This window comes from Sciurus carolinensis, chromosome 2 (genome assembly GCF_902686445.1).
Source record: "Sciurus carolinensis chromosome 2, mSciCar1.2, whole genome shotgun sequence".
NCBI classification, from domain to species: Eukaryota; Metazoa; Chordata; class Mammalia; order Rodentia; family Sciuridae; genus Sciurus; species Sciurus carolinensis.
The window spans coordinates 165,183,489-165,471,846 of NC_062214.1; the positions used below are offsets into that span (position 1 = coordinate 165,183,489).

The following is a 288,358-nucleotide window of genomic DNA, read 5'->3' on the forward strand; positions in this document are numbered from 1 at the left end:
GGTGTGGTCAATTCTGCAGAAGCTGGTGAGGAAAGAGGCAAAGAATTCATAAGGAACCACAAAGAACTTGGCTACTTTACAAAGAAAGGAAAAAAGAAAGAGATCTTAACTCAAGAAAGTTCAGACAATCAAGAAGAAGAAGAAAAAGAAAGAAAGGTCCTAGCTGAGCTACAAGATCAGAAGCTCTGGTTTACTGAGATATTTGGAAAGCAAATAAAAGCAAGATGCAAGGGCATTTTGGGTCACGGTCCTGTTCTGATCCCTCTGGGCGGCAGTGCCTTGGAGAAGAGCTTCCCTTTCTTGCAGTAGGTCACCATGTTATCCCAGCCACCCTACCCAGAGGCCTCAGCCCCTTTTGAATCCATGAGAATCAGCATCTGTCAGGTGCCTGGGCTGGCCATGGTCCCTCTGACTCATTTCCGACTGATCTGAGGTGAACTTTCTGATTGCCCTGGACGCCTCTGTTTGATCCATTGGAGCTTCTGCCAATGGGACCCTGGTGGCTCCTGCTTTCAACAGCTCAACAGCTCTCCGCCTTGTGTTCTGAGTCTGAATTTTGTAGACCAGCTGTGACTGAAGTACCAGTCCCCCTTCTGTGTCTGGCAGGAGTGGCACTGGAGGAGAGGTGGGAACGCAAGCTGTTGAGTAGTGTGGGGCTTGCACTGGCACACGTGTGGCCACCGAGCCCGCCTGGGACTTGCCAGCTCCCAAACAATTACTACATTTATTACCTCAGGACAGCTCAGGCTGGGGAACGCCAGACACTTGAAGTTTGTTTTCCTCTTCAATTGGAACTGACATTTCCCCACGATTGGATTACTTTGAAATCAAGAAATTGCAACTCAGATAGTTCATAAATTTATTTCTGTTCCACCCTGTAGGATTTATTACAAAGACTGATCAGCCAAAGAATATGAGCTTTCTGCTCTTTATTTCCTTTTTTATTGCATTCACCTTTTAAAATAGGATGGTGTGGTTGTGGGGTGGGGGCAGCAGGTGGGGAGTTAACTGAGCAGAGACCAGGTCTTGGCTTTCAGAGACTCTATGCCTATTCCGTCCGCCCACCATAGGAAGACTCTGGGAAGAGACTCTAGTGTCCTGGGAGAGAAAGGTACAGAGGGAAGAGATGAAGAAACACCAGAAACCACACACTACATCTGAGGCAAACCCAGGACAATTGGAGAGGATCTGCCATTTTCTCCTGCCCCTGTCCCCTGCGGTTATCTTTAGGGACAGTTATAGAAAGGGTCCTTGATTAGAAATCGTAAACTCAGAAGTTCAAGAAAGGCATTCTGGGGAACAAAATCAGTCCTTGTTTGTGTATGTGAGAGAGAATGACATTTATTTGTCATTAAAACATTTATGTACCACTGGCAGACTCTGGTCAGGAACTGGGGCCCTAACAATGAATTGTCCCTGTCCTACAGAAGTTTTCAGTCTGGGGGGTCATTGAGAGCCGGGATAGGATGTGCTGAAGAAGGCTTTCTGGAGGCAGCTGAGTCTGAGCTGGCTTCTGCTTGGAAGACCCCTGTGATATGAGACAATTCTTCTAATTGTTAGATCCACAAAAGGAGGCAGGAATTCAGGGCAGAAGCCTATGCCAGGAATGACAGTTGTATGTCTGACTGTTTAGCATGGTGGTTAAGAACCTTCTGAGTTGATATCCTGGCTTTGTCATTAGTTAGCTCTGTGACCTTAACCTTTTTTTGTTTCAGTTTCTTTGTTGCAAGGGGAACACAAGTGACTTATCTCATAGAGATGCTGAGAAAACTGAATGAGAAAAATCCATGTCAACTCCAAAGATGGTGCTGGCCCCCCCAAGAGTGCTCAGCAATGCCAATTTTGATAAATGGGCAGGACTTGACTTTGTGTGTGACTTTCAGAGGGGATGAGGAGGGTGAAGAATACCCAGGGCCTGCACCTTTCTTCCTGGGGCCCTGTCCACATGGGACAGATAGTCCGCTCAATCATAATCAGACCAAAAGTTAACAGGCAACTTACTTTCTTTTATGAGAAAAGGAAAACAATTTTTTTCTATATCATCAGGCTGTTAGGGTTTAAATATCAGGTACAATTTCTAGTCTATTTCTTGTGAAATAAATGGCTAGCACTGTCTACCTTTCAGAACTGAGGGAATGAAATCTTAAATTGGTTAAATAACTTATCCCCAATCCCACATTAAGATTATTGAAGAGAAGGAGATTGACCTCTGACCTTCTGAACTATAGTGCTAGGCCTCCTAATAAATCACCTCACTCCCTGTCACCCCTGCCCAGCAAGATCCTCCTCTCACTTGTTGAGCTGGTCATACAAGATGGAATGATTTTGTTGGAACAAGTCATGCTCAGAAACAGAAATATCATCTCAGATATTGTCAAGGATATTTTATGTTAATATCAAGGTTAGTTCTAGCTATAATGAGCAAATACTGAGCCATTGATCCTCCTAGGCTTCTCTGACAGCAAAGAATGGAAGCAGAACAACAACACCTCCTAGCCCTGAAGAGTCAGCAGAAGGGTATGGGGGCACCTGGCACCCCTTTAAATTGTGTGAGTGGGAATGTGACTTTGTGTTGTAACTCTGCACATCTGTTCATCCAGAGGAAAATCATGGCTTACGTTACAGAAAATCAGTAGCTGGAATTATTAGTAATAGCAAAAGAAGCTGTTTGCACAGCAAGTCATTTGTGGGAATGTTTTATAATTGATAGTAATTTCTATTACTTAAATGCTAATTAATTCATGTACTAAGAAACATATTGACTTTACTTACGTGTATGGCAGTGCTTCTGACTTAAAATCACTCCTTATTCTGTTCTTTAGGTAATTAAAATGCACAATTTATTTGTTCTATTTGTAGCTGGGACCAAATGCAAGCTTTGGTCCTTGCAGCCTGATGCTTTAATGTACCAATAGCATTCCCAGAACATCCCTTAGTAATTTGTCCAGACTGTCTCCCTATTGTTGGGTTCATTGGCTCATCGATAAAGTGAGGAGCTTCTGAAATCTGTGCCATGTAGCTACCATTTTAAAGCAATGACTTGGCAGGTTCTGAGTTTTCTGCAGAAAAGTTTCCTGGGTAAGTTCCTTTACCTCTCCAAGACTGTAGCCTCTTTTCTAAGCACATATTAAGAAGGATAGAGAGAGAATAGAGGCAATTATCCTTCAGAATTCTCAGAGCTCTAAATTTGAATGCGTTAATGAATCAGTGACTGTGTTTCCTTGCAGGTGCATTGAAGTCCTGACTGCTGAAAACAGGAGGAAAAAATAAAAAAAGAGATTAATGGGCCAGAGTCTCTGGAGGATTCATGGCCAACAGACATGAGCTGCTTGTTCCCGTTTAGTATCTCTGCATCTTCCTGAAAGCTGAGTTTTACTATTTGACTCCTTCCATCCCTTTTAACAACAGGCTGCACATAAAATAAAATCTATTGAATCTCAGATGAAGCCCTAGGCTGATGCTTTATGAGATATTCTGGAACATTTTTCCAAGTTTATTTACAAGATGGGAGTCTTTATATTCCATTTATTGGACATATTAACTGTTTTTGTTTTTGTCACAGGAAGACAAGACAAGGTTAGGGCTAAAAGTCCCTTGTAGAAAAAAACCAACTCTAAGATATAAATACTATAAATACATTGTATTGGTACTGCTGACTTAAGACTTTGCAGGTCAGTTGGTTTCAGCAACCTTGAGAGTTCAAGATCATGGATTTGCATTTCATGTAATTTCATTAGTTCTGTTCTATTTCATGCTATCAAACTGAAATAAATAAGCAATGTGGTACAATTACAAAAATAGACATTAGAAAAAAGATGACCTAGATATGACTTCGATATTCATAACTGATCTAAAGGATAAATTACAATTTTAATAAATGAAGTTGGAAAATTCAGTATTTGAGGGAAAAATTAACTTACATATTCCTCCCACAGCATTTTACATAAATTTTCAAATGGATGAAATGGATAAGAGAGGGATATGTACCAAATGAAACTTAAAATAACACAAGAGATTAGAGAAGGACTTTTATCTAACATCTTTATGATAAAGAACTTTTTAAACATAAAAACAATGGGGAAAGATCAAATAAACTTGATGAATAAAAATTTAAAACATGAGCAATAAAAAGAAATTCAATACTCATATTCAAAGACAAGCTGAAAAAAAAATAGTAATCAGGAGGGATTCTGGGACGATAGCATAGTTTTAAAATCACCTGTGATTCCCATGTAAAAACAGAGCGATTAGGTAACAAAAAATTAAAAATCCATGGACAACATTTAGAGCAAGGTTAAGCAATAGACAATCTCCATGAATCCCAAAATACAAGCAGATGAAAATCACCAGTAACTTTAAGGTCTGCAAGGGATCAGCGCATGTGCCAGGAAGCTGAAAGAGGGAGGGGGAAGGTGAGTGATTTGAGAGTAGGATAACCCCAAGCCCACAATTCAAAAGCACAGCAGGGCTGCAGGTGAACCTGGAAGGGATTTGTCCAATGGTGTTAGTCAGGGTTCTCCAGAGAAACAGAACTAATAGGATGCATATAATCAGTCCTCCACATCTGCAGGTTCTGCATCCATGGATTCAACCAACCACAGTTCAAATATTATTTTTAATTGCATCTGTATTGAACATGTACAGACTTTTTCCTTGTCAGTATTCCCTTAACAACATAGCATAACAATTATACTATGTAACCATATAACTATGTAACAGTTACACTACCGGTGGCATTGTTTTAGGTATTATAAGTAATCTAGAGCTAATTTAAAGTGTGTGTGAGGTTGTGTGTAGGTTATATGCAAATACTACACCCTTTTATATTAGAAACTTAAGTATCCACAGATTTTGGTATCCATGGGGGTGCCCAAACCTTCATAGATACTAAGTGACAACTGTACTATAGATATATGAAGAGAGTTATTATCAGCATTATCTTATATGATCATAGAGATTGAGAAGTCCTGTGATATGCTATCTCTAAGCTGTAGATCCAGGGGAAATGAAGATGCAAGGCCAAAGGTCTGAGAACTAAGGGAGCTGCTGGTCTAAGTCCCAAAGTCCAAAGGCTGGAGAACAAGAATCTATGGAATCCAAGGGCAGCAGAAGATGGATGTTCCAGCTCAAGAAAAGAGAAAGAATTCACTCTACCTCCACTTTTGTGTTCTCCCTGGGTGAGTTCTCAACAGACTGAATGCTGCCTACATGATATCCACTCACCTTGGTGAGAGCATATCTTCATACTCAATCACTGATTCAAAAGTCTTGTTTGCTTTCTGGATATCTCAGTAAATCACAGCATCTAATCTTGTGGTCAGGGCCTGCCTGCTCGACTGCCTGCCTGCCTTCCTTCCTTCCTTCCTTCTCTGCTTTCTCTTCTGTATTTGCAGCCTCACCTAATAGTGAAAAACTCCGGAAATTGTAATGATGTTTGAAATCAGCCTTAAAAACCATGCCTCTTCTGCAGGATTTGGAGATTTCTATATAAGGTCTTCGTATATCGATTGTGCTTTCTCTTTGATTTTGAAAACAGTTTTTCCTGATTTTGCTGTTTTATGTATTCTTACATGACTTGATTTGGCTTCGTGCAGTTTTTTGCCTACACCTAATATTTCTCCTGTATAAAATCACCCATAGCCAAACACAAAATTTGTGTTATGCTCTACTTGTTCCCTAATATATCAACTGTTTTTGAACAGTTATGATTTAAAAATAAGTGTTATAGCAGAACTGACTGGGTATAGATTCTCTGTCCATTAGCTCCTTAGCTCAGTCCAACTTAAAAGACCAAAAGCAATAAAACCCAGAGTAGAAATGAGCATCCCTGAGCAGTCAGCCAGCCCCGCCACCTCTCTAGTGTTGAGGATCAAACCCAAGGCCTCACACATGCTAGGCAAGCATTTTATCACTGAGCTATATCCTCAGCCCCTAGACTGAGATTCGGAAATACTGTATTGTACTAAAAGGAATCAGGGTTTCCAGGGGAACTGTCTGATGTCAGGTCTGGGACAGGAGATGAACCTAGAATATCTTGACATTACAGATGAGAGCAAAGCTATCAGAGGCTACTGGGGTCATGTCGCAAGGACTCCAGAGCTAATTGAAGAAGCTCCCAGTACTCCAAATGGGGTGTTTGTATTTCAAAAAACATCCAAATTGTATAAATGTATTTAAATCAGTCAGATATGTTTAAATCCATGGGTTCCTAATGATATTTGGAAAAAAAAAAAACTAACTGGCCAATTTGGGTGGATGAAAGATGTATATTCATTATTTTGAAAACTGGTAAATAGAGAATTAAGTGCCTTTCCTTTATAATCTGTGCCACTGGGTAACCAAATCTTAGATGAGTGAAAACATCTCTTTATGGAAGTCTTCCAACTAATAAAAAGAAATGGTAGAATTAGAACATTACCATTTTGCAACCTCCAGTGACTTAATAGATCTAGGCACTGAACATCAACAGCTGCTAACATCACAAGAAGAGAGACATGCAGACATTATTTGCCTCCTGATGAAAAACACAACACCATCTATAATCTTGCCAAAGGGATCAAATTTAAGTCTAATCAAGCCTGTGGATCTAGCTACCAATTTGCAGGAAATACAGAGCTCAGAGGAATGTATTGAACTGTTCCTTAAGTATGCAATCAGCAAAATCCAGACTGTGGGAAACTTTACAGGTTAAAAGGCTCAAATTCCTAAACAGAAAATTTATAAGACTAAGAGGGATTCTAGGAAGAACTGTGGGTTTAAAAAAAAAAAAAATTAAAGACAGCAACTTTTTTAAAATTGGCAAGGCTAAATGATGATGTCTTAGGGATGCATTTTTTTTTTTTTTTTTTTGGTAAAGTTCTAAAGAAACACAAGGAAGTGGTTGCTATAGGAATCGGGATACTTGGTAATTCAGTTAAAATAGAGAAAATAACAGAAACCCCATTTCCTATGCAACTGTGTGTGAGGATTTAGAGTCATTCCCAGGACATATGCCTTTGTAGCAGTGCTTTTTAAATTTTGCTGTATTTTAGGATTATGCATAGGTGAGCCTCACTAGCCAGATTTGTACCCCTGTAGTAGCAGCCATTGGGCCTCACACCCCACAGGATTTCACCTGAATCCAATGGTTTGCTCTAACCACTTAGCTAAGAAGAACGCTTTGCCTCCTCTTGTGGGCGGAGGCAGTTTCCTGGAATCAACAGAACAGCCATTTTCTTCCTGCGTCTCCTCTCTCAGGTCCTGGGAACAATCGGGGTTTGCTTTTTCTCCTCCATTCGGGAGAACAAAAACCAAAAAACACATACCAGGCCAGCCAAAGATGTTTTCCTCACTCTCTCTTCAAGAGCCCAGGAGTACTATTTGGCTGTTTCATGATAATCCAATTAGATAAAGATTGTTAATCAGAGTAATGAAGGGACCAGAGGAAAGGGAAGGAGGGCAGGAATGCGGCAGAAGCAGTAAAGGAAGACAGAGAGGACCACCCTCCCTCTCTGCTCTGATGTTTTATTCAGGTTATTTGCAAATGAGCCAGCGGAAACAGCATTAACAATAAATGAGATGCATTAGGCTGAATAGAGGATGGGGAGGGAGGTTTGCGTCTGTTCCTTGCCAAGCAGGCTCACAGGCTCCTTGTCTGGTCGGCCAAGGTGAGCTCTTCTCAGGTGGGCTTATCTGCTTGCCCACCTGTACTGGGGCCTTCTGAAGATGCTTATATCCCATTTAAATAATTATATTAAGAAGTGCAGAGGTTTTCCATCAGACAAGAGGCACAAGATAAATCAGCACGAAACCCTAGAGTGGGACACTCACTCTCAGCTTCATCATTGAGCTGTCACAACTTCATTAATATAACAAATGCCGTATTTGTACTTTACTCTCAACCAGGTACTTTTGCATACGTTGTCAAATATTTTTTGCAATAATCCTAAATTAGTAGTAATGACTGATTTTATCCTTAACTGAATGAGTTTATGCAGGGCTGGAAAGTCCTCACATTTGAGAATTCAGGTGTTTCCACAATTCTTTCCTTTGGACAAATATCCCCCATCTACCAATTTACCCGTACTTGTACAGTTCCTTCCTTCCACTCAGCCAATGTACACTGAGTATCGCCATGAGCCCAGGACTGAGCCAGGTGGAGAATAGCAAATTCCACTGGCCAAAAATCCTATTTTATTTTATAGGCTATCAAGCTGCCAATTTTCCTCTCATATGAATTCGGGTTCTACTATAATTAGCATATCTTCTTAAAACATGACAATAGTTGTCATTCCTTAATTACTAAGTGCCAAGTACCATGGTAAACTGCTCACACATGCTGTTTAATTCATTTAAAGTTTGGAGTCTCCTCTCAACTCCAGAGCTCCTGCTCTTAAATCATATACAACACACAGGTCTTTCAAAAGAAAGAGAAAGTAAAGGAGAAATCCTTTCTTGTTCCCATGAATTCCCCACCCTTTCATGGCCTTGGTGAAAACTGATATCCAATAGAGAGACGCTTTCCATTTTTCTGACCTGGCCATATGATTCTGCCTGTATAGCTTGTTTACTGTATTTCTTCTTCATTCCTATCAGCATCCAGGGTACTGGTCTTTCCAGAAAAGGGGGACAAAGGAAGGCCTAGTTCCCTTCTCTCTCCTGAAGTGCAGACAAAAGCCTCTTCTAGCATATAGACATTGGATTTCTGTTGGCCAGGCCAATTAGACTGGGGAAAGCTTAGATTGGAATATTTCCTGGCGCCTACCTCTTTTGGAGGTCTTCCAAAATATTCCTGACATCTCAGGAAGGCATTAGTAAAGGAAGAGACATCTGTCCCAGAGGCAGGTCTCTAGAAGACAAGTCGCTGACTTTTCTGGCCTTGATTCTCTGCCTGTGTTCCTCGCTGCAGCAGCAGCAGCCCCATCACCTGGGAACTGTTAATACTGTGGAGACTGAAGCTCTGCTCCAACGTACTCCATCAGAATGTGTGCTCTAACAAGATCTCTGGGGGAGCGGAACATATTAAATATATATATAAATGTATATATTAAAGTTTGAGAGGCGCTGAGCTAGAATGCTTGGGGTAGGAGCATAAGGTACTTCTGTAGTTCTCAAAGTGCAGTTGACAGACACCAACATCAGCTTCACCTGGGGATTTATTAGAAATGCAAATTCTTGAACCCTACCCTAGAGCGACTGAATCAGAAACTCTAGCGAGTGGGGTCTAGCTGTCCAAGTGATCTAATCACTTTGAGAAAAACTGGTGTAGGCAATTACCTCTCTAAGCCCTGGCTCCCCTACTCCTACACATCACTGAGGCTGCAACCTGGGGGAATGGAAGAAAGACCTTGTGTGCTTGGTTCTCCCCTTTCCATTTGATTACTCTGAGAATGGTTCTTAAATCGCAAACCTCTGACTGGGCATGGTGGCACAGACCTGTAATCCCAGCAATCCTCCCAATCTCAGCTTGGGAGGCTGAGACAGGAGGATCATGGGTTTAAGGCCAGCTTCAACCACTTAGTGAGACCCTCAGAAACTTAGCAAGACCCTGTCTCAAAAGAAAACTAAAAGGACTGGGGATGTAGCTCAGTGGTACTGGGTTAAAATCCCTAGTACTAAAAAAAAAAAAAGAAAAAGAAAAGAAATTCAAACCTCTGAATAAAATCTTGCTTGCTTCTAATTCAATGCTTTGTCTGCATTGCCAATAATTAATGGAAGGAGAGGAGACCCAGGAGACCAGCTGGCTTTTAAGTGCTGTATTGTATCTGGTCAGAAGCAGGTCTGGGAACAAAAGACCAGGTTTCCCTTTTTATTATTCCAAGACTCAACAAGGGCACGGAGCTATGAGGAAGAGAGGCTCTGCCGAGTCACCAGTGGGGGTGGGTTGGGCTTGGGTGGCACATCACTGGCATAAGATAGAGCTAGCCCGGGGAAGAGATCTACACAGAGAATCTGGACATGCCCTGAATTACAGAATCACTGGCTGTCAGAAAACACCCGTCCACACCCACTTCTCTCCAGACCGAGACCCTGCATTTCTTCACTTTGTGGTAGTGCCATTGACACTCACTGAAAAGGAAGTGCACAACAGAGTCCATCCACCCATTCGTTTGTTCATTCATTCAACAAGTCTGCCGGGCACAATTTCAGTTACGCAAAAGCGGACACTACTCCCAACCTCCCAGAGTGTGCATTCTAGTGAAAGAGATGTGTATTGAACTCCAAATCGTGTACACAAATGCAACCTGTGGCCACATTCAAAGATGGGATAATAGGGAGGCTGGTCTAGTTCTTAGGTCAGGGAAGGATCCCCCAGAGAATAGGGTTGTTGGAGTTGGGGTTCTGAAGGATGCACAGGATGCCCTAGGCAAAGGCAGCTACAGGTAGTTTGGAGAACATCACTGGCAAAGGAAAAAGATGAGTGGAGATGGAGCATGATGAGTTTAAGGACCAGAAAGAAGAACCAAGGGAGACCCAGGCCACGGCAGAGGGAGGCATGCATCAGGTGCTTTATAAAGCTTTGGGTCTTTATCCTCAAAGCATCCGGGCCTTTCAGAAGGTTTTAAGCAGAAGAGTATCAGAACAGGCTTGCATGTTGTACAGCTCAGCCTGGCTGTGCTGTGGAGAGGGAGATGTACATGCAGGAGCTCTGGCAAGTTATGACGCTATTACGTGCTCCAAGGGGACTCTAACCAAGCGCTGGTGGCGGAAGCAAGAAGAAAAATGCAGTCAGAATGAGACTTAGATGAAATCACAGTCCTTGGTTATGGCTTGGACACGGGTAGGGGAGAGGAAGCATCCAGGGTATCTGTTAGATCACTAGACAATGTCCCTAGACAAGGGTTAAATGTGGGGTGAGAGCTGGACTAGGAAGGAGGCAGAATCCATTAGCTAGAAGTACAGAAGAGGTGCACCCAGAAAAGACATGTGGGGACAACTAGGACAGTCTGCGGGGAATAAGCCTCATTCAGTATTTAATTAAAATAGGTGTCCAAACAGTTCTCAGTTATCTGTGCCTTGATTAGTGTCCTGTTCCTCCTATAGCAATCTCTGGGCTTTGTTCCTTTACATCTTCAGCAGGTGGAGGGACAGGGAGGGGGCTGGGGAGACCAGCGCACTGAGTCATGTACATCTGGTGGAGAGATGAAAACTAAATGGCCTCACCTACTTAGAGTGCCAGTTTATTGCGAATATTTAGCTTACAGAGCAGCAATCCTCTCCCTGAAGGGGAGGGCTGCATATAAATGTAATTTACATCTCTGGCAACTTTCTCCAACTATCCCTTAATGAATTAGTCAAACCATCATGGCATCCAAATTGGTTCCTGTGATTCTTTCATCTTCCAGGTTGTTTGCCTTTAAATTTTATAGCTGAATTGGAGAGCATTTATAATAATAGGACATTTTTTGTTAGCCTAGGGGGACGGGGTCTTTGAGAAACCAGGACTTGAGAATTGCAGAACATGAACTCAGCGGGGGGGTGGTTTGTGTTGTTTTGCTGTTTTTGCAGTGCTGAGAACTGACACGGGTCATCACGCATGCTAAGCAAATGCTGTATCCCTGAGTTACATCCTTAGTCCATCTGGCAAAGTTTTTAAGGTAAGTTTACAATGTCTTATTGATCTTTTTGTTGGAAAGGTGTGAGGGCAATAGCCACCACCAAGTTTGAAAATGATTTGTGTGGAAAAGGGAGTCCAAAACAACACTAAAATTTTCATTGTACACTTACTGTTTCAGGATGAAGAATTAAGAGATTTAGTTTTCTGTATTAGTCAAGGTTTGGGCAGAGATCAACGAGTACACTCAAGAGAGACAACTGAAGATAAATTAATGGAAGGATTGTTTCTAAGGGTGCGAGCCAAGTACAAGGAGGCCAGAAAAGGGTAGTGAAGTACCAGCCTATTGGGAAACCAGGAATAGTCCAAGGAACAGAAGGGGAAAAGAAGAGTATCCCTACAGCAAAGGGCTGCTCCGAAACTTCAGAGGAATGAAGTCACTGTAGTCCAGTGGAGAGGGAAAATGGGAGGTAAATACCCAGACCTCTCCTCTCAGAGTTGCTTCTCATTGGCCCATTTGAACCAGAAACTAATAAGCAAGGAGTCCCCGGACTAAAGGAGCACACTGACACACAGAGCCCCTTGAGTCAGTCTATGCAGGCAGCCTCAGGAGCACAGAGCAAGGGCAGAGGAAGGCACAGAGTGGGTGTGCAGGGCAAGCAGAGGAAACCTAGCCTGTGAGCCCAGAGACTGGTTCAGGTTTGCACATTTATAGGGATCAATATATTTATGCAGTTCTGTGGCTATCACTACCAATGCACTTCTGTTTTCATGATACTGTGAATCCCACACCAATAGTATTAAACAAACCAACAACAGAAAACAGATCTGCTAACCCAGGACATGCCTGGGGTGAGGTGTGGGGGTGGGGCAGGGGGGCTGTACTGAATAGTGCTGTCTGCTGATTCCTCAATTGCCCCTGAGAAGCCAACAATGCCTCTGGCCACAGGCTTCTCCTCCCCACCGCTCATCCCACCAAAAGGAGACAAGGCTTGAATTATTGATGAACTCGGAAGTAGAAGTGTGGGGATTGCATACCTCCACTCCTGCCTATTGTTTGTCCAGTAAATAGCATTTCCTCTGCAAAACTGGAACTTTCATCTCAGGGGTGTGGACCAGACTTAAGCAGACATCCAAGCTTCTCTGGGAGAAAACCCCCTGTGATCCTACTGGCTTTGATCTGCTTCCTTCCCAGACACAGTCCCAACACACAGAGTCTGGAATCTGCCAGGATATTTTCCCATTGGCCCGGTTTTATTTCTCACTGTGGAGCGCACTTGGAAACAAACTTTGCTTCTGTCCTTTTCCCTGTCTTAGATACATGCTTCTCTTGCTGGAACTTGCTAATTTCTGAGCAGTTAAAACCTTCCCTTTGGTGAGGCAGGGAATAGCTCCAGGCCCAAACAGAGGCAGACCTGCTCAGACACTGCCCTCTGCTGGAAGTTATTGGCACTGCTCAATCCTCCTTGAGGGCTGGGGCCAACTCTGAGCAAGCCGTTGTGCCTGAATATACCTGCAACTTCTACAGGACACATCTGTAACAAAGGTAGGGAGTTCCTTACCTAGAATACCTCTCTTGTTAATAACACAGATGGAAAAAATAAAAAGTAGAATATCATGTAGAAAGTTTTTTTCATGCCTTGGTATAGAAAAGCATTTCTAAACAAGGCACAAAATACGTATTAAAGACTGATAAATTTAACTATGTCAGAAATGAGAACTTCTTTATGACTGAAAACAACATAAAAAAAGTCAATAGACAAAAGGAGAAATATTTACAACAAAGGATCAGTATCTAGAATATATAAAGAACCTCCACAGGTCAAAAGAAGATGAAATCAACTCAAAAGAAAAATATTCTGAGGATATAAAATGGCGATTCACAGAGAAGGAAATATAAATGATCCATAACACACAATAAAAATGTTCAGTTTTACTAGTAATCAGCAAAATGGAAATTCAAACACTAGAGAGAAATCTTTTTTTCTTTTCACCTACTGAACTGGAAAAGAAAGGAAAGGGCTATGGGAAAAAAGATATTTTCATATACTGGTAGGATTGTAAACTAGTATGATCATTTTGTAATTTGGAAGTATCTATTAAAATGTAAAATATTTATGCTACTTGATCCATTGATTTCACTTCTCCATATCTTCCCCAGACAAACATTTATCTGTGTGCTCTAAAGGCAGCTCTGAACATAGTTTTAGCAGCTTTGTTTGCAAAATAACAAACTTTGCTAAGTTCAGAAATAATTAAAGTGGGGTTGGCCAATTAAACTGTGGTTCATCCATAACACCAACATATATACACAGCCGGGGCTTTTCATTTATTTGTGCCTTGTGCTGTGGATCAAACTCAGGACCTTGCACATGCTAGGCAAGTGCTCTACCACTGAGCTACAACCTCAGTTCCATTTACAGCATTTTTAAAGAATATGTGTATTGACATGAAAAGATCTCCAAGACATATTGTTGAGTGAACAAAAATAAAGGTGCAGAATGATACACACTACATGTGGAATGATAACTTACATATTAAAAACCCCATGCATACAGCATTATATTGTATTTTTTATGTGGGTATAGATGTGTCTTTAATGCATGGTAAAACGCACAGGGCACATCCAACCAATAGCGAGGAGTTAATTCTGGGGTAGAGATAAAATGAGATGATGCTCAAAGCTTTGTCTGTAATGCTTAATTTTTTTTTTATAAAGAGAATATATACATGTATTATATGTATAATTAAAATGAATAAAGCTATTCAAATTAAAAAGAAGAAAACCTTTTTTCATCCTTATTAAAGCACCTGGAATGGCCAGGGAATTATTGAACTAAAGTAAAATGGTGCCACAGGTGATTTGCTAGGGGACCGGATAAGCAGAGGGCACTGTGGTTGTCATGGAGATGGCTGCCTTCAACACAAACCACCCTGTGCATGTATCTACATATGTAAGATCTCTGACTGTTCCCCAGATGATGTTATGCTTGTAAGACCTTGGTTCACAAACTCAGTAGTAATAATACTGGTGGAGGGTAGCCAATATTAAAATGGGATATCTCACTTATAAGTCTTTTCTCTCTCCTCCACCTTACTTTCTCCAGATGAGGTCACTTAGAGACATCAGATATCCTGTCCAGAGTTAGTAAACTGACAGGTGGTGGAGTTTTTCCTAACCTCAGAGACCATATTTCAAATCATTTAAACTATATTGCAAAGTCATTAGCGTCTTTGTAGGCTTGTTAACTTCGAAATGGCCACTTCCAGTCAGAAGCTTTCCTGGTTTCTAGTTATTTATTTATTTATTTATTTTTTGTCATACTTGCCATGGCTATTTGTCATATTGCCCTAAATCAGAACAGTAGAAGCTGGTTCATGCTGGGAGAATAATCTGCCATAGGATGAGGTGTTATTCAAGCCTCAGTACAAATAAGAAGCTCAAAGAAAAAAAAAAAAAATGCTCCTAGAGTAACAAGGAAAAGTTTAGGAATAATCCTCGACCAAAAGGCTACTTCAAATATTTTAAGAATAAATTTTAGGAACTAAACTAATCAATAATAGCAAAGATTAAAGTCTGACAATAATGTAAGCCTTGCAAGATTCTCTAATAGGATTCAATTTGCTTCATCTTCCAAATTCTGGAAATTTCTTAGAGCAACATGAACTGCATTTCAATGATGCAGCCCTGCTCTCACTACTGACCAATTCTTGTGAGACCAAAGAGAAAAAAAATCTCACAAGTGAATCGACACCAGAAACATCAGAATTACAGAGACGTGTCTCTAGCAGAGGACCCCAGCAGGGCTCTGGGCCCCCTTTGGAGGAGAGGCAGGTCTTCTCTTGCTTTGGGGAAGTGGGATTTCAAAGGACATTTCTGGAATAACTCATGGGTAGACAAGGTAGCAGTTTTATAAATGAGAACTGTGATTTCCCACATACCCTCCAATCCCCAATTTTAAAAAGTGAATTAATCTCTATTTGGTTTTTTACTTAAGAACAGGTGAGTCTATGAATAATACATAGCCTGGCAGGTAACACAGGGATCTGAAGGCCCAGAAACCTGCAAACAGATGAAACTCAGAGTGTGAAGATACACTGTGGATTTTAAGTAGCATCACGTAGGCAAAGAGAAACCTGGGAGAGCACAAAACACACTCTGCAAATAATAAGCACATCTAAGCCCCTGGCTATGTACACAGACACATCTCTTCTCAGATGATGGTAATTGAAAGTCACTAGGTTCCCATACGAGGAGGGAAGAGATAAATCAAGAAATGCAATCTAAAACAGGATTAAAATGTTCTGGTTTTAATGAACAATGTTTCAGGGCAGAGGAAAAGGACATTTAAAGCTTCCTTTCTGGGATGGAACTCCACTTTCCAGAGGAACCAAGGTCAGGGCAGCAGATGTGGGGTGGCCACCAAAATTCTGGATCCATCCTAAGATTTCATTTTCTGGCTTTCCAACAGCTTAACTGACTGGATCTCCCCATGGAGGCCTAGAAAATCTATTTTATTTTTCATTTGTTAAACATGAGATAATATCATAGTCTCATATGGATTATAGGGATTAAATATCAACAAAAGTCTTGCAATGTAGGATGGCTAACTGGCAGGGTCTCAGCCAGAACTCTTTGGGAAGATGTTGAAAAATGTGCTTCTGTCCAGCCTCAAGAGTAGGGGGAAGGTCCTTCTATTCCTTCCAAGACCCGTGATGTTCCCAGATAAAAAGGTAGGATGAGGATCACTGACACTTCACATCTATCCAGTAGGGAACACTGTCATCCCAAGAAGGCTCTGAGATCTCAACAGTTTTACCATGTGCACACGCCTCCACCGTGTCTCTTATTGACTCTGTAGTGCAAAGAATTTTCACAAGATAAAAGATTTGAGCTTTCATCTTGTCAGGTTCCTTCAGGTATTCTCTGGAGACAGGACAAAGTTTGGTCCCTTTGAACTTGTTCCATTTGGGAAATGTGCACAAACAATATATCACTCCACTCCTCCCATCCAAGTAAAATGGCCCTCATTGAGGAGCAAAAGCTATTTGGAGCTGTGGCAGGAGGCAAATTAATATGTGAACTGAAAACAAATAGACCCTTTAAAAGTCTGCCCACACCGCAGAATTGGAAATAGATGAACTTCTTTCCTATTACAGCAACAATACCACAAGACAGGATTTGTTTGCAAGATAATAAATTGGCAAATAAGCGGGGACTTAGGAGTTGGCTTTGCCTCACTCTGCAGCCTGAGCTGGGTTGAAGAGGAAGAGAAACCCACCATGGTGACAGGCCCCAATGGAAGCCAGACCAGGGGCGTTCTGTGCAATCTCCACTCCAACAGCTCTCTCCTCGTGACTGGCCTCAAGTCACTAGCCAGAGAGGGATGGGTTGGGTCAGTAGGTAGCTTGTCCCTTTATTCTGGCCTTCCTGGGACCATTCCTCTTGACAGAGGAAGCACAGGAGAGACAAAGAGTACAGGCTGCCATCTGCAATCCAACTTTAAGTTCTGATTCTACTTACGAATTCTATGACCTTAGGCAGGCAGGCTGATAAACCACTGACGCTCAAAAGCCCTTATCCACAAAATGGGCAAAATAATGTTATCTACCTTGTAGGCTTATCCTAGAATTAAAGGAGAAAATACATGAAAACTGCTTAGCATATTACAAGTGTATAAAGTACCTTATAAATGTTAGCTAGTATTATAATCAAGATCCCCTAATAAAAATCTTGCTCAAACATAAATATCTACCCTAAAAGAAATGGACACAGGCAGGCCCAAATGTTATGGGGTTTGTATGGCTCTAGATCAAATTGTCTAACTTACTGCTATGTTTCTCAGAGAATTGTGTAGTGTCAGCCTCATTCTAAGTTTTACTGATGAAGAAATCAGTGAATTAATGAACTTTCCACAGATCCAATACTGTTCGTGTGATACTGCCTAGAACATGGCTATAACTCAATTTATATAGCTTTTATCCAGTCCATTCCAGTTTCCCTTTATTCAACCAACATTACTTATAAGCTCAACAGTATCACAAAGCACATGGCACAGACTGAATTGTGCATCCCACCCCCAAACTTATGTTGAAACCCTAACCCCTCAATGTGACTATATTCGGAGAGAGGGTCTTTAAGGAGGTAATTAGGGTTAAATGAGGTTATAGTGTGATAAAACAGTAGGACTAATGTCCTCGTAAGAAGAGAAAGAGATCTAGCTCTCTACTCCATTCCTGTGTTCAGCTGTGTGGGGACACAGAAATCTGAAATCCAAGAAGATAGGCCTCACCAGAAACCACCTGTCGGAACCTTGATCTTGAACTTCCAGCCTCTAGTACTGTGAGAAAATAAATGTGTGTTGTGTAAGCCACCCAGCCTGTGGTATTTTATTACAGCAACCAAAGCTTACTACTATAGTACATTGAAGTTCTGACCTTTTCAAAGCTTTGACCCAATGTGCATATAAAGTATTGATCTAGCCTTGGTCAAAAGACACAAAATTTTACTTAGGGGGAGGAAGTTCAAGACATCTATTGTACATCATGGTGCTTATCCTCAAGAATATGTTGTCAGGTTGAAAATTGTTAAGCAGGTAGATTTTAAGTGAGAGAGAGAGAGAGAACAAGAAAGAGGAAGAGATATATGAGGTAATACATGTGAATTAGATTGATTTAACAATTATACACAGTATACATATATCAAAACATCAGTTTTATACCATAAATAAACATACACAAATTTTGCTTGCCAATTAAAATAAATAAATAAAAAGAAATACAAATCAATGATCTAACTTACATTTGTAATGAGGGGTGGTAAGATACCTCCAGAAACAGCTTTTATCTACAAGAAAATGCTTATTTATGTTTTACCCCCTGGCCACACAGAAAAAAAAAATTAGTAACTATTGCATATGATGATTCCTCAAAGATCTGAAGGTAGGTAGAACCTCCCATGGCCTACTCCACCTCCAACTCTTCTCCAACCTAAATAATCCCAGTTCAGCACTATGCAATTCAACTTTCAGCAGCCATGGAAATGTTCTGTATCTGCCTTGTCCAATATGGTAGTTACCTGTCACATGTAGCTACTGAGCTTGAAATATCACTAATGTGCATAACTGAACATATAATAATTTAATTTTTATTTAAATCTAAATAAAGGCACATGTGCCTAGATCTTACTGCATTGACCAACATAATTCTAACCATTTCATATTCTGAGATGGTGTTTACTAATTATGCATAGGTGTTTTTAAGTTACAATTAAAAGAGACAAGGAATAAAAGCAGCTTCTAGAAGCTGAAAAAGGCAAGAAAACAGATATTCTCCTAGAGCCTTTGAGAGGAACATGGTCTATTAACACCTTAACTTTATCCTAGAGAGACCCATATCAGGAGTAGTCTGCAGAATAAGACATGCCCAAAGGTGAGTTGGAGGGAAGGGAAGGGGTGGACCTCAGAGCTGCAGAGCCTTGTATTCCAGAGACAGAAGTGGCCACTTCATTCTGAGGCACTACAAAGACATTGGGGCACATGTGCATGGGGCATATGCAGTGTGTCTATACTGGCTCCCTACTGTTGAGAGCCACTTTAACACCTCATTCCTGACATCTCTCCAGGTCTTCCTGCACCCCTGTTTAACACTGCCAGAGGCATGCCACCTGGTCACACAGACTTCACAGGGAGCCAAACAGTAGCAGGTGTCAGAGCTGAGAGAGAGAAAAAAATCTCAATCCCCACTGGAGGGCGAAGATCACTTTATGAATTCCCATTAAAAGGGAGAAGTGAAAAGCATGAAATTGCATACCAACAGGGAGAAAGAGTTGAAACCTGAGTGACCTTGAGAGGAGCAGGCACCAGCAACTTCCTGGTAGTGGCTCTCAACACTGAACTCCTGGGGAGAAATGGGATGTGTGCTCAGGGTTCCATTATGTTTAGAGATGGACCCTAAACCCCAGCCCCAATCCCTGAGGGCCTTCTTGGACATGCCTTAGGCTCTCAGCTCATCTGCCCCAAACACAGCTTGTTATCTTTCTTCCAAATCTATTCCTCTTCTCACCTAATGATGTTCTACCCAAAAAAGGAATTGAGTCTCAAAGGGTTGCTCTCTTTTCCTTGTATCTCACCCTACTGCACCATCCACAGCTACTCAGCATCCTGACCTGGTCAGTTCTATCTCTGTGCCCTTCATCCCCAGCACCAAAGAACTTCATCCAGCTCTCATCATCTTTTGCACAGAACATTGCAGTAGCCTCCCGGCTGATTCCTCTCTAATTGCCTCTCCAATTCGCCCTCTGTTTTGCTCCCACATGTTCCCACTCAATGTGCAAATCTGATAATGGAACTTCCCTTCTGAAAATCCTTGAGTAGCTTCCCTCCATTATCAAGGATGGTGAACAAGGCATCCTAAGACTTGCCCCTGCCTAGCTTTATCCGTTCATCCAATACCACTCCCAATCCCCATTCTCAACTCTTTCCCTCAAGGTTCCAGGCTATTTCACCTGCCCTGAGCTTTGAAAACTCCCTCTACCTTGTCTCCCTGATGATCTCTTACTTATTCCTCTTCATCCCTTCTTCAGCCCTTCTTCCAATGAACCCACACTAGTGTTGCACACTTACTTTTCTGTCTTGTCCACTCATTCCTGGAAAGCAGGGTCTATGTCTTGTTCATCCTTGAAACTCAGGGCCTAGGACAGTGTCTGACATAAAAGCCTGAAGTAATGTCCTTGGAATGCGTGAGGCTGAGGTTGACCCCCACTGCAGGCCTGGAAAGGCTGTGCAGATGGCTGGAGGGACCCGTGATGCAAAGGAGGAGAGACGTTTCCCTTTAGGGGCCTGGAGCCCCTGCCCTGGCAAGTCCTGGACCTCCAGATCTGGCAGACTAGCACACACTGAATACCAACATGGAAATCCATCAGAATAACAAATGAACTACAAAAATATCTGTCTCGGTGGTGTCATGGGACAGAAGTTACTGCCTGCTCCGGGAATTGGAGAAAGTCCAGTTCTGCATTTTGCCCTCTTCTGGACAGAGGCCCTATCTGGACTCAGGCCCACCAGGCTTCAGGAACTGAAAGAGCCAGCAGGCAAGGACATCAGAAGAATCACTGCTGTACCAGGGACTCTTTATGCACAGAAAGCTGAAAGCTGACCTCACTCTCTTTTTTGATTTATTATGATTGAGGTAAAATTCACATAACATAAAATTCACCATTTTAAAACTGTACAGTTCAGTAGCTTCTAATACATTTACAGAGCTGTGCAACCATCACTGCTATTTCAGAACATGTTTACTCCAAAAGGAAATCTTGTACCCATTAGGTACCCACTCCCCTTTCCCCTCCCCTCCCAGCTCCTGGCAGCAGCAAATCTACCTACCGCTTCCGTGAACTTGCCTATTCTGGTTATTTCACATAGATGGAATCATATAATATGTGGCCTTTTGTACCTGTCTTTATTCACTTAACAATGTTTTCAAGGTCCACCAGAACTTCATTTCTTTTCATGGACATGCCATTTATCAGTTGATGGACATTCAGGTTGCTTCCACTTTGGGACTTTGGGGCTATTATAAACATTTGGCATCAATAAACATCTGTGAAAGTTTTTGTGTGGACATGTTTTCATTTCTCTTGGATACATATGTGGCTAGGATTGAAATCACTGGGTCAAGTGTTTGACTTTTTAATTTTTTTTTTAAGAAACTCCACTTTTGAGGACCTTTCCATTTTTGAGAAATAAGTTGCTTTGGAAAAGCTCCTCCTGGGACCCCAGACTTAATAACTAAATCCCTGTTCAGTTCCTTGGGAGTCAGATTTATTATAAAATAGGCTTTCATCTCCTAGGATACTAGGCACCTTCTGTGACAAGCTGGGACCACAATTGTGAAACAGCTATTTCTCTGCCCTGACCTTATTCATCACTCCTTGTACAGACAATAAGATGAAGGCCATCCTGGGTACGGTGCCTCTGGGCAAGGGTACGGGGTAAGGAGCACATCAGAGAACTGGGAAGGCTTCTTCAGGGAATCATGAGGTGGGACTTGAAGAATAAGTAGTTTTCTAGAGTTGGAGCAAAGAGTAGTGTAAATTTTCAGACTGATGAGAACAGCATGTGCCAATGATGGGAAGATGTAATGAGAGGACATACCATTTTCAGGGACCTAGAACTGAGTGTGTGTGTGTGTGTGTGTGTGTGTGTTAATTGCTGGCATTTAGAGGGGGAATAACAGGCTATGGAGGCTGGACTGACAGGGTTGAATGTGAAGGCCTGTGGGCTGCCTCTGGAGCTGCCAAGAACCTGCCTGTTCTGTCTGTCACTCACCAGTCTGTCCTGCTCCTCAGACCCATGCTTTGAAGCTGAGCTGTAATTGCTGCTTTCAGACCTTCCACCTGCCCACACCTTTCCACACCTAACTCCAGACTGGGCCCAACTTGGTCTTGGCCTCATATCTATCCCTGCTGTGCCCTGCTGGTTCACATGTCCTACCCCAGAGGATTCTCTAGCCCTCTGACTTCTGCATAAAGAAGCCCTCATTTTTTTCTTTTTCTCTTTTTTTATTGGTGCATTATAATTGTACATAATGTTATTACATATTAGTACATGCACACAATATAACAGTATAATTTGGTGGATATCCCTCTCCAGCAATTCCCTCCACCCTTTCCTCCTCCCATACTCTGGTCGCCTTCCTCTATCCTACTCATCTCCCTTTGCTTTTCATGTGATCCTCCATCCTACACCCTTTCTTTTCTATTTTTTTTTTCTAACTTCCACATATGAAAGAAAACATACGACCCTTGATAGCAGTCCCCATTTCTGTTCAATAAAATGGTTCCCTGGAATCTGGCTTCTTTCCTCTCCTTCCTACCTGCCAATGAGATCCGAACTCACTATTTTCTTCAGCTGACTTGTAAGTGGAGGAAAGTAGAGATACAACACAAGACATTCTTACCTGAAATATCTAGGAGACTAGACACATGAGGAGCCTGTGATTTCTAGTTTGCGCTGAAGCCCAGGCTCCTGTGAGGGCTGCAGGGAACACATCTTGGGAGAAGCACATTGAAGGTCTCAGGGCTCCATTCGTTTTCAGCCGGAGGGTGTTTCCCCACCCAGCTTTTAGAGTCTGACTCTGTTACCAACTAACTGGTTGCATTTTTGCAGAACCTGCAGGAAAGACCCCAACATTAGGAAATAGACATCTAAGATCTTTAGAAAGCCAGTAAATTGGAACACTGCTGGGGGAAAGATAATATGGCCCAGCCTCCATGGAAAACACATTTTAAGGAACACCAACCAGAGCTGGTGACAGAGGGAACAGCCACAGGCTGAAGGGATCATGCTGAAGCCAGGAATCAGCAAACTGCAACCCACGGCCAAATCCAGCCCACCACCTGTTTTTGTATGTCCAGGAGCAAAGAATAGATTCTATTTTTTCTAAAAGTTGATTTAAAAAATCAAAAGAGAATATTTTATGATTTGTAAAAATTATGTAAAATTCAAATTCAGGGCTCATAAAGTTTTGATTTTTTTTCAATAAAAATCTATAGAAATTAGTTTTTTCTCTTGTTATACAATTAGGTACAGAATATCCTGAATTTTCGTTCTTGGATCCAAAAACTCAAGTTATTTACTATGGGGACCTTTACAGAAACAGTTTTCTCACACCTCCAAATGGCATCAGCATACTTCAATCTTCTGTGTTCCAAGCTCTTCGCCTCAATAACCCACATAAGGCCAAGCAGCCTAACTGTCCCTTCTTGATTACCAGTGGAGAAGGAAAACAGCCACCGCCCTCGACACCCCACCCTAATGCCAAGTTCAATACGTTTGTCTCCAGCAATCTCCCCACACAGACATATCTCATATCCTGTTATCCAAGCCTTTGGAAAATTCTGAGCAACTCTAACTCACAGAAAGACTGGCAACTCTCACTGTGACCAATGATAAAGATTCAATTGTCCTAAAATTTCTTATTTCCTGAGTAACAGCTACACGCCAGACACAGGGCTGAATGTATTAAAGACACATCTCAAATACTTGCAGTCTTCTTAAAAGTTCTCACCAGTGTTCTCCCCTCCCACACATGACGGAACAGACACATTGGTCCCCTTTCCCCTGTTTTATTCTCTTCTATCTTCACCTGAGTGGAAAGGGAATTTTTGGCATAACATAGCAAAGTTACACTAATTTAAGTAGCATTGATCATGAATAAGGCATTGTTTTAAAAAAGGGTTTCTCCACGTTGGTACTATTGACATTGGGGCTGGATACCCCCAATTATTGTGGGTTACCTTTTGCATCATAAGATGTTTAAGCATCCCTGACTCCTGGTCACTAGATGCAAAACAGCAGCACTTCTCCAGTTGTGACAACCAAAAATGTTTCCAGACATTGCCCAATGCCCCCTGGGGGCAGGAGAGGAAGTGTCCACAAGTAAGAATGTCCCACTATTCTACTAGGCCCAGTGGCACATGCCTGTACCTAGAGACTCCAGAGGCTGAGGCAGGAGGACAACAAATTTGAGGCCAACCTTGGCAACTTAATGAGACCCCATTTCAAAATGAAATAAAAAGATCTGGGAATGGAGCAGAGTTGTAGAGCCCCACTAAATCTCTAGTATCAAAAAAAAAAAAAAAGTAAAAGAACAACGACAAAAAAAGAATCATTATCTTAAATATTTTACATACCAACTCACAAAAATTCTATGCAGTAGGTCTTTTATTATCTTCATTTTAGAGATGAACAATCCTTGGCACAGTCAAGCTAAGTAACTACTAGAGGACACACAGCTGGTTACTGATAGAGCGCATTGGAGCTATGTAGTTTGACTCTTGCATGTTCCTACTACCATAAATTTTAGCAAGTCTCAGAAGCCACAGAGCTGACACTGGCATAGAGAAACATAGGGACTCTTCCATCTGCCCTTGTAGCATAGAATCACAGTGAGGGTTTCTGACTTTGACCCCAAAGAGCATCAGCAAGATAAAATCAAAGTCTGGGAGAGTAAAATGAGCTAGATAAAGGAAGCTGAGGCAGGGCCAGGGGACACAAAACTCTGAGCATCTGTTCAAGGCTGACTGTATGTTGCCTTGTGGAAAAAAACAAAGACAAAAACAAGTCATATTGCTCATGATCCTCAGGACTATGGGTGTTCATGAACAGCCATGGTAATTTTCTACCTCTCTCCTGTCCCTCCCTGCCTTCTTTCTCTTCCCTCTTTTTTATTGGTAAATAGCTACATATTGTGGAGTATAACATCAAAAACATGAACATTAAAGTAAATGCAAGTTCAGCTTAATGAAGTAAAACACATCCCTCACTGGAGGGACCCACTAGGACAGCTGGAATTTTGTTTCAATGACTGCTATCAGTTGCAGATAATAGAAATCAGATGCTGAGTGAATTAACTAAACAGGAAATCATTCTTACCTCTCATGGAAGGGCCAGATGTAAGCACCCTGGGACCACTGGCTGGTTTTACCGCACAGTTGCCATCCCAGCTTTCCTCTGCCTTTGAGTTTCCTCTTCTGTAAAGTTGGGGAAAAGAATAGCATTCAATTTTCAGTATTGTCATGGGGATAGATGAGCTAGCACATGTGAAAAACACAGTATCTGGGGCATAATAAGCTGTCAATAAACATTAGCTCTTTGAGGCTGTTGCTATTTATTGAATATCTACTACATCCAAGTGCTCTGCATTTTTTTCTTCTTTTTTTTTTTTTTTTTTTGCATTTTTTTCTTTAACCCTTGTAACAAATGCATGAAGGAAATAAGTGTCCCCCAGGAGGTACACGTTTAGGAGGGGTCCCCGGCTATACTACCTGTTTTCGGCCATTTCATCTTAACTTCATTTCCTTGAATCATGAACACACTAATCCTCTGGAGTTTCTTTAAAAAAAAAAAAAAAAACCTGTAAGAAAGGCCTCCAAGGCCTATTCAGCAAGTAGCTTAGCAGTTGACACTGGGGCAGGGATTAGTGGAATCAGCACACAGGGATGTCCAAGACAAAGGTTCTACTTCTCACTTCTGATACTTCTTGCCCTGGGTTCCGTTCCAAGTTTTGAGTGAAGATTTAATCCAATTTCTATTCATTCTTGCTTGATCTGCAAATTGGCTCGACTGTCCCAAGTATTTAAAGAAACATGTTAATGGTGCTCCAGGGATAAGCAGAGACTGTAGCACATGGAACACTCAGTGATCAATTAGGTTGGGGTTGAAATTGACCTAGAAATTCAGGGAAAGGGGTTTCTAAGGGAAAGGGGCAAATGAGGTTCACTAAAGCATGGAGCAGTTGTCCCCTGAATAAGGATAAACAAGCCAGAGGAGAGTCAAGTACAATGACCAACCAGGATCCTGACTTTAGGGAGATCCCAGATGTTGATCAAAGGACAGTGATATCCAACGCAGTCAGCAGGGGTGAAGCATGAGCCCAGTGGCAGAGGCTAAAACAGACAGACCCTCCGACAGCCCGTCTCCACTGTGACACCAAGACAAAGTTAGTAGGGCCCCCACCATCCGATTTCATTTGACTGCTGTAAGTGCAGCGTAAGTGAAATGATATATTCCTGGAAATGCTCTGAATGTAAAGACTTATTTCCAAAGAATAAATTCTACTTTCAGGAATGTTTACTACAGAGATAATGTCAGACAAATTTTGTATGTGGTATTATTTGTAATACTAACAGTTTTTGTAATCAACCAAAGCATTTGTTTAAATAGTTAATTAAAAATAAAAATGTGACTTTCCTGGTTGTTCCATGGAGTGAAACCAAGAAAGCAGACAGGCAGTTTCTCAGCAAGGTGGGTGAACACAAAAAAAGAGGGGGGACTTTACTGGAATTTAAAACTGGACATTCAAAGCAGATCGATGACCCAGGAGGTTGTACATAATAAAATAAGGAAGAAATCCCCAAAAGCACAGTCACTGACATGGCCAGGCCAGAAGCACCAGCCAGAGTGGTTCTTCTGTGAGCATAGAGGGATAAGGGAATTAAAGGAACCCACATTCTGGGAGGCCTGAGGCATGTCTAAGTACACAGTAATCAGAGATCAAGGATATTGGTCAGCAAACCTGGTCAGTGTACAATATCCATGTGTGGAGAAAGAAGCTGCCATCTCTCTAGGCAGGGTGCAGAGGACAAAGGAAGGAACCATTTTGCAGCCATAGTTGGGTGGCTGGCAGCTGAATCCTGGCAAACCCAAGTTTGGCCCAAAATACAGGCCCAGTAAACACACACTGCATGACACAGACTGTGCCTAAGTGACCAGGAGAAAATCAAACATGGAGAGAGGTTTACACAGGGGACAACTGGTCACAGAAACCCATCCAGCTCTGCCCTTCCCACTCCAATCCAACTGCTTGCAGGACGGGAGAGATGAAGCTGGCCAGGAACACAGAAGGGCGGGGCGGGAGAGACTGTTTGGAGACTGAGCTTGAGACCAGGAAAGGTGGGGTCTGAAGGTGATGTAGTGGACTAAGAATTGGGTACCTCTACCACAAGAGAGGAACCCAGGGGAGTCTTCTAGCATGGACCAGCAAATGTAGGCACTAGAGGTGTGCTGATTTAAAAACCTCCAGACAACTGGCATTCAGACAAGGGCTGGGAACCCACCTAAGTCTAAACCCTGCCTCCAGGAGCTCCATCTATGGGACTAACTCCCTCACTCCAGCCATCCAGAGGGTGGAGCGTCACACTCCCAATGACCCCACCGAAACTTCTGAGAAGAGAAACTGGGAATCTTTTGAACTCCAATGGAAAGAATTCTTTAACTTTTCATCGAGATTTTTTTAAAAATTATTTTTCTCATTGTGACCTTAATGATACATGGATATTTATACATATTCATATGTTTTTTTCTCATTTCTAGCAATTTTGAAGCCAGTTTTTTTTTCATGGATTTTTCTTTGTGAACTAGAATGTTTGATTAATCTATTTTAGTTTTGTTTTATATTCTTTTATTTTTTTTAATTTTACTTTATACATATTTTATCCTACCATCCCTTGATTCTCTCTTTTCTTTAGCTGATAGTCAATCTCTATTGTTCTTTCACTCTTCCTTTAACTTTTTACTTCTTCTCTCTTCCTGCCTCATAACCATCACATTCTATATCACTTCTGTACTCTCCCTCTCTACCATTTGAATTTGTAAACCCTTTTGAAAACTTACTGTTTTTATTGTAGGCAATAACTGATCACATCATTTATGTTTATTATGACAATATTATGGATGTCATAGCAGGAAATATTTGATTTAATGCTGCATATTGTTTGCCTTGGTGGTTGTTATTATTTGTCTCCCCCTAAACAGTGAGGTACTAGAGCCTTCAAGGACACTATAAGTCTACAGGGTAGAAACTCTACTGCCTCAGATCCATACTGTTAGATGGGTAAACACAGAAACAACATGAATAAGCAAGGGAACAAATTGACCCAAACAAACCAAGATACTCCAATAACAGAATCCATTACCACCACAGTGGAAGAAATGTCAGAGAAGGAGTTTAGAATGTACATAGTTAAACTGATATGCGAAGTAAAGGATGTCATAAGAAATGAAATCAGAGCAAACACAGGAAGTGAAAGATCACTTCAATAAGGAGGCAGAGATTCTGAAAAAACTCAGCAGAATTTTTTTAAATGAAGGAATCAATAAACCAAATTAAATTCCGTAGAAAGTATCACCAACAAACCAGACCACTTGGAAGACAGAACCTGAGGCAATGAAGACAAAATATATAATCTTGAAAATAGAGCTGACCACAGAGAAAAGATGTTAAGAAACCGTGAAGAGGCCTGCTATTCTGGACCCCAGACCGCGACTGCTCATGCCCTGCATGGACTTGTCGCCTGCACTGTGGCTCCCCAGCATGTTTGGAGGTTGGTACAACCATCTTGAATTATCCCTGAGGGTGTGGCCACCACCTTTGGATGGGATGGCTCCTATTCTGAGATGCCTGAAGGAGCCTGGAGACCCTTTGACAGGTACCTCTCTTGCAACAGGATACTGAGGACTGGGAGGTTTGAGTGGTGGATGATTGTGTACCATAGATTTTTTTTCTTTTAAATTTTTAATTTTTTATTTCTTCTTTTTTTTCTCACTCTATTTTCCTTTTATTCACTTGTTTTCTCCAAGTTTCTTTCTCCCTTTTCTCATGCTAAGGACCAACTTCTTTTGATCCCGCTCTCACTCTCCCCTTAATCTAGTACCTCTATATACTCACTTCTTATTCCATTAATGGTTACATCATACACCCCTTCCCATCCTCTTCGTACACCATTAGAAATTGTAGGGCTCATTGCAAGTCTATTTGTTATACTGTAGATAATAATCAAATTCATTCTGTTTATTACCATACTGTTAATGTCTTCATAGGGTTTATCTGGTTTAGGGCTGCATATTGTTTATATTGGGTGCTGCTAATATTGATTTCCCCCTCAAAGGAGAGGTATTGGAAACCTGCACAGACACAATAAGCCTACAGGGGGAAGCTGCAATACCTCAACTCTTCACTGCTAGAGTGGAAGATACAGGAACAATATGAAAAAACAAGGGAAGAAAGTGTCCCTAACAAACCAAGATGCCATTTTGATAGGATCCAATGACAGCATGGCAGTAGAAATGACAGAAAAAGAGTAATTAAAATGATCCGTGAAGCAAAGGATGAGATAAGAGAGCACATGGTGGCAATGTATGATCACTCCAATAAACAGTTAAAAGAGCAAACGCAAGAAGCAAAAGAGCATTTTGATAAAAAGATAGAGATTCTGAAAAAAAAAGACAGAATTACTTGAAATGAAAGAAACAATAAAGCAAATAAAAAACTCAAAAGAAAGCATCACCAACAGACTAGATCACTTGGAAGACAGAACCTCAGACAATGAAGACAAAATATTTAATCTTGAAAATAAAGTTGACCGAACTGAGAAGATGGTAAGAAATCATGAACAGAACCTCCAAGAATTATGGGATATCATGAAAAGACCAAATTTAAGAATTATTGGGATTGAGGAAAGCACAGAGATACAAACCAAAGGAATGAACAACGTGTTCAATGAAATAATATCAGAAAATTTCCCAAACCTGTAGAATGCAATGGAAAATCAAATACAAGAGGCTTACAGAACACCAAATGCACAAAATTACAACAGATTCACACCAAGACACACTATTATGAAAATGCCTCACATACAAAAAAAAAGATAGGATAGGATAGGATAGGGTAGGATAGGAAGATAGGATTTTAAAGGTTGTGAGAGAAAAGCATCAGATTACATAGAAGGGGAAACCAATGCGGATATCAGCAGATTTCTCAGCCCAGACCCTAAAAACTAGAAGGGCCTGGAACAATATATTCAAGCTCTGAAAGAACATGATTGCCAACCAAGAATCTTATACCCAGCAAAACTAACCTTCAGATTTGATGATGAAATAAAATCTTTCCATGATAAACAAAAGTTAAAAGAATTTACAAATAAAAAACCTACCCTATAGAACATGCTCAGCAAAATATTTCATGAGGAGGATGTGAAAAAACAATTCAAGTCAACAAAGGGAGGGATTACCCTAAAGAAAAGCCAATCAAAGGAAAAACCAAGTCAAGTTAAAAACCAAAACTGAGCCAAAATGACCAGGAATACACATCATATCTCAATAATAACCCTGAATGTTAATGGCTTAAACTCATTAATCAAAAGACATAGACTGGTAGATTGGATTAAAAAGAAAGACCCAACAATATGCTGCCTTCAAGAGACTAATCTCATAGAAAAAGACATCCATAGACTAAAGGTGAAAGGATAGGGAAAAACATACCATCCACATGGACTCAGTTAAAAAGTAGAGGTTTCCATCCTCATATCAGATAAAGTGGACTTCAAACCTAAGTAAGTTAGAATGGATAAAAAAAGGACATTTCATACTGCTTAAGGGAAACATAAACCAGCAAGACATAATGATTGTAAATATTTATGCCCTAAACAGTGGCACATCCATGTACGTCAAACAAATCCTTCTCAACTCCAGGGAAAAAACTAGACAACAACACAATAATACTGGGTGACTTTAACACACCACTCTCACCACTGGATAGATCCTTCAAACAAAAACTGAACAAAGAAGCTATAGAATTAAATAATACAAATAATACAAATGATTTAGACTTAACGGACATATATAGAGTATTTTGTCCATCATCAAGTGAAGCAGTTCATGGATTCTTCTCCAAAATAGACCATATGCTATGCCACAAAGCAGCTATTTATAAATACGAAAAAAGAGATACTACCTTGTATTCTATCAGATGATAATTGAATGCAATTAGAAATCAATGATAAAATAAAAAACAAAAACTACTTCAAAAGCTGGAGACTAAATAATATGCTATTGAATGATACAGTGATAACAAAAGACATCAGGGAGGAAATAAAAAAAATTCTTAGAGGTAAATGAGAACAACGATACAACATATCAAAATCTCTGGGACACTCTGAAAGCAGTACTAAGAGGAAAGTTCATTGCATTGAGCTCATACATTACATCTCAAAGCCCTAGATAAAGAAGAACAGATCAACACCAAAAGTAGTAGAAGACAGGAAATAATTAAAATCAGAGCTGAAATCAATGAAATTGAAACAAGAGAAACAATTCAAAAAATTGACAAAACAAAAAGTTGGTTCTTTGAAAAAGTAAATAAAATTGATACACATTTAGCCACACTAACAAAAAAAAAGGAGAGAGAAAACTCAAATTACTAGAATTAGTGTTGAAAAAGGAAAGCTCATGACAGATACCATTGAAATACATAACAGAATTAGAAGCTACTTTGGAAATCTATTCTCCAACAAAACAGAGAATATGGAAGACATTGACAGGTTTCTAGAGACAAATGATCCTCCGAAACTGAATCAGGAAGACGTACACAATTTAAACAGATCAATTTCAAGCACCGAAATAGAAGAAGCCATCAAAAGCCTACCAATCAAGAAAAGCCTGGGACCAGATGGATTCTCTGTTGAGTTCTTTAAAGAACGACTAATACTAACACTCCTCAAAGTATTTCATGAAATAGAAAAGGAGGGAACCCTTCCAAACTCATTCTATAAAGCTAGTATCACTGTGATACCAAAATCAGACAAAGATGCATCAGGCAAGAAAATGTTAGACCAATATCCCTGATGAACATAGATGCAAAAATCCTTAACAAAATCCTGGCAAATCACATACAAACACATATTAAGAAGATAGTGTACCATGATCAAGTAGGGTTTATCCCAGGGATGCAAGTTTGGTTCAACATCTGGAAATCGATAAATGTAATTCATCACATCAATAGACTTAAAGTTAAGAATCATATGATTACTTCAATAGATGCTGAGAAAGCATTTGATAAAATATAGTACTACTTCATGCTCAAAACACTAGAAAAAATAGGGATAGTAAGAACATACCTCAACATTGTAAAGGCTATCTATGCTAAGCCCACAGCCAATATCATTCTAATGGAGAGAAACTTAAAGCATTTCCTCTAAAAACTGGAACAAGACAGGGATGCCCTCTTTCACTACTTCTATTCAACATGTCCTTGAAACACTAGCCAGAGCAATCAGACAGACCAAAGAAATTAAAGGTATAAGAATAGGAAAAGAACTCAAACTATCACTATTTGCCGATGACATGATTCTATATTTAAAGGATCCAAAAAACCCCATCAGGAAACTTCTAGAACTAATAAATGAATTCAGCAAAGTAGCAGGATATAAAACCAATACACATAACTCTAATGCATTTCTATTCATAAGTGATGAATCCTCTGAAAGAGAAATTCAAAAAACCACTCCATTTACAATAGCCTCAAAAAAACAAAACAAAACAAAACAAAACTTGGGAATCAATCTAACAAAAGAGGTGAAAGACCTCTACAATGAAAACTACAGAACACAATAAAAGAAATTAATGAAAACCTTAGAAGATGGAAAGATCTCCCATGATCTTGGATAGGCAAAATTAATATTGTCAAAATGGTCATACTACCAAAGGCGTTATACAGATTCAATGCAATTCCAATTAAAATCCCAGTGATATTCCTCATAGAAATAGAGAAAGCAATCTTGAAATTCATCAGGAAGATTAAGAGATCCACAATAGCCAAAGCAATCCTGACCAGGAAGAGTGAAGCAGGAGTATCACAAGACCAGACCTTAAACTGTACACAGAGCAACAGTAACAAAAATGGCATGGTATTGACACCAAAATAGATAGGTAGACCAATGGTACGGAATAGAAAACACAGAGACAAACCCACATAAATACAGCTGTCTCATACTAGACAAAGGAGTCAAAACATACAGTGCAGAAGAGATAGCTTCTACAACGAATGGTGCTGGGAAAACTGGTAATCCGTATGCAGTAAAATGAAATTAAACCTCTATCTTCACCCTGCACAAAACTCAACTCAAAATGGATCAAGGACCTAGGAATTAGACCAGAGACCCTGCACCAAATAAAAGAAAATGTTGACCCGAATCTTCATCACATATGCTTAGGACCAGACTTCCTTAACAAGACTCCCAAAGCACAAGAAATCAAAGTAAGAATCAATAAATGGGATGGATTCAAACTAAAAAAGATTTTTCTCAGCAAAGGATACAATTAATAATGTGAAAAGGGAGCCTACAGAGTGGGAGAAAATCTTTGCCACATGTACTTCAGACAGAGCACTAATCTCCAAAATTTATAAAGAACTTTAAAAAACTTTACACTAAAAATACAAAGAACCCAATCAATAAATGGGTCAAGAAACTGGGCAGACACTTTATAGAAGAAGATATACAGGTGAATAACAAATATATGATATGAAAAAGTGTTCAACTTCTCTAGTAATTAGAGAAATGCAAATTAAAACAACTCTAAGATTTCATCTTACTCCAATTAGAATGGCTGTTATTAAGAACACAAGCAGTATTAGGTGTTGTCATGGATATAGGGGAAAAGGCACACTTGTACATTGCTGGTGGAGTTGCAAATTGGTGCAGTCACTCTGGAAAGCAGTATGGAGATTCCTCAGAAAACTTGGAATGGACCCACCTTTTGACCCAGTTATCCCACTCCTCGGTTTATACCCAAACGGCTTAAAATTAGCATACTACAGTAATGCAGCCACATCAATGTTTATAGCAGCTCAGTTCACAATAGCTAGATTGTGGAACCAGAATAGATGCCCTTCAACAAATGAATGGATAAAGAAACTGTGGTATACATACACAATGGAATGTATTCAGCCATAAATAAAAATAATATTGTGGCATTTGCAGAGAAATGGATGGAATTGGGAAATATCATACTAAGTGAAATAAGCCAATTCAAAAAAACCAAAGGTTGAATATTTTCCCTGATAGGTGGATGATGATATGTAATGGGGGTGGGAGAGTGGGGGCTAAGAGAAGAATGGTGGAACTTCAGATTTATGTAGAGGGAAATGAGAAGGGGGTGGGACTGGGGTTATGAAAGCTGGTGGAATGAGACAGACGTCATTACCCTATGTACATGTATGATTACATTAATGTGTGACTCTACATCATGTACAACCATAGAAATGAAAAGTTGTACCCTATTTGTGTACAGTGAATCAAAATGAAGTCTGTAAAAATTAAAAAAAAAAAAATTAAAAAAAAAAAAAGAAACCATGAACAGAACTTCCAAGAACTATGGGATAACATGAAAAGATCAAATTTAAGATTTATCAGGGTAGATGAAGGTGTGGAGACACAAACCAAAGGAATGAACAATCTTTTCAATGAAATAATTTAAGAAAATTTCCCAAACCTAAAGAACAAATGGAAAATCAAATACGAGAGGTTTACAGGACGCTAAATGTGCAAAATTACAGCACAACCACACCAAGGCACAATATAATGAAACTGCCTAACATACAGAATAAGGATAGAATTTCAAAGACTTTGAGAGAAAAATATCAGATTACATATAGGGGAAAACTAATTTGGATCTCAGCTGATTTCTCAACCCAGACCCTCAAAGCTAGGAGGACCAGAAATAACATAAACCAAGCTCTGAAAGAAAATTGATGCCAACCAAGAATCCTATATCCAGCAAATTTAATCTTCATATTTGAAGATGAAATAAAAACCTTATATGATAAACAAAAGTTAAAAGAACTTGCAACTAGAAAGCCTGTACTACAGAACATTCTCAACAAAACATTCCATGAACATGAAATGAAAAAATAAAGTGAAAACCATCAAAGGGAGGAACTACACTAAATAAATAGTCAATTAAAGGAGAAACTAATTCAAATTAAAAATTACAATGGGTTGCACCCCATGTATGTATAATATGTCAAAATATACCCTACTGTCATGTATTTCTAAAAAACAACAATTTTTTTAAAAAGAGTTGAATTATTTGGATAATTTCTGCAATTTTTTTATAAATAGAATATGATATAAAGATGAAAATTTAGTCAATATTTAAAAAAAAAAAGAAATAAACCCAAATGACCAGGAATACAAATCATATCTTCAATAATAACCTTGAACATTAATGGCCTAAATTCATCAATGAAAAGACACAGACTGGCAGATTGGATTAAAAAACATGACACAACAATATGCTGTCTCCAAGAGACTCACCTCATAGGCAAAGACATATACAGAATGAAGGTGAAAGGATGGGAAAAAATTTATCACTCACATGGATCATGTAAACAAGCAGGGGTTTCTATCTTCATATCAGATCAAATGGACTTTAAGCCAAAGTTAATGAGAAGGGACAAAGAAGGGCATTTCATACTGCTTAAAGAATTATATACATCAACAAGACATAACAATCATAAATATTTATGTCCCAAATAATGGAGCATCCACATACATCAAACAAACCCTTCTCAATTTCAAGAATCAAATAGACCACCACACAATGATACTGGGTAACTATAACATGCCTCTATCACCACTGGATAGATCCTCCAATCAAACACTAAATAAAGAAATTATAGAAGTAAAAAATACAATTGATAAATTTATACTTAACAGACATATATAGAATATTTCATCCATCAATGACTGAATACACTTTCTTCTCAGCAGCGCATTGATCCTTCTTTAATATAGACCATGTTATGTAAGCTATCACATATTTTGGCATACAATTGTAACATTAACTTAATACATTTTTAGCATCTGTAGGATTATTTTGTTAGTTCCCTTTCCATTGATATTAATTTTTTAGTTCTTGCTTTTTTCTTGATTTGACTTATTTTTTATCAAATTTTAACTGTATTATTTCTTCTCTATTTCATATATTTCTGCTCCTACTCTTATTTTTTCTTCCTACTACATAATTTGAAAATAATTTGTTATTCTAGCTTCTTTCTGATACAAGTACTTTAAGTTATAAATGTTCATCTGAGTCTATTTCATCCCAGAGATTCTGATGTTTTAAGCTTTATTATCACTTAGTTCAAAACACTTTTTATTTACTTTTCTTGTGCTTTCTTCCTTGACCTCTGAGATATTCATAAGTGTGCCATTTAATTTTCAAATAGTTGACATGTGGGGATGGGGTTCTAGATATCTTAAGGTGATTGATTTCTAATATAATAAATCATGTAGGAAAGAGTTTGCATGATTTCAAATTTAAAAAGTAATGGAAATACTTTTTATATTGATTGTATTGGTACATATATGTCAAAACTGATCAAATATGTGCATTTTATTGTACTTCAATTTTATCTCAATAAAGCTATTAAAAAAGCCAAAGATGCACACCAGAATTTACTAACACACAAAAAAAATAATGCTTCTGACATGTAGTTAATTACATGGGGGGAAAAGTACATTCCAAATCAGTATGTTAGAATATGTACTGTTGATATGAAAATAAAGAAATATATACATATATAGAAAACCTTTGGCAGAAAGGCAAGAAAATGGACAGAGATGTCTGAAGTTACCAAATGTTACTATTTTTTAAAAATCTGCCTATAAATTTCCCAAAGAGCCAGATTTCTCCCTGTTGGAGTGGCAATTTAAAGATAAGCAAGGAAGGAGGTTATAATGATCCATATGGTAATGGATTAGAGTTGGAGACATCAGTAGGAACTTATGCTTACTTATATAGATACAGATTGTTACGTATCGAAATATTTATAGATCTTTGTATTGCATGTGTTGGTATGCACACTTATAATTGCTCTGTCAGCTGAGAGAGCCTGGAAGAAATGATATTTCCACAGTGAAGAGTCACCTAGAACCCAGATTGATCTTTTCTGTCTGTTTCTTCCTTCTTTCCTTCCTTCCTTCCTCTAGACTGTTTGGCAGTGTTTATTTAAATTGATTATATGCAGAATCTGTGACACAGTAATTCCATTCCTAGCTATATTCCCAACAGGAATACATATATAGGAAAATGTGCATAAGAATACTCATAGTAGGAGAATTCATAATAACCCAAATAGAAAACAACTCTAATGTCCATCAATAGTAGACTAGATAAATAAACTATAAACTGTAGTATATTCATACAATAGTATACTGTATGCAATGAAAATGAGTAAATTAAGACTATACTTACACGAATTCCAGATCCTTATTTCTAATGCTATTCTCCAACAAAAGGAAGTGGGGTTTTCTAAGGCTGGGGCAAGAAATAAACTCCAATAGTAATAATAATAAAGATAATAATAATAAGAAGAAGAAGAAGAAGTATTGTTATAGCCCAGAGTACCTCCTAAGAGCAGAAAGTAAGAAAATTTGTGTAGTTTAATGATGGGGACACGTGTTGTTATGCGGTTTATGTAAGCTAAATTATTGTGTTAATGATGGTATAGGGTAATCACTCATCCTGGCCTCTGATGCAATAAAAGACACAATGAACACCAAATATATGAAGGTTCAGTTGGCAGAACATGATTTACTATTTTATAGTAAACTTTTTTATAAGTAGAAGGAATATACTCAAATAATGATAAAAATGTATGGTTTAGAAAAAACACATACCAGTAGCAGTCATTTATTATCATTATCAAGTTGTTATGTACTGTGCATAACTTTATGTCCTATGCTTTCATATGAGTGACATCACAATAGATTTGTTTACATCACCACAAATGCCTGGGTAATGTCTTGAGCTACAACATTATGATGGCTACATTATTGGTGATGGAACTTTTTCAGTCCCATTATAATCTTATGGAGCCACTGTCATATTTGATCCATTGTTGATCAAAATGTTGTTATACAGTGCATGACTATACTAAAAATGCACATAATGGGAACATGTCAATGAAGCTCAGGACCCACAGACATAACTCCCAGTGGTCAATATGGGAACAATTTAAACACCAAAATAAAATCATATCTGGTCTATAACCAAATGTAAAATAAATATCCATGATACCATACTGAAAAAATAAATTAATAAATTAGCAAATGCTGGGGAGAGGAAAGGAGAAAAATAACCCATGAGGAAGAATTCCCCATAATATATGTACATAATCTGCCCTCAAGGAACATAACTCTTCATTTCTCAAGTGTGGTTGTGCTTAGTGACTTCTTTTCAAAGAGTACAGTAAGGTAATAAAGAAAGAAGAAGAAAAACAGAGTAGCTGTACAGTGGAGAAATCTGACAAACACCTCAGTCTGGTAATCAAGATCAACATCAACAATCATGAATCAGGTTGATATTCTATAGCCTTGATAGTATGTGATGAAAATGACACTTTACCCCTATGATTTTTCTCCTCAAAATCCATAATTCCTGTCTAATCATGAGGAAAACATCAGACAAATTCTAGAAGAGGATCATCTTACAAAATACCTTACAAAATCTCATGCTGCTCAAAAATGCCAAGGGCATCAGCAACAGGGAAAGATTGACCAACTGCCACAGTCAAGAAGTCTAAAACCATTCCAAAAATAAGGGTTCTTTTTAAAGTTCCCACAGAATGACTTTTCCCTAACAAAAGAATCAAAGAGAACTTCTATTTCAACCTTTAACAATATAGAAAATCAGTAAAAGCTTTGAAAATAAAGTTTTCTCTTAAAGGATTTCCAATAACCTGGATAAAATTCTTACATAGGGCTTAAGGTCAAAGTTCTTGGGTTTTCTTTGGGACACAGAAAGATTTTTCCAAACACATCAGAGGTAGACACAATCCCGATAGGGATGGGGTGGGCTGAAGAGGGCTTAAGCTTCCTTTCCTGGGCTTCTGTTGCTTTCTGCAAGCCAGATCATTTTTGTGAGATGGCAAAGTCAACTGTTTCCAGCTACATTTGCAATGTTCTTATCAACTCCTGGTCTTTCTATGTACTTGGTCACTTATGCCCAAGGAGCAGATCCACCCAAGGGAGCTTTTCAGGGAGGCCAAGGAGTCTCCATACTGTCTAATTCCAGGGTCAAATTCCCTTAGACTCCTGGTTCACTGGAGATGGTGGGACACTTCATCATGAGCACATCTGGCTGGCACTGGTCCCTGAAACATCCTGAAGATTCCTCTAGACCCTACTCCAACTGAGACAGAAGAATCTTGAGAGGATGCCCTTCTGTGAATCAAGCTGATGGGGGCAAACCTTGGAATTGTTTTATTTCTTCTTATCGATTTTATATGTATGCAGCTCGATTAAGTAGAATTATAACAAACTGTTCCCCCAATGACCTGTGAAATACACTGTAAAAAATAATTCTTCTGACTCGTCAGAGAAGTTCCTAAATTTAGTACTAGAATTTAGATAGAGACAAGGTCAGAAAATGACATCTTTGAAAATCAAAAATAGCAAAAATCAATACCCCGCCCCACACTCCCTACGGCAGCTATCCATCCCATGTAAGTCATTCACCCTCAGAGATGTTTGGCAAACATATTACAGATAAGACTGGAGTGACTTCCAAATCCTGTCAAGGGCCCTGGGGAAACTTCTGTATCTTCACAGGATGCTACTAATCTCAAATGCTCTTTAACTTATTAAGATGAGCTACAGCTTTGGCATTGTACCATACTAATGACAAATACGAATGAGAAGTTCTATGTGGAGCCAAGGGATGGTGTAAATGGAGAAGTCCTGGTCAGAGTTTTTAAACTAGGTCTAACTTTTAAAATAGTCTCGCTAATTTGTGGTTTGGGGTTGCTAGAAAAGAATCTTTTCCAGTGGAACTAGGACAGATCTTCCCGTTCTACTGCAGAGTGTCCCACAAAATCAGGCAAGCCTTTCCCTCACTGCAAATCCACCAAAGGACCTTGGGAAGACACTAGCAGGGAGGTGATCCAGATAGATGGGTGTAGTAACTGATTACCACAAAGCTGGGGAATCTCATTGTAGAAGTCCTATCTTGATGTGTTTATAAATCCATGTCTTGAGTTTAGAAAATATTTCTCTATACTCCAGAGCTAAGGCACATCTGTCTGTACTGAAGCAAGTCAATTCCAAAGTACAAGATGCTGAACAAAGATGACCCCACTAAAGGCCATTCCAAGAAGCCTACTCAGGGAGCCAGCTGAACCTTCTAATGCTTCCTCACAGGAATTAATTTAAAAATTAATATCCTACATATTAAAGTCTGCAAGTTCATCTATGTAACTCAAGATGCTTCTTAGATTCATCTCTTTTGGGTACTACAGTCAGTAAAGACAGATTCATCTGGCTTATCCATATCTTTCCTTAATTGTGTTTGATCTTTTAACTTCATACAGGTACAAGAGGGTTGGGTCCTTCCTTAAATGCAGTGAGCTACTGGGAGGCCTCTACTCAGTGGTTTTACATCAGTGAAGGAACTATGGTAAAAACACAGTTGTACTATAAACCCAAAGCTTGAGCTCATGCTGCACAGAGATACTTAAAGCTTCATCTGTACCAAAAAATCATCTACTGTGGCTTGAAAATAGCTCTATGAAAATTTTCAACCATAATAGGAAAAGCAACACTTAGAAGAGGTAAATTTGTGCTAGTCACTCATGTGCAAAACAGGTCTCAGTTTGCTTTAAGAAGTTTTATCCATGGGTTAAAGAACATGTGTTTTAAACCATTTGTATGCAAGTGAAAACTGTCTTATTCCCCCAAAAAAATCTTTTTAAAATAGTATTTGTTCTTTTTAGATATACATGACAGTAGAATGTATTTTGGCATAGTCATACAAATATGGATTATATAATATTCTAACTAGGATCCAAGTCTTGTGGATGTACATGATATGGAGATTCACTGTAGTGTTATCATATATGTACATAGGAAAGTCGTGTTAGATTTATTCCACTGTCTTTCCTATTCCTATCCCTTCTCCCTTCCCTTCATTCCCCTTTGTCTAATTCACTGAACTTCTTCCCCTCCCCTCATTATTTGTGTGTTAGCATCCACATATCAGAGAAAATGTTTCACTTTTTTGTGGGGGGATTGACTTATTCCACTTAGCATGATAGTCTCCAGATCTATCTATTTACTGGCAAATGTCAGAAAGTCATTTTTTTAAATTGCTGAGTAATATTTTCTTTATCTCTTCATTAATTGAAGGGCACCTAGATTGATTCAACAGATTAGCTATTATGATTTGAGCTGATATAAACATTGATGTGTCACTACTGTGTCACAGTAGTATGCTGATTTTAACTCTTTTTGATATATACCAAGGAGTGGAATAACCAGGTCAAATGGTGGTTCCATTCCTAGTTTTTTGAGGAATCTCCATACTGCTTTCCAGAGTAGTTGCACCAATTTTTGTCCCATCAGAAATGTATGAGTGTACCTTTTCCACACATCCTGCCAACAACAAAATAAGCTTTTAAAAGAAACCATTTGAACTCTCCTCCTGCCTTCTAAGACAACCATCACTTTTCTTCCCCTCTTTGCTCCCAAAGAAATTTCAAGGCTTCAGGTTATACTCAGCTCCCCCCTTGGTTTCTGCAGGACTCCTTGGTGAACACACACCCTGATATGTTTAAAAACATTCGCCAACTGTAAAATAAGTTTTCCAAGACCCCCTACAAAAGAATATTGAAATCAGGACTTGTGCTCTTATGAGTCTCTGAAACAACAGTCTTGGAGATGATAACTGCTCTTTTCCTTACTGTTGTAACAGAAAATTTCTTGGTAGCACTTTGAAGGGCTTGAGGATCTCCTAAAGGTAACCTACTAAATTCAAGAGCAGAGCCCACCAAGTCCTGACCTATGCACGATTCAGAGACCCCCTGACAGGTACTAGATAACTCTGAAGGTTGGACTGATGAACCTCTCCTTCTATGAATTACACTGGAAGGAGACAGAGACAAAGAGAAAGAAAGATGGAGGCAGAGACAGGCAAAGAGAAAAAGAGATGGAAACAGAGATAGACAAAGAGAAGGAGACAGAGACAAAGAAACCGTGCGCCCTCCAGGGTCCTGGACAATATTCCCTGTGTATCTGATGACCCCTCTCAAAGGCGGCTGCCCAGGGCAAATATACTGCTGCTTGCTCAGGCATGAATTCCCATTTGCAATACCAGGCTGGACTTGGGCCAGGTGTCAGTACTGTGTATCAAAGATACACACGTGTCTTCGCCTCCCAAGGAACAAGGCTGGGATTATTTGCTGCACAGACTCCAAAGAAGAATTGTAATGGAGCTTTTTGGCACAGAGATTTCTGGCAGGTCTCTGGTTTGCTAAGGAAACAACCATAGTACCCACAGGGAGGCGCTCAGAGGGTGAAGGCCACATCTGCAGCTTGAATGACTCACAATTCAAAATCAAATCAAAGGAGTTGGGGGGTGGCTGCATCAGGTCCATGATTTCCAGTTTTGTTCTAAAGGGCAAGATTACCATAGTTCACATTTAAATGAACACTGAACCCCCCCTCCCATTTACTTCTGTCATCACTGGAAGGACCAGTAAGTAACACATTTTAATAGGCTATAGTAATTACCATTTATGTCTTCTATACATTATGTTGTCACAATGAACCAAAGGAGTAATATTATATTCATTTAATATCTGCATAACTTGAAGCTATTAAGGGAGAAATAACGGAAATATGCAGAAAGAAAGTGCCTGAGGGTATATTTGAACGCAGATGGGTCTAGCTTCAAAGCATGTGTGCTTGTAGCCATGTTATCTTTCCTCTTTAATTTCTACTTTCCACACCTTCCCAGAGTGGCTGCATCTCCAGTCTCAGTCAGGTGGCCCTGTGAGTCAAACCACCAGAAGGAAATGACCACTACCACTTGACTCGAGATCTAGCGCCTGAATATCTTTGGGGTACTGTTTGTTGAAATGAAACCTATGTTGGTTTAAATCATATAAGCAGAAGGCCTTTTTTTATATATATTAAAAAACAGCCTCAGGTTTGTCTAAAAGAGGTGCCCAATCTTCATATACATCTTAGAAATTCTGAATGTTACAAGTGTCTGACTAAACCCATTTTGCATGAGGATCTTGCTTAGAGAAATACTACTGAATATTCTTAGGATTTCCAATAAAGTTTGGAAATTAAAAGTATGTATTTATCTTTGCTTCTCACTGAAATGACTCTAAAACAACGTACAGAAATCTAAAGGAATAGACCCTATGGACAACGAGAATGAGGGGAGAGAACAGGAAGCAAGATGATCACAAGTAATGAATGAGTGACAACTCACTGAAGTGAAAACCCAACTGCTTTCAGGGACAGCTAATGAGAAGCAAGCTGATTTGTGTCACACAGTTCCCAAAAAGTTCTGGATTTGGAGGCACCAGTTACCACTGAAGGCAAGGATGAGGAATGGGACCAAAGGCAACCTGATTGGCAGAAGTCTTCATGAGAAGCATTTACACCCCAGTCCCGTCCTTTCTCCTACCCATGCGATCAGGTGGCCAGCCCTCCTCTGCTCACTAGCGGAAACAAGAAGTGCATTCTCTGGAGAAACTGAGTCAAGCATTTCCAGGTCTGGAGACACAAGGTTCAAAAGAGGGTAAAGCACTAAATAAAAATGAGAGAATTGCGTGAAAGTCTACATAATGAATAAAGCCCTTTCTTTACCCTCCCAAGAGACTGACAAGTGTTTTGGAGAAAATAAAAAACACCAGACGTTATAATTTGGCTGTGAGGTGTCCCCCAAAAGCTCATGTGTGAGATAACGCAAGAAGGTTTAGAGGCAAAATGTTTGGGTTATGAGAGTCTTAACCCAATCAATGAATTAATCCTGTGATGGGATTAACTGAGTGAAAACTGAAGGCTGGTGGGGTATGGCTGGAGGAGGTGGGTCATTGGGTATATATTTTGTATCTAGTGAGAAAAGCCTCTCTTCTATCTGATCATCATGTGAGCCACTTCCTTCTGCCACATTCTTCCACCTTGATGTTCAGCCTCACCTTGAATCCCAAGGACTGGAGTCAGCAGTCTGAAACTGTGAGCCCCTGAATAATCCTTTCCTCCTTTACATTTGTTCTGGTTGGGTCTTTTAGTAGCAGCACTGGAAAAGCTGACTGAAACACCAGAAAGACTAATCTATGATAATAATTCAGAGCTACTTAACAGAAAGTCAAGACCCTGATTGAGTTATTTTATTCAAAAATTTTAAATTTTCACTTTGAAATTATTTGACTTACAAAAAAGTACTAATTGTCGACATAAAGTTACCATATATCCTTCACTCAGCTCCCCAAATATTAATGTTTTATGTAGCTAGAGTACAATTATCAAAGTTATAAGTTATATAATTAGCATTGCTACCATACTATTAATTAATTAATTTATAGTTCCTATTCTAATCAGTTTTCCTTCTCTGAGGTCAAGGATTCAATTCAGGCCCCCAGGCTGTATTTAGTTGACATGATTCCTTAGTCCCTTCCAATTTTGGACAGATCTTCATTATTTCTTTTGTCTTGAATAACTCTTTCAGATTTTAAGACTCTTTTAGACTCTTTAAGACTTTTTAAGAGCCAGGCACAGTGACATACACCTGTAATCCCAGTGACTCCAGAGGCTGAGGCAGGAGGATCATGAGTTCAAAGTCAGTCTCAGCAACAGCAAGGCACTAAGCAACTCAGTGAGACCCTGTCTTTACATAAAATATAAAATAGGGCTGGGGGTGTGGCTCAGTGGCCAAGTGCCCTTGAGTTCAATCCCTTGTACCCTCCTCCTCTCAAAAAAAAAAAAAGACTTTTAAAGAGTACTGGTCATTTTCTTTAGAGAATGTCCCTTCTTAGTGCATCATGAAGCACATGATGTCTATTTATCTCATTATTGGTGATATTAACTCTTATCATTTGGTTAAGATGGTTACCACAAGGTTTATCCACTCTGTTACTTTTATCATTAATAACTGATCACATGCTTAAGCATTTAAATATCATGATATATCATGTCTACAACTTGATTTTAAATGGTCTAGGAAAAAAAAATGTTCTTTCTGTTGTATCTATGACTTTTATGTAAGCTTGTGTTTTTAAAAAATTTTTAAAAAGTAGTTGGGCACAGTGTTGCACATCTGTAATTCCAGAGGTTCTGGAGGCTGAGGCAGGAGGATCATAAGTTCAAGACCAGTCTCAGCAACTTAATGAGGCCCTGAGTAACATAGTGAGACTCTGTCTCAAAAAAAAGACTGGGGATATGACTCAGTGGTTAATCCCTGGGTTCAAGTCCCAGTACTAAAATAATAATAATAATAATAATAATAATAATAATAATAATAATAATTTTAAAAATAATTAATTAATAGAAGGTCAAGGGATTTGTATTAGTCAGTTTTTCATTGCTGGGACCAAAATATCTGACAAGAACAACTGAGAGGAGGAAAAGTTTATTTTTGGTTCATGGTTTCAGTTTATGGTCAGTTGACTCCATTGCTATGGACCTAAAGTGAGGTGGTGTATCATGGCCAAAGAACCCAGCAGAGGAAAGCTGCTCAGTTCATGGCAACTAGGAAGAAGGGGGAGAGAGAGAGAGAGAAAAAAGAAAGAGTTTCAGAGAAAGGCACCCTTCGAGGGCGTGCCCTAAGTGGCCCTCCTCCTTCAGCAGGGCCCCACCTGCTTACAGTTACTGCCCAGTTAATCCATTCAAACTAGGATGGACCCATTAGGCTGCAGCTGTCACAATCCAATCACTTCACCTCCAAAGACTCCTGCATCAACATGGGAGCTTTGGAGTGGAGGGAGGCTTCTAATATCCAAGCTATAATACCCTGTGAAATCATAAAAGAAAAAAAAGTTTGAAGGAGTTAGGGGTTTATTCCAGGAAATCCAATAGCTGAGTTCCAGAAAGACAAAACAGAGTACACAGAGGGGACAAGATGATCAAAGAAGCATAAAGAAGAAAATATCCTAGACTATAGGACACAGGCTCTCGATCCAAAGGTCCACTAAGCACTAAGCCCCAAAATGGAGAAGACCAAGGTATATCATCATGAAATTTTACAGCAATGAATAAGAGAAGGCACAAAGTATTTCTGAAAGGGTTAAAAAAAAGTCATATACTCTTTACAAGGTAATTTTTGGCTGAAGAGTACATCATTTCTCTTTGCCAAGACTCAAATCGATAAAAATCTTTTTATGAGACAGTGACTGAAATGTTCAGAACTAGAAGAGACACACATCAATCAAAAGAGGTTTCTTCAACAAAATCCTGCCATTTTCTACTGCAGATAATATTAAATTATAATCAGATAATACTCATTAGTTTCTCAGACATTTTCCTTAATGAGAATGTTTCTTGAATGGTATCAAAAGTCAGAGTGGAAATTTGAGACCTGCCTGTCACTCGTTTTGGAAAGAATGAATGAGAGATACTTGTCCAAAGGTAAGGTTCATGGACAACAACTGGAAGTGACCAGTCTCCCTCATTTATACCCAAAATGAAGCATAAAAGTATACACTGAAGTGATGACATACAATTGAAACTTTTTCTTTGGATTGTGCAGCTCTAAGAAGTACACAACCTCAATTTTCTAATAGACGTTCTACAAAGTATTGATCATATAAAAGTCCCCATGGCATACATAAGGCACAAAGAAGACAGCCTCCCCAGCCCCCAACATGGCTTGCTTCTACTCCCTTATTTACCTAGACGTTCTCCTGGGAATGCTGTCCCTAGTTTATAAGAATCAGTTTTCCAAATCCACAAATTCCCAAATGAAGGATGCTGCTGAAAATCCCTGCCACACATAAAGAAAGAGAACCAGAGTGGGTCAGACTTTCCAATAGTGAGTCTGTCTTCCATGGGAAGGCTAAGACCAACCTCCGTGGCAAAAGTAGAAGCTGTATTTTAAGACGATTTGGGAGGAAAGGGAGAGAGAGAGAGAGAGAGCTATGATTCTGAAACTTCAACTCTCCAACAACTGGCACAAAATACTCAGGGCCATCAACAGCACATTAAATACCTCTGAAAGGCACACACACCCATCCCTAGTAAGGGCTTCTCAGGACAGCTGGTGTACCACCTTTGTACAAATTAGAAGTGGAGGCCCTGCTGGGCAGATGGCCCCAGGCTCACAGTGCTGGATGGCCCTTCCTCAGGGCAGAATCAGCCTAATTAAGGGAACATCAACTGGATCCACTCTCTGCTTTTTACTCCCTCAAACCAGTATCTTTGTGGCCTAAATCACAAAATGCTCAACATACATGATGGCCCTGGGCATTTGACCGAACTCAGTTCTTAGCTGGTGAGCTGGCTGGAAGCAGGTCAGTTGACTTCTTCCCCAAGGCTTACATTCTGATTTAAGTTCTGTTCTGAGAAGAGACAGAACAGGAAAAAAAAAAAAAAAAAAAATAGGTGATTTCCCTCTTGGGCCTCAAGCAGCTGGTCCAAGTCAATCCCTGCGTTCTTTCCGTCTGCTCCATATTAGACCATGCTTGCAGGTCACCAGCTGAGGAACCTCATTCCCAGCAAGAGGCTGCCCCAGGCCCACCTGACTACAACTTCTAGAAAGAAAGCCATATGGACTTCCTTTCAAATTAATCCAATTAGGAAGAGGAAGATGACAGCAGGGGGAGAGAACACGGAAATGTGATTAAGATTGCAAAAGGATATTCCCTTAGACCACGAGAATATTTTTTATCTCTTTTCCTTCTCCCCTCCCTCAAAATCCTTCTCTTCTAAACTCAAATCAGTGGTCATCAGATCAAACAAGCCCAGGGTTTGGAAGTCAGCAGTGAAGATTTTGTCATCTCTAGAGACTGGGACATGACTCCAGAGCCCACAAGGGCCACGTTATGCATTGATGGCTGCAGGAAACTTGAAGGTGCCAACTATAGCACAGAAGCTACCAGAAGCAGTGCCAGGGAAGAGAGAAACTTGGGGTCCGAGCAGTTCCACTGTCTTGGGACTTATTATCAAATGTGATTCATGTTATTATTCAAATTGTTACTCACACTCTTTGGATGTCCTTCTTAAGACTCCTATGGTTTAAGATTACTCTGGCGGGGGAAGCAGGGATTACAATTTCAAATGCTCCAGCCACATTCATTGATTTAGATCAGTCTTGAGGCCCACAACCTATTAGCCATCAGGGATATACTAAAATTTGTCTTGATCTTAATTCTATTCCAGAATTTTTTTAAAATATATTTTCAGTCGTTGATGGACCTTTATTTTATTCATTTATTTATATGTGGTGCTGAGAATTGAACCCAATGCCCCACACATGCAAGGCTAACGTAACACTCAACACTGAGCCACAACTTCAGCCCCTCTATTCCAAATTTGAGAGCCCTTTTGTATGTTAGCAATTTCCGAGTCACCTATTATGAGACTCAAAGTTGGATTCCCAACTAGAATTCTTCCAACTGCGCCAGTATCTAATTAGGATTATTTAGATTGTGCCCAAATGGAACAAATTTTAGCCCAAGTTAATATGCCTGAGTGTTGGGAGGTCCACTAAACTTTAATAACAGTTCAAGGACTATTTTTGGTTTGTTTGTTAGTTTTCCCTGTGTGCTCCAAGAATCTTCCTCTGAGACTTCTCCACGTTGCCCCACTGTTATGAAGACCTGTGCTAGTTTGGTGACTAATGGAATCAACATGAAGAGAGAATTTTGTTGTTGTTTAGGTACGAGGGATTGAACCCAGAGGATTTACCACTGAGCTACATCCCCAGTTCCTTTTTTATTCTTATTTTGTAGTTTGAGATGGTCTCACTAAGTTGTTTAGGGTTGTGCTAAGTTGTCGAGGCTGACCTTGAACTTGTGACCCTCCTGTCTCAGTCTCCTGTGCTTACAGTCTCCTGTGATTACAGGTGTATGCCACCATACTTGGCTAAGAGAGTTTTTGAAAGTGACTTCGAGGTATTTAGCACTTTTTCAATAATAACCCACAGATATCCCACTCTATAGTACTTTATTAAAGAGAACAATGAGCATTCTAAAACCAGTCCCCTCACTGTGGACTCTCAGAGTTCACCCTGAGATTTGATGTTCTCTTTTTTTTCCATTCCATTCTTAAGGATCTCTGCAAAGTTCCTCAGGTGATTTATTCAGTCAAATGGAAGATATTAGTCAACTTTTCATCCCAAATACCTGAGAAAAACCATTTAAAGGAGGAAAGATTTCCTTTGGCTCTGTTTCAGAGGTTTCATTTCATAGTTGGCCAGCTCCATTGCTATGGGCCTGTGGTGGGTACAGCATCATGGCAGAGAGGGCAAAGTGGAACATAGCAGCTCATCTCATAGCAGCTGGGAATCAGAGAGACAGAGGAAGGGGCTAGGTACAAGATATAGTCCCCAAGGACCTGCTCCCTCCAACTAGGTTCCTCTTTCTATCATTTCTACCACCTTCCAATAATCCATTCAGCTATGAATCCCTCAGTGGATTAATCCATTGATGAGGTCCGAGCCCTCATGATTCATTCACTCCTCCAAATCCCCATCTCTGTACATTGCTGCACTGGGGAACAAGGTTTTATTGCACGAGCCTTTAGGGGGACATTCCATATCCAAACCATCACACAGAAGATTACTTTTAGAATCCTTTCTTATTAAGCTACAGCTTAAAGCTTTTCTTCTAACAAAGCTCCTCCATGGGGACAGGAGGGAGGTCTGCCTTATTCATTCCTCTACCCTTATTCCCTTGCATAATACCCAATGTACAGTAAGTGCTTGATAAGCACTGCTGGGTTACAGTAATGAACGAAATCAAATGAGCCAGTCAACATCGAATCAAATCACATCATCAAATTTTAGCCCATATAACATGGTTCACATATCGGTAAAGAACAAGAGTGTCTTCTTCCCAAGGCCTTTTCTAAAGATGTAAATCAGTCCCTACTTAGTGAAACTGTTTCTCTGTGACCTAGAGATGTGTCAAGACTATCATTGTGAACTTTTACCTACCAACTAGAAGAATCAATCAAATATCTTTCCTTTATCTTAGAATTTTAAGTTACAAACATGGGCTATGGAACTAGACTATCTGTTCAGATCTTGACTTTGCTACTTATTAGCTATCACCTTGGGCAAATCCCCCAGGTTTACGTCTGTAAAATGGAATAATAATGATTTATAATTTAAAGGGCTGTTGTGAGAAGTATGTGAATGCTATGCAAAGTGTTTGACACAGTAAGTTGCACCATTTAGTATTCAACAAATACTAGCTGTTTGTATTATTATTATATAACTTTGGTTCAATTTACTAAAAATAATCTTCATCACAAAGTGCTATCAGAGTACTTAAATCATCTTTGAAAGGCAATAGAAAAATATCACATTACCTGCACCACTTATCTCCCCACCCAAAAAAAAAACCCATGATAGTTTCCTTCTGATATGGCTACTTGCAGGTAAATTATTCCTATCAACCACTTCTGCAACAGCTATTGTTCTTATGAGCTTAATGAAGCTGGTATTGTTCAGAAGTACATGAATTCTTTACTTTCTTTGGAGCTGCTTCACCAACTCTGCCCCTTTGACATCTACATATGAGTTTAGACTCCAAGGAGATATGCTTAGTCTGAACCAGAGAAAATGGGAGCCTGCCTGAGCAGGCTGATGGTAGAAAAGAGCCCTCAATGGTTGACAGATCACACAGGGTGCTCTTCTGGACCCTGCAGAATCCCTTTCTAGGATGCCAAGCCCAATCCAATCTAAGCTTACTTCAGTGCTACTGGATTTCTGCAGCTCTTGAAAAGAGAACGTTGGCACAGAGGAATTCTAACTGAGGTTGAGAGTCTTCGTGGTCTTGACTCTAAGTGGTTTGCCAGCATGTGGTGAGAAGTTGACTGGGCCAAATTCTCAAACAAAGGATCAATTTCAGGTCTAACCTTAGCACTGGTTAAAGAAAGGATCAGGCCTCTTGGTCCTGCCAAACTAGAGAGAGAGATGAAAATAACTGTGTTTTAGGAAAGCGAATCTGCTATGTCTTTTTGAAGAGGACTGGAAAAAAGAGTGAACCTAGAGATGAGGAGATCCTTTTAGAAAGGAGACAACAGGCCTGCAACAGGTGGTATCAACAATGAAAGTGAAAAGGCTGGATGAAAGACGTGTGAAGTGCTGGCTGCTCAGCTGGATATGGGGCCAGGCAGCAGGAAGAGTTCAGAAACTTCACGGGTGTAGGGAACATTCCTCAAGCTTATCTGACAGCAGTCGCTGACACCATGTTCTAAGTAAGCCAAACAGTCTGGACAGAGAAACTGAGGTAATGGCAAAGACTCACCAAGGAATGAAGGTCTTTGTAGCTGTTGAGGCTGAGTTTGAACTGAGGGGAGGTCTTGTTCTGTCAAGCATCCCAGCAAGCTGTGATGTGAGCTCGCCTGCGCTGCCTTGCCTCATGCTGTGTGCAGGAGCTTACCATCCCCTAGTCCTTTGTCTCAGACCTATTGCTGGGCAGAATCGCTTAGGCATGCTTGGTTTGTTTACACCACCTGGACTCTTAACATATAGTTCACCGATAGGCTGACTCTGTTACACTTTAACAAGTGTGTTAACCTGATTGGATAATGTGTCTATATATGTCCTGTGCAACCCTAAATAAAATTAGATCCGTGCCTTCAGAGCTCCATCTCCGATGACTAAGTAAGCACGCTGGGTAAGGCTAGGTAGGGTAGGCATTGTTCGTCCTCACCCTCAGCGAACCCGTCTCTAACATCTACACACGGGTTGAATCCTGAGTGGTTCAAGGAATCCCATGAGCGGGAGAAGGGCTCACGGGTGTGGAGCTGAATGATCTGCTGCTGCGTTTGATGGCATCACCCTGCGCAGATGGAGGCAGCAGTACACCGGATCTGGAGGTACCGAAAATAGGGCTGTAAACTCAGGTCTTGGAGGGACTCACATCCGTTGTGAAGTTGTGAGAATGGGTGTATTCTCCCAGGGAAAAGATGAGAAAGAAGAGAACCGGAAGTCACCATCAGAAACTGAGAAAGCTACTTGACAGGGCAGGAGGAAGAATGAGGAAGAGAAGGAGAAGAAAAAGTCTAAGAAGGAAGATGTAGTGGAGTTCTCCAGAGAAGCAGGACCACTAAGATGTGTGTATATAAAGAGAAAGATTTATTTTAAGGGATTGGCTCATACAATTATGGAGGCTGACAAGTCCAAACTGGAGGTTCAAGGAAGAGCTGATGTTACAGTTTGTCTGAAGGCAGTTTGCTGCAGAATTCCCCCTGTGCAGGGGAGATCAGATGTTACTCCATTAAGACCTTCAGCAGATTGGATAAGGACCACCCATATTAGGGAGGGCAGATTGCTTTACTCAAAGTCCATCCGTTAAAATATTAACCCCAGTTTAAAAAAAAAAAAAAAAAAAAAACCTCACTCTCACAGAAACATCTAGAATAAATTTGGCCAAATGTCTGGACTCATAACCTAGACAAATTGAAACATAAAATGAAATTAACTACCACAGAGGATAAGGACATATTCCCAAGGAGTCGAAGGATAGGGCTTAAAGATAGGGGATGGTGCTCACACATGAGCTATCTGAGAGGCCAGGGATTTCTCAGGAAAAGTCCACTGCACTGGGGATGTTGGTAACCATGTTTCTCCTCCTGTTCAGTATAAAATACTTAAAAGCATGGGCTTGGGGTTAAAAAAAAAACCTGGAAGGCCATACTGACTCAGTTGTTGCTCTCTGTGAACCTGTACAAATTGCTTTTTCTTTCTGGGTCTCAGTTTTTCTTTAATTAATTTTTTTATTTGTTATTTTTAGATATACATGACAGTAGTATATTTTGACATATTATACATATATGGAGTATATCGTATTCTATCTCTAAAATAGGAATGGTTGTTATATATTTCTTAAAGTTGTTTTCAGCATTAATTTTTTCTTTTTTTATTCATTTTTTATTTGTTCTAACTGGTTATATATGTCAGTAGAATGCATTTTGACACATTGTACACAAATGGAGCATAACTTCTCATTCCTCTGGCTGTACATGGTGCTGAATCACACCAGTAGTGTAATCGTGTTCATAGGGTAATAATGTCAGTCTCATTCTACTGATCTTCCTACCCCCACGAACTCCCCTACTCCCCTCTGCACAATCGAAAGTTCCTTTGCATCTGTTTATCAGAGAAAACATTCAGTCTTTGGTTTTTGGGGATTGGTTTATTTCACTTAGCATAATATCCTCTAATTCTATCCATTTACCTGCAAATGCCATAAATTCATTCATTTTTATGACTGAGTAATATTCCATTGTGTATATATACCACATTTTCTTTATCCATTCATCTGTTGAAGGGCACCTAGTTTGGTTTCATAGTTTAACTATTGTGAATTGAGCTGCTATAAACGTTAATGTGGCTGCATCGCTGTAGTATCAGCATTAAATCTTTGAGTGTCTAATATATACTTAGTGTTTAAAAAGTGTCACTCTCATACTAATATTAGTATCATCTTGATTATCATCATCATCTGTTCCATATTCTCAGGACACAATTTAGGGTATTCAGGAGAGAAGGGATTAAAGACTGAAGGAGTGATTATGATGGTAATGAGAAAAAAGGAAAAACTGTGTGCCTGTGTTGACTGCAGGCCTGGCATTCCAAAATGGAACCCACTTCTGCAACTGGGACATTTTGATCCATCCCCTCCCCTTTCACAAGCAGGGCAACGTTTTCCACACTCACACACTGACGTTGCTCAACCCCTATTTCAGGAACAATGAGGACTAGAGCAAAGACCTATTTCTCTACCTAGTGACTCTGTCACCAGTTGATCACATTCCAAACTCCCATGACTCAGCCTTTGATTTTGATACTGCATTTCCTAGAAAACTTTAGTGAGAACGAGGGTCAAGTATCCCATTACCCTCTTCCCTGGAGCAGTGCTGAGGCAGATAGGAGGGAGCAGATGTGCACATTCACGCTGCACAGGCAGGCGTGGATTCCAGTTCTTACATCTTACTCAGGATTCTCTGACAGTCAACGCTGCCTTTCATGTCTTCCTTCAGCCCAGCGGACCAGGGGTTAATGAATTTGTCCAAAGAAACAAAATGAAAAGCTCAAATCCAATTAAAAAGATCTCAGAAACAAGTCAGGCATAAAGAGTGTTCCAGAAACTCTACAATTGAATTTTTTCATTGACAAATGATCCTGCCATTGCTGTAGATAGAGTAACATATCTAATTCCTATAATTCTATATCCTCAAATGAAGCCTGCAGGAAAGGACTTGATGGAAAGGAAGATCAATGGGACTGAAAGGAACATATTCCATGTCAATCCCCTTCTCTGAATTCAGCTTTTCACCAGGTACGCCAATGGTTCCAACCGTGCTGGAAGTCAGTTTTCAATTATCCAACCCTAAAGATCATGAAGTCAATAGGTTCACAAACAACTAACTTAGCAAAGGCCTCGAACTTCTGCTCTAAGAAAACCTCTTCCTCTTTGGAATATTTGCTCTTATGTTCTCCATTCAGAAGAGAAAAATAAACAGGGCAATAACCAGAAAGAGCAAAGGTGGAGAGAGAACTGAAAGGCCCTGGAGTCTACAAACAAGAGAACCTGCTTCCATATTATAAAGTGCCTTCCATACTCACTTCACCGTTAAGTCAGGCTTGATGAGGTTCCTCCAAACAAGCACCAAACTGGAAATTGTTCAGCTGGTAGCAGGGTCTGTGGCCTGCCACGTGGCAGAGACCATGCTACACACTGGGGAACGCTGGGGTAAAGAGTAGACAGAGTCCTAGAACATTGTTCTCTGTGACACCTTGGACGAGTTACTTAATCTCTCCCTGTGACTCAGTTTTCTCATCTGTAAAATGGAGATAATAAACTCTGTCTTAGAGATTGTGATGAGAATCAAGTGATAGAACCTAGGAAAAGAGGTCTCTCCCTCCCAGTTTTCCCATAGTCCAGCCTCTCACTATCCAGTGAACACATGCTCTGCTTACCAGCCGTAAAAAGCCTTAGGACAAAAGCTTTAGAGGAACACGCGTGGTCTGTGATCTGATCCCCAGTCTCAGTCGAGATTCACCAGCGGCTCCCTCCACTGCCCCACCTGCAGTGCCCTCCCCTAGCAAGCACCCCAGTAGGTCAAGGTTGCTAACCTGTAAGATGGCCCAGATCTTCCTCTCCACAGGGACAGAGACTTTCCAGGCAACAGCTATACAGTGGTGACTGGCTAAGACTTTGAAGTTGCTATGCCAGATGCGACTTCTTGGGGACATTACTAGAGCTGAGCAGTGTAAGAAGAGGACTGGGTCTCAGGTCCTGTCTCCTTCCTGGCCCACCTTTCTCTCCTAATGTTACTGTATGTTTTAGTCAGCTTTTTCGCTGCTGTGACCAAAGGATCTGACAAGAACTATTGTAGAGGAGGAAAAGTTTTTTGGGGGGCTCATGGTCTCAGAGGTCTCAGTCCATAGATATCCAGCTCCATTCCTTGGGTTTGAGGTGAGGCAGAACGTCATGGTGGAAGGGTGTGGTGGAGAGAAGTGGCTCAAGACATCACATCAGGAAGCAGAGAGAAACTCCACTTGCCATATACAAAATATACACCCCAACGGCACATCCCCAGTGACCCACCTCCTCCAGCCATACCCTACCTGCCTTCAGTTACCACTCTGTTAATCCCCATCAGGGGATTAATTCACTGATTGGGTGAAGGCTTTCTTAACTCAATCGTTTCACCTCTGAATGTTCTTGCATTGTCTCTCACAATGGGGGGAACCTAACATCTAAACCCTAAACCTTATGCTCATCAGCTTTGTGCAGGTGTAAACTGCCTCAGTAGCCAGCTAACCCCTGGAGTCTTGCTACAAAGAAAGGAACCACTTGAACCACCACACTGCTACCATAGACCCCAGCTCAGGTTCCTAGTCACCCCCGTTGTCACACCTTGCCCCCCAGAGTCACTCACCTTGAGTGGTGAGATTGGTTCGGATGGTCTTATTTCAGGGATCCTCTCCTGACTTCCCCCATCCATTTCCCCAATTCACTCACAGCTGATGTGCTAGCGTTGGAATAGTAGCCCTTCTGAGCAGGAAGTGTATCACACTTCTGAGAACTCCATTACTAAGGGGATGCATACACACACGTGACAACTTTTTCTAATAGAAAGATCTGAGGCTTTTTAATGTTAGAAAAGTTTTTACACACACAAACGCATGCAGTGTCTTAAATATAAGTTGATAGGATGTGAAATTGCATCTTGTTAACTACATAATGAAACATCTCAATGATACTTCTAGAAATAATGCCTTCTCTCTGAACTACTTTTCATTTTAGTACTTAATATATGCTATCACCAAATTTTCATCTTTTTTTTTTTTTGGAAATATCTGCTAAGCTATTTTTATTGTTTTGAAACTAAACACTAAGAACAGGAAAATTATTAACAAGTATTTTGAGACTTCTTTCGGGGTATATAATTCCATGAAACTGAGAATACAGAATAACAAGATGTTGAAAAGGTGTCATATCTGTAAGGATACCACTTGACCTAAGCTTCAATTAACACTATGGAAGGTAATCCTTCAGAAAGCTTTGCTGGTTGTCTGGGATAAAGGATGTTATAAAGGTGAAGCCAATAGTAAAGCAAATAGCCAAGAAAATATTTTTAAGTTTATAGACTGTTTTTAAGTTAAAGTCAATAATTCAAACCAACTCAAGAAAAGAATGCAGGGCTTGGGGGGTAGATAGTGGGGGATTAGGTTGAGATCTAGGGGCTCACAGGGAAGTTACCTTGTCTCTTTCTCTCTCAGCTGTTTCTTTCAGTGTAAGGAAAGATCTTGTTTTCATGAAGTTCTAGGCATCCCCTAACAAAGCCAGAATATCCCAGAGAAGGACTCTGATTGGCCCTGCTTTCATCACATTTCCATGCCCTGGTCCAATCACTGGAGTCTGGAGAAAGGAGCACCATGATCGGTCAGACTCTGGTCACATCTGTGGCTTAGTGAATCAGAGCAACATGAGTGAAAATCCTACTAGGATCATATGGAATAGAAAAATGAATATTTCCCTAAGGAAATGGAGGGCCAGAGAAGGGCAGAAGTGAACTAGGCACATAAAATAATAAATGCCTACCTCAAAATTTAATTTACTGGTTTTCCTCAATTTATACTTAACTTCTGAACAGTTTTTCCTGGTCTCATAAGATGGAAAGGGGGGTTTATTTATATTCATTCATGCATATAGATAGAAGAGTAAAGAGAGAACCAGAGAATGCTCTAAAATCTACCAGTCCACATCAGCACACAGAAATATCTTTGTTTCCAGAGAAGGAACCATGTTCAAGTCAGAGGTGATGAATGCCAGCAGGAAACTCGGGTAAGTGGAGGAGAGGTTGACCCGAATCAGGCAGGTCTCAGGGTGACAGCCGCTGGCAACACTTGCCCCACTAAACCATGCAGCGCAGTATGACTACGCCTTCCTCTAATCTTGGCCCCCTCCGTTGGCCATTGAGCCCACCATGGACTAGGTCTCCCTTGCTGCATAATCTTCCCCCACCTTGCCACTAACCAGGTTTTAACTACCCCTTTTTGGATTTTGCGTTTTTGCTTCTGCTTCATCAAGCTGTGGGAGTTTAGACTTCATAATTGGGCAGAAACTTACAGAAATCGTTTTAAGGAAACTGATTCCCACCCAACTAAATTACATGATTCTGGTTCCCTAAAACCTCAAAGCCCTAATCTTGTTCTCAAAACTCTGATTTTAATCATCCTTTCCTATCTTGTCTCCCACTACTTTTCTTCATAAGTGCGTCCTTTATAAACACCATATTTTAAATTTCTATCCTTCAACTTGTTTTTTATATTTCAGATTCTAAACTTGCCTCTGCCATTCCCTTCACTTGGGTGGTTTTTTCTCCATCAAAATCCCAAATCATTAGTCAAATATTAACTCAAGAACAACCTTCTTCATGGCCACTCCCATGCCACCTCAGTGGGAAATAGTTGGCAGCATTGGTATTAGAATCACTGGTGTTAGAATTAGGCTGTTTGAAATGACTTTGAAGTATGACATTTCTTTACTTGTCTCTCTGATATCCTGATATTGCTTTTTTTTAAAAAAAAATTTATTTTATTTTATTTAATGCTGGGGGTTGAACCCAGGACCTTGTGCATGCCTAATACATGCTCTACCACTGAGCTACATACCCAGTCCCTATTGCTTTTAGAAAGTGATTTCACCTACCACCATTCAGAAAAATTTATGTGCCTTTGGCCTAAAGAAAGTATTGCCTGTGGGATTTTTATAGGAATTTAGGATTGAGAGAGAACTCTGAATGTGCCATACAAAATATGAGCCTTACTCTTGTGAGCTGAGCGAAGTAATTTATGTGATCCTCTGAATCTCAAAACAACATATCAAAGGTGTGAAGATCTGATACTACAAGGGCTTCTGGCTTAAAATTTGGGGATTTTGCTGCCAGACATATATAAACTATAGTAGCTACTGAAAAAATACATTTATTAGAAGTTTTGCCTACCAAAAGACATGTTCCTAAAAACTTTAAGTCTTACATTACAGCACACTTGTGGTTAGAGTTTATGAAATATGTAAATACATTCTAAACTTTTAAAATTTTTATTTATTTTATTTTAGGACAGATCTCACTATGTTGCCCAGATTGGCCTTGAACTTGTGATCTTCTGACCTTGACCTCCTGAGCAGCTGGGACTATAGGCATGCACCACTGCACCCAGCAACGGATTCTAATGAGTTCTTTTACTTTATAAAATTGCTTAGAAAAATTGTTCATTTTACAAACTTAATACAATTTCATTTTTTAAATTGTCTATCCAAGAGTTTCCTAGTTGTTGGGATTCTGTTCTTTATCACAGCAGGCTGCTTCAGAGATTTCTCTGTTGGGCACCTTGCATTGACAGATACCTTTTAAAAATTCATTTCAAAAGGCAGTCATTTCTCCTCACAATCCGATTTCAAAGTGCCCTTGCCCTGCTTAGCCTTGTCTCCTTCTGCAGTCTGGTCACTGGTTTCATCACCTAAATTTCTGTCACCAAGTTTATCAGCACCACCTGCTGACAAACCTGCTGAGAACCTCTTGGCCCATATCACTTGGCTTCTCGATGGCACTTTCTTGCTTTTGAATGGTGTCCTCTGGTTTCAGTGACCACCATTGCTCTCATTCTCTCTCCACTGGCTCTTCTTCCACCATCTTTTTCAGAGGTTTCTCCTTCTCAGCCGTCCTTAGAAATGCAGATCCCTACAGCTCACTTGTCACTGATTCCTCCTAAGCAAGAGTGACTTGGCCAGTAACTGAACTCCCACCTGTTCCATTGGGCATCTTCACCTTTCTATCCATTTCACTCATCATCCCATTAAAAACCTGTTTCCCCTCCAACGTTCCCATCCCAGGAAGGACCCCCTGGCATCTGCCCTGTTGCTTGGAGTCATCCCAGATTCCCCTACTCTCAGCCCGCACATTAGGTCAGATGCTTTTTCTTCCTAGTTCTTCTCCTGAAACCCCTCTGCCGATCACTTCTCTCCTTGCCATTGCTGGTGCCCTGTTGCTTCCTAGCTGGTCTTTTTGTTTGCAGTCCTGCCCTTCCCATCTGTCTTCCCACTGCTTCCAGAGTGATCTGAAAATGTCTCACTTCTGATCAGAATATATCGGTGACTTTAAATTCGCTAGAAGACACATCCCATGTTCCTGATCAGAGCATATGAACTGGTCTCTGCTCACCTGCCCTGTCTCATCTCTTGCCTCTTCTTCAATATACCCTATTTTCTTCTCTGCCAGGAATGCCCTCACCCTACTGGTCTTACTGGCAATCAGCTTATCACTTAACATTATCTGATCCCCTGGATAGTTGTGGATTCTCATGCACTTATGTTTTCAGTGTACCTAAGACATGACAATAGTTAGCCTTTATTTAATAAAAGTCTAAAAAATCAATCGATGGTAACTAAACTTTATTGAGCACCTACTATGTTCCAGGCACTGTTTAAACATTTTTCACTCATCATTGGCAGAGTCATATTTGGGACTATTGTTATGTTTCTGAGCTTTGGTACTATTGACATTTTAGATGGATAATTCCTCCTTGCTGGAGGTAGTCCTGTGCACTTTTGTAGGGTGTTTAGAGATGTCCCTGACTTTTACCACTGGTTGCCATGAGCATTTCACCCTGCCATTGTGACAACCAAAAGTATCTTTTAGTGTTGCCAGATGTCTCCTGAGGGACAAAACAACCCCAACCAATAGTTCATTAGGATTTCAGGAACAACAACAATGGGAACTTACATGGACAAAAGGAAAAGATAAAAGAACTTTGGAATTCTCTTCATAAGCCTGGACAAAGGTCCAATTTCACTGCTCTATACAGAAGACCTGGTTCCTACTCTTACCCTTGCCCCGGCTGCCTTTCCTTGTGGGTAGAATTGGGGTGCTGCAGGCAGCCTGTCAGCATTGGTAGGGGTTAACCACGCTATATTTGTGAACCCATCATTCCATGTAAAGTATTATTTTAAACACCCAGAGGGTGATTGTTCTACTGGATTGTGCTTCTATGTGAACAAATAAATTTAATTGAAACATTGTCACATAAGAGGCTAAGATTTCAAACCTGGATGATTCTGAACTTAATTCACTTCACAAATAATTCACTGAAGATCTTTTATGTCAGGTGCCAAGTATTGCTCCACAGAGACCTAGGGACGGATCAGGGTAGGTCTCTACTTCAAAAGGCTATGGCTAAGCAGGCATGCTCTCTGCTACACAGCCACCTTGGCCAGCACTGAGCAAATCAGCCCTTCATGTTCACAGCTTCCAAGAAAGAGAAAATTAACTTGTAAGGCCCCATTTAGGTCTATTGCCCTGCACGATTGGAATTTCACAAGGTCTCCAACTTAGCCTTTTAAATCTCTCAGAGAAAAAGATATGAACATTTGTTGAGCCTGTACCATGTGCCAGCTTCCTTGCTCAGGTTCATTTAAGACTGTGAAGAATGCATTATTATCTCATTTTTACTGATGAGGACATTAAGCTCATAAAGAATAAAATAATTTCCCCAATGTCACAATGTAAGTGGAAAAATTGGAATTTGAATCCACATTGATTTCATTCTAAAACCTTTTGCTACTGTACCACACAAATAAAGATATATTTGAAAATGATATTAGGATAGCAGAGAGTTGTGTGCACTACTTGGACCATCTTTCCCAGGGATGCAGACATCAGAGGAAGATATTCTGCTGTCCTATCTGAATCCTTCATTTTGGGAATTGCAAATAAGTGGCTATTCCAGTGACCTTTGGTCCCTTTATTATAGGGATATCTAGGCTGAACCAGCAGGATCTGAGCACAGTAAAAGAGGAGGTTTCTTGAACAAAATAAGCAGTAAAGGTGGATCTTAGTCTGTGGCTACTTGGAACCTAGATTTTCCCACAGCTCAACAGGGCATTAAGAACAGAGCATCTCTCCAAAATCAGTCTCTCTGAGTAAGTCTTGGGGAGAACAATCTAATACACCAGCAGAACTTAAACAGAGACCATGAAGAGGAAAACACGCAGCCCACAAAGCCAGATCCGTGAGAATCTTGCTTGTGGTCACCCTTGACAAGTAACAACAGAGGATTGACACTGCAACCCTGTAATTTACGTTACAATATTCAAATACACTTGGGATCCAGAGAGAGGAAGATTGACAACTTCACTTAGAGCAAATCAAATGAATTCCACTGACAGATTCATGACTCATCCCAGAAGATGTACAAGGGATGTCAAGGAGCACTGAACCCCTCCCTGGCGAGTTTTACAAGCCTCATCAATTGGTGTTTAACAGAATACTGTCATTCTGGTTATTAATTTAAAAATTCTAGAATTTATGAAATTAATCCTCTCTAAAATTCTGACACCATGGCCAGCACAACTTGGTGATAACATCTCTAATTTAATTAACCTGAGTAAAGGAAAAGTGAGCCTATGCAAATGTGGGCTGATCAGCCATGATGTTCAGGGGGAAAAAAACCATAAAAACAATCATTGGCAGTGCCCATGACGACAGTGTGCTGGGAAGAGGGAGATGTAAGTGGTCCAGATGCCCTTGTCAAAAGACTGCTATGACCATCATGCCATTACATACTTAATCAAGCACTTCTTACCTAATCCCATACAAATTGAATGAGTCAGAGCTGGCGAGTTAGGTTATGCCATCTTCCCATATATACCTATTTGTATCCTTGTTCTACCTACAGGCTGAGAAGTCACTGGGATGAAGTCCCAAATCCTGGAGTTCGGTTATAAACAACATGGCTGGTGGTCTTAGCAGATGCTGGGGCTTGGTGCAGTGGCAAGAAGGGGACACAGAATGCCCAGGGACAAAGTAATGAACTTGTGCCCTTCCTCAGCATTCTCTGCTGCCACAACACTGAGAGTTGCAGTTAATGAGTTGCTGGCACTCACATAGGCTGGTGTCTGAAGACATTTGGCTTCCTCTGTCCTTGCCCTGTCTTTGCTATGCTCCCCTTTGCCTGTGAGCAGGATGACCAGTGAAAGCCAGCTTAAAAGAAGCAACAATGGGGTGTCAAGAGCAAGCTAATTCATATCAGGGAAGAAGACTTGAGCTATGATGAGCCCAACCCAATGCTAGGGCCTGATGTTGGAAGAGGATAGTGGTTCCTGGCATTGTGTGGAAGTGCTACTAGAATCTGTCCTGATTCACCTCTGCTGGTGTCATATGTATGCCTTGTAAGAGACACTGCACATGCAACCCTGCTCTGGGGCTTTGCTTAACTAACATCTATTTCTTTACGGCAGGGATAAGGGATCTTTGGCCTTGAGTACTATTGAACTGGGGTTTGAGGTTTAAGTTCACCTTGCTGTAATAGCTACTAATAAACAAGATTTGTGTATTTGCAAGGAGAAGCAGCACTCAGGGTCTCTGAACTTTTGTGGAAAATAAATCTAGAGAAGTTGAGATTCCAGCAGCAATCAAAGGCTTCATGCCATTGAGATTTGAATTTTGTTAAGACCACATCTTTAGTTCGAGTCTGACAAACTCAGAGATACCTAAGATATGCATATTTACCAATTTTGGCTCCTACAAGAATATTTCAGTCCCAAGGCATGGGTTCCTCATAACCCATTGATTTCCTTTCCCTAGCAAAAGCCAGTCCTTCCACTTTCATCCTAGATTCCAACCCTTTCACTTACCTGAAGATTTTGCTCCAGCACTTTGCTTTCTTACGTTGTTAGTTTTTCTGTTTCTATTGGTTCATTATATGATCATACAAGCATGCTAATATTTCTCCTATTTTTAAAGCCCATAAATATTCTTCTAACTCTATTCTTCCCCTAGTTCTGGCTCCATTTCTTTTCTCTTTTGTATTGAACCTTTCAAAAGTGCTGTGTGTATGACTAGTCAAGCACTTTTCCCCTTTCTTTCTTAAACACTACAATCAAGTTCATGCTCCCCAAGTGGCTCTTATTGTGGTAACCAGTTGCCTTATGTGTTCTTAAGTCCAGTGATAAAATTTTATTTTGATGTAATTTGACCTAACAGCCGTACCTGGCATGACTGGCAGGACTTCCTCTTGGTTCACTCCCTCCACTGGCTTCCTGGTAGCCTGCTGTCTCTGTGTCCCTTCCCATCCCAGTGGTTCCACTTTCAACTTCCTTTGTTGTCCTTTCTTTTCTCCCAGCACTTTTCTCTCAACTCGCTCCTGTAATGAACTTCTCCAGCCTCATTGTTTTAAATCCCCTCCAGTCTTCAATGACTCCCATATTTATATCTGCAGCCCAGACTCTTCTCCTTAACTTTAGAGCAACGGTCCAACTGCCAACTGGACATCTCCAGATTGTCAAGTAACAGGTTCAAACCCTGAGCCCTCATTCCCAAACCTGTTTCAAATGCATCTTTTCCTATCACAGTTGATGACAACTCTCTTTCCAGCTGCCCAAGTCAAAAATTTAAAATTCTTTATTGACTATAGTGTTTTTCTCACACTCCTCACATACCATATGTCTAGAAATTCTTTATTTCAAAACATAACCATGATTTGACTGCTCCGAAATACCTTTGTTGCTATCACACTGGTCTGAACCACCATCATCTCTCTCCTAGGTGTTTATAATAACCTCCTGACAGCACCTCTCCCAGCTCCTATCTGCAGCCCCTCTAATCTATTTTCAACACAATCATAAAAGAAATCCTTTTTTAAATATGAAAAAAATTGTTTCATATGTGAAAATCCATCAATGTAATCATCCCATTAACAGAATAATGAGAAAAACACAATCTTTTCAAATAGATGTTGAAAACTCATTTGATGAAATTTAAAACTGATTTTTTTTTTTCACTGCTAGGGAATGAACCTAGGACTCAGCCCATGCTGGGCAAGTACTCACTATCACTGAGACACAATCCCAACCCTCAAGACCAATTCTTGATTAAAAAAAATAAATAAAACTGTCACTAAAGTAGATAGAGAAATTAAAATATTTACAAAACAAAGGTACCTACAAAAATGAAGAAAATTTTAAAACAAACAAACAACAAAATTGGCACCTAATCCCATACCCAATAGTGAAATAGTGAAATTTTTTCCTATAAGGTCAGGTACAAGAGAAGGACATTCAACATCTTACTAGCCTAGCAATTCATTGAGATAATAAGAAGAAATACAAAATTTAAAGATTGGAAAGGAATATATAAAACTTTTGTATTCATAAAAAACATTATAGTGTATGTTGAAATTCCCTAGAGAATCTATAAACTCTGAATTGAACAAGGTTGATGGATGCAAAGAGAATATACAAAAAACAAATTTGCATTTATATATTTGCAAAAAATTAGAAAATTAAATGAAAAATATGCAACAGCATAAAAAAGTCATTAAATATCTAAAATACAAACAACAAATGTCCTTGATACTAAAATCTAAAAAAAAGGAGATCAAAAACCTGAATAAATGGATAAAAATGTACAATGAATGGAAGGTTCAATATTGATATTAATTTTTGGCTAACTTATCTATAGGTTCAATTCATACCCAATCAAAATCATAGCAATATTGTTTTCTAGCCAAGTCACAGGATGGTTTTAAAATTTATGAATCTGTAAAGAAACTTGCATAATTAAAATAATGTTGAAAAAGAATAACCAAGTTGAAGGACTTCATGCTACCAGATTTCAAGAATTACTGTAAAGCTACAGCAATTATGGCAATATGGTGTGGGTACAAATGCAGACAAATGCATCAGTAAAACAGATCCATTTGAGAGAACAGACTAGCCCTACATATATGTGATTACTTGATTTGTTAAAGTTTGGAAAGAAAAAGAAAGAAAGGAAGAAAGAAAGAGAGAAAGGAAGAAAATAAAAGAAAAGAAGAGCATTTCAGCAGAGAACTGTCTTTCCAGAAAAATGATGCTAGAGCAATCAGATATCCTATAGAAAAAAATTAACTCTGATTTCTGCTTCATACCATACACATATAATAATTCAAGGTAGAACATATACCTAAATGTATATGATTCTCCATAATCATGAATGGGGAAAATAATAAATTAGATATCACTAAATTAAGAATGTTGATCGAAGCACGTCTTTGAGAGGTACAAGCCACAGACTAGAAGGAAATTCACAATACAAATATCTGACTAAAGACTTATATCCTTCTTTTAAATTTATTTTTATTGTAAACAAATGGGATACATGTTGTTTCTGTTTGTACATGGAGTAACAGCATACCATTTGCGCAATCATACATTCACATAGGGTAATTATGTTTGATTCATTCTGTTATTTTTTCCTTCCCCCCTACCCTCCCACCCCTCTTTTCCCTGTATACAGTCCCTCTTTCCTACATTCTTGCCCCCCTCACACCCCCCATTATGTGACATCATCCACTTATCAGTGAGCTCATTCACCTTTTAGTTTTTTGAGTTTGGCTTATCTCACTTAGCATGATATTCTCCAATTTCATCCATTTGCCTGCAAATGCCATAATTTTATCATTCTTTATGGCTGAGTAATATTCCATTGTATATATATACCACAGTTTCTTTATCCATTCATCAACTGAAGGACATCTAGGTTGGTTCCACAATCTGGCTATTGTGAATTGAGCAGCTATGAACATTGATGTGGCTGTATCTTGTAGTATGCTGATTTTAAGTCCTTTGGGTATAGACCAAGGAGTGGGATAGCTGGGTCAAATGGTGGGTCCATTCCAAGTTTTCTAAGGAATCTCCACACTGCTTTCCAGAGTGGCTGCACTAATTTGCAGCCCCACCAGCAATGTATGAGTGTACCTTTCTCCCCACATCCTCGTCAACACCTGTTGTTGCTTGTGTTCTTGATAATCGCCGTTCTAATTGGGGTGAGATAGAATCTTAGTGTAATTTTGATTTGCATTTCTCTTATTACTAAAGATGGTGAACATTTTTTCATATGTCTGTGGATTGCTTGTAGATCTTCTTCTGTGAAGTGTCTGTTCATATCCTTTAGCCCATTTGTTGATTGGGTTATTGGTATTCTTGGTGTAGAGTTTTTTCAGTTCTTTATAGATTCTGGAAATTAGTGCTCTATCTGAAGTATGAGTGGCAAAGATTTTCTCCCACTCTGTAGGCTCTCTCTTTGCATTGCTGTTAGTTTCCTTTGCTGAGAGAAAGCTATTTAGTTTGAATCTATCCCAGTTATTGATTCTTGCTTTTATTTCTTGTGCTATGGGAGTCCTGTTAAGAAAGTTTGATCCTAAGCCAACAAGTTGAAGATTTGAACCTACTTTTTCTTCTATAAGATGCAGGGTCTCTGGTCTGATTTCAAGGTCCTTGATCCATTGTGAGTTGAGTTTTGTGCAGGGTGAGAGATAGGGGTTTAGTTTCATTCTGTTGCATATGGATTTCCAGTTATACCAGCACCATTTGTTGAAGAGGCTATCTTTTCTCCATTGCATATTTTTGGCATCTTTGTCTAGTATGAGAAAATTGTATTTATTTGGGTTTGTGTCCATGTCCTCTATTCTGTACCATTGATCTACCTGTCTATTTTGGTGCCAATACCATGCTGTTTTTGTTACTATTGCTTTGTAGTATAGTTGAAGTTCTGGTATTGCGATACCCCCTGTTTCATTCTTCCTGCTAAGGATTGCTTTAGCTAGTCTTGGTTTTTTATTCTTCCAGATGAATTTCATGATTGCTTGCTCTGTTTCTGTAAGGTACATCATTGGAATTTTAATTGGAATTGCATTGAATCTGTATAGCACTTTTGGTAGTATGGCCATATTGACAATATTAATTCTGCCTATCCAAGAACATGGGAGATCTTTCCATCTTCTAAGGTCTTCCTCAATTTCTTTCTTCAGTGTTTTGTAGTTTTCATTGTAGAGATCTTTTACCTCTTTGGTTAGATTGATTCCCAAGTATTTTTTTTTTTTTTTTTTTTTTGAGGCTATTGCAAATGGAGTTGTTTTCCTCATTTCCCTTTCAGATGTTTCATCATTTGCGTATAAAAATGCTTTAGATTTATGTGTGTTGATTTTATAGCCTGCTATTTTGCTGAATTCATTGATGAGGTCTAGAAATTTTCTGGAGGAGTTTTTTGGATCCTTTAAATATAGAATCATGTCATCAGCAAATAGTGACAGCTTAAGGTCCTCTTTTCCTATTCATATCCCTTTAATTTCTTTAGTCTGTCTAATTGCTCTGGCTAGAGTTTTGAGGACAATGTTGAATAGAAGTGGTGAAAGCGGACATCCCTGTCTTGTTCCCGTATTTAAAGGGAATGGTTTCAGTTTTTCTCCATTAAGAATGATGTTGCCCATGGGCTTAGCATAAATAGCCTTTACAATGTTCAGGTATGTTCCTACTATCCCTATTTTTTCTAGCTTATATCTTAAATATTGAAACAACTCCTATAAAACAATGATAAAATAATTTTTAAATGAGAAAACTAAAATAATTTTTAAATGAGATTTTATAAAAAGATGATATGATCAATAAAAGGTGTTCAATAACAGTACTTATTAGGAAATGACAAATTTCCATACCCACCACGATGACTAAAATTTAAAAATTGACAATACCAAGTGTTGGTAAGGATGTGGAGCTATTGGAATTCTCATATATTCCAGGAGGTTCAACCACTTTAAAAATCAGTTCAACCACTTTAAAAATATCTATTATAGGTAAATATTTGTTTATTTTATAACTAGGCAATTGCACTCCTAGAGGGACTACTCCTAAGTATACATCCAAGAGAAATGAGTACATATCTCTACAAAGTCACACACAAGAATGTTCAACAACACAAGAAAGAATGTTCAACAACAAAAGGTCAACAGAAGATATGCAGTATATATATATATATATATATATATATATATATATATATGACAAACTATTATTTAAATCAATAAAAAATAATAAGCTTCTATTACACACAACCACATCAATAAATTTTGCAGACAAAATGGTGAGTTAAAGTAGCCAGACCCAAAAGACCGCATATTACATGAATCCTTCTAGAAGAAATTAATCTGTGATGATAGAAGTCGGGATAGTGTCTCCCTTGGATAATGGTGGTAAGGTTATGGATTGGGAATTGACAAGGGAATCTTGGGACTAGCAATGTTTGGTATCTTGATCTGGGTGGTAGTCACAAGGGAATTTGTGAAAATGTTCATGAATCTGTGCTTCACAGTAAGTTGTGCTTTAATTAAAAACATTTTGTAACTGAAAGGTTTATGGGTTGTATTCTATCTGGAATTCAGGGAGGGAGGAGGGTAAAGAGTTGTACATTCACAGAAGATTAACAAGTCAATAATTGTAAAATTGGGTGATGGGAACAAGGGAGTTTTTATACTATTCTGTCTGCTTTTTTTTAATTTGAAATTACAATATAAATTTAAAACAAACAAAAATAAATGATATAATGAGCAGTTATTCTCCATTTGTGTACAATGTGTCAAAATGCATTCTACTATCACGTATAACCAATTAGAACAAATTAAAAATTATATAAATCAGATCACATCATCCCTCTGCTTATAATCTTGCCTTGACTTCTACCTCATTCCATATAAAGGCCACAGTCTTCACAATGACTACAAGCTGCATATGCTGTGTATGCATGACCTCTGCTACTACTATGTACATATACTACATAGTTGTGTATGTATGACCTGCTGCTACTCACTTACTCTTCCAGTGACATCAGCATTTTTTCTTTGGTGCCTTTTCTTCAACTGTTCTCTCTGCCTGGAATGTTCTCCCAGCATGTATCAGTATCTCCTTCCATCTTGCTCAACTATCATCTTCTTAATGAGGTCATGCTGATCAATCTGTTTACAATTGCAATCCACCTTCCTGATTTTCTGACCTCCTCTACTCTGATATATTTTTTCCTTAAAAGAACTAGTCACTTTTTACAACACAGCATAATTTACTTATTTATTTTTATTATCTTTGTGGTTTATTTTTTACTGCATATTGCACATCTTACCCCACCTCTACCCTAAAATGCAAGTTCCTCAAGATCAAGTATTTTTGTCTGTTTTGTTCACAAAAGTGTTACATGTCAATAAATACCCATTTAGTGAATTAATGGGTAAAAAGTAAATCAATAAAAGAACTGATTCTGACTTGACCTTCCATGTATCTTGACTACAAGAAGAAAACTTGCTAGTCACACCACCATGTGAGTTATGTTTTTGTTAGAATGGCAGATGTCAGTCTTCTATGGTATAATGAAACTGTTAGGCAATGTGCTTGATTATTCTCATTGTCCTGTGTATCTTACTGAGGAGCTCTTCAGAGACTTGGAAAGGGAAAATCTAAAATCCCAATGGACCTAACTTCCTCAGCTCTAGTCAGATTGGGAGTAAACCAAGGACCCAGAAAACTCAGCAAGCAGGTGACCTTCTGTCTCCCAAGAATTTGGAACATGAAACACAGAAACCAGTCAATGTGGCAGATACCTTACCTGAATAGGCTGGGTCATGCCATGCACTGGCCATGAGTGAGGTGCTTAAAGTAGTCAGGTAGAAACCTGTGACCTTTGAGGAACAAGAGGACAACTTCTGTCCTGAATTTCAACTCCTACTCATCTATTTCCAGATGGTCCAGGAGGACTCTCTCTCTCTCCCCTAGCCATGATGCCTTATTGAATCCTTAAAAGAAATCCCTCTCCTTACTCAAGTTGGAAGCCCTCTGTCCATTGAAAAAGACCAGGGAATCTAAGCCCTGATATGTGGGATCCTTGGGGCAATCAGTTGGAGGCATACCAGTACCTTCCAGAACATTGGTCCAGAGTGATCAAAAGACAGTCTGAATCCAAATATAAATGGTATGTGACAGGGGCTGAGAATATGTGCTTTTAACAGCTCCCTAGACTATTCTAATTTGCAAATCAGTTTGGGAAATCGCTTTAGGCTATTTCCAGAAACAGACATGCAACTCGTTTCTAGAGTATAAAACGTGGCTCTTTTTATAATCTGAGACAGAATTTGCATTGCAAATACTAAGGCCTGTGTTATTGCATATACCTATATGATCTCCCTCCTCCATGTAAATGGTATACTAAAGTGCAAAAATCAACCTCAATAACCCTTAGGGTTTCCCTCAGAAATGAGTTCCCTTTTCTGGTAGCTTTACTTTGGTCTGTACATGCAAAGTAATATGAAAAAAAGCAAAACTTCTCATGTAGTAGGCAACCAGCCCTGTGCATGTTCCCTGGAGGTCAATGAGTCCTACATCAGGGTCACACTGACAGAAGAGTGGGCCAGTGAGGGCTTAGTAAAGTTTACTATTTATAATAACAGTCGAAGTGATGCAGCTGAGATAAAAGGGCTCATCAAATTTCACGCTCCAAGGCATGAGCTGATTACTACTGAGCTGAGAGGGGATTTATTCCCTGTGGTTCTGACAGGCACAGGGGGCCAGGCATACTCTGTGAGTTTTACACACTACTGACCACTTCCAAAAAGAGCCTTCATTTGTTGGAAGGTCCAATGCCAGGGTCTCAGCTTCCATAATTTCTCAGATCAAGGGCAGCGGGATGTCATAAGAGAAGCTCCACAGCACTTGTTTTGCTGAGAAAAATAAGTCAGGACTGTGTGGAATGTTCCTAAGGGTTTCCTGAAGAACTTGAGTGCCAGTGCTTGGCCCAACCTAGAAAGGAAGGAGATTCCTGAATATTTCTGTTGCTTTTTATTTGATGTTTTAACTGTTGTAAGAATCAATCTCACTAACAGTGGAATCAGGATAATAGGACTTACTTCTTGAGGTGGTTGTGAAGATGAAGGTGTAGGGTTGTAAGTGATGTCCAAAAATGTTTAAGCTAACATCCTAGGAGACATCAGAGCACAAGCCGTTAGCTGGGAAACAGCAATACTTAGGCTCAAGGTAGTTCTATGTAGTTAAGATATTAGGCTTTGGAAACACATAGATCCACAACTTAAAGAAATTTTGAGAGAACTATAAAACCAAAGAAACCCTAATACTACTAATTAGTCAAACTCCAAGGCAATTCTCAGGCCTCAGAACTTTCATGAACAGGAAGTGGGCTGTCAACACTATTGGATAACCCTCAAAATTTGTTTTTCCAGTTTCCATCTAGAATACGGCTGAGGTATATTCCCAAAGCTTCTTTCAGGAAAATACTGACACATTCTCTCTTAAAAACTAAACTTGGACTTTTTAAAGAGTAACCATTCTCTCTCTCTCTCTCTCTCTCTCTCTCTCTCTATATATATATATATATATATATATGTGTGTGTGTGTGTGTGTGTGTGTGTGTGTGTGTTTTAAAGACAGAAAAAAGTATTGCAATTCTAAAACATAAACAGAGAAAGAAGAGTCTTCTGCTGTTGCATGGTATCTAAAAACTCAAACTGATCACTCCAAATTTGCATCCCAAGAGAAAAAAGTAACCATTTTCCATTTACCCATCAGCCTCCAAGTGGTCCTTAGGCCATTTCCTTCCTGCTTTAGTGGTTTAATGATCTTTCTTGAAAGACTTCTATGTATACAAGGGAAAGAATCCTTTCCCAGGCCAAGCCCAGCTCTTCCATGTCTGGGTGGGCCCTCTGATTTACTGCCTGAGTCTCACATTTCCCCACCTTGAATTCCTCTTCTACCATCAGGCATTGCACTGCCATCAGCCTTGGAAAAGCCTCATAATTCAGGATGACAATATAGAGACCATTAAGCCTACATACTTCAGCAAAACTGCCTCACTGCTGTCTCTGCTCCAGGTTATAAAGATTTCTCACCGCTCACAAAGGCCCCTCAAGCACTGGACTTGACGGGTTGCCCTCAGATGACCACTTTCAAGACCAAAGCCATTTTTCACTTGAGCGTTCCTTCTACAGGGGCCTCAAAGTACTGCACAGTAATTCTGATGGTGATAGCTCTGAGGTATTACCTAGGCATGGCCCATTGCTTGGACCTCAAAACTGGTGATCAGATCCAACTTAACTACCTCAAAACATATACTCATTCATATCCATACACTGAATCACAAATGTCAAGTCCCCTTACTTGTGGGGAAAGTCCACAGCCTATACTGAAAGAATCTACTCACTAGGTTTATGATAAACTGATAAGGATGATGTAAAGTCAAGATCTCCAAGTCAAATATAATAATCCTGAAAATTCTCACATAACAAGAAAAATTTCTAAAGCCTGGTAGGGAAGGCAGTTTTCCTGGATCTCATATACATTAGGCTCTACTGAAATTACCAACTTTCAATTGCCCTTGGCCAACAACCCTCAGCTCCCTTTTCTCAGTCCCACATCCCAACTTCCACCTCTAGGCAGATTGATAGAAACTGAAGGATGACATTGTCAAACAGTGACGTTTTAAAAGAAAGTGACAAAGTTCAGAGTACATGCATCGCATGACATTTGCCAAGGACATTTGCCAGCACCATTTTCAATGGCAAAATGGTGCAATCTCACTCCCTTGTCCCTCTCTAGTGCTTAATGATGGAATCTTAATTCAAAATACTTTGTAGCCTGTACAAACTAAATTCTAAGCATCTTAATTTAATACGCACTGGCATTTATGTTGAATTAGAGCTCTCCTTCATTATCATGTCAGATCTCTGCCAGTTTAAACCTCTCATGGCAATGTCCCCATAAATTAGCTCTGGCCAAAATGACTTTTTGCAATGTTGAAAATGTTCTGTCCAATAAGAAACCACCAGCCACATATGGCTATTGAGTGCTTGAAATGTGGCCAGTGCAACTGAGGAATTAAGTTTTATTTACTTTAATTTAAATGCAAATTTAGCCATAGGAGGTTAGTGGCCACCATATTGGACTACACAAATTCTTAGTGCCCATGACATAGGACTGTGCTTACTTCCCCAGCATTTTGAAAGCCCTAGGATGATAACCTGACCCAGAATGACAAGTAAATTAAGAAGAGGAATTTAAAACAAGGCTCATACATATCAAGTACCAAAATAAATGTAAGACAGCCTCCTTAGATGAAGAATTTACAAAGAAAATGATCAGTTGAATTGGTTCCATGCTAGTTGGCCCACTCAGCAAGATAAAAAGCTATAAAAAGGAATGAAATGTGAAGGTGGAGAGAATGAATAGATTTTTTGGAGAAAGTGGCTGCTATTGTCTGTACCCATCCAAGAGTTTGGTAAGACAAAGATGATAAGAATTTCTGTAGATAAAGGAGAGAGATCTGTGCCAGAGCTGGTTAAATTCCACCCAAGAAGACTGCCTCTGAGAAGAAGGGGATTCTAACAACTTGAACCTTGGCAGGGTAGACCCAGTGGTGTTCTAGTAAATGTTCATGAGTCAATTCTGCAGAAAACAAAACAAAACAAAACTCTGATTTTTGTTTCTGTTCTTTAGTCTTTTTGCATTTGCCAATTTCCTGAGTGTAAATATTCCCACTATGGTCAAATTCCAGCTATCAGTTTGAAGTTTCTGAATATGGAATTTGGAAGGAATATGAACAATCACGTTTGTAGGCAAGCATAAGCCAGATTCACCACAGCACTGTAAGCCAGGGATACAAGGGAAGTAGTGTACTTAGAAAAAAGGAAGGCAGCCCCCAGAGTCCTAGACTTGTGTGTGAGAGGTCTCCAGTGATGAATGTACACACAGAACATAGGAGAGAGAGGAGGAGCTTTAACCATTTTTCAGAGCAAGAGCAAAGGCCACTCAGCCAAGTGAGAGCTCTCCCTTCCTCTTACCTCTATTCTTGACTTTCTGCCCCTTTCAGCCCTTGCTGAAATAGCAGAAGGTGAGTGGGAGAAAGAACAGGGCCTTAAAGGCAGGCCGATGTCAGCTCCTGACCTTAGCCCAGGAAAGAAGAGTCATCTCCCCTCTGAATGAAGACATTGATTCATGTCATGGATTGGATTGATTCTGGTTACTGAACTGAGATTGCGTGTTGAGACTTGAAATGACTATTATTTGCAACACTTTTCTCAGGGTAAAGCACAAATTTAGAGGGCTACATTTGTGAGGGAGTCAAAATCTAATAATGATAAGGTTGCGCTTTTATTACAACGTGAATTGTGCATATTCAACAAAATGTTGACAGAGGTTTTTCTCCTGCTGAGGATGAATTAAAAAGTAGAACTGGATCCGAGTGTCCCTTTCCCTCATCTTCATTCTCATAGCATTTCTCATTGTTGTTAATACAAAAAAAAAAATCAATACCACTGAGGATAATTGGAATCTTGTTCTTTATTAGGAGACAAGGTATAATATTTGGGACAGAACTTCAGCAAACAGTCACATAATCTAAAATGCCTGACCTAAAGTGTGTACTTGGAGGGTGCAGTGGTATTATGTAAAACCAAGATGGAAATTATCGGGATCCCCCTGATGCATAGAACAGTCAGCTCTATGAAATCTCTAGTCATTCAAGTCTAATAGTTACATTATTACTTTTGGGCTGGGGATGTAGCTCAGTAATACAACAGTTGCCTAGTCTTTGCCAGGCCCTAGATTCAATTCCCAGTACAAAAATGAAAAATAAAAAAATAATGCTTAAAAAGTATTAATAGGAAAAATAGCAGTTGTTTCAAGGTATATCCCAAAGCTCTCAAGGTCAAATGAGTAGTCGATTCACTTTCAGTCTCAAAGTAAGTTCCCACTTCCTCAATCTCAGAACCAGGTGAGGCAGGCCATGGAAGAAGGTGACAGGTCAGGGAGGCTGAACACAGTTGGCCAACTGCTGGACTCCAGGCTGATGTCTGTGTTAATAAAACTCAGAGAGATTCTAAGACAATACCAGAAGAAGCTTGTTAGACAAAAAGGACCCTGTGGTTAGATTGGACCTATAGGAGGTTATTGTGTAAAAACATTCGATTTACAGCTTTTCAAAGCTGAAAGTTGTTTGTTGGCCCTATAGTCGGTACCTAATCTCCTATAAACCCAACCCTTGACTGGCAAGCTCTTGAACACTCCAGTTTCTCCTAACACTAGGGGGAAGTTTTTAATATTCTCATCAAAGTCAGAAGCTATTCATCTTACAAATCTCTTCCTAAAATTCAATATCTTCACATGGAATTTTTTTTCTTGGGTCTTCTAAAGTAGAACAACTAAAGGAAGGGGGAATGTGTGTAGCTCCCACTAAGCCATGAGATAAACATGGACACTGATCCATTCTTTTCCTTAGTTGTGTCTGCTTCCTCTGTGTATCTTCTGTCTTTCAGCGAGGCACCTTTAGGGCATGGATATGATGTGGTCTAAACCCCATGCAGAAGCTAAGTGTCAAGTTGATGTCACAGGAGGAACAGCAAGACTGGTAATGCTCAGGGAGCCCCCAAAGGTGCAATGCTGGAGAGGACAGCAGAGTTAGGTCTGAAAAACAGCCTTTGTCCTAAATGAGAGGCAGAGTGATAGAAGACATCACACAGAGTGTTGCCACTCTATCTTCCACACTCATGGTGTAGTAGAACAAAATGGGAACTTTAGCAGGTTAAGAGCAACTGTCTATGGTTTTGCATGGTGACACACAGGAGCTCTGCTTACTAACATTTCACCATAGAGGCTTGCTGTGATTGACAGGTACCTGTAAAAAGATAGCTGCAGTAGCAGAAGCAGGAAATGGTAACAGGGATGAAACAATCCCCCTTCAGTCTTAGTGCAATAAAAGTCCCTAAGCTGTATGAGCCAAGAGTCTCTGAGTTGTTGAGGAGCTTGCACCCATAAAAGGAATAGAATTGCACCAGCTCCCTTGCTTTGATGTACTCAAAACTTGCTTATGTATAAAAGTAAAAGTCCTCCTGTACTTGGGGCTTATTATGGGGCACAACTTAAGAACAGACCGATCACCACTGAGAAGTCCAAATTTGAGAGTCTTTATTAAGCTGGTCGACTGACTGTCTCACACAATGCCCCAAAAAATGGCTATTGGGAGAACAGCCCCAGCCACAGGGTTGTAGGGGTTCTTATACCAAAAATCACATCAATCATAAGTGTCTGTTGCTATGATTCAAAAGTACAAACTAACATTATGAGAGCATCAAAGAGGGAGAAGTGGGTCAAAATGACCCTTACCTAGGTACAAACTGAAGAATGGTTACTAACATCCACATAATCACTGTTCACGTGGTACATTGTTTAGGAGCAATAGGAATCAAAAGAGAGCAATTTTTCTTTACATAGGAATTGTCATTTTGTATTGTTAAACATGTCACACTAAGTAACAGATGATGGGTACAGAGGTGGGGTGTTCCCATGGGAGAAGCTTGTTTCCTACGTAACATGGAGTCTCAGAGCAAAATGGAGTCTGTTTAGTCATTTCCCTTAGAGTCTGGCCTATAACATTCTCATGGAGCCAGATCTGTCAGTTCATCACAGGACTCAATCTCCCCCCTCTAGCTCCCTATTTTAAGCAGAGTATTTTAATCCTTTCTATATATTGGTATTTGAGAATTGTAAAAAGTATTAAGATCCCCAGAATAACAAGTATATGTTCATAGTCAGACATTCCCCCAATCCTGCACATAATTTTTTTTTTTGAGGTTTTCTCCTTTTTAATCAATGACCACCTTATCCAACTTGAGAAATCTGGACAAAGAGGAGGTTGAGAGGGGCCTGGTACAGTGCCAAAGGGTTTCTGGGTGAATTTGTTTCAGAATTTGGGCCCCAGGTGAGCCTGTTCATGGGTTGGTCAGACAATTTACTGAGTAAGAGCCAGTCCCACCCTTAGGGAAGTATCCCTGCCCAAAAAGGAATCAAGCCCACAGGTCTGGCCTACTCCCAAGGCCCTCAGAGCAGTCAGTAAATAGGTTAGATTCTGAGCCAGGCCTGGGAGGAGGGGATGTGCAAAAGGCAAGATCAGTTTCCCAGGGATCCCAAAGATTCCCAGGTAATCTTCTGCTCTTCTCAGATAAGGAAGTAATAAACCTTAAACTCAGGAAAAGGGGTGTAAGGACCACTCCCCCTTAGAGCTAGTAATTAGTCTCAAGTTAAAAACAAATCAGCTCCAGGCCCTACCAACACCTACAAAGTCCTAAGAATGGGGCAAAGGGCAGCTTGCCTGGGGGTACAGAGTGCCCAGCCCTGAAGAGCCCTGGAGGAGTCTCATGTCTCTTCGGTGGCTCCCAGGGCTTCCTACTCCTTTGAGGTTGGATCCAGGAAAATTGGGGTAACTGATGGTGGTTTCTTCAGTAAGGGGAGGCTGGGGTCCCCACAACCAGGAAGTGGTTCTTCTTCTGGAATCATCTTCATAGGCCTGGAGGTGTGGTCCTCTGTCCAGCAGGAGAGAGTCTTCACAAGGGTTCTTGCTGTGGTCCAGAACTTCAGCCTCTTTGAATAGCCTATAAATTTCCACTTCAACCACTTCTTTCTTCAGACTTATTTACGTTCTGGAGCTGGACATCTGGAACTGTGTTGAACTTGTGCTTCTTGAAGTAGGCCTCATGGAAGTAGCCATTCATGTTGAGGCCTATGATGCCAAAGTAGAAGGATCAGGAAACACTGGAAATGATGCACTCTGGCCCCAGTGCTATTTTGGCATCCGCATCCACATGTCCCAGTCCCAGAGCTTTTCCGGAGTTGGCCCCTTGGGCTCAAGTTCCTCCTTATACAAGGATTTCCAGAGCACCTAGCCCAGCCCAGGCCTGACTTCCACATAGTACAACAGTGTTGGGTCCTCAGCTGTATGTTCATACTCCTGGTCATTCTAGGCCAGGCTGTCATCTTACTCCAGGAGGAGGATGGACTGGCTCAGGAAATTGGAAAAATCTCCACAGCAATGTCCAGGTCCTCTTCCAGAACCACAGCAAACTTGGCCTGTGAAAATAGGTTGAAAGTGGCAGCAGACTGACCTTGCAATGCTGAGACACAAGGCATGCCTGATACTGATGGGGGTGTCCCTCAAGCAAATAGCTCCACCACATCCATCGATTCCTTGTAGCAGTTGATGACAACTGTTTCTATTTGTGGAGACACTCCTGGGCTGACAGCAGCGTGCAGCACCCTGTGCAGGTAATTGGGCTCGTTTCCTGCAATGGCAACCATACCTGGTCCTCAACCAGGTATGTTGAGGACCTTATTGTCAGGGAGTGGATCAGGGCTGAACTCAGTGGGCGTGAGGTCCTTGCGGCTGCACACACTCCCATATCCCTCAACCTTGCTGCAGACCAGTTCAGCTCTGTCTGCTCAGTGTCACTGTCTCTTCAGCAGAGCTCAGAGGTAAATAACTATCTTTGGCAGGACTGGTTCTCCCCAGGAGGAGAGGGCAGGCAACTTAGAATGTTTCTCCCCAAGGACAAGACCTCCTTTTGGTCCCACAAAGGCCAAGGTATCCCTCCATCCCAGAGCAGGGCCAGCCTGGCTGCCCAGGCTCCTCAGCAGAGCCTTGTCTGTGTCTTTAAGGTGGAAGGAGCACTCATCCTTGACGGTGCAGATGAGCGCTCAGCTGGGCCCCACCATGTTGAAGAACAGCACCACGGCCTGATCCTCATGAGGTGAGTACACATCAAACACACATTTTGCCATCACATGACTCATGACCTGGTTGAGGACGATGACATGGATGCCCAGCTGTGCTCCTGGGCCTCATCCTGCAGTGCTGTGGTGCCATCACTGCTGCACATGCTTTGCTGCAGCTTGAGCACACCTCCACATCCAGGGCTGCTGAGGACCACTACTTCTGTGCCCTGGGGCCCCAGGTGGCCTGGGGCCTCATCATAGTTCTGCTCTGGCTCCAGGTCTTCACTGGCTTCATTGATTGCTTGCCAAGGGTCCAGGATCAACTTGATGCTATCAATGACAGTGACCAGCAGAAAATCTGGACCCCTGTCTGGCAGAATCTCTGCAGGACCCACTGGTTTGTCAGTTTATACTTCCAGGTAAGATCCAGGTCTCTTCTTCCTAGCCCCAAAGAGCTTGAAGAGGGGGCTGGGCTTCCAGTCATCCATATTAGATTAGAGAGTCACTGTTCTGGACAGTCCATGACTTCAGGAATCTCTCAGACCCCCCCCCCCACCTCTCCTGCGTATAATATTAAGAGGGCTCACAGAATACCCTATCCCAATCTCAGAGTCTGTGGACCAAGATTCTGTGGGTTTAAGGTTCATACACCCCTGTTTCCAGGCAGGTCTTCTGTTGCTAAAGCCCCTTCCCCACACTCATTTTCACCTTCTCCAACTGGCCAGTTTTCAGCACAGGATTGCTTGCCATTTAAACTGGCACAATAGACTCTCAGAAGTTGTTTCCTGGGTCTAGAGGAAACAGCCCAATTCCCTTAAGCAAATCCTGTCTTAGTTATTGATTTTTCCCCACTCCAAGGTTTTCATAATCCCTGATTAAATCATAAACAATTGCATCCACCATCTGATTCTTTAATCTCTTGAACCAAACCTCAATTTCTTTGGTGCTCTTCAACTCAAATAAAGCAAGTTCCAGAACTATAGGCTTCATTCTTTCACTCATTTAAGCACTAGTATCTATTAAGCCTGTAGTGAGTGCCAGCCACTGTTTAGGGATCAAGGATATAGCAATGAGCAGAACAGACCTCATCTTTGTTCTCTTCCCAAACCATAATTCTAAGTATTGCTGCTTTTAAAGCAATGATAACTATCACTGTAATAACTAAACAAGTTATAGACTCTTTTCTAAATATTTAATATGCATCATGTCATTATTTTTCAGAAAACTCAGTGAGGTAAGGATCAATATTATCCTCATTTTACAAATGAGATAATCAACAAGTTCAAGTAATGTGTCCAAGTTAGAGAAGGGGAAAGACAGATGTAACACCAGGCAGTTTGACTAAAACACCTTTAGATTCAACATCCCTGGTTATGATTACGTCAGACCCTTTAGCATCACTGAAATGTAAGCAGATGTCTCACACACAAAAAAAAATTGGTCTAGTAATGTGCATATATTTAAGTAGCCCGAAGGGTTATCTCTGGTTGCCAAGAGGTTCAAAGTCAGCATGAATATAATCACGAGGCACTGATGATTTTGTTAACCAGGTTCTGAATTGAGGCTCCTGGCAAAAGTTTATAATGAGCATGAATGGGAATGGGAAGCTGAGGGGTTACTGGATGTGGACTGTGGTGGACAGAAGAGATGATTGTACTCTTGAGGCAATAACTGAAGAAAGTATAAAGTAGGTACTAAAAGAGCAGACTAGTCTAAAGAAAATATTCAAAATAGCAGTTTTGACTTCCAAAGACCTCAATTCATGGTATTAAAATTCAAATTAAATTTAGGACTGGGAATGATTAAGATGGGTAATACATGGAATTGCCCTAGGCAAAGGCAATTCCATGTATTACATGGTTTGAGGTTATACAATTTGGGTGACCCTCCTTTAAAAAAGGACTAATACTACATTAGATCAAGGTGGTAGACGAGGCCCTGAAGCACAAGCTACGATAGTTTTACTGCAGAACTGCCTTTGCCAAGTGAATATCAGCCTCAGAGAGGAAGTTTGCTAAGAAACACATACTTTTCTAGCATCATGGCTGCAGCAACAGTGATAAGACTGAAAGTCTAATTTGGAGATCTTTGTGATCCAGAGAGCAATTATTTGAGGGCACTTTAATAAGAAGATGTATGAGACTTTTGGTGACCCACACCACTGAAAGAGACATTCAATGTAAATTTGAATGAGATACCAATTTTTGTTTATCAATTTGTCAAATTTTGGAAGTTCTAATATAAGGTAAGCCAGCTTCCAGTTAGCATGTACAGTATCTGTGCCAAATTTCCAAAACAGACACCTATGTGGGAAGACCAGGTGGAAAGACAAGTCCCCAGTTGGCATTTGGAGCCCCTGATCTTACTCCCCTGCAGGCGAGTGGTATGACATAGAAATCTGATGGAACTTTGCAGGAAAGCAGAAAGCATCCCTTTCTCCCTGTTATGTGGCACATGCAGGGAGCAAGGCTGAGTGGGGAAAATGCGGGGTGGATTTCAGCCCCAATTCACCCTCTCAGGTAGAACCTTTGTGCCGTGTTTAATCTGCTCAACTGAACAAGATAGTCCTGTATCTAGAGGTGGAGTTATTTTAACTATATGCCTAAAGGGACTTAAAATTTGCAGTTTTATGACCCAGAAAGTCCACTTCTTGGACTCTACCTTAAGAAAATTATCAGTGAAAAGGACAAAGAGTTATGTAGAACAAACTTGTAGAATAGTGAATGTATAATGAAAAACTGAAAACCACCTGTGTGTTCAATACTAGAAAATGGATTAACTTGTAACTCAGTATTATAATAAATTTATCGACCATCCATTAGATGAATTTTAAATGGCACGAGGGAATGTTTATGATATGATTATAAATTAAAAAGCAAGAAAGGAAATTATGCAGATTGTTGAAAAAAATCAGAAAGGAAAACACCAACATATTGGAAGCAGTGATCTACAAGTAGTGGAATTATAGGCAATTTTAATTCTTTATACTTTTCCATATTTCAAAAAACATTTTTCTTTGTAAATGTCATAGTGTTCCGATTATTATAGACACACATTTTAAAATGGCATCCAGTCTTGAAGGGCAGAGACAAAGTGGGATCAGGGAGTAAACATAGCCTTGACCTCTGGGGCGTACTATTCTCACCTCATTGATTTCCACTTCTCACGGTTCCCACGTCCCCAGTTGCTTGGGTTGCTGTGCTTCATTGCTCTCCGTCCTACAGTGATGGATGGCCATTGCAGGAATGTGATGTTTGCCTCTGTCACTACCTTTCAAAGTATCTCCATGTACTTGCACCAAGGCAAAACAGCTTTGGGTCACTAAAGACACTTACCCAGAAACTACCATCAAAGGTGAAGATAATGTGAGCCAGGCTGGAGGAGCTAATTGACTTCACTACTTATTTCCAGATTTACGGGACAACACTGCTGAGTAATTAAATTTACTGAGCTATTTCCACAAGATATTAACTTTAAGTAATCCTCACTGAACATAAATTAAGAGCCAAGTTTGGGTTTTGTTTTGCTGTTTTTCATTTTGGAATCAGTAATTAAAGATTATTCAATTATGATAATGTGTTTCTTTTAGGAATGGTTTTTGTAGCTGAAGCCTGATGAACACTATGCAGCCTGGATGATAATAACAATTTGGAAAAAAAAAAAATCTCCTGTGAAGTTTCAACTGAAGGAGGTGTGCTTTCGCACTTTCTCATTTTTCTGTGGCTAGTTGTTCTTCAAACTTCATTCCAGAACCATCTTTAATCCAAGGCAGATTTCCTCCCTGGGTTAGAGATGGGTTACGGATTCAGGCATCATGTGTTTAGTGACTTGGAGCCTAGGTACAACAAGCACCCTGAACTGCTTTAGTACTTTATGGGGAAAATCAGAAAAGGCTTCAAGTTTTAGCTTGTAGTTAAATGGTGGCATAAAATGATTGGAGAGAGAGACTCAGGATGCAAGGCCCCAAATTTTCAGGGGATGAAGGGAGGGGCCCCACTGAGTCAAAGTGGTAGGACTGCACAACCTGGCCTGGCCTTTTCTCTCTAAAACCACTCTAGCCTCAGGCTTTCCCCACAAAGTTTATTGAGTGCTAGATGCTGATGCACATAACATCCCTGGTGAGCATATAATCAGCACTCCTTCTGGCAAGTACTTAGCAGCCACTGGAGCAGAAGGCAAATCCAGATACAAACTGACACAGGCAAATTACAGCTCCTGGCTTTGCAGGGGCCTTGCTCTCTCCATGGTCCAAGCTGTCTCAAGGGATCAGGAATGCTGCATTTGCAATAGCAGAGAAAATAAGGCCCACTTGGGTTGTAAGTCTTCCTAACTTGGGCAACTTTGCTGAGCCTCGGTTTCTTTATCAGTAAAATTGGGATGTATCACCTACCTCTTGGAGGATACTGTGATGTCAGCAAGAGGTACCATATAAGAAATGCCTAGCAGAGTTACAGACATGTGGGATTTGCTCCTTCCATAGCTCTAACTTCTCCTCTCATTCCACCCTTAATAGCAGTGATTCTCAACTCTGGCTGTACTTTAGAATCACCTAGGGAAAATGTAGATTCTTAAGTCCTGTATTAGTTATTGATTGCTGTGTAACAAATCACCCAAAGCTTAGTGGCTTTAGAAACTACATTTATTGTTTCACGGCTTCTGTGGACTGGGAATGTGATAGTGGTCTAGCCATGTAGTTCTGACTCAGAGATTCTCATGATGCTGCAACCAATGTCGGCTGGGGCTGCAGGCACCAGAGACTTACCTGGGCTGGGAGGACAACTCCCAAACTCACTCACGTGGTTGATGGCCAGAATTCCTTGACATGTGAGTCTCTCTGCCAGGCTGCTCATGACATGGACATTTGGTTTTCCCCAAAGCAATGCCAATCTGCCTCTTACAACCTGGCCTCCAAGTCAGATGTCCTCACTTCTACCTTTTCTATTCATTAGAAACAAGTTACTAAGTTCCACCCACATTCAATGGGGGGGGGGGGAATATAAACACAGGTGAATACCAAGGGAAGGAGTTTGGGTGACTATATTGGAGGCTGGCTGGTTTGGAGCCCAGGTGGTTTTTTTTTTCTTTTTTTCTTTCTTTTTTTTATAACTTCCCTAGGTAACTCCAATGTGCCACTAAGATTAAAAACCATACTCGTGAGTTTCTCCTGATACCTTCTCTTCAGACCAACTTTGCCAATTTAATCCCTTCCCCTGGCATGTCCTTAATTGTCTCATCATCCCCTACCACTGAATCCAGTTCAAGCAGTCAGGCAGAAGCAGAGGGCAAGAGGGTCCCAGGGAAGCAATGCCCTTCAAAATGGAGGAATCAAAGCAGCAGTGGGGTTGAAGTTCGGATAAGCAAACAGCATCTGAAATGAAGATCTACTGGAAGTCCCTGGAGCTCCTAGAGCATGTGCATAGGAAGGGACCGGGCAAAGTCAGGGACTAGGCACAGTCAGAAACCAGAAAAGCTGAAGGGGCCAGGTATGAGCTGCCAGCAAGACAGAGAACAGGCACACGTTACCAACAGCAAGGACAGTCCCCAAGCTGGAGCTGTCTGCTGGCTCAGTTCCAGCAGCCTTACTATTCTCTTACCCCCATGAGAGTCAATCCCTAAACACCTCCTAAAACACCAGCCAAGAGCAGCCGTAAGTGTGAATGCAGAGGCAAACAGACAGTCCCAGCTCCCTGGCAGAGGCAGTACTCCTAACACAAGCTGCCCTCAACCCCTCTTCCAGTAAGCAAGCTTTCCTGGCTCATTATAATGTTGGCATCGCCATCCATGAGATGAAAGTTGCCTACAACAAAAATAAACATCGCATGGTTATGACATACACATCACTGGGGAACGAGGTGTCCATCTTCACAGATGGCTTATTCATCTCTGTGTAATGAAACCCAAATTATAACTGTATGTATTTCCAGCCTGTTCTCTCTCCCTGCCCACTAAAGAGGAATCTGACTGTCTGATCAGTTTCTGCCTGCTCTTGCCCTCTGGTCCTTTGAACTTTTGTAGCATGACCTAGAGAAGGGGAAAGGACAGAAGGACAAGAGGGATCAGAACGAGGACTGTGAGACGGCTAAGTTCTAAGAGATATGGGGGAGTATTTACAGCAGATGAGAAAAATGGATGGAAGAGAAAAGGGCTGTAAAAAGAGAAATGTTTCTGAGTCTCTTTAAAAATGCCCGAGAATAGCAATTAAAAGGACAATCTGGTTATTATTTGGAAATTTCTTTATAGTTGGTGGACTCTTTTTTTTTTTTTTTTTTTTTTTTGGTGATGCTGGGGATTGAACCCCAGTACCTTGTGCATGCAAGGCAAGTACTCTACCAACTGAGCTATGTCCCCAGCCCTTGGTGAACTCTTTTTTAAAATCACAGTCCTGTTTTGAAATTGGGTCATGGGGGTTCCTGCTTTAATGAGGTTCATAGTATCCACAGTGCCCAGAATAGCAGAAAAAAGTAATTGCTGAAAAAAATTGTTAAACAAATATTAAATGCCTGTAACATTCCAGAGATGCCTGTTGTAAAAGTTGAAATATAATGCCAGCAAGAATCACAAGGACATTATAGCATCACTGTGTATGATCAAGTGCTCTCTGATCAACGTTGACTGGAGCTAGAATTTGGTATTTGCTTTCCTTCTAAATTCCTTATGTCCATGAAGTCTACCTTGACCTCCTCCACCCCAGTCACCAAACCTGGACCTCTAGAGTCAGCCTCAACAACTCTTCCTCTGAGTATCTTTGGGTCCCCTGCCCCAGCAGAGATCTAACAAATCACCAGGTCCTGTTGATTTTATTACCATTGTTATGTAGTCTCTTTCTTTGTCTCCACACACCACAATCTTAGCATAAGCCCTTATCATCTCTATCCTAGATTCACATCTACTAACTAGCTTCCCTGCTTCTAGTTTTATTAATTATTCATCATTCATCACCTACAGGAATAGACAGGATAAAAGGTTAACTTCCAGTACTAATACTGATTCCAATTAAATGTAAGGGGTAACTGTAAAATTACAGATAATGGAGTTATAACCTGTTATTCCCACTTTAAGTCTAGTGAACCTGGCCTACTTAGATGTTTAAAACCCAAAACTTGGGAGACTAAAGTCAAGGAAGTAAAAGGGCCAAGGAAAAAGCAGTCAACATTTTGTCCCTTGCCCTCTAAGGTCAGCCAGGACCCAGAATATGATGGGACCCCTCTCTGGGTTCTGCAGCTCTGGCAAGTTACCTGATCTGCCTATCAGGGAGAATGAGAGGACCCTAGAGAACAGGAAGCCAACCAGTGCACATTCTGAAGATAGGAAAATCATTGGAGAGGGAAATGTCCCTGTTGCTTCAAGAGAAGCCGTGTATGGTCAACAAGACCCATGCTGGCAGATGGCATCACTAGTAGAGGAAAGTTAAAGGAGTCAAGAGGCTTCACACACATTCCCAAGGGTGATCACTGAGGAATCTCAACTGACTCAATGGTATATAGGAACAAGGCTAGTTTTGACCAACTTGGTCTTAAACATCTGGCAGGAGAGTCTAACCTACGCACAGTCCTACATGGACATTTAAAAGGAAAGACAAATTGTTTTAATGTAACTTAAGATGTGCACCTGTGTCAGCCCTACCAAAAGTAAGTAAAGTTGGAGGCTATCAAGGAATGGTCTTTGTGGGGGAGTGTCCTGAGTTAATGAGGCTGATCTCATAGACTTACAAATCCTCCTAACCTCCTACGTTGATAAACATAATCTGTTTTTCACTGATATGATTATGAGTTACTGTCCTCATGACTTTCAGAGACCAGCTGAAATACTAATTGCTTTTGTGCTACTTGTTTACAAAAAAGTAATGCTTTGCTGTCTTATTTATGGTTGTTCGAGCATGATCCCTGCCCTGTGTGTGCCTTGCCCAGTCAATTGCCATCTGCCACAATGGACCTCTGGACTACTCTGATGCTGACTGCCCTTACCTGTCCATGCTCCACCTGATAGAGAACAAGGACTTTGGGTTACTTCCCCTAATTTTGTCCTCTTTCAGCAAGAAGCTTGGAGATATTACCCATTTTTCCACCTGAAATGGAATGTAGAAATTGACAGTGGGGAAATGGGACAGTGGTCCACTTTATGCTTTGACTGTAGCCCTTGCTGCTGTGTTACTGCAACTTACTTTTTAAATGGACATGTTTTTTTCTCTTTCTCTTTCCCTGCTCCTCCCTAATCTTTCCTCCTCTCTAATCTAAGGGTAAACAGGATTACCCTTTTTCCCCATCCTAAGCAGAGTTATCTGTCCTTGAGCACACACCCACCACAGGAAGGAAGTAATCCAGACTTTAAGTATGATACCAGATCTCAGAAATGACTATGTCCCAAATTATCAAGTGAATTACAACTCCAATAAAGAACGTGTGGAATATAGCCTTTGAATCACCTCTATAAAAGTCCCCTGTTCCTGCTGATGGGTAGAATTGCAACCTCTGGGGCAGGGTTGTGTTTCTTTGATAGCAAAGCAATAAAACTTCCTTTTCCTTTTTCTCAACCAAAAAAAAAAAAAAAAAAATCACCCATCACTCACAACTTCCAGATCTAAACCTTTGTTTGAAATTCTTCACTGGATTCCCACTGCTTAGAGGATAAAGTTGAAAAGCATAAACAGTTCTTTCTGCTGTCTAACCAGCAGCTCATTTGAGGTGCCTACTTATTGTGCCAGGAAAGCAGGAACTCTCCATAGGGTTTATACCTCTGCCTTTTCTCTGGTTCTTCCCTGCCTCTGGATGGCCATTCCCTGACCACCTCCTGCACCAAGTTGCATGTGGAGGGCACCTGCTGTGTCTTCCCAAGGTTAGTTAAAGTCCTAGATACAATTAGCCCTCTTTATTTTCTCCACATAGAGAATTCTATACCAGTATTTATAACTTTGTTGTATCTATTATTTTCAATGTCTGTCTCATGCAAGGAGATTAAAAGTTCCTTAAGGGAAGGACTTGTCCTGATAATAAAATCACAGTTTTATCATTACAAATATTGTTCATGATCATTTGCTGAGCACCTAATATGCAACAGAGCCAATGCTCTTGCCAGATACACCATGCCGTCTTGTTCCTTTGTGCTATTTTCAGTGCATAAATGTGTATCTGTTTGCTAAGGAAAGCAGAGGGAGTTGGATTTTGATCTTGCTCTTCTTCTTTTCTGGCAGACCTGAGGCCTATGAGCTAGCATCCTAGTTTTGACCCAAACAAGTGGGTTTTAGGACTAAAGGAAGCAAATCTCAGTGATTTTTGATTCTGATGTGATGGGTCTGTGAAGTTCCATTTTAGTATTTCCTCTCACCTTTACTGTATTTGAAATTTATTATAAATAAATGAAAACTTTTTTATGCAGGATTATTTTATGATCCCTTCTTGCTGTGGACTTGCCAGTGACTATTTGGTGTTCCTTAACTCCTCTTCCAAGCCCTACCTTTTCCTAATAAGCAACTAGACCACTCTCAGTGAGGTTGCTCTGTGAGTGCGAGATCAACTGTGATACATTATGTAGTTTACCTGGTGAAATTGCTCTTCAGTATGTGCGTTTGCTCTTGGCTTGGTCTGCTTTGCTTGGGTGATGTATGTAGCAGTGATTCAGGCCTACCAGTCACCTGGAGAGGTAATCCTTCTTCAGAGGACAGCCCAGGGCATGTGAGATGTGGCTGGTGACAGGCATGATGACAGCAAGATTTATCTGCCAAACGGGGACACGGTTAGTGATGTTTTTCAGCTCTAGGACAGAACCCAGACTCAATGGCAAAGCTGCTCAAAGTCTGTACCTGGAGCAAAAGGGATTTTTTTTTTTTTTTTAATTTCTGCAAACTTCAGTCAGACCTCTGTATCCAGGAGAATTGCAGCTTGAAGCCCAGCAAGACATTTGCCACTCCTGAGGGCAAGAGCCTGCAATGATGTGAAATGTGCAATAAAATGTGATAAAACATTAGACTTTGCAAAAAATTCTTGAGGGAGAAAAGTTAGGTTTACATCATTTTGTTACATTTTAGATGGGAGGTTGAGGCCAGAATGAAAAGAAAAATAAGTTTTAGAGTCAGATATAGGTTTTGATGCCAAATAAGCCACTACCAATTTGTGACTTTGGGTGATGATATTTAATAAGCTTGAGTTTCTCCTGCCTCAGGTAAAAGACAATGAAAACCTTGTGGAATTAATATATATATAAAGGACTGAATTAATTTATATAAAGTGCCTGGAACATGCTAAGTTCTCAACAAATGATAGATGTATATTTCCAGATTTTTTAAGCGTTCAGCATGTCCAAGGAGGCCCAAAATTTTATAGATAAGGAAGAAAAAAAAAATACTAAAAATATCAGAGAAATCACAAATTACATGAAAATAGGTGAAGAAATGATCAGAGACATTAATGGGCGGTCAACAGGAATACAAGGAAAAATAGCAAAGTTTCTCTTGTGTGGGTTTCAGTCTCTCAGGACTTGCTCCTGGTTTTACAAGATACTAAATCATTCAAGCCAAGTATTGAATATTCAATATTCAATATTTTTAATATTCAGTCTTCTGAATATTCAAAAATCTCATTTCATTAGTTCAAAAGCTTTTAGCAATGACATGGGCCACCCCCACAGCACTGGGGCAGTGTTGGCCCTCAATACCCACTGCACATAAAAAGAAGCAGAACAGACAATAGCTTCAGGGCTGCTAGAACAAACCGTTTTCCTAAATTATGCCTCTTCTTCTTCCGCCATCTCTGTAAAATCATTACAGTTCATTAATTTTGTGGATTTCAGGACCCTGAGACTGTAATTCTCGGTTAGTGCTATCCCATATGCTGTGGCAGAAAGACAAGTGTAAACCATTCAGCCACACATCAGCGCCAGCCCAGAGACTTTGGGCCCCAAACCAAGAGTTGCAGCTTCGACTCGGATGTTTAACATCTGCCTGATTTATGGCCTTCTTGCTTCATGAAGAGAGCTGGTAAAAGCTGTGGGGGAGCATTTTGATGTCGCTTGTGTTCATTTTCAGCAATAAATTGTGATAGTATTGCAAGAGCGAATGTATCAGATAGTTGGAATCTATTACAGTGCAAGGCCAAAAGCATCCTGGGAAAACCACTATAGACATAGGATGCAAAAGGCTACCTTCAAATATCATTTAGGGCATATTTTTAAATAGAAAATTAGGACTATAGGCATTAAGATTCCCACAGCCATACTAATTGGGCCACATGATTATCTAACCATCAGGTTGTATATGGCATTGAGCAGCGCTGACGGATGTCACAATTAGACTCCAAAGTCAATCAGCCATCTGCAGTGTGGAATTGTCAACCCTAATGGTCTGAATATACTTCAAGTTTGTATGATGACATTTTTTGTGACTTATACATTATTTCCTCACTTGTCCAATAGCCTTACATGACTTGTACCACTCCCCTGTTCTATTTTCCCTACTTCTTTGGTTCACTGAAAGTCTTCACTTTTTACCCCAAAGCTTCATACGCTTCTTCCTGGTATTAGTCACTCTCCCAACCAATCTTACTGACAACTGATGGTCAGATTTGCACAACTCTATCTATATCAACCATTGCTCAAAAGCCATTAATGGACTTCCACACCTATTAAAATATAACCACAACACACTTCATGGCTAATCTGCTATGTGGACCCGACCCTTTGGAAAACTTTTCCAGGCCCCCCAGTTGTAGTTGACTTTTCCTTGTGTGTCTTCCTAGCTTGATATTAAACTCTCCAACATCAATAGAGATGGCACCAGCAGATAAGGTGTGCCCATTAAGAATTTGCTGAATGACTAAATGAGTGGACTTGCAAGGCTATTGGGTGGCAATATAAACTAGTAAAAATTCTTCTGGAATGTAATTTGCCAGTGTCAGTACTCATTAAAATATTCATAATCTTTGACCTTAAAATAATATTTTGGGCAATCTATTCTGAGGCAATCTTGCAGTGGGGAAATGATGTTTATGAGGTATTGCTTATAATAATGAAATGTCAGATGGGTTTAAACTAATAATAAAAGCATGGTTAAGTAAATCAAGGTAAATCCACTCAAATGAATTTTAAAGTAAATAAAAAGTATTATAAAGATTACTAGTGACATGCTGCATTCTTATGACCTATTTATTCTTTTAAAAGTTTGAAAATTAAGACTATATCTTATTTTATCCATTAATTTAACAAAGGTGGTTAAAAATAAAATAGCATCCAAAACATGAAAACAGTGGTATTAGAGGAAAACTTCCTTTTATTTGAATTTCTGTTAATGTTATGAGAGGATCACCTTCCTAATTAATGGGAATTTCAGTGTCTCTCTATCCTACAAAACAAAACCCAGACCAGCCTAGCATTCCATACAACGATCTCCTTGAAACTTGTATTTCCAAATTCATTATTTTTTTTCTTTTTTGTCTGAATACATATAAAAAAGCACAGAAATTGAAACTGTGTAGATCATATTTCCCTTGAAGTGAAGCTCTATGTGACATGTTAAGAATAGTCCCCAATCTCTACCAGTTCTCCTCCCAAAAAGGAAACTACAATTTTGACTTGTTTTTAATTATGTCTTTTGGGTTTTTTTTTATCATTTTGTCATACAAACATTATCACAAAATATCATAATTACGATTTGTTTCGAAGTAACTTAAGGAAATGGGAGCACTTTTCTTTGTTTCCAGTACTTATGATTGAACCTGAGGCCTTGCACTTAACCAGGCAAGTGCTCTACCACTGAACTACAATCTCCAGGCCCAGAATCTTGAGTATATTCTGTCAAGCGTATACATGGATATAGCCATGTGATGTTGGACTTCTGAACTATAGAACTGTGAGATGATGAATGGGTGTTATTTTAAGGTGCTAAATTTGTGGTGATTTATTAATTACTACAACAACATAAAACTTTTGCAAGGAGCCTTTGACTCACTGGGAGAAGGGGTCCACTACAAGGAACAGCAAGGGTGGAGGCCCTTAGCTGGGACCATTACATGGCACACTGAAAGAATAGAAAGTCAACCGGTGGGGTTGGAACAGAGTGACTGAGTGTTAGTAGATGAGGCCAAAGATAAAATTAGGGATTAGGTCCTGTGGGGCCTTGTAGGCCTTTAGAACTTCACAGGAAGCTATTGGAGAGTTTTGAGCAGGAGACTGACGTAATAAGATTTACATTTTAAAAGGATAACTATCCAGTAGTAATTCACTGTGGGGAGTTGAGCGTAGATGCATGAATAGTTTGGATCAACTGTGCTAACCAAGAAGAGAAATTTTTGTGACTGGCACCTATTGGTGAAGGAAGGTGAAAAGTGGAATACTAAATATATTCTGAAGATACAACCAATAGGATTTGCTAATGGGCTGGAAGTAGAGAGTGAGAGAAAGTGAGATGTGGAGATGGCGAGGAGGTAGTTGGATTTGCGAGTCTGGAGTTTATAGAAACTGAGAGCAGGCACAGGCTATTTAAAGTATGAGACCAGAGGAGTTTCCTGGGGAGTAAATATAATTAGTAAAGAGGACTGTGATCTGAGGCAAGCAGCATTTAGAGATCTAGAAGAGGTGGAGTTAGGCAATGAGATCTGAGGAAAACCAGAAGAGCAGTGTCCCACAGGCCAAAGGAAGAAAAGGTTGCAAGGAGCAGGGAGTGAACAGCGCCAAACACTGTTGGGAGGCCCAGGGAGAGGAGCACTAAAACTCAACACTGAGTTTGCAGCAGCGACTCTCTGGTGATCTAAAAGAGGCTGGAGTGGGAAGATAAAAGCCTGTTTGGGTGATCTCAAGAGGAAATGAAAGAAAAGTGAGCTAAGTTAGTCAGTACAGACTTCTTCTTTTATTGTGAATAGGTTTTTTCTTTTCTTTTCTTCCTTTTTTTAATTTTTTTGCAGAGAAATGATGCTGTAGCAGGAGGGAAAAGCAGCATCAAGAGAGAGCAATTTTGTTTAAGCCAGAGTTTTATCTGATGTTGAGAGTATGACCCAGCAGAGTATGAGATTCCTGCTGGAGTAAAATGCCAGAATAGGTTCAGAGACCTGGGATCCAGGGCATGGGAGAGGAGGCAGGTAGATACACACAGAGGCCATCAGGTGGGAGAGTGCGGTTATGCCCTGTGGCTTTGTTTATTTGTAACACAAATGCAGCATTGGATTATTTATAGAAAGAGACAACTTCATTGCCTCATTGAGGTGGATCTTCTCTAACGCGCAAAGAAACTAATACCTCAAAGAGACGAAGTATCTTGCCTTTGGTCAGCCATTGGAAAGGTCATAGTTGGAGGTCAGGTCTCTAAGATCAATGATAGACAAAGGAATGTGGGATGGTACCTGTTTAGAACATCTGGAGTCAGGTCTATGAGGTGGACAGAGCTGAGGAAACTCAGGAAGAAATAGATCTTGTTGCTTTGTGAACAGCAGAGGTGAGAGACAATTGTGTTACCTAGATTGGAGGTTCATGGAGAAAAATAGATGAAACAAGAAAAAGCAAGAACATTCTAAAAGGGGCAAGGTTTTATACATGATTTTATCTACTTGTGTAAGGTTTGTGGCCAGAGAGCTCAAACATTGTGACAAACCTTTTGGTGCTCATACCCCAAATGTCACAGGTATTTGGACTCACACCTGGACCATCTCCCAGTGATTCCAAGGCCTGCAGCTATGCAGATATTTGACTACCATTGTTATTTTATGGGGGGACATACACAGAGGCCCACAGAGCAGTCTGTCAGCGTGGAGTCCCTGGCTCCTGCCTTGCCCTTTTCAGGCTCCTGTCCCCACCTACTTGAAGCCACAACTGTGTTGTGTCTCTTCCCACAGAGTACTGCTGCCCTACCCATGTTCAGCATAAGATGCCCTGTCTGCCTCAAGAGCTGACTTCCCTGTCTGTCCTGGGGTAGCCGGTTGGAGCAGGTTCCAGTGCAGCCACGGAAAGTGTGTTAATCCCCAACTGGGGGGGCCTTTTGTTCCCTAGGCCTAAGCAGTCCCGTGATGCTAGAGCCTCCATGTTCATGAACCTTCTGTGAACCTCTGGCCTCACGCCTAGGTGGACTTCCACCAGGATACTTTTTATATGCCTACTGACTAGCTGTTCTATTCAGAAGGGGTTGGGGTATCAGGCAAAGAGAACAGGAGTGGAAACAGAAGAGCCAGCTTCCAGTTCCAGTTCTGCTCTGTCACCCTGAGTTAAGTTCTTCCACCTCTCTGAACTCCTTTCTTAACATTTGGGAGAAGAGAACTCCACCACTCTACACAGGGCGATCAGAGGTCAGGTGAGATAATGTGCACAGAAATCCTGCATACAGTCAATTTAAAGCCCCAGACAAGAGCAGGTATTTCTGCTCTCTTTTCCATCCACCCCCAGCCCCAGGCCACTAAAGGCACCCTTTAGCAAACCTTGGGACTGGTGAAGCAACACTTGAACCACTTACTTGAAGCCACGACTGCGTTGTGTCCCTTCCCACAGGTACTGCTGCCCTGCCCATGTTCAGCATAAGATGCCCTGTCTGCCTCAAGAGCTGACTTCCCTGTCAGCCGGTTGGAGCAGGTTCCAGTGCAGCCAGGGAGAGGGGACAGATCTATGATTTTAAGGTGACTGGCACAGAAAAAAGAGAGACGCACAGGACTCTTTCACTCTGAACAACAGACGGGAGGGCACTGAAAGAGAAACTCAGGATCCAGAAAGAAAACATATCTCCAAATCCAGGGTTACTCAGTTTCTTCTGCAGAGGCCCTGTTAGAAATAAGTGGGCAGCACTTGAGTGGTGACAAGAGATGTTAAGGAGTCATTTGCAGATTTTTTACTTTTCTTGCAACTTGATATGTTAGAAATAAAGCCTCATCTGGGGTATCCCTAAAGTTAATGAGACTGAGCTGACAGTTCATTGATTTGCTTTGCAGAATTTTTTTATGAGTGCCTCTAATCCACATGACTCCTCTTTGCTTTGGGACTCAACTAAGGGAAACTCCAAAAATCCCACCGACTTATTCATACTTCCCATGTTGCTTCATATAAAGGTACACTCAATCAACACAAGTATTATTCAATTCTGAGAAAGAAAACACTGTCTTAGAGACAAATTTAATCCACGGGAGCATGCACATATGCCCACACACACTCATGTTTGTGCATGGGTGTCCAAGTGCTCCAGTTACAGATTTCCCACACACGTAGGGCTTTCTGTTCAACTTCCTATTACCCAGAATCGTTTTACTAGGGAAGCCTCTCCCAAACAGAAAAAAAAATCAAAGGTTTCCCAGTTTTTGCAGAAGAAGACCACTGCTATTTTCCAAGATAATGTCCCCAGCAAGGGACAGACTTCAGTGGGGATGGCTGCGGGCCACATTAAAGGGAAAAGACTCTAGCACTGAATTTATGGCTCAGTAAAGATTCTGATGCCCCAAATTTGGCATAGGAAATGTGGATGGAAGGCCTGAAGGACCACAGAGGCCTCAGAATTAACTGTGCACATGGACAGATGACCAGTGATGACTGCCATCCCTCATATTTCACCTCGTGTGGAACATAGAGCCTTTAGAATGACTGAGGTTAGGTTTCCTCCCAGCTCAATGAAATGAGGACTTGGGGTTAAATTAGGTAGAGTTAGAGTATAAAAGTATTATTTTATTTATACTCCCTGGGTGTAGGGATAAATTTATATCTATTGCAATGGAAAAATTATTTGTTACCTAAATAAACACAACTGGTTTGTTAAATTAAAACTTAAAACTTTTAAAACTTAGTGTCCATGGAGAAAAGTGGAGGTAGTTGGTGTGGGATGGATCAAGGCGGAGATTTTGGGGAATCCTTGGAGGTGAAGATACTAGGAAATTGAATTTCTGACATGATCCCCAAGTACACATCACCTTCTCCTCTACCAACTCTTCTGGGCCACTTGCCAGATACTCTTAGGTTTTAGGGGACAATGCTGATTGTCTTTGCCGCACATCATTTTTTCAATGCCTGAGTTACTTTATCATCTCCCCCAGGAAAGAAGAGTCAAAAGAGTGTGTCCAACCAGAAAGCAGCATAAGGGGTTTGGATGCTTAGCCAGGCTCTTTGACCTGCAAAGAACAGAGACCCTTTCGGGTGAATTCATCCTGTGGGAACTTAACATGAGGGCAAACATGGAAGCAACACAATGGCATGGTGTCTCACTCAGCTGTATGCTATTGCCTCGAGTGAATCTAGGAGCCTAGATCAGACATTCTCTCAGGTGCAGAATTTCACTAATTCCCACTCTGCACTTCACTGCTAACATTGACTCAGTTCCTCTCTGTCTCTGCTTCCTGTCTCTACCAATCATGGCTGCCTCTTACTCGGGTGATTTCATGCTCATGATTATTACATACTCCTGGACTCTTCTTCATCATATCTGGGTTCTACCTTCTTACCATGCCCTATCCCATTTCTGTTCTTCCTACAAACTAATCAACCCTCTCCCTCTAACTCTGGTTCAAGTTTCTGAGGGAGTTTTGTGATGCCCCTTTTTTGGCAGAACTTGTATGCAATGTGACATCATGGGCTGCTCACCATTGTGCAGCTGATGAACTTGCTAATCTACACATCAAATGCCTTCTGTGGGTCTAATTGGTCTAAGCTATGGCAGGTTCCATGGCCATTACTTGAATCATTAGAAGCCAGTGCTTGGGAATCCCTTAGTATAAAGCTGTAGTCCGGGCAGATTTTCAAAGCTTAGCCTATCTATCTGGATCAATTAGGAAGTCAGATCAGTTGTCAATTACCTGAACCACTTTTGCATATCTCTAGGGTTGTACTAAATCATTTTCTAAACAATCCATTATTTAACACATACTCCTTCTGTTTTAAGAAAGCAGAGGACTATAGATACTTGACCCAGTTTCCATTTTAAAGTAGAAGCTATCATGGAGCAGCAAAGTGGACTTAGATGCCTGACAAGAGTTTACAGGGCCTCTTAGTTAAGACATCAGGTTTAGCAGGTTTCTCAGTGTGAGCAGAAGAGTGCCCCAATTCTCCCTGAAGAGGCAAGTATCTCTTTTCTTCTTAAAGAGAGGCCAACGCTTCTAGGGCAGTTCAGAAGGAAATCTGCCCAAGCATGGCTGTCCTTGCCACTTGTTTGGTTTCACTGTTCTGTAGGTCAGCAGGCAGGGCACTGATGTGGGTCTGAGGCTGTCACATGCCTTGTACAAGACATGACCCCCAGCAAACGTTATCTTGCATTCAAATCTCAGGTGATAGTTTGGCAGAGGGTTGTCTTGCTCACCAGAAGCCTGGACAAGGCTCTTGTGGCCTCCCTTGGCCTTTGGAGAACTTCTTCTTTCAGTTCTTTCTCCCCAGCAAGTGCCACTTGAGTTGGGCCCATGGAGGCTGCAGCAATCAAACAGGCCTGCAGAACGAGCACACTTGTGCTCAGTGGTGTATCTGGAAATTGGTCCTCTTTGGCTTTTAATGGGACATTTCTCCAGCAGTTTTATGATTACCAAAGACAATCAGGGCAGTTGGAAACCTGGGATATTTGTACCCTTCACTCTGTTTGGGCCTCAAGCACTGAAAACATTAAGTCAGTGCCCTAGAGGGCCTGTCCCCTTTAGAGAAAATGTTTAATAATTGAAAGGCACTGTATGTCTGTACTCATTAATTTAAAAATATTCCCTAGTCAATTTTCTTAGCAATGAACATGATTATTTACTGCTTAGTGATGAGCTGAACAAATGACAGCAGTCTTTTTTCTACCACCTTGCATTTTCTATCAGGAATAAATAATAGCACTCAGTTATTCACAATACCTATCAGCTGCCAGTGTAATCTTAAATAATGTACATAAACTGCTATTTTTGGTTTCATCGACATTTAGTAGCAGTTTTTGACTACCACTGTGTTAGTTTTTCATTGCTGGTGACCAAAATATCTGACAAGAACAACTTAGAGAGCAATATTTTATTTGGGGTTCGCAATTTCAGAAGTTCCATGTATGGTTGGCTGACTCCATTGTTTGGGGCCTAAGGTGAGGAGAACATCCTGGAGGAAGGATGTGGTAGAGGAAAGCAGCTCAGCTCATTGTAGTCTGGAAGCAGAGGGAAAGAATAGAAGGAGCCAGGAACAAGCTATAGCACCCAAGGTCACCCTACTGTAAGTAGGTGGGGCGGGGCCTCCAGTCATGCCCTATCTGACAACAGTTACCACCCAGAATCCATATAGCTATCAATGGATTAATCCAGCAAATGGATTCATCCAGCAAATGGATCAATCCATTAATGAGGTCAGACTCCTAATCATTGCCTAAAAGTCCCACCTCTGAATCTAGGGGCTCATGCTTTAAACAATAATTGGGGAATTTCAAAACTTGAGCCTCTTGGTAGATACTCGAGATCCAAACCATAAAAACCACTTTCAAGTTGAGAATCTTGCTGTCCTTAACTTACTGCCCTTCTTTTCTTATCCATACTTCCATTGTTTTTCCCTTTACATGGTTGGTGATAATAACATTTAAATGCTATTCCATAAATTTTAAGATTTTCACACTTTGTTTACAGGATGAGTCAAAATGCTAACAGGCCAATAAATACTTTTTACATTGTAACCACTATGTAAATAGTGTTCCTCACAGAGTCAAGTGGTATCACACAATTACTTTTCCTTCTCTACAGGTAAAATACCATTACCCTTGGGACATTTGGAGAACACTGTTAGGGTCAAGTTCAGATTCTCTGCCCTCATACTCCAGCCATACTCCAGTCATGTTACACATGTGTGAACTTTCTGTGTGACCCATGACTGTGTTCCATTTGGTTTTTTCAGAGATTTCTAATTGCCTTTTATTTTTCTTATTGAAAAATTAACAAACAGCTTAAATGTCCTTGATTGTTTCCTGCCTCTTGGTGATGACATTGCACAGAATCTCCATCTTTACCAGAGACAACTTCAAAAACTCTCCCATTCTAGAACGAATTTTTTTTCCGTACCTGGAGTACCACTGCCATGCTGGAGCATTTCTCCACCACATGATTGTGTTAGAAGCACTCTCTCCTTAATCGTGGCCCTCCTTCTGCCCATTTTCCTAGCATCACTTCCTTAATTTATCAGGAAAACATTTCAAGTCCCTGTATGTCTAAAAAGTGTATTTCGTCCTTCTACTTTATGGAAAGTTTAGCAGGATACAGAATTCCAGGTCAAATTAAATCCAGTTCAAAATAATTTTTCTTAGAACTTTACAGCATTGCTCCATCACTTCTAGCATCCAGGGATGCTGATGTCAGCTGATATTTTTGTTATAATGCGGGCTATTTATTTGCTAGTTTCTTTCACTCTGAAAATTTTTAGTTTTTTTTTTTTTTTCTTTGACCCTTCTAGTTTGATGAGATCATTCTTTTTTGTGGCCTGGAGGTCAGGAATTGAACTCAGGGGCACTCAACCACTGAGCCACGTCCCCAGCCCTATTTTGTATTTTATTTAAAGACAGGGTCTCACTGAGTTGCTTAGTACCTTGATTTTGCTGAGGCTGACTTTAAACTCACGATCCTCCTGCCTCAGCCTCCAGAGCTGCTAGGATTACAGGCCTGCACATCGGAGATCATTCTTACATATGGATCTTTTCCTTTTCATACTGCTCAGCATTTGATGAGCGCTGTCAAGCTTAAGACTTGTGCTTTTTATAGACTCTTAGAAATTTTCTTCACAACTGCAAAAATTTCTACCCTGTATTACATAGCCTAAATCCTGGAACTCCTATTGGTTATATGATGAATCCTAAAATGTTCTTTTTTTCTGATTTTCTATGTTTCTAAAAAATAGTTTTAGCTGTAGATGAACATAATATCTTTATTTATTTTTTTATGTGGTGCTGAGAATAGAACCCAGTGCCTCACACGTGCTAGGCAAGTGTTCTACCACTGAACCACAACCCCAACCCTCCTATTTTCTATGCAAATGTTTTCTATTTATCTTTTTTCTCTATTATGGAATATCACCTTGACTTTATAATCAAAACATGAAGTTGATTGTTAGTTTTTTTCTTACCGAGTATTTTATTCCAAGAGTTAATTTTTTGACTATTCCTTTATGTCATTCTATTCTTGTCTTGAAGGCCATGTCTTCTCAATTGTCTCTCTCTCTCAGAATATAATATGATTCTCTAAGGCTATCTTCTGTTTCCTTGAATAGCTCTACCTCCTCCAGGGTCAGTTCTTTTTGTTTTGGTCTTTTGCATACTGCTTTTCTTCCTCACATATTGTTCATGCACATTCAAATTTGAGGGACAAGGCTGAGTCTTCTAAGTAGCTGGTATGGTCTTTCTCTTGCTTGATAGGGACCGTATGATTTCTCCCCAGCAGACCGTGGTCCTGGATGGAAAGATTGATTGTAAATTTGTGTATCTGAAGGCATATGGTTAATGGCAGTCTTTACCTTAGAGTAATCTGTAAGGAACAATCTGCCCAAATTCCAGAAGAAAAAAAAAAAACAAAAAAACTTTATTCTGGGATAGCAATGCCTACCTAAAATCTTTGCTACCTAAAGATTGTTCTCTTTCTTTAGAAAAGTGCTCCCTTTTTGTTTTGCTTTTTATTTGTGACTTAGTCCAGGAACAAATCCAAGCTGCTAGCTGTTGCGCAGATGGAGGCCAAGGAGACGGGAGTACAGGGCTGACTCCTGCAGTTCTTTTCATCTCTTTTTAGCACCCTCTTGGGACCATCTTCTGTACCATGAGCCACTTTGAACTCTGTTTTGTTCACTTACCAACAAGCTTTAATTTGCTCTCTTCTGGGAATTTCTCGAAATCTTGTATTCACCAATGATCTTTCCTTCTGAACTCTTTGCTTCTTCCTTTTCATGTTTTTCCAAGTCCTGAAAGTTCAACTGGGTCTTTGAAAAGGGTGCTTTATGAATGAGCCCAGTTTTTGAAACTTGAATCAGAAGCTCCCAATACTTGTTCTGAGATGTTTAGATAAGAAGGTGGTATTGTCCCTCCCCTAAAGCAGAGAGGGGACATCAATGGAGGTCATCTGTAGAGGACAGCTATGCCCAGAGAATGACTCCGTTGTAAGAGTCATGAGCCACAGATGCCATATAGCAGCAGGGCAAAGAAGCCAGACTAGAAGACCCTGAGACAAGTCCCTCACAAGTGGTCATTTGTCAGAGTCTCATAAATAACTGGAGGTTACTTTGACAGTAGAAGAGAAGGGTTTACTTTCTAAGAGTGGGCAATAGAAGCTCATTTTAATGTATGTTATGAATAAAAAAGGAAATATAACCTTATATGGTAGTCCAAGTTGTTCTCTAGAAATTTGCTGCCATACAAATGTCAAGTTCAAATGGAAATCAATCTTTAGGACTAGAAGGGACAAATTTTTGTTTGGTATAAACATTTTGCCTATCATAGAAAGTTAACCCCAGGTAAGGGCAGGAAGATATGGAAGGCACCAATATTTATTAAGATTCTACTACATGCATGGGGCTGGGGAGACAGCTCAGTCGGAAGAGGGCAAGCACAAGGCCCTGGGTTTGATCCCCAGCACCAAAAAAAAAAAAAAAAAAAAAAAAAGATTCTACTACATGTTTGGAATTCTATTTACCTTATTTTATTTAATCCTCACAAAAACTTCATGTGATCCATTCACTCATCTTCACTTAAATTTAATGAATAGTTTATGTATACTAGGGGCTATACAAGGCATCAGAAGTACAATAGTGCATGAGAACAAGCACTTGTGTGCACAACCTAGTGAAGGAGACAGTCTTTAAATAATTATACAAATAAGTATAAAATTGTAAGTGCTATAAGGTACTGTATGATTCAATTAAAAAATGCATAAATGGGAGACCTACCTAGTACCAGGAAAGAGACAAGAAAGATACCACCAAAGAAACAACATTTAACCTGAAATCTAAAGAAATAATAAGAGTTAAGCAGTTGAGAAAGAGGGGAGGAGTATTCCAAGCAAATGACATAACACATACAACGGTCCTGGGGTAGGAGAGAGAGCATGGTATTTTAAAACTTATGAAAGAAAAATCATTTGGAAATTACCAAAGTAATAATTTCTGAAGACTCATCAATATTTTTTAATATTAAAAGACAAAAGTTTATTATTTTATGTAAAATTCATTACATAGTCTCAGAATATCTCCCCACAAGGTATTAATTTATCCCAAAGGGGAAAAAAAAATAGTAAGTTTACAGTGGAGAGATCTGACAGACCTCAGCTTAATTATGTGATCAAAGTGGATATCAGCACTAATAGGATAACCATATATCCTGATACAATGCACTAAAAAGACACAAAATCGCTTCTGTGATAATCCTGCCCCCCCAAAAAATTGTATCTAATCTTGAGGAATCGTATACAAACCCCAAATGAGAGACATTCTAAAAAATAACTGTCCAAGACTCTTCAAAAATGTCAAGATTATCAAAGACAAAGAAAGACTGAGAAATTGTTCCAGTCTAAAGAATCAAAGGAGACACAGCAACTAAGTTGAGTCTCATGTTGGAGTAAGAAGACAGTTTTTGTTCTTCTTCTATAAAAGATACTAAGGGACAATTAGTGAAATTAGTAATATATCGCTATTAATTTATTTGTTATAGGACTCTCAAAAAGTTCAGAAAAAAGAGAATGATTAACAAATATAAAATTTAGCATTTGAGGAATATATGTTAAAGATATGCATGAATTCTTTATACTTGTTTTGCAGCATTTCTGCTAAGTTTGAAACTACTTCCAGATAAAAGACTAAAAGAACAAGAAGGTATGAAAGAAGATTCCAGTGAATGGGGTTCTGAAGACAAAGAAGAGTGTGAGGCAAGGGGAGGCTGAACTTGTAGGGAAGAGCTAAACCATAAATACAGTCCTTGAGGATCCTGATCAAAGATCTCGGCTTTTCTCCTGAAGGCAATGAGAAGCCACCAAAAGGCACAGGCAGGTAAATGACATGACCAGACAGCATTTGGAGAGATCAGCCTGGCTATTGGGCAGAGGAGAACCCGAGTAACTACCCAGAAGGGAGACTAGTTAGCTGGGAATGTGTCATGGGCATGGCAAGAGGACCCAGGTGGAAATGGATGAATTTTAGCGCTAAGCGGGAATTAACATTGCCAAGCCTGGAATGGATCAAAAGTGGAAGAGGATAGTCTGGTTTCACCAGTGGATAGAGGGGACCTCTCAGAAAAGAAAGACCGAAAGAGAACCAAGTTTCAGGAAGTCGAGAGTTTGATTCTGGATGTGGTTTGAGTTCTCTTGGAGACATCCAGATAGAATTTTTGAGTAGCCGGGAGCACCTGCACAGGAGTAGGAACGGGAGGTGGGAACATGGCTGAACTCACCGTGAGAACAGGGAGCAGAATGGAGAGGCAAGAGGGCAGGGCCTCGGATTCCACCTCAAAGACTTCTGTCTGTCCTCTGTGTTCTTATCTTCATTTCATAGATGAAGAACAGAAGCCACAGTGGCCTGCTCAAGGTAACACACCTAGTAAGTGGCAGAGAAGGGTCAAAGGGCAAGTCCATTTTTTGCCCCATCTAAGCTCCCTTCCTCAAGGATCTTATTTTTGCTTCTTTTCTAATTTTATGCAAAATTAGAAGGAATCAGAATGTATTCAGAAGTCGGTGACATGGAACAAGATATTTTCATGTCTTCCTTTCTCTGGATGTCCAGTTAATGAGGTTCTTATCAATTACAAAAAAGAAAAAGCTGCATTGTTTTGAAAAGATTTCAAGTAATTTCTCTTCAAAAGCATATTAGAAAGGCCTCTTCTTTCTAATGTAAACAAATCCTTTGGCACTGATATGAATTGTCAGAAAAATCCCTCCTACACACACAGTTGGTTTTAAATTTCCAAGGTTGATGAGTTAGTTTCTCCTTGAACTTTAACATTTGTCTCCTGTTAACATGTCAGCTAGAAAGAGAGGTTTAGACCCAGCAGTGGACAGCTTAACCTGACCATAACCTAAAATTTCAGTAATCCTGATTTCTCCTCTAGTGGCCATGTCTACATATGTGGAAGGAGGAATTGCATGTGTTACTTAGAGATTTTATGTCAGTGATTCCATTTGTCTTTGTCTTTCCTGAGTTATATGAAACAAACTCACAGTTGGCCTTTGGACATCTTGTAAAGCAGCCTATAATAACTCTGGCTTATGAGGTTGGCTGCTGGAGAATCCCCAGGGCAGTATAGGGAAGTGTGAGAGGCCAGCCTTGGAGCCCAATTAACAGAAGCGTTTAGAGTGACAAGCTAAAGGCTAGAGGGACAATGATATGAGGTTCCTGGGTAACTCAGAAGCCCCATCTGGCTTTATGGACTATTTTTACACTTGATAAGTACATTTGATCTTTTACTGTGCTTTAAAAACATCAAGTATCCCCACATGCATACTTTTATGTAGCTCTGACCCCCAGGCCTAAGAAATCTTCCCTAAATTCACAATTACCTTTTGAGGAGTACTTTATTTTTCAGACAAGCAGATAAACACAGGGTTTCAGTTCTGTGTCCAAACCATGTTAATTTGGCCTCTTATTCATTTGTGGCCCTGAGTTCTCTGGCTATGATGTGAAGCACTCCTCAGGCAGACTTAGGTTAAAGAAAACCTTGAGTAGAAATAGCATCTTTTAATCTCATTGCAAGACCTCTCTACTCAAAGAATCATCCGCCATGTACTACATTAAAGTTAGTCTAACCCATGATGGGCACTCATCAAAGCTCTCAGTTTCAGTGGATTAACCTGGAGTGGACAGGAGAGTTAAGCCATGCCCAAATTCCTCTTTATAAATCCCTCCTCCACTTCCTGTCCACACATCATAGAAACACAATTGAATTGTACATCTTGAAAATTTGCCAGAACATAAACACAATGAAAAGAGTAATAGCAAACATTTACTGCACACTTACTGAGTGCCAGACACTGTGCTGAGCTGTTCACATACATTGTTTTATTGATTCTCACAAGAGCTCTGTGGGGCAATTACTATTATTATCTCCATTCCACTGAAAAGGAAATAAAGTCACACCAAGATTAAGTAACATCAGTAAGTGGCAACCAGCCAAGGACAAGAGTGAAACACAACCCTAAATAAACTACCAACTCTCCAAGTGGGAGCATCCCAAACACAATTTCCTCCAATTTCAGTAATAACCAAGACAGTTTTATGACCAATAATCAGCCAGGACAGCATTTGATATAAGCAGTCTCGTAAAATAAAATTGAGCTTCTAAGCCCACTTCACAGGTGTTCCAGCAATGTGATCCCCCAGTAGAACAAGCTTTGCTCATAAATGATTGCAAGCATTTAAAATACAATTTATATCCTTGCTGTGATTCTTCCGCACACAAAAATTCTCACTGAATTTTTTCAACATTTTTGTTGAAGTACAATGCTCACACAAAGCGTGCACAAATCCTAAAACGTACAGTTTATGGATTTTCACAAAGTGAACACAGCTATGTAACCATCATTGACAGGAAACAACACTATTAATACAGAAGTAGTCCCCCTTTCTCATGGCCCCCATCCCTAAAGTTACTGTCCCAACTTCTATCACCAAAGACTAGTTTTGCCTATTTTGAGCTTCATGTAGAGTCATACGCTATATACATTTTGTGTTCTGACTTCTTTTGCTCAACAGTATGTTTGTAAGTTTGTTATGCATAATTGTAGATAATTCATTTTCATCACCTAATAGAAATCTATCATATTAACTGTCATGGTTTATTTTGATATGGATTCACTGTGTGATAACTGTAGGCAGGTAGGGTATGACTGGAGCAGATAGATCACTTGGGGCATGACTTTGAGTTTCTCTTTTCTGGCTAGTGGAGTTCTCTCTGCTTCCTAGCTGTCATGTCCTGAGCTGCTTTCCTCTGCCATGTCTTTCTGCCATGATATTCTGGTTTACCTCTGACCCAGAGTTATAGAGTCAGCCAACTATGGACCAAACCTCTGAAACCCTGAGCCAAAATAAATTTTTCCTTCTCTAAGTTGTCAGGTCTTTAGGTCCAGCAGCAAAAAAGCTGACTAAAACGTTAATATACCATATACCTTCATATACTTATTTATCTTATTCTTTATGAACATTGGAGTTGTTTCTAATTTTGGATTATTACAAATAATGTTGCTTTGATCATTCTTGTACATACATACATTTTGATACATTTCTGTTGAGTAAATATCTAGGAGTGAAAATGGTAGGTTATAGGGTCTGTTTCTTGTCGATCATAGTAGATGTTGCCAAACTGCTTTCTAAAATAGTTGTATCAATTTGCATACCCACCAGCAGTATATCCAGTATGTGAAAACTCTCATTGTTTCACATTCTTGCAAACACTTGGCATTTCCCAATCTTTTCATTCAGATGGGTGAGTTGTATGATCACATAGACATGGTTTTTAGATTTATAGTTCACTAGAAATGGGAGGCACGACACACATGCAGCATGCTGCCCAGGGAAGCACCAAGGTGGTCAAAAAGCAGAGAGAGAAGGGCAAACATGGGCAAGAGACTTTATTGTCGTTTCCATGGGAAGGAATGAACAGGATAGGGTGAGCAGGTTTCAGACTGGCTGGATCAAATGATCAGATCAGTGGTCTGTGGGGTGTAGGGGCTGCCCCTGGTTATCTGGTACCTGACTCTGGGGTGATGAGGGCAGAGGGAACACAGAATGAGAGATCAACAAAGAAGGAGGTTGGGGAGTGAGCTCTGCATTGGGTGGTTTACACATAAAAAGGTGTTCTCAAATATAAATTGTTCAATCTATCTTGAGCAATTAGCTAATCCTCAGAGGTACAGTCCCTCCGGGGGCATCTGAGTTCCCAGATGTCCAAACATCAAAAGACAGAAAATAAAAAGATGATATGGTCAATTTAAGTGCCTTTCTGTATGCTTATTTGACCTTTGGAAATCCTCTTTTTTAAAGTACTTATTCAAGTCTTTCTTTTTCCCATGTTAAAAAAATTGGCTTTCTGTTTTATTGATTTGCAGATTTCTTCCCACTATTTATTTTATTTTATCTTTTTTTATTTACGGTGCTGAGGACCAAACCCAGGGCTTCATGCATGCTAGGAATGTGCTCTATCATTGAGCTATTTCCCTGACTCTTTTCCAATATTTTGAAATAAGACCTTAGCTGGCTATGATATATTACAAAAATATTTTCCCATTATATGGATTTCTTTTTTACTTATGATGAACAGAGTCATTTTTTAAATGTAATCCAGTTTATCAATCTTTTTCATCATAGTTAATACTTCTAAGTAATATTTGCCTGTCTCAAGGTCATGAAGATACCATCCTGTGTTATATTGTAGAAGCCTTGTTTTACCTTCCATCTTGAGAGCTACAATCCATCTGGAATTTTGATCTTTGGTATATAGGAGAGAAAATTCATTTACTTCCATATATGTTTACAATTTTACCAGTATCTCTTCTTGAAAAAATAATCATATCTTCACAATCTTCCACAGCAATTTGTTATAAACCAGATGAATATTTATGTGTGGGTTATTTATAGACTTCTCTCCCATTGGTCATTTGCCTTTTAGAGGCTGCCCACATTCCTTGGCATATGGACTCACCTTGCTCTGACCTCTGTTTCTGGTGTTGCATCTCCTTCTCAGAACCTGCTGTTCCTGTCTCACTCTTGTTAGGACCCTTGTGACATTGGGCTCACCTAACTAATATATCTCAAGATCCTTAATTTAACCACATCTGCAAAATTCCTATTGTCAGATAAGGTGACATTCATAAGCTTCAGAGATTAACTCATGGACATGTTTGGCGGGGCCATTATTCTGCTAATCACAAAATAATACCAATTGGAATTCAGCACCATCTTCTTTACAACTGAGTTAAAAATAGTCAAATACATTGGTGTTTAAATGAATTTGAGCATCTGTTTATATTTTTTCTTTAGCATTGTTAACATGGTCCTAACTCCTAACAAATGGCATTTTACATCTCTAGGCAGCTCCACATCAGATTCTGAGCCTGCAAGACTGTAGGCAGTCATGTCTTGGAGCCAGCATGCCAGACTAGTCACCCAGGCTTCACTCTTAACTGAATAGTTTTCAAAAGAATTTATAATGTCCTTCAAGTGTTGAAGAAATAAAGTAAGGATCATTTGGCCACTTCTCTGAAAGTACTGCATAGCCCATTTCTTTCAAGTAATTTTTTTTAAAAACAGATATCCTAGTGTTAGATCATCAGCTACTATAATACTTATGCAACTGTTTCTCACGTGATCCTTCTACGTTTTATACATGGACCCTGCACCCTTCTAGGGCTTCTTTTAGCCCTTTGTCTGCTTGAGGCTTTTTTATTTTGGCTACCTGCCTTCGCCACTGCCATCTAAGAACTTGAGGTTTTACAAGTTAAGTATATTAGATAGGGTGACCTAAGCATTATAATAATGGATACCAGAATTGGAGTGGATTAACACAATAATGTTTCTACTCTAAACACAATCTTGTTTCTACCTCATATCACAGTCTGAAGCAGGTTGGCAGGATATGTGGACCTCCAAGTTCCACAGAGTCATTCTGGGATTCAGGGTTCTTCTCTCTTGAGGCTCCATACTCCTTTGACTCTGTAGAATTTTTTATTCAGTCAGTAAGTGAAAGAGAGAAGGTTCGTATGTGGAAGAGAATCATGAACCATGACAAGAAGTAGCATACGTTCCTTCTGCCCACATCTGATTAGACAGATTCCAGCCACTTGATCCCGCGTAATTAATTACAGGAGTCTGTGGGGGCAGGTGGGAAGGCTAGTTTCTGAGCTCCAGGAAGAAAAGAAAAATATTGGGTGAATCAAGTAGCCAGTTTATGTAGCAACAGATATCATCTAATATTGCATAAAACACGAGAGCATAGAATATAATACTGAGGATGTAAAAATTATATATCATCCATATGCCTTTCTAGCCTTTGTGAACAGGAATTATGTTATCATTTTGTCTAAAACGGTATCTAACACTTACAGTAGTTGTCCAATAAATGTTTGGTAAGTGAATCATAATGTATTGAAACTAAAACAGTCCTTAGAGATCATCTAATCTAAACCTTTCATTTTTAATGTGAAAAATCAGAAAGCTAGAGATGCTAAGCACTTTGCCTGTGTTCACTTGTAGGGCTGACACCCATTTATCTCATATTCCAGATGGAGTAAGACCATCTTTTTAAACCAACTTGTTTCCCAGACCAAATGAGACTCTCTTTTTAACAAATTTCTCAGAAGTTGCACATCTAAACAAGTATTATTTGTTCCAATGAAGTCTCCTTGGGACTTCCTACAGAAGTCAAATGCTGCTGCCATTTTAAAAATTCATGGAGCTTCATTTTAGGAATTGCTTTCATAGCCCATGGCATTTTTCTCTAGAATTTCACTAATGGTGACTGGTAAATATTCATCCTTTGAAGATGGATTTGATTTTGAGAAACAGAAGTTGTTTGGATCCCGCTTTGAAAGATAAAAGTTGAATATAGGTGACCCAGTTGTGCAATACTGATTTTGGTCCCTGCAAAAGTAAGGCTGTGTTTTACTAGGGGATGCACAGTCATAAAGATCCAGGTTTTCCCATATGATTTTCAACCAGGTTTGGGGACTATTTCAGAAGAGGAGATCTGTGGGCATTTTGAGCAATGTCATCATTGTTGGAATAAGTTAATGGTGTCCTAAGATAAGTACTTTGAAGAGAAGTCAGGGGTTCTTGAAATGTACATATAATTCACATTACAGAAATCCCCGTTACAAAATGCCCACAATAACTTCAGGAGCCTTCAGGTTCTACTAAGAAACTTAGAAGATTTTTAGGCCCATACTAGCTCCCTGTTCAGAAACCAGCCACAGGGTAGGAAAAAGACGTGTTATATTTTAAATGAGGTAAAGATTTCTGGATAAAATGGCAGAAAGTTGATAACCAGATACAGTCTTTCTGGGAAAATATGAGAACAGAAGACAACAAAATGCGGAAATTAGATTTGTACCTCTTTCATGCTCCAGTTCAGAAGCTGAGAGGACTCTGAAAGCACATACGTGCAGAGAAAGGATCCAAGAAGACAATTTCTGCCTGTTTCATCAACAAGCCTTAGATTAGAAGAGATCTTTTCTCCTTAAAGATGATAAACAAATAAACAAGAAACAGCACCCTCTTCAATCAACAGTGCTGGGAAAACTGGATATACATCCGCAAAGGAATTCAATTAGACCCTTATATCTCACCAAATAAAAAATCAACTCAAAATGGATTATGGATTTAAATGTAAGGCCCAAAACTATGAAACTACTAGAAGAAGACATAGGTCTAAGTAAGGATATTTTGGATAAAAGCTCAAAAGCACAGGCAACAAAAATAAATATAAACAAATGGGACTACAACAGTTTTCTGCATAGCAAAGGAAACAATCAACAAAGAAAAAATCTACAGAGAGGAAGAATATCTTTGTAAACTATACATCATATAAGGTGTTGATACCCAAAACACAGAAGGAACTTAACAATAGCAAGAATAAAAATTAAAATTGAGCACAAGACCTGAATATATATTTCTCAAAAGAAAAGAAATACTACTGGTCAACAGATACATGAAAAAATGTTCAACATCATTAAGTACTAGGGAAAACAAAACTATATGAGACATCATCTCACTCTAGTTAAAATGGTCACTATAAAAAAAAAAAAAATCAGTGTATATACCTGTAATCCCAGTGACTTAGGAGGCCAAGACAAGAGGATCGCAAGTTTGAGGCCAGCCTCAGCAATTTAGAAGGCTAACAACTTAGTGAGACCCTGTCTCAAAATTTAAAATAAGAAGGGATAAGGGGTAAGGATGCATCTAAGTGGTTAAGTGCCCCTGAATTCAATCCCTGGTACAAAAAAAATCAAAAGATAAGTGTTGGTGAGGATGTGAAGAAAAAGTGACCCTTAAACATTATTGGTGGGACTGTAAAAACAGAACAGCCATTATGGAAACCATTATGAAGGTTCCTCAAAATGTTAAAAATAGAGCTACCATATGATCCGGGTATCCCAGTAGTGGGTGTATATCCAAAGGGAATGTGATCAGTGCGTCAAAGAGATATCTGCCCTCCTGTATTTATTGGAAAACTGTTCATAATAGTCGAGCTATGGAATCAACCTAAGCACTCACTGAAGAATGAATGGATAAAGAAAACGTGTTATATATACAAAATGGAGTACTATTAAGCCACAAAAGAACCAGATCTTGAATTTGCCTAGATGAATCTGGAGGGCATTATGTTAAATGAAATAAACCAGATACAGATAGGCAAACACTGGATGATCTCACTCATACATTGTATGTAAAAAAGGGGTTTCACAGAAGTACAGAGTAGAATAGTCTACTAGCGTCTAGAGACAGGAGAGAAAAGAGGAAATGGAGAGAGACTGGTCAAGGGATGTGAAGTTACAGTCAGAGGAATATAAATTATGGTGTTCTTTTGTACTGTAGGATTGTTAGCACAAAATGACCGAGCTGGGTGCAAACTACACGGATTAGCACAGCCTAATCAGCGGTGGAGTCACGCCTCTGGTGAGCCCACCTTCCTGGTGGAAAAGGAGCCACTGGCCAAAGGGGGAGTCTGTGCTTATGTAGGTTACACTGAGAGGTGACTTAATTATTGACAGACAGTGTCAGTTTGGGCACTCAGGAACCAGATTTGAGATTTGTTTTTACTGGGCAGTATTTTTACTTGGAGAAGAATGGAGGGTCTGGGGTCAGTGTTCAGTATTTATCTTTTTCTCTACAGGGTCCCACTGCACAGTTACTGGGAAAGGATTTATTTTGGGAAGGGTCAATGCTTTGGTTTCCTCCCAGAGACTGCCATTTCAGGCTTGATGGATATTCCTTCCCAGGGATTGTCTTGCCACTGGGAAAGGATGTATTGGGAAAGGATCAATGTTATCAATGTGTTGACTTCTTCCTCATCCCCTCTTCCCAGGTCACACTATTTTGGGGTTTGTCATTTTCCATATCTTACAAGGATAACCAGATTTAACAATAATGTCTGTCTCAAAATAGCTAGAAGAGAGGTTTTTTTAATATTTTGATTACAAAGAAATGATAAATGTTTAAGATGTGGATATGCTAATTGCCCTGAATTGATTATTACACAATGTGTTCATATATCAAAACATCACCTTGAACCCCAGAAATATGTACAATTATTATGTGTCAACCATAAATTAAAAAAAATAAAAGCAAAAGGAACCCTCAATGAGAGTTTGAAAACCAATAAAGAGAAAACAATGCTGTAACAATAAGTGTCCAGGGTTCTGCCTTCAGTTGTCCCAAGTTAAGCTGGGGAAGAGGCAAGTCGGAGTTCAGAATCATTGGTTTTGTACATCTATATAAAAACTTAAATGTTAGTCTCATTACTTTATACTCACACCTGGACTATTTTGAGACGCTCCGTGCCATTTCCCTGACAATTCAATTTAAACACTTTTCAGTTGCATAATTACACTCTTTTGGTAAATTACTGTCTTGAGTGAGGGTGCACGTGGAAGGAAAAATACAGTTTGGCATGAGCTTCCTGGGCAAGTGCTCTTCTGCTGTAATAGGGATCTTCTCTGAGGTAAATATTCATTCAAGGAAAAGGAAACTATGAATAGGTGACCACAAAATCATTACCTAAGCATTCAACAAAGACCCCAACCTAGAATGCCTTTCCTCTGCCCACAGAATCACACAAAAGGAGAAAGCTCATCAGGATTCCACTGTGTCTGGGTCACCCTACCTGACATTTAGCGTTAATGCCTCTTGACTGGCATTTCAAGAAACTTGGGAGATACACACAAACACCAGGGGATGAACTGTCAACCACAACAACCCAACCTGCCTCGCTGTGGCAGCTGGGCTTCTTCCAACATCGTACTGTGGGCCTTTTAGTTCACACTTGCCCAAGGAAGTTCTGAACCCTGACAAGCTCTCCTGAAAGCAGTTATGCGCAGAAACCAACATCAAGGGTCTCTCCACCTGCCAGTCCTGCAAACTCCACCTGGAATGAGCGACCCAGCTGTGCTCTTTTCTGCCTCCTGTATCTTCAAAAGTAATAAAGCCTCAGCAAATGGAATTTAGCTGACAATTTTGCTGATGAGGCAATAGGAAAATTAGAAATCATTTCTCAGTCAGTAGTTGTGCTAACTGGAGCAAGAAGTTGTGGCCACACAGTTAAGTCAGCAGCCAGGAGCAAGGCTCAGGGAACCAAGGTATTGACTGAAGAAAGGGCATTTTTCAAGTAACTATGGTTCTGTTTTAAAAGGGGCCGCTCTGATAATTGAGGATTGTTTAAAATTTGATTTCCTCTGTTAAAAAAAAAAAAAAAAAAAACTTAGAAATGCATAAAATAGATTCCCTGGAGATCAATATAACCCAGAAAATATAATAACGCAAGGCCTTCGCAGCTGAGTTTTTATTTGTGCCTAGCTTCAGAAAACCAAACCCCTAAGGGGTCTGAACCCAAGGTTCATTTATTCTTAATAAGCTCCATCCAGGGGCCCTGTTAGCCTCCAGCTAATGACAACACTGCCAGCAGCTGGGGTAGCTGGCATCCAAAAAAGAGTGAGAATCTAATTGAGATAAGAAATAAGTGTTGACTCATGTCAGCATTTGTTAACATCCAGGGCCCATGTCTTGTGTTTTTAAAGATCCATTCAGCATTCTCCAGCCTCTTACGAGAGTGTATCTTGGTGCTAATTAAGATGACTCTGGACACAGGCAGTTCCTCGCACTCTCCCCTCCACCATCCACAGATCCAGTTTCACTGCTCTCAGGGAAGCTGGTCCTGACCTATGGCATAGAAGGGCCCTGCCAATGCCATGCTTCCTGCTGGGTGTCTCCTCTTCGTGGGAGTCTTCAATCCAGATGGGAAGTCTTGAACTCACAGGAATTTAGGTGCTTCCCAGGAGGAAGCCAAGGCGCCTCCTGAACTCCAAGTCCTACTAAAGGATCTGGGGCAGCAACTTAGCTGCACAGCTGGTCTGCTTGGTTATGTAAAGCAATCACCCTCCACAAACGTTGCATAAGTCACTTTCTCTGGATTTCCAGACTTAATAATTTAAGCAATCCTCCCTGTTCTCTCAGTTAGCCACGTCTACAACAGCAATGCATTTTCTAAAGGTGTCAGTGGTCCAGGCAGAGGGACAAAATGAAATGAACTGGCCCACAAAGGACGGGTTGCTGCTCTAAATGAGCCTGGGTTGTCTTTCCCTAAAGGAACATGAAGAGGGGCTTCCTGATTAAGGAGATATCAAAGCAGACAGAGGAATATTTTTCATGGAAATAGAGGTGAGGTAACACTGGATAGGAAGGATTTCTTCAGTCTAGTCCAAGAATAGCTTTAGAAAGTCCTAGAGTTTTGCCCTCCACTGAACTCAGGAGGATTCTGTAGACTCCCAGGCACCTCATCACAGACATAGACCTGTAACTGTGCTAATAATTTGGCCTAACTGCTCTCCAGAAATGGGAGCACCTTGTTCCATGGCCTGACTAATCCCATGGGTATTCAATTCAAGCATCCTATACACTCAGATGTTTAAACAAGCGCCAATTCATTGTAGTATGGCAGACAACACAGGATTGTCAAAGTTAGATCCCTGCCACCTGGCACAGACCTTTAGGTTCCAAAAAGGATACTTCTCTGTATTCTGTCTACTGTTAGTCAGAGGCATCAATCTGGGCTTAAAAGGCGTCCAAGAGCAGTGTACCTTTCTGCTACAGTCCCAAGACCTTTACCAGGTTCAATTATCTTTCCTTAAAATTGCTTTACCAGAAGGAACTTATTTATATGTGGGTAAACTATTCTTGTTTTGTGCAGCAAAGTATAGCACACTTTTTTGTATGTGTGCATTTAAAGAAATGCTGACCCAAGGTTACATTTGTTGAATTAAAATAGCAATAACAGAAGATAAACATTTTCTTCACTAACCTTCATGTAGTCATCTTTCAAGATAAGCATACTTTTTTGAAGAGAAACTTGCTACATATCCTTGACCTTGTTATTAAACTAGTAATGGCTACAATTTATTAAGCACATACTGTATGCCAGGTATGATTGGTATAAACAAAGCAAGGAGAAGTGATCAAGGGGACCTGAAGGACATGTAGAGGCAGAAATGAACAGAAAGTATATGACTAGGAATAACATTTAGTTGTGTGTAACAGAAACCCAACTATGCAGCTTAAGCAAGTACAAACCTCCCAACACATCAGTTAGAAAATAACCATGAGTTTTGAGAACTAACCTCCATCTACGCTACATTCATCATCTATTACAGCATCTACTCATGTAAATAAACACAGTGCATACCCTCCAAGTCTCTGCTAGAGACTGTGCACTCTCTCCCCTCCAGAGAGCCAAGTAACAGAGTTTCGCTTTGTGTGAGCCCAGGTTTGACACCAGAACTTGAGATGAATTTTGACCCTCATCAGCATCCCCATGTACCATCATACTGGCTCACTGCCCTGATCAACTTCCCCATCCCTAGGTGTTGTGAAGGAGTTACATTAGCCTTAATCCCTCAATGCCTCCTTCCCCTCTTCTGCATTGACAGTTAAGCTGCAGCAGCTTCTGCAGCTGCAGCCAAACTCCCATTTGTGGGGAATGTATTCATTCTTGTGCAAAAGAGAGGGGGGCTTCCAATTTAAATAGCATCTAGCTAGCAGTCCCTAGGCAATCTCTTCGACATTTACATTAAAATACATATGCTAGAGCTTCCAATGACAATGAAAACAATGACGTAAAATAGTAGTTGTCAAAATATAGGAGGAATTCTTGCTAACTATAGAAAGCGGAACTGAGAACACTAATCTATTTCATGCTTCATTTCTCTCTTCCTGGCAAATAAAAATACCTGAAAAAGTAGGGGCTTTTTTTTTTTGTACCAGGGATTCCTTTCTCCAAATCTCCCACAAGGAGACAATGCTTTGGTGATCCTTCAAACAATATGTCCTATATTTGTTTTTATGGAGTAAAAAGAAATTGAGGCCCTATTTAAAAATTATATCTCATTCTTAATATTTAAAACAAGGAATCCACTAGATGCACTAAATTAACACTTTTACCTACTTCAAAAATTTTAATCCCTTTTCAAGTTGTTCATATTCATTAAGAATAGATAATAACAAAATCTTACTTGCAATCTACTTACATACTTTTTTCTTATTTTTATGGCAGAAAAAAAGTTTCCTGATTCAAAATTATTTTTTCTTCTTTAATTTTTACCTTTCCAAACCAGATAATTTCTTGGCAATTTTTTTTGTAAGTTTTGTGTTGCTACAACTGCATGCCCATAGACTAGGTAAATTTTAGCAATAGAAGTTTATTTGGCTCACAGTTCTAGAGGCTGCAAAGTCCAAGAGCATGGCACTAGAATCTGGTGAGGGCCTTCGTGCTGCATCATAATATGACAGAGGGCGTCACCTGGTGAGACAGAGTCCTCTCAGAGCATTTTTTTTGTTGTTTGTATGATTGCTTGGTTGGTATCTCTGCCTTCCAGTTTGCTGTAAGCTCCATGAAATCCATTTTGTTTATCATTGTATTCCCTGTACAATGATGTGTAGTCAGCATTCAAAAATGGTTGAAGAAATTTACTGAATTAAGTGCTAGAGGCAATAAAATAATGTCTATAACATCTTGCAGGAAAAATGTTATGATTCAAAAGATTGTTTAATTTTAATTTTATTGGTAATGCTTTACTCCTTCCTTGCTTAAAATTTTTTAAAAAATTAAAATACTACAGGTAATATTAACAGTGACTTTGACAACTGCCCACCACCAATACCACACACATGCACACACACACTCTAAGTACCCTCTTTAACAGAAATAACCGCTGTTGAAGATTTTGTACTCATTCTTCCAGAATTTTCTCTATACCTTTACAGATGTACATAAGTACCTAGAAAAAGTACTTAGTACTAGGTCAGGAGAATGAGGGGATAGGGTCCTTGAAAATGTTCTATCTGTAAAGGCAACAACAAAAGAAAATGCTCAGATATACAATCTCTTTAAAAAATACTACCAGTAGCCTCCTTGAAAAAAGATTTTTGAAAAATTATTTCATCAAAGGAAAGATTTACAAAAGATGATAAAGACCTCATGGATCAACTCCACGCAGTTTAGACTCCAAAGGTCCTAGTATGTGCTCAGAGGAATCTTTTCAATGTTTCCCATTAATTTTCCTTTTTTGTTTCCACACCTTTCTGTGTGCCTGGAAATTGGTATCTTAAACCACTTGCCAGCAACTGCTAATTTTGTTTAATAACATTATAAAATAATAATAATGTTGTTCTAGTCCTGCTAATAATGTCAACTTTATGTAGCTAGGATGTTGGCCTAAGAGAATTGCTAGTAAAAAAAAAATCTTTCTTTTTTTCCTTCACAAAGGCATAGCTGTATGAAGAACATATTGTTCGTTTCATTGCCAGGGAAATTTAGATAAGATGAGCTCCTTTAAAATTCACAGTTTTTTTGAAGTGTTAAAGAATGACAAAGCAGATGCTGTCTGTCATTGTACTTTATTTTTTATTCATTTTTCATTTAGTATCTGTGTTATTGATGCTTAAAAATCAATGTACGAATGAACTGTTTTAAAATAAATATAAACATAAATTCACTAAAATATCAACAGTTCCTACATCCATTTTGTGCAATTTATAAAGAATAGAGATTTTTTTCATACAGTTCTGGAAGTTGGATAGTCCAAGATCAAGGGGCCACGTCTACTGAGGGCCTTGGAGCTTTGTCATTCCATGGCAGAAGGTGGAAGGGCAAGAGAGAGAGGGAGAGAACAGCGGGCTGAGTCCGGTCTTGTATCCCGAGCCTACTACTACTCCCATGACAGCAGCATTAATTCACTCTACCCTCATGACTTATTTGCCTCTGAAAGGTCCCACCCCTCAGTACTGTTGCACTGGGGATTAAGTTTCCAACAATGAATTTTAGGGGACACATTCAAAGTACAGCAGTGACCCAGCTATGTGATAGGTGCCAGGGATGGAGCAATGGGCAAGACAAGAGAGGTAGTAGGATTTTGGCTGCTTTATCTCTATTTTATATCATATGATAATGTATACTTTCTGCCAATGTGAACAGTTTTTATACTTCTGCTTTCATTCCCATACTGTTATTCATACCAGTCTTTTGTAATAATCTTAAATTTGTCTGCAACAGGAGTTTTGTTCCATTTCATTCTTGATACTTTTTTTTGTAGTTTCTGTCTTTTTTCCAAAGTAATCTTGTCAGAAATTTGGCAATGCTTTTCAAAGAAAAACTTTTAGTTTCGTGGATCACTCTTTGTAACTTTTTTCCTAGTTGATTAATTTCTGTTCTCTTGATTATTTTCTTTCTTCTACAGTTTTGGAAGCAAAATTCTATTTTTATAACTTTATAATTTAAATTCTTAGATTATGTTCAGGCTTTCTTCTTTAATATGAGCATAATAGACTATAAATTTCCTTCTAAGTATCACATACACTTACGACCATAAATTTTCCCTTTAAGTACCACCAAGTACCACAAGTTTTATTATTCTTCGTTGTTCAGTTCTAGATACAAATGAATCCTGTAAGAAATTCTTACTATCTGTATATTGCTAACAATTTACAACAACCAGTATCTGTTACAATCTATATCTTTTCTACATTTTCCAATGATTCCAAAACAATAAGCCATGGAATACTAATTAGTACTAATAGTATAAATAATTTGAGCATAAACTGTTTGTAAGATCTGAATACGATACAGTGGCCAAACAGGCTAAGAAAACACAGCATTCATTCCATATAAAGTTGTAATTCATTAATTTATTGGTAAACAACCTTCTTTTCTCTCATCTTGCATAGAAAGCATTTTCCAAGTATCCTTAGGAAGTCACTTTTGTGACTATATTTCTTGTATACATATATTGATGTATATAAATCCTTAATGAAATTTTGGCTAATGCTCAATTTGAAAGCAAAAATGCTTTTTGCTTTAATCCATATTTTTAATACCTATTATTTCTGACACATGAATTATTTAGAAGTGATAAAATGTGTAAATGTGAGTTCTTTAAAGTTATATTTCTGTTTTTGTTTTTAATTTGCTAGCACTGCAGTCATAAAATATGGTCTTATTAACAACAAAACTCAGTTTTGTTGAAGGCTTGCTTAATTACTTAGAATCATTTTATAAATGTTCCATGATGTACATTATCCATTTTTGAATTAAGTGTTCTATATGTTCATTAAAATAGTTTTGCTATTTGTATTGTTCAAATCCTCTATGTTTTTATTGATTTTTTTGTCAGCTTAATCAATCAATTATTGAGGGATATATGTTAAAATTTCCCAGTTTGGTTGTAGTTTTGTCTATTTATCCTTGAAGTTTCATCAATTAAAAGTGATGTAACTTGGTGCCTCCAAGATTAAATTCATTATGTGCCTGGTGAATTAAAGCTTTAATATTTAGACACCTCTTCATTTTTAGTAAAATCTTTTGCCTTAAAGACCATTTTATCTAATGACATACATAGCTCTGCCAATTTTCTTTGATTATGCGTGTATTTTTTCTCATGCTTTTACTCCCAACTTTCTGTTTTTATGTTTTAAGTGTGTCTCATATAAACAGTCATTGGATGAATTTTTTTTTTTTTTTTAAATTCAGGGTGTCAAACTTTGTCTTTTTTTTTTTTTTTTTTTGTGGTACCGGGGATCGAACTGAGGGCCTTGTGCTTGCAAGGCAAGCACTCTACCAGCTGAGCTATCTCCCCAGCCCCAAACTTTGTCTTTTAACTAAAGAGTTTAATTTATGAAAAGTTATTCACTGTCTTCTTACTTATACCATGGCTACTCAAAATTGTTGTACCTTCTTTGCAGGTAACCTCTTTTTTACTACTTTTAAGATCTTTTCCAGAACACTACTATGTTATGCCATTTCACAACAGCAGATGCATGTATATGTAGATACGATGACATGTTTAAATGTGGGTTTTCTTTTTCTTGTTACCCTTGGAATTCTTCAAATATGCTGCATCTGAGATTGGTATCATTTATTAATTGTGAAATATTCTCAAATGTTATACTTACTGATATTATCTCTTTTCCATTCCTTCAATTTACTTCTTCTGGGACTATGATTAGACATATATTGGAGCTTCTCTTACTATTATCCATATCCCTTCTCTTTTATATTTCCCATCTTTATGTCTTCCTATGATGAGTTATAAGAAATTTATATTAATCATCTTGCTTAATAAATCTCTCTTCAACTATGTCAAATATTCTATTTTAACTAAACCATAGTCTTCTAATTTTTATCATTACTTTTTTCATTTCTAGAAATTCTGTTCCATTCTTTTTCAAATCTGAAAATAAATTATCTTCTCATAACTGTCATTAACCTCTGTTTGATTTCTTTAATCATTGAATATGTTTCTTTTATATTTTATCACTGATAATTTCAATATATACAGTCTTTGCTGGTCTAATTCTATGGTTACTGGTTTCTGTTAACTCTCTTTCACAGTTCATATTGCTAGGAACTTGATCTGTGGAATTTTCTTGGGGCCAAGTTCAAAGTGAAACTCTGCAGAGATAATTTGCATTTGTTCCTGATAGTTACCTGAAGACACAACCAATCCAGGACTACATTAATTTTGCCTTAAAAAAATTTTAGGCCATCAGTCACATAAAAAAAAAAAAAGTAATGCATCACCAAATATTCCCAGAAGGCTGTTATCATCCTTGAGTGTTAATGAAATATTCTTCTTTTTTATTTATTGTTTTTAGATATACACGACAGTATGATGTATTTTGACATATTATATATACATGGAGTGCAACCTATTGCAATTTGGATCCCATTCTTGTTGATGTACATGACCAGTTTCTCTGGTCGAGGATACAATTACCAGTTAGTAATAGATACTGAACCAATCATGAGAGAGAAAATACTGCTAACTAGTGGAATTATATACAGATCTTAAGATTTATGTTCTGATTAAAATCTTATTTTAAGCACTGTGTCTCCCAAATAGTTAAAATTTAAATACATCATGAATCTCTTTCTTAATGATGAATCCAGAAAAGAAACTTTCATGTAAAGTTAACTTAAGAATTGTTCAACTGTGTGTGTTACAGTACCTAAATGAATGGAAAATAAATATGCAATTAAAAAAAAAAATTAGGCCAAATACTAACACAAATTCTAACCCCAAATCTTTTCAAGTTCAGATTTTTCCTTAACTAATAAAAGGTTGCACCCTTATAAACCCATTGTAAGTTGCAAATATCGTAAGTCAGAATATCGTTACTCCATCTAACCTATTGCACATCGTATGTAGCAACATAGGACACTGTAGAATAACAGCTGTTTGCCCTCCTGATTGTAGCTAAATGTGAGCTGCGCTCACTACCACTGCCCAGCATCGTGAGAGAATCTTATAGCATATTGCTAGTCCAGGAATAAGATCAAAAGTCAAAAGACAAAGTACTGTTTCTATAAAATGTGCACATTTCAGCATCATCCTACGTTTTAAAAAATCGCAAGTTCAACCATCATAAATTAGGGACTTTTGTGTAAGCTATGGTTTAGGAATTCTTAAGAGTCTTTTTGTTTGGTTGTTCGTTTGTTTTGGTTTGGTGTTTTTTCTTTTGTTTGTTTGTTTTTGGTTTCTTTTTTTTTTTTTATTGTTTTGTTTTTGCCTTCCAACAAGATCCATAAACAATAAACACAGCAAGGTTTTCCCATCCTGAGCATTTGCATTTCAGGGAGCTTCAACTTCACTGACAGGGAATGTTCTTTTGACTTTTAGTCTATTTAGACCCCTATCTTATCCCTTGATCTTAGTATAAATGACTTTTAAACTTAGTAGATATTTCCAATGCAAACACCAGCACCAGAGCATGCTTCTGTCTGCATTCTTCCACATAAACATAGGGGTGGCTATCACTGTAGTCTTTTTACTGAATCATTCTATCTTCTATTGTGTGGTTATGAATTTCCAGGTCTTGTGTGGATGTGGTTTGTATATATATATCTGACCCCTTCCTCATGGGCTCCTAGGCTATCAATTCCGTTGACTGGTTCCCTTGGCCTCTTCTGTAGACCTTTCAAGCTGAGCACTGAGGATCTTTATCCTTGTCTTAAACAAAGACCTAACACAGTGTCTTCACTGTAGAAAGGCCTAGTAGATGCCTGCTGGAGGGTGGGAGGGAGGATCCCAGGATTATATGAAAAATAGGCTTCCATGGTACAACTGGAAGGTTGTTTTCCAGATAGACAGATAATCTTTCCCATTGCAAGTAGGCATAAAGCCTCAAACTTTACCATGAAAGAAACATACTTTTTTCTTTTTTTTTTTTTAAGACCTATTATTTGAGATCCTCATTAAAGCAAAATATGGAAGGCAAGTAGCCCTGACAGGTGCTCATTTGCAAAATCAAACTCATTTTCACTCATGGCTGCCTTACCTTTAATGAGTTCAACTATGAGACAGAACACTGGGACAGACCTATGAACCTAGAGTCAATTCACAACAATTCAAACAAATGCTTGAAGATGAGTTGTGCTGGGCACAGGAGAGAGTAGGAATATGCCAAGTGACGTCTAAAGGCAGGTCCAATAGGAGGGAACAACTTCAATGTAGGCAGGATCAGCCTAGAAAGTTGTCTGAGTTCAAACAACACAAAATAAGTAAAAGTCTTGGTAGTTAAGTAGAAACCCTTAAGCAAAATTTGGAATTAACATTATAGTGAACAGAGTTTGTTAGAATTGGGGAATGTCTGTCACTCCATTCAGTATTCAGTGGGGGCCAGCCCCATTCAGCCCTGAGTGGAGAGAAAACAAGGACCCCAGCGGTGAGAGGTCTCAGAATTTATGCTTCTCTAAGCTGCCACCCTGCTAGTTGACATGGACAAAAATAAGCTTCTGGTGTAATTCACATCCTGGGGAGTGATGACAAGTCCCATTGTGCTTGAATCAAGTGATCCTGAATCAGTTTCCTTTGTGCTGGTTGGTTTCTTCAGAGACCTGAGCACCAGGCAGGTAAGTCTCCAGCAACTCAACACCCCCTCCACAATTGCTCCAGCAATCAGCCCTTCAGGATCAGATGAGAGATCAGCTTCCAAATGCTTAACCAGAACTTCAGGATAAGGAGAGGACAGGAGGGACAAAATTTGCCTCTCTAGTCAGAGCAACTCTGGGAATTCCTCTCTCGGGGCCATCGTGTCCCTCCTCACTACACTTAGGGAATTATTTTAGGACAAAGAACAAAACCAACAGATGATGCTTTAACATTCAATGCTTTATTTGATCAACATGAATATAGAAGTGTAGCATAGGCTGGAAGAATTAATCAAAAAGGCATTTAGAGTCATCCATTCAATGAATCCCAATTTGAGTTCAAAAGGAGTACTCTGGCAGAAGAAGAGGTCCAGATTTCTAAATAATTGGTCTCTGCCTAGAGGTATAATGTATTCAGGGAATTGTAAATACTCATGCTGACATATTTGTAAAGGTCCTTTTCCCTTTGTCTACAAAAATTGCATCCACATTGCTATAGTCTTTTCTCAAAGGACACTATTGCATTTGTCTTCAGGTTGCTATCAGGAGCAAATGACCACTCTGCCCCTGTCACTTATTTTTAAAAGGGACATGTTTCTCCCTCTTCCTTTTGCCCTTCTCCTCCCTAAATTCACTCCTCCCTAATCACAGGGGAAATAGGATTACCTTTCTTCCCCACCCTAGGCAGTTATCTGTCCTTGAGTACACCCACTACATAGGAACAAAGCAATCCAGACTTTGGGGATGGTGCCAGAAGATCTCAGAAATGACTCTCTCCCAAATTAACAAATGAATTACAACTCCAATGTTCTCTATTGGACAAAGACAAAACCAACAGATGAGAACATGTGGAATGTAGCATTTGAATCACCTCTTTAGAAGTCCCCTGTTCCTGCAGAGGGACAGAATCACAGCCTCTGGGACAGAAGTTTTCTTTTTCTCCTTTGATAGCAAAGCAATAAACCTTTTAACTTTTTCTCAAAACTGTGTCCTCCTTACTGGACTAGTATCAGGGACAAAAAACAAACTTTCAGTAACATTGCCAGTAACAACAAAAAAGTTTTTTAAAAAAAGAAAAGATGTGTGGATGTATATAAAATAAACAGTTTGGCAAGAATGGCAGCCACTCTGAAACCAAGGACCCTTCCTTACACCATACATTCTTCTACATGTTTGTCCTTTTTCTCCTATTGTATTTCTTTATCTTTGATGTTTCATTAGACCAAAGCGACTTTGGCTTTTAAATAACTTCATAATCTCACCTTGCATTTTCTTTTCTAACCTATTCTCCCATGGACTCTGGAACTAGACTGTCTGGTGCTTACTCCTGCCTCTACCACTTACTAGTGAGTGACCTTCAATGTGTTATTGGGTCTGCCTCAAAATATCATTTCTTAAGTGCTATCTTGACTTAGTTTTGGCATTCTAGCTGAAAAGCTCTCAATTTCCCTTTGCAGGCAGTTTACTAAACCCCTACCTCGATTATTTCCCTCAGAGGGCTCTAACACAGCTGGATTACAACATACAGTTCCAAATGCCTGGTGCCAAACACTTAAGAATGTGGCCCATTTTTCCTGAACTTGCAGAATCATTAAAAAATCCAATCTATAAGAAGCCTGTGAAAACCAGCCAATTCTGCCCTACCTGCTACACAAAAGCACCTTCTACAGTTCCGGTTTGCTGTTATGCTTTCCCTTGGCACAACACTCTGCATGGCTCTGCAAGGCAGTTTTCCTTCACTGGGAGCTGTGAGTAATAAAACATTCTGTCTTCCCCTGTCCAGGGGCCACTGTGTTCTGTCCCACCATCATGAGAACCTAACAAGTGTTTAGATAATAAAACAGCTAGTTTTCTCATCTATAAAATGAATAAAATTAGTATCATTGATTGTAAGTACCTCATAGTAATCACATAAAACTTAAGTGAATTAATATTTGTTAAAGCCCTTAGAAACTATTCTAGTGTGTGTTGAATAAATTGAAGAAAAGAAATAGTCAAATCTAATGACCAGAGGATGCCTGAACATCTCATCTCTGTGACTTTATTCACACTGCTACTTCCTTCAAGATTACTAGTTTTTTTTTTCCATTCAAACATATTTTGTCCAAAGTCTTGCTATTCTTTTATGTAATGGTTTAAATGCAATAGCATGATGTCAATTGTGTTGTTTCTTTTGTTCTGGTTAGTTTCCTCTTAGAAACAGTACCCAGCAGACTAGCCTATAGCAAATCACCCTCTACCTTCCTTTCAAGGAAATCTTAAAAAGCAATTGTGCTGCTATGATGAGTCTTGATTTATGTGACTGGAAGTAACTTGTTTCTGCATTTAAATCTCACAGCACTTATTTCTTGCTTGCATAAAATTACATAGTTTGAAAGCAGAAGAAAGCCAAATGCCAGCACATATGAAGCAGGAGTTCTGTCTTCAACATCACCAGCATGGGGACCTTCCAGCCTCTGCTTAGATCCCCTTCAATTCTGACTTCATAGCTGATTGTTAAGGGACCCTAACTCTCCAGAACATAACCCAGTACCTTCTAAAGTTTCAAAAGGTCTAATGCTTTCTTTTTATTTTTACCCAAGTCCAGGTTCTACCTTTGGTCAATGAAGTTCTAGAGTAGAGACTGAAAAATGGCAGCCTATAGTATCAAATCTGTTTGATCTCACATAGTGTTCTACACTTTGAAAAATTAGTGGCCAACATTTAAAAACCTGAGAGGTATTGTGTAATTTTCTAGATTTCTAGATCCTCTTGAAAAATTGAAAGACGGTTATGTTGAACCTCCAATGCCAGGCAGTAATAACCAGATAGGGCCTAGGAGGGACAGCCCCTAAGCAGGGACACAAGTCTCTCCACAGTGCTCACCCATTCCTTTCCATTCCCTGCTTCAATGCACTTCAGTTTGGTTATGTCACCTGATTTTTCCTTATGGACTTTTTAGTTTAAAACTTAATTTTGAGAGTCTGGCTGGTATATGCCACATCTATTTGTACACTCAAATTTAAAACAACTCTAAGAATAAATGTGAAAGAAGCATGTTTCTTCTTCCTTTGTTGCTACAAATTTTCCATTCAAGATGGAGAAAACCACAGGGGCACCATTATCAACCCTCCACTTCTACAAATTAAGGACAATGTTATGATGGGGCCATAACCAAGGACCCAGGAATGCCCAAGTCACACCCAGGCGATCACACTAGACACTTCTGCCTGCCCTCTCCAGTCCCCCCTGAGGGAACTTTGTATAAGCAAAGTGCTAGGTAGAAAAACAGGTCAATGGGATTAGAGATGTATGTTGGATGGGAATTGTAATAAAAATCTCATCCTCATGTTATTTCCTATTTGGGTTACAATTAAACAAATATAATGAATTTTCTGCTTTAGCCAGAAACACTGCAGATTTAGCTTTCTGGAACAGATTCTAATTGCATTAGAAATAAAGATGAGGGTGTAATTTGGAGAAGAAAAGAAAGAGGACTTGAATTCAAGAGGGAAAAATGAACTATTTGTAAACATGAAATAAGGGTTGGAGGAAGATAGTTTTTTCATAAAGTCACCTACAGGATATCTCTATTGAAAAGTAACCCCACAGAACTCTCGTGCATTTCCATGAGACCCTGGGGCTCTAGAAGAAACATTTAGAAAGTGCTGCACTAGAAGTTATAGTAGTTTAGGGAAAGAAAAGTCATTTTCTCTCTGCCCTTCATCGTTCTTAGCTCGGATGGATTCCTGTAACAAAAGGCAGATTAACAAGAAAAGCACAAAGAATTTTATCAACATGTATACCTCATGAATACTTGGCAGATGCCCAAGTAATGGTACTTCTCAAAGAGGTGGCTTAGAAATACAGCTTGTACAGAATTTTCAACAAAGAAGAGCAAATTTTTAGAAAAGTGACAAGACAAAGAAAAAGGACTGTGGGTCTCTTCCCACAGCAAACTGTGGGAAGACAATCTTATGGGGTTTGGGGTAAATGGATTCCTCTGGTGCCACTTCAGGCTGTAAAGGGTCAAAAGTTGTCCAGTGGTCAACATTTGTTCCTGATACAGAAGGGAGGAAAAGAAATTCTGCCTTTATAAATGTATGTCTTATTTTTAGGCAAATTGAAAAGGACAAAGAGTTTTTCTTATATCTCTTTCTTCTCAATTGTCCAAAGCTCAAAATAATCCTTATGCCAAAGTGCCATATTTGGGGGTGGCATATTCTGGTGTTCTACAGTGGCAATGACAGTAATTGTGCTGAGTGAGACTATAGCCTCCTGACAAGCCTTTGAGACATGAGAGCACAATCTCCAGAGACAGGTAAGGCACAAAAGAATAATCCTCCTGGATCAGACACAACACTTCAAATATTCCATTGCGACAGATTCCACCCACAGATACGCATACAAATCCTGATACTGACCTACTCACTTTGAGAACTTGAATAAACAAATTCTCTGAATCATGGTTTCTTCATTTATAATAATACCTACTAATGGGGCCATTGTGCAGGGCAACTAAGGAAAGCACAAAACACTATATCTAGCCAGCAGCACTTAGCACATCTTGACTAGTAATTATATTATTATTGCTCATTTAATCTGGAACTCAAGCATTGTTTGGGTTGAAGAGGAGTGATTCTTTATCTTGCAGTTTAAAGTTACATTTCCATTTTTCTCTGCTCCAACAAGTTCACAATCACAATCAGTTCACTGGTCTTTCGGTTTATGGACCTTTCTTTCAACTGGTCTGTAATGTGAAGGTATTTATTCTTGGTGGTCTAATATCTTTGTTTTAGACATGTGTCTGCTATCTGAGAGTTGAGCTTCTGCTTTTTAATTGGGGGTGAGGGCAGCGGATAAAAGATGGGAGATAAAGTCCCTGTGCTGTCTTTGCTCCTATATCCTTTGAAGTTTCCTTTCTGAAGTTGTTTAAGCTCTTTGAATCCATCATTCCAAGGATGCAAGAGACACAGCATGGGATGTTCTAGTCTGACTTAATAATAAAATCCTTTCTTTGAGGTCAGCTCCAAAGCACTGCTACTTCATAATTCAATGGCTGCACTGCATTTTCAATGCCTATTCTGTTAAACATACCTTAGTCCTTCAAAGAGCATCCTTGCTCTTCAGTGGGGTTCTGCTGATATAATTCACTGAGAATAAAAACTTCTAGCATATTTAAAAAATCCAGTGTTTGGAATTGGAAATAATCTTGAAGATTGCAAATTAAAAAAAATAAAGCTCAGAGAGTTGAGAGAAAGAGCCATGTATGTAATCAGAGGCAAAGCCAAGACTAGAACTCAATCTCTTAGTTTTGGGTTCAGGGTTTTTCCCTCATTCACATTTGGGAGACAATAATCAGGATTCGCTGTTCTCCCTGAACTCTCTTTTATTCCCCATTTGCTTGTGGGTACCTTGGGACAACCGTTGGCCATAACTGTGTTCACTGTGGCTGTGGTAGCAGAGGAGTCCAACAACTTCTCCAATCAGCGACTCCTCTTTATCCTTTTTACATTGTTACTGACATTCCCGAGAGAGCTAAGGGTTCTGCAGCTCCACATTATTCATCAAAATGTAAATGGACAATTTGGATTATGGTGCCCACATAGAAGGTTAAAAGTCTTAAGGGATGTGTTTCCTGCTCTCTTCAGGGTGCTAATCAGCAGACAGCCTTTGAACTGCAGCAGTTCTGATCCCTGCAGGCCTCTGCCACTAGCTGTGCCACTAGATGTTTTGAAGTAAAGCTTTGGTTTTGCTTTTAAAAAGCAGGAATTCCCAGAAACAGGGAGTCTGTTTCCTGAGGAGACTGTTCTCCTGATTTCACTTTGAGAGGAAAGAAGAGGGAAGCCAGAAACGGAGCAGAGCTTAAAAGAAAAAGAAAAAAAAAACAGAGAAAACAATACTAAAACAAGAAAAGGCACAGGAATGTAGGAGACCAGAATATACCACTCTAAAGTATGGATATTTGCCATAAGGATATTTTGAGCTGATTAGTTTGAGAAATGTTATTTTGAGCAGATACAGGAAAAGTTCTGGTAGCACAGCTTTTGTAAGGAAATTTTACATTTATAAAGGAAATCTCCATTCATAAGCGTGTTCCTCTTTCAGTACCAGGAGACTCTTATTAATGAAAAAGAATCTTAAATCTGCATAATGAAACTTATTCTTTTTTATCATACTTTTCCAGTTATCTTCCCATAACTTGCTTCCCCTACCCAGAAGCCCCAAAGATCCTATTCTTTGTTGAAATCTAAACCCAAATTTTGACTACTCCTTCAAGTTACCCATCTGAGTTTCCCACATAATATATGAGTTTCCCCAAAGATCCTATTCTTTGTTGAAATCTAAACCCAAATTTTGACTACTCCTTCAAGTTACCCATCTGAGTTTCCCACATAAATATGAGATATTCGTGTTAATAAATTTCTGGGTTTTTTTCCTCTTGTTAATTTGTCCTTTGTTACAGAGACCCAATCAAGGACATAGATGTGTAAAAGGAAAAGGTTTTGGTCTTGGTTTTTCCTCTTATACAGAAAAAGGGAGAGAAAACTGTTACATAGAACAGGGGGAAATTAGAAATATGGAAACTAGAATAAGGAGCTGATGGATTCACATAGCAGGAAGAGAATCAGGGACAAAGGAGCTATGGAAGGTGCTAGTTGTTCCATAGGAAAGACCATCAGCAACATCATGGGTCATACCAGACAAGGATGACGGTCCTGCCCTCCAGACAGAAAGGAGCTGCACATCTAACCTTCCATGGTCAGATAATCCTCAGCACTTTCTTGAGTGAGGAAGTCTGTCAACTGGTTTAAAACATGTGGAATTGCTTCTAGATACCTAAATAGCAACACCCAGTAAATCAGAGTTATAATCTCCCTGTAACAGTGGTTGCTCCCTTAGGAGTTGCCTTTCGCAGAGGTACCTACCCTCCCTTTGCCTGGCATTCTAAATTCAAAAGAAAAGCTGCACCTAAATGATTCAGATGTTAACTGCTGAATAATCTTTCTTCAGATTTACAGAACACAGAACATCTGGTGACCTTCAGAAAACATCATGATGTGTTACATCTCTCCTTATTCATTAATTCTGTGCGTCAACCAACAAAAAGCATGCTATGATGTTTACTTGCTGAGAAGTAGTATGTTTGCAACCAGCCCCAGGAGGTCAAGGTCCTTTCTGGTTGAGTGTCCTGCATGACCGAGACTCCATTCAGCAAGCAGACTTCCTGTGCACTGTCCGTCTGCACCTCCTTTCCTTCTCTAGAAAAGCCTTTTTGGGTACCTGAGTTTCTCAAGATGGAACTTTGAAGGCTCTTCCATCTTCTCAGGGTCAGTCCTTGAATAAACTTGATTACCTTCCCACCAACTCTTGGATCCCAAGTATTGACTTTGGAGTGGTGAGCAGACAAACTTGGGTCCAGTAACACCTCTCCAACTGTCACTTGAGACACTGTCTTGGGATACTAAGAAGGCTAACACTACTGAAACTAGTTCTTAAGAAGGAGGAAGTAGAAAATTCGGAAGTAGAAAATTGCATTGACACATGTAAATGGGATTGAGTATTTCTGCTCCCAAAGGGTAGTGGGGAGCTACTTAAAACAACAGGTAAGACTTCCTAAGCACTATCTAAGAACATATAGCTCACACATCCAGGCCTGTTTTCTTATCAAAAAGAATGGAAAATCTAAGAGAAAAGGCATGAGAGAATAATCCTCCTGAATCAAACACAACACTTCAAATATCCCATTGCTACAAATTCCACCTACATTCACAAAGCTTCTAGCTGTCATATTTTCAGATTCAATTTTTACTCCTAAAAACAAAAAGTAAAGGAAAAAATTTCCTTCCATGTCTCAGTTCAACTTCTTCTACCTTTCTTTCCAAATAATGGACTGTCAGAGGAACTTTCTGAACCTGGAACTTTGGTTCAGAATCCTCCCAGTAGCAGGTTGGGTTTTTATATTTAAGCTCTGCATTTTGTAACCTGATCATTATATGTGTAATTAGTTGTATATACCCAATTTAAATGTCTTTAGAATCATAAATAAGTTTATCTATAGTACAAAGTAAAGACATTGCTTTTAGAACCCCCTTCTTAAAATAAGGGATTTGGTATACTCTGGTAAATATAAACTGGCTTCCTAAAAACTACTGGAGTTCCCTCTTTTCCTTTTCCTTCTACTGTAGAGGACAAACAGCCAGAATATCACCTTCCTATTCTCCCTTCCAGCTAGGGGTAGCCATATGATTTTCAAGGAGGTATTCCCTTCCTAAATATAAAGAGAAAAATCTCAAAAAAAAAGAAGAACTAGGGTGCTTTCCCATCCTTCCTGCCTGGAATTCGGAAAGAGCTGCCTAGAGGCAGAGCAGGTATCACCCAGCCCAGGAAATGAAACTCGGATGAAAAGCAGCATAGAAAGAGACTGGATCTGAGCGGCTGGGCCTGTGTCCTGGAACCAGCCTTGGACTACTTGAGAGATATAGAGAAAAAATGCTTTTCCTACTCTACTTTCTTATACATTCACTCAACACAGCACTTCTGAAAGCAAATTCTCCAGTGACATCAGTTGGATGTCCTATAATTCAATTCAATTCTGACACTGTCTACCTGGATATCACACCAGGGTAGGGGCTTAGTCCTACACAACTGCCGTCTACTTCAGATGCCAACAAGTCCCAACTGTGACCTGTACCTCTGATGGACTGGTTGTAAATCCGGGTTCCCATGATCGACCTACCATCCCCAACACGTGTATACATTGGACTCAAATGATTTGCTAAAGTAGCTCAAAGTACATACAGAGGAAGTTTTACTTATGATTACCCACTTATGAAATAGATTGCAAAGGATACAGCTGAACAGCCTGATGGAGAGATGCACAGAGGAAGACAGGCAGAGCAGGAGAAGGTAGGAAGAAGAGCTTCCATGTCCTCTCCAAGCATACCACTCCCCAAGTACCTGCATGTATTCAGCAATCCAGAAGTTCTCTAAACTCTGTCCTTTGGGGATTTTATGGAGGACTTATGTAGGTATGATTGCTTTATTCATGGGCCACTGATGATCAACTTGACCTTAAGCCTTACTCCCTTTCCCAGAGGTGGGAGGTCAGAGGTTAATGGTCCTACTGAAAGTTCACCAGTCAACCTAGCCATCAGTTATCTTGTTAGCATACAAAAAGATATTATATATTATCTTATAATGAGTCTAAATATCATTCTATCTCCAGACTTCCTGGAACATGAGGAAAATTAACTTACTGGTTTAAACCACTGTAGTATAAATGGAAAATTATTTGCAAGAGTTTAAAACAACCAATTGTCTCCAGTGGAAAACTAGGTATTTCTAGTATACTCTTCCAGGCTATCTGATTCTATGGGGTCTTTGCTCCTCTCAGTGTTGTTGAGTTATTTTACAACTGTGTAAATTATATGTAACTGCCAGCAATGCAAATGACTCTTGTCCATAAACATGCAAATGAATTCCATCTGGCAGAGGTGCCACTGCTCTTCCACAGTTTTGCTCTAGTAAGCAAATTCATTTTAGTATTCCTAATTACCTATATATATCCACATGTTTTTTTTGATTGTCCTTTCAATTGATTGTAATATCTTACTAGTTTCCTCTTTAATTAATGAGTTAAATAAAATCTTTGGCATGTGTTCATTTTATATTTGTGTAAAAGTCATAATTTTATCCCTTTTAAAATATTTTCTCCTTTAAAAGGGGTTTTACATTATTTGTAACCTTATTAAAATATGTAATATCAACTGACACATTTATACCTAACATGGCTGTATTCAAGTAAATTGGTGCAAAAGGGAAAAAAAAATCTTTTTTTTATCTTCAATAACCAATAGATAACCAAAACCAAGTTTACCAAAGTCACAATTCAAAAGAACTAATTCTTATAAACATTTTCTTCCTACTGATCTAAATTTGAAAAGGAAAATTTTGCTTTTCTCTCTCAACCTGGTGCTGCAGCCAGGAAGATGACATAGTAAGAATTCTTACCCTCTGCTGGTTTTTGTCAGTTGTCCCAAACCTCATCTGCAGTTTCTGGGGTAAATGGAGTGTCCCAGCCTTTTATTATCTTTTGAAGTCACCAGAAATTATAGGGAAGAAAGAATTATCTTTTCCTTCCACTCTTCCAGGTTCTCAACTGGGGCCCCTATAACAAAAGACAGATAAACAGACAAATGCAGATGAAAACAGATTTGTTTAATATAAATGTTTCATAGCACAAAAGCCTTCATAAGGAAATGAAAATCTGAAGAAGTGGCAAAGCCTGAGTGTGTTTGTACTACGTTTGATGAAGAGTAAAGTCACAGAAAACTGTGGTAGGACAAAGGAGTATAAGCTGGGGGATATTTGGCAAGGTCTGGCCTCCCAGACTCCTCTTGGCATCCCTCCATCTTTGGATTTAAGAATCCTTTCCTTCAGGCAGAAGGAAGCCTCTTTTCACGTCAGCATCTTACGATCTTTTTCAGGGGAAGTTTGCAGAATTCTTCCTGGACCTGCCATTTCTCAAATTCCTTCAGCTTTAAATATAGAATATGTCAGGGTGCCATATTTTTTAAGTCTATCCTGAATCTACTACTGGTACCTAAGCAATAGCTAAAACCACTACCACAAAAACAAACCAGGTGAAACAACTCATTCTAGCAGACCCTGATCAAACCAGCATCCTCTGGACTTACCACTCATTACTTTTTCCCTATTCTTCAACCCCTGTAGAAGAGAATGAGCCAGGTCAGTTACTCAAAAGGAATCAGTTTCCTCATAAATTTCTGAGATACTTTGGTAGGAGGGGAAATTGGCTATAATAAAAACTTGAACCTAATGTGGCTTTTACTTATCTCCAAGGCACTGAAAATTGAAGTCTTGATTTCAGGGTGAATTTGTGTACCCTAAAACAAAAGAAGCAAAACTTCTATTCCATCCATTCTGTTTCTCCAGCCACAGCAAGAGATTCCATAAAAGAGAAGAAAGGCTAAGCAGTGTTCAGTCTCTTTGGACTCTGCTATAGGAAAAAAAGTTCAAGTGTCCTTTTCCTTTTCCTTCATATTATTTGTCTGACCCTCTATAGCCCCAGCATGTGTCAAATTTTTTCTTGATGGAAGTCCCTTGAGGGTTGGGGCATGTCCTTTGATAGATCTCATAAAGCATGTAGCACACTGGGGGCATTTCATTTGAATTAAAGAGCATACTGGTAATTGGAATAAGAAATTAGCATTTTTCTTTCTTCCAGGGATTTCTCTGGAATGGTCCCTGGAGATGGCCTTAGTTATATCCTAATAAGCATGGGGACATTTTTCATGAGATTTTTAGGCCATGTCAGATTCCACCTCCTCCATCTGACCTTCAGAAGGCTCTGTGGGGAATGGAATTTCATTGTCCGTGTTTGAAGTTGTACTCTCTTGTGTATTAACATGTTAAATGTTGGTACCAGTCCAGAAAGCTCTTTCTAGAGATGGGTAAACAGGAGATTTGAGTTTGAAAGGGTATTTTTTAACATTTGAAATTGAATGTTTTAACAAGATGCTATTTAAGCCTAGGTGAACTGAATCTAAAAGACAACCAAAAAATTTCCCTGGGAGATAGGATTTTTTTTAAAGGTCCCTAACCTCAAAGATGTGAATTCTAAAATACACTCCACCAACTGGGTCAGAAGTACTTAAATTAGAAAGTCAGTTAAGAATTTAAGGTGTTTGTATCTGAGTGATGGTAACATGGTCCAGCAAAGGGCTTTGGAGTCAAACAGAAAGGTTATTGTGGGGACCAGAATATGCCACCCAAATACATAAATTGCTGAACTGAAGACAAGAAGCAGAGGCAGGGAAGCACTCTGCCCTCCCTAGAAGAAGGACATTGGTTTCCAAAGTCAGGAGGTATCCTACCCCCTTTCTACCAGGAAGAACAAAGATTAACCACTGCAGACAACTTTATCTGCCTGGAGTGGGTACCAGAGAATCAACATTAATATACTTTACTAACTAGCCTTTATCTACCATTTATTTACCTTCCCATAAGTTGCTTCCCCAAGAGACTCAAAGTCTTTTTCTTTTATCTTATCACTTCTCTAAAAAATTACTGTTCTTTGTTGAAAGATGTACTAGAAATCAAAGCCACCTTTTTGAGAACTACTTATTCCCTGGGTCCCTCCCGGGTACATATGAAATATACATATTAAAAATTTCTGGTTTATCTCTCTTGTCAATCTGTATTTTGTTACAAGAGTCTATTTCAACTAAGAATTTCTGAGGGTTAAATACAATATTATTTTTCTTTCCCTACATTGTCACATGTACATTAGATACATAAGAGAAGCTTGCAGGATACTTGGCATGTAGCACCTAATAATAAATGACCATCATTGATGAGGCCACCAGAAGTATCTCTGGCTCCTATGACCTTATTTTTGAGGGCTAGCAGTCTGAGTCTAGCCTGTGGGTAGACTTTATTTAGAAAAAAGGGTATCTTTTAAAGAGGGGCTGGTAAAACAAAAGGCACAGTAATCAATTTGAGAAAAATAAATGAATGTAAGGACTTTGTCTGATTTACTTCTATGTAAAGAGAAGAAAAAAAATAAGTGCTTGTTTTCTTTTCAATGCTCATCAATTCATAGTCAGGATAGACTTTTGAGACAAAAGAGATTAACAAGAGAAAAACAAGCAAGTTTATTAATGCAGGCAGTGCACAGTGTGTCTGACAAAGAACAATACATTTTAGAAAGATGATAAGACCAAGTAAAAAATAGTCCCAAGTTTCCAAAGGCATGAAAGGGTGGGAAGGAGTAAAGGTTCTCCCAGATTCCTCTGGTGCCATCTCAGGGCTAATGAGGGTAAAAAGAATTTACATCCCATCCTTCATGGGTGATATGGGGAGAGTAGGAAGATCGTTTGTCTTTGTAAATCCATCTTGCTTTCAGGCAAAAATAGAGGGAAGGCAGAGAGCTGCCCTTCATCATAGTTGTCTACAGCTCTACAATTCTTTGTATTTTGGGGAGTCATATTCTGGTTTCCTTCAGTGTCTCCAGGGACCAGAGAGTACCTGGCACACAGAAGTCATTCCATAAATGTTTGTTGGAGCAATGAAAGAACAAACAGTAGTGCATCCATTTCCCTCCCTGATTTTTCTAAGCCCTTGGGGGAGAAGGTGTTTCCATGTTCACAGTGAAGGTCACAAGCTCAGAGATCCAGCACAAGTGGTCACCACTCTGGCCACTTCTCTCTTGTTCTTTGTTTACCAAGATGGATCTTGGCCCCTACTTCTCTTAGTCCCTCTAACATCTCTAATACGAGGTTGCTGTGTGAAGTTTTCTTAACAACAGAAGAGGATTAAAGCCCCAGTCAGGAAAATATTCCCCTTGGAAATTGACTCTCCAGACCATTCCTGCCACAGAGATTCCATTCTGGACAGTTCCCTCCCAAGCTCTAATATCCTTTCAGATGCTTGTGACTGGTTCTCCCATCTGCCCTCTCCCTGGAGTTCTGGTCACTTCTGGTCTTGGTTCTCACTCTGACAGATTAGGGGTGGCAGAGTTAGGTGGGGGAAATTAAATTCTGCAGGAGCAGAGCAGGTGGGAGCCTTCGTCATGATCTTTCTCTTCCAAATTATACCAAAACCTTGTCTTTTAAAACCAAAATTCAGTAACCTGTCTCTTAAAACAGCCAACACTCTCTTCTTCATCTCTCTGACCCTGTAGTTATACCAAGAACTAGTGGAAGCATTTCCTCTAAGAACTTCCCAAGACCCCTTGCCACTTACCAAGCAAAACTCAAAACCTAAGAACAAAATAGAGTGCTTAAAAATTCTGTAGAATCTATAACTCTCTCCCCTTTCCAGAGCAAACCACAAGAGCCATGTCTTTTCTGTTTTTTATACTCTACAGAGGATAAATTGCATTTCCATAAATTATCCCATCAGCTCTTGTGCCTCAAGGTCTTTGCTCACTATGCTGATATAATTCTATCTGTGACAGAGTTGAAAAGTGATGCTGCAGGGCAGAGATACTGAAGGGAGATATTCATGGAGCAACTGTGTGTGTGTGTGTGTGTGTGTGTGTGTGTGTGTGTGTGATCTTTCCACTGAGCCCCTTATATAGAAAAAAAGGTGTGGGGTTCACTCTAATGCCATAATTCCTTGGAGTTTTAATAAAGACTGGCTGCAAACAGAATCTTTGAGTAGGCTCTATTTGGAAACTTCCCTGGAACTTGTTTCAAAACCTGGAGACAGGAAAGACCTGAGGGTCTTGAGCTAGACCGGGAAAAAAGAGGAGGAAAGAAGAAAGAAATATTCATTTGGAAAGATGACGCTTTGTGGGGACAGTACTGGGGATTGAACTCAGGGGCACTCGACCATTGAGCCACATCCCCAGCCCTATTTTGTATTTTATTTAGAGACAGGGTCTCACTGGGTTGCTTAGTGCCTCGCCATTGCAGAGGCTGGCTTTGAACTTGCAATTGTCCTGCCTCAGTCTCCCAAGCGACTGGGATTACAGGCATGTGCCACTGCGCCCAGCTGGAAAGATGATACTTTTTAATAAGACATCTCTGGTCCTCACAGGAAAAAGTAGAACTTTGAATGATGAAATAAGATCCAGACTGCATAAAGAAGACTAAGGGAATTGCTTCTAAGGAAGTCTCTCAACTTTAGAATGATGTTGCTCTAATCCTGCCCAGTGTCCTTGTCTGTAGCTGTAAGTAGAACGGTCCACATGCTTCAAAACCACCATGACCCCTTCTGAGGAGGGGCACTCCAGTCCTTCTCCTTGGGCTGAGTTTGGCTTGTGGTGGGGTATGCCTGTACTATGATGCTGAGAAGCATCATAACTTCCCTGTATTTTTTCCCAGATGACCACCTACCACCCAGACCTCTAGCCTGGACCCACTGCTCTCTGGGTCTAGACCCAGCCAGCGTCCTCAGGATCTCCTACCACTGTCCTGCCATAAGCTTCCACGTCGTCCTCTTTCTGGGTTTACTCCCACATTGTGCTGAAGCATATCCTCTGAAGACGAAAAGTACAATTTTGGAGATGTGACTGTCTAAAAACACCTTTATTTCATCTTTATACTGGATTAAGTTCCAGATTGAAAATTTTTTATTTTCTGCTGAATCCCGAAGGTATCACTCACTCTACTTTCTTATAACCTTCACTTGCTTTTGAGAAGTTCAATCCCATTCTGATTTCTGATCCTTTCAATGTGACCCTCTTTTCTTTCTGGAGTCTCAAGATTTTCTCTTTATCCCTGGTGTATTGAAAACTCATGATAATGTCCTTTGTCTGAGACTTCTTTATTCATGGTGTTGGTCAATGGAGGGATCTCGTCATTCAGACCAGAAGTCAGCCATCTTTTTCTATAAAGGACTAGACAGTAAATATTTTATGCTTTGTAGGTCATACAGTCTCTATTTTTAACTTTCTGACTCTATCACTCTATCAAAGCAGCCAAGAAGTATATAGGAAAAAATTAGCATGGTTGTGTTCCAATAAAACTTTATTTACAAAACAGGTCTATGGATCATAGTTTACCAACCCTGACCTAGAGTCTACATACTTAAGGTACTCCCTTCAAGGGTTATACATTCTTGTGTTATTTCCTTGATAACAACTTCTCCTGGTTCTCTATTCTCCCTTTCTAGATTTTCAGTTAGTCAGATATTAGCCCTCTTAGATTCTTATATTTTCTTTCTTATTGTCCATGTCTATCATTTTGCTTTACTTTCTAGTCGATTTCTTCCACTATTTAGTATTTGTGTAATCCATTTTTTTAATTTATAAGACATTTCTGGTTTTCCAAATCTATTTTTAAACATTAGCCTGCTTTTGATGTACTGGTAAAATATTTATTGTCTTTCTGCATATATTATTGTGGAGGGTTGATTTTTGTACTTTATTCTGCTTTGACAGTATCTCTCTTTCATCTGAGTATCCCTCTCCAGAACTTTCCCCCATTTTAAAATTTTGTTTTTATTTCCCTGTCTCTTATATTGCATGTTTTCCTCAATTTTTTGCTGGTCCTTAGCTGTTTTTTCATGTATAAAAATGGAGAAAGGTGGTGAGAGAATATAAGTTAAAAAAAAAAAAAGTAATGGTTACCAAAAATGAGCTCCAATCAACTCTTACCAGACCAACTCTCCTATCCCACTCTGAAAACAACTATATTTCTGAACTTTAAAAAAACAAAACAAAACAAAACAAAAAAACTTCCTGAAGGCACCAAAGACCAAAAGTATCTGAAGGTCAGAGATAAGTTAACATTTGGAAGTGCTAGTCATTTCTCCTTTATTTTTCTTTTTCTTTTTTCTTTTTCCTTTTTTTTTTTCTTAACAGCTTCTAGCCTGAAAACAAGTTCCATTCAACATTCAGCTCCAAGCATAGGGTAAACATTCTAACAGACACCTACAGGCTTACTGGCTTGAATATTTTGAATACTGGGCAAGAGCAAAACTGTGAAATACTTTATCCAGAAAGGAAAGTGCCAGAAAGGGAAAGCCCTAAATTCTATGAATAAACTCCCACCTGATCTCCTGCTGCCTCCTAAACTATGCATAAGCAGGGCAGACTCTTAAATAGCTCAGCTAAGGCTGAAAAATTGAACCAAGATTTCAGTCTCTAGCCACCACAGGAGAGATGCAGTTGAGTTCAGACAAGTTAAATTCCTGATAATTTTAAATAAAAGAGAAATTCAGAATGCCTCAGCATGGTGTATCAATTTCTAAAGTTTAAGGAGGTCCTCAAACATCAGAATCTATAACCAATTGCTATTCAGTGTCCCTGGAGTAGAAGTCACCTCTTCTCTAGGACTCAGGCCCTTGCTGTCAGCATATGGACGGCACAGCAGAGAAAGGTAAGACAGCTACGACATCACTAGGAGGTATGATCTTACGGAACTCTCATCAGATATGCAGTCTATCATTGATCAAAACATTGTTATGAGGTGCATGACGGTAACTATGAATTTGGAGTGTGCCAGGAACCTTGGCACAGTGCAACGGTGGCATTCAGCTGCCTAGGAAGGGATGTGACAGGAGGACAATGCTAACAAGCAAACAGTTCAGTAAACCACTGCCCTGGAAAGGCAGGCATGAATGAGGAGAGGTTTAAAGGGCTACCTTCAGGTGTCCCAAGCTGCCCTTTATTTCTATTTGAAGTGGCTAAGCTGATTTGGAGGCAAAGGCAGAGGAAACCTGACCCAGTTTCCTGACAGGTCATTGATTGATCAAAACCAAGAGTGCCCTAAAGCTCTGCCTGGACCTGCTCTCTTACCTGGTGCTGTCATTTATTCTTTGACCTATCTCAGGTGACAACCATCCTACTGTTCTAGGCAGAGCATCTACCTATTTCTAGACACCCCCTTCCCGCCTTTTTTGGTATGAGGATTGAACCCAGGGGCCCCCAATCACTGATCCACATCCATAGTCTGTTTTTAGTTTTTGTTTTCAGACAGGGTCTTGCTAATTTGCTTAGGGCCCTGTTAAGGTCCTGAGGCTGGCTTTGAACTTGCTATCCTCCTGCCTCAGACTCCCAAGCCCCTGGGTTTACAGACATGCACCACCATGGCCAGCTCAAGACTCCTCTTGAGGAAAGACGAAATAGCGTTTTCACAGAACACTCTAGGACACCTTGGTTCAACTTTCCCAATTAAACCGCTAGAGAAGAAAGCCAGGTCACCTCATCCCATCTGTACCTTTGGCTCTTTTCACATATCCAGGATATAAATGGGGTCAAACTTACCTCACTGGTATATAAAGATGCAGACATTTCTCAGGTGCTCATTAAAATTTTTTTAATTCAAAAAATAAATGAAATAGAGGTTAAGTACCCAATCAAATGCATACATTGAGTAAATGAGGAAAGAAAATTGGAGGCCAAGGCTGTCTGACTCCCAAACTGAAATCCGAACTACAGTGCTGTGTAGACAGGGACCAAGACAGAAAGATATCCTTTCTTGAGCTACTGAAGACCTACCTGCTCAACCCACACCTGACCTATCCCGACTGAGTCTGCCTGACTGAGCCCCCTTTCCACTTCCTTAGGTAGCCAATTGTGTGGAGTTTTTCTACAACTTGAGCAGACCAGCTGCAGCAAATCGATAATACTGGATCAAGAGCTGCCACCTTCCATCTGCAGGAAGGCTGCATTTCAGCAGTAAAATAAATCAATTCCTTCTGTAGTTACTTTAGATAATCCTCCTGAGACAACAAAGCCCATCACCGGACCAGAATAAGGAGCTTCCCCAGCAGGAGGCAGGGAGGCCATCTGTCCCTAGGCCTCAGGCAGGCTCCCTGGAGCACTTTCTGAAAGATATAGGCAGTTGCTCCAGCCTCTGTCCACAGCTCTGTCTTGGGTCTTCCTGTACTGCATCAGCCTGCTCTTCCCCTCCAGGGACATCTTTCATCATGTCCTCATTTAGGAGCCAGGGAGAATCTTTTTTCCCTCAGCAACCCCATCTTCATTTTCCCTGGCAATAAGCAGAAAACAAGCCAGCTCTGAGCAGCCTGGCGGCTCTAGGAAGCTTCTGGAAGTGGGAAGGAAGTATCAGATACAGTCAATGGCATTCCTGTCAAGGGACAGACTAGAATGGGACTTCTTTTCAGCATGAAGAAAGTTTCATCTACTTTTATTCCCTTTTTTTCTTCCCACCCTTTCTGCTAACTGGTCATGTCTGTCTACTCCAAGGGAAAAATTCTATTTATTATTAATCCCTCATGGCAGAGGAATTGTACCCCTGCCATTTCTGGTGCCTTGAAAACCTAAACCTCATTTCAAAAAGAACCTCAATCCCAGGATCAAAGGGATCATGCAGTACAGATGCAAAATGGATTTTTGTAGGAAAACTGACTTGCAGAGAAGCAGTAGAGCACATGTAACCCCAGACCTCTTTCCACCCCTTAGCTCAGACATGCTCCATGGCAAGGTTCCCACTGATGGACCCACCTCTCTTTACAGGGCCAGGGAACAGCTTGCTGACTACAGAATAACAGGAGCTTCCTGGTGTCCAGCAGCCTTGTTAGGAGTGGGTCCTTCAAATTCCTGGGACCTGCTTCTCCTTTGAGCTGACTCAGAACTGAGCCAGTACACTGTGAAGGTGCCAGAAGCAGGAGAAAATGAGCTCCTGGGCCATCTATGTGTGTCTTTCACACCAGAGAAAAAACAAGACTGTAGGGGTATGTGGCTCTTTGGATTGAACACAGAAGTCCACTACCAGACTACCAGACTCCAAAAACGGGCTAGTCAAAACATGAAATTGTTTTCCTTTTTCAAAATCAAGAGGCAGCAGAGTCTATAATAAGGAGAGAAGACTTCAACTTCCCATCCTTATCATCTCTGTGCTCTTTCCTTATTTTCAGCATCATCTCTTATCCACATCCTATCCCATCTCCTCCCTGGAAATGAACCTGATAAATCATTAACATAATTAGCTATGGTATCTAACTTTTGTGTAGCACTTTTCTATTTATAGGACACCTTTGTGTTCATTCTCACTTTATATGTACAATAGTTATTTAGTGCATACCTGGCAGGCACCAGGCACTGCACTAATAGGAAGGGAGCCCCTAGCATAATGATATTGAATTCTCCAGCATTCCCAAATTACCATTCTTTTCAATTTGAAAAATTAGATGGTTAGAGCTTTTCTACCTTCATTAAATGTCAAGCTTTCCGAATGTTTCTGAAAGGGCTCATGTCCTCATAGTCCTCTCTCTATCTGGTTTTCCCTCCCCACTAAACTCTCAAATAACGCCCTTAGAAACTATCTGGCAGAGGCTGCTCTCTTTATCACTCTTAGCCCTGCCCCCTGAAGATTTGGGGCAATAGTTTCCCATTAGAATAAACTTCAAGGGATTATTCACATTTTTATTTAGAGCAGTTTTTCCTCATTGAATACCGCCTAATACAAATAGGCCACTGGGAATCACTGGGATGTGGAGATGTTCATTACAATGGCATTTGCTATATGGGATTGCACCCATGTTTGAAATTTTCCATTGGCTTCAAATTGAATTCCTTTTCTCCAACCTTCCATAAAGTGAGATGTAATTGCCCTCAAACATCATCACAATTTTTAATAATGTGGAGCTATCTACCTCCTCCTCCAAAAGAAATTACCTCCCTCAGGGTTCCAGAAAAGTCTTATGAAAACAGACAACTTTTGGAAAATTTACTGACATTAGCATCTCAGAAATAGCCAGTATGATGTCTCAAGTTTATCTCAAAGTAGTAAATTTTGTACACAACTATAGATAAGGTTCTATGCCACATTATATTTTTCACAATACCCATCCAGTTTGGCATTTTTCTGACTTCCACACAGTATTCTATAAAACTCAGTAACTGTGTTATTAAAAAAGATAGAAGAATAAGTCTTCAGAGGCAGTTTGTGCCTGATTCAAAACTGCTTGTCTTCAGGCAGAGTATCTGATGTTATTTGAAGGTTCTTAGTCTCATGAGAATCTGTTGCCCATGGACAAGTCCTCAGATGCTCACAAGCATCCCTAATATCTTTGAAATCAAAGCTATTGCTGTATGCCCTCCCCCTGGTGGCCCCCTTCCTCTGGCTGCAACCCCCACACACACATAAGGCACCTCCCCCAAATTTTCCAGCAAAAGTTTCCATAAATCCTAAGTATCAAAGTTCTGAGAGTCTAACATACCCCAGGCACAAAATAAGTCTATAAAATGCTCCCAGTAACCTAAAGGGTAATGTCGAAGGTCACTGGGGCAGGGAGAAGAACCAGGGTAGGCAAAGATGACAAATAAGATAATTTCAGGCCTAAGCGTGTGTGAAATATCTACTTGCTGCTGGACATGCCCTTTATGCTTAGTACTTAGTATCATTTACCTCAATTAAGTCTGAGCATCTCACCTTTTAAGACTCCCCAACCCATGTCACCCAGCATTGAGGCTGTCAATTATCCCTGAGATCATTCACATTAAGGACCTGGTCATAAGAATCCAGGTTATGCAGACTGAAAGCAAGAGAGCAACTGCTGGTGTGTGAGCTGTGTGCGTGGGGCGCCTTCAAATCCACTTCAACTGGGCAGCTGCTTATCAAGACTTTTCCCCAGAAACCAATTTAGCCTAATGATTGCAAGTAGCAATGACTTCTGCTTAATTAGTACAGTAATCAGTGCAAATTCCCCCTAAATGGTAGAGACCCATTTGGCAGGTGCCAAGTGATGCTTAACCAGGTGCTAAATAGGTGTAAAAGGCTCAGTTCTGGTCTTTCCCAGCTAGTTGCCAAATACATAAAGATGAAATGGGTCCTAAATATGCCTGGATAGATGAGCTGTTTAAAACTTCCCTCAAATTGCAGGTAAGAGCCATCAACATCACCCGGCACCCTGCTCCGATGAGTTAATGTGAAGACAGAGACAGCACCAGGAGCAGAGTTGAAAGGAATAGAGTGAAAGCAAAATCAATACAATTTTGGTGCCTCCTCTCCTGATTTCTCCTCTTTTCCAGCCTCCACTCAGCACTCCGTTCCTGGTCCTATGTTCCAGTTTCTGTCTCCATTTACAACAAGATCTCTCTTTTTTTTTTTTTTTTTCTGTGCACTAAATAAGCCCAGGGCTACCATCTCAGCTTGTGCACTGTCCTGTAGTCTCTTCTGGTGAGAAGGAAAAAGTGTGGCCCAGGATCAAAGGAGGGAGTGAAGATAAACATTAGAGAGTGGACATTCCATATATATTCAGGCATGTATATGTAATTTACCCAAAGAATACTCTCTTCAATATTAGGAAAAATAACCAACTTTCATTGAGTGTTAGCAATGAACCAAATGCCTACGAATTATATTATTTAATCTTTCTTAACACCCAATCTACCCTGTGCTAAGTCAATTCACACATGGCCTTTCACTGCTGGGCACTGGTTCATAGGTGAGTATGTGTCCTAAGATGGTCCCAACAGATGAAAGGAAAATGTAAATATTCAACTCTAGGGAAAGCGATTTTTCTTTTTTTTTTTTAATTATTTATTTTTTAATTTTTTACAGACTGCATTTTGATTCATTGTACACAAATGGGGTACTTCATTTCATTTCTATGGTTGTACACGATGTAGATTCATACCATTCGTGTAATCATATATGTACATAGGATAATGATATCTGTCTCATTCCACCATTTTTCATAACCCCCCTCATTTCCTTCTACATAATCTAAAGTTCCCCCATTCTTCTCTCACTCCTCACACCCCACCCCCATTATATATCATTCTCCACTTAATCAGGGAAAACATTCGGTCTTTGGTTTGTGGGAATTGGCTTATTTCACTTAGCATGATATTTTCCATTTCCATCCATTTATTTGCAAATGCCATAAAGAAGAAAGTATACGGCTATAGTTGCTATTAATGACTTTAGAAGTGCAAAGGGGACAAGCCAGATGACAAAGTTGGACATCAGAAGAGGACAGAGCCAAGAGAACTGCAGAGAACTGAAGTCTGAGCTGTAGCTGTATTCTGCCTGAGACCCACTTTACCTCTGGACTTATCCCTAGGTGAGGAAATAAATTTCCACATTGTTTAAGTCAATTTGAGTTGACTTCTCTATTATTTGCTGCTGAGAGCATCCTAATGATAACTACAACACTCTAGCAACGGAATCACAATATACATTTTACAGCTCAAGGACCTGTAGCATGCAGGGTTAAATAACTTGGCCAAGGAACTGGTTGAGTCAGGGTTCAAAACCAGGACTTCCTGGTGTCCACATTGTCCAAACTGTCCCCCTAGGTATGAGAACAACCTGAGCATGCCCTCAAGAGTGGCTATGCTTTGTCTCTTAACAGTTTTCATTTTCTAAAACAAGTGTACAGGAACCATACTTGGAAAATCAGGTGGGTCATTAGGCTGAGTAATAACATGATGGCTAAAATTAGGAGACCTTTTCCGTGTAGTTGAAGACAGTTCTTAAGGAGAGTTCTCAATACTTTTGAGCAATGGCAGCATTGTCTGAACAAGGCCGACATCTCCTAAGATAACCAAACTGAAGGACCCTGTTCTTTAGATGCACATACTCTAGCACATTTAGGAAAACAATCTTCATTATCATAGTCACAAGCATGATCAAATCCTGGGTGTGAATCTCTGACTCCTTCCTTTTTCTCTACCTCTACTCAAAATTCTGAATATTCTCATTCCCTCAATATTGTATTTTGGGAATTCATCTTTTCCAAGTGGAAAATGGAAAGCATTGACTTTCACCCCAAACCCCTTTCTCATTTTACTCCTCACACCACAAGCTACCACTACAGTGTCTGACCAATTACAATAGTGGCCCTCCTGTCCTCACCCTTCCAAACAACTTCCATATGCCTACCCCTGTAAAGACTCAGAAGCCTGAGGGATAGCATGTGGAAAAACTGCAGGCCATGTCCAACAGACATGGGGCCAAATCATGGCTCCTCTATTAATTCGCTTTGTGACTGCATAAGTTACTTAGTCCTATTGGGCCTCAATATTTTCATTTTAAAATGGAAGTAATAACAAGCATTTTGGATTCTTGTGAGAATTATAGTGGGTAATGAAAACTTACTGATTTAAAGAGCGATTCAATGAGAAAGAATAGTAAATACCTACGGCAGGAACAGGTAAATATTAGACATTTAATGATGGCATCAATCACTAGTGCTGTTATGTTTGCCATGTTTAATTACCATCCAATATATAGTAGCTGTCACCAGTATCCTAGTTTGGAATTCAGGCTTCTCCTGGATTTCTAGGCTTATGTTTCTGTCCTCTGTTTTTGCATTTCACTCCAGTTGTATTTTTCTCTTCATTGTCTTCTAAATACCACTCATAACTCTCACATTTCCAGCTTTACATACAAGTACTTTTTGCTACCCTGCCTAGAGCATTCTTCCCAAGCCCCTTCATTTCCCTAAATATGGTCTCTCTTTTAAGATATTTACATAACTCTATTTCCTCTTGTGCCATCTCTGATTGTTCCAGACCATGGCAATTTCTCTGTCCACTAAACTTCTCCATACCAATCATCAACCATAGCCTAAGTGAATCTTCCCAACTTGAATACAAACTGTTTGAAGGCCTGGACCCCATCCCATACCTCTTTGACTCCTTTGTGCTTAGCAAAGTTCCCAGCACATGGTAGGAATTCAATACATATAAACCACTGTCATTATCCTTGTGAGAATTTAGTTAGGCTATAATAATTTTAAAAAATTATCATACACTATCTAGTGTCTATGAAGCAAAAATCTTTCAACCCTGACTTTTGAGGTTCTGGGTATGTGTGGACACTTCTGTAGCAAGAAATATGATTTTAACAGAAGTTCATTAAAGTAGACCTTAGGGGAATTAGTACCCATAGATGCTGTTTTAGACTTTTCTGATTCCCACTTTACAACTTCTGAAGATAGATAGATTGATTTTTTAAAATGTAATTTGGGGTCTGAGTCATTAACAGGTGACAACCCTGGCAACTTTGATTGGATCAGTAGTAACAGAACCAGTTTTCTCTTTATTGATGGTGAATCAGTGGGGAAAACTGCTGAGTTTTCACTCCAAGGAAGGGATTGTGCGAAAAATGAGTTAATAAAGTTGAAAATTCTTTGTCAACTATAAAATAGCAGCTCAGGGATGAATATAACAATTGTCATAAGTAGTATTGTTACTCCTGATAATGATTAAATCACAGTGATTCTCTTAAGGGCAGAGAAGGATCTTATACTAGATTTTCCCCTGTCACTTAAACTGGGTCTGTTGAATGACAGCTCAGATTCTAGCCCTTTTTCTTTTATGATTATCAAACGGAGAAATAAAAAAATAACTTTGGAAGTTGTGTTTACTAATATCTCATTATAGAGAAAGAATATGAGTGCTTAAGAATGAGTGAATAAACATCTGTGTGTATGATAAGTGACCCAAATGTCTCTGAAAATATCTAGGAGGGAACCCCATCTTCTGAGAGTGTCATTAACAAGCAGTGTGTATTCATGGTCTCCATCCTGCCAGTGCCCCACCACAAGCCACAATCTGTGATCTGGGACCAACTGCTCCACCAAGCACAGATTTTAATGAGGAACTCTGCAATGCAAAGCCATAGCGGCCAACACTTTTTTCATTATTAAGTGCTGCTGATTGGCACCAAGGAGGCTTGCCAAGGTCTTGGGGCTTGTAAGGGAGGCAGTGAACTGTGTGTGGATAGACTTCTTTCATGTTACTGACAAATAGCAAGAGCAAGCTACAAAAACACAAGCTCCAGACCACAGGAAGCTTACAAAATTAAACTTACCTCAACAGAAAATACAAAATTAAACTTAATTTCATTCAGCTGCATGCCATTGCATTTCAGGCAAATGAACGAGCTATTCATTTGTTTTTTCATGCAAACCTATCTTTTCCCAAACCAAAATTTCTTCTGGATACACCCCACACCCACATACATATTACCCAATCTAAACTGGGCATAGTATTACTTTATATCTTTTATCATGGTTTATAATTACATATTTATAAATTAATTCATTACTATTTTACTTACTATTTTGTTCATAATATGTGATATAAAGTAGATATTTTATGTATATTCAATGGCCTAAGCTACCAGCTTTCATATGAGATGGAAGGGGATTCTACAGTAGAGAACAGTAAATTAACCAGGTCCAGGATTTGAAGCTGGAGGTTCTGAAATCCATAACTCTGCACCTCAGCACTTGTATGGGCCCAAGGAAATCACTTGAGAACGAGGCATCTCATTTCTTTATCTGTAAATGAGAATAATGAAAGTACTATTTTAATACTAATTGCCACAAGGTGACTGTGAGAATTCCATGCAGCATCATTGTCTGAGATCAGGTCCCCAGAAACAGGTCTGAGGTGAGGACTCATGGACAAGGGATTTATTCAGAAGTGCTTCCAGTCTTAGCATGTACAAGCCTTTCCGTTCAATCCCCAAGACCAAAAAAAAAAAAAAAAAAAAAAAAAAACAGGTAAGGAAGTGGAGAAGGCAGAACAGGAAGAAAAAGAAGCCAGGAAGCATAGAAAAGGTGCAATTTCAGGTAAAACCCCAGGGAAAGTTGCCTCTTCCTGATCCCACAGGGAAATTCTGGAGTATAAATTATGCCTGAGTGTGTCCCAGCATCAGGCAGGCGGGCTGGCCCTTCATTCCCCAGGTCTGTCAGTCACTGCCCCTAGGGTCATAAACTCCCAAGCACTGACAACTCTGTGTGTCTGGGCAGAGGACCTCTCGCAGTTGGGACAGTCCTCCAAGATTAGGGAGGTGGGGCAGCTGGTGGAAGCAAATATGCACCAATGTGGGAAAGAAGACACAGTTGTGCTCACAGGGGTCAACAGTGACTGTGCATGGCACGGGCTGCATCATCTATTTCAGGCTACAAGACAGAAGATTCTATGCAACAAAAATATCTAGAAACTGGAAGAGTTTTCTGATCTATTGACCCCATCCAAAAACCAAGTGTTAAATGCCCTCTGGAGACACTTGACACAGCTTCCTGGGTAATGATTAATATTTTCTTCCTCATTGCTAGTCAGGATGTGAGTGAGAAACCAAGATGAGATTGACATTAAAATAATGGAAAGGAAGTAATTCAGGGGAAATGAACTCGATTCTTCTTGAAACATTGGAAATTTGTGGCAGAACATGAAAAGGGTTGAGAACTGGTTAGTACCATGCTAATAGAGCTGACTCCTGGACAAGGTTTATAAGTCCCAGCAGATAATCTGTCTTACCACACCCCTGAGGCCTAACCAGTGTCCATCAACACCTGCAAAGGGATCTCTGGGAAGCACCTAAGACCTCTCAATAGACTGACAACGGCTTTGTGTACAACATTTAACCTTCAAACAACAGGGAGGGCTAAAACTCCAAAACTGAGCAAAGCTCAGGTATGACATTTTATCTCATCAGTCTGTGAAATCAGGATGCTCCAATAACCCAGGACTTTGTATTTTATCTCCCATGGGACACTACCTTGGTGGATTTAGATGAAAATTCAACTCCTACTATGTAAATAAGTGATTCTCAGGGCACTTCAGGGTTTCTCAGGGTTTCTTCCTTGGGGTAGAGAGAAGATGATACCCAAAATACTCATCCTTTCTGAGGAAGAAAAAAAAGAAAGAGTTGCAGAAAAAACTCCATTTATAGCCCCACATTTTAATTCCAATTAACAAATACCTGTTGAGTTGTCACCCTAGGCTGGGCCCCCTGCTACCTGCAGGGGCAAAGATGAGTGAGGGGGCCCCTGCACTCCTGTGGTTGTGCCATGGGGTTCTGGATGGGGCCTTCAAGGAGGGTATGCTGACACTGGAAGAAAAGATAGTGGCACTGCAGAAAAGAGGGGCGCTGTGAGGCCAGGTCCCGGCCCCAGCAGGAGCGTGGGAATGGAGAAGGTCACGTGGCCCTTGGGTGGGGGTAAAGTTGACAGGTAGGAGTGGGTGAAGCATGAAGAGGCAGGAGCAAGATGGTTCATAGGGAACTTTTTTTTTTTTTTTTTTTTGTCAGCATCCTGACCTTGAACCCCAAGTAGTAGTATCTGCCTTTGGGGGGCTCCCTGGGAAAGAACTTCTGCCCTTCATTCCATGTCTCACTCACTTCCTCCAAGGCAGGTGACAAAATGTCTTACCTAAGAGGCAAAACTGTACCCTGAGGAGCTGGATTAGGTTATGCCCAAGGCCTCTGCCAACTCCTGCACTTCTATGCTTCTATTATTTTTCCCATTTGAGGAAAGAATGGACTATTAGGAGCTTCAATAAATCACCAAGAGGGGGGGCCAAGAGATCATTATCTTCTGACTTTCTCTCCTCATTTTTCACCTTCAGGCCTCTAACTCCTTCCCTGCCCACTAGGAAAATCTCAACTGGAGGAGCATTACTCTCCAAGAAATGACTTGGAGCCTCATTAAATCTACTTATGAAAGTAGACTGAAATAACCTATGTACATGTATGATTACACTACTGGTGTTACTCAGCACCATGTACAGCCAGAGGAATGAGAATTTGTGTACAATGTGTCAACATGCATTCTGCTGTCATGTATAACCAATTAGAACAAATAAAAAATTTTTAAAAAGATTGAGAGCAAGTGTTCTTTGAAGAGTATAGGGAATACAGAACAAGTAACAAAAATTTGCTGGTATGATTGTGCCACCATCCAGAAGATAATATATCATTTGGGTGAACTTAACAACTTTCTAAATTATAACTTGTAGATTTGCCTATAAAGATAGAACGCACCAACCAGTTAATTCAATGTTCTTTCTTTTTTGCTCACACACATACATACATGCACACACTCATTCCTCTGCCTTACCTCAATAATTACATTTTCTCATTGTAAATAAGAAACTGGGATTCTTCCACTTCTGTATCAGCCTCACATGAGTTTAGTCAGTGTGTCAGTTCCCTAAGTCTGAACATCTCAGAACAGATAAATTCACATCTTTCACACCACAGAAATTAAAAGCCAACCCCAGCTGGACAAGGCCCCACAGGGCCATGACTGAGCTGCCAGTCTATTTTTCTCTCTGGCAACTCTGTCTATTCTTGTCTTCAACATTAATTCCCAGGAACTCTGAATAGCTCTGGAACCTCTAGTCTCCTGCTGTGGGTAAGGATCAGGCAACTCAGGAAGACCTATGGTGGAACAGGAGTTTTGATTCTTCTTCTCTACATCCTCTGAACACCCAACACCCATCACCCTGCCCATCTGAGTAGCCTCAGTCTCCTTCTCCTAATTCCCTTCTCTGTGGGTCTGACTCCCCAGAGAATATAGACTGGCAACTTTGCCCTCACACATGCCCAGATATGGCAACCCCATGTTCCCAGCCTTACTCAGGTCCCTTTCCTGCAGCCATCTTCTCTCTTCTAGGCCCAGGCCGAGCCCGTCTCCCTGCCACCTTCTCAATGGTCTGCTCCCCTTTTCTAACCCCCAACCGTTATCACCAATTCCCACACTGAACATCTAGCCCTTACTCATACCCAGCAGTGAGAGAGAAGCTGGAGTAAGGAACATGGGCATGGTCAGGGGAACCCAGAGCCCATGGCATCATCTAGCAGGAGCTGTGTCAGTGGCTTAAGATCACAAGTCAGCCAACACTGTTTTAGATTTTTCGGCACGCTGAAAGTCATGTTCTATGAAGGAAAAGAACAGTTTCAACATTACTCTGGCATGGGAAGCTGTTAGTGCAGAACACAGGAAGGAGATGCCTACTCGTTAGTATGCCTCTGCGTGGCTGCATCTTTCAAGCCTGATTAATACTTAATGTGATTGTCTTTAAAATCTGTCACTATTTGGCAGCGATCAGATGAGTGCCGTGACAGAAGCACAAATATTTGTATTAGGGCTGTGTCGTCTGCTAGGGTTATATGATTAATAAGTTTTGCCTGGTCACCCACAGAGATTTTGTTTTCTAATTTTTCCAGCAGCAATGTTAATCAGAAATGGTAGAACTAGTGTGAAAGAAAGGGGAGGAAGGGCAGGTTGTTAGTGGCTGTGGGGTTTTTCCTTTAATTATTGAAAGGATAGCCCATTGCTTAAAAGGACTGGCAGATAGATTTAAAAGTCCTCAAAACCCTGCTGGAACCAGTGCAGATGCTCTTGAAACCCAAATTCTAACAAGGCAGACACAGTCAGGAGAGGAGACTGTGCCAAAGAAATGCTTTAAAATTAAAAAGCAGGTAGTGGAGGCACAGAGAGAGACAGAGACTTTGCTGCAGGGAGAACAATAATAGACTTTTTTATTTTTTTAATTTCAGAGAAAATGCATACAAAATACCAGATGCTGTAACTTCAGTAATTCAAATAGAGCTATATTAAATATGTCCAAGCAAGAAAGAATATTCTCAAAGGAGACAGGCTACTTCTACACCATGAGCAGCTGTGTAGAGATTACCAAAGGCTCTGTCTACCTTGGGTGAATCCTAAGTCAAGCTGCTTTAACTGCTCAGTGGGCACAAGGTGGTCCCATGGGGTACCAAGTTCTAGTATTTCTGATTTCAGGTGGAAAGAATGGTCCACAAGTATCTCTCCAGTTCTTCCTAAGTGATCAAACTAACTATTGAGCATTGCTGTCCTGAGAGGTGAGGTAGGGCCTAGATCATGAGTTTAAGTCACTCAGACCTATGTTTGAATCCTAGTTCTATCATTTACAAGGATATAATCTTAGGCAAGTTATTTAACCTCTCTGGGCTTTGATTTTCTCACCTTTAAAATGGAGACAATATTTACCTTGGGGTTTTGTTTTGAGGATTAAATGACTTATAAAGTCAAAAATATTACCATTACTCCTGTAGTCCCATACATACCAAATTTCTGAATTCTTACCCCTTCCTCTTCCTCTCTCTTTGTCTCCCTCCCTCCTACCTTCTCAGGAAGCATTCATTTCCAGCTACTCCAGCAATATCAGCCCATAGGGGACACTGGCTCACCTGGATGTTCATCTCCACAACACACACATCATCTTAAAATACAAAGACAAAGACACTGACCCAAGAAGAGGCAAGGCCACAGTTCCTACCAGATACAATACTAACAAAATGTGTCTAATGCAATTGTCCTTACGTTATCACCACTATTGTCATTAATTAGGTACCTACGATGTGTAAGTTTTATAAAAGATGACTAACCACCTGTGTCCTATAAGACCCAATAAATTACTGTCAAGACCAAATTATTCTTTGCCAAAACTCAAATTATTGTATGGGATGGTGAGGGTGTAGAAAGGAGAAATTGACAGAGAATAGAAGTTTGTGGTCCAGGGCTGACCCTGAAAGCCGACAATTGCAGGAGAGGAGGCCAACCAGTGATAAGGGAGAAGTCTGCAGCCTTGACATGACCAACGACAGACCTACCATGGATTCACACCTGCCACGTAGGTCTCCTGGATATCCTCTCCTTAGTTCTGAGGTGGAACATAGTTTATGAGCCCTACTCACCGTGCTGGAGATTCACAGATGAGCGTGACTGGCCCTCACAGTGGTCATAGCTAGAGGAGAAAACCACATGCACAGATCTGTCTGCCGAATGCTGGAAGTTGGTCCATGGGCACTTAGCCCCACCTAGAGAGGAAGAATGAGCCCTGCTCCTGGGGCACACCTGAGTAAGTCTTGAAACACAAATAGAAGTTGAAGGCCCATGACCAGTTAATCCACCAAAAATGTGTGGTTCCATGTAGCCTTCTGAAAAACATATCAGTGAAAAGAAGAGCATCCACTGATTGAACCAGAGACAAAACTGAGGATTAAAACTTAGAAAGGAATATTAATAGCCATATGTAACATGTCTTGACCTCCAAATAACTCATTTGGAAATTGTACTAAGAACAGAAGCCAAAATTTTGGCATCCCATCCCCGGCTTGTCAGTCAAATCCCCGAGAAACAAGAAGCAAAATATTTAAAACTTCTTGAACCCTATGGCCCCTGTTTGTAAAATGGTATGTCTACATATTGCCCAGTAACTTTAATCACTACATAGTGCAGAGAGCCCTACTAAATAGGAACATATGCTACTTTGAAGTTTCTAAATCTAATAAGCCCTCATCTAACAGAGCTTTTCTACCCTCAAGGAGGTAAGACATATTTTCAAAAGGAGAAACTGCATTGCAAGAATGGCGATAGCTAGCTACACTGTACTGAAGCCAAGCTCATCAGCAAATCTGTACCCATGTGTAGTTCTGGTGGGCCTTTGGGTTCTGCCGTGGGCCCTCATCTCCATGCTATGCTCTGTCTGGTGATGTCATTCCTCCCACAAACGTACCCAGAACTCCCACATCCCTATCAAGTTCCCTGCCCATTCACACTACTGTCTCCTGAACATGTCTCTATCAGATGTCCCAACTAAAATGTCCAAACCCAAATCAGTATTTTCCCTCAACAAACCTGATGTTCTTTCTGGGTTTCTGAGTTCAGGGAGTGGCAGCACCATCTGCCCCTTTTCCCCAGCAGGAATTGGGAGTTGTCATTCATTCCTCCCATGTCACACTCATCAGTCACCCAGGTCTCCCTCTCCTAACTAGCTCTTAGATCCCCCACAGCTTTCCACCTCAATGGTCACCACCCCATTCATCTTTTCCTAATATATAGTCATCTTTTGTTCCAATCCATGCTGTGCCCAAGACAATTTTTTAATGTAAATCTTATCACATAAGTCATGCTTAAAACCCTTCCTGGCTTTCCATTGTCCTTAGTATAAAGTCCAAATATCTTAATGTGGCTTATGTGGTCCCTCGGGACCTGGCCTGTTTACATGTCCAGGTTCACCCCTCATGTCTTCGGTCCCACCATGTCAAATTCTTTTTGTTTTGTTAAAGTACTGTACTCTCCCCACTGGACCTCCAAAAACTTAGTTCTTTTGCTTAGAATTCTCCTCCTTCTTCACTTGGCTAGCTTCCACTTATTTTTCAAATCATTTTCTTCTTGAAAGTCTTCTCTGGCCCACTAAATGAAGCTATTTCCCTGCAATGCGTTCCCAATTCCCTCTCCACTAGTCAATACAGTATCCATTATGTTATGGCAACAATAAATTCCCAAACCTTAATGACTTAACACTATATGTTTTATATTATTTTATTTTTAATTTGGATATAAATTTACTCTGAGAAAAGATTGCAATACTAAAAATAGTAAAAGGAACATCTATATAGGCTTTACTCAGATTTGTCAACTTTTTACCCCATCTACGTTAGTATTCGAGGGGTAAATTACATAACATATAGCCCTTTGCCCCTAGACACTTCAAGTGTATATCTCCCAAGACTAGAAAGGTCTTTTACATAGGCATAGAACAATTGTCAGCTTCACAGGTTAACACTGATGGAATACTTGTTTTATCTAATCTGACATCCATATCCTGAGTTTTTCCAGCAGATCTAATTATGTTCTTAGTAGCATTTTTCCCTTTCCAGTACAGGATCCAATCTAGGGACAGATACTGCATTTAGTTGTCATGTCTCTTCAAGCCTTTTTAAATCTAGAACACCACCATCTTTGTCTTTTATGATGTCGACATTTAAAGCTTATATCTCACATCATAGTCTGAGACAGACCAGACAGTCCTCCTTGATCTTATAGCTGTGTTCTCTGGAATATGTGGTCTCCAAACCTGCCCAGGTTGAGTGTGGAGAAGATACACCACGAATGAAGGTAAAACACATCACCTGCACACACATGCCCTTGGTGAAAATGAATCACACAACACGACTAGGTGCAAGGGGGCTGAGGAATGTGGAAGAGCAGACAGATAAGTGAGTTCCAAAGTCTCCTGCAGGCTTCTGACCCTTCTCCTAACATGAAACTATGTCCTATTATAAATGCATAGGTAACTACTTGTCACATGGGAGATTTTCAACTCTGTTTTAATGGGGACTGTCATGGTCTCTGCCATCTCTCCAACACCTAGTATAATGCCTGGAACCTAGTCAGGGCTCCTTAAATGTCTGCTGAATGAACGATCAGTTTTGCTTGATCATTCATTACATATCATCTCAATATCACACAGTCTCAAGCATCCTCACAACGTTATTCTAATCCTAGAATGTTCTGAATAGAGTCTACATATCTAGTGTGATCAAAGTTTCCCCTAAACTCCCAGAAAATCAATTCCAGAAAGAACATGAAAGCCTTACTAATAACTACAGATAAAGCCAGGAAGTAGTTAACAACCATCTCATTTGTGGTTTGAAAATTTTTTTTCTGTAATAATCTAGAAATTTTAAGGTGCCCACCCACTGCTGAATAGGATATATGAATTAAGGAGAAGCAAAGATTCCATGTAAGTCAAATAAATATGGATCCCATCTCCAACCAGTTTCTCTGGAAACTGTAGCAATTTATTGGAGAAGATTTCTGTCCCTTCTGTAAGTCCTTAGATGGGACTCAATGAATATGTGGAGGTTATTAAGAATAATGCGCAAGACTTTAAAGACCTAGAGCCCACAGCTGTAGAGACACACCTAACATCACAAAACCAACTTTGGCAAATGCCAAAGTTATGAGTCTTTGTATCACTTTGCTTGTGTCCTTCTTCACCTGGAAAACTGGCCAAGTCCATATTCTTTAGAGCTGTCCCTGCCTCTGTTTAGCTGTTTCTATCTCAATTTTATCTCTCAGGTAACATTGTGTCCCACAGTGCTTTTATTTCCAGGTTTAGGCTTAGAAATTTGTCGTTGCATTTGTGATTAGCTATTTCCATGTCTGTTTCTCGCACATAGCTCCGGGAGCTAAGTCCCTCTTTTCTTCACCTTCATCTTCCCCAAGTTGGCATGTTAATTGGCCAGAGTGGTTACACATCTGATGGCAACAGCTTCAAGGCTCTTGCATAGTTCTGTGGTTTCCTAGTCAGAAATCTCAGCTTTGAACTACCCCTGAAATTGGAGCTGTGACATCTGAGCAGATGTGATGTGGCAAGAAAAAGCTGAGGAAATATATGCATCATCTCTGCTCGGGTAATGGTGGCTTTCATCGTGTTTCTTCCCTTTAACACAGCACAGTTAGCTATTTTGTAAAGGCTTTACCTTGAACATCTCTAACTAATTAAGCCCATTCCTCCCTGCCAGGCTCTTTGTACTGCAAATGGGATTCAGCACTGGCTGCTGTGTGATTTGCAGCCACACAAGTTACAAAGGTGCAGGGAACCCAGAGAGCGCTCTGAAAGAAGGGCGAGAGGGGGCAGGGTGGGGGAGTGATGAATGGATTATTTGTTCTAAGTAAAAATTACATATCTCCTCCTGGTCTTTCTTACCAACTACTGAATTATTTCATTATCAACCCCCGAAAAGAGGCAAAAATGAGTATTAAACTTTTGGAACTGCTACTGTAAAGGATTAGTTTGTTTGGTAAATAAAGTGAAACAGTGCCTTTTTCTTTTGGCATTGCATTTTCTTAATAGCCAATGTTTATATAATAGATTAATTTTTGTCAGGTATTAAGAACTCAGTGTATACTAATTCCTTAAGTCTTTATATCAACCTTACAAAGGAAATGCCATTTTTCCTACTTTACAAATAGGGAAACTGAGAAACAGGAACAGGGAGAATTGAGTGTAACTAGGTCTTATAACACTATGCAGTGAAGTAATATTTACACTCAGCAATTTGACTTCAGAGCCAATATGTTTAACCCCTATATTAAGTCCTCACAAAAGAAGAAAATTTCCTTAGTGTCTTATTTTGAGTAATTGAGAGTATCTGCCCTGTCTCCTCACCTGGACAAGGAGGGTAGAATTAGTGGCAATGTCTATAATGTGCCTACTAGAGGAACATGTAGCATGTACTCCATGATAGTAATTAGTATTATTACTAGCTTTGTCATTTTTTATGTGTCCTGGGAAGTCACAACTTCATATGTAAATATAATCACCATGCAAGATAGACACTTAAACCCAAGCCCAGAGTCACTAAAAAGTATTAATAGTTATAGTTTTCAGTACTGAAAATCTAACCTCCAGTAGACAAATGTCATGAATGAAAGTATGTAGGAGAAATTCCCTGAAATCTTCACCTCTCTTTCCCTGTAGTTCATTGGGTTTTGGTCAGTTCTTACAGGAAGCCTCACCCCAAGTGACCCTTGGGTGGCCAAGTCAACTCTACGTCCTCTGGGCCTAATCAGAATGGGTTTGAGTGTTGGTTGAGGGCCCACCAGGTGTATCCTTCATTCCAGAATTCAGCCCTGGAGTCCCAGGCTCCTGAGAGTTCTCCAAATTAATGTGGTCAGACTCTGGTAGAAACTCCCCTGGGAAGAAGAAGGGGAGGAGAAGGAGAAGAGATTGAGGAAAAACGCATCAATTCCTAAGGCTCTCAGAGTTTCCTGGGCTCAAGTTGAACCTTACCACAAACAGGGGAAGTTGAGCTCAAAACTTTCAGCCCTCATTCAAGTTTCTCCCATTGAAGAAAAAAGTCATTAAAACCACAGCTTCCTGCCAGGACCTTGTGACCACAACAAGCTTCTAGCTGGAGAATGGAAGCCCAAAGGAAACCTAAGAGAAGGGAGATTAAAAGGTGGATGGCTCTTGGAAGCTCAGCCATGTGGAGTCTGCAACTGAAGAACAGTCAAGGATGATCAGACAAGGTTGTCTGTCTTGCTGGGGGTCTGCTGAGGCAAAGAAGAACCTCAGAAGTTTCTGAGGGCCACATTCTTTCAACAAGGAGAGCTGATTAAGTGGCACTGAAGCTGGAACTTTGAGGATGAAGATGAAAGGGGTAATCCTGATGTGTGGTTCTGTTAGAATAGGATGAAACTGTCACTAGAAAAGGAAAATTGCTTATGAAAGGGCATCAGCCTTTCTTGTCTAGCCAGAAGAATAAAAGCAAACTCATCTGTTTGGCTGCTGAACTTTGCTTGAAAAGCAAAGAAAAATCTAGGAACATGGAGAACTAACTGTACCTCACTGCTCAGGGTGAGGATTTGTGGTCAAATTAAGACTTCAATTTGAAGAAATTGTTGTTAAAAAATCTCCAGACATGAAATTAATATAATTAGGTAATAGCCCCTGAACTTAAATCTCTCAGCAAGCTGAGAGAAGAAAAAGGCAGCTAGACTGGACCTCATTAAAACTAAATGAATAAATATCAGCTTCCAGAAGAATGCCCAAAAGGAAAAAGGCATAGCAAGTGTAAGCTCAGGCAGGGACAGATGCAAAGTAATGGAGCACAGAGGGATCTAAACAGGTGTCAGGAAACCTGGGATCATTCTGCCAGCAGCTACAGGACCTTGGACAAATGGCTCAACCCAGTGTTTCTCAACTATAGCATGATCTGGAACTTTTTAGAGGGCTGGCCCACTTCAGGAGTTCAGATTCCCTAGGTGTAGAGTAGGACCTGAGAAAGAACATTTCTAACAACTTCCCAAGGGAAGTTGATGCCACTGGCCGAAAGGTCACACTTTGGGAACCACTGGGCCAACCTGGACCTCAGTTTCCCAATCAATAAAACCAGATGGTCTCTCAGCTCTCAGCCTGTTCTAAAATTCTGTGAGATTAACATAGGAAAGCAGGGGTGGGTTACAAAATTGTTTCACAACAGCAAGGACAGTTTGTGTACCTCCTGTACTTTTAGGAGGTAATTGTGCAAACATGCTGCCAGGAAGAAATGTACTCCACCAAAGAAATGTGATTCAACTGATTAACCGAAGACCAGAAAACAGGACAGGGCCATGGCGAGGCATTCTGGGAGGTGGAAGCAGTGCCCACCAGAAACTGGTGTGTCCTCAACCACTGATAAAAAAGGAAAGTAAAGAAAACATTCAGAAAACATCAGAAATATCATCAGTCAGAAATGATGCCTATTTGGAAATAGTTCCAGCCAATTTTTGAGGAAGGAGCCTCTATTTTATGATTCCAGGGAGAGAAGAGTCATTTGAAAAGAGAGAGGTTATCCTATTTAAAGATGAAATGCAAAGTCAGGTGTTAGTTTTGTCACACATTTCCCTAATTATTAAAGATGATGAACATTTTTTCATGTACTTGCTGACAAATTGTATTTCTTCTTTTTAAAATTTTTTTTATTTGTTCTCATTGGTTATACAGGACAGTAGAATGCATTTTAACACATTGTACACAAATGGAGCATAGTTTCTCATTCCTCTGACTGTACATGGGGCTGAGTCACAGCAGTAGTGGAATCATACACTTATATAGGGTAGTAATGTCTGTCTCATTCTCCTGTCCTTCCCACCCCTGGCACCCCACCCCTCTGCATAATCCAAAGTTCCTTCAGTCTTCCTGAGAAATAGTGATTTTTTGAATTTGCTGGTTGATCTTTAGCCATAAATTATATCTAATGATTCACATTTGAAATGGTCTCTATTGACCAATTTTTCAACCTTGACCACTGCCTTTTTAGATCCTCTTACCACCACTTCCTTCCTACAGGAAACTCCATTGCCTATTTACTATTTCCACACACTATCCTCTTCCAGGTTATCACCTGGGCATAGGTTCCTGAATCATCTAACCACATTTACACACAGCTCAAAGCATTAGTTTGGCCAATTGTGTATGAAACATGCAAAAAGACCCAGCCTTTGTCTTAAGCTATAGTTCTTGTCTAAGTTCTTCAATTTTATGGTCCATTTATATGGACCATAATCAGTAAGCATTTAGAGTATCACCCCAGGTACAAGAGTTGGGCTGAGTATTCTGGGGGACTACAAGAGTAGAAAAGCATGATCCTAGAGTCTAAGAGGAGAAATAATATAATGCACATAACTATGGATCATATGTTGGATCATATGGTTGTTCTATTTTTACTTTTTCGAGGCACTTCCATGCACAGCTTGCCATAGCAGCTGTACTATTTTATATTCCTTATCAAAAGTGTAAAAGGATTTCAACTTCTCCACATCCTCACTAACACTTGTTAATTATTTTTTACATAATAGCTATCCTATGAGTGTGAGGTGACACTACCTTATAGTTTTGATTTGCATTCCCCTAATTATTGGTGATATTGATCACCTTTTCATATAACTATTGGACATCCATATGTCTTCTTTGGAGAAATGTCTGTTTATATCCTTTACCCATTTTTAATTCAATTGTTTGTTTTTTTGCCCTTGAGTTGTATGAATTCTTTCTATACTTTTGAGATTAGCCTCTTGTTAGATACATGGTTTATAAATATTTTCTCCCATTCTGAAGTCTGCTTTTCACTCTGTTGGTTGTTTCCTTTGCTGTACAAAAGTTTTTTTAGCTTGATGTAGTCCCACTTTATATTTTTTATTGGTTCTCCTTATATATTAAAGTAGAATGCATTTTAATAAATTATACAGGCAACATATCTTATTCTAATTAGGACCCCATTCTTGTGGGTGGGCATGATGATGGGATTCACTTAGGTATTTTCATATGTGTATATAGGAAAATTATGTTAGATTTATCCTACTGTCTTTCCTATTCCTCTCTCCCTTTTGTTCCCCTTTGTCTAATCTATTGAACTTCTCATCTTCCACTCTTTCCCTTTATTTTATATCAGTAAAACCATTACACCTTTGTTTTGGGGGATTGGCTTATTTCATTTAGCATGTTAGACTCCAGATCCTTCCATTTACACAGCCACATCAATGTTTATAGCAACACAACTCACAATAGCTAAGCAATGGAACCAACCTAGATGCCCAACAACAGAAGAATGAATAAATAAATTATGATATATATACACGATGGAGTATTACTCAGTCATAAAGCAGTTCCACTTTTCTATTTTTACTTTTATTACCTGTTCCTTTGGTGTCATATCTAAGAAATCATTGCCAAGGCAAATCAAGAAGATTTTTCTTGCTATTTTCTTTTAGTAGTTTTATGGTTTCAGTTCTTAGGTTCATTTAAAGTTGATTTTTATGTATAGTATAAGATAAAGATCTAAAATAATTCTTTTGCATATGGACATCCAGTTTTCCCAGTAACATTTACTGGAGAGAGTATACTTTCCTCATTGTGTATTCTTAGCACTTTTTTGAAGGTCAGCTGACGGTATATGCATGAGTTTGTTTCTGGGTTCTGAAAGCTGTTTCAGTGGTCCATATATCATTTTTATGCCCATACCAAATTGTTTTAATTATGTAATTTTATAATCTGTTTTTATATCAGGAAATGTGATATTTCCAGCTGTATTCCTTTTGCTCAAAATTGCATTGGCCCTTTGGGGTCTTTTGTAGTTTCATATGACTTTTAGGATTCTTTTTCCTTCTTCTGTAAAGAATACCAATAGAATTTTGATAGGGGTTTTACTGAACCTGTTAAGTCACTTTGGGTAATACAGGTATTGTAAAACTAAAAAAATTCTCCCAGCTTATAAACAAAGAATATTTTATTTTTGTCTGCTTTAAATTCTTTCATCAGTGCTTTGTAGTTTTTAGTACATATGTCTTTCACCTCTTAGGTTAAGGCTATCCCTTCATATTTTATTCATTCGAGTGATATTGTAAATAAAATTTCTTTTTAATTTCCTTTTTGAATAATTTGTTGTTAGCACAGAGAAATGCAACTGATTTTGTATCCTGCAATTTGGCCTAATTCATTTATTAGCTCTAACAGTTTTTGTGTAGATTTAAGGGAGTTTCTACATATAAGATCATGTCCTCTGAAAACAGATAATTTTACTTCTTCCTTTCTGATTTGGATACCTTTTATTTATTTTTCTTGCCTTATCACTCTGGCTAGTTCTTCTGGTACTATGATGAACAGAAGCGGTATGACTGGATATCCTTGCCTTATCTTACTCCAGATTTTAGAGGAAAGTCTCTAGTTTTTCACCACTGGATATGAAGTTAGCTCTAAATTTTTCAGATATGGCTTTTATTGTGTTAAGGCAAGTTCCTTCTATACTTGATTAGAGAGTTTCATCATGTTAGGAGATCGAATTTTTGTCAAATGCTTTTTTCTGCATCTATTGAAATAATTATGTGATTTTATCTTTTATTTTGTCAATATCATCATATATTAAATCAACTGATTTATATATGTTGAGCCATCTTTGTATCCCAGGGATAAATCAAACTCAGTCATTGTATATTATCCTATTAATGTGCCATTGAATTTGGTTTCTTAATATTTTGCTAAGGAGTTTTGCATACATGTACATCAGGGATACAGGCCTAGAGTTTTCTTTTCTTATGGTGTTTTTCTGGCTTGGGTTTCAGAGAGATGCTGGCTTCATAAAAGAGTTTGGAAGTAGCTCTCCTTTTTTTGGAAGAATTTAAGGATGATTGTATGAATACCCTCTCATGACTTCCCTCTTCTGAGTCTCTCTAAAGACTTTTGCAAGTAATGATCTATCCTTTATAACTGAAAGTCTAATAAACTTATCTGTGTTTCATCAACAGGATTTTTAGTTGAATCTGTTGATGGGTCAACAGTTGATATATTAATATCATATCCCCACTTTATAGCCAAGCAAACCAAGGCATAGAAAGGTAAAGTAACTTGTACAATGTTTCCAGATGAAATGGCAGATTTGGGATTAAAACAGTTTTTTCAGACACTAAAGTCCAAGTTCTTAAGCAGATAGTAGAGGACATATATGGCAAGTGAAAAATTTGGATCTTTTGTACCCAAAGGGATATTCAAAGTCCCTCTTCTCCTAAAGCCTTCTTGTCCTCGGTTCTTCTTACGAACTCCCTCTATAACATCACTGACATGAGGCCACATAACTTCTGTTTTAATGTTTCCAAAAACAGCCCTTTGCTTACTAAGCCCACGGTATGACTCAACTGAAGTAAGCACTCTTTAGCACTGAACACTTATAAATGAAAAGAATCCCACTTATTAGGTGCATGCAACCAACCCCAACCCTGGTCCAAGAATAGAAGATGCTCACAATTCAGGGTTCTTTCTCTTGGGATGGAATTGGTTTCTAGTAGCATGATTTTAATCATCCCATCTAAACCATGGCACTACTTAGCATATCCTCATGCTTTTTATTTTGTGGTACCCAGGGGAGTAGAGATGGGCTTTCAGGCATCTCCTGATACTTCCAACCATAGCACTTCCAGTTATCACCCAGGGCTCCAACATTTATGCTGAATTTCCAAACTTCTGTTCATTATGGCACAGTCTACTTCCAATCGACTCTGTTCTCTAAGGCTATTATTTCAGAAGTAGGGTTCAGGGTATAGCATGGAAGGGTGTGGAGGAAGGTACAATTCATTGATTTATTTTTTCCTTAAATCTCAAAAGGAAGGATTCAGGGTCTAATTTCTATTTTACCATTTTTTTTATTTTAATAAGTAAAAAAACCCTTCTAGCATAATCATTCTGACTGTTGCAAAGTTAATGTTTAATGCATAATCACTGTTAAGTCAAAATATAATTAGAAATTCTTTGGATTCTATTTTTTCAAAAGGAGATAAACAGATGCAGAGGTAAATGACCATACATAGTTCAATACCTCATTTATGTTTTTTAGTTCTAACCTCAAGTTTAGAAAGTCATCCAGAGAACTCTAAGCAGAAATCACTCTATCTCAAGGATACTAGCCTTGCTCCCAGTAACCATAAACCTGAGAATAGAATCTTCCACAAAAGACTATTAATAGTTTTTAAAGGTCAGAAGGCAGGGGATATGTTTCTGATACAAACATCTCCATACTTTCCTCCAAGTTTACATTAATTTTTCTATTAATCCACCAAACCGTATAATCATCTAGGCTATACTAATTTCTTAATAAGAACTGTATTCAAACTGATCAAATTCTAGCTGAAATTCAGAAAAACTCAATTTCTATCTTATATTGGCCTTAAATAAAATTATCCTTTAAAGAGAGAAAACAAGACCAAAGTGAAATGATTTGTAGTAAGCCCAAGACAGCCCATTTATTATTAATACATTTTACTCTTTTTTTCTAGATAAAGATACCAAGTTGGTTAGAGTATGGAATATAGAATCCCCTATAGCCTTTATTTTTTATTTTTAAAATTCTGAAATTACATGTATAATATATGTATATAAACACACACACACATATACACACATCATTTTGCGCACAAGTCACCACTATGCCCTAAAATGTACCCACTCACCCCAGCAACTTCAGCTGTTCTTCTCTCAATTCCCTGAAATGCAATTCACCCAAGCCCAGAAATTTAAGCTCAGTTTCAGACACAAAGTACATTCTTATTACCTCCTCCCAAATCTTGTGATTTTCCCCTAACCCAGGATTGTTCACCCTTTCTGAATAAATAATAGCCCCCTCCTCTATATACAAATAGAAATGTACTGGTACTTCAATCCTAGGGTCTACTCTCTATCCTGGTTCACAGCTTAATGTAAGCACATTAGTTTTCCCTGCTTAAAAGCAGCTGAAATGTAGGAACCAAGTATTATTTCTTTATGAACTCCTTCAGTGCCTAGCACTGTGACCGACACAGATAGGAACACAATTGTTGTTAAGCTGTTGCTAAATGGAGCCACAGGAAAAGGATATTTTGAAAGAGTTCAGGATGATTAATCTGGCTGTGGCATGAGGAAAAGATGGAAAAATACAGAGAATAGAACCAGGAATCACTTAAGTAGCTATGACAATATGCTAGTATAAGATTAGAAGGGACTGAACAAGTATGGTAGTTATGGGAATGGAAGTAGAGGGCCATACAAGAGAAAATATGGAGAGATAATAAGTACAGTTTGGCAGGTGATTGTTGTGGGGGTGAATTATTATGGCAGAAATGGCAACTTATGACCAAAATTACTGCTCTCCTAGATTGTCAAGAAATGACTGCCCTGCTGAGGACAACATTTTCCAGCTCCATCTTGCCCTACGCAGTTGGCTTTTGCTATTGAAATATGAAAGGAAGTATGTGTGTTGCTTCTGGATCAGTGTGGTTAAACTTGGGTGAAAATTTTCATGGTCATTTTTTTCCATTCACTACCTAGAAAGAAAGAACTCTAGGGCCTTGGAAGAGAAAAAAGCCTGGGTCCTTGAACGCTACCCTATGAACTGAGAACACTGATACAGTCCTTCATGTGAATAAGACATGAATTGCTATTGTGACCAACTAAGATTCTGTGTTTGCCCATGAGAACAAATAGAGCTTCTTAATTAAAGCAGAAAGGGACAGGGAAAGTCACAGATGCTTCCAGTTTATGGTAGCATCTAGCACTATATAGGAGGAAGACAGCACTACTTTCATGTAATGAAAAGTTTCAAGAGAAGGATCATCTAAGAGGGAAACATTAGTTGAATGGTATCATCCTGTGAGGCAAGTGCTGAAAAGTGAGAGTCAGAAGGCTCAGCTCTAGACTTAGTGACTCTCCTTAAAAAATATGTCCTTATTCAACTCATTTAATTTTTTGTTCTCAATTTCCTCATCTGGAGGATAATATATGGAGCCAAGTCTAATAAACAATAAATAGCTATTCTAATGTAAAATATCATTATTATAATTTCATCATCCATTTTTAAAACTGTAGGGTAGGACTGGGGCTGTAACTCAGTAGCAGAGCTCTTGCCTAGCATGTGTGGGGCACTGGGTTTAATCCTTAGCACCCAGCATAAAAATCAACAAATAAAGTGAAGACATGATGTTCACTTACAACTACAAAAAAATTTAATTAAAAAAAACTATAGAGTTCCTTACAATTCATTTCAGTGAGAAAAACTCTAAATCTCATATAGCAGTTACTAACACTGGGTACTGCATTAACTCATAATTTTCATGATACAGATACTATTATTATCATCTCAATTTATAGGTGAAAAAGTTGAAACACCAATGGGTTAAGCAATTTTCCCAAGGTCACATCACCAATAAGTAGAAAAGTTGAGATCAACCCAGGCAGCCTGGCTCCCAAATCTGTGTTCTTAACCATCACAAAAGATGTCCTCTCTAGATGCAGCTTCTTCATTTTAGATGTGGAAACTCAGGTCATGTCACACAGGTGGTTATGCACTAAATATAGAGTACAGTGACAGAGAAGGCAATTTTCTCCCCGGGAAAATTCTAGTTTCTCATAAAAGGCTGGTTCTGCAGAAAATCACTGAGCTGAGAATGCATAAATTACTAAGGAAACTGAACCAGATATTTGAGCAGAATTTATGTTGATAAGAGAAAAAACAAAATGAGCCTTACCCTTGCTTTATCTTTCAAATAAAAAACAGGAGGAAAAAAGCAGATGGAGTTATTTAAATGTTTTCCAAGCAAATTTTTCCTGTGGTTCTAAAACATATGAAGGTCCTTGGAGAAATGGACTCCAGTTCTTTGAATCCTTTCCAACACATAGAAAGAAATGTTATCAGGGTGACTGAAAAAAACCACATCAAGTTCAATGATCTTTCTGAAAGCACTGCATGTGGTTGATGCCAACTGAACCTCCCTCTTGACAAAACCACCTATGTATAAGACTGTCCTTCATATGCCATCTGAAAGCCTCATGTGAAGGAATGAGTTCTCCTGGCATGAGTCTGTTCACTTTTGCTTGCATTCACATCACAGAAAATCTCATGAATCTGGACGCCTCAAGGACAACTGAGGACAAATTCCACATGCCTGATTTTGTGGCTTGTCATCCACTTAAGACCCAGGTGGAACATCTTAAATGAATTTCCAGATGTAAAATATGCTCCCTTCCCATTTCCTACATTGAGATCCCACACTAGGGACTACAGGTTGTTATAGACCCACACAGGCACTTTCGAGTATGTTTATTATCTCTCTGTGGACTGCTTATTTCTATCCATACATTGGTCTTGACTAATTTAAGAGGTCCCTAAAATCAAGACATATTTTTAAAAATCTATGTTTTTAAAAAAACTGGCAAGAAATGATAAAGATAAACCAAGAAGTAAAAGCAAATCAGGGGAAAAAAGGAGAGGACTGAGTAGGGGAATTGTGGGGCAGGGGGTCTCTGGATGGTGAAGAGAAGAAGCTGATTTCCACACCAACATTTTTCCTTCCTGTTCTGTCTATGGGAGGCTCCAGAATAGGCAGGGTTCTCTACTGTAGCACTGATGTTGAGGAATACATATAGCACATGCATGGCTGGCTATCAGAGATAGACAAGGAAAAGAAGGAGGTGGTCTTTGCCTGTGAACTTCACAGCGGGCTCTTCTGTGTCTTAACTAATTGGTCCTCATAACAGTCCACTTCACTGGAAACTGAGGCCTAATGGTTTTAGTGATGTGCATAAGGTCAAAGAGCTCTAAACAGATCACATCCTTAAACCTACCCAGGCTCTATGCCCCACACCACACTCCCTCTGGTAACATCATGTGAATTCAGGAAAGAACACAGGTCTTGCCATCAACCAGCTATATGATCCAGGATGAATTACATCCTCTCAAAAAGGTTCAGTGTCTTCATTTGTAAAATGAGGTTACATTAGAAATGGATGATCCATGGTTCTGAATGCCTATGAATCCAGAAGTCTGTATCCATGAATTTTAACAAACTACTATTTTTAAATTGCCTGTTATGTTCTATTAGCTAATCATGAAATTAATTTAATGGATAGCCACCATTCCCCTTTTTTAATGAAATAGAACAAAAAAGGCTTAAATAGATTAAGGTAAGATAAGGTGAGATAAAATGGAGAAAGATAAAATGGGAAAAAAGTCAGTGTACATCTCTTTGTAGTTAAGGGTGAATGTTGTTTGTAAAACTATGTATGTGTACCCACTGGTAATATAAAATTTATTTCTTACTATGGGACACAGTCAAAGATGATTGAAGCCCAGCTTAAAACTATAGCCTCACATGATAAATTATAATGGAGTTTTACTATAGTTCCTAGATCTTCGCTGCTTTTGTTGTTTGTTTTGGTTGTGGTTAGACCTTCTCCTTCCCCTTTGGTGTCCATCCCCTTAGACCAGGAGTTCTTATCCTTTCCTTCCATTTCTCACTTGTTCAGCATTGTTTTTCTTGGGGAGGCTTCTGGTGGCTGTCACAGAGGTGCTTTCTGAAGGAAGGGAAGGTGTCAAGGTGTTGAATAGAATTGCAGGGCATGCTAAGTTTATGGCATCTGGTTTCCTGGAAGGGAAAAAAACAAAGAATGCTGGAAGTTTAGTTAGGATGGTACTGAAGACCCTAGAGATTGGGGACAATAATGCCATTGTCTTGGAGGGACAGGGCTGCAATTACTTATTAATTATTATATTTTTACATATACTATTTTATATATATTATATATTTTATATATATAAATATATAATTATTAATTAATTATTATAATTAATTAATTATCTCTGGCTCGTCCACCCTCTTTTTGCAGGGAGGTGACTAATGAAACTATGTCCTAAGTCTTCAAATAAGGTTCTCCTGGAAGAAGCCTATTTTGAGGGAAATGGGGGTGGCATTTAGTTTCCCAAGATTTCTGTCTAAGAGAAATCATCTAAAGTCATACAAGAAATAAAAATTTGGAAAGAGAATTGGGAACTAAGGTGTCCAACCTATCTCGCTAAAAACCATTGTCCCCAAATAAGGGATGCCCCTGCACCCACTAGTTCAAGTTTAAGAAGGTAAGACAATCTGGCTGGAAAGAATTCCATGGTTCTGGAGCCTTCTTAGGCAGATTTCCTATTGTTGCCTTTTCCTGATCCTCCTGGGAACACAATATCTGACTGTCTGTGTAATTCAAAATTTAAAGTCAAAGTCATTGACCAGAAAATGAAGCTCTCTGATTTATCAGATTTCCAGTCATTCAATGTCTGAGATGAAGGCTGGTGAAAACATTTGACTGAGACCTTTAATTCTAAATCATCTGGGTGAAAACTCAAGATGTGGCATCCTAATTTTTCCTATCAGCCTGGTCTGAGGACAGCTCAGTTTGGAATAGTGTCCAGGAAATTATTAATAATGAGAAAGCATTGTTCCTAGAAGCCACAGTCTATTAAAAGGATGTGAAATATAAGTGAAATCTCTTGGACTTTGCATAAATGTTCTTTTTTGTTCTCTCAATGACAAAATTGTGTCTCCTTCATGGGGTTGCAGGTAGAGGTGAGACAAAGGAAATACCCTAGACTCTACTGGACTCCCTGCACTGAGCTTTGTGCACAGAGGATCACAGTGTCCATTTAAGATCTGCCTGGCAGTGATGCCTTGTCAAGCATTACTGTGTTAAGCAGCCCCTTGTGGCTTTATAAAACAGTTGACCTGCTATTGACCTGTTCTGTCACTGGTGCTCAGGGGCAGTCTCTCTGGCTAAATATTTATAGGCCCCATGGTAGATTATAATAAAGATTATAAAGTCTCAGCCAAGGCCTAATGGCTCCCGACTGTCCCACAGTACAAGGAGTAGTTGCTATCAGAGGAGCATGGATAAGTCCCTTCACGGATATCTGCAGGTCAGGTCAGCAATAATGACTCCAGAGCCACTTCAAGCACAGCTCCCTTCTCAGGTCCCACTCCCTCAAAAGAAAGCTGAATGGTCTACCAGAGCCAGTCCTACATTTTGGCAGAAAACAAACCTTTCCTTAACCAATGCCCAGTTCCAAAGGGGAGCATACATTTCCATAGGTAAAATCTCATCTTCATCAAAAAATTAATTTCCTAGGAACTATCTTTCCATTCTTTACACCAGGCAAAGGAGTTAGGCACCATTCCTGCCCTGGTTATAGATAAATAAGTCAAACACTTGTAGATGAGAGAACCAAGGCACTAAAATGATACCTATTTTAGAAAACTCAGCATTGATATCACATGTAAGACACAGAAAGCCCACTAAAGGCTACAGGAGAAGACAAAACTTTAAGTTCATCATTACCTATCCTAATATCTATCTCCTACAATAATTGTGAGGATTAGATGAGATAATACAAGAAAGTTCTTAGAACTCTTGATATAATTCCCAATATATATCTCATGATAGGCTAGGTTTTCTGTACCTCAAAAAGTCTGTGGCTATTATTATTAGCTCAGTGAACATTTATCATTGGAAAAAAACAAATGGAACAGGTCAAAATGGCAGCCTGGGTCCAAGAACTAGATTTTGTATCCCAGTGCTCTTTCTAGTATGGTTTTATTTATTTATTTATCAGTGTCTTTAAAGACAAGGCCAAGAACACAGATATTCAGACAATAAGAAGTTGGACAGCTGCTGTAGCTGTATTGGGAATGAGTTTTCTGAGCACCAATAGAGGGAAACTGAATTAATTGTGCAGTATTCCTTGTTCAAAATAAAGGAAACATGCCAATTCCTTAAAGAAAGTAGTTTAAGTTTATACATAAACAAATTTCTCACATGGCGCTTCCTGTTAGAAACACTACATAGCTAATGCCCTCGAAACAGAAAATGAAGTCACAATTTCAATAAGACTCTTTCTTGTAATTTCTCTTGGTAAGAGTCAGCAGGGTAATAAAACACAGCTCAGTGAAAGCAGTCTGCCGGAGGGTAACCCAGATGACCCAAATACACTATTCCTATGATCTAATTTGGTCAAATGAACAACAGAATATCTGAAAAAGGAACAAATCCTCCATAAGAGTATTTTCTTAGTGGAAAATACTAGAACCACGAACTATTGCCCACTCCACCCTCACTTCCCCCCATTCTAAAGAATCTACTCTACCAGGCCACCATGACTCCACCTGAACTGGACACAGGTGGTTAGAACCAAGCAGGCCAGAGACCATCAGATGACCTTAGACATGAAAAATATCTGACTCAAAAGATAAGCAGTCTCAATCAAATTGTTGAATCTCAGGAATTTGAATCTAAAGTCCCAGCTGGAAGCACAGACAGCTGTCAAACAATCATAGGGCAAAGGTGGACCATGTGCTGAATGTAAGAAAGAGGGAAGAACAGCATATAATCAGGAGAAGAGTGAGAACAGAGCACAAAGACACAAAGGGAGAAACAGTGTGGGAGGGAATCCATGCATCTTCTAAGGGAGATACAGTGGTCACAAACTCTCCACAGATCAGTGGTTCCCAGCTGCAAGGGTTTGGGATGAGTGGAACTATAAAGGGGTAGAGCAAAGTTTTGAGGAATGAAGGAATCGGCCTATATCCTGATCGTAGTGGTGGTTACACAAACCTATACCTGCATTTAAAGTCACAGAACCACAAAAAAGAAATGCAAAAGGAAGGGAAGGAGGGAGGCAAAGGTGAACTCTTGAGTCATCAGGGTCATCGAATAGCACCTCAGTCAGACCAGAAGGAGGGCAAACTCTGTATTGGCACAGTGCTTCGTATGCTTAGCCTTATCTTGTTATCCCCCAGTACCTTCTCTTCTTCCTTGCTGGCATTGCCTTCTAAACAAAATCAAACCAAGGAAATGAGCAATGAAGATGGAGTTTCAAGTATCAACTACAAGGTGAGAGAGGTTTTGATAGCTGGGATCAAAAGGTCTTGCCATCCCTCCTAAAATCAGACTACAATACAGGTTATCTTCTAATCTTCCTATTGATGCCCTTGGCATGGGAAGAAACAAGATGACCTTTAAGTAGTACTAAAACTCCTCAGCAGTATAGAAGGAAAAATCCCTAAACAAGAATCAGACTGAATTCCAGGGTAGAGAGAATTAAGCAGCTTTTGCTCCAGTAAGAATAATTATGTCAAGATTTGGCTTTGCAGTTATGGGTGGAAAGGAAAGGCCTTTGGCCTTCTCTGGCTTAACCTACTTGGGGCTTCCTGGAGAGACAGGAAGAGACTCTCCACATGTTCCAGCATAATTTCCCAGTCTCCACCAACAATGGTACTTTGCTTTATATCACTCCATTCTTCACACATGTATCTCCATCAGGAACCTTGCAGGGAAATGTGGCTGGAGAAGCACAGAAAGTGGATATTTCTGTGCTTCTGAACAAATGTTATTATAATATTGTCATAAAATTACCCCAATATGTTCTTTCTAACAATGGATTCTATTGTTATATCCCCCATGTTTAGCACTGTGGTTTGGCATATGGTACAAAACAAGTAATAATTATTGAGTGAGTGAGTGGGTGAGTGAAAGAGCTGCAAACAGAGGAAGGAAAGAGGAAGGAGCAAGGGAGGAATGTGTTCAGCATAAGGTCCACTCTAAGGGAGCATGTTAAGAAAACATACCAATCACTCACTCAACAGATATTTATGAGTGGTGGCAGGAGATCTTCCTTTCACCTCTCTATATCCATTCTTCACCCTGTCCAGCCAGTACTGTGTCTCAGGAAACCAAACTCTACCAACTGCATCAGTTGGGCACCCTTGTTCCCTGGCACCCAGTTTGAGTTACTGGGAAGCATCAGCAGTAGATCAAAGGAGGGAGGAAACAAGAACAGATTGACTCTTCCAGATTCCTCTCTAAGGGGCTGCCGTGAGCAGGCTGCAGCCCTTAAGATAGCAGCACTATGCACACAGTTGCCTGTGTTCGGGGGTTATAACAACCTCTTCCCTAAGCATCCTTTAGCCTTGGGGTGATAACAGCTCCACACTTTCACTAACCCAGTGTGCTGCACCATACCATCTAGTTCCTTACATCCTGCTCACACCTTTGTAAATAGTCATTTCAGTAAACTGAATCTGAGTGCACCATCTGCTTTCTGTCAGGACACTACTGATTCGAGCACCATCCACATGCCTGGCGCTAGGCTAATCTCTGGAGTTACAAATACAGATCAGACCAGGTCCTCTAGCATCTTACCCTGCAGAAGGTGCCAGGTGCACAACAGCACATTCCCATGCAGACTGGTGTGTGCAGTGAGGGAGCTGTGCACAGGGTGGTGTTTCCAAAGCCAGTTTCTGAAAATTAAGTTAGAATCTGCCTCTCAGCAAAGCAGTGGAAAATTCTCACTGTGCACTGTGAAAATCCAGAGACAATGTTCACAGAGCTTATCTTGCTGTTTTTGTTTTGTTTTGTTTTGTTTTTTTACTTGTCCCCAGAGGGGTAAGCAATCGTTTGTCTGAGACTTCCAATTTGGAACTGCAGAAACAGAAACAAGTTCAACATGAAATCCAGCTGTCCAACTGACTGCATTCTTCAGATTCTCCCAGTAGCTTGCTCCTGCCTTTTTAATCAAAGTTGTTAGTATCTGACTACCCTTACAACTAATTTATTCTTTCTGTAATTTTTATTTCAAATCTCTTGGAATTTTTTTAACCTTTTTTCACTTAAGAAACATCACAGTACTTTGTTGTTGTTGTTAACAAGGAGGGTTTTATTTTTCTGACAATACAAGAAGGTCACAGGTAGGTTATTGCTGGTATTGTTTAACTATTCAAAAATGTTATCAAGGACTCAGTTTCATTCTGTAATTCTGCTCCACTAATCTCAGCATGTTAACTTTTCATCTTCATGTGGGTTCTATTATGGTCACAAGATGACAACCACACCTGGCATCATACACAAGTTTAAGGAGATAGATATTCTCTTCCCCTGCCTATACCTTCTGTCAGATACCTTATTGGCCGAAGTAGTTCACGGGATCACCTCTGCTGCAAGGAATGCTGGGAAATTGAGTGTTAGTTTTCATGTGTTTGGTTACCCTCGTCTCTTGTTGTTATTGTTATTAAATTAATTTCTCTTTTTCTTTTCTTTTTCTCTATCCAGAGCAATCTTTAAACAGTTCAAGAAGTCCTTCATTCAGCTCACTACAGAGATAGTTTATAGTATTTAACCTGAACACATAGAACTCAGAGGAAACTTGAACTGGTGGCTCTCAATTTCTCAGTTGTTATTGACCTTTCCTTTTTATTGGAAGATAATAGTATGCCCTGACAGCAAAGGCTTAGTTATAATAACATTATGTAAAATTAAAAGAAAGCTGTGTTAGTGTATAGCTGGAGGATCTAAACGTCAAAGACTTTAGTTAAAATAACCTTAAGTAAAATTAGGTAAAACTGCTAGTGTATAGATGAAGGATCTGAAAATGTAACTTGAATAGGATCAATGTTGCTTTGGGTCTGTGGAAGCACAGTACACCAAGGTGAGAGAGCACATGCCTGTCTACCCCATGTCAGTGAGGAAGCAAAGAGATAGACAGGAAGAGGCCAGGGTCCTCATATCCTCTTCAAGGGCATTCCCCCAGTCATCTAACTTCCTAGTATATGCTCATCAGCTTTCCTTCACTGTGACAAAACACTCAAGGTAATCAACTTGAAGGAAGGAAAGGTTTATTTTGGCTCACAGTTTCAGAGGTTTCAGTCTGTGGTCACTTGGTTATGTTGCTTTGGGCCTGTGGAAGCACAGTATATCAAAGTGAGAGCACATGCCTGTCTACCCCATGTCAGTGAGGAAGTAAAGAGATAGACAGGAAGAGGCCAAGGTTCTCATATCCTCTTCAAGGGCATTCCCCCATGATCTAACTTCTTCCCACAATGCCCCACCTCCTAAAGGTTCCACCACTTCCTAATAGTGCCACAGGCTAGAGATCAATCCTTTAATACATGGGCCTTTGGGGGACATTCAAGATCCAAAATATAGTAAGTAGCAACAAAAGATTATCACAATTATTCTAAAGAGCAGCGGAGAGTAAACCTTGCAGGTCACTCAGGACCCAGAAACAATAGTAAAGGAGAACAAGAAGGCCACAACACAGGACTGAACACCCACTAGTCACCTTCCATTTTGCATAGTCATTATCTTCACAGCTACTGAAATGCACAGGAAGCAGTGTGGTCGAGGGTCAAGAGCAGGGGGTCTGGAGCCACACCTTGGAGCTACCACTTCCTAACTCCATAATCTTAGGCAAGCTCCTTGGGCAGTTTTCCTCAGCTTTCTTTTTTTAATTTTTTATTTTTACAGACTGCATTTTGACTCATCGTACACAAATGGGGAACAACTTTTCATTTCTGTGATTGTACATGATGTAGAATCACACCGTTTGTATAATGATACATGTACATAGGACAATGATGTTTGTCTCATTCCACTATCTTTCCTACTCCCACCCCATCCCCCTTTCATTTCCCTCTACACAATCCAAAGTTTCTCCATTCTTCTCTTACCCACTCCCTGTTATGTATCATCATCCACTTATCAGAAAAACATTTGGTCTTTGGTTTTTGAGACTGGCTTATTTTACTTAGCATGATATTCTTCAATTCCATCCATTTACCTGCAAATGCCATGATTTTATTCTTCTTTATGGCTGAATAATATTCCATTGTGTATATATACCACAGTTTCTTTATTCATTCATCTACTGAAGGGCATCTAGGTTGGTTCCACAATCTAATTATTGTTAATTGAGCTGCTATAAACATTGATGTGGCTGTGTTACTATAGTATGATGATTTTAAGTCCTTTGGGTATAAACTGAGGAGTGGGATAACTGGGTCAAAAGGTAGGTCCATTCCAAGTTTTCTCTTCCTCAGCTTTCTTACCAACAAATGGAGATAATCACAGTATCAACTTCATAAAGTTGTGAGGATTTAATGAAATATAAATATAAAGCACTATAAACAGTGTGATTCATAATAAAAATTCAATAAACATTGTGAATAATAAAAATTATCATTATAGTTATTGTTGTTATTGTTATTACTATTGAAACATGGAGTAGCTTCTGCATCAGTGGTACTAACTGAAAGGCCACCATAGATAACTGAGAGTCAACTACCAGGTTACAGTTCTTCCTCTTTCACCAAGTAGCTGGGGGAATTTAAGTAAGATTTTTTTCTTTCTTGGGCCTTAACTATCTATGATGATACCATATCAGATTTCTTTTCACTCTAAAATTTTATAATTCTATCCCCCAAAGTTAGTCCCTGGTGTTTGTTTTGAACCATGCACCCACACTAAAACATCCAGGTCATACTACCCAGATCCAATTGACTACACAACAAGGACTAGTCTATTGCAAATAACGAATCTCAGAGCACAGAATCTTTCCCAGGAGGTTATTTTGGCAGTTATGGTTTGGATGTGAGGTGTCACCCAAAATCTCACATGTGAGACAATGCAGGAAAGTTCAGAGGAGAAATGACTGGGTTGTAAGAGTCTTAAACCAATCAGTGAATTAATCCCTGATGGGATTAATTGAAGTGGTAGGTGTGTCTGGAGGAGGTGGGGACTGGGGCGTAGCTTTGGAGTATATATTTTGTATCTGGAGAGTGGAGTCTCTCTCTCTCTGCTTCCTGATAATGTGAGCTGCTTCCCTCTGCTACATTCTTCTGCCATGATGTTCATCCTCACCTTGAGCCCTGAGGAATGGAACCGGCCTTCTAGAAACTAAGACCTCTGAAATCATGAACCCTTAAATAAACCCTTCCTCCTTTACGGTTGTGCTGGTTGGGTCCTTTAGTCACAGTAGTGAAAAAGCTGACTAAAATAGGCACCCAATTTAGACGCAAGGCACAGCTTGGTTCCTTCTAACACAAATGTCCAACTTCATTTTTTGCTCCATTCATTTCACTCCCATGAAAATTATTCCTCCTATCCTTGACTATTCAGATTAGCTACTATATAGTAGCACCTGAAATGTACAGAGAACTTGGTATGCACATTGATATTATTTTCAAAAATATTACAAAATATCTATTATTATCCCCATTTTATAGATTGCTAAACTAAGGATAAGAATTTTAAGATAAGAGCCTAAAATCACACAGCAAATGTAATGGGGCTGATTTTTTAAATAAAATTTATCTTTATATAAAGCCTAAGTCTGTCATATCAGACAGACCCCCTTATTATTTCAGAACCCCTGAAATAATGACTTATATATGCCTCCTTCCCATTGTGGTCATGCCAGTGCTCTAAAACTAGTGCCATCCTGGACCTGGTAAATTTAGGAAGTCTTCAAGACAAGGGCTTAATGACCCATCATTAACTAACTCACTCTCTGGTCTCTTTCTGACCATATATCCTAATTTTACCCATTATCTCTTACCTCATTACCAATACCTGTCTGGTACTACAACCTCAGGACCAGGTCCCTGTATCTACTATTAAGGAGTCAAAGGATAACATTGTTCCTCAATATATCCCTTTTTCCCTTCTTTCCACAAATGGCTGCCAGCTTCCAGATGTCTGCCCTTGACTACCACCATGTCCTGCTGTTTCTTTCTCAATAAAGAAGTCACATAATCATTGGGCTGTGGTGTCAATCAGCCCCAGGTTTCAGGCTTATTCCTTCTCCAGAACCCAAACATATTCTGTTCACACATTCCTGTCTGCCACCTAACCATAGCTAACCTCTTTCTAACTATTGATTACTTAATACAAATTTTAAAAATGAATCTTTACCATTAAAATATTTTAACATCCCAAACTGGGTTATAATTTTCAGGTACAAATTTATTTTCCCCTTTTCTAGTCATAATGAGGTGACTTATTGAATCCTACACACCAGTGTAGACTATCTTTAAGGTGCTAGATGATGTTCTTAAAGTGTATGTTTTATGAAGGGAAAAGCATCACACAAGAAAGGAGCTAAGCCATTAAGTAGAAGGAATAAATGTTAAATGCTAAGAACATTCAGAAGCCAACGATTAGCTGTGAATTTAGGTAGGCCTTGGTTTGAATCCTGTTTACTAGCCCACTACTATGGCAATTAAAATATTCCCTCCTCCTCCCCTCTTCTGAGTAGATATCCAAAAGTATTAGAATCAAGACCTGTTCAAAATCCTGTTCATTACAGCATTATTCAAATAATCAAGATATGGAAACAACCTAAATTTCTTGATAGATGAATGGATCAATAATGTGGTACATACATCTTAAGGAATATTATATAGCCTTTACAAAGAAGGAAATCCTGCCAGTTGTGACAACATGGAAGAGTCTGGAGGATATTAGGGTAAGTGAAGTAAATCAGACACTGGCAGAAAAATATTACATAATTCCACTTTTATGAAGTATCTGAAATAATCAAATTCATAGAGCAGAGTAGAATGAAGGTTTTCAGGAATTCAGAGGAGGAAGAAATGGGGAGTATTGCTTAATGGGTACTATATTTGGATCTGGAGTGTTCTCCAAAGGCCTCTGTGATAAAGGCTAGGTCCCCAGTCTGTGGTACTATTGGGAGGTGGTAGAACCTTTAGGTTGTAGGGCCCAGTGGATGGAAGTTAGGTCACTGGGAACATGCCTAAGAAGTGGGTATTTTGACCCTGGCCTCTTCTCTCCACCCACTTCCTGGCCACCATGAGGTGAGCAGTTTCCTCTACCACATGTTCCTAGCCCTGAAGCTCTGCCTCACTACAGGCCCAAAGACAATGGAGCCAAGTGACCATGAACTAAAATCTGTGAAATCATGAGCTAAAATAAACCTCTTCTCCTTAAAAGTTTACTCACATATTTGTTACAGTAACAGAAAACTGACTAGTACAATGAGTATAGAGTTTCATTTATACAAGATGAATGAGTTCTAGAGAGCTGCCTATAGTTAACAACACTGTATTGCTCACTTTAAGTTTTGTTAAGAGGGTAGATCTCATGTTAAATATTCTTACCAGAGGAAAAACTAAACTGAAACAAAACAAAACCTCAAAGGGGCACAAGAAAACTTTTGGAGGCAATGGATATATTTATCGCTTTCAATTGGGTAGTGATTTCATAGGTGGATGCATCTGTACAAACTTATAAAAAGACATATATTAAACATGTGCAGTTTCTGAAATTAATAAAAACATGGTCCCAAAATTCTTTGACACCCCTCCCATCAAGAGGTAGATCTATGTTCTGGATTCTATCACTTCTTGATCACTAGAATACAGTAGAAGTGAGTTATAACAGTTTTTAGAACCAGAACTTGAGAAACTATCATCTTCCTGTCTCTTAAGTTGCTTAATCTTGGACCACAGCCACTATGCTGTGAGAAAGACTAAGCCACCTCATAGAGAAGAAAGAAGTCAAGAACCAGCAACCACTTGCCAACTGTGTGGGTGAGCCATGCTGGAAGTAGATCATCCAGTCCCAATGGAGCGGCTCCAACGGACACTTAGATGAGCTGGTCCACCATTCCTGCCCAAATTGCAGATATGTGAGCAAAATTAAGGTTGTTGTTCCAGGTCACTAAGTTTGGGTGTAGTTTGCTCTGCAGCAATAGATAACTGGAACATCAGTGGTCAAATTCTTTAAGCTTCTTTGAGTTTCATATCCTCATGTATAAAATGAGAGTGATGCCAGGCACAGTGGTACACATCTGTAATCCCAGCAGCTTGGGAGGCTGAGGCAGGAGGATCACAAGCCAGCCTCAGCAAAAGCAAGGTGCTAAGCAACTCAGTGAGACCCTGTCTCTAAGTAAAATACAAAATAGTGATGGGGATGCGGCTCAGTGTTCGAGTGCCCCTAAGTTCAATCCCTGGTACTCTCCCACAAAATGAGTGTGATAATAGTACTCAACTCCTAAGGTTCATGACAAAGGTTAAATGAGAAATTAATTTAGAAATTAATTTAGAAATGAATTTAACTCAGTTTATCACGAGGATTAATTGAGATAGGAGACTTGAAGTGCCCAGCCTTTATCTAGCATTGAGAGTGTCTCAAATCACATCCCCCCCAGAAGCCAAACCTGAGACAGGGATTTGTATACACATGATTTATCAAGGAAGTACCCTTTTGTGGGGATCTGCTAAGGGTATGGGGAGAATAGGCATGGAAGAAGCCACACAAAGATGCAGTTTCAGGTCAAGTTCATAGAGACTGGCTTTAGCATGCTCCTTCAGGAGAATTCTGGAGTGTAAGTTACACCTGTGGGAAGAGAACCCATCAGTCATTACTTATGGGCCACCCTGGGAAACACAGATGCCCAAGCACTTCTGCTTCTCTGTGTGGCAAAGCAATTTCCAGTAGCTTGAAGGAGGTAGCCTCAAAAAAGAGCTGCAGGTGAAAACACAAAAACCCAGGCTGTGGCCCCTTTCGCACCCACCACACTATTGCAATGTTATTGAAGGGAATCTGGGTGAAGAAGCACCAATATTATCTACACAGAGGCACTCAGAAAATGCTAGTTCCCATGAGGATATACCTTGCCCCTGTTCCTCATGAGGAAAGTCAAATTGAATGAATTAGGAGACATTCTTCCATGAGAAGATTTACACCAGTAAGACAGGAAGCAGTAAATAAAAGCAACAGATTAGTACAATATTACTAAATCCCATCATTTAAGCTCCCGCCTGGCAGATTTAATAAATGAGATCTATCTCTTCTTGGTGGATGCACTAGCATAAGTACCATCTAAATCAGACCTGCAGAGAATCAGTGACCTGATAGATATCTATCTTTTAGCTCTATAGCAGTAATGCATGGAAGATTTGGAAGGATTTGTGCCAGGAATCAGAGAATGTAATGTTTGTCTTGAATTAACTAATTTTTATAATCAATGTACTGTGAGCGATACGCTCCTGCCAAAGTAGATTTGTGACCTGCCTGAAGAACCAATTATGTTCCAATTTATACAGTAAATCTATTTGGTAATATGAGGTGTTGCAGCAATTTCAACACATCAGTAAAGATGGAAATCAATTTATTTTCTTTATCATTTGGCGATAAGCTTTGTAAATAAAACAAGAAGTACAGGGTTTCCAGGTCCAGACCAGGCTTTTGTTTCAATCTTTTCTATCTCCTGACCATTTGTTAAGGGCAGTATTTGTGCCCTGAGAGATTCCATTGACATAAGCCCAGGCTGGCTCCCCGTGTCACTAACCCCCTTGAATTGCTGGGAAGAGTGGGGTTTGCTTCAGGGCAGTCCTGTGGCTGAATTGATGGACTGGAACTGAGCTTTAAAAGTGTGCCCAACATTGCCAGCACATTATCTCATCCAGTGAAGTAGGTTGGGCAGATATCTGCATCCTTACTTTACAAATAAGGAATACAGATATGACAAGAGACATGCCAAGGAGAGAGCTGAGCTGCAAAGTTTTACGTCTTCTGACCGTAAATCCTGACTTTGTCCACAAAATCTTCACGCATCAATACCAACTTCTAACTTTACAGAGGAGGAAAGAAAATGGAGCCCAGGACAATGAAGGAATCTGCCCAGGGTTATTTCAAGGCTGTCTTCCACAAGCTTGGCTCAGCTGTGATGAGTGTTGAAGCAGGAGGAGGCAACTCCAGGCACTTTACCAGGAGTTTCTACCCAAGCATCTAGCATAAGTGAACAATGTAGCTTTCTGTAATCCTAGTCTTACCATGATAGCCATGGTGACACCTCGCTACAGTTGACTGAGCTAAGCCCAAACTCCTTTGCAAGTTCAACTTCCTGTTGTATCCTCAACTTTTCACCAAACAAAACTACCAAGTGGAAATGTCGTATTTGGTCAACAGCTGCCAGTCACTACTGGAGCAGCACACACTAACTAGAGAAGTAGCAAGAGGCTAAAAATTAATCTAAAAGGAACAAAGTGACCTCTAACCAACAAGAAAACACAGCCCAATCAACCAAGAAAATCGACGGGGTGAAAATGGTCTGCTCAGGAAAATCAATAGGGTGCAAATCAACTGCATTCAAGCCTGTAGCCTTGCATCTCCATCTGACCCCAGAATTGAACCACATCATTCCTGTTTCCCAAAGACAGCTTCTCTCACTCCTCTTCACCTCCTCCCTAAAGCAATGGCCTCTTTATCTGAACGTATATTTAGACCCTAAAATGTCCTTAGTCTTGTTACAACATGAAAATTTCCTTTCCTCTTTGGTCTCCGCTTTTGCTCAGGACCTCATCAATTCACATCTAGATTATTTCCACTAACCACTTCTGGTTCTGTCCCTCATATATCTGGCAAGCAAAGCTCAGAATGACCTGCTTCTTTGTCTCCCATTACCCGCTTACAGGAATCCTCTGCCTACCAGACAAATCTCTTGAAACTCGAACTTTTGTTCAGGAAGTTTCTTGAAGCATTCATTCTCTTCTCCTTCTATGGGTTCAGATCTTTCATATCCTTTGGGATTGAGCTAAAGGCTGTCTTCTGTGTCAAAGCTTCCAGGAACACCAGCAGCCTCCAAAAGATCTCCTTCTCTCAGCGCCTATAGAACTTTTTATCTGCAACCTTTATTCGTACATTGAGAACATGGTGACTTCCAGAGTTATGATGCTGAAAAGTAGAGGTGGGTGTGCTATGCCTAACAACACTCTGAACTCTTGGAGGAAGGAAGCACATATTGGCACATGCACTGGGATGAGGGCCTTGGTTCCCACCAGGCTCTTCCTCTACCTGGGCAAGTGATGGGCTTTATCTCTGAAATGAGATGGTGTTGTGAGAGATCTCTAAGGTTCCTTCTCATTCTGACATCTCTTCTAAGGCAAGAATTGTGTCTTTTTTAACATCTCCCATAACACTTAGCTATTTTCCTTTACTTTTCTTTAACTTCTTAACAGTCTCTTTCCTCATTTAATGAATGGGATTGATAATAATGCCTTCTTTATAGAATTTTTGAGAGGCTTAAATAAAATACTGCTTGTAAGATAGCACAATCCTGGCACAAAGTAACAACTTAATCTTTGTAATTATCATTAAAGAAATAGAAGGGACATATTAAGTGTCCACTGAATGAGTGTATTTAAAAAAAACTTTTAAAAGCAACTATTGATTGAGGCAAAAAGTAACACTAAAAAGGAATCAAAAGTAATATTTAATAGCTATATTTTCTTTCCTTTAAATATGAGAAGTGTTTTCCTTTCCTTTCCCCAAGCTAGAAATTTTCATTCATAATAGCCCTTATGCATCAGTGTTGAAAGCAACTCAGAAATGCTTCTAACAGCCATGCTGGCCAGTGAGCCCCAGGGAGGGAAAGATGTCCTTGCTCACCCAAGATGGCACTCCTGAAAGTCAGACACACTGCTCCTCCTGAATGCAAAGACCCCGGGTCCCACCAAAAGAAGCTACAGTCACTTTGACCTGAGAAAATAAGATGGCATTGTTTAAGAATAAATCAAAGTGAAGGCTGCAGTGCAGAGGGCCCTGGTGCCTGGTGGACATGGTATCAAAATGTCAGTGAGCTCACTGGGTGAATCCTTTTCCTTCTCAAAACAAACCCACTTAATATGCTTTTCTCAGGGTTAGAAGATAGAGAAATCTCACCCACTCAGTGCTCCTTTACTCAGACAGCCAAGTCCAAAGCAGAGGAAGTGTGCCTTGAGGCAAGCCCTAGGGATGAGATCATACCCTTGGCTAATGGTAGAGGAAGAAGAAAAGGGCCCTAGTATAATCAATTGGAAAGTTTCAGGAGGAACCATGACAAGGCCAGCTATACTAGTGACTAATGAACATTAAAAAGTAGCAAGAGAACGGGTTAAGCTACCTGGAATAGATTAGGAAACCAAATATGCTACATTACAGAATTCAAACTCCCCAGACTAGGTTTAAGGAGAGTAACAATGTCCTCTTCAGAAATACATGAACTTATTAAGTCCGCAAAAGAAAGAGCTTTATACAACTAAAAAGATTACCACTGCTTGTGAATCCAGACTTTTAAAGTTGTACTTCAAGTTCCAACAGCAACAACAACAACAAAAGCATGTTTCCTCTCCTTTGATAGAATTCCATTGGAGCTGAAAGGCAGATACAAATGAAAGATGTATAGGGTCATTTAAAAAGAAGCACTTTCAAAAATGCATTGCTCAATACTAAGTTATAGATGAAGAAGTAGTCAAAAACAATCTGTAGAGGAACTGTCATGGTATTTCTCTAATCTTAGGAATGTACCCCTCATTTCACAGGACACATATTACTTCTAAAGTCTAGTCCATCGAGCCTTTGTAGACTGATGGGGGAAATGGCAGCCACAATGCTCTTTTTGCTTTTCTCAAGGTCATAGGGAAGATATTACAGACACAAACTTTTTGTGAATTGTCCCTACAGCATGAGCTTGTATGCCTTCTGGGGATCAGGTTAACCACCTCTAAGTTGTTTTTGATTTACCTGTGTTTCTATAGGGCATGTGTGTACCCTAAATGTCTATATATCTAGCACATGTAGAAATTTGATTGAAATTATTTGGAGACAGGAAGAGAATGCTGAAAGTGTGTATGGTCTACTCTGGTGAAGTCTACAGTAGAACAAATGGGAAAGAGAATAAAAAGTTATAGAGGAAGCTACATTGCAGAAAAGTAATTAAATTTAGGGTCAAAAGAATTATAACATGTCATTGCTCTGCCTCTTTCCAATGCTCAGAACTTACATAAGGTTTTACTCTTTTAAGCCTCAGTTTCATCACCTACAAAATTGAGAAAATAATAAAATGTCCCATATGGGATCAAAATATTGGATTTTTCCATTCAGGATCTCAAGGAGGGAGCAAAGTATAAAGGAAATCAGTGATACACCCAGAATCCTGATATTTAACAGATTTTGTAGTCTTTTTTGAAAATCTGTTGTTTGTATTAGTATTTTCTAGTCTCAGAGAGGCCTATACAATCCTGAGCATGAAAAAAAGAATCATTCCCTTGGTCTGAGAGTTAGTAAGGTCCCCCAGTGCAGTGAGAATCCAGCACAGAACTTCTGCCCTGAAAGCTAGAACTGAACTAATGGGTGCTCACATCTTTTCACCTACCCCAGTTATTAAGGTTTAGGGGCAATAATTCATTTTGTTTTTTACAGGAAGACTCCTAAGATGGACTGGTCACCTGAATACTTACCACACCCCAAAAGGTAGAAGATTAATTAAATAGGTTGGTCCTGCCTGTCTAACAGAGATGACACAACTCTGCTATGTTTCATTCCTCTGTGGTCTCTGATTTGCACATGCACATGCACGCACTGAAAGTGTATCAACCACAATGAAAATGCCCTGGGTCTAGAAGGTCACTGACTCTCTGAAAGAGAAAAAGTCAAGGTGACATTCTCAAATCTGATCCTTAGTTTGCACCTACGGGAATTCCCTTCCTGACCAATGGTGATGGTCCCTGAATCTACCTCAAAAGTGGTTTCGGCAAGCCTGGTGCTCCTCCCCACTCCTCAGTGTCTAGTTCCCTGCTGAGTGAGGTTGGCAGCCAAGGGACCAATTAGTGTCAACTGTGGTCAACACTTGCCTGGTGAGTCCTGCATTCAGCCACATCTTCCTAATGAAGCTCTGAACTATTTAATTAGGAGTTGCTCTGACAATTCTGTCCTTGTCACATCAGCAGTAGACTGGAACACAAGAGAGAAAATTTTCATTGAACCCATGCCATGGCATTTGCTCTGTAAATAGAGATGAGTGAGGTGCATTCACCTTGCTAATATATGGAAATAAGAGGTAATGCCGTTTTTCACTGTACCTAGTGGGAAGCTGTAAAGATACAGCCAAGCATAAAACAAAGCACTTTTTTCCCCTCTCTATTCAAGCAACTGTTTGCTTACCATCTCTCCTTTTGAAGCATACTTGTACTATTTTTAAGGGCATTGTCTTTAAAGTCAGAGGAACCTGTGTATCAATTCTGTTTCCAGCCTTTAACTGCCTAAACTTAGGCTAGATTCTTAACTTTCTGAGTCTCAGATTTCTCACCTGTTAAATGGAAATAACAATGCCATTGTTTGAGGTTGTTATAATGACTAAAACAAAATGAATATAATGCACTAAGAATAGTACTAAATAATCAATAAAGGGTTCTTCTTATTAGTGTTAGATCTTAATGTCTGTTGTATCTTCCTTAAAGAAAAGTGGGACAATAAAGTACCATGTTCCCAAATGTCCCCTTTCAGTTCCCAAAAACCTAGCAAATTTAAAGAAGCAATGAAAACAATCCTGGTCCAGAAAGTCCAGATACATATTATCTTGAAGGTCTCTGACTTTCTCTTATGCACACTGAGAACTGGGGCAAGTCAGAGTTATCTGTAGAAAGCTTCTTTCTTGAATGTATGCCAGGACAGTTGCTCCCTGGGATGCTGATCACACAAGCTAACTAAGCAAGCTAATGCTGATGATGTCACTGTTTCTGCAGCCTAACATATAACCTCTGCTCTGAGTGGGGACAGGTGCAGAACTGAGGACATTGTGGAATGAATGTGTGTCGCTTGTCTATCCAGCAGCCACTGAACACAGAACCATGAGACACTTTGGTGAAACGCTTTGCTCTCTGTTCAGCCTGTTGCCACTGAACTGTTCTTGGAGTAGCAGCTATGAGTACCTGGAGGCCTTCATATGAGCATAGTGATGTCCCCAAAACACCTCAAGGATTAGGGGAAATACTGTTGCTCATGGGAAAGCAACATGGTCTAAAGAAAAAGAAAGAGCTCTGGAAGATAGCAGCAGCTGTGGGGTGGCTTCTCCTCACAGCATGGTGGGCAGCAAAAGAGGCAGAGTTGCAAACCTGAGTGCTAAGCAATTGTGGGAAGGATTAAAGCTGAAACATGAAGCCCCTTTAACTCAAGTGGGGACTACTGAGCAATTACTTGCTTATGTGAGGTGCTGATGAAAATTTGGAAACTCTAGCCTGCCATTTTTCTAAACTAAAGGTAAAAGGTAAAGGTTTACAATGAGCTAGTGTAAAGATCATAGTTACTCAAAAAGAATGGAAACCCCATAAATGGAACCCTGTGAACACAGTACCTCAAAATAAGAGGATATGGACTGGGATAAGCTGGTCAAGGTGCCAGTGCCAGGGATCAGACAGGTCATAACTCCAAAGTTAAAGGCAGATCAGCCATGGCTGGCGGGAGCAGATGTTGAAAATCTGCCCACTCCCAATGGGCATACATATGCCTGCATGAGAGATCATACTGCTGCTAAATTGGTAGGGCATTTTAGGCAACAAGCCAGGGAAAATGTAATGGAATGAGGCTGTTGTAACTTTGCAACACTGGTGCTGAAGACATGCTCTTGTCAGGAAGTAAAATGGGATAAAATTGTCTCAGTCACCACACACGCCCTACTCTGAGGCAACATTACATTTAACTGTTAATGAGAACTGCGCTGTCTCTTTATTGTCATGACTGATAGCTGCCTGTAAAACTATTTGGCTCAATATTGGGCATTTGTCCATGGTGCCCCCATGATGGCAATACATGGAAGAACTGCATGACATCTTAAGAGAGTTAGGATGAAGCATGCTGTTTATAAAGTAAACCACACTGGTCCTGATAACAAAACAGTCACAGTGGGAATGAAGGACACCATTCTCCAAATGGCTCCTGAGCAATATTATGGAGCTCTGGTATCAATCCTTACCCCTTTAATGGATTTTCCTGTTTCTCAAGATGCTTGTACTGTAGCTGAAAAGATTAGGAATCAAGGGAAATAGGAGGTAGAAGAGAGTGGGCAAGGGAATTGGACAAGGGATCCAATAAGGAAAGCCAGGAGCAATGTGCTTTCATATGGGAAGTGCACAATGAACTTGCAGTGTTTTTCTCCAATATTATTTGCATAGCCCAACTATATGTCATGGGGTGGTGGTGGTGTTCTAGTCTGTTAACAAAACCTGACAGAATAGCTGTTTCATTCTATTAAATGATGTGATGTTAACTTCTCAGTCCTTTCCCCACCTAGAGGAAGCAGCTCAAATGGTGGAACATTTCCAAGTGAAAGGATAGGCTGTCAACTTTTCCAAATTGCAAGAATCTGGACTGTCTGCCAAGAACTCAGGGGTTATCTGGTTGGATCCTGCTAATATAGATAAAGCCCAAGTTTTCCTTACTCCCAAGTAGTCATAGATCTTCTTGGGAGTGTTGAAATGCTGGTATCCCTCAATTTTATACTTGTTGCAAATGTTAAAACCACTATAATGATTTAATAAAAAGGAAAGCCTCATGGGACTGGGAACTTAAGAACCTCAAAGCCTCTTCCCAAGCAAAAATATTTATAGCGCAGTTACAAACCTTGGGCATATTAGTCCAAAAGCAATCTCATGAACTGGATGATTTTAGCTGCCCTGATAAGTTTGAGTGGATCCTGTAGCAAGAGCAGGGCAATAAATTAGTTCCCTTAAGACCCTGGTCACAGCTATGGAAGAAGGCAAAGATATGGAAAGGCATTCAGAAATAATTGCCACACTAGGAATTGACGATATATCATGTGACAGAATACACCATGCTTCTCCTCCAGGAAATTAAGAAACAGATAAACTAACTAAAGGTAAATGGCTGGAAGATATGTCATTAAAGATGTAGTTTCTTGGCTATATAGGAAGATAGACCACAAGAAAAGAAAAGCTCTCTGACCCATAGCAAAGTAATGCTGGCTCCCACCAAGCTGTTGTATGTGTATGTGACTCTTGCTCTGCCTGTTCCATGAAGCATCTATGGCCAATGCTTTATGTGTTGGAGTGCATAGCTTGAGTCAGGTAAACAGCACAACAGTAGCACAACAGTAGCAGTTTGACTTCCTCAGACCTTGCTCCCATTGGAAGACTGCAAGGTTACCCTAACATGGATGGACATGTACACTGGAATATTATGGGCATATGCTTGCAGAAGAGCACCACAGAAGGCAACCATAAATGGCCTTCAATTGCTTGGCTTCATGTGTGCTACTGCCACAGACATGGTGCAAAAATAGGCTTAGATTTTGGACAAATATTTGCATTTCCACTTATACCTGCCTGATGTCAGCACGATAAACTAATATCACTTTCTGGATCCAAATGATGATGCTTAAGAAAGACACCTGTATTCCATGATTGGAAACACAGAATAATTTGCTATTGCTGCTACCAAAAGACCTGCCACAGGGGACCCACAAAGTCTATTGGTCATGTGAATGGTCTCCCAAGCCCATGAGGAAAAAGACAAATGGGGTCAAAAATATAGTATTGTAAACCTGGAGATAGGTCACAGGCCAGCACCATTCTCAATAAAAATGACAAGGTTGCTTATGTGTTGAATAATCAAGATTTGACTATATTGACATCTGTTAAAAATATCTGATATTTCATCCTCAGAGCTAATCTGTGTGCAGAATGGTCAAGAACCCCATTGTACAGGTGAAGAATAGAAGAGACTTAGGAATATACAACAAGCTGCCTCTATCCTTTTCCACCAGTCTCCATGGCACCTACAACTGGTTACCTTGGTGCAATGGAAGTGAATGTTAAGATGGAGCAACACCCACCACTCATGGCTGCAGGGGGACAACTGCCCTATGGACTTGAACTTAAATTCACCTTCTTTTAAGGACACTAAATACCATGTCTTCTGCTTAGCATGGGAACAAATAGACCTGGCTAACCCTTTGCTGAGGTACTTTGCTGTATTTGACAGCTCATGGTGGCTAAGCACAACACAGGTGGAGACAAGAAGGAAAATTCCTGTCAGTAAAGAAAGAAACAATGAAGAAACAATGGCAGTGACACCTCTCTGTCCACTGTGAACAGGAGTTAGACTCCTGTTGATCAAGTGAACTTAACAGTTATACTCGAAGACACTTTCTACTTAGGATAGCAAAACAAGACAACATGTGAGGGAGCAATCCCTCCCTTTGGGGTTGGTTATGGACTGTGGCACCTGTGGGTGGACATATCTGTCATATAACTAGATTAGTTGATGCACTTGTAAAAGACCTTTTACACCAGCCTGCATACTTCCCACTTTGTCTACAACCCTACAAATTAGGACCTAGTAAAAGCTAGAAGAGCAAGTTGTGGCTTTACTACTTTCTCCTCAAGCAGTAAGCATTGGGTTCCTGATTGAGACTTTCCCTAAACACACTGCTGCTGCCTTAATATCACAGAACCATAACTTGGTTTAATGAAGAAAATACCCAATTTTGGAAGGTGGTACTTCAGAGTAGAAGGTGTTTGGTATGATAACTGCACCTGTTCTCTCATTAAAACACATTGTTGTGTGTGTATCCCTGAAAATTATCATAGTGTGTCTTTGGCTCTACACGTTGTAAACCCCTATGACTACAATAGGCAAGCTTTTTATGTTTGGTTACAATCTCCTCCTATGTTGTGTTCAGTCCACTTGCTCTTATAGCAGGGCTTACCACATTCTGTTGTTGTCTGTATTTCTATCTTGGGTCTTGTTTACAATCTACATTCTTATGTGCCTCCTGAGGGACATCGTGGAAGACAGGCACAATAAGATTATAAAGACATTCAGGCACGTGGTAGGTACAGTGTATCTTCCCTAAAGAAAAGGAGGTCAGTAAAACATCCTGTCTCTAATATACTCTTTCTATTTCCAAAAACCTAGTCAAGTTAAGGAAACAATGAGAATAAGTCTGGGCAAGAAAATCCAGATGCATATTATCTTAAAAGACACTGGCTTTCTCTTAGGCACACTGGGAATGAGGGCAAGTTAGTGCTATCTGTAGAGGCTGCTGTCTTGCCTGTACACCAAGACAACTTCTCCCTGGGATGCTGCTTATACAAGCTAACTTAGCAAGTGAACATTGATGATGTCACTGCTTCTGCAGCCTCACATATAAAACACCTCTCTGAGTGGAGATAGATGCGGAACTGAGGGCACTGTGAAAAGGATACATGTCACTTTATCCAGTCTGCTGCCACTAGACTAAATGCCATGAAGCAGAGGAGACAGTGCTTGGTGAAACACTTTGAGGGACAGAGGTGCTATCTTTTCAGTCTATCACCACTGAACTCTTTTTAGAACAATTGCCAATCTCCTGTGATTTTCTTCCCAATAAATCATATGTCTTGTACACTGTCTCCAGGCACTTTCTTTGGCTTTTCTGCAACCTGCCCCGCTGATGTGGCCCAACTGGACTGTGGATGTGACACCTATGTTTTAAATTAAAAGATGAATTCCACACTATGATAAATACAGCACTGTCTTCTATTTGCCTCTCCCCCATTTCTCACTCCAGTCCCCTTCTTTTTGCCAACACAGTTATTCTCCAGTCTTTACATAGTGTATGTTTCTGCCACCTCATCATCCCAATTATCCTCCATAAATTCCAGTTTGTAGGTTATTTTGAAAAAAGTATGACTTCCAAGGCTGAACACCAAGCTCACCATTACAAAGTACAATGGGGCTTTTATTTCCATTGAACTGGATAACTTGCTCACAAATGCAGTTCCAAGTCCCATTAACTTTTCAACAACCATTCTACACAGGGATGGGAAAGGGCCCTTCTAGCCCAAGGGCCATGAAACAGTGATTTATTTGGAAGAAACCACCTAACTTCACCCATTTAAGTTTTTATTAAATGGAAAGGAAATGAGATCTTGAATTATATAATTCATTTGTGATTATTACATTCTTTGAAAAGGTTAACATGCTTACCACAAAATATAAAACAGTCATCTGCATCTTTACTACTGAAATTTTGAGAAAGAGATTTGGAAATTTTGGAAGGCAACCATTCTGCTAGAGTATTGGGAGACAAGCAGAGTACTGGAATGAAGTCTGACAATCAAAGCAAATGAAGATAAAGAGTAAATTAATCCATAATTTAACAGATTTCACCTTTATAGTTTAAAAGAAAATAAGAGAAATTGTAGGTCTTTTCAAAAGGCAAAACTACCTTTAAAAAAGAAAACAGGTTGAGATTTATCTTTTTCTAAAGATGATCCTTTTGCCCTTTTGTCCTTTAAGCCACCATAACTCCTTCCTAAAGATGTCTGATCAGACACACTGCCCATCAGCAGAGAGGGAATTTCCAGCAAAAAGTCCACAATTACTGTACTTGATAATAGCACATAAAAGAAGATTAACTGGGAGCAATATTCATTTAGATTTTTCTATTTCTCAAGTCAATAGTAGTACTTTTAAAAATCTGGCATGGAATTATACACTCCACACCATCCCTATATGAGTGCAGTATTTTGCAGCTGGCACATCTTCAAAGCCATTCCTCCCCTACAGAGACAGGAGAAAGAAGAAGGAGTGGCTCCATTGGGATGACTTTTCTGAGAGCAAGAGCAATGTACCCAAAACAGATCAGGTTTCAAATCATGACAAGGATGTATGAGGAAAGGAGCATATTCACTGATAACTAGGCGTTAAGAATTCTTTAACTCTCCCATCCAAAGCCAGAACCAAGAAAAAGGGTAGAATTATCTATCTTCTCAACCTGAACATGGAACCAGAATACAGAGGTAAGGGTTCCAAGTGAGGGACTGTTTTGGGGCTCTATCATGGGCAGACAGAGAGTGAATGATACAGAGACAGGCAGACAGGCAGGCAGACAGACAGAGACCAAGAACCTGAGGGAACCAGAGGGAGAAATGAGACAGAAAAGATATGATACAAGAAAGATGAAGGAGAGAAATGGGTACACATAAATGCAAAAGGTGCATTGCTGATAGTTTCCTTTGCTGAGAGAGAATCTACAGAGTAGGAGAATATCTTTGCCACTCATACTTCAGATAGAGCACTAATTTCCAGAATATATAAAGAACTCAAAAAACTCTACTCCAAGAATACAAATAACCCAATCAACAAATGGGCTAAGGAAATGAAAAGACGCTTCACAGAAGAAGATGTACAAGCAATCAACAGATATATGAAAAAATGTTCAACTGATCTTTAGTAATAAGAGAAATGCAAATCAAAACTACCCTAAGATTCCATCTCACCCCAATTAGAATGGCAATTATCAAGAATACTAGCAACAATAGGTGTTGGCAAGGATGTGGGGGAAAAGGCACACTCATACATTGCTGGTGGGGCTGCAAATTAGTGCAGCCACTCTGGAAAGCAGTGTGGAGATTCCTTAGAAAACATGGAATGGAATCGCCATTTGATCCAGCTATCCCACTCCTTGGCCTATACCCAAAGGACTTAAAATCAGCATACTACAGAAATACAGACACAACAATGTTCATAGCTGCTCAATTCACAATAGCCAGATTGTAGAACCAACCTAGATGTCCTTCGATTGATGAATGGATAAAGAAACTGTGGTATATATATACAATGGAATATTACTCATCCATAAGGAAGAATAAAATTATGGCATTTGCAAGCAAATGGATGAAATTGGAGAATATCATGCTAAGTGAGATAAGCCAATCTCAAAAAACGAAAGGGCGAATGATCTCGCTGATAAGCGGATGATGACACATAATGGGGGACCGTAGGGGGGCAAGAATGGAGGAAGGAGGGACTGTATAGAGGGAAAAGAGGGGTGGGAAGGGTGTGGGGGAAGGAAAAAAATTAACAGAATGAATCAAAAACTATTACCATAGGTAAATGTATGATTACACAAATGGTATGCCTCTATGCCATATACAAACAGAGAAATAAGATGTATCCCATTTGTTTACAATACAAATAAATTTAAAATTTTTAAAAATTAAAAAAATTAAGGTGCAAAGTAGCAAAGGGAAAATCAAAAGCAGAATGAAAGGCAGAGAAGGTGTTTGATCAGCAAGCCAAAAGAAACAGAAAGGAAAGGAAAACCAATAAGAACCAAATGAAAGGGGAAAATAGAGATGACTTAAATAATGCAGGTGGGCACAGAGAATCCTATGAGGCACTGATGTCTTGTCCTTACTACAAGCCTTCAGGGAACACAGTGATTACAAAGCATTGTCCAAAGTTACCAATGTGTACTTTCCAAGAATGTGGACTTTGGGGTCAGGCAGATCCTGCTTCAGATCCTTTGATGAGGCACTTAATTTTTTGTTTTATTTTGTACATATGCAAAATGGGACTGATAATCTGTTTCATTGGATTGTTGTGATGACTAAATATAATGAAATATATAAAATTCCATCACAAAACCTGATATACAATGGATGCTCAATTCATGTTAGTTATCCCTTTTTCCTCAAATTGAGCATCCTACACTAGCCTTTTTAAAAAATTTTTTATTTGTTCTTTAGTTATACATGATGGCAGAATGTATTTTGACATATTATACATACATGGAGTACAACTACCCATTCTTGTGGTTGTACAAGATGTAGAATTTCACTGATCGTGTATTCATATGTGAACATAGAAAAGTTATGTCCAATTCATTCTACTGTCTTTCCTATTCCTATTCTCCCTTCCTTCCCTTCATTTCCCTTTGTCCAATCCATTGAACTTCTATTCTTCCCTCCCGCTCCCTGATTGTGTGTTAGCATCTGCATATCAGAGAAAACATTCAGTCTTTGGTTTTGGGGATTAGTTTTACATGAGAGTCTTCAGTTCCATCCATTTATCTGCAAATGCCATAATTTCATTCTTCTTTACGGATGAAATATTCCATTGTTGTATGTGTACCACATTTTATTTATCCATTTCATATGTTGAAGGGCGCCTAGATTGGTTTCATAGCTGAACTATTGCTACACTAGCCTTTTCAGCCATTAATAATTCTCTCCCTGGCCCTCTCACAGGCCCTGGCATTCAGTTGTAAATTGTAAGAGCAGAACATGTGTCTGGTTCACCAAGAAATCCTCAGTACCTCACACAGTACCTGGTACAAGGCCAATAGTCAACACTAAATGTAAAAATAAACATCTGTTGAATGAATGCATGCATCAATGGATGAATGACTTAATGAACAAATGAATAAGTGAATTAATGAGAACAATATCTTCCTTTTCTTATTCCACATATTCCAGATTGACAACAACAACAACAACAAAAAGAAAACAGAATCTAGGGTGGGGCACAATCCAAAATAACTGGTGCTCTTTTAAGAAGAGGTTAGAACACAGACACACAAGGCACAGGAGAAAACGGTAATCTACAAGTCAACAGCAGAAGGTTCAGCAAAAAACAACCTGGATGACATCTCCAACTTAGACTTCTAGCCTCTAGAACTATAAGAGAACAAATTTCTATCATTTAAGCTCTCAGTCTGTGGTGCTCTATTATGGAAGCTCCAGAAAATTAATACACTGCCTCTATTGAAGAAATACTTCAGGACAAAAATAAACCAGTATGTGTTGGCACACTGGAAGAAAGTTCTATGCAGGACCTGGGTCTGAGCTGAACATAGACAGAAACTAAATGATGGACAGGCAGAGGGATGATACCCCAGGAGAGTGAAAACTCAATAAGGTCAACTTAATAAATGATTAAGCCACTGGTAAAAGTCTCTAAAACCTTTAAATCTTTATAGTTGTTGATTTTAAATGTTAATCTATGTCTTATATACTTATGTTGTATAATTTTAAGTTGAACAATGTGTTATTCTCAAAAGAGCTATGTTGATGTGAATAAGGACATACTATTTACCACATTTAAATCTTGAACTCCATGGCCATATAAAAATGACTACTAATAAAGGCAAAATTCCATGGATCATTATAAATACAATTGCATTTTATATGTTTTTTTATATGCATGGGAGGTGTATATGTAAAATGAGAAAGAGAGGATCTACACAAAATAGAGTAAATAAAATCTGAATTCATTGGTAAAAAAAAAAAAAAAAGAAAGAAAACAGAATCTACTCCAGGTAGTTCAAACAGAGGGCTTAATTATGGGCATGAGGGGCCAAAAAAGACACTGGGAGCTGGGCATGTTGACATATGCCTATAACCCCAGCTATTCAGGAGGCTGAGACAGGAGAATCACAAGTTCAAAGTCACCTCAGCAACTTAGCACGATTCTGTCTCAAAATAAAATTTTAAAAAGGCTGGGCTGGCCTGACATGCATGAATCCCTGGGTTCAATCCCCAATACTCAAAAGAATAAAAGAGGGGGAAAGGACATTGGGAGGACCAGAGGAGCATCAGGCACAGAGCCCCCAGCCACCTAGAGAGCTGCCATTCAACTACAGTTTTCAAGGTCACCCTAATGTGACTCCCCAGAAAGGAAGGTGGTTTTTCATAATTCTTTTTTTGTTCATTCATTTACATGTATATTTACTTAACACATGTTTATTTGTCCATTTAATTATCCACAGATCCAGAAGCTGCTATTTTGGCTGTGGCCATGACCAGCCTTCATCCCACAAAGCTGGTGACTAGACAGGGATCCTGGTCCCACCATCACATCTCTTCCAACATCCACAAAGTCATGACCGAGCTTGCAACAAAAGCTGTGGGACAATGGCATCTGCCTCCTTTCTTCCAAATCTCAGCCTGAGTACCTTTAATTGGCAGAATGAGATTGGCATCTGTGAGTCTGAGGCATGTAGCTCTTTTAGCTTTCTAACATTCCAAACAAGAAAGAGAGTAGAATGAAGCCTAAAGGAGCCAATCCATGTGGCAAAGTTCTTTTAATCTAACAAGAGAATAGGCTCCAGTCACGAGAGAGGATGAAACAAGGGAAGAAACATAAATGCTAAGACATAAATGTGATCATACTATGGCCTTGATTCTCTAGGATTTTTAAAATTTCAAATATTACAACCTATGTTCAGACCCCTTGTACATTTTTGGGTTTGTAAAACTTGCTCACATTAGATACAGAAGAACAGAATTTACCCCACTCCCCAAATATTGTTTCTTTTATTACTTCACCCATAAACAAGACAGTTGACATTCTGGAAAGAAATTGAAACTGGTATCCATCTTACTAAATGTTTTTGTGGAATCTTGAAAGCTTTCCCACTGTTGCATAGAGCGGACCTGTTTTCCAGACCAACTTCTGAATGAATGTGTGAGCCATAGCAGCCACGTGAATGTACCTCACAGACTTCCAACTGCAGAAAATGTCATGACAAGACTGCAGGCTGGGCTGGGGGGATAGCTCAGCTGGTAGAGCGCTTGCCTCACAAGCACAAGGCCCTGAGTTTGATCCCCAGTACCGAAAAAAAAAAAAGACTTCAGGCTGCTGCTGAGCTCTGACATTTGTTGAAATCTGTGAGTGCTCTGGCTTCAATGCTACTTTTCCCTCTAGCTGAAACTAAGCATGGCTAAGCATGGCAGGGCCTCTAAGGCAGGCCCTTTTCTGGGATATAGAGGACTACTCTGAGGGGCGACTTTAGCTTGAGAACTCCCCAAATAGTCTTACCAAACTTCCTTTAGAACTTTTCTTAGCCCTATCAGCAGTCTAGAATGTTTTTACCAAAATCTTTATTTACTGTCTCCTTCACTCATGGTCAGATTTTGTCATGATCTGATGGTTCTCCCAAATCTCACCCAGTTCCCTTCTCATTTTGTCAGCATCTCCCCTAACAAAATTCTGTCTTGGCAGCTACTTCCTGGAAGACCTGGATTAACACACAAGTCATGCTGAGAGAAGCCTTATGGATGATTTTTAATGTCCCAAGTATGTTAATAGGATGATGAGGGAAGAGATAAGAGGATCATTATGAGACCACACAAAGTAGGCTCTTCCAAAGGCAATGGAATCATATTTCATACATATTTTATCTATCAGGAGAACAGGTTTCATTCATTAGAGAAGAGGGAACAAGAGAAGAACCAGGAAGGACTAGCAGATAAACATGACTACTCTGTGACTTGAAATTTCATGATTGTTCCATTTCGAATTTTCTGGCCCATCACTAGACCTCATGTACCTTTTTGGATTTATAAAGCATATTCATATCAGATACAGATGAATAAAATTCATATATGTATAAAAGTCATATATGTATACACACACGCATTCATTTTTCTGTGTGTGTGTTTATATATGTATTTATGGGGGTTTATATAGGAGCAACAGCTCTTAAAAGGACATTGCACTGTTAATTTTTGTCAAGAAAAATAACCTCCATTCCTGAAGAAATAAAGTAATTAAATATTTTAAACCTTGTTCTCCTGTCTGTATTCAGGCAAAATTTTCTTTCCTTTTAATGAGTTTTTATTGTTAAGAGTTTAGTACTTTTGCTTAAATTGTCAACGAATTGGAGTCTTTTATTATTTCATTTATGAGTATTTTCTTTGTTAGAATAGGCAGAGAGATGAAAGATGGACAGATGATAAATAAATCCCACTATTTCAAGATTTTAGAAATCAAGTCTTTAAACTCCATGCCTGTGTAGTTCAACACCATAATCTCAGCTCCTAGCACAATGTTGGGTATATAATCGGCACTCAAAAAGTTTGTGTTGTCTATGATCTTCATCAAAACTGACTTTTTAAGTAATAACTCATAGAAAATTTTCTTTTCATTTCTTTTCTGGTATTTGCTAACCCATTAAATAAGGGAAAATTTAGAAGGAACTAAATTCGATGCTGATTTTCATGGTATGAATCACCTTGAAGTAAAGAAAAGGAATTGTCACATGGCAACAGAGAACTTCAATATTACCAGCTAATCCTAAACATAGGCCATCCAAACACAGTTGTTCAGACTCAAGTTAAACCTCCCCTGGGAAGTCATTATAGAATAAAATGTTCAGGATCCAAACATTCTCTGAGCAATCTAAGAGGTTCTGGGACTGATTCTTCATCTTTGGCTCAGTTCTGAAAGGTAGATCTAGAAACATAAACCCCTTTCTGCCTAAGATTCAGATTTATTGAGCTCTCATACACAGAACTTCTTTGATCAATAAGTTCAACTCTAAATAAAATAAGAATTTGGGGTCTGACTCAAGCAGTTCCATAATCTAATTATTGACCCCTTTTCAGGATAACTTTGATTATACAGGCCAGGAATGTCATATTTTGGTGACCTAGACTTCGATCAAGAACAAGTATTTGACTCAAGAAGCTGAGGCAGGAGGATTGCAAGTTTGAGGCCAACCATAGCAACTCAGTGAGAACCTAAGCAACTTAGTGAGATCCTGTCTCACATTGGAATGTGGCTTAGTGGTAAAGTGCCCCTGAGTTCAAACCCCAGCACCAGAAAAACCAAAAACACAAACCCAACAACAACAGGAAAACAAGTCTTTTCAAATAGCAGATAAATCTACTGGTACCTTTTGTTGTGATTTTTTTTTTCTTTACTCCTCCTATCATTTTCCCTCCCATCCTGGATCCTGTCTCCACCCAAATAGGAATAATTAAGAAGTAGAAAAAATCTAGACCCTCAAACCTTTACTAAGTATATACTACATTCTGGTCCTAAAGTTAAGTCCTATGGACACCATGATAAGCAAAATCGGTATACTTTCTGCCATCATTCAAACTTCAAGTAATAAATGTTTAGTAACAAAATAATCTCAAAAATCAAGGTCTAATTATCAATTAGGAAGTGTGCTATGGAGAGCAGGATACTGTGAAGCATCCCAGAAGATGTAACAGATTGAGCTGAGTTCTGAAGCATGAGTAACAGCTAAGTAGGCAGAGGCAGTTAGAAAAGAAACTGGGTCGGGGTAGAAGAGACTGGTTCCAAGCAGGTGGGCCAGCCAGCACGTGGAAAAGCAGAAAGAAGCACAGGGCATTTAAGGAACTAGAAGAAAGCCAGTTGGCTGAGCCCCAAGCATGAGAGGGAGTACATCAAGATGAGACCACAAAAGGAGGTCACGGCTCCATCAGCAGGTCCTTGTACATATCCCAGGCCCCTGAGGACATCCTTAATCCCTTCATCCCAGATCCTAGTGTTCTCACGAGTTCCCCTAAGCTTGCATCTGACAGCTTTGCTCACTTTTCTCATGCATTTTAAAATCCTCTCACTCCTCCTTCTTCCCCAGGAAAATACCAGGCTCTCCTCCTGGCTAGCCTGCAGCAACACTCTTCTCAAGCCCCTCTCCCTTCCTCCCACGGCGCTGCCTCTGCCTCTTTGGCTCTACTGTTTTTTCATTGTGAAAAGTCTTGCTACTTTTTTTCTTTGTTGGTTAAAATTTATTCTCAGATCTTCCCTTTGATGATTTGCAAATACCTCCCAAGGATATTGGACATTGAAAGGAAAAACAAGACCTGATTTGACTTGTGACAAGGAATCACTAATCAGGTCTCCAGCAATGTATTTTTAGAGAAGACATTTGTAGGTTGACATTCCTGGAACTCCCTAAACCTGAGGTGTAAGTTACTTGCCATTTCTACCAAACTAAACTTGCCTAGGTTCTAGTGGAAATATATGAGAAACCAACATCACAGGTTCATTCAGTAGACAAGTTTACTTTAGTGGGGACAATTTGCTCCCAGGAACCTGAGAGTAATGTCTGGAGACAGTTTTGGGTTTTGCCCCAGAATGGAATGGTGATCTACTGGTCGCTAGTAAATAGAGGCCCAGGATGCTGTTAACATCCTAAACATCCCACAAAGCACACAATCACCCCCACAACACACATGATCATCCCCACAATAAAGAATTCTCTTGCCTAGAATGTTCATACTGCTGAGATTTATAAACTGTGCAAACAAAATAAAAAATAACAACCTTCCAACTTGGAATTGACAGTTCAAGGTCTATATCCCTCATTCCTGATTAATATTATTCAGTTGCTAACCACCTCCACAATGCACTCACATAATTACTGCATGTATTTGTATGTATTTTGTTGATTACAGGTTCTTGTCTCTCCAACTTCGGTATTTAAGGTCTTCAAGGAAATGAAGCATACTTAATATATACTTAGTAACCCAATAAAATCTGGTTAAGCAACTGGCGTCTGGCAGTCTTTCTCTGTGTTGACAGATACTGTTTAGACTTCTAAGAAGTACTAAGTTTCTTAGTTTCTTTCTGTTGCTGTAAAACAATACCTGAGACTGGGTGATTTCTAAATAATAGGAGTTTATTTCTCAGTTCTGGAAGTTGAAGGCCAAGATCAGTGGGTCCCATCTGGTGAGGACCTTATTATTGTGCCATAATGTGGTGTAAGACACCACATAGAAAGAGTAGAAGTATGCAAATTCAAGTCTCCTTCCTCTTCTTATGCAGCTACTAATGCCATCATTGGGGTCCCACCTTCAAAACCTCACCTGTTATGGTTAGGATGTGAAATGTCCCACAAAAGTTTGTGTATTGAAGACTTGATCCCCAAAGCCAGTGTTCAGAGGTGGGGCTTTGGGGAAGTGATTGGATCATGAGGACTCTGATCACATCAATGGATTAATTCATTGATGAGCCATCATTGAATAGACTATTGGGAAGTGGTGGAAACTGCAGAGGTGGGCTGGCATGCTTTCTCTCTCTCTCTCTCTCTCTCTCTCCCTCTCTCTCTCTCTGTCTTCCAGTTGCTAGAAAGTGAGATTTCCTCTGCTATAAGTCTTTACCATGATGTATCTGCCTCAGGACATGCCTAAAAGCAATGCATTTATCTAACCACAGACTGAAACCATGTATCAAAATAAATGTTTTTCCCTTTTAAATTGTTTTCCTCAGGGATTTTATCACAGTGCCAGAAAGCTAACCTATCATCTAATTCTAATTACTTCCCAAAGTCTCTACCTCCAAATATCATCAACGTGAACTTGGGGATCACATTTCTAACACATGAACTTTTGGGGGACATATCTAAACCATTAACAGTTTCCCATTTGCTCCACATATTCTCTTTGTACAGAGAATAGTATTGCCACAATGGATCCCAGGGCTGCCCCTGGAAGGCGGAATGAGGAGTAGTTAGGGTAGAATAAAACATGGACAACAATTCCAAAATCCTAGTGGCTTTAAAACTACAAGATTGCTTTGCATACCTACACTATATCTCTACTGCAGACCAGTAGGGGGTTTTATTCCTGCTAGTCCTTCAGGGACCCAGACTGATCAATGTCTTACCACTTCAAGATGGGGCTTTAGGATTCACCTCAGGAGAGAAAGAGATGCCAAAGAAGCAGGCCTCAGTCCAGAATTGATACAAGTCATTTCTGCTCATGGTTCTTAGGCCATAAGTAGTCACACAGCCCCATCTGGACTAGAAATAACAGCAAGCATGACTAGAGATTTCTTACGAGAACAAACAGAGTATTAGCTAAGTTTGAATTCCAACATTACCACTTACAATCTCTATAAGTTATTTAATTCTCTAAGCCTCTGTTTCTTCATCTATAAAATGACAATAAAAATAAATAGTAAATCTTCGTGGAGTGGTTGTGAACATTAAGTGAATTGTTTTACATAGAATCCATGACATACTTCAGGCATATTGCACAGGCTGAATATACAAAAACTGCCAGCATTATTACAATGATGGTTGTTGTTATTGATGTTTTGTTCTTGAGCCACCAGCATGTATAGGTTCAATAAACCAAAAGACAAAGTAGACCCAACTAGAGACTTCTCCCTGACTGACTTTTTACCACTATGGTAACACAGTGATTTATAAAATTTTCTTCTATATCATCAAGAATAGTCTTTACTATTGATCATTCACCAAAAATCATTTTTGAATACCTACTATGGTCTAACTATTATGTAAGTGTTAAATAGAAAGATGGATATGACCTTAGTACTATTCCTGCAGAGCTCTCAGCCTAGGGGAAGAAGGGAGGTGTAAGGGAACTCTGGGACAGCACCCAGCAGACTAGGGAGTGAAGATTCAGGTCACAAAAGGTTTCATGGAAGAAATGATGACTGAAGGGCAAATGGAAGTTATCAGGAAGAGGATAGTCTGGACAAGGGAGAAAAACCCAGCCACAGAAAGAACATTTGACAAGGTGTGGGTAGAGCTTGGGACATTTAGCAAGGCCAGAGCAGAGTGGAGGGGAAGGAGATGAAGATGGAACTGGAAGGAACTTCTAAATAAAGAATAGCTTAAGCAGGACAGTGTCACGATCAAATTTTATTTTGAAAGAAACTATTTATCTGCTAAGGCTTCCTTAACAAAATAGCCATGGACTGGGTGGTTTAAACAACAGATTTTTTTTTCTCTCACAGTTCTCAGGGCTAAAAGTCTAAGATCAAAGCAGTAGCAAGGATCAAGTTTCCCTTGGTTTGCAGATGGCTGCCTCCTCTCTGTGTCTTCACATGGCCTTTCCTCCATTGGTTCCACTCCTGGTGTCTTTCTCTCCTTATAAGGGCAGCAGTCATATTGGATTAGGGACCCACCCTTGGGATTTCACTCAGTCCATAACAGTGGGCCAGCTTCCAACTTGGTAGCAGGCAAGTCAAAGGGGAGAAAGTTGCCACAATCCAAGCAAAAAATTCTGTGACCTGCACTGAGTTAGTAGGCATAGGGATGATGGAAAGGCAGGGAAAATGAAGAATAAAAAGTTGTAAGGATTGATGAGACATGCTAACTGGTCGAATGGCAATATAACTGAGGCAACGACAGAGGGAATGAACACCGCTCACAAGGTGGAGGGTGAAGGGACAGCAGAATGTAGGGGGAAATGAAGTGCTCACTTTTTAGCTGTTGGTTTTGAGGTTCTTTGGGGACATATCAGTGGAGAAATTAAGCATATAGCAGGTATATGGGCTGGCTCAGGAATGAATCTAGGCTAGAAATACAGATTTGGGAATTATCAGCCTAGATAGAGGCTGGCTAAGGACTAAAAGTGGATGAAGTCAACCAAGGCAAGTAAGTGGAGTGAAAAGAAGAGGTGGCTCAAATCCAGACTTCAGAAAATACCATTTAAAACGTGGGTGGACAGAGATTCTAGTGAAGGTGCTTGAGGAAAAGAAGCAGGAAAGGAATTGAAAAATAAAGAGCATTTGAAGTCACTAAAGACAGTGGGGGAGAGGATTTCAGGAAAGGCCTAGTAAGCCGGGTCAAAAATCATCAAAACCTAACAATGTGGATTTAAAAAAGGATTAAGCATGAAAATATAAGTGACCTCCATTAGAAGAGTTGCAGCACAGCAGAAAAGACCAAAGCCCACTGGGGAGGTGTGACAAGAGGGACGAGGAAGGGGAGACATTGAGTAAACTCACCCTTTCAGTTTGCTTGCCTGGAAAGAAATGACAAGGAAAGAATAAAAACCTAAGGGGCATTTTTAAGTAAATTAGGAATTTAGTTTTGTTCAGGTGAAAGACTTAAGTGGCATATTTACATGCTGAGTGGCAGGTGCCAGTTAACAGGTAGGTTGAAAAATAATAAAGTAAAATTGATGACCAAAGGATCCCAAAGAATTAGCAATCCAGGGTCCAGCCCATAATCTGTCTTGCATGGACAGATTATGTCGAGAGATTAAAGCAGAAAATCAGAATGACCAGGCTTCTACCTCTCCCTCCCATTAACACACAAGTTTGGGACTAAATTCTTCATGTTGCCACTTCTGCTTTAGTGGAAGTCTCTATCCTGCTCAGACATCTCCCTGTTCTTAGGGACAAACATATTTTTATGTTTATAATGATAGGTTGGGCTATCATTATCCAGACATCTGAGACAGTTGCTGGTGCCTAATAGCTTCAATAAATACTTACTGAACAAATAAATAAAGGTACAATGCCTTAGCCTTTTCAGTATGGACCTTCTACCTCCCATAACAACCAGAGGAAGGGCCATGTGCTGGGTGAAAAGAAAAAGCAGACACACTTGCAGGGAAGCTCTCTAGGAAAGATTCATTATTCATTCCACAAACATTTACTGAGCGTATGGTGTTGCCTTCAACCGTAGAACAGATGGCCCAAGGCAACTGATACACGAAGACTCCTCTAAACTAGAGGATTCCCTACTCCCCACAAATGACAAATCAGCGGCTTTTACATACACCCATCTGCTGTGATCTGGAGCCCAAGTATTCTTTCTGAATCCTCAGCATGGGGAAGCAGATCACTACCAATTTTTCTTTCTGTCAACGGGAGCTGAGGAATAATTATGCCCAATTGACATAAGCAGCTCCAATTGCCTTCAGAATTTGGCCTGAAGCCCAATTATATTTTTCTAGTTTGTGTCACAGCACATGAAAAGTACAATTTGTCTCATTTCTTTTTCTTACTTTTTAGACTATTCAAAAAAATTTTTGGCTCAGTGAAACCAGCCAAGCATATTCTTTAAGAATAATTTTGAGCACAATCCATAGCCAAGTATTCTGATATATGTTATAAGACAAATTCAGTTGGAAGAACCTAGATAAATTATTTTTAAATTATATGCACATGAGTAAAGTATATTGCATACTGTTGTTGCTAGGTTGCATATAAATCAAGGCTATAAATATGTTCACACACACAAACACACACTCAAAATGTCCCAAATTTGCCAGTGAGCTGTTTTGTAATAATTATTTTCTAAGTTGCTTGTTTGAAATTTGGACTGTATGCTTCCAGAAATCATGCATAAGTGATGGCAGCTTCCCAGAGTCATCTCCAAAAACCAACTTCACCTATAATTCTGATAAACTAGGTAGGACTGGTCTGATTCTCAGGGACAGTGGGGTATCTCCAAAAGGGAAGAGGGGAGAAAGATAGGAGAGAAGAGGACTGAAAAACTCAGCCCCAGTCAAAACCTGTTAGTGAAAGGTGGTCTTTGCATCCTCCTCTCCCTAAGACCTCCACTGTTGCTCTACATCCCACAAATATCACTCCACAGGAAGGCCAGCATTGTGTATGATTCTGCCCTAGAAGCAGATCCTAGTTTGGAATATACTGGTGAGTCCAGACCAAGGGAGAGTTTGTTTAGATCCTTCAATGTAGGCTTGCTCAGTTATTTTTCTTTATTTCCAAACTGATTTAGTTGCAAATATTCTTAAAATCATAACTGAAGTAGATATTATGAAGGCACACCAACATTCACTTATCCTCTTCTGGGCATACTGCCCAGTCCCCTAGTAGCAGGTGGAGCCAGATGACTGCTTCTGACCAATAGACCATAAGCAAAAATAAAATATATCTTTGAGGCTGAGGCAGGGAAAAGTCCCTATATATGACTTACTCAGTCTTTCTGATTCTTGTGTATTAGTTTCTTAAGAGTGCTATAACAAAGTACCACAAACTAAGTAGCTTAAATATCAGAAAAATCATTGTCTCACAGTTCTGGAGGCTAGAAATTTGAAACTGGAGATATTGGTCAGATGGCCATGTTCCCTCTGAAGGCACTAGGAAAGGTCCTGCTCCAGGCCTCTGTCCTGACTCTTCTTATAGTTTGTTGGCCTGTGGGAGCATAACTCCAAACTTTACATGGCATGTGTGCCTTTCTCTGTGTTTAAAGAGACAGACACAGAGACAGTTTTTTTAAAGAACAGCAATCACTTTGGATTAGGGCCCTTACTATGGTTTGGATGTGGTTTGAGTGAATACCCAAAAACTCATGGGTTGAAATTTAATCCCTATTGTGAAGTGTTAAGATGGTGGAAACTGGGCTAGGGAGATAGCTCAGTTGGTACAGTGCTTGCCTTGTAAGCATAAGGCCCTGGGTTCAATCCCCAGCACCGCAAAAAAAAAAAAAAAAAAAAAGATGGTGGAAACTTAGTCCAACTACCATGCTTTGAGGTGGGTCTTTGGGTATTGATTGGATTTAGGCAACATCATTAAAGTGCAGGTCCCATAATTGAATCCTGGTGGCTTTATAACAAGAGGGAAAGAGACCAGAAGACACACATGCACATTCCCTATCTCTTGCCCTGTGTTAAGGTTTGGACAGGAAAAGATCCCCAAAGATTCATGTGTTGAAGTCTTGGTTCTCAATTCAGCAATGTTCAGAGGTTGAGCTTTTGGGAAGTGATTGGGTCATGCGTTCATCAGTGGATTAATTTATGGATAGCTGAATGAACTACTGGGAGGCAGGGGTAATTATAAGAAGAGGGACCTGGTTGAAGAAAGCAGGTCATTTGGGGCATGCCCTGGAAGGGTATTTCTTGGACCCAGTCCTTTCCACATTCTTTCTCTCTTTCTCAGCTTCCCAGCTGCTATAAGTTGAGTAGATTTCCTCTACCATGCCCTTCTGCCATGATGTTCTATCTCACCTCAGGTGCAAAGCAATGGAACCAGATGACCATGGACTTAAATCTCTGAAAGCATGAGCCAAAATAAACCTTTCCTCCTTCAGGTTGTTCATGTCAGGTATTTTGGTCACTACAGTGAAAAGCTAACACACCATGAGATGTCCAGTGCCACCTTGCAACTTTACTAGCAAAAAGGCCATCACCTAGAATGGCCCTTCAATGTTTGGGAGGGATGGACTTCCTGAATCATCACACAAAATAAACCCCTTCTTTCTTTATAACTCACCATCTGTGGTATTCTATTATTGGCAACATAAAATGGAATAATATAAGCCCCCTTGATCACATTTAAATTTGATAATCTCTTTAAAGACCTGATCTCTAAGTAAGATCACAGTCTGAGGAACTTGGGATTAAGTCTCCAAAGTTCTTTTGGAGGGATACAATTATTTTTTTCATGCTTTTTATTGATGCATTATAGTTGTACATAATGGTGGGATTTGATGATACATATTTGTATATGCCCACAATATAACAATTTGACCAGTATCATTCCCCAGTATTTCCTCTTACCCTCCCCTCCTCTCTTCTGGTTCCTTTCCTCTGCTCTACTGATCTCCCTTTGATTTTCATTGGATCTTGGGGGAGAGATTCAATTCAACCCATCACCCTTGAGTACTGAGAACCTGGAGACCTAGTGTTAAGATGATAGAATCTGAATGACTGAATTGATCCACAGAGGAAAGATGCCCCAGAGAGCTGCCCAGGCTCTACAAGTACTTCATTATGAGGAAGAAAAAAACTTTTGTTAAGTCATTGGGATTTGCTATCACAGCAAAGCCTAGCCTAGTCACATAACAATATAGAAAATATTTTATGCAAAAATCCAGGTTTATTCTTTGGGTGATCTTCCCTGTGGGACTTGTATCTCTGCATGGCAACCATCAGTGAGCCACTGAAGAGTCACAGTTTCTCATAGACTGAGCCAAAAACTGTTCCCTAGTTCCCTGTTCCCTACAATCTCTAGTACTCCCTATCAATGCTGCCTTATTATTATATCAGTTACTATTTTTCATTGTGTTTCTGCTCCTATCTTTCTTCCTCTTACTATGCTTTACTTGTTTATATTACCTGCCTGGCCTCTGTAGCTTGTGAGACTGCCAATTCTGCTCTAAATGGGTCCCATTATTCATAACTGCTTCCTTACTTCCCTTTCTGAAAATTTAGGATATAATTTTTGGGTGTGCTCCCAGTAGCTCCCTAGGTGGCTGGAGGTTACAATGGAAGAGTGAATCTTTTCTAACTTAGAGTTCATAATTACTTGTTTTTCCTGTTCTCTTTTAATTTAGGGACATAAACGCATTTTAGGAGCAATTTCAAGTATAATTCACAAATGGAACTTAATACCTATTTTCAAAAAATTTTACACTCATAGAAATTCTAATGGGTTTTGTAGCAGAAGTATCATCTCTTTATAAATGAAAGAGCTAACGAGTAAAGATGGTACCACACCACCTTGGTCTCAGAAGTGTTGGGAGGGAGATGAGGTAAAGCTTGTAGTCTCAGAACTCTGAGGGTCATGTTCTTCTCAATCTCTGGGTCTCTGTTTTCTTCACAGCAAATGAAGTGATTTTATAAGATGTAAGAATTTTCAAAGTTACATTTTGTTACAGAAGCTTTATTCTAGTCAAAGCACATGTAAAAAAGCCAGAGGCAGAGAAGTGGCTCTTGCTACTGCAGAGGTGGTCTCCAGAGTCAGGTACATGACATTTTGATACTGGCAGATGTTTTGACCAAGGAACATTTTGACTCAGAAGAAAGTACAATATATTAAACATATCTTTTTTTAAAAGTTACCAATTTTATTTTAACAACCAAATATAAGAAGTGAATGGTAGCCCCTATATACCAAAAACATGTCTGCCCCCAATCCCCAGAACCTGTGAATATTGTCTTATCCAATAAAAGACTGAATGTTACCTTCTTTGTAAAAAGAATCTTTGCAGATTCAATTAAGTTAAGGAGATGATGGGATGATCTTGGGTTAGCTAGGAAGGCCATAAATCCAATGACAAGTGACCTTATATGACACCAAAGAGGAAAAGATGCAGCGGAAAAGGCCATTTGAAAATGAAGGCAGAAATTAGCATTATACAGACACAAGCCAAGGAATATCGGGATCCAGCTGAAAGAAACAAGGAGAGATTCTCCCCTACAGCCTTTAGGAAAAGCACAGCCCTGAGGATACCTTGATTTTGGAATTATGGCCTCCATAAATGTGAGTGACTAAACTGTTGTTTAAGCTACAAATTCATGCTTGTTTCAGCAGCTATAAGAACTTTATATTTCAAGTAACATAAAAAATAAATAAATAAACCCACTGTATACCTGAGATTTCTGCACTACAACACCAATCCAGGATGGAGAACTGGAGATAAAGTCAACTTGAAAGAGTCAGTGAGAGGGGATGAGGTTCAGGAATGGAGTGAGGCCCAGGAATTCTCTAAGAATTTACTTACACCTTGACTAGTCTGAGTATCAGATTCTCTCATTCATTCATTGGAGTTAAAGACACTTTGTTTATGGGGATCAAGCTTCTTGTTCTCAGCCACAGAATGCAAGGAAATTGCCAATTACATTTCTAGCAGTTCTCTCAGAACTTTTGGCAATATACATTTTCATTTCATAATATTCCTGGGTAATGCTGGTTTGGGGAGATAAGCCTGCTGCTCCTCAGAATGTATTTCAATATAACCAGACTTCTAAGAAGTGTTTTTAATATTTTTTCAGAGTAAAAGTAATAAATATGCATTAAAATCCAACAATAGTCTAAGCAAATAAAATAGAAAATGAAAATCAACATAACAGCGGTAGGGGTTGGCATAAAGTAAGGATCAAGGGTAGCTGTTGCACAAATTATTTCTGATAAGGACCAGTAATTTTGTGATTTTTACAAGATACATTTGTGCAGCTGTGATATGACAAAATATCTGCATCAAAACAACTGAGCCGGTGCTGGGGTTGTGGCTCAGTGGTGGAGCGCTTGCCTAGCAACGTGTGAGGCACTGGGTTTGATCCTCAGCACATTAAGATAAATAAATATAATTAAGGTATTATGGTCATCTAAAACTAAAAAATTAATAAATAAATAAATAAAGACTGAGCCAATATGAACCTTACTTTAAGACAGCCAAGTCAAAATGTCCTCCCGTTTCACCCCAGAGAAGTGTCCACTGTCCCTGACCTTCCAATACCCAAAGAGTACCTTAAAAGACTCCCAGTTGACCACAGTTTGAAAAATGTTGGGTAAGGCATTCTTAAAGTGCCTCTCAGCTCTAACATTCAATAAATGCATGTGGGCATGAACATGTTTAACAGTCATAAAATAACACAATTCAACAGAAAGTTATAGAAATGAATAGCCATAAACCAGTTAATGCCCATCAGCAATCAAAACACTAGTAGCTTCTGCCTCTATTGATACTTACAGTTGCAACTTAATGATGTTTTTACTTAACTGATGGCAGCTGTCTCCACGAAAAACTATTTGCACATTAGATCTTTATTGAAACTGGCAAAGTAATAAATAATGTTAGTGACTTCTCTTTTGTTCACAAGGTTAATTGTTGTTTAATAATATTCTTATGATGAATTCAGAGCTTCCAAGGAATTATACATGCAAACCATTGGACTTAAAACAGAAGTCTCAACAATCAACTAATCTCCAAGTTGTGAGACCCGAGACCTAAAGGTGGTAAAGTACTGAACAATCTGATGATTATCCAGGATTTTGTGGCATTCTAATTTTTTTTCATTTATCTCAACAGGTATTTATTTGGCAAAATACTAAGCTAAACACTCTGGGAGATATAAAGATTTATAAGATACCACTCTGTCCTTGGGAAACATCCAATGTTGTTAAGGACGCTATCTACATGTCAGTGAATTATTAAATGAACTGTCTTCAGAGGATACAAAGACAAATTTCTCCAGCTTGGTTGTAATATAAAATCTTTGTTACAAACTGCTGGATTTAGTTTGTTAACATTTATTTGGAATTTTTTTAAAGGGTATGCCATTTATTTAAGCCACTATTCCTTGTACTTTGCTACTTGCTGCCAAACACACCCTAACTTACCTGATTGTGATCTTTTAGACACCACTTCCTTCAGAGTGGAACAGGACCATAGAGATTATTAATTTCAATCTCTCCTACTGAAGAGGAGGATGGACCCCAGATAGATGAAGGGAGTGACCAAATCACATGGCCTCAGCAAAATCCAGACCAGGACTTGGGTTATTCAGTTTCACACTTCTTGGATGCATTAGAAGATTGTTCAGTAGTGCCAATACTGTCCTTTATAGTTTGCCACTTTGGACACAATAGTTCAAATCCCAACACACAGTTTCAAAATATGACAGAAAGGAAAAAAATGATTATAGTGGATGTGGTAAGGGTATGGTGAAGAAGGCAAAGGAGGAAGAAGGGGAAGAAAAGAGAGAAGGAGAAGAAGAAAGCAGTTCTATTTAGGAAGCTGGACTAAATATTTGCAAATATATCTATAATATCTATAATCTTTGCAACATTTCTTTTTTTTTTTTTCGCATAAGGGAGTTTATTAAGCAAACAGAGTGTCTCCCTGCAGGGTGAGAGAGAAAGTGAGAGGAAAAGAAAGGGAAAGAGAAAGGGCGCGCGCTAGAGAAAGTGGAAAAGCGAGGAGGAGAAAGAAAGTGAGTCGGGGGAGGAGAAAGAAAGTGAGTCGGGGGAGAGAAAAGCATGAGAAAAGATTGCAACATTTCTTTGAGGTAGGTACTAAAATTATTATTCTGACTTTACCAGTGAGGTAACAGTGACATTAAATGCCTGAGGTCACACAGTAAGTGGCTACTAGTAAATATGAAATCCCAGACTGGTCTGACTTTAGATACTGGGTTCCAAACTACACACTGGATGTCCCTATAGATGATGAAACTTCTGGTAAACCCTGTCCACCTAGCAAGTCTGAGGGAGCTGGACAGAGGCATAAGGAAGTCCCTGTTGGTGGTGGCTGAGAAAACCCTCAGAACAGCTCAGATTGTTACAGCAGCCCCAAATGGCATTTCTAATGTTCTTGCTCTCTGTGGTGCATTCAGTTACCAAGACAATCATCTCAAATAAGAATGCCAGTGAAGCTCAGAGAAAATTAATTAGCCATGCTGCAGACACATTAAAACTCTGCAAGCAGTTACCATAGTAGGTAACCTTGCATGTTTTACAAAGTGTGGTACTTTCATTTCAGCTCATGTTGAATAATGAATAATTTCCCCTGCCCCTGCTAAACAGTGAAGGATGAGAAGCCCTTTGGTAATTTAGCGATGTTGAATTAATCTATTGATAGAATATCCACATTTTCCCCAAGGCCACCAACCCCTAATTCTCAATCTCTCCACCTTCCCACTGTTCCCTCCCCAACAACTTCCCATCACATGCCTGAAAAGGGGATGGTACTTCATTCCTGGCAACAGAGGCAGCAATGGGAATTTGCAGTGTGGGAAGCCCCCAGAAATCCAGGTAATGCAAACACTGTAGTGCTTACCTGGTGTCTCAACACCCACACTGAGGCCACCTTGTGTGAGGCATCCTCACCCTCCGTTACTCTCAAGCTCCCCACCCTGTTTTGTTTGTCTTCAGAACTATATATTTCTTTGCTTTTAACTTTCTTTTTACTGAATGTAAACACCTTTATGGCAGGAACTTGGTTTTGTTCACTGCTATCTCCCCAGCACCTAGAACAGTGCCCAGAACATAAAAGGTACACAACAATATTTGCTGAATAAATAAACTTTAAATGCATTTGTCAGTGATGACTGTTTTTCTAAGAATTTCCTAGGGAAATGGAAAGGAAGAATGAAGTTATACCACATAGAAAGACATCATCTAGTCTCTTGGTAGACGACTGTTCTGTGATCTAATTTCTGTCCTTTTCCCACCTGACCTCCACAGCTGTCCCTCAACTGTCTCAACAACCTAGGAGATCTTTCTTTACCATCAAAACAAAGCAAGGAGTTGCTGCGTGCTTTCTCCACTTACATGGTAGAAATCACTCTGGCAAAAACAAAATCACCCAAACATCAATAGGAAACGGACTAAATAAATAGTGAATACAATGAAGTCATTACAAAGAATTAGATTAATGATAGATAAATTGATAAGTAGATAGATGATTGATTGATAGGTATATAGATAGATGGAAGAATGGCTAATAGATAACAATGACCAAGAGATATTGTTTAACTAAAAAAAGCAAGGGATAGTATCTCAAGTACAGTATTCTTTCATATATACAGAAAGAGAGCAATGAATATATTAATATCTACTTAGTAGATCTTAGTAGATCTTGTATTTCTGTAGAAATACAAGAAAGTGTTAACTGCAGCTGCCTTTAGATAACAGAACCAGGGAAACTGGTCAATAGTGGAAATAGAACAACTTCTTAAGGTATTTTTTGGCACTGTTTGAAGCTGTCATGTTGGGATGGGCTGATGTGTTTAAGCTTTTTATTCAAAAATTAAGTAAGCATAATTATATACTAAAGAAAAGGGTGTGGATAGGCAGGCAGGCAGTCAAGCAAGTCATCAATCAATTTCAGCATGCCCCTGAAAGAATTCATCCACTGAACAAGAATTTCATGCCCTGGGGTGTCTGTTGAGAACATGACTTATTTCATAGGAATTGAATCTTCGCCCTTCCATCCTCTGAGAGTGAAACCTCAAAGTACATAATGCCATCCGCTGGATCCCAAGGCCAAAGAAACTCAGTGAGCCAATAATCAACTTAAAAATGCATTTGTTCCAGAGAAGCTATGTAGATATAATTTTGGGATTGGTATTCCCAGAACTTTTAGCTTCCCTAAACATTCTTTTCATGGAAAATATTTTTTTAAATAGAATAAATCAGCTTTTGTGGTAACAATACAATATAAAAAGTGTTTGTAAACATGTTATGTTTGTCAAGAACTCTCCAATCACATAACTTGGTTTTCTAGAATGTATTTCTCACTGAATTATTTATTATCTGCTGCTCCTGTTGCCTGTATACCACCACTTGCCAACATAGCCTACAAAGTTGTTAGGTTAATTTCTAGAGTAAGAGAGAAAAAGCACCATTTTTCATTTTTGCCTTAATCCCTTGGAGTGATCCTGTCTGCCCCTCCGAGGACACTGTGAACTCTCCTGTGGGGAAGAGGGTGTTGGCTCTTTGCCAGGGAGGCCCACGGCAGTCGATGACCACCTTCCAGGGCTGATCAAGCCACACATCATCAAAGTCAGTGAGGGACATCAGGGAATTAAGTCAGGATCCAAGAAGGGTCCAGTATCAATTCAAGACTCTCCTCACCTCTCACAGATTCTGTCAGGTCCCTCACCTCGCTCCAAGACATAACCTTTCTCTTTGACTCAGTCAAAAGACTGAGGGAGATTGAATATAGTCAAATGAAAGGGAAGACTGGTAAATTTCATTCTTAAAGAAGTAGGTGGAGCTCTTTTCTTAAAGTGGTTCTGCATTATTACCATCATCAAGGAGTCCATGGTGGAGAGAGACTTTCTGACTGCCAAATAACAAACAGGATTGGATTTTATACCTTCAAGTCAGCTGAAAAGAGAGGGATTGAAACAAAGACTGACTGGCATATCCTTTCATATTCTGGAAAAATCAGATGGAGATTGCTGGCACAAATGCAGGTGAGTTAAGTACTGAAAACAAGATAGATTCAGGTTTATATCCTCATAACTTTCTATTTTGCATCTTCCTAGAACTAAAGAAAATTGCTAATGCAATCAGCAAATTCCTGGGTCACTGACAATTGCAGAGACTAAATTAATAACATGGCATTTTAATTTAGGGGCTGATTAGCTAATACAAAATGTCCTATTTAGAACTGAAGGGTCCCCTACTTCCAGGCTTTACTCCTCTGCTATGAGCCTTGACAATCACTTGCAAACACGGAGCCCACTTTAAACTCTTATTGCTTAGGTCTAAATGAACATTAATATATTTTAGAACTCCCCTTATAAAATAGCTTTCATGAGGAAAAGATGGACAAAGCCCATCTGAGTGTTTGAGGGAGGTTAAAATAAGGTGCCACCATAGAGCCAAGTAACTGAGGAGAAGATAGGAAGCATAGAATGAGCACCAAAGACAAATGTCATTATTTTTCTTGGTGAGCATGACTCTCGGACAGTAAAGAACTTTGACGACTTCACATGCTTCTGTGCTCTGTCCAGTAGCAGAGAATATGGTAGATTTTCGGCATTTCCTGATTCACATTAACCATCTGATCTTTAGAGGAGATCATTCTGTGGTTGTTTTGCCCACTCCTCTAACAACAGGATATCATAACCTCACTCCAAAGCTCACAGGTCTCATTCTCTGCTGCAAGGTATCATCTCCATCTGACCCTCCCCCTTCCTCTAAATCACTGTAATATGCATTTTTCACATCATAAAATAAACAGAGGATTCATAATGGCTTATGAATTCATTTTCAAGGTTGTTACTGGCAATTTCTTGAAGAATCAACCCTAATGCTAAACGCAACTTTATTAAGGAAACCATTAGACTAGATTCTAGTTAGCTAGCTCCTAAAGCCAGAGACCCAACACTTAGAGAAAAATTGAATCTCACTGTTGAGGACTAGATTGTATTGAAGTCCTGTTGGGACTAATGACACGTTAACTAACACAGGCTGACTCCTTACTCCCTGGCGAGTGAGCAAGATCAAGGCTCAAAGGTGGTTTCAAAGGTTAATGACGATAAATCGGGCCACCGTTAGGGATTGGTTAACAACAGTTCCAGGAACATGATCAGTTCATGCTTGCCATATAGTCCTATGGGACTATGCGTGAATCCTCCGTACCTTGCTGACCTTTAAGCTGATTGGTTCCCACCTAGCCCCCACCCTACATAAAAGCTGTGTGATTTCCTCAATAAACGAGTTCCTGCTGTGACTGGTCTCCCTGATGCGTCTGATTGTCCTCTGCCCTGAGAGCTGGGAGCTGGGTCAGTCGGCCCTACCTATCCCGGTCTGACCTTGTTGGAAAGTGTCCCCTTCGCTTGTCGCTGGCCGAGAAGAGCAGGGGGACTTAAGACCCCGACAAAGTCCTAACCCCTTGTATTACAGACTATGATCTTATTTGGAAATAAGGTTTTTGAAGATGGTCTCGTTAAGATGACATTCTTAGGGTGTCCTTATAAAGTATGGAAATGTGGACAACAGTACACATAGGGGTGCAGGGAGAATACCACATAAACATGAAGTGTGATGAAGTGATTTGTCTACAAGCCAAGCAATGTTGAAAATTGCCAGCAAGCCACCAGAAAGTAGGGGCAAAGTACTGAACAGATTCTCACAGCCTTCAGAAAAAATCAATCCTGCCAACACCTTGATCTCAGACTTCTCCAAAACTGTGAGACATTACTATTAAACTGTTGTCTGAGACACCCAGTTAGTGCTAATTTATTACAGCAGCCTCAGGAAATGATATATTCACCTTCAAAATTCTGACTCAGTATCCATTGGATTAAACCCTAATATCTAAAAATTGTTCTTTCTCTTCTTTGCCCAACCATTTTAGGAATCAGTCTTCAGTAAAATAATTCTAAATGGAGATTGGTCATGAGTTCCCAAGTAGAAAAGAGAATTTGGGTTTTAGTCCTGGTTGACTAATTGTGTGAACTTGAACAAGAGATATTACATCTCTATAACATAGTTTTCTAATTGTAATATGGGAAGGTTGAATAAAATTCACAGCTCATGCCTATTTCAGCTAATTTGCAGGGACCACTATCTTGACCCCTCTAGTTGTATCAGATCCCTACATCTCTGTGACTGACCTACCGACTGTTCACCTCATCAGTGGAGAATCAGATCACTTAATGAGTTCTGCTGATCCCTTTCACACCCTGTTCCAACAGACTGGAGGTCAGACACCTCCCATTCCCACATAGCAGGCACTTCAGCTTTAAGACCACTCTTTGCCTTGACAATCTTTACTCTATAGGAAGAGTATGATGATTGATCAGTATGATCTGCCAAGGACACAAGATGGGATATTTGCCCCATATCACCTGTGACTTTGCCATCCCTGGACTGAATGATCTCTGAGTCCTTCCAAAACTAAAAACTTTACAATTTCTTTCTCCACTTATCTAGAGGCTTCTTATTTTTGCTCTCATTATCACTTTCAGTTGTTGTTGCTACTTGATGCTATTCTTTCCTAAATCATCCTTCTCCTCCCCCTCCCCAACCCCCTCCTCCTCCTCCTCCTCCTCCTCCTCCTCCTCCTCCTTCTTCTTCTTCTCTCTCTCTCTCTCTCCCTCTCCCCTTCTCATACACACACACACGCGTATACACACACACACACACACACACACACACACTCACACACACCACACATTCCTGTTTCATGGCTTTGGTGTTAGCAGAGTTGTCTATTACAGATATCACCAGTCAATGAAAATATATTTTTCCTTTGAGATGGTAAAATGACAAATTATAAGGCATCATCTATGACATTTTCAGTTTAATCCCTTGGCTATTTTCCTCAGGGCTTATACATTATAAAGTTTCCCAAGGGTTTGCAGTAACTGTGAGTCCCAGATGCTGTTGTGATGCCACAGAGAGACTTCCCAACACTCAGTGACTGACAGGAGGAGAAGCCATGGTCACTAGTTCCAGAAAGAAAATGAATATATTATGGTAAGCAAAGTCCTATATATATCTAGGGTCTTCCATACATTATCCTGCTTGATCTTCTGCATAACCTAGTGATATAGGCAGAACAAGTAGTATTATTCCCACTTTAAATTTAAGGATCAAAATCAGAGAGACTAAGTAACTCAATTATACAGAATGAACACATTCCAGAGTTGTATCATCTGTCCAATCACTCAACCAATTATTTAATCTCATTCATGGAAATATTACCATATATGAGTAGAGCCTCTTTAATAACTATCAAGATCCACCAAATGTGTAGAATAGCTTGGCTGGGATTGCATTGATTAAAGATCAGACTTAATGGGGCCTTAAACTATATCCAAATAGCTTTTCCCCAATGCAGCAAAATGGTATCTCTCTAAAGCACTCTCACTGAGTGAACCAGTTTGCTATAATTTCATGCCTGACTCTTGGGCTCTACTTGTCTCATCAATTAGAAGTCAGATAAATTAAAGAAATAAGTAAATTCATTTTACAATGGGTTCCAACTCAACAGGCCCAGAAGGAGGACTTCTCTTTTACCCCATACTTAACCCTCCAGGGCAATGGCCTTTGGGATCCCTGCTTTCCTCACTACCCAGATGCTCTTCTGGATACAAACTTACCACCAATATAAGCAAACATTTTTTAATCTTTTCTAGAAAAATAAGGAGACCATAGCAAGATGTGTCATGCATATTACTGCCACTTTTTCTAATTTTGAACACTAGATTTTTCTGAAATATTGGCAGCTACAATAGCTTCTCTTTAGTCTAATTTTCCTCTGGATCAAAGACTAAAGAAAGTTACACCAAGGCCTCAAAAGAGTAAAAACTTGCTTTGAAAAAGCACACATCTTTAGGATGAGAGATCAGCATTACCACTGCCTCCTAGTTCTGACAAGGCATCTAATTGGAGTTCTGTGGCGCATCTAGTTGAGTGCAAGCTCACCTCAGGAGGTGCAGCTGTGTGCAGGATTAGAAAAGTGAAGATGTACAGGTTTGCCCCCTGAAGAGCTGGCAAGTATTAGAAAGAAGTAGGAACACCGCTATCCTTCTTTGCTTTTGACAGGCATTACCCAAATCATTTGCCAAAAGGACAGAGCACAGGTTTCAAATAAGCCTTTCAGGTTGAGGTAGCAGAGAACTCATTATCAGATTAGAGAATGAAAGCCACCAGGGTGATTGCTGCTGGGCAGGCCTCCCACATCCCTGAATCACTCTTCCTGAGGCTGTCCACCCACATGACAGCACAAGTATGGCCATCTATCAAGTCTCTCTAGAATATTTCTGAGGCTCAAATACTCAGAAACTTTTTAGGTCCTGTTTTGTCAGACTTTTCATCACATAAATCATATTTGATCATTCTCTACTTCTTTAAATCCTCGGTCTCTCTCTGTCTCTGTCTCTCTCTTTCTCTCACACACCATACTCTTATTCTGACAACACTCTCCAAAGTTTCACTTGGGCCTCCTCTTCTAATGTCTAATTGTTGAATTCTTAATAAGAGCTTTTCAGTCCCTATTTCTTCTTCCATTTAGATTGTCTCCCTGAGTGATCTCATTCATTTTCATCATTTTAAATGTTATCTGTATGATGCTAAAATTCTTCCCTACAGAGATCTTTTTTCCTAGTTCTAGATTTGTTTAATCCCATTACTTTCCTGTTACCTTACCTTAGATGCCTCAAAAACAAACAAAAAACAAAACTGAAATCCTCACCTGATTTCCTGCAAAGATTTTGTTCAAGGACTGTCACTTATCCCAGGAGAATCACTTCTGGAAATGATAGGCTAGATTAATCAGACTATCTCACTGAGAACAACTAGAAAAACTGAGAAAATATTTCAAAATCCATTCAAAAGCATCAGAGAACTGAGATGGCAAATAATTACAAGACTCAGACTTAAGAAAACAAAGACAGACTAATGAGCCCAGCATCTGAGATCACTTTTTCCTAGGAAAATTTCCAGTTCATGTAGAAATGAGATGCAGAAGAAAGAACAGATGGTTAATTTCATGTGTCAACCTGACCAGGCCACTGTACCTAGATACTACACCAAATACCAGTATAGATGTTGCAGTGAAGTTTTTCTTTTCTTTTTTTAGATGAGATTGGCATTTAAATTAGTAGTCTTTTAGAAAAACAGATCACCTTCCATAATATAAGTGGCCATCATTCAATGTTGGAGACCTTAAGAGAAAAGACAGAGGTCCTCTGAGAAAGAAGAAATTCTATCTCCAGAATTCTACCTTTCATCATCTATAGATCACAAAGGGAATATACCTAAAAGTAATGGTAAAGAAGAAAAAGCCATCGCTTGTAGAAACTGAAGTCCCAATCTTCTCAATCCTAGAGTGGAGTAATTCCTGATCAGTATCTTCCAAAAGCAAATGTGTTCCTTCTCTAAAGGGAGGTAACAGTATCATAGACCTCAAACAATATTTTTAATTTTCATATATAATATTTAGAACATACTGTAAAATAACCATGCATATAAGGAAGCAGAGAATCATGATCAAAAACTAAGAGAAGCAAGAAACTATAAAAATAGACATTTAGAGGATCCAGATAATGGAGATGATAAACAGACCAAGAGAAAGTGTTGAAAATGACTGGGAGAAGGAAGTTTATTACTTTCACAGGAGAAGTTATCAGTTTAGCAGTTTATAAACCAGGGAAGCCAAAACAATGGATTGCTATCTTTAAAGTGCTTAAAGAAAATAATAGACTACAGTACTTAGAATACATTACTTACTCAGGAAAATCATTCTTCAAAAATGAAAGAAAACAGATATTTTCAGATGAATAAAAACAAAGACAATTTATCACTAACAGAACTTACTAAAGAGTATTTTTGAAATATATTTTTTCATATGTTGATAGACCTTTATTTTACTCATTTATTTAAATGTGGTGCTGAGAATTGAACCCAGTGCCTCACACATGGTAGGCAAATACTCTAACACTGAGCCATGATCCCAGCCCACCAAAGAATATTTTAAATGCAGAAGTTCCCATATGATACTTTAAGGTGCAAAAAGGAATAAATAATAAAGAAAGTTTGTATATGTGGGTAAATATGAAATATATTGGCTCTTTAAAGCCATAATAATAATGTGTCATGTACTTTAAAATATATAGAGAATCACAATATATGACAAAAGAGCATGTCTGTTTGTGGAAGTTGGTCTAAATAGTGTCAAGAGTGTCTGAGGCATTGCTACTAAAAGCATCATTCCACAGCAAAATAAGGAACTTGCTCCAGAATGTAAATCCATAAATACCTCTTTCATTTAGAAAATAAATCATTTGGTCTCAGGGTGTAGCACAGTAGTAGAGTAAATGCTTAGCATGAATGAGGCCCTGGGTTCAATCCCCAGCATAGAGAAAAAAATACATGTGTGTGTGTGTGTGTGTGTGTGTGTGTGTGTGTGTACAATGTATATCATATATAAATTACAATGTCACTGAAATAAATAGCATGCTTTTCTGGTGTAAGTTTTTCAACTCACTGAAAACTATCACAAACATGCATAAAAGCAACCAAAGGCAATGTATCAAGAATTAAAGGTTTTTATTTTATTAGAAATTAAGTTTTTTATTCTGTTAGAAACAGTTTGTGTATATATACCACAGTTTCTCTGTTCGTTCATCCATTGAAGGGTATCTAGGTTGGTTCCACAATCTAGCTTTATTGTGAATTGAGCTGCTATAAATGTCAATGTGGCTGTGTTACTGTAGTATGCTGATTTTAAGTCCTTTGGGCATAAACTGAGAAGTGGGATAACTGGGACAAATGGTGGTTCTGTTCCAAGTTTTCTGAGGAATCTCCATACTGCTTTCCAGAATGGCTGTACCAATTTGCAGTTCCACCAGCAATGTCTGAGTGTGCCTTTTTTCCCACATCGACACCAAAACCTACTATTGTTTATATTCTTGATAAAAGTTATTCTAATTGGAGTGAGATGAGATCTTAGGGGGTTTTTATTTGCATTTGTCTAATTACTAGAGATGTTGAACACTTTTTCATATATTCTTCTGTGAACTGTCTGCCCAGTTCCTTAGTCCATTTATTGATTGGGTTCTTTGTATTGTTGCTGTAAAGTTTTTTAAGTTCTTTATAAATTTTGGAGATTAGTGCTCTGTCTGAAGTGCATGTGGAAAAGATTTTCTCCCACTCTGTAGGCTCTCTTTTCACATTATTGATTGTTTGTTTTGCTGAGAAAAATCTTTTTAGTTTGAATCCATTCCATTTATTGATTCCTTCTTTCATTTCTTATGCTCTGGGAGTCTTGTTAAGGAAGTGTGGTCCTAAGCCAACATGATGAAGATTCAAACCTACTTTCTGTTCTATTTGATGCAAAGTCTCTGGTCTAATTCATAGGTCCTTGATCCATTTTGAGTTGAGTTTTGTGCAGGGTGAGAGATAGGGGTTTAACTTCATTTTACTGCATACGGATTTCCAGTTTTGCCAGCACCATTTGTTAAAGAGGCTATCTTTTCTCCATTATGTGTTTTTGGCACCTTTGTCTAGTATGAGATAACTGTACTTATGTGGGTTTGTCTGTGTGTCTTCTATTCTGTACCACTGGTCTACCTGTCTATTTTGGTGCCAATACCATGCCATTTTTGTTACTGTTGCTCCATAGTGTCGCTGCCCACAGCAATAATCCCACAGATATTTGTTACCACCTGCAGCAACAATTTGGCAGGTATTTATTGAAGGTGGACTGGAAATAAACTACTTCTATTCCTGTGCTGCTTCCTTGCTTGCTTGCTTGCTTATTCTCTAGCTTATAGAGGAAGATAGGCTTACTTGATTTCAAAGGAAGAGAGGCTTTGAGAGGAAGACAGGCTTTGCTAATAGAGGAAGTTTTAGAGAAAGACAGGCTTCTGCGCTTATCAGAGATCTGTTTCTTCTTAGAGTTCTGTTGCTTCTTCTTAGAGGTGCGTCCTGCATCCTGTGAACTAAAGGTGCATACTAGAGGTGCATGCTAAAGGTGTTGTCTATCTGAGGTGCTTCTTAGTGATGCATCCCACCTACTGCGATCTGTGATCTGCAACCTAGAGGTGTGTTCCCAGTTCTCCGCCCAGCAATCTGCCATCTGCCTTCTGCCTGCTGCCTCCTGCTTGCTGCTTGCTGCTACTTCTTCTTACTGCTTGCTGCTGCTTCTTCTTGCCTTCCACCTACTGCCCACTTATATTCCCTCCAGGAGGCAGAGGGTAGGGCCATGCTAGTTAAGTGAAGATCAGGCGAAGAGCCAGCTGCCCAATCACGGCAAGGTCAAAACGAGCAGGCCCAAGCAGGAGCACCTGGGAACACCTGTGCACACGTTGTGTGCGTGGACTTAATTGAATACAGCCAATGACAAAACACCTGGGTGTGCTTATGCTAACCGACTTCCTCACCGCTGATGTGATCAAAACAACTTCTGGCTGGCTGCCAGGCGCCATCTTGGCATAGTCCGCATGGCATAGCCTCCAACACCGTAGTATAGTTTAAGTTCTGCTATTGTGATACCTCCTGCATCACTCTTCCTACTAAGGATTGTTTTGGCTATTTTGGGTCTCTTATTCTTCCAGGTGAATTTCATGGTTGCTTTCTCTATTTCTATGAGGAACATTATTGAGACTTTAATTGGAATTGCATTGAATCTGTATAGTGCCTTTGGTAGTATGGCTATTTTGACAATATTAATTCTGCCCATCCAAGAACATGAGAGATCTTTCCATCTTATAAGATTTTCTTTAATTACCTTCTTTAGTGTTCTATAGTTTCATGTAGAGCTCACCTCCTTTGTTAGATTGATTCCCAAGTATCTTTTTTTGAGGCTATTATGAATGGAGTGGTTTTCCTAATTTCTCTTTCAGAGTATTCATCACTTATAAATAGAAATGTGTTAGATTTTTAAGTATTGATTTTACATCCTGCTATTTTGCTGGATTTGTTATTAGTTCTAGAAGTTTTCTGGCGGTGTCTTTTGGATCTTCTAAATATAGAATCATGTTGTTGGCAAATAGTGATAGTTTAAGTCCTTTTTTTCCTATTCATATCCCTTTAATTTCTGAAGAAATTGTGGTATATATACACAATGGAATATTATTCAGCCATAAAGAAGAATAAAATTGTGGCATTTGCAGGTAAATGGATGAAGCTGGGGAATATCATGCTAAGTGAAACAAAACAATCCCAAAAAACCAAAGGCTGAATGTTTTCTCTGATAAGTGGATGATGATACATAATGGCAGGGGCAGGCAGGGGAAGGAAAGATAGTAGAATGAGACAAACATCATTACTGTATGTGCATATATGCATGTATGATTACACAAATGGAGTGAATCTACATCATGTACAACCATAGAAATGAAAAGTTGTTCCCCACATGTGTACAATGAATCCGAATGCAGTCTGTAAAAATAAAAATAAATAAAACTTAAAAAGAGAAACAGTTTGTGGACCAGGAGCTGATCAAAGAACAATGATTTGAGCAGCACTATTCTAAAATTTTTGCATTATTTGGTTTGAGGAAAAAGTAGTAATATGTATTAGACAAATAAGTTCAGGACACACAATATAACCCTTAGGGTAATCAATAGAAGAATAGTAAGATAATGTTTAACTTGGAGTAATAGAAAATAATCCAAAGATGAAAAAAGGAGGGGTTTTAAAAAGAACAAAGAATAGGTGGAACAAATAAAAAGCAAATAGTAATGTATGAGTGTACCTTTTTCCCCACATCCTCGCCAATATTTATTGTTGCTTGTATTTTTGATAATTGCCATTCTAACTGGAGTGAGATGAAATCTTAGAGTAGTTTTGATTTGCATTTCTCTAGTTGCAAGAGATGATGAACATTTTTTCATATGTTTGTTGATCAATTGTATTTCTTCTGGGAAATGTCTGTTCAATTCCTTAGCCCATTTATTGATTGGATTATTTGTTGTTTGTGTGTGTGTGTGTGTGTGTGTGTGTGTGTGTGTGTTGTTTTTTGAGTTCTTTATATATCCTAGAGATTAGTGCTTTATCTGAGGTGCATGTGGTAAAGATATTTTTACCATTCTGTAGGCTCTCGCTTCACATTATTGATTATTTCCTTTGCTGAGAAGAAGCTTTTTAGTTTGAATCCATTCCATTTGTTGAAAAAGGTACACTCATACATCACTGATAGGACTGCAAAATGGTGAAACCACCATGGAAAGAAGTATGGAGATTCCTCAGAAAACTTGAAATGGAACCACCATTTGACCCACTCCTTGACCTACACCCAAAGGACTTAAAATAGCATACTACAGTGACGCGCCACATCGATGTTTTCAGCAGCTCAACTCACAATAGCTAAACTATGAAACCAACCTCAATGCCCTTCAACAGATAAATGGATAAATAAAATGTGGCATATATACACAATGGAATATTACTCAGCTTTAAAGAAGAATGAAATTATGGCATTTACTGGTAAATGGATGGAGCTGGAGAATATTAAGCTAAGCAAAATAAACCAATCCCAAAAAACCAAAGGCTGAATGTTTTCTCTGATATTTGGATGCCAATTCACAATGGGCAGGTGCTATGGAAGAATAGAGGTACTTTGGTTTAGCAGAGTGGAGGGAAGAGAGGGGACAGGTATGGGGATAGAAAGGATAATAGAATGAATTGGACATTTATTACCCTATGTGCATATATGACTACATGACCTATGTGAATCTACATCATGTACAACCAGAAGAATGAGAAGTTATACTCCATTTATGTACAATGTATTGAAATGCAGTCTACTGTCATGTATAACTAATTAGAACAAATAGTAGGATGACAGATATAGGCACAAATATATCAGCAATTTCACTCAATGTAAATGAACCAAATATTTCAGTAAAAATGGATTATAAGACAGGACTAAAATTTTAGAACACATACACACTGATTAAAGAGATACATTTAAATATAATACAGAAGGTTGAAACTAAGAGGATAGAAAAAGATATACTATAAAAACACTAACCAAAAAAAAAAAAAAAAAAAACTACAGTTGCCATTAGGCTACTAGATAAAAAGACTTTAGAACAAGAACATTATTAGAATTGAGGAAAAACATATCATAATAATAAAAATGTTAATTCACCAGAAAGATATAACTATGCTAAATTTGCTTATATCTTGTAACATAGCCTCAAAATATATAAAGCAAAAATAACAGAAAGATAAATGTTCAAATTTACAACTAGACAGTGAGAAATTTCAATACACCTCTCTCATAATTAGAACAAGCAGTCAAAAAATTAGTGGGTGCACAGATCCAACCGAACAATTAATAAACTTTTCATGATTGACATACATTAGAGAAAACTGCACTTAATGACTACAGAAGACATATTCTTTGTTAGAACACCCAGAACATTTGCCAAAATTGCAATATTTGCAGCTATAAAGGAAGTCTCATCATAATTTTAAAAAATCAAAATCAAAGCAGAGTATATTGTTTGACATCAGTGGAATTAAGCTAGATAACTAGAAAAACAAATCTCTAGTTTAGGATATCCAGAAGGAAACTTCTAAATATCAATAAACCAAAGAAGAAATGATATAAGTAATATTAAACCATGGAAAAAGCCAATAGGCCCAGATTGTTTTACTGTGAATTCCACAAAATGTTTCAGAACAAATAATATCATGACTGTTCTGTGTTTTTTTTTTTTTTCTCTCTCTCTCTATTTTAAAGAGGTACACAGTAAGCATTCTATAATAATTGAAATAATAAATGAATGAACAAATATTTGGAATACCAAATATTCCAAAAGTCCGCACAAATTTTTCAGTAGACTCCTTCCAGTGTGTACATTTGAAACCACCATTGTTTATAATTGTGATTATAAGCAGTTTCATTCAACCTTGAGCTTCCAGACAAACCTTGAAGCCCTAGCAAATGAGCACTGTCTCACTTAGACCCTTGCAATTAATTTTAACTCCTAAAAACCCTTATCTACTGACACTAGGGTTTGCTACACATGGATCTTGTGAGAAGTTATCACAAGAATGTATAAAAGAAACCAAATGCAATGTATCAATAGTTAAAGGCTTTTATTCCGTTAGAAACACAGTCTTCTAGCTGAGCAGACTTCAAAGTCAAATTAAAGCCTACATTTTAGTGGTAAGCAAATAATGTCCCTAAAATAAAATGTGCAACCAGTGATATTTATTTGCAAAATGCCCTATGACCACCTTCTAAGAAATGCTAAGTGATGGTAGAATTTCAAAAGGCACCAGCATAACCCACACAATCTTTCTGCTAAAATGATTATCTTCACATGATGTCCCTAGCCAAACAATCTTTATTATTCTCAGAACTAATCTTTAACTCCGAGTGATACAAAATGAATCTGTTTATGCCTTTACACCTCATTTTTTCTACCTGCAAAGGTGACTGCTAATGCTATGTGAAGATACTATCTATGGAGAGACCCCATGTTGTTAATATACTTTAATGAGGGGTCAGCTCCTTTGTTATCCCAGAAAAGGTAGTCTCCTTTTTTCTTTTGTAACTGGTTGAAAGATAAAATCAAACTATGTATCATGATTAGAAACAAGTCAAAACTAAAGCTCTTTCTAGGAATAAATTTAACTGAAATAAACAGAAAGGTAGCTACAGCAATCTTATAGACAAAGGAAAAGGAAAAGTCACCCTACTTAAAGAAAACAAGAAGAATCTAAATAAATACCAGGCTGTGGATATGAAGGATATGAAGGACCCTGAGGAGCACTAGAAGCAGTAAGAACTGAAGAGGGCAACAAGGGCTTTGTCCTTCCATGGTTCTAAGTACAAATCCCAGCTCTGTCACCTACAAGTTGTGAGACCCTAAACAAGTTATCAAACCTTGCTCAATTTCAACTTCTTCATTCATAAAAAGATAACAATGCCAACTCAATAGTTTCCTGTGAGAAATTAGAATTATCTATAGAAATTATCTGGCACATAGTGATTTAATAAATGATAGTTATTCAGTGGAATAGATACTGGCCTTTCTTTTTATTCATTGTTCATAAAAATAAATGAAGAAAAGGGAAATAAGAACTAGCAAAGGGTATTCATAAATACTAATGTTCCTCCTGGGGGCATTTAATACTGCCAGACACCTAAAAATCATCATGAAAAGAATGTGAGCTAGATTGATAGATGGCAGGTCCCCAGAACTTTCTCTCACATTTTCAAATTAGCATTATCTACTAAACTAGTGATATCAGCTCAGTATTACACTGAGAATAATTTTTGGAACCCTATGGGAAAGATGCCAAAAGGAGAGAGGGAAAGGAGAAGAAAGAGGCTCTATGGGAAGGGAGGGGAGGAAAAAAAGGGGAGAGAAAGAAAGATATAGAAAGAGATGGGGGGCACTTCATCTAGAATCATCTGTCTCCTCCTTTCTGTTATATTCCCTGTGAAGGTGAAGATCTTGTCTGCTTTGCTCACTTCTGTGTGCCCACTAGTTAGCACAGTGTCTGAAACATCATTGGTATTTAATAAATAATTGTTGAATGTGAAAATGAATAAATGAATGAATGCTGCATATATCTCTAGAGTCATAAATATTCACTCTGCAACCAAGAACACAAAAAACACAAAGGACTGCTTTCATGCATTATCTCAGCATTTGGAATCACAATTCCAGATAGGAGCAACTCTCAGTTTGCGCCTAGTGACTATGACTTAACTATCTCTCTGGCCCCAAAAGATAACTTTTTCAAATAAATGATTTGAGGTTCCTGTGGGGTGATCGCAACTTCAGCTCTCATTGTGCCAGTGTTCTCAGTTGCTTTACAACACAGTTCTGGTGCCAGATATTAAAATGCAGAAAGAACTGTTTAGAGACTGAGATATATGCAAAAGAAAAATCAAAGATAAAGCTGAGCAGTTAGAAATCAGTCAATATAGTGTCTGCTCTCATTATTGAGAGATGCTTAATCTCATTATTCAGTTTCAGGAGAGAACAGGAGGCATGTGGTGAAAGTCAATACAGACAATATAAATAGCAACAGATAGGGTTAGGATAAGTTAGCAACAGATAACAGAATAATGTTTCAATTACCAATTTCAACATCAGCTTACCTATCAATAATTGTGACTATTTAATCAAAACATTGCAGAAATATCTGCTTTTTATATACTGATTATTAATATTTTTAATCTGTGAAAAATAAGTAAAATGTCCTATCAAATATAGAAAGGCTACAGAAAATTCTCCTGGTTGTCTTAGAATGTTGATACAAACCATTAAATTTATGTTTGGGGGGCTAGGGGTGTAGCTTAATGGGAGAGCATGCATTAAAGCCTGATTTGATACCTAGACCCACCAAAAAGAAAAACTAAAAGACATAAATTTATGTTGGAGACACTTTCTAGAACAATTTGCAAACACAGAACTGTGAGGATTAAATTTAATTGTATATGTGAAATGCTTTGCAAACAATCAAGTATATATATAATGTCATTATTTGTTTCTCAGTCCGTTTGCAGGTAACATGTAACCAAATCACCTTCCCATCCATATCTGCCTTTCTATTAGAGGCAAGATTTTTTTTTCTTCTCTTTTCTTCTTAAATTAATGACATTGCGAAAAGCAATCTCATTTCCTCAGAAGCCACCATATTTCAAAAATGAAGTGATTTATGGGTGGTAATTACATTACAAAAAGTTTATACATCATTTGGGCGCCATTCAGGAAAAAAGATATAGTATGTTACAGCTGTTATTAAACCCCAAAGACCCATTGGTTGAGAATATAAAGATCAACCACTTGTTTTGTTAAGTAATTAACTTATTCTTCCCCCAGAGCTTCCACTCAGCCTTAGCATGATCCTTTTTCTTATTGGCAATGAGAATCCCTGACAATGTACTGAAAGGGCTACTGAAAGGTGATGCCAATTAATTGCCAGAAGCAATTATCATTTTGTAGTCACATTAATATATAATCTGCTGCCACTAGATCATTAAAGTGCCAATTATACATCTCTGCTTTAATGTATTCATAAAAAAACAATCATGCATTTATTGCCTTTATAATTCCTGAGATAATTACACAACAGGCTGCAGGTATATTTCTTCAGTAATTCAACCAACTTAACAATCACATTGAAGACTCCAATGGTTGAGAAATTAACATACCAGAACTGACTCATTACAGATAATAACAAATATTCTCAGCTAATTCATATGAAGGTCCACAGGCCATTCCACAGAATGAAGTTGTAAGAAAGTGAGATTTTGCTCTGGAATATAGTCTATTCCCTCTTTTTCTATTCTTCCCCAGGTAGGAGTCAGACAAACAGTAAACCTTGTTCAGAAACAAGAATGTAATTTCCAGGTTAGTTTAAGGGCCATATGTTCTTCTGTAAGCAAGTGGGAGAGGCTGTGTTTCTAAGCTACCGATCAATCACTTTTATCTTAAGTCCCCATACCTGCTTGAAGAGAGGTTGAAGCATTGCAACAGCATAAAGAAGGAAGCTGGAAGGACTGAATTTGCAGACTGAAGACAAAGTGTGCAGGGTTTAGTTTCATTATTATGCTTGAAATTCTGTGAATTCCCAGATCATAAGCCTTCTCTTCAACATAGATATAAAAATTCATTCTGCAGATGAACAGAAATAATTCAAGGAGTCTCTGTTTTGTATTTTCTACTTTCTCTACTTTAAACATAAAAAATGAGTTTCTACTCAATGGAAGTGTTCTTTCTTATCACAAAAGTTATAATATCACATGCCTTTTTGTCCTCTTTTCCACATGTGCTGCATTTGAGTTAAGCTGCCATATCAGGCTTCACATATAGCAGGAGAAGAGTACTCAAGTATAATGCAATGGCCACTCTCTTTTCTCTTTTACTTTTCATTTCTTCATGAAATATTCCATTGAGTATGTTTTATAGAGCAGGCTTTCTAGTTATGAATTTTTTTAACTTTTGTTTGTCATGGAAAGTTTTTATTTCATTGTTAATTCTGAAGTTTAATTTTGCTGGGTATAGTATTCTTGGTTGGCATCCATTTTCTTTCAGAGCTTGATATGTATTGCTTCAAGACCTCCTAGTTTTGAGGGTCTGGGTTGAGAAACAAGCTGAAATGTGAATTTCCCTCTAAATGTGACTTGTCATTTTTCTCTGGCAGCCTTTAAAATTCAATCCTTATTCTGCAGGTTAGGCATTTTTATCATAATGTACCTTGGTGTGGGACTGTTGTAATTTTGTATATTTAGGGTTCTATAAGCCTCCTGTATCTGATTTTCCATTACATTCTTTAGGTTTTGGAAATGTTCTGGTATTATTTCATTGAAAAGATTGTGCATTTCTTTGGTTTGTATCTCCAGGCCTTCATCTATCCCAATAAATCTTAAATTTGGTCTTTTCAGGTTATCCCATATTTCTTGGAAGTTCTGTTCATGGTCTCTTAATATTCTTCTCCCCATGGTCAACTTTATTTTCAAGATAATATATTTTGTCTTCATTGCCTGAAACTTTGTCATCCATGTGGTCTAGTCTATTGGTGAGAGGTACCTGAGCAAAAATGCATGGGACTGTGTGAGAGAATGATGATTGAACTGCTCTAGATAATAAAGTGAAGAAAATGTTGAAGGCATTCTAAAGAGACACAATAAGGTCATTGTGCATATATGGCAATCGCAATGACTCTCATTAGTATATAATTATAATGTACCTAAAAAAATAAATATTTTTTATGAGAGAATATAAGCTTGGAATGGTTGGAAATGGAAGAAGTGTGAAAATAACTACTAGTCAGCTCAGGCTCCCATTTTTAAAATGTCATGTATTAGGTGATTTAAGCCAAAGTAATTTATATTCTCACAGTTCTGGAGCCTGGAATTCAAGATCAAGTTCTGATAGTGTTATACTTTGGATAAGGACTTTCTAGCTGGTAGGCAACTACCTTCTCTCTGTGTTCTGCATGGTTTTTGCTTTGTGTATGCACAGGTAGAAAGAGAAAAATATCTCGTTTCCTTTTCCTACAATCCTGTCATTATTAGAACCCTAGCTCTATGACCTCATTTAAACTTAGTTGACTCCTAAAAGCCCTATTTCTACATGCAGTTACATTGAAGGTAAAGGCTTTAACATAAGAATTTGGGAAATGACACAATTCAGAGAGAAAGAGGGGGCAGGGGGAAAGAGAGAGACAGAGAAGGGGAGCCCAAGATGTCCAAACATTGCAACATAAGAAGAGAATTGGTGGGGAAAAGATTGGGATATCAATGGCCACAGAAACTGTGAGGTCCAATACCAAATTTAATATTGTTTGCTATGCTGTGTGATCCTGGGAAAGGATAGTAGCTCTAATGGAAACAATATGGAAGGGTTGGGGAGGAATAGGTTCCATGGATGCAAGGCCACTCTTAAAAATAAATCTTCTAATAAAAGGCATCATTGAGATTGTAAAATTAGCAAAATTATCTCTATTAACAGAATGTTCTTATATACAGAATATCTGAAGGAGTTCACAATAGAACTATCAAAACTAATATAAAATTCTACAGTTATAAGATATAAAATCAATATACAAAATAATAATAATTGTATTTCTACATACCAGCAATGAGCAATCCAAAACTGAAATTTTTAAAACAATTCCATTTCTGAAACATCAGATTCAGAGTGAGCAAGAAACTTAAGAATAAATGTAATAAAAGAAGTGCAAGATCAGTAAAATGAAACTACACATTGTACATGAACCAAAGTATCTCTATGGGAATTTCAAAATCCAAATCCAATTAAGAATTTGAAATACCCCAGGTTAACAGAAAGCCAAGGACAGCTGCATTGAAATGTGTAAGAAGAACATTCTCAATTTACCTGCATAGCTTCTCCCCCAACTAAGCCAGCACAACTTAGCACCAGGTAGAACGTCCCAGATGGAAATTTCTCCCTTGAGGGGAAGGGAAGAGTGTAGCATGTGTCCAACATTCCAGATTTTGGGATAGTTACCTAAAAGACGGAATTCTGTTTCTTCTCACTAGAAGCACTGATGCTATTAGCATGGTTTGGATCTCTAGAGGCTGCTGAGGGGGAAAAAAATTGAAAAGCAGAGGTAGCTTCCTATAGCCAGTATGGCTCAGTATGATCATAAAAATTTGTACAATTTGAGGTTTTTCCGTCAGGAGGGAAGGAGAGAAGTAGAGCATATGTCCAGCATTCAGACTTCTCAGAGGATTTCCCAAGGGACTTGCTTCTATCTTCCCTAACTCAGAACACTGATGGAGAGATGGCACAATTTGGATGTCTGGTATCTCGTGAGAATAAAGAAGAGTGGTATATCTTGCTGCTCTAGAGCCAGAGAACCAAAGTGCCACAGACACCAGAAAGAGCAGAAGATTACAAGCTCCTGGAACAGAAATCAGTGAGCTTCTCTAAATCAGAAATTGTACACACCAGACTCCAAAAATTTGCATCCCTTCCCCAAAAACATGGTTTTAGAGATCTCAATAATCTCAGGCAAGCTTATTGTAAGGGGCTTGCCCTATACAAAGCCACTCTATAAAGACAGAGAGGTAACTTTTTTTTAAATATACAAATCTGAATGCAAAGTTACAAGATGTATGAAGAAACCTGTATAAAGGAACAAAATTAATCCCCAGAATTGATTGCTATGTCTTTAGGGTGCCCCCCCCCCAATTCCATGTGTTATAAGCTTACTTCCCAAATTTATATATTAATGGAGTTTAGATATGTTGCTTATGGGAAATAATTAAGATTAGATGAGGTCATGGGGGTGGGGCCCCTATGATGGCATTATAAGAAGAGTAGGAGTTTTTTTTTTTTTATTGTAAACAAATGGGATACATGTTGTTTCTCTGTTTGTACATGGCGTAAGGCATACCATTTGTGTAATCATAAATTTACATAGGGTAATGTTGTTTGATTCATTCTGTTATTTTTTACCTTCCGCCCACCCCTCCCACCCCTCTTTTCCCTCTATACAGTCCTTCCTTCCTCCATTCTTGCCCCCCTCCCTAACCCTAACTCTAACCCTAACACTAGCCCCTCCCACCCTCCATTATGTGTCATCATCCACTTATTAGCGATATCATTCGTCCTTTGGTTTTTTGAGATTGGCTTATCTCACTTAGCATGATATGCTCCAATTTCATCCATTTGCCTGCAAATGCCATAATTTTATCATTCTTTATGGCTGAGTAATATTCCATTGTATATATATACCATAGTTTCTTTATCCATTCATCAATTGAAGGGCATCTAGGTTGGTTCCACAATCTAGCTATTGTGAACTGAGCAGCTATGAACACTGATGTGGCTGTATCTCTGTAATATGCTGATTTTAAGTCCTTTGGGTAGAGGCCAAGGAGTGGGATAGCTGGGTCAAATGGTGGTTCCATTCCAAGTTTTCTAAGGAATCTCCACACTGCTTTCCAGAGTGGCTGCACTAATTTGCAGCCCCACCAGCAATGTAAGAGTGTACCTTTCTCCCCACATCCTCGCCAACACCTGTTGTTGCTTGTATTCTTGATAATCGCCATTCTAATTGGGGTGAGATGGAATCTTAGGGTGGTTTTGATTTACATTTCTCTTATTACTAGAGATGTTGAACATTTTTCCATATGTTTGTTGATTGCTTGTAGATCTTCTTCTGTGAAGTGTCTATTCATTTCCTTAGCCCATTTGTTGATTGGATTATTTGTATTCTTGGAGTAGAGTTTTTTGAGTTCTTTATAGATTCTGGAGATTAGTGCTATATCTGAAGTATGATTGGCAAAGATTTTCTCCCACTCTGTAGGCTCTTTCTTCACATTGCTGATAGTTTCCTTTGCTGAGAGAAAGCTTTTTAGTTTGAATCCATCCCAGTTATTGATTCTTGCTTTTATTTCTTATGCTATGGGAGTCCTGTTGAGGAAGTCTGGTCCTAAGCCGACATGTTGAAGCTCTGGACCTACTTTTTCTTCTATAAGATGCAAGGTCTCTGGTCTGATTCCGAGATCCTTAATCCATTTTGAGTTTAGTTTCGTGCATGGTGAGAGATATGGGTTTAGTTTCATTCTGTTGCATATGGATTTCCAATTCTCCCAGCACCATTTGTTGAAGAGGCTATCTTTTCTCCATTGCATATTTTTGGAACCTTTGTCTAGTATGAGAAAATTGTATTTATTTGGGTTTGTGTCCATGTCCTCTATTCTGTACCATTGATCCACCTTTCTATTTTGGTACCAATACCATGCCGTTTTTGTTACTATTGCTTTGTAGTAGAGTTGAAGATCTGGTATTGCCATACCCACTGCTTCACTCTTTCTGCCAAGGATTGCTTCAGCTATTCTGGGTTTTTTATTCTTCCAGATGAATTTCATGATTGCTTGCTCTATTTCTGCAAGGTACTTCATTGGAATTTTAATTAGAATTGCATTGAATCTGTATAGCACTTTTGGTAGTATGGCCATTTTGACAATATTAATTCTTCCTATCCAAGAACATGGGAGATCTTTCCATCTTCTAAGGTTTTCTTGAATTTCTTTCTTTAGTGTTCTGTAGTTCTCATTGTAGAGGTCTTTCACCTCTTTTGTGAGATTGATTCCCAAGTATTTTATTTTTTTCAATGCTATTGTGAATGGGATAGTTTTCCTAATTTCTCTTTCTGAAGATTCATCACTTATGTATAAAAATGCATTAGATTTATGTGCATTGATCTTATATCCCGCTACTTTACTGAATTCACTTATGAGATCTAAAAGTTTTCTGGTGGAATTTCCTGGTTCCTCTAAGTATATAATCATATCATCAGCAAATAGGGATAGTTTGAGTTCTTCTTTTCCTATTGGTATCCCTTTAATTTCTTTGGTCTGTCTAATTGCTCTGGCTAGAGTTTCAAGGACGATATTGAAAAGAAATGGTGAAAGAGTGCATCCCTGCCTTGTTCCAATTTTTAGGGGGAATGCTTTCAGTTTTTCACCATTTAGAATGATATTAGCCATGGGCTTAGCATAGATGGCCTTTACAATGTTAAGGAATGTTCCCACTATCCCTATTTTTTCTAGTGTTTTGAGCATGAAGGGGTGCTGTATTTTATCAAATGCTTTTTCTGCATCTATCGAAATAATCATGTGATTCTTGACTTTAAGTCTATTGACATGGTGAATTACATTTATTGATTTCCTGATGTTGAACCAACCTTGCATCCCTGGGATGAAACCCACTTGATCATGGTGCACTATCTTTTTAATATGTTTTTGTATGCGATTTGCTAAAATTTTGTTGAGAATTTTTGCGTCAATGTTCATTAAGGATATTGGTCTGAAATTTTCTTTCCTCGATGTGTCTCTGTCTGGTTTAGGTATCAGGGTAATATTGGCTTCATAGAATGAGTTTGGGAGGGATCCCTCCTCTTCTATTTTATGGAATACTTTGAGAAGTATTGGAATGAGCTCTTCTTTAAAGGTTTTGTAGAACTCGGCTGAGAACCCATCTGGTCCTGGACTTTTCTTTGTTGGTAGGCTTTTGATGACTTCTTCTATTTCATTACTTGAAATTGGTCTATTTAAATTGTGTATGTCCTTCTCGTTCAGTTTAGGCAATTCATATGTATCTAGAAACCTGTTGATGTCTTCGAAATTTTCTATTTTGTTGGAGTATAGATTTTCAAAATAGCTTCTAATTATGTTTTGTATTTCAGTCGTGTCTGTTGTGATACTTCCTTGTTCATTCCGAATTTTAGTGATATGGGTTTTCTCTCATCTTCTCTTTGTTAGTGTGGCTAAAGGTTTATCAATTTTGTTTATTTTTTCGAAGAACCAACTATTTATTTTGTCAATTTTTGTATTGTTTCTTTTGTTTCAATTTCGTTGATTTCAGCTCTGAGTTTAACTATTTCCTGTCTTCTACTACTTTTGGTGTTGGTCTGTTCTTCTTTTTCTAGGGCTTTGAGCTGTAGTGTTAGGTCGTTTATTTGTTGAGTTTTACTTCTTTTATTAAATGCACTCCATGAAATAAATTTTCCTCTAAGTACTGCTTTCATAGTGTCCCAGAGATTTTGATATGATGTTTCTTTGTTCTCATTTACTTCTAAGAATTTTTTAATTACCTTCCTAATATCTTCTGTTATCCATTCATCATATAATAGCATATTGTTCAATCTCCAGGTGTTGGAGTAGTTTCTGTTTTTTACTCTTTCATTTATTTCTAACTTCAATCTATTATGATCTGATAGAATACAAGGTAGTGTCTCTATATTCTTGTATTTGCTAACATTAGCTTTGTGGCATAATATATGGTCTATTTTAGAAAAGGATCCATGTGCTGCTGAGAAGAAAGTGTATTCACTCTTCGTTGGATGGTATATTGTATAAATGTCGGTTAAGTCTAAATTATTGATTGTGTTATTGAGCTCTATGCTTTCTTTGTTCAATTTTTGTTTGGAAGATCTGTCCAGTGGTGAGAGAGGCATGTTAAAATCACCTTGTATTATTGTGTTATGGTTCATTTGATTTCTAAAATTGAGAAGGATTTGTTTGACATACATGGATGAGCCACTGTTTGGGGCATAGATGTTTATGATTGTTATATCTTGCTGATTTATGCTTCCCTTAAGCAGTATGTAATGTCCTCCTTTATCCCTTCTGACTAACTTTGGCTTGAAGTCCACATTATCTGAAATGAGGATGGATACTCCAGCTTTTTTGCTGAGTCCATGTGCGTGGTATGTTTTTCCCCATCCTTTCACCTTTAATCTATGGGTATCTCTTTCTCTGAGGTGAGTCTCTTGCAGGCAACATATTGTTGGATCTTTCTTTTTAATCCAATCTGCCAGTCTATGTCTTTTGATTGATGAATTCAGGCCATTAACATTCAGGGTTATTATTGAGATATGATTTGTATTCCTGGTCATTTGGTTCATTTTTTAAATTTTATTTATTTATTTATTCTTTTGACACAACTTGGTTCCTCCTTTATTTGACAGTTCCTTTAGGATAATTCCTCCCTTTGCTGATTTGCTTCTTTGTTTTTTATCTCTTCCTCATGGAATATTTTGCTGAGAATGTTCTGTAATGCTGGCTTTCTTTTTGTAAATTTTTTCAGCTTTTGTTTATCATAGAAGGATCTTATTTCATCATCAAATTTGAAGGTAAGTTTTGCTGGGTATAAGATTCTTGGTTGGCATCTGTTTTCTTTCAGAGCTTGAAAAATGTTGTTCCAGGCCCTTCTAGCTTTTAGGGTCTGGATTGATAAATCTGCTGATATCCGTATTGGCTTCCCCCTGAATGTAATTTGGTTCTTTTCTATCACAGCCTTTAAAATTCTGTCTTTATTTTGTATGTTCGGTATTTTCATTATAATGTGCCTTGGTGTGGGTCTGTTGTAATTTTGTGTATTTGGAGTCCTATAAGCCTCTTGGACTTGATTTTCCATTTCATTCTTCAGATTTGGGAAATTTTCTGATATTATTTCTTCAAATAGATTGTTCATTCCTTTGGTTTGTTTCTCTAAGCCTTCCTCAATCCCAATAATTCCCAAATTTGGCCTTTTCATGATATCCCATAGTTCTTGGAGATTCTGTTCATGATTTCTTACCATCTTCTCTGTTTGTTCAACTTTGTTTTCAAGGTTAAATATTTTTTCTTCAATATCTGAGGTTCTGTCTTCCAGGTGTTCTATCCTATTGGTTATGCTTTCTATGGAGTTCTTAATTTGGTTTATTGTTTCCTTCATTTCAAGGATTTCAGCTTGGTTTTTTTTCAATATCTCTAACTCTTTATTGAAATGATCTTTTGCTTCCTGTATTTGCTCTTTTAACTCTCGATTGGTGCGATCATTCAATGCCTTCATTTGCTCTTTCATCTCATCGTTTGCTTCCCTGATCATTTTAATTATATACATTCTGAACTCCCTTTCTGTCATTTCTTCTGCCATGCTGTCGTTGGATTTTATTGATATAACATCTAGATTTGTTTGGGGCATTTTCTTCCCTTGTTTTCTCATATTGTTCAGGGATCAGTGGGTCATTAAGATATTGCAGATTTCCTCTATTGACTTATAATGTCCCTGAAGATTGCTAGTATATCCCCTCTTATCCATCAGTAGCCTGAGGTCTTGGAGGAAGTTGATAATGCGGAGCTCCACGAAGAAGCTGCCTCTCTAGGGGTGGTGACCCTCAGGTGGCATATATTCCCTGCTAGTGGGCAGAGGTGCCTCCACTTGTTGACCAATGGTCATCCAAAGGGGACCTAGGCTGCGGGCTGAGGCAAGGCCTGTTTGTGCCTGTGTCTCTGGTTTTACTGTCCTTGTCGGAAAACCTCACCCAGCAGGGAAGACTCACCCTGTGGGGAGGTCTCGCTGGTCAGTTCCCCTCCTAGAGGTTCCCCTCAATCTACAACTACCGCCTGGGCTAGGCTGCCTTCCTCTGCAACGTTCCCAGGGGCCCGGACCTACCTCCTGGGCCCGGGAGCCTCACCCTTCGCAGACGAGTCTCCTTAGGCTGCCTTTCCTCAGACAATCTGCCCGCAGTCCTGGAAACTTTGCTCCGCCCCTAGGCGTGTCTCTGTGTGGCTCTTCCACCAAGAAGCCTCCTAGGTCCTGGGTCCCTGCTCTGCACCTAATCGCCTGGCTATGTGGCCCCTCCTCTGAGCTGCCACCTGGAGCCCGGTACAGTAGCTCCAAGACCCAGAGACCTGCCACACACCTCTTCCTCCCGACAGCCGCCCAGTGTTCCGACGCAGTCACTAGGAGTCCAAGCAACTCACTTCGCGTTTCCTCCTCTCGCCAACCGCCCGTAGCCCTAGGCAGTCACTCCGAGTCCAAGTGACCCGCCCTGTTCCTCCTCCTCCTCGGGGTAGCCCCCTGGGTGTTCAGGAGCGGTCGCTCAGAGACCAAGTGACCCACCGCGCTCCTCCTCCAGGCAGGCCTCCGGTGTTCAGGAGCGATTGCTTTGAGTCCAAACAACTCACCACTCGCCTCCTCCTCTGGCAACCGCCTGTAGCTCTGATGCAGTCACTCCTAGACCAAGCAACCCGCCACGTTCCTCCTCTTCCTCCGGGCAACCCCCTGGTGTTCAAAAGTGGTCGTTCTGAGTCTAAACAGCTCACCACGCAGCTCCTCCTCTGGCAACCGCCTGTAGCTCTGATGCAGTCACTCCTAGACCAAGTGACCCGCCGTGCTTCTCCTCTTCCTCCGGGCAACCCCCCGGTGTTCAGAAGCAATCACTCTGAGTCCAAACAGCTCGCCACACAGCTCCTCCTCAGGCAGCTGCCCAGAGCCCCAGTGGTTGCTCCGAGTCCAAGCGCTGTGCTGAGCAGCCCCCTCTACGATGTTCCCAGTGGTCCGTGTTTACCACTCCAGCGTTCCGGGGCTACCGCCCCATCCGGGACGCCTCCGCACGGGAGAGACTTACCTGGCGGCTTTGAGTTGGTCCCAAGTCTCTCACTATCTCCTCTTTTGAATCCTGCGTCCTGGAGCAACATGAAATGCAGCCGCCCTCTAGTCCGCCATCTTGAAACCTCCAGAGTAGGAGTTTTATAAGAAGAATATTCTTACTCTGCATACTTGTTCTGTTTCATGACATGATGCCCTCTGCCATATTATGATATAGTGAGAAGGCCCTCAGCAGAGGCTAAGAAAATTCAGATAACATGTTTTTATACTTTCCAGTCTACAGAACCAAGAGTCAAGTAAACTTCTTCCCTTCGTAGACCACCCAGTCTCAAGTATTTCATTATAGCCACAGAAAACAAACTAAGATACCAAGACTAAAGGAAAGATATAAATTAATTACTTGACAAATAATCCAAAATAATACTATCAATAACTAAGAAATGTACTAGGGGGCTTCAACAGTAGATATACTCCAGCCAAAGAAATAATCAGCACACTTGAAGATAAGCCATTTGAAATTATCCAGTCAGAGGAACAACAACAACAACAAAAAAGAATAAAAGTACTAAAGAAAATCTATGGGACTTACGGTGTACCATCAAGCACACCAATGTATGCATTATGGGAGTCTCAGAAGGAGAATTTTTTAAACGAGCAGAAAGCTTATTAAAGGAATAATAGAAGGAAACTTCTCAAATTAGGAAGAAAAGTTACATACAAAGCAATAATCTCCATTAGATGAACTCTATACTAAAATATATTATCAATTTGTCAAAAGACAAAGAGAAAATTTTGAAAGCAACAAGAAATAAAAATAACTTGTTACATGTAAGGTAACCCCTTTAATATGATTAGTAGATTTCTTAGAAGACACTTTGCCAACCAGAAGTGAGTAGGATAATGTTATGGTTTAGATATGAGTTGTTCCCCAAAAAACTCATGTATGAGATGATAAAAGAAAGTTTAGAGGTGAAATGATTGGGTTATAAAAGCCTTAACCTAATCAGAGCATTAATCCTCTGATGAGGATTAACTGGGTGATAACTGTTGGCAGGTAGGGTGTGGTTGGAGAAGGTGGTCACTTAGGGTGTGCCTTTGGGGTTTATATTTTGTCTGTGGTGAAGGGAGCACCTTCTTCTCTCTCCCCTGCTCTCCTGAACAACTTTCCTCCACCACACTCTTCTGCCATGGTGCCTTGCCTTACCTTGGGCCTTGAGAAATGGAGTCAGTCATCTATGAACTGAGACCTCTGAAACCATGAGCACCAAATAAATTTTTCCTCTTCTAAAACTGTTCTTGTCAGGTCTTTTGGTCACAGCATCAAAAAAGCTGACTAAAATGGATAATATATTCAAAGTGCTGAAAGAAAAAACTAGCACCCAAGAATACTATATCGACCAATACTATCATTTAAAAATGAAGAAAAAGTAAAAACTTTCCCAATAAACAAAATTTGAAGGAGTTCATCACCACTAGACCTGCCTTATACTAAAGGGAATTATTCAAGTTGAAAAGAATGTTGAACAACAACATGAAAACGTACAAAAATGTAAAGCTTATTGGCAAACATATATATTCAGGCAAATATGTTTTTAATTCTGATATAAAGGTCAAAAGACAAAAATATTAAAAATAATTATAAAAATATATTAATGATATACAATATAAAAAGATGTAATTGTGACATCTATAAAAATGTATGAGGGAGAAGTAAAAGTGCACGGTATTTGTATGAAATTGAAGTTAAATTATTATTGTTCCACTTTTTTAACCTTATAACCAAATTCTAAATTAGTGAAAAAATGTACTATTATAACTGTAGGATGTTGAGGTAAGCCCTGTGATAACCACAAAGAAAAAATACATAAAATACACAAAAGAAAATGAGAAGTGGATCAAAGCATGTCAACCAAAAAAAAAAAAAAATCAATGAAACAATGAATGAAATCAATGGAGACAGCAAGCTCCAGACATGGTAATGCACACTTGTAATACCAACAACTTAGGAGGATCAGGTAGAAGGATCACAAGTGCGAGGACAGCCTCAGCAGCTTACCAAGAACCTGCCTCAGAATAAAAAATAAAGGGGCTGGGGATGTAGCTCAGGGGTAGAGCATCCCTTGGTTCAATTCCCAATGTCATCAAAAATTCAAAGTAGAAGACAGCAAGAGAGAAAGAAGGACAAAAAAGCTACAAGGCAGACAGAAAAACAATTAGGTAGTATTAAACCCTGTTAATAATACCAAATAAATGCTTTAAATAGAAGTGAATTAACACCCTACCCTCATTAAATGACATGGAATGACTGAATGAATTTAACAACAACAGGAAAACATTTAAACATAGGCTGCCTAAAGGAGATTCACTTTAAATTTTAAAACACACATAGGTTGAAAGTGAAAAGATATTTCATGCCATTGGTAACCAATACAGAGTAGGGGAGGCAAGACTTATTCCAGACAAAATAGAGTGTAAGTCATAAAGACCAAGACTATAAAAAATGACAAAAGAGTTAATTTACTAGGAACATACAGCAATGATAAATATATGTGCATCAAACATGAGAGCACCCAAATATATGAAGCAAACATTGATAGAATTGGAAGTAAAATGAGTCAGCAAAATAATAATAGAGGATTTCAATATCCCACTTTCAAAAATGGATAGAACTTTCACATAGAATGTCAAAAAGAAAACAAAGGATTTGAAAAACACTACTAGATCCATCTGGCCCTAGTAGACACATACAAACTTTCCACCCAACAGCAGCAAAATACACATTCTTCTCAAGGATACACAGAAAACTCCCCTGGCTAGATCACATGTTAGATCATAAAACGAATCTCAAATTTGAGATCAAAATCATACCAAGTATATTTTCCGGACTCAGGGGAATAAAACTAGAATTTAATGACTAAAAGAAATCTGTAAAATTCACAAACATGGAAATGAAACAACATATTCTTGAACAACCAGTGGATCAAAAAAGAAATCAAAAATAAAACAAAATATACTGAGATAAATGAAAACAAACACAAAACTTACAGGATGCAAGAACAAAGTCCAGAAGTGGCTAAAGGAAGGAAATAAGATTAGACCAAAATAAAGAAAATAGAGAAAAAAGGCAGACCAATGGAACAGAAGAGAGGCCAGAAATAAACCAATGTGTACGGTCAAATGATCCTTGGCAAGGTGACCAGGCTATACAATGTGGTGAGGACAGTTTTTTCAATAAATTGTATTAGGAAAACTGAGTAACTACAAGAATGAACTTAGATCCTTACACCATATGCAAAATAAAGTCAACTGAGAAGATTTGGTCATTTGCTTTCATCTGATTAGATTGAACATCTCTGGGTTCAAGCCTGCAAAGTCAGAACGAGAAGAAAAAGAGACCACAGAGGAGGGAATAAGCTCCTGCAGAGGACAAATTTTGCTGCTAAGCTTGTAGACCACAAGGCACTGCTGGGGCTTGAAATGTCACTCTTCCTAAAGGAAAAGTGTGGACACTGAAGGAGGGATGAGTTAAAGGCAGAGGAGAGCAGAAACCACAGTCCACAGGGCAAGGTAGCAGATGTAGAAAACCACCAGAAAATTTGGACAGCATCCCTCTGGGAAAAATCCAACTCCCTACCACCCAAAGCCCTGGCTGGAGGAAAACAGGAGATAGCCAGATCAAGGACAGAAGATTGGAATCCCCCAGCCTCTCAAACCCAACGATAAAAAAGGATTTTCATCAACCCCTGCTTCATCAACAGGGAACAGCAACACCCACCCTGGCACAGAAGTTTATCTGTAACTCAGCTAGAAAAATGATGAGGTTCATCCTCCAGCCTCCTCCTCCCTAGAAAAAAACCCTGTCTTTCCTTAAGACAGAAGGAGAAGAGAACTACCACAGAGGTTCCAGTCCCTGAAGTTTGGGCACCTCCCAAACGACATCCTCCTATCAATGTTGGAGGCTTTGGATTCCAGTTCTGAAACTGGAAAATGCTTAGTTCAGATTTCTGCTCTTCTAACAAGATAAAATACCTTAAGCAAATTGCCTTCTCTCTTTACTTCCAAAACATCTAAGGCAAGTTTTCAGATATACACACAGGTTTGGAGCTGAGAGAATTAGAAGGAAGATATAAACTTAAGCTAGCTGTTAATGGAGTTAGTCAAAGACATGGTTTAGGTGAGCTTGCCCAGAGTATATAGTGGCTAGAAAGCTCAGGAAAAAACTGTCAAAAACTTGATCAAGGGCAATAGAGATTACTGAGAGTTCTTGGCACTGTCTAGCACACCCTCTGGGAGTTCTTATTCTACAGAGCTGTGCATCATTGATTGTCTTCCTGTTGACTACGCTTATTTACAATTCTCTAGGGGTAGAAGTTAATTTGTAGAAAACCAATAGAAATGCAGATGATTGTTGTCCATAGCACTGTGAATGGATTTTGTTCCCATACAGATACAATTGATTTTTACCTTGTAGAAACAATGACCCCAAGCATCATATTTTATATCTATAAAATATTAACCATTTTGCATCTGTTAGCAAATTCACTTCAGCACTCCTGAGTAACCATGTGTCTGTGCTTTAAATTTTGCTTTGACCTGATTTTTAATGTATTTTTGGTTTCTTTGTTAATGAGTTACATAATGTCTTTGATGTGTTCCCTCCGTGTCTGTGTATGGAAAATTATACTTTAGCAGGACCAAGCCCTGGAGGAAAAGTAACAGAACAGTCAGAGGAGCATGTTCTCACAAAGGGGATGAGGCAAAGGCAACCAGTGAAGCAGGGAAAGAAGCAGAGCGTACAGGCACAAAAGTCAGGGTAACACAGGGGTTTGGGGAAAGGGGAGTGATCTACTAAATCCCAGAGGCATAGAGTTAATTTTTAGTTAATTTTTCATTTCACTTGACCACACAACTCCCTGCAACACCTGCCCGCCCCACTGCCCAGCACCACCAATTCCTCCCACGAGACCAGAGGCAACCTTTTCTAAACCACTCAAAGCACACACATCTTCTGGGGACCAGGAGATCTACTCCTCTGACATTTACATAACCACGGGAACCTACTCAAGCGTTCTTTGAAGAACAAGGAACATTTACTTCAAGGTGATTTTCTGTTCCCAACTTGACTGTGAATCAGATGGCACTTAAAAAAAAAAAAAAAGGAAAAAAAACACCTCAAATTTAATCTGTCAGTGCACCCCTTTTAACAGAGTATACTAACTGCTCTACTAACATCCCAGAGTTTGTCCCGCTGCAGTCACGTTCTTAAAGAAAAACAGTTGGCAAATTTGATCATTCCTGTCATTTCAGCTCACAGACGGAAAACCGAAAAGCAGGCAGCTGTGTGGGAAAATGTGTAAGTTACTCAGCCCCCTCAAACTGGGTTTAACTTTTGGAGGAAGCTGGCTATCCCAATAAGCATAATTTCCTTTCTCTCAGGCTCCAATCTCCAGATGGACTGTATACATCCTAACACCAATCATTCCCTATAATTTCTCAAATCTTAGGATCTGCAGAAAGCGGGAGCAGGATGTGGAAACATTATCAAAATCCAACCAGTGGTTTTTAAAAAGCAAACCCTCCAGATGTTCTCCAACCTTAAAAAAAGCACATGCCAGAGGGACTCACTTAAAGATGCTCTCGTTTTTTTAATCCCCATTTGTCCAGGTGGAAGGAAAATCCCTCAACCACCAGCAGACGTTGGTGTTCATTTGATGAGCACCCAATGGATGGATCAGTCTCTCGAATTGGGCATCCCATGCACCACCTGCCATGATCTTTCCAGGTGTATCTGAAAATGACACTTTAGCTAACAAGCCTAAAGTTTTTCTACTCATCAGAAGGGCTCTTTAAGAAATTACCCATTTGTCTAGAACTGGAGGCGGCTGCAGTCACTGCCATCGCAGATGGTCCCTCTTTTCAGCATTCAGATCCTGGAAGAACTTGACAGTATAATAGAACTCACACCTCAGCATTGACTTTCTCATTTGCAACCTGAAAGCAAGATATCAAAAACTTCCTGTTGAGGGTTTTCAAGCCTTTGAGCTCTAAGTACCTATCAAAGAACAAGCACACCCCAAATTCAGATGCCATTTGTGAGCACATGTCAGTAACGCCTTTGGCAAATTTCAACAGATGCTATTCTTAAACTTTATGAAATGTTGGTGTAATTCTACACAGTTGTCACAAGATGGCAAGCTTTAACCTCCTAAAGGAGCCCCACAGCTTCCAGTCTTTGCAGCCTGCAGGGTTGCAGACACACTGAAATGACAAGCTGTAGGCAGAGGCGTCTCTTCATTTATTAATATTCCCAGGCACAGCTTGAGGAGATCTCACATCACTTTGGGGAGCTGATTTGTTTTGTCATTCATTTGGTTTAAGAAGAATAATTCCCTAATCATTTGTCAGGTGAGGTGCTTTTAAATTTTAGTTTCTGCCCTCACAGAAAAAATGTCTGCCGGAACGATTCACAACAGGGAGATGTATATATGTGCAGAATATTCACCTGCGTGTTAACAACAAAGTAATGTTGTTTTCCAGGGGTCTCAGGCAATACATAATTTACCCACTGACAAAATAAATGTTGATATATATTACTAGAACACACACACAAATCAGAGAGATGAAACCATATTAACTATAGCTAACAAATACCGTTTCAAGTTTCAGTTATAATTATAATGTTTACCATCAATCCTGCCTTTTCTTTCTTACTTCTGATGACTCAGTCACCAACTAAAAGACTCAAGAAAATGCAGATGCAAGAAAATTCTTAAAACATAGATTGTTTTAATGTGTCCAGCCACATTTTCAAAAAGCAGAAAACAGAAAATAAGTTCCAACTTGTTTCAAAAGAGAATTATGCACTGATACCCATGGATAATCTACCAGTTGGGGAGGGGTCCCTGAAGAGGGGAGGCAAGAAACAAATAAGAACAAGGATTCACACTGGGAACAGTAGTTACACAAACAAAAATAAACTAGGTTTTCTTAGACAAAATGAGGAAGTCATTTGGTGGCATCTGGATCAAGCAGATTTCAGAGCAGTAAGAATCAGGTAAGAGCAACAAACAAAGAGTTAATAGAGGACATTTTAAATTCACAATTAAGATATCATTTCCTTAGGGTCTTCAAAATAACAATAGCTTCCAGAAGGTACTTAGCATGCAGACTTGGAGATTACTTCAGCTCATCCTGTTCATAAAGACACACTCATGGGCCCACCCCACAAGAGGCAGTAATTAGATTCTACCAATTCCTTATCCCAAGCAATATTGCACAGTGACCATTAACCTCTACCCCAGAGGTAGGAGAAGTGATCCAAGAATGCTGTCTACACAGGTCAGGGCTTATAAAGACAGCAGCAATTAACCTCCTTCCAAGTGTGTATGTGCTTGAGGGGGAGAGAAGGGCCAGAACTGCATTTGGCACATTAAAAACATTTATAAACAGTAGGTTTGAAGGGCTCAGGGGAAGAAGAGCCTTGTAATGAGTGATGATTATTAATGACCATTATTATCCTTGTCCTGACCCAAGGACTATTCCCTCAAGAATGTTTACTTAGTATGCAGAACTAGAGTCCCAACATGAGGGGTTCTGAAACTCTGTTATTAATCCACTCATTTTCCAGAGGGAGGGAACAGTTCCATGAATTGAAGTCGTCTTCCTAAAAATTAATATATGTAAATGAAAATTTTAGAGCCCCCCATGTTCACCAGCAGAGAAACAGATCAATTTTCCTTGTAGCTAATCACATAACGGAGGGCATTAGGGCAGGTTTAACATGAATAAGATATTGATTTCCCCTTGTTACTTGATTCGACTTCATTCCTGCGGATTGCCAAAGGCCTCTGTGACAAAATAGGCTGTACTGGAGGGCAATTGGGAGCTGTATTTTCTGGTCCTTTATTTATTTATTCATTAAAGTTTTGAGCTAACAATATCTCAGTGAAAAAAGAGAATTCAGTGAAAGCCCACAGGTATGCCTGAACCTTTTCAGACTTAATAAAGAGTGAGCTGCTTACTTTAGAGACACTGAGAGAAAAGGATAGTCAGGCCATTCTCAGTATGATTCATGTTATTTGTTAGGTTTTTTTATTGGTTAAAATTTCATAATTCCTTGATACAGTCCAGTTAGTACTTTATATAAATTTTATATTTTATATAAAACAAAAACATTTTGAGAAAAAGGGGAACATCCTCTCTCACATACCTGCATCTCTCTCCTAATCCATATGTCCCCATTGGTAGACCTAACACATAGATATATGTTTAGGATTTTCTGTGTTTTTACATCCATATACACATATATCGTTTTGTTTTTAAACAAATGGAATCAGACCTATGTTAGTCAACTTTCTATCACTGTGGCAAAACATCCAACAACAATCAACTTATAAGGAAAGCTTTATTTTGTTCATGGTTTCAGAGGTTTCAGTCCAAGGTTGCTTGGCCCTGTTGCTTTGGGCCTGCAGCAAAGAGAGCATCATGCAAGGAACAAAAAGTAGAGCAAAGCTGCTCGCCTCATGGCAACTGGGAGCAGAGAGAGAGAGGAGGGACATGGGTCCCAGTCTCCCCTTTAAGGGCATGCTCCCAATGACCTAACTTTCTTCCACTAGATCCCACCTCCTAAAGGTTCCAACATCTCCCTATAGTGTCATGGGTTAGCAACCAAACCTTTAGCATATGGATCCTTAGGAAGATTTAAAATCCAAACCATAACAAAAGGATTCATGTCTTGTAGATTTTTCTATGTAGAGATAAAGAGAGCACCCTGTAGTTTTAACAATTGCATAATATTCCATGAAAGGGACAATCTTTTACTTATTTAGTCAACCTCCCACTGATGGACTTTTAAAGTGTTCCCAGTTTCTAAATGCTACGATACTTTGGTTCACATACCTTGACTCCACAGACAGTCCGTTGATGTATGGGCAACCCGAGGAAAGGCAAAGAGGTGATGGAATAGGTCTTCAATCGCAGAGGCATGTCCTGGCATAAACCTGTCTTTTTGCTCTGGACCTCACAGCCCAGAGATAGGCTAAAGACAACATCTGAAGGTTCCCTCACCTCTGCCTAACACCATCCCACCCCATGTCACTCAAGACAGGTACAGATGAGGCTGAGAATGAGCTGGTGGACCTGGTGAAGGCTCCCGGCTAAAATGAGAGTGTTGAAACCAACTAGTTGGACCCAGTGACCTGAAGCCAGGGGAGGTATGAGGGGTGAACACTTCAGCAATATGTACAGACCATTTACAACCAATCCCACAGGAGAAACAGAGACATATCAGCAGAATACAGAGTGAACAGACACCTCTGCTTTGGTCCACAGCCTAGAGAGAGAAAAAGGGAAAGGAGAGGAAAATCTGAATTGCCTGAGTGTTTATTAAAAAAAGAGTAAGTTCAACCAAAGACTGCAATTTGCTCTGAATTGGCAAGATCAAGTTTATCATGATCAATGAAAAGGAAAAATTGAGTGTTGTATTAATTTACCAGGCTCCCAGAACAGCCACTGAAATCGGGGTAGCTTATGCAACTGAAATTTATCATCTCAGAATCCTGGAAGCTAAAAGTTGGAGATGGACATGTCAATAGGACAGAGGGAGAGAGCCCAGGGTCATAAGCTCCAGTTCCAAGTGATCACTCATTTGATGACACCCTTTACTGGTTACTTTCCCTTCCCATCTCAGTTCACTTCCCTCCTCCTCTAGTGGTGTTCCCTGGCATCACCTCCCCAGGCAGTTACTAGATCCCAACCCTTGTCTCAGGGAGAACCCAGCCAGGGACAGCTGCTTGCTGTACAGGATTGTCCCTGCTTCACCACGGTATAGAAAATGGATTTACTAAGAAATCTACTCTGGGTTCAGCACCATGTGGGCTGAGAGGAAACAAAATGATCAGAAGACAATTTCTGACAACAGCAGCAGGTGAGGGCTTGGGTTGAAGGAACAGAGATAAGTTAGACTTTACTGAGAAAGAGAAGCCAGTATAGTGGAGATATTTTCTACCCCATTCCTGCATCAGTTCTTTAAAAGTGTGTCCTCTTGATATGTGAGAAAATCCTTCTCTACTCTCTTCATGTCCCATTGATTGAAACAGGGAAGTGTCCTGAGCTTGTGGCTAGCTCTCACTGACTGTCCTTTGGCCCAAGCCTGAGCAGGCCTCAGGTGGCTCCTCCATATACTCCAGGCTTCCATGCTGTAAACATCGATCTTTACGCCTTGTGGAATCTAGCTTTTCTGCCTGTGATGGATTCATCAGTTCAATTCAAAAGTTCATTTTGTCCTGAGATCTGCACAGTTCTCTCTAGATAGGAATAAAGTCAATACATTGAGCCCTTTTGGACTTCTATACCTGGTTCTGAACTGGTTCAGAATCCAGATGGCACATGGCATAATTAACTGGCGTTTGCAAACAATAACCATCACCAGATATGCTACTTTATCATGGAACAGTGGGAGGAAGATGAATTCCCTTATTTCATTGGCAAAAGAAGCATTTCACTGCTTCATTTTGTGGACTAATTAATTGTTAGATGGTCAGCCCAAGAACAAATTGGCAGCAGCAGGTGGCAGAAATCATGCAGCCCAACTCCAGCTGCAAACATCTGGCCTCTCTTTGACTCATTTAATGAAGATCAGTTCCCCTCACCTTCCTGAACCAGCTGCTGAGGAAAGCAGATCCACCAGATTCACAGTATGGGAAAGAGAATTATCGACACGTCCTTAGCCAAGTTGCTTCACCTCTCAGGGGTAGAGAGCACCTGCCTCTTTTCTCTTGCTTACTTTTCCCCAAAAATCTGCATTGCAAGATCCACATGAGCAAACATACCTTTCTCTGCCAACTCTTTGCCTCCAAAGTGATCTTGTGCTGTAGCCAGATGCCAAAGTGTCTCCTGCCCAAATCCATCTCCACTGACATAGATAATCCTAAACTCCTTCCAGCTCTAGGATTGTATAGTACCCTGTGCCCAGAATCCCCTATGCACAGAATATTTTAACCCTTAAATTTCCCAGTCTAGGAGATGCTGCGCTGCCCTACCTTGAAGTTACATAACTGTAAATAATCCCCTAAAAATCTCATTTCTGCAGAGGTGAAACCCTCAGGGATCTAGGAAGACCCCCATTAGCCACTAGGAAATAGGAAAAAAGGCCCTGGGAGGCAAAAGAGCAAGTTACCACATGACAGATGCTGCACTGAAAGGATGGAGAACTGTGTCACCCAGGGTCAGGCCAAAGAGACAAAGAAGGGACTAGGCCCACCCTCACCATGCAAACTCTTTCCTTATCACAAATTCATTTCTATGAGAAAGATGGGGGGCAGGGGAGAGAGAATGTTTGTCACAGTGAAATCATGTGAAACTCCATTTCTAAACCCCAGGCATTGACCTATGCTATTCCACTGGGATTCATTTGTGTATATCACCCAGAGAATTTAGGCAGTGGGGGTGGAGGGTCACTGTCATGGGATTCAACCAAAGGAAGTTCTATTTCTAAACATACGTGACTTGGCACTCCATGAAAGCTACTGGCTTCCCACTGAAGCAGAATTCCAGAGAGGAACTCAAACCACAATAGAAAAATAAGAATAACTTGAACAATTCTGAGTCAGAAGAAAGAAAACTAATCAATTGTCCTTCTCTGTGAAATATGGACAATTCAAATTCAATAAAGCAGATATTTTTAACTCCAAGGTAAACATGGGAAACGTCACTGATGATCTCAGTCCCAAATGCTGATGTCATTCTGGCCAGGGGTCTTTCGACTGCTTCTTTCCCCTGGGCTGGACATGGAGCCTTGGTAGCAGTCTTAGAATACCCTTCTCAAGTCTTTGTGTTCATTTTACCTCTGTGCCAGTGGTAAAACCTGGACTGGGAGATAGAAACCCTGATGGTCTTGGCTCATCAGTAGAAAGAAGGAAATCTTTAATCTATTCTAAATCCCATTTCCTTACTTCAAAAAATGGATGGATAAACCAGGACATCTCTGTTTCCTTCCATCTCCCAAAATATCTCTACTTTTATTAATTTTAAAGATACACAATTGTTTAATTGCTTGCCTAGGCCACATTCAGGAAGCAGGGAAGGAGAAGCAAATAATGAAGAATAACACCTTTTTCAAGACACCATTAAAAAGTAATTTATATTTCAAGATTTCCATTCTGTCTTCTTGGAAAGTCTGAAAGAAATTCCTTTCTTTATCTGGTTGCCAGACAACCTCTCTATTGAGGCTTTCATTTCCCTTTTTGAAAAAGAAAGAAAAATCTGGCTTTAGATACCTGGTTAGGAATGAAAACTGATTTCAGGTGTCCCTCAGGAAGAGCACAAATTAGGGCTGCCCATCAGTAGTTTGACGCAATTGGAAGACTGTAAGGGACACACTTAAAAACAACTGATGAAACTAAAAATTGCTAGTAGATACTACAGTGTAGAAGAAGCTATAGAAAGGATTGATAATTAAAGGGTGCATTATATTTAGTGATTTCCTATTTTGCAAAAATGTCTTCCCAAATAGCATTTCATCCTCATTTTTGCCTTTTGAATAAGGAGGATAGTCTCTTTTTAACTAAGAAAATTAGACCCAAAAGGGTAAGTGAGTTGCCTTACTTTGCATACCTTCATAATGACCGCAGGTTTACATGTCTTGGGGAAATGGATTCAGTGACCTCCGGGGGCCCCTTCCCGTGAGCCTCTAGAGACCAAGTTTCTTGCCTCACCAAGCCAGTTGGTGAGTATCTACAGAAAGCAAAAGAATTTTCACATCAATCAGTTTCCCAAGGTCAGTAGCCCAGGAAGGGACAGAACAGAGAAAGACGGGAAGGCAATGGGCTGATCAGGCAGTGTAACTCTAGGCAGAAAAATCCAGCTTAACTTGGAAGGGGAAGGAAAATCACATGCCCTTGGTTCAAGCCACTGCCCAGCCTCTGAAAGAAATTCTCTACTAAGCAGCTAGGGCATCTCCACTTGTTAGGACTCTGTGAGATATTTTAGAAAGTAATAGAAACACCAATTTAAATCAAGATACAGCCAAACTCAGCTGCATAATTTTACTTTGGGTCCCTAGCACCACCCTGTCAGCTACAGAACTAAAGGCCACTTGTCACATTGTAATTTATTTGTTTATGTGTCTACCTTCCTATTAGAAAGTAATCCATTGAGGACAAAGACTGATGAGACACTCAGGTAGGTTCTAATTGGCAGGAAGAGACCACATTCATTTAATCTGTAAGATCATATGCCTGGTTTATTTGACCAAGATGCCAGAAGCAGCAGGGCAACCACCCAGATCAGAAGCAGAGGCAGCAGTTCTCAGCAGAGTTGCCCTTGGTGCCCAGAGCACCTGGAGCTAGACATAATTTTTCATCCCTGGGATTTGCATCATTGTTCAAGAATATGTGATAAAAGCAGGGCATTGAGGTAACTATCTGTAATCCCAACTATTCAGGAGGTTGAGGCAGTAGGATCATAAACTCAAAAACAGTTTGGGCAACTTAGCAAGAACCAATCTCTAAATAAAAGTTTTAAAGGACAGGAAATATAACTCAGTGGTAAAGCTTCCCTGGGTTCAATTCCCAGTACAAGAAGAAAAAAGAATATGTGCGAACAATATATACCTTTGAAAGAAAATATTTCTGAAGAAAATATTTCCAAAAAGTCATCTTCTTTTTGGTTCCAAAGTCAAACCTGTTACTGGCAAAGCCACATTCAGAGGTAGAAGTAAGATGAGATGGGACAGCAGAAAGGAGAAGCAGGTATTCAGTTATTCCTGGACAATATCTCTGGCCCCAAGGTACCCAGTAGACTGATAATTCTTTCCTCTTTTTCCACTGTCTGTATAATGTCTGCTCTGGGGTTTGCACATTCTATACAACATTGGTCCAGTGGTTTGTACAGTAGAAAATGCACTTTACATGCATTTTCAAGTGAACTACTGTAGTTGACTCTTGACTGGGTTTCCATCTTAACACCTTTTGTGCTCTCATCTTAACTACACAAATCTGAGTCCAGGAGATATTAAATGACTAGAACGTCAAAGCTGCTAGACAGCAGTATAAGCCAGATCTTCAAGCATTAATTCAGTCTCTTTTTCTATTTTAGCATATAACCCTTTTCCTTCTAAAACCCACAATGCTTTCCTATGACTTAACATATCAAACTTAAATATTTCTACTTAGACTCCCTATCCTCCTGTTCATCTTTTCCAGCATTGACAATTCTCTGCTAGCCAAGTGTACCTGCCTATCATCTCCTCATTCTTTCCTTTATATGGTCAGGCATTAAAATGTTCCCCTGCCTCTCTCTACAAATTCATCTCTCTTTTCCTTTCTTGGAAACCTGGGTCAGACCTTACCTCCTGTAAAGAACCCACTCAAAGTAGCATCACATTACTCACCCACTCTGGCCCTCCTGCCCCAGTATTTCAGCAGTGTTTCTGTTCTCTCTGTGGAGTGCCAGGTTCACACTGGCTAATATATAGCAGGTGCTGAATAAAGATCTATTGAGTCATGAATAAATAAGTGGACTGTGGATTCTGTCTCCGAGTCATCTCTCAAAAGTGTCCCTTCATCCCTGTCTCACTGTCATGGCCTCAGACCCTCTCATTATTCCTCCCATGAACCCTCAAACATTTCTCCTAAGAGCTTCCTCCTCTCCCTTCCATTATCCCTTTAGTCACACTCCACAGTGCCACCTAAGTGAAATTTCTGAAAGAAATTTTTATCCCAATTCCTTTGGGATAAACTCAAAAACTCTTAGCATAGCATTCAAGACTCTTCACAATCAAGTCTCAAATAGCCCTCACTTCCCACTATTGGTATATCCCTGTGTGAGTTAACCCTTCAAGCACCGGGCATAGGCTTGCATTTCCAAGTCTTGCTAATGCTGTTCCTTTTGCCAGCAGCATACTCTCCTGTCTCTACCTGATAATTTTTTGCTCATGTGGATCACAAATTTTACAGTTACAACCTGGGCTGCTCAGCTCAACTCCAGAGCTAGCTCTGCTCTTTGGACCCCCACAGCTTAAGTCCACCCACACTGAGCACAGTGCATTATGATTGCTAGTTGGTCAGTCTTCCTTCTCCTTTTACCAGCTTCTGGAAAGCAGGACTAAGTGTTCCTGTCTTTTACATCTACAGCCCTGTTAGAGTACTTAGCTCCTGGGATGCTCTCAGCGTTGCAAATAAGTGAACAAAGCATCTTGTTCACACCATGTTAATTTACATTCTCTATGAATCATACACTTTAGAACTGAAAGAAATAATAGAAAATATCTTTTGTAGCTTTCTCCTTTTGTAAATGCAGAAACTTCAGCCCACAAGGATTTATAGTGACTTGCTCAAAGTCACAACAAGCCAGGGAGGGGCATTGACCCCTGGTAATCTGATTCATACCATCTTCCACTTTATCATACACAAAGTCACAATACCAAAATAGAGTAAACACCTCATGGGTACAAAACAAACAAAGTCTCTTTCATTTGCATTTTACTATCAGAGCTCAATACTCTCATTTGAATTTAGCAAGTATAGCTGACTGAATGACATTTATAGACCAGTGGTTCTGCTGTGCAATTGTGCAGTTGCCTCTTGATATCATTTTGAAGTGCAAAATTTAGTGAACCGCCTCGGTTAGTTTGAAACTTTTAAAATTCTTTAGATCCATCAGTGTCCTTAAAACTTCCCTTAGAATGATGTATATTGATTAAGTTAAGTTAAAGAATTATGAATGCTAACTTTCTCTAATACCCAAAATCGAACCATAAATTTCCCAACTTAAGCAATTAATCCAAACACCAATGTCTAGCTCTTGCATTCAGACTTCTGTCTTACAATATGATGCTGAAGATAATTTCTACTTCTCAGATGGTAAAAGTCAAAGAAAGATAACAGCCATCATCTTAGGAATAACAGATATATGGTAAGGGAAAGGAGCTCAACACCATCAGTCAAATGGGAAAATAGGGTGCTCGGATTCTTTTATTTCTCAATCTTCTACAACACTTTGACACAAAAGGAAATGCTCATTTTCAGGGAAAAAAATTGAGTGTATACTTTACTCTTTTGAGCTTCGCTATGAAATGTGCCCTTTGAGGTCATCATTCCTTCCTGTCTGTTTCTGCCATCAGCATCAGTTTGCATTCTTCTAACAGAGAGTGAGTGTCTTAAAAGGTTCCAAGAATTTGTTCAAGTAAATATACAACAAAGATTTTTCAATCACTTGTCAAAGAAAGGGAAATGGCCACTTTAGTGAGATTGAGTAGCATTTAGTGGTGCATTCGCTCACTTATGTATGCACAGCCTGTAAGCTAGGAGTTGATCTTTATGCTGCTGTTAATACACTCCATTTCCACTCCTTTGTCCTGCTTATGGTTAAAACAGGCTTCAGTAGTCACATTACTGTCACTTTGTGCTATCTCAAAGTTAAATCATAATGAGCTTTGAGATTGTTAGTTGTTTCTCTCTTGTTTCTGCAGAAATGCAGGCTCCCTTTTCGTTTTAAAGGATCTGAGCCTCCAGGTTTCTATGATTGCCTCTCACGCCTTCTCTCTTATTCTCTTCTCTTCTTTGGCTCAGAAAGCAAACTCATTACCAAACCAAATGCATCAGCCTCCCACACAGAATCTGGGGGAGAAAGATATCTTGTTTAATACAGAGGAGCCATTTCAGAGGCTAGCCACGGTCCATGACTTCACTGGCCTGTGGAATGCGTCAGTGGAAGGAACCCAACTGAATAAGGGACTGTCTTTACAGAACTGAACAAAGTCACTGACATGGAAAACAGCTACTTCTGGGGGAACCATGGGGCACCCCAATTCAGTTTATAATCTAAAAATTAAAATTATGATAATAATAAGAATGATGATAACACTTACATAAGCATTTAATTTGTGCCAGACTCCACATCATATAAACAACCATAGGCAATATCATTACACTGTGACCATGCAAAGCTACAGGAAAGCCATGTTTCTTCATAGATTTTACAAACACTTCTCTTGCAGGCAGTACTCTTTCCCAACCTGTTTTAGAAACTCCTATACAACATTCAAAGCCTTCCTTTGCTTACCCAGGTAGAATTGGTTGCTACTTTCCATATCACTTTTACAGTAGTTGTCTCGTTGTCATTTTTTTTATCCAAATATAAATTATGAGAGGGCAAGAACTTCACCTTAAATTTCTTCTCATCTCTATAACCTAACATCATGCCTCCTTTGTACTAATGGTTCAATAACTGAAAGCTGAATTAAATTGAACTTATTTTACACAACTGGTAGCCCTGTTGGTCTTGTCTCTTACTACTCAAAGTGGTAAGGGTTCTATGTGACTAATATTTGGGACTTGCTTTAAATGAATCTCTTTTGTGTTCACAATCATTTGCAGTATAACCTACAACTTATCTTTTCCACCTAACCAATTAACAGACTAACTCCACCAGTGTTCTAAAATTTGTGGGAGCTCACACATCTGCAAAATTTTGTAATCACCTATTATTTCTTTAGATTTGCCCAATCTTGAGAGTAATATATCCTTGAGAGTATTATAAATTTCCTGTCAGTATAAAACAAAACAATTCATAAAAAATAGTTAGTGTTACATTGAGGAGGATAAAGAAAAACTTAGAAACTCCTTTTCAATAATTACAATAGAGATAAATTCTTCAAGTTAAAACTTCAAATTGGCTTTGGAATTTCAACTAAATAGATGCATACATAAAAATATACAGAAAATATTTCCTGAGTTTTCAGATGTAGAAGATGAGTAGTGGAAGGAGTCTGATAGTGTTGCATAATTAGAACTGCTAAGGACCTAAAAACGTTCTTTAATTAGTTTTTCTTCCTAATTCTGTGTAGCAGAGCCATATGGTTGCCCATTCATTTTAAAGATGAAGAGAATAAAGCACAGAGGGTTAAGTGATTTGCTGGAATTACCCAAATCACCACCTTCTGGTAGTAAAAATAGTAGTAATCATTTATTAGGATTTCCTGGTGGCAGACAAAATGCTAGGCATTTATATGAATTATATCACTTAGTCTTCACATTAGTACCATGAGGTAAGTGCTATCCTATTTCCTCAATTGTAATATGCTTTTTTTTAACATTTTAATAGCTCTAAAATTGATGAGTTTCACAATCAATGTTGTATCATAGTTTAACTGGCAGCAATTTTCTTCCTTAGTTGTACTCTCTAGATATAAGGAAACACAGTCTCAGTTGCATTTTTTGCAGATAAGGAAACTGAAAATAAAGAAGTAAATAAACCTGTCCAAAGTCTTACATCCTATAATCGGCAGAACTAGAATTTGAACCCAGGAATTGGAGTGTAAACCCACGTTCCCAGCTATCTGCAGAACCGCCTTCCATAGGTCATTCCCACTCGCTCTGAGTTGCCAGTGTTGTAATGAATGCTCTGCACTGGTCCAGGAACGCTGCAGTCTCTTTGATGGCTGGTGTTGCTGGGAAGAGTGATAAATGATGAATGAATGAAGGTCTCTTTATCAGTGAACTTCAATGTCATTGGTTCCTCTGCAGTGATACAAAGCATCTGTGAACAGGAAGAGTAAGTGGGCCTATTTTTCCTAGAAGGTAGAGTTGGGTTGCAACATCTTCCAGGGTACTCCATGAAGTCACATCCCTTACTTCATTCCCCAGTTCTACGTCTTCCTTTTGCAAAGGTAGCCAAGGTAGAATCCACCTCTGATTGGATTATCATCTTCTGTGAACTTACTCTCTTCTCTAATGTAGAACCTGGCTTTTCTCTAAACTGGAAACTCTTCTAAGAAAAGTTTTCATTATTGGTTGTGCTTTGGAAAACAAACTTGGCAAGCCTTAGGAACTTGACAATAACAAAATGGACATGTATTTTCATTAATAGAAGTCAGAATGCAGTTGTATGCAGGAATTGGAATGTTAACTGCTAGGAGAGAGAAGTCGTTGATTGGGGCAGCAGTGTGACTAATTAGGTTTTCTTTTGTGAAAGAATTGGTTTGTATTGATTCATTTATGTCTGATGTAACTCAACAGTCCTCCCCCTGCCTGGGAAGCCTGCCCAGACTCATAAGTGATAAGAAGCTGGCAGAGCAGCTCAGCTCACTCTTTAGGACTGTATGTATCTCTTGGCCAAATCAAGTGTGCAAGTTCAAAATGACTAGGTCACTCATGCTGGTGTTCTTTCCCTGTTCAGACATAATCCAGTCATATAAACTATCCCTGCTGGCTGGAGTTGGAAGACCTAACACTGTCCTGAAAAACCACTGGAAAGACTTCAAATAGGAAGGTTATAGGTTAACTTCCAGCAAAGAGCTTCATCCAAAGGAAGAAGAGTTCATTCTTGAGCCTTCCGCATCCTGCAATACAAGTATTCTGAAGTACACCTGTTATAGAGGGCCTGTACTTCCCTGATTAACCAAACAGGGCCCTGTCCTATGCCTTATGATGGGGAAAACTCCTTCACCTTCTATGTTTAGACCTTTACCAGTACCCACAATAGGTGGCAGAATCTCTCCAGTGACAGAACTCAGCACTGGAGTTAACCAATCAAAAATCATGCACACATGACATCATGTGCAACTTCAATCATGGATCTGCTTTTTAAAGCTCTGCATTAGAAATTAGCAGGGGTGAATTTCGATATGGTTTTATGACTAATTAGGTCTACCCAGAGTCAAGTAACTGAATTTCTCTGGACCTGCATTTCCTTATTAGTGACATCTCATATATAAAGATGATGCCAGTAAATTTATTATCTTTACAACTAATGCAGAGATATTTCCCCCCATCAAAATTATGTTTTTTATTGAGTTGTCTGCACTCTTTTCCCCCGAAACCTTTGTCTTCAATTCACACCAATTGTCTTAAATTCATTACAATTGATGACACAAAAATTAAAAGAATTGTAAGAAATTACTGTAAACAAGTATACGCCAAAAAAATAGACAACTGAGAAAGTTAAATAAGGCTGTAAAAATATATATTTCACACTTCCTTCCTGATTTCAAAATGTATTACAAATCTACAGAGTCTGAGGTGGAAGCCATGAAAGGCATTTATTTCTATACAACACAGGCTCAGAAAGATGTAGTAATTGACCCAAAACCAACCTTAAGTAGTGGAAAACGAGATGCTAATCCAGGTATGTCCCATTCCCAGATTCTCCCCTTTATCACTACTCTATTGCCTGAGCATTATTGACTATTTGGAAGGGAGGACTTCCTAAAATGGTGAATTTCTAGGAAGGGAGACTGGAAACCCCACTGGACATGCTGCAGAATTTATAGATTAACTACCTGAGATAGAAAATGTAGAAGCTTTTAATGCTAAAACAGGTGGTAAAAAAGAGGCAATTTGACCTGAGATCACCAAAAGACCAACTCTAGCTTGAACCAAGAGGACAGAACATAGCGCTGCCACTGCAGGTTCCAGGGATCACAAAGAGAACAATTTCATCCTAACACTCTCATGAGCAGTCTTAGGACTCAAACAGAAAGGACTTTGTCATCTCTGTAAGGGCCAATAGTCCTTCAATGGTTGTGATCCAAATAAGTAAGAATGTGTATTGATTAAGGTTTTTGTTTACAAACTACAGAAACTGATGATAACTAATTAGAAAAAAAAATAAAAAAGAAACTGTGAAGGACATGAGGCAGTTTACAATAATTATAGAAAAACAGAACCTTTGTCCTTAAAGTAGTCAGAAACAAAGGCATCTTAGGCAATGTCAATAGCAGAACCAATGGACGGTCAACTTCAGGTCATTCTTCCAACATTTTCTATACTTCCATCAATATGTTTAAGATTTACACTCCACAAGAAAGTATATGACTGGCCTGGATTTTAATGTGCTGTCATGCATGTGTGAGTGTATATGAGTGCACTAGAAGATGACATGATACTTCAGTTGAAAGTCTCACCAAGAGTTGCACACAATTGGGGTGGGTAGTTGTTAGTAGCCAGAGGGAAGAATCCAGGGCAGGCAAAAACAGTGGATATCTACTACAAGGTCCCAGAGTAGGTGATCTACAACAGGACTAAAAGGAAAGATCTTGTGCCTTTCTAGGAGCTGCATCTAGGAAGTTCCTGGGAGCTTCAGGCTATTCAGAATTTCTCTGGATCTGCATTTCCTTATTAGTGACATCTCATATATAAAGATGATGCCAGTAAATTTATTATCTTTACAACTAATGCAGAGATATTGCAAGAGAAACGATGCAAGCAAGCTGCTGTTCAGTAATGGGAGAAACTCAGAAATCAGACATTTCTGATTTCAGAACCAGTAGACATAAAGCTGGGACAGTGTGACAAAATTTCACCCCAGCTAAAATCATCATGAATAGTTCTTGCTGTGGTGGGAGCCCATCCACAACCTGGCTGCCAGCCTGGAGAAGGGGGAAGGGGAGGTTGTTTTGTTTAGGAGTTGAATAATAAAATAAAATAGAAAGTCTTGCCAGTGACAAAATAGAGAAAGTTATCTCTATCTTGAAACAATTAGTTCTGCCTTTGGAGAATAGGTGGGCCCACTGCCAAACAGGGCAGGAAGTATCTCTGAGAATCTCTAGTTGTGCACCAACACATATGCATATGCACACACACACACACACACACACTCACACACACAGGACCCTGGAGTAAAGCCAAGGAACAGATGCTATTGTCTTCAGTTTTTCCCTACCTCATTTTAAGGACTTGGCCTTCAAACCGTCCTCCCCCATTATTCTTTTATACATTAACAAACTGATTCACAATGTTATGCTTGAGCATTTAAAAACCAATTATCTTTTATTCTAACTGTGGAGTAAAATATTTTATTGTAAAACATAGTAAAAAGAGTATTTTACTTGGTGTCAGTGACTGGGGTTTATGAATCTAGGCTGGACATTCATCTCTAGACTAGTCTCTTTCTCACACCCAAATACAACCGGATGGTATGCATGGTGAGGAGTGGTGTTCAGTCATCTTACCTTCTCCATGGCCACTCCCCTCCAACGCTCTTACCAAGCTGCTCTACCTTATAGATAAATCACATCCATCTTTCAGGGTCAGTCCAAGCAAAGGCAATGTGGCATAGAGGAAGGTATTAGATCCTTAATTGCCTCAGTTCAAATCTCAGCTCTACCACTGAGGACCAAGAAAGCATCTGGGATGCTCTGTTTTATGATTTGTAAAATGGAGGTAATCATGCCTCTTTTCAAGAAGTGTGTGAATATAGAAACTTATAGAGAAAGAAATCCCCACATAAGCTCCAATAGCTTATCACCATCTCTTCCCAAATCCTTCCCTTACCAGCCCTTCTTACAGTAATCTCTCTTTTCTCTCCATACCTCTGGTGTAAATTCTCTGTATTATTTAAATTGTTGTCAAGTGCACCAGGCTGCTAAAATGTTACCTTGCTTCTAACATTTTTATCAAAAATTTGGCCAAGGTACTATTAAAAAAAAAATCTATTTGACAATGTATGACCTGGTATGCTCTTTTTCCAGGAAGTGTCCTGCTAACTAAACTCCTCCATCATCATTAAGTCCTATCACTTAGCAGCATGAGTGGGGTGTTTTTTATAAGTCATTTTGAGTAAGTAGTTTATAACTATACCTGAAAAATCCAGATCTTTGCCTTATTTTTCTTTTTCGAATTGACCCAGACATATTTCCATTCAGTTATGCTTTTCATTGGTGAACCCTAAAATAAACACTTTCTTCCCTACTATATAGTTAATCACTGTTCTTTTCCTGCCTGTGCCATCTACAGCCTGGCAGTCCTTGTCCTAGTTGTGCATGTCACCCTCCACATTTCAATTGTGCTCAGCATTGAGATTCATTAGCCCAGGAGAAGCATAGAAGTAGGTGGAAATAAGAGACAGGTTTTATAAGAAATCCTGCCCACATCTCCCCTTTCATACCTCCCCAGGCACCAGAGTCCTCTAAAGAGTTATTGAACTTTGGTCTCAGTTTCATTCAATTTGACCAAAAGTTCAGCAACAATTGCCTTGTTTGAGTTATAAAAATAAAACAAAACAAAGAGTGAGCAAGTGTAAAGCCCTAATACCAATTCATCAAGTTCAGACCAGAGTCACAATCTGGTTTTTGTGAAAGAGATGAAAGGTCATGGCTGATGACTTCCCTGGGTGGGTGGGAGATGAAGTCTTAAGGCTGTTTCTGCTGAGTGTGCTTATTGTCAGGTGTCTGAAAACAAACCCGTAACAGTTGAGCAAGATCAAAGGAACATCCATCAAAGCTAGAACTCCATGGAGTTGGCTAGGTGCCATGTCCTATGTCCATACCCTGGAGACTCTGCACCAGAGGACACAAACCTCACCCCTTTTTGTAGGTGTACATCAAATAATATGCAAAGGGAAGAAGGGAGGAAGGAAAATCAAGATCTCTGAGACTTTACAGTCTTTTGAGACGCAACAAAAATCCTGAATCCTTCTTCATTTCCTAGGACAACTCTAGCTGGCAACCAAAAATATGTTCACAGTTCTTACTCTTCATAAAAGGTAATACATTGAATGCCAGCAAAGAAATTACACAACATATAATTAGATCTAATCTCTATTCTGTGGGGTCATGTTCGAAGGAATGAACCACTGAGATACAATTGGAAGAAAAGACAGAAAGCTCAGGAGCAAGGAAGTGCCAGTTGATTTACATATTTCTTGTCTGATGGTTTCTCCCACTGAATTGCAGGACAGCAGTAAGTGTTGAACACAAACACTGCTTTGAGTGTAGTAGGTACCCCAAGAAGTGGAGGAAGAGAAGTTTGATTTTGGTTTACCTATTCTTGAATGCCAGATGCAAATAGAGAGAGTTTGCCCTGATCACAGATTATAGGCAGATCAGCAGATAAGAAACATAATGATGAAGGTCAAAACCATGACTGATGGACAACTTTCCACTGCATTTCCTTCAGAAACAGAAAGCATGCTATGAAGGATGGGGCTGGATACAGATTCATAGCAGACTCAGCATTGCAATTAAGGTCCATGCAAGAAAAGATCTTTCTCCAAGTGGCCTCCAAGGCCAAGTGCCAAGTAGAAAGGAATAATAGATTTCTCCCAAAAAGAACTTGGTGAAACAGTAGATGTCTTTTACAGACTCAAGGTTATAAGCCCAGATGTATTTTCCAATAAGAGCAGAAAAATAGGAGGTAGTTTTGAATACTGCCAAACATTGTGACGCCTTTGCTATAGAAATCTTGTCTTAATTATAAAAGCATTTCAGAAATGAAGCACTTCTTTATAGCACAGTTTCCAAGTATTTTTCATACAACAAAAGCAAATATTGCTGTATTTTAAATAACCAAAAATCATACGGCCCAATTAAGTTTTCAAGGGAGCACCAAACTCTCTCAAATGAGGTATTTCATTAGAATACTGTATCCCCATTTCTTATAATATTTGGGACTTGGTTACAATTAACCTTGTGCTTTCTAATTGGGTTCAGACCCTCTTTCAGCAAGTAACCCTCAAAATGCAAAATTAGGATGAGATCTCTCTGGGAGGGCGGTTATACCAGGAAGACTGTCTCAGGGAAGAATCCCTCCAGGAAATAAATCCACACATTTCAGTGACAACAGTTGAGAAATGTTCTCAACAGACTTGCAGTGAAACTGCCACTAGGGGTGGGAGGGGGGATGTCACTGCCTGTCAGACACACAGCTTTTACTTTGGTTTCTTAGGAAAATAGTACATGCCCTTTCTGCTTCCCACTGAGAATGAATTACTCTTGCCTGCACTCAAGCAGAGAGAGGCCGACTGGGCTGGGAGCACTGAGCTACAGCCTATTAAACTGAAGTTGCCTTGAAAGTTGGTTAATGACAAAGAAAACTCAGGGTTTCCATCTAGACATCTGAACTCAAATACAAAAGGAAAATTGTGTAGAAAAATGCCTTCATTTTACAAATTTGATTATGTTACTGACTTGACAGTCATAAATTCTTGAAGGCATTGAGATAAAAATAAAAACCTGACTTGAAAAATTATTAAATCTATATTCCATAAGAGTTTAAATGTATGCACATATGCAAAGATGCTCACAAACTGTGACTTTCCTGGAGGTCAAACTGCACACAGCTTTAAGTAAAGGAGACAGTTTACCTTTCCACTACTCTATATCATTATCATTGGTTTTGACATTTCCATAGCTCTGCTCTTCATAAGCATTCCCATCAGTTGGCTTCAGAAGTAACCTTCTTGGAGAGATCAGGCCAGAGAATGTCAGTTTGTAAATGAGACACAAAGAGGTTAAGTTATTTGCCTAGCATCTTAAATGAAGAAACAACACATGAGAACATACTTCTTAAGCAAGTACTGAAAATAGTTATATAGTCATCATATTCCCAATCCCAGTTGTGAATCAATTAGGTAGTGTCCACTAAGACATTTTTCAGGTCAAACCTGTAGCAATTTTAATACTCAAGTCCTAATATGTTTTTTTTTTATTTATCATTGCAATCAGCTCTAGGTGCTCCTAAGGTGAATTTTGAATATGAAATAACATTAATGTAAAAGACTATATACTTGGAATTATCCTCCCATATATTGGCTTTATGAAGCCTGATGGTGTTATTTAATTAACATTCAAAGGCCGAATCATCTTTGTCTGATTGTAACCTAATTATGCCACATTTTGAACCATTGTTTAACTATTTTAGATAAGTAAGAGGCGGTTATTTAAAACAGTCACACAGTTTTAAAAGGAAGAAACAATTTCAACTTTCAGTAATTTAGTATTAGCCTTCAATGTAAAAGAGAAAATTAAAGAACAAGAAACTCAACATTGTTGTCAAGATTTGTCAATTGTGGAACACCATATAAATAAATGTTATTTATTTTAATGATGATAAAGGTGACAAAGATGATGAGATTATTATTATATCCACAGAGAAGCATTGAGGTTCATTTCTGGTCCTTAACTTTCAATCACACAGATAATCACCCTTGACTAACACCAAACTGGTTTTGGAAATGACAAAGATACAATACAGTTGCCTGCCTGAACTGAAAAGTCTAACCTCTTGACTAGGGATATATTGATCACAGAACAAACATTTCATTGGGGCGACAGGAGTTCAGTCACTTACCTATCCTTTGATCTTAGAATATATCAAATGGAAGAAAAATTCAGAATGTCATAAAATTTAACTGGAAATGACATGAGACTAACTTGTTCTTTTCTCAAGCAAAGGACACTAAAGACATCTAGTTCCTTTTCAGAATCAGAACATCCAATAACCTGCAGTGATTTTAGCCAAGTACAAAACATGAACATTTTGAACTCAGATTACAACCCATTAAAGAGTTCCTATCTGAAATTCTGCAGCAATCATGAAAATAAGCACTAACTCATGTACCTCAAGCCGAGAGGAAACCAGACAAAAAGCTGCAAATAGCTATTTCTGGTTTCTTTCTTCATTTTGTTTCTATATTATCTGTAGAGATAGTCTAAATTATCCCAAAGAGCATGCAAAGAGCTCCTTCACCCCATCCAGAGGTCCTCTTTTCTTTAAAAAAAATTTTTTTAGCTGTTGGGGGCTGGGGCCATAGCTCAGTGGCAGAGTGCTTGCCTAGCATGTGTGAGGCACTAGGTTCAATCCTCAGCACCACATCAAAATAGATACAGTAAAGACATGCTGTCCATCTGCAACTAACAAAAATTTTTTTTTAATTATTTTAGTTGTAGATGGACACAAAACCTTTATTTTATTTATTTATTTTTATCATTTATTGTTTTTTTATCTCTACTAAACACATTAGTTAATCATCATTTAAATATCTGACTTCATTAGAAACCATTTTAACACTTTTTCTCCCTCCTGCCATAAAAATACAGTTAAGTAATTTACCTTTAAAAAAAAAAAACAGCCGATAACAAGTGTTCTGGTTTCCTCTCTAATACATTTCTCAGAGAGAGCAGTCTCTAAATCCATAAGACAGTAGGCTGAAGACTGAAACAATCTTCCACTTAAAAGTGCCAAGCTCTAGAATCTGCTCTCTCTATACCGATACCTGTCCTTTCCATATGCTAACACGTGTATGACTGAAACCACTGATCTAAAAACTATTAAATAGTGTTGATTTCTATCTGCCCAACTTAAATTGATGCAACTTACCTTTAGCATTATATTCAGAAAAATACATAAACCTCAAGGTTCCCGACAACTTGGAGTACTGAGCCAGATCACCACCCTAGATTACCACTTCTTCTGATAAAAGTAATGCATTAGTTAAAGAGAGGTTTCCAAAATCTCCTGTTAGAACCTACAGACATGGAAAACACTGCTACCCAGTTATGACTCACATAGTTTACTCTTCAGGCAACCCTTTGCATTAGTCTACTTTACCTAGGTCAGAGTCCAGCAGATAAGTACATTGTGCACCATATTCACCATCTCTTAAGTTGCTACTGTTTTCTCTTCTTTACTGAGGGGTTGTACTGAGCCAGGCTTTATCCATAACGGGCCAGCAACATGAACACTTTTACTGTGCTGTTCTTCAGACTTTTTCTGAGTCAACATCTTCTCTCTGGCTTCATCATATACAGAAGGATTCCATGGAGAAAAGCTAATTGCATAGGGGTCTTCTATTTTAGGTTGGTCAAACAAACGAGGAGTGCATACCTTAACACTGTCAATCACTTTACTTTTAAAAAGCTGAACGTCCTTTTCAAACAGTACTGCAGCCTTTGGGTTTCGGGGACTTGCTGTATCAATCTTGTAGAAAACTTTCCTTGCATACATTAATAACACTTGCCAAATATGATTATGGTTCTGCCTCCATTTTGCAAATGCTCTCTTCACATCCACTTCACCTAAAGTGGGATCAACTAGCTGGTGAAAGACAGGAATATCAAACACCAAGCATGGACAATCACTGTGTGGATAGTTATTGGGAATGTAAACTGTGAACTTGAACACACCATCCTGATAAAGCCATGCCATATGAGTATTACTCCAAACCACATTAATGCAGAGCGATAAGATGACTGCACATAGATGCCTGGCAACTTCTGCTTCACAACCAAGGTAAATTGTGCAAGAGGAGAGTATTCCAGGTAGAAGGGTTGGTAAGAAGCATGTGTGCCATTTGCTCACTGTGCTGCTGGGGCAGGAGATGTAGGCTTAGTTATGGGCAAAGCATTTTGGGGAATAGAAATTAGCTGGGTTTTTTGGTGCAGTTCGTGGAGGACTGGTTTTCACATCCCCTGTTAATATCTTCTCTTCACCACCAGATGGTTTGCATATGGAGCTTGTACACAAGCTCCAGAAAGGGTTCATAACATGTAATCCAGAGAAGTTCAGAGGTCCATGTCATCAAAGTCTTCTGTTCTAAGCAAAATGCAAACAGCATGGCACTGACTTGGATGAGGGCTCCCCTTGACTGTGTCACCTTGTGGCGGGTGGCAATGGCAGGAGCGTATTACTTATTTATTTTTATGTGATTCTGAGGATCAAACCCAGTACTTCACATGTGCTAGGTAAGCACTCTACTACTGAGCTACACCCAGAGCACCAGAGGCCCTCCTTTCTGGTGCAATACCCATTGCATCATTACCTTCAAGTATATATTTCCTTAACTCATGATGTTGCCTCTCTTCTAACCCTCACCATAACCCCCACATTACTTGCCTAGCTTCGTCATTGAACAAATAACTGGGGAACTGTCTCACCAACAGTCATTCCTAACACATGGGTAAGGTTGTGTGGTATGGTGAAAGGGTCACAGACTCTGGAGCCAGGCTGCCTGGTTTCAAATTTCAGTTCATCATGATTGCAAGCAGTGTCCTTGCCCCAGATGTGTGGAAGTGAAAAACCAACACCCTGCTGTCATGGAGTTTAGATTCTAGTCATGGGAGACGGGGGAACAGAAAATAAGTAGTAAAAGAAAATGAAAGCAGGCTCGGGGAGCACAGCAGGATGAAGGTTGGGTGAGACAGCCACATTAGACAGCATGATCGTTGGGCCTTTCTTATTAGGTAATTTTTCAGCTGAGGATTGAACAGAGCAAGGCAGCAAGTCATTCAGGCCTATGGGGACAGCATAGCCCAAGCAAAAGGAACAATAATGAAGTCCTGGAGGATAGGGGTGCTTGACATGTTCTAGGAAGAGCCAAGAGGTCACTGTGCCTGGAGCAGTTGGAGCAAGGGGGACAATGGTGGCCATGAGGTCAAGGAGGTAGCAGAGGGCCAGATGGTGTGGAGTCTTACAGACCACAGTGAGAATACAGGATTACACATTTCACTCAGAGTGAGAAGAGATTATAGGTTTTTGTACAGAAGAATGGCATGATCTGATTTATATGCTTAAAAGATTCCTCCAAGGAGTATATATTGAGGGAGTGGAGCAAGGGTAGAGGCAAGGAGAACAATTAGGAGGTCATTGTAGTCTGGACTACAGTGACAAGTGATAATTGGTAGGATTCACATGGAAGCAGAGGAAGTGTCAAAAGTTAAAATTCCTTTTTTAAAAAAATTTTTTAGTTATAAATGGACATTTATCTTATGTATTTATATGCAGTGCTGAGAATCGACCCCAGTGTCTCACACATGCTAGGCAAGCCCTTTGCCACTGAGCCACAACCCCAGCCCCAAAAGTTAAAATTCTGATTCTATTGTAAAGACACTGTCTCCAGGAGTTTGCTAATGGACTAGGTGTGGAGCAAGACAGAAAAGAGGAGTCAAAGACAACTACATCAACTTAGAGAATGAGAACACTGATGCCAGTGCCCTGGGGTGGGGCAGCGGTGACTGAAATAGTGAGAGATCAGAAAGAAGAAGAGGAACAAGTGAAGGAACTAAAAGAAAAAACAGAAAACACAGTGTTTAGGAACCAGGAGATGAAAGTGTTCCAAGAAGGAAGGGGTGATTGTGCCAGCTGCACCTAAGAGCACTAGATTTACAAAATGCAGGTGGCAAAAGGGAAAGGAAAGTCCAATTGGAGTAGAGTCAAGAAAAAAAAAAATGGGAGGAGAGAAACTAGTGAGAACAAGGGCAGATAATTCTTTTAGGGTTTTACTTTACTGGGAGCATATACATGGGTCAGTAACTGGAGGGTGATTTGGGGTCAAAGGAGTTGTGGGGTTTTTTTGGTTTTTGTTTTGTTTTGTTCTGTTTAGACAGTGGTCATCAGTTGAGGCAGGAGATTGAAATGACACCCTGTCCCTAGAAGAGCTGGGTACTTAGCACCAAGAAACTGGTTGTCTCCTGGTATGCAAACCTGGAACTTCAACAGCCAGGTAAGTGTGGTAGAGCCACAGTGGGCCCCATAATGAGTGTCCAAGATGCATGTAGTAGACACAAAGGTAACTTTATCCCACTGTCTCTGGGGTGAAAAGAGCTTCTGCACTTAGTGGGTCCCCTGTCCTGGGGCATTTGGTGGAACCATGTACTGAGTACAGAGGATGCTGCTTCCTATGACTTCTGGAAAACTAGAGAAATCTAAAACAATGGCTAGTTGTCTCTTTAGCAATTAGGGTTTTTATTTCTTTTTGTTGTTTTGTTGGGTTTTTTTGGTTTTTTTTTTTTTTTTTTTTGGTTTTTTTTTTTTTTGCTTTTGTATTGGGGATTGAAACCAGGGCATTAACCACTGAGCCAAGTCCCCAGTCCTTTTCATTTTGTATTTTGAGACAGGGTCTTGCTAAGTAGTAGGATTTTGTTTCTGGATAGGAACAGCCATCATGAATCTGGTATTACACATATTTCTACTGCTCAAATATTTAGGGTTTCAAGGAGCCAACACTGGGTTGTAGGAATGTCCTCGCAGTTTTCAGTGATAGGGACGGAGGACTTGACCAAGATGAAGGGGATGACCAGGGGAGAATCAAAATCCAATAAAAGGAAATCAGCAGCAGAGTTGGCATGCAGGTACTCCATAAGTAATGAAACTAGAAATTTCAGCAGTGTAAGATAAGAGGCACCAATGAGTCCAGTGACCTGGACTGATGACTGATTTGACATAAGGCACCTGACCTCTTGATCCTTCCAGACAATGTGTTCTATCAGTGCTCATAAATGCAGTTCAAGAGTTGGAACAGGAGTGTTCAGTATCCTTAGACAATATATATGCATTTTATTAATGGTCTAAACAGGTTTCACATTTAAGAATATGTATATTATCTTTCTGGTGCTTTCTTGGGAGTGGGAGAATCTAAATTATACTACCCCAGATCTAATTATAACATTTTTCTATACCAAAGTTTTATGGTTTTGTAAGTTTACTAGAAATTGGTGGTTAATTGATTTCCATTTTATTAATTCTTTCACAGAAACTTGATATAGCTCCAGTTTATACTCTGTATTAGCATCAATCCAGTTTTAATGTAACAACAAAGTTTTTGTTGGCCTATTTAATGAATATCTATTTACAATGTCACTAATTTGGGTTTTGAAAAAATGTTTTATATTTCACTAAGAGAAAGGAGCCTGCTTCACATTTTGTACCTGTTCAGAGAACATTTCCCCTTGTGGATTTTATGTGTTTGTGAAGCTTTATGATCAACACCTATGTTGAAAGGTATGTAAAAAATGGGATCTTGCAATGTGCTTGTATTCTAATGGAGATGATTAAGGAAAAGAAAACTGATCATGCAGGAAAGAGAATGTTAAATTGCAAAGCGCTGTCCTTGTGTAAGTGAGGTTGCAAGGTGTCAAGTGGGAGGACTCTGCTTCAGAGGTGCAGGAATAGTTCCACTGCAATAGCAAAGCTAGTTTGTGAATAGAGATGTGGCTAGGTTGTGAGTTCTGGTGGTGAAAGACTGTGGAATTTCTCTTCTGCTTGCTTGTCTCTTCCCAATGAAAGAAGAAATAAGACCAGGAGCTGAGCATGAAGAGTAAGTAGGAGTGTTAGAGGCAGAGAGGAGAAAATATGACATGATGGTCTAGGAGGGAGGGAGGAGTTGACTAGGGCAATGCTGTGCAATTGGCTGTCTCTACCATCCACTTGAGGATTGTGGTAATTAATTCAGAGAAAAATGGTAGAAAAAGAAAGGAGTAAGTGAATTGAGGATACATGAAAGAAATTATTTAGGTAGTGGGCAATAGACTCTAATCCTGTGTTTCTCAAAATTCTTGTTGAGACCTGCTCTCCAATGTGTTGCTATTAAGGTGGTGGTGCTTCGAGAAGTAGCTAGGTCATTAAGGCAGAGCACTCATGAATGGGATTAATACTGTTATAAAAGAGGCCCGAGGGAGCTAGTTTGCCCCTTCCACCATGTGAGGACCAAGCAAAAAAGGTACCATCTATGAAGCCAATAGACATCCCTCACCAGACACTGAATCTGCTGACACTTTTCTCTTGGACTTCCCAGTCTCCAGAATTGTGAGCAATAACTCTCTGTAATTTATAAATAACTCAGTCTAAAGTATTTTGTTATAACACCCAAATTGGTCTAACACATCCTGTTAAGGAGGGAAGGAAAAACATGAGGGAAGGCAAAGATCAGTGCAAAGGTGATGGGGTCCAAGTCCTGGAGGGAGTGGAAGAGCTAAGTTATACAGGGAATGAGCTAGGGAAAGAGACTACAGAAGCAGACAGGATGTTTGGAGTTGAAATTATGAAAGGGTGCATTTCCATTATCATTCCCATTACTTGCCATTAAAAAGCTCAATAAAAATCAGTTTGACACTGCCTAGGTATACTGCACAAATGTCAGTGTGGTTCAGAAAGTCTCCCCTACCTCCTTCCCTTCCTCACCAACACCTTATCTCCCCCACTCTTCCTTGAAGCTCCCTCCCCAACTCGATTCTGAAATAAAATATAACTGATCAAATGTGAATTTAACTGAAATAGATGAAAACCAACCCCTGATGAAAAAGTGTCTCTCCTCTATTCGTACTGAAGATGTAGAAGAAACATAAAAAGAGCATGTTGCTGATAGAAGCCGAGAGGAAGAACACAAGAAATAGTTGTCTCTGACATTTAAGTCAGCCTGATGCTGGGTGTTTTTAGATTTTTGTGACTGATAAATAATACAAGATTCCCTGTAGAGGACAAATCCAAGTGAAAAATACCCAATTGAGAAGAGAGGTATGTGGTTAGTAATCTCAACAGAAAAGGCTGATCTCTCCTGAAATCCAAGATATCAAATGACTGTTTTTCAGCTGTAACATTGCACTCTTGGCAATTAAATAGCTTTCCAACGGCCTCAAATCAATACCTCCCCTGTCCTCTCTCTCTCTCTCTCTCTCTCTCCCTCTCCCCCCCCCCCATTTAAATCCCTATCCAGGTAAACTGAGGTTCTGCCTATTTCAGAAGAAAAGTTAGTCATTTTTTATATTAGTAGGGGTTAATCCTGTCATGTTCTTTTATTTAGATAATTATCCTTCTGCTTTCTGAAACTTTTCAATTTTCCTTCTCAAACATTTCAAAAAACTTCTCCACATCTGTCATTTCCAAGTAGTGGAGTATTTCCCAGAGAGGAGAGGTGAGGGTGGAGATTGCTGTACTTTTCCCTAGGAGTAATCTGATTTCAAAAGTGAAGAAAATATCCATCAACTGTTTTACACTAAAAATTAAATATTTTGACATTCATATTCAACAAAATAAATGCAAATGCTTAATGAACATATAAAAAGATGTTCAGCATCACCAGGATGTATTTATTTAGTTCTTGTGGGGTTTATTATGGGTCAGGCACTGCTCTAAGCACCAGACAGCATTTCAAGTCTTTACATATAGTAATTCAATCGATTCAAGTAATACTCTTATGTGGCAAGTATGATTATTTTTTCCATTTTTAGTAGGAGTGATGAAACTGAGTCACAAAGTACTTAAGTAACTTGCTAAGATCACAAAATTAATAAGATGCACAGCCAAGCAGTTGGACTCTAGGTCCATGCTCTTAGGTGGTATGTCATGAGATCTTGCCAGGGAAATGCAGATTCAATCAGGATACTATTTTCTTTTCATGAGATTGCTGCCCCCCCACAAATAAATTAATACCAACAAGCTCGGCTAAGAATGTGGCAAATGAACACCCATGTATTGTTGCAAATTTTTCAGAAGACAATCCAACAATTCATGGAAATTTATAGTACAGAAATCCCTCTGTACAACATTCCACCTTGGGAACCCTGGCCTGCAATAACAAAAGCACCAGTATATAAGGCTATCTATGAAATTGCAGGGTTTCTTATAGTGATGAAAAAACTTGAGAACTGCAGTTGTGGCTCGGTGGTAGAGTACTTGCCTTGCATGCATGGAGCACCAGGTTCGATCCTCACACCACATAAGTAAATAAAATAAAGACATTGTGTCCATCTACAACTAAAAACATTTTTAAAAAAACTTGAAACAGAACAAATGTCCATCACAGGAGCTGTGTTTGAATAAATTATGCTGAATTCACAGTATGAAATAACTATTACATAAGAGTTCAATCAGTATCTATTGATCTAGACAAGGCTGAATATTGTGTATAGTCCCATTTGAGGGTGTCGGGGGGATATGTTTTTGAGCATATTTAACAATAAACTGAGGAAATAGGATAGAGTAGAGGTATTATTAACTTTTTCTATATATATTAATGAAGTGTTTGATTTTTATACAATTGTGGAAAGTCTTTACAATTTAAATATCTAATTGAGTTAAAAATAATTATAAATGTAAATGCAGTAATCAGCATATAAAATGTGTGCCTTACATCCTCAGTTCCACATAGAAAATTATATGAATAATATAGCTTTTCAAATCAAATGTGAAGAGTTATTTATATTCATGGAGACCTATTACATACAGGCATTACACTTTATAATTTTCAGCAATTACAGAATAAACATTAATTTTCTTTAATGGGAATTTCTGACAATAAAAAGCAGAAGAAATAATTTGTTCATTCTTTGTCTAATAGGATAACTAGCCAGGAGAGAGTAATATCATTTTAAAAATCAGTGCATGAAAAAAAAAAAAATCAGTGATCTACAATTCCCATTTCTATTCCTTCAGTTTCACACCCAACTGGAGAGAGAATGCACATTTGGGAAGAAAATGGAGGGCTGGTGGTATTGAAAAGTGAAAAGTCCCCTCCTTTGATAAAAAGCAGTTGACTCACAGTTCTCCAGGTTTAAGTCCCTCTCTATGTTCTGTGCTGCTCAAGGTAAAGTTGAAACCTGATAGAGTGACTGAAAATGTTGGTGAGGGAATGGGGAGAACAAACAGGAGACTGACTGCCACGTTCCCTTTCTGGTCGTTTTGACCACAAGCCCTGCCCAGGCTGGCGAAATTTAAAGTGCTGCTGCCATCTTCAGGAGTTCCCCATTGTCATATTTGAATAGAGTTACAAGTAAGTTGGTTACTGCCTCATAACCCTTTCCAGGAATTTCGAATGGCAGCTAGAAAACAGGCACTCTAGGTGACAACTATAAGGTGATTTCTCATAAAAGTTTAAGACCGTTCCCTAATAAGACAGCTTTGCATATGTGTGTTTAATATTATGAAATGATAACTTTCTCCCTTTGAGAGGCAACATAGATTAAGATTTGGAATCCAAAAGTTGGCATGACTGGAAAGGGTGCCAAACTTCAAAAAATGGTGGAAGATGGGGTTTCGGTTAAAACATTTGGGTGTACCTGCTGACTTTGAAACCCATGGAGTTAGTCCCCCTGAGGACTACCTGCTCAGTTTCCATGGCCAACGTTAAGTTTGGTGGAAAAGAACCTGTGGCCTTCCATTTTTACTTGATTTTTTTGTTGACTGGTGTGTTTATTAATTCTAAGCCTGTCTCTCTTCTCTGATCACGTGAGTTACATATAGCTAATAAGAAAGACCAAATTATCTACCAGTACTCTCAACATGAAGCTCTACTTCTTTCCCAGAAGTAATTCTACTTCACTGCTTTGCAAAGAAATATTAATTGAGCCCTAAACCAAAAATAGGTCCATTATACTATCCTTCTTTATGATGATTAGAGATGCTGATACTCACAAAATGATCTGGGAAGTCCGTGAACACACAGGTTCTCAGGAGGAACAGTCCAATCTTCAGGCCATGGTACCAGTGTATTTTCTGCAAATTCTCTTTTGAGACACTGAAATTTTCATGCAGCTCACTTCACACTCATTCTTTTTTGTTTATTCATCATTTTGAGCAATCTTAAGGTCTCATAGAAACTGGGATGCACGTCACGGAACCCATTTTGGCTCTTCATTTACTTTATTAAAAGTAAAGCATAAAGGCTTTAAAATCACCTTATAAAAATTCATATCATTTTAGGAAATATGAAAGTTCACTTTCATCACAAATTTCACAATTAGAAAACGTATACAGAAAGAGTAGACTATAATATGACGATAGCACCATAATGGACGTTATGTCATCAGTATGACGCTTCAGAAACTGCTATATTTGGAAGATTGTCCCTGGCCTCTGCAATTTTCCCTTGGAGTTATTCATCTCTTCAGCAAAGACTTTCTAAGACTTTCTATTAATATGCTGGGTATTCTGGTAGGCACTTTTTATATGTTACCTCTCCATTCCTCACAAGGATTCTGTGAAGGTCAGACACCCCCATTTAGCAGATAGGGAAACTAGGACACAGATACTTTAAGTAATTGCTATAGTCACATAGGACTGGAACCTAAGTGTGCCTTACTCATGCCTATACTGCCTGCATAATTGTATCAACAAAGCTGGGGGACAGCTTTCTCCCTGAGCTCTTTCTTGCCTATCATGATTATAAAACGGTCATCCAATAAATATTAAACTCTTTGTAACAATTAAGGCATTGTGAATTTTATTAACATATCGATGAGAAAGAAAAAATAAGTCAGGGCTAACATTAGATCATAAACAAGCAAAAGTTATAAAAATGGAAAGTATGACTCAAAGCATATTGAGCTATTTGTGCTCACTGCCTCTAGGGGCATTGCTGACTTACGAGTGAAAGGAGAACAGGTGAACAGATTGCATGCTGGAGAAATTCTACAACCTGAAGGTAATTTTGAACCCATCTATGATGTCACGTAAGACATATATAGGTAAAAACTTAAGACATACAAAAATGCACTTAACCACAATTTGGCAACAGGGACAAGCTATAGATTATAGTTTTTATTTCTACTTTACTTCCTATTCCCATTACATCTGGCCATTCAAGCAGGGGAATAAATGAAAGATCCCTTGCAAAATTTACCCCATCTCCTTTTATGTGTAACATTACTATTTCTGGATCTCAGAACTTATAGCCTTAATTCAGTGTTAAGGTATATCTGGTCATGTTCAATTTCACTGCATTTGCTACTCTGTTTTCTTACAGAACTCTAAATGGCCTTAGACTCAGAAGTTGAACAGTGAAGTCACCATCTCAGCCCAGTGCCCTCCAAAGTCTCTGGTGCCACTACACAGCTGCTTACAGCTTAATGAACCACTGTTTAGTGTGCTGCTAAATGAGGTTGCAAAGAGTGAACCATCTCTAATGGCATTGGCTTTTCACTTGAGGAAAAGAGTTCTCATCACTTACCAGACTTCACCTGAAGAACAAAATATCCCAGACCTTTGTATTTGGGTGAACTGGCAACCTTCAGGGAGCAGATCTATGACTTTGCATGCTGATCTATTTTCTACTCCAGCAGTCACCATTAATACTAATGCTAAATTGGAAGGTGAGACATTGGGGTCCTCAGGCAGAAAGTCAGCACAAAAGGCTAACTGTGAATTAGCCAGGATGGATGGGCCAGAGCTAGTGCTAATAATGATGAAAATAGTACATTGCTCAAGCACTTTTTGAGGAGCTCGGACAAATGTTACCCAGAGTCAGCCTAAAAGCAGTGAAATCACTAGTCCTATAATGACATTACATATATTTAAAATGAAAAGCTGAGAAAATTATTGGGTTTGTTGTTGTTGTTGTTGTTGTTGTTTTGTCTAGGGATGTATCTATACTTAAGGGGTTCCTCTACCTAGAAATACTGAGGACATTGGTCTAAGCCTCTTCATTGAAATCGCCCCAGATGGGATGTAGTTCAGTGTTTAAGTATGTGCTCAGTAGGTGTGAGGCCCTGGGTTCAATCACCAGCACTAAAAAAAAATAAATAAATAAACACTATTTCTTTATTTATGTCACCATTTCCCAAGAGAATTATAGCTAACTCCTGAAAAGACTGTTGAATATGCCATTCATTTACCACCTGCCATAATAATAGCAGCTAACACATAGTGCTTACTATATGCCAGGCTCTCTATACTATTTTCACATATTAACCTATTTTTAAACTCACAGCAACCTTATGGGACAGGTGCTATTATTATTCCTCTCTTAAAGATCAGACACTGAGAGTTTATGTAACTTGCCCACGGTTACCCAGCTAGAGAACTACGGAGTCAGAATTTTGACCCAGTTAGCACCAGAAATTATGCTTTTGAAACATACTACATATTTGATAGCTAATTTCTTATTATCCACTAACTGTGCTTATTCCTATCTTCCCAGCCAGATCTTTAAGGGTGATCCCTGTCTCATGTCTCATTTTATCCCTTCCCATAACTAGTGTAATGTTATGCACATGGTCAGTTCTTTATGATCTATTGATCACATCTTCCTTAAAGTTATCTTAAATACTCTCTGGGACTGGAGGGGGTAGAATATAAAGAAATAAGTTTTGAAGGTTTTCTGAACACCAATATTTCTGAAAATCTGTAATTAGACCTTATGAAGATTTTTATCATCTTCTTTGAATCATAGTCTGGAAAACCTGACTGCTAGAATGTATGAATTCTAGTAGTAAGGGCTATAAAGTGAATCTGTTCCCCCATCTCCACACACCAATTTCCAATATGATATTTAAAGTGGTTTTTCATAGGGAAAACATTTCTCCCCAAAATAGTTCTCACACACATTAAATTCAAAATCATTTTTAAAAAAGGGTTGGGGAGAGTTGTCAGACTTGAAATGCTAGTTGCAATGCTAACCTAAAAGAACTGTATGCAACATTTAGCTCTTTAGACTGTATCATTCTAAATGTATAATCACCTTCAAGGTCAGAAATCTTGTGTGATTTCACATTTATATTGTTCAAAACACCTAGCATAGTGATAGACACATAAAAATTTCTCTGGATTGAGTTGCCCAAATTTGGAATTTTCTTGCCATCACCGTTTTTCCTGTCATTTCCTCAGAACATTTAATTTCCCTAAAGTCTACAATTCCCCTTCTGCAATTTTGTTCTCTTTGTTCATCTTTCTCTGGGTCATTGCACTGTCTGCTATGTAGAGTTAGCCTGTAATATCATATTTGCCAGCAGGTGCTGCCATTTGCCACAGGATTTGATAATTTTCAAAAGTCCCTACATCTGAGGCTCCAGATTGTGTAAAATGTACAGTGCCTAATTTATCAACTTGGCAGGTTTGAAAAGCTATAAAATCAGTTACTTAAAATGAGTGATACTTGTAATGTGCTGCACAATTTTAATGAGCAGGGCTCTACTGCTCTATTAAGACAACAGGGGACCACATTGAGAAAACAAGCAGCAAGAATGTGAGGTTAAGAGAATATCAGGAAATTTTGCTTCATACCCACAATATCCCACTGGGAACAATGTGTTCAACAAACAATTGAGTTTTTAACTGGCAAGTAAAAGGGATTCACACCTTAGTATCTTTCATATCCGTCTTTTCTCTCTATTTCCACAGTAGGTAAGTCTTTTATACCTCATATACAAATTATTCCAGAAGCCTTATGTCTTTTCTCCCACTCTTCCTACTACAAGTCATCTTGTGCCTTTCTGGAATAATCTTCCTAGAATTACACTAAAAACCTTCAGTGATGTCCAAATGCCCACAATCAAGGCAGCCCTTTGGCAATATGATACACCGGACACTATAATCCAGTCTCCAGTTATCTTTACCTATTCAACTTGACTTTTTATCATTCCCAGGTTCACCACTTCAACAAGCCAAGGCTTTTATTCTTCCCCACAGATTAAACTTCTTCCCCTCTAGTATCTTCGTTCCTTTTCAGCTACATACCTGAAACGCTTTCTTTCTCTTCTCTCCTTAGTCAAAGATATTGCTATATTAACTTCCCAGGAGTAACTAAATGCATGGAATATTGCTGGTTAACATAATCCCTTCTCCCAGCCTCCCTGGGAATATCCAAAATGTAGGTCAGGCATGCTACGACAAGACAATATTAATTAAATACACCACTGTATAACACTTATATCCAGCATTAAGTAAGTAAACAACATGCAGATAATTACTGAGGGACCTTGGTCAGCATAAGCCCTTCTATGGGCCCACAGTCATTTTTGCATTCCCAGCTGGAATGTGATTTGGAAGCAGCCTCTTCACCTTCTCAGGATTTGTCTTGACTGCACAAGTAGAATCTCAGAAGTCACTGGGAAAATTCTCTGCTCCATTTACTGCATAGTCTTTCCTCTCCACCAGCCCAACCTACATTTTCGTACTCTCCTGCCTTTTTGAAAGTCACAGCTACACTGATGGTTTGTGTTCCACTGCTCTGGGCCTAAAGCACACAGATCTCAGCCTCTACTGGTATCGCCAGAGGGAAGGCTGCTGTCACAACGTTCCCCTTCTCTGTATTTTCATAGGCTGGTCAGACTTACTTTCCCACTACAGTCAGTCTTCCCAGGGCCTTTCTGCCCAATTAACCAACTTCCAACTCCTCTCTGAAACATCCCTGATTTATTGTTTGGGGACAAATCATGGTCTATTTAGAATGAGAAATAAGAAGATTTAGAATCAATTTCTAGTTCTGTTACTTTCTAGCCAAAGTGTTTGAACCTCGGTTTCCCCAAAAGTTAATGAAAAAGAAAATTTCTACAAATTCAAGGAGTGAGCTCAAAGACGATAATGTATATGAAGCACATCAAAAGCTACCAAGTGTCATACAAGGTAAAATGCCATGTATTTCTGCAGTCACTCAACAAAGTGGAGTAGTCATAAAGGGAGTTCACCCTGAGGCAAAGACAATGCGAACTAGGCTAAAACCCTGGCAGGATGGAGGAACCCTCTGCATCACTTTTCTTAACATCATGAAGCTATAGAAATAGTAATCTGTCCACCAGCTCTATCTGAATGCCATCTAGTGGACACACAGCTCTTGTGAGAACAGAACTACTACAAATACAAGTAGTGGTTCATAAAACATCAACCTCTGTCAGTGTTATCACTAACATTAGCCTCAGCAGGAGACAAATTGTGGCCACCTAGAAAGCACGATATAAAGAATTTGGGGAAAGGCCTGGTTTTTGGTGATCCTCTCCCCACTCCACACCATCACACCCTAAGTTTTCTCATTAGAGCTTCAAATTTTTTTCATACATGGGAGGGTTTTTAATCTTGGAATATTTTTTATTAAAATTAAAAGACTCATGGGCAAATCTCTTCTGTTTCTTAACTGAGTTTAGCTGATGATAAATAAAGAGCAAGAACTCACAAGAATAGAAATCAAGAAGGGCAGGGAAGAGTGGAGGACCTTGGGGATCATGAGGTCAAAGAGGAGAACCAGTGGAGTCAAAGATAAACTCCATACTTTTCCTAGTTTTGCATCAGTCAGGCCTTGTAAGGGGGAAAAAAAATGTTTGGCTGACTTTCTTTCTCTATTCTACAGCTTACAATTGGCCTGGATAACTGATGGAGCCCATATTCAAGCAAAAGTGGAAGGAATGTGTATGTTCTACATTTTAAATTTATCTCTGAAGCTATCTCAACACCCACGGAGGCTGGGGTGGGGGCGGGTAGGAGGGTATCTGCTTTGTGGTTTGAGTCCAAAGCGGATGGAGCTTCCCGCCGGCAGCCCTTGCTTGGCAGCGCGGCCTGGAGGCATGCCTCTTTGGAAACGTGGCAGAGCCCTGCTTAGCTGTGTCTGCGCCTCCCCAACATGCTTCCTTTTCTATCTACAGTATTTAGAAATATGAGAGAACACAAAGGTTTTTGCAACCCGTCTCTGGCTTCATTTTCAAAGCTGTCGCTATCAGGGTTGGATTTAGCAACTTGGCATTCGCTTGGTAGGACCACCCCTGTTGGCAGCCATCTGGAGTCTTTTGGAGGATTTTTAAAGAGGCCCTGCTTGGAAAGCATTTTTTAGTGGAGAAAGAACTGGTGTTCAATTTGGGAATCCTAGGGTTTAACCACCACATAGTTAAATGACCTTAGTAGACCCACTACCCTTCCTTGGACCTTGGACCTCTGTTTCTTCATCAGTTAAGTGATTTGGCACGATTTAATAATCTAGGGCAGAGGTTTCCAAAGTGTGGTCACTGGGCCAGTAACATCAGCATAAAGAGGAAATCTAGAAATGTCCATTCTCACCTCCCACCTAGGTTTCATGAATCAGAAATTTTGAGAATAAAACCTGAAGATCTGTGTTGAAGAAACCCTCCAGGTAATTCTGATGCACAAATTTGAGGACCACTGCAGTAAAGTTTTTTTATTCTCCTGCTTCCTGACCTATTGTACCTGGGCAGCACTGATATGGAATGGGTCAAAGGTGTCAGAAGCCAAGGCACTGACAAGTCAGCTGACTAGGAAGCCAGAGAGATTCAAATCAGTGTGTGGACAGGGATTCTGAGGGAGAAGCCTCTCACTTCCCAGACCCTTCCAATGGCCAAAATTTCCAGAAAGCCCTGAGACTCTCTGCAGAACAGATATCTTTTTGACTCTGTTTTCACAGCGCATTTTTACAATATCAAAAGTAGCAAGCACAAAAGTGTTTTTGGTTAATGATGCCAATATATCTTTTCACTATTTTTGTCTCTAATCACCATAGATATGTCATTTAGCGCTGGGCAAGGAAAATTACTTTCTTCATTTTAGCTTTTTGTTTTTCCCTCTACCTTTTCTGACAGCTCTTCATTTCCTCTAAGTTATCAGGGGCAACCTGCAAGTGTGGTGCTGGGTTCCACAAGGGAACCACAGTTTCCTAGCAACAGCCAGAGCCTGCTGGGCCATTCTATGAGTCACCAGCTCAGGGCAGCCTCCATAAACTTCTAAACTGCGTGGTTTGCAGAGGAACCCTCTGTGGGTCCCACATCAGAACCTGCAAGTCTGTTTCCTTCAAAGGGCAGCAGGATCTAAAAAGAATAGATAATTGATAGGACACAAAGAATGACAATAGGGCCCACTGTATTCTAAACTGAATGGATATTGTTTGTTTATTATTTTATGGGATGTTGGAGAAGGAAAAGAAAAATGGAGGAACATAAGGGCAGAGGGAGAAAGAAAGGAAGGGAGGGAGGAAAGAAGACATTTTTTTCAACACATATCCCCTGAGCATCCTCAGGGTATCCTTTAGCTGGATACCAGAGTTGCAAAATTCTTGCCTTCAGGAAGCTTATATTCTAATGGGGAAAACCTTACTGATAGATCATGATACATGTCAAATAGAAGAAATACTGGTTCCATGACGGATTGTAACTGAAATTAACAATCATAAAGCCTCTTTCAATTTTGTATTTTTTCTTTTTCACTATAAAAACATCCTTATCATGAGATTTTCAAGTATATAAGTCATACATAGTATAACTCTTCTGGTATAACTTTTTGATCTCAATATCTTCAATTTTATTACCATTTTTTCTTAATTCTGTATTTGGTTTTAGTTTCACTTTTTGTGATGAGGTTTTCCAAGAGTTTTTGTTTTTTTATTGATCTTTGTTAAATGGGCTCTTGGTAAATTGATCAATTCTACTTCTTTTAAATGTATTGATTTCTGTTTTTATTTTTATTGATTCCTTTCTCTTGCTTTCCCAAAGTTATATTGGTTTTTTATGTCCTCTTGAATGGAGGCCATAATTGAATCCATTTATTTTCATTTTTCTTGTGTACTAATAAAAGCACTTAAAGCTATGAATATCTCATTTTTAGGTTTGGCTTTTCTCATGTGTCTTAACATGAACTTTTATAAATATACTTATTTACCTTTGTTGGCTTGATCTATCAAAGGAATTAAAACCACCCTCTAAGACTATGGTTCTTTTTCATCTTATTTAATGATCTCCTTAAATTCTGCACCACCATCTGATATTAATTTTGTCACTCATGATTTATAGTGCATATATACCTTCCTTGACTTTACATAGAAGCATTTTGTATTTTGACCCAGTGTACATGGTCCTGGACCTGGGTACCTTTCTATTTCTACATACCAGGGGGGTCTCTGCAGACTGACTCAGCTGGCTTCAGCTGGGTTTGGCCAACAGGAGAAACCAGGGGGAGAAAGGTTGCAGCCAGCCTGTTTCCTTCCCCCTTTCTCTGTATGTGGCTTTGTGTGATAGCTGCACCTCATCTCTGGTTCCAGCTCCTGATGGATAGGCCTGTCCTGGCTCCAGCTTCTGCAAAGTGACCCTAGTCATCCTTCCTTCCCCTTTTATCTTTCTAGTATTGAGCAGGCAGTGGCTTCTTGAGGCTATATTCTCTGGGCTACTTCACAGACCCTATTTATTTTCACTGCTTTTCTAACCCCTGTGTGATTGATTTCCTGCATTAAATTCCCTTCGTTTTAAATATTAAGAGTGTTATTCCTCAGTAAACCTTGATACAACCATTCTTTTTATTTTAGTATGAAAATGTAGCCTATTCACCTTTGCAGCACATATTGTTAGTTTTAGTTAACACTCATTCCAACACCTTTTTTTTTTTCCTTTTATTCTTCTAATCTAAAGCCCACAAAAGCAAAAATTGAACTCCTGTAGCAAGCAAGGCCTTGTGGTACAGTGAGAACTAAATAGAAGTCTACTGAGGATTTCTGGAAGAGTCTTGCTTTCCAAATATAGATATTACCTTTTCTTCCTCCAGTCCTTCTTTTTTCCTGTTTGGACACTGAACTTGGTGCCTACTGCTTCGGCAGCCTTTGTGAGACTATGAAGAAAAGGCAAATCAGAACACAGTAACAGGGACCCTGACATGCTTGAGCCACTGAAACAATGCCAGCAACCTTCAGTCTTCCTGTTACATAAGGAAAAGAAAGTGCTTATGCATTTAAACAACTAATGGTGGGTATTTTCTGTTATTTTTAGTAGAATTCAATTACTAACTTGTTATTTCTCAAAGGTATATGCTTGACATTTGGAGTTGGTCAATTGTTTATTGTGCGTGGGAAGACTTGCAAACTGCAGGATATTTCACATCTCCAGCCCCAGTGCTAAGCACCAGTAGCACCATTCAATTATTGAAGTAAATCAAAATCTTCCCGACATACCTTTGAAAGACATAATGTTGTACCCTCTCCAAAAACCACACACACAAAACATACACATAAGTGTTGTTGTTGTTGTTAATATCATTTCAGAAGTTACCCACTATCTCCCTTCTAGAAACTCATTAGTCTATCTTCCAGTGAAATCATTGTTATAAGAACATAATGTTAGGGGCTGGAGTTGTGGCTCAGTGGTAGAGCACTTGCCTGGCATATGTGAGACCCTGGGTTCAATACTCAATACCACATATAAATAAATAAAATAAAAGATCCACTGACAACTAAAAAAAAATTTTTTAAAGAACATAAGGTTAGATATTTATTGCACCATGGGGGCAGTGTGAAAGATTTTAAAAATAAAGTAAAAGAATAATAAAAACAAATACCCTGGTACCCACTATTCAGAATTAACTAATGCTAATATTCTGTCTCTTGGCATTAGTTGTTTTTTTAATAAAGGAAATAAAACATTACAAAGCTAAAATGCTATGTTTAAATCTATAAATCTCAAAATTCCCTTTACCCTTCCTCCCGAGAGGCAAACACTATCATGAATTTGGTGTATGTTTTTTTGGTTCTTGTTTCTTACAGTTATTAGTTTTCTATATGCAATTCATAGTAGTGCATGTATGGTTTTGAGAGTTTATTAACTATACATGATGCAACCATGGTATACATATCCATTGCAGAATTTGCTGATTTCTTACTATCTTTACATTTTTTATATTCAGTAGAAACACAAATGTAATTTACTAATTTTAAGTGATGTATGTTCAGTTGTATGAACTAACCACTGCTTGCTTATATGGGACCCTTTTGCTAGACAGGTTGCTTCCAACTCTAAACTATTACAAACAATGCTTAATGAGCATTCTTGGAGAGGAGTTCATGTGGACCACATGTGCAAATTTCTTTAGAGTAGTCACCTAAAACTGTAATTGCTGAATCATAGGGTGTGTACATCTTCAACTTTGCTTGTTGTTGCCAGATTCTCCATCATGTTAGTACTAATTTAAAGTTCCACCAATAGACTGAGTTCCTATTTCCTCAGTCACCAACACTTGGTAATGTCCGATATATTGATCTTTAACAATTAGATTGATGGATGGGAATTGGCATATGTTTGTTATTTTAATTTATATTTCCCCATTCTTTCTTTTTTCTTTTTTTTCCCCTTTGAGTTTTCATTTTTTCAGATGGCCTGTAAATTATGTCTTTGTTTCATCTTCTATTAGATTCTATTAGATTGTCTTTTATTATTGACTCATGAGTTATTTATGCTAATTGAAATTTAGCAAAAAGTATTTAAAATGATGTGAATCCAATTTACCTTTTTTTCCCTGGTTCTGGAGTTTGAACCCAGGGGCACTCTAACCCTGAGCTACATTCCCAATTTATTTTTTATTTTAGACAGTCTCAATAAGTTGCCCAGGCTAGCCTCAAACTTGGGATCCTCAATCTTCCAGTTGTAGGGATTATAGGTGTGTGCCACTGTACCTAGGGAATTTATCATTTTTCCTATTTTTTGCTAAATTTAATAATGTTAACAGTAATTATTTATATACTGATATTAAATTTTGTTTCATTCCTTACAAAATGTTCTGTGATGCTCTGATTTCCTCTAATTTGATTTATTGTGATTTATTTCTTAATTATTATAGGACTTTTTCAAGGAATTTCTCTTCAGAAGAGGACAACCATGAGTTCTTGAATGTCTGTGAATAGATATGTGGTATTGCCCTCATGAACAAATCAAATAAGAAATTCTTGGGTAACAATCTTTTCTCTCAAAATTTTCTATTCTGTCTTCTAACACTTAGTGTGGTGAAAAAGCAGTATACAGAAACATTTATTTTTCCCCTTTCTAGAAAATCTGTTTAGTTTGCAAGAAGGAAAGTGCATTAGGCTGTATCTCAGTGTGGGAGTCCGTACACTAATTTTATTTAATAGCTAGTAGGAATCTGAAAACTCAAGTGTTTCTTTAAGCTTAGGATTCTTTTTTAAAAATGTTCTTTGTTGAGATCTTTCTCTAGATGCTCTCTCCTGCTGGTACTTTTTTATTATACCTATATTGGATCTGTTGGATTTGTCTTCTCCATATCTTTCCTTTATAAGCATATAGCTATGCTTGCATATTTTCCTCCATGTTCTGGAAGAAATTCTCAACCTAAACCTAATCATCTAATTCACCAATTCAATTTACCACAGGATTCAGTTTTCTCTTTACTGCCTTTTTTAATATTTTAATTTAAGGATTTTATTTCTGATCTTATGACATTTCCTGGTCTCAGATTGTCTTATTTTTGTAAATAGTGTCCTCTCTAATCTTGTATTGAAATGTTAAAAAGAATTGGTGATTCACCTAAATTTTTTCTTTTCCAGTATTTTGGAATAAGTCCATTTCAGAGGTCATTTCCTCTGACTGCTCCACCTGGCCTCCTTAATATGAATAATTTGAATAATTATTGAAAATTTTCCATTCAGTGATTTCTCCCTGTTACTCATTCTCACAGCTCCTTGATTGTGCCATGTACTCTTTCTGTCTTGACCTCAGATCTTTGCATATGATGTTACTTCTGAATTAAACCCTCATCCTAGTGTGCTATCTAACACTTAGTAAGTGCTCAATGAAAACTTGAGTTTAATGAATAAAGAGGACTATAAAAATATGAAAACTTTCCCTTTTCCTT

At 39.3% G+C, this 288,358-nt stretch overlaps 2 pseudogenes; both read right to left on the reverse strand.

The window, feature by feature from the left end:
• Positions 1–76,861: 76,861 nt before the first annotated feature.
• Positions 76,862–79,236, reverse strand: LOC124970594 (protein O-linked-mannose beta-1,2-N-acetylglucosaminyltransferase 1-like; annotated as a pseudogene).
• A 188,680-nt stretch (positions 79,237–267,916) lies between these two features.
• Positions 267,917–268,798, reverse strand: LOC124978204 (AKT-interacting protein-like; annotated as a pseudogene).
• Between the last annotated feature and the right edge of the window lie 19,560 nt (positions 268,799–288,358).